Source organism: Schistocerca americana, chromosome 11, assembly GCF_021461395.2.
Source record: "Schistocerca americana isolate TAMUIC-IGC-003095 chromosome 11, iqSchAmer2.1, whole genome shotgun sequence".
NCBI classification, from domain to species: Eukaryota; Metazoa; Arthropoda; class Insecta; order Orthoptera; family Acrididae; genus Schistocerca; species Schistocerca americana.
In genome coordinates, this window is record NC_060129.1 from 36,499,049 (window position 1) to 36,787,406 (window position 288,358).

General features: G+C 41.7%; 1 protein-coding gene and 1 pseudogene across 5 annotated transcripts; both read right to left on the minus strand.

The window, feature by feature from the left end:
* Nucleotides 1-61,647: 61,647 nt before the first annotated feature.
* Nucleotides 61,648-61,765, minus strand: LOC124554297 (annotated as a pseudogene).
* Nucleotides 61,766-101,607: 39,842 nt separating this feature from the next.
* Nucleotides 101,608-221,476, minus strand: LOC124554090 (zinc finger protein 708-like). 5 transcript variants are annotated; one of them, XM_047128139.1, is made up of 6 exons: nt 221,384-221,476; nt 218,379-218,460; nt 176,648-176,740; nt 175,513-175,605; nt 137,508-137,545; nt 101,608-103,727 (listed from the first exon to the last, which is right to left on the minus strand). In XM_047128139.1, the coding sequence occupies exons 1-6, from the start codon at nt 221,437-221,439 to the stop codon at nt 102,209-102,211; spliced, it is 1,881 nt and encodes a 626-aa protein (XP_046984095.1). In that variant the 5' UTR covers nt 221,440-221,476; the 3' UTR covers nt 101,608-102,208. The 5 variants fall into 5 exon arrangements, with proteins under 5 accessions (XP_046984095.1, XP_046984096.1, XP_046984097.1 ...); XM_047128143.1 differs by lacking the exon at nt 101,608-103,727 and adding an exon at nt 125,349-125,548; XM_047128140.1 differs by lacking the exon at nt 176,648-176,740.
* Between the last annotated feature and the right edge of the window lie 66,882 nt (nt 221,477-288,358).

Genomic DNA, 288,358 nt, shown 5'->3' on the forward strand with positions numbered 1-288,358 from the left:
AGGCTATTTACAATTTGTACAGAAACCAGATGGCGGTTATAGGAGTCGAGGGACATGAAAGGGAAGCAGTGGTTGGGAAGGGAGTGAGACAGGGTTGTAGCTTCTCCCCAATGTTATTCATTCTGTATATTGAGCAAGCAGTAAAGGAAAAAAAAGAAAAATTTGGAGTAGGTATTAAAATCCATGGAGAAGAAATAAAAACTTTGAGGTTCGCCGATGACATTGTAACTCTGTCAGAGACAGCAAAGGACTTGGAAGAGCAGTTGAACGGAATGGACAGTGTCTTGAAAGGAGGATATAAGATGAACATCAACAGAAGCAAAACGAGGATAGTGAAATGTAGTCAAATTAAGTCTGGTGATGCTGAGGGAATTACATTAAGAAATGAGACACTTAAAGTAGTAAAGGGGTTTTGCTATTTGGGGAGCAAAATAACTGATGATGGTCAAAGTAGAGAGGATATGAAATGTAGACTGGAAATGGCAAGGAAAACGTTTCTGAAGAAGAGAAATTTGTTAACATCGAGTATAGATTTAAGTCTCAGGAAGTCGTTTCTCAAAGTATTTGTATGGAGTGTAGCCTTGTATGGAAGTTAAACATGGACGATAAATAGTTTGGACAAGAAGAGAATAGAAGCTTTCGAAATGTCGTGCTACAGAAGAATGCTGAAGATTAGATGGGTAGATCACATAACTAATGAGGAGGTATTGAATAGGATTGGGGAGAAGAGAAGTTTGTGGCACAACTTGACTAGAAGAAGGGACCCGTTGGTAGGACATGTTCTGAGGCATCAAGGGATCACCAATTTAGTATTGGAGGGCAGTGCGGAGAGTAAAAATCGTAGAGGAAGACCAAGAGATGAATACACCAAGCAGATTCAGAAGGATGTGGGTTGCAGTAAGTACTGGGAGATGAAGAAGCTTGCACAGGATAGAGTAACATGGAGAGCTGCATCAAACCAATCTCAGGACTGAAGACCATAACAACAATTTCCAACAATTTTTTAATTGTTATTATTATTTTTATTATTAAAATTCCAAATATCTGTAGCTTACTATCTGGTGAGGAGCATGTTTGTCGGCCACAGAGGGGAGCTGGTACCAAACTGTGATCTCCCCTCATACCCCTAGAGAACTGGACCCTGGGTCCACACATAGACAGCTACACACAGTTTAATACAATGAGGTGACGAAAGTTATGAGGTGCATCCTGACGTCGTGTCAGACCTCACTTTGCCCTGCGTATTGCAGCAATTCGACGTGACATGGTCTCAACGAGTCTTAGGAAATCCCCTGCAGAAAAATTGACCTATGCTGCCTCTATAAGTGTCCATTAATACGAAGGTGTTGTGGGTGGATTATGTTGTGCACGAACTGACCACCTCATTGTACCCCATACATGTTCCATGGGACTCGTGTCGGGCGGTTTGGGAGGCCAAATAATTCGCTCGAATTGTCCGGAATGTTCATGAAACCAATCCTGATCAATTGTGGACCAGGAACATTGCATCTTTATCTCAGAACATGAAGTCCGTCAATGGCTGTAAGTGTCTCCACATATCTGAAAGCAATGATTTGGAGTCAACGATCGTTTCAGTTGGATCAGAGAACTCAGTCCCTCCCATGTAAACACAGCCCACACCATTATGTAGCCACCACCAGCTTGTACAGAGCCTCACTGCAACTTGGTACATGCTTCGCGGGGTCTGCGCCACACTCGAACCTTACCATCAACTCTTACCATCTGAAATCGGGCATAATTTGACCAGGTCACGGTTTTTCAGATGTCTAGGGTCCAACTGATGTCACGAGGCCAGGAGAGGCGCTGCAGGCAACGTCGTGCTGTTTTTAAGGGCAGCCGCATCGCTCGCCTGCTGCCGTAGCCCATTAACGCCAAATTTCGCCGCATTGTCCTAACATAGACGATCGTCGTACGTCCCAAATTGATTTTTGCTGTTATTTCACGCAGTGTTGCTTGTCTGTTTTCATTTAAAAAAATACGCAAACGCTGCTGCTCGTCGTCGCTAAGTGAAGGTCGTTGGCCACCGCTTTGCCTGTAGTGAGAGGTAATGCCAGAAATTTGGTAATGTCATCACGCTCTTAACACCATGGATCTCAAAATATTGAATTCCCTGACGATACCCGAAATGGAATACGCCGCGCGTCTAGCTCCAGCTACCGTTCGCCTTCAGATACTGTTAAATCCCGTCGTGGGGCCATAATCACGTCTGGAACATTTTGCACGATCCACCTGAGTACAAACAACAGCTTCACCAGTGCACGGCTCTTTCATGCGAGTGGCTGTCGAATAGTTGCTGGCCCAAGATAGTTACCGTAACGTCTCGCACAAACAACAACACCTACTTTTATGGTGACGCTTTGTGGATATGAAAGTCAAATTTCGCAGCTCCAGCTTCGTTAGTTTTGCCGCTAGGATGCCCTTGTATGCCTTAGTGTAGGCAAAATGGCGAATATCGAGAGACTCAAGAACCGTACTGTCATTGAATATCTTCATTTGAAAGGAATGACGCTCTATAAAATTGCGGTGAACATGCGGAATACACTTAAGGACAGTGCTCCGCCTTATGCGACAGTGAAAAACTGTGTGTTCGATTTCAAAAGTGGATGAACGAGTGTGGTTCAAAAAATGGTTCAAATGGCTCTGAGCACTATGGGACTCAACTGCTGAGGTCATTAGTCCCCTAGAACTTAGAACTAGTTAAACCTAACTAACCTAAGGACATCACACACATCCATGCCCGAGGCAGGATTCGAACCTGCGACCGTAGCGGTCCCGCGGTTCCAGACTGCAGCGCCAGAACCGCGCGGCCACTTCGGCCGGCCGAACGAGTGTGGAAGACGCGCCAAGGGGCGGAAGGCGTGTCAGCGTTGCCACTGATGAAACAGTGACTGCAGTTCACGATGCGATGTTGCAGGATCGTCGAACAACGTTGCAGCACACTAAAACCTCATTTGGAATCTCCCACGGGCGTGCGCTTGACATTGTGCATATTTTGGGAATGCGGGAGGGAGCTTTCATCTCAGTGGGTCCCGAAAGACTTGAAAGCAGGTCGGAGACTGGAGCGTGTGCAGTGTTGTGAAGAAATCGTCCGGCAGTTTTAAGCGGATGGAGATGGCTTTCGTGCAAGGTGTGTGATAATGGACGAAACGTGGACTCACCAATTTGATCACAAAACAACAGTCAATATCAATGAAAACCTCGTTCTTCCCTTACCCCAAAAAAATTCTGGGTGCAAAAATCAGCCGGTAAAGTGATGGCATCGCTGTTCGGGAATTATGGTGGATTACTTGCAAAAGGGCATAACTATCAATGCATACTACTGCTGCACTCTCCTGCGCCATTTGACAGAAGAGAGAAAGAAAAAAAAAGGTGCGAAGAATTGGCTCGCGGATTTCTTTTGCACCAGAACAGCGCACAGGCGCACAAAGCCCTCCCAACACTGGAAACTCTGCGTGACTGCCGGTTCGAATTGTTACCTCATCCGCCATATTCTCCAGATTTGGCTCCATCAGACGGTTTCCTTTCCCCATACCTGAAAAAGGACCTCCAAGGACGGCGATTTGACAATGATGATGCAGTGACTGATGCCGTGAACGTTTGGTGGGACTCGAAATCAAAGACCTCTTATTTCAATGGTTCGCAGAAATTATCTGAGCGGGCCCCCAATTGCATTAGTGTACACAGGTATTATGTATAAAAATAAATTGGTATTATGAAATTCCTGTCATTCTTTATTTGTTGGGCTAGAGACTTTTGACCCCCACTCCTACCTTATGTACGCGATATTACAGCCGTCTGTATAGGCACGTATCGCTGTACCATCACTTTTGAGACTTCAGTGTGTGTCATATTGGTCAAGATACACCTAAACGGATATACGATCCGATCTTTGGAAGCTGAGGGCTACAGCCAAATCTGTAATAGCCTACGATTAGTTATATTTACAAACCACTAACTTATTCAGATGTTTCGGAAATGAACTCGTTCGTTTATAAACTGACGCAAAAGTATTTTTTTTAATCAGAAAAAAATTTCAAGCGAGATCCTTAGAATCCTAATGATGGAGATCAAGTTGCTGCTCTGTGTATCCTGTTTTCTAGCCTCATTAAAAAAAAGCTCAACTCAGAGCTGTTTCATTGCTTTCTACATTGCTATCTTCTCTAAACAGAACAACATTGAAAGATCTGCCAGTTTAGCCTGTGAAAAAATTTGGACAGGCGCCACATTTTGTCTCACACACATACACAAACCTGACGTATTTATTATGAACTACTCTTCGCTTAAACGATATTTTATGTCTTAGTTGATGATCAGTGCTGAAGACTATTCGCGTTTTAATCTCAGCCCAAATACGAACATCCTGTTCAGAGGGTATTTCTGTGCAAGCCAGTACAACGAGGGCACGTCTCGCAATAAATACTTTAACCTCATATTTCTGACTCAAATTTCACAACTTCACACTGTCATGTAGTCAACTGTTGCCTTCAGTTCCAAGAAACAGAGCGCAGATATGATTACAGCGAAATCGCCTCTCCTGGCCTGTCGAGCTGTACTTTGTCGAGCTAATACGTAATGTGCTTACTAGTCAAGAACGTGTAGTAGTGTAGGCTGATTTTGCAGTTTAACTTCGTGATAGTTAATCTCCTCTGTTCCTTCCCTCTGCCACTGCAAACTTGTTTTCTAATTCACGCTTAAGCAAGAGACGAAGAAACCAAATTCAACAATGAAAAACACCTCCTAACCCTGCGAGAAAATCACCACATACAGAACACCAAACCAGAAAAGAAAACCCTGTTGAATTATCCAGTACACATATCAAACAACTCGCTGTTTACACTACTCGATACAATAATATAGTAACACTGTAGCGGACGATTATTTTCGTAATAATAATAATACCATCCAACACCCCAATCCTTTTCAATCACTTGTCCATGAACCCTTCCATGAAATATTTAAACCAAAACTGAAATCAGCTGAATACCGAAACTTTCAGTCACTCTCGGACGGTTACTACAATCATACTCAACATTCTATAACTCTCACTGAATAACCACCAAAGATCCCTTCTCCCTCCCCCTTCCACACACACACAAAAATAATAATAATAGCAACAATAATCCATACATGTACACACTCATTATCTCTCATACACACACACACACACACACACACACACACACACACACACACATACAGATACAAACACAAAAGGAATGACTAGATGTTAGTATTCAGTATATACTTCATTAGGTTGACGACATGTACATAAAAAGACGAAACAGGATGAGACATGTAGTGAAATCACAGTAATTACATCTTTAAATCACAGGTTTCGATCAAATATCCACAGCTAGTGACAGAAGACTAATAGTGTGCCACAGCAATAAGGGCAAACAATACGAAAACTGTGAAGAAAAAAGTTCTGTGAGACTACCTCACGGTTACTGTTGAGTGTAGTTGCTCTCCCAAACAGCATTTCCATACAAGCAAACCAGTTGCGTCTTTACCTGCGGTTACTAATACTTTGGGTACTTGGGCTGTGCTCTGGTCTATTTAGAAATCATAGCTCTACGTAGTCATAGGGCCGAGCCGCACAAGCCTGCGACTAGTAACTCGCTGCAAATTATAATCTGTAGCTGTGATCGTGCGGTCAAATGGTCTATGCACTGGCTAGAAGGGCGACTTAATAAAATACACAGAAATAAAAAAAAAAAAACGTTGCTCTTCTAACGTCTTTAATTGAAGTGGACGACAGAGAATGATGTTGAATAATGTTTATTCAAGAAAGGGCATGTCAAATAAATGGGAAGTGTCTTAGGATATTCATTTAAAATGCAGACAGAAAATACACAAGAATGAGATTTTCACTCTGCAGCGGAGTGTGCGCTGATATGAAACTTCCTGACAGATTAAAACTGTGTGCCCGACCGAGACTCGAACTCGGGACCTTTGCCTTTCGCGTGCAAGTGCTCTACCATCTGATCTACTGAAGCACGACTCACGCGCGGTGCTCACAGCTTTACTTCTGCCAGTATCTCGTTTCCTACCTTCCAAACTTTACAGAAGCTGTCCTGCGAACCTTGCAGCACTTGCCCACGAAAGGTAAAGGTCCCGAGATCGAGTCTGGGTCGGGCACACAGTTTTAATCTGCCAGGAAGTTTCATATCAGCGCACACTCCACTGCAGAGTGACAATCTCATTCTGGAAACATCCCCCAGGCTGTGGCTAAGCCATGTCTCCGCTATATCCTTTCTTTCAGGAGTGCTAGTTCTGCAAGGTTTGCAGGACAGCTTCTGTAAAGTTTGGAAGGTAGGAGACGAGATACTGGTAGAAGTAAAGCTGTGAGTACCGGGCGTGCGTCGTGCTTTGGTAGCTCAGATGGTAGAGCACTTGCCCGCGAAAGGCAAAGGTCCCAAGTTCGAGTCTCAGTCGCGCACACAGTTTTAATCTGCCAGGAAGTTTCAGGAAATACACAAGTTTGTGACTAAGGCTAAAATACCATTTTCAGTATCGAGTGTGCGCGCATTCTTCTTCATCAGTATTTTTAATTTCACTTACAGAATGCACTTCCTTAATTTCATCGCTCTGCAAACATTGGAGCCTCAAATGATGAGCTCCAATGTCTCTTCCTTTTTACTCCATATTTATAGTGCAAATTACCACATCAGATCAACATTCAATCTCATTATCACCATCAAACAACTCTTTAAACACTTACTTCGCCCCGAATTCGTCTTTCCTCCCTTCAAGACCTCTTCCTACTTTAAATTTCTTCTGTGCCCATCAGTGAGGCAGTAATGATTTCATTGTTTTCCATACCATTACCAGTCATCTATCGAGTAGTCACTTTCTTCCTTGGCGTGTCATTCAATACTAATATTATATCTTAAACAAATACTTTCCCTATTATCCACTTTAATATTCTTCCGATTTATCTCTAAATCATCTGTAGACTTTAAATCGCCCTCAGAATCCTTAGTTTCACCATCCTCGTAAGCATCAAATATACTTTCCCTGAAATGTTTCCACAATTAACCACCCAACTTAAAACTTCGTCTCCCTTGGACAAAAGTCATTTTTTTCCCTCCAATCACTACCAACATTATCACATTAACATCCGAAGATTACTCATAAGATTCTTCACTCAAAACATCAGTTACATTGTTCGATACATTATGGAAACCACTACCTACAATTTCGTCTATCTCCACCAATACACCACTCTAATTGCCGTTACCGCATCATAATACATTGGAATTCACAGTACACTCGAATTATGCCAAATTCGGAATTGTCTCTGCCTCCATAAAATTATCTTTCGTCTGAGATCTCTATCCAACACTTTGAATTCTGATCCACTACCTAACACATAATGTTCACAATCATTCTTCCACATCTTCTCACAATTCACGTCTTTCCTCGACAAAAGACGCACAAATTCCTTCCTTCGATGCATCTAGGTCAGTAGCTTCAACCTTTGTAACCGTTTGTATGAATTTCTGACTGCGCAATTTGTTTCCCCCACCATCTCTGAATTTTGGGTCTGTTCATTGAAACTACGAAATTCCTGGGGCTCAAGCTCGATAGGAGACACCCTTGGTCCTCCCACGCGTCTTACTTGGCAGCCTGCTGTCAAGTGTCCCTTTATGTCCTATGTGTCCTCAGTGGTACTTCCCGTGGTGCAGATCGAACCACCGTCCTCCGTTTATACCGGTCCCCTGTCCATTCGAAACTAGACTATGGGTGCTTTGTTTATGCATCTGCACATCCGTTCCTCTTACACCGTCTCAATACTGTCCACTATGATGGCATCCGTTTGGCCACTGGCCCCTTATACACTAGTCCGGTTGAGAGTCTGTATGCAGCTGCTGCTGAACTACCGCTGTCCTACCGCTGCAACTTTCTCCTCAGCAAGTATGCATACCGTTTGTCTGCCATGCGTGGCCATTCGTCCCATGCCTCCTTCTTCGATGACACCTTTGATCGCCATTATTGGGCGCATCCCTCTTCTCTGTTGCCTCCTGGAGTTTGCTTTCGACTCTGGCTCTGGCAGCTTAGCTTCTCGCTCCCTGCAACTTTCCTGGTGGGTGTGCACCCTTCACTACCTTGGCTTCGTGTGGCTGCCCTTGTTTACCTTGGCCTTATTCGCTTCCTAAGGACACTACTCCTGCCTTGCTCTATCGCCTTAAGTCTCACGACCTTCTCATGGAACTTCGCGACAGTACATTTGTATACACTGATGCCTCTCGGACTGGCTGTGAGGTTGGGAGTGCCTTCGTTATTGGCTCCTGTGTCTTTCGATATAGGTTTCTGGCACACTGCTCAGAATTTACAGCCAAGCTCTTCGCCCTGTTTCAGGTCACGGAGTACATCCGGAGACACTGCCTTTTCAATTGTGTCCTGTGCTCAGACTCACTCAGCGCCCTTCAAAGGCTATGTGAGCTGTACACCTCCCATCCCTTAGTGAAACGGCTCCTGGAAAACTGTCACTTGCTCACTCTTGGTGGAGCCACTGTGATGTTTGTGTGAGTTCCTGGTCACGTCGGTCTGACGGGAAATGAGGCCACTGACACTGCTGCCAAGGCTGCAGTCCTCGTACCTCAGCCTGCGAGTTCCTATTCTCCCTCGGGTGATCTCTGTGTTGCCGTCTGTCAGGAGGTGGTGTCCCTTTGTCATCAGCAATTGTCCTCCCTTCACAGAAATATACCCTGGCTTATTAAGCCTCTCCCAGCGGGTTGGACGACCTAATCCTGGCCCTCCCGCCGTCAGGAGGTCATTTTAACTATGCCACGTATTGGGCACTGCCTTTTTAGCCATCGGCATTTCGAGCATGTCCTCTGTTCCTTTGTGTTCTCCACTCTAATGCTTTTAGGCTGGATGTTTTTAATGTGTGGCAGAGTGGCTGGCTTTTCCTTTTTATTATCGTGGTCGGCCAGCACCGGTCATTTGCTCTCTTGTTTTTATCCCTTCTACCTGTTTCTTGCTTCTCGCTGTGGTTTTCTTTTCCCGTTTTGCTCATAGTAGTGTTGTTTGTCCTTCTGTCATTCTTCTGGTTCTTCCATTGCCCTGTTATTGTGCTGTACATCTCCTTTCTTTCCTTCTTTCCCCTGTGTATTTATTTTACCGGGAACAGGGGACAGATGACCTTGCAGTTTCGTCCCTTGCCCCCCCCCCCCCCTCCTTTAACCCAACCAACCAACCATTGTCATTTGTTAAGTGACGCTCTCCCATCACTTTGTAAACATTGCGCCAAAGTTTTATCCATCTTCCACTTCCTGACAGAATGTCCATTTCTTAACCCTTTACATTCCCGCTTGCGTTTGCCTTCTGAGTTATCAGCCATTTTAGCAAACGACGCGCTGTCTGTCAACCGCGTTTTACTTTTTATCCATCGTAGCAACATGGCGAAGGCCATTTAAATTTTAGTTCTGGGCCTCCGATTCTTTATGGTGTATTTTATAGACCTTTCTCCACGTCCCTGCTTTTAGCTGTCTTCTCTTGTGTCGATTGGAATTGACGTGTACTCGTTTTTAACTCCTCTGTGTCTATGTTTTCTGTAGTTTTGACATGGACGCATATGACCCTAGTTTGTTTTGCGCCCTAAACTAAAACAAACAAATGATCGTCGTAATTTCAACAGGTATAACATCACCTTTACCTCCCTTTAACAACAAGTTAAACGCTTCCGCCGATACATAATAAAATTGTCAGCAGCTGAGGAGACAACATCTACATTACTTTCATTTACATTACAATAATTGCTGCTATGCCTCTTTAGAATCCGTCGTTCATCCCACTTCCACAAATTTCAGGTCCATCTCTGCCTCTATTTTGATTGCAGAATATTTCAACAAACTTACTTCATTCCGTTGTTCACTGCTCTTGCACAAAATAAATCCTCCAGCCATGTATCATCATTATTGAATTTTTCAACACATTTTGCAATATTTCTTGGGCCCTCTTCATGATTGCACTGCTTAAAATTATTTACCATTTTATTTTCATTTCTCATTACCCCAGTCTCCATCATTTATGGCTTATTTCCCAGTTTTCGACATCCAGAGAATTTTTAAAATTATGTGTCGGCGCCGATTTATTTCTCCACCTTCGGACTTGAGACACAGCGATGTCTGGTTTCTCGACCTCGTCCGCTCCCTTTGCATTTCGTGAGGCTCCTGCCCCTCAAATTTTCATTCCCAGTTTTTATTTCCATTATGAAATTTTCCGTTTCTATTTCCTCTTAGAAAATTATTACTATGGTGATGATTATTTCTGTTATGATTATTATTGTTATTGTGGATATTACTGTCGTTCCTTTCTGGTTCCCATTTCACTGTCTACTCATCCCACTTGAATTTCAACGCCTGTTCAAGCTTCTCAATACAATCTAAAAACTCATCAGTGGAATTTGTTGGGCTGCGGCCAAGATACCATTGTAAATAGTCCAGTAAGCTTTACTTGAGCATCGTGCTTTCAGACAGCACTCCTGGCAGACGACCTACATTTGTCAAGTTAGCGAGCTCACGCACGCAAAAGACCAGCATCGACCCACTTCCATGTTTGAAACTTGGCCCGTTCAGAAACTCATTCTGAAATCGCTTTTGTTTCGCTTCACTGCAGAATTTGTTCCGGAAACACTTCACAGAGGTCGCAAATGAAGCACTCATTACAGTTGCCCGTGATTGTGCATTTCCGTCAAGATTTCTCCCAACATTCCTCTCACAAAGCCATCTTGACAAGCAGCAAGTGAATCAACTGGGTGGTATTCCCTATCATCTCCAAAGCATTTTGTCATTGGCGAATTATCCCATGGAACATCCACCACTGTAGTAACCTGATTAGCTGCCCACCTCTTTTTCACACCACACCACTCTTCCAGACAAATTGTTAATACACTTAGTGGTTGAAACGCCCTCTAAACCCCAGGGCAGAACAGGTGATTAGGATTGTGGAAAGGGCCAAATAAGGTGGCGGTCAATTTCACTTCTAAATTGTAATTTACAATAATTTAATAACACATTTAAACCAAAACTGCACATAGCCGACCCTTTACAACTATGAGTTTCAAAATCCAATTCTTTCACTGCTGAAGGCCTCCAAACAAGAAATCTTAAAAATCAACATGATAAATTTCAAGTGAGTGAAGACACTCAGTTAAAACTGCAAATAACATAATTATATATATATATATATATATATATATATATATATATATATATATATATAAAGCCGCAAGGCAAAAGTGGATAGAACAAACATAAACAAGGTGCAATACAAATGGCTAAAGGCCACAATTAAATTTCAAAATTTTAAAATATATTACCATAATTTACCATAATTTTTTAAGGCAGAAGGCCGCAATGTTTTCGCTTAAGGGGAAATTTTAAGAATAAGGCTTAAAGCGGTGGAAGGCCCACAGTTGATTCTCCAAAAATTCAAAAAATACCTTAAACCTTTAAGTTTTAAGTGGCTGAAAGCACACTAAATGAAAAGTAACGCAACAACAATAACTAGATTTAAGAATAAGGTATTAAGTGGCTGAAGGCCCACAATTGATTTTAAAACATTCCAAATACCTTAAAGCTTTAAGTTTTAAGTGGCTGACAGCACTCTAAATTAAAAGATAGCACAACAACAGTAACATTCAGCAAAATATCCACTTGCCAGAATTCAAACTTACTTATGCGGGCTGGAGGCCCTTGATTTACATAAAACACAATACAATTTTTTTTTCTTTTAGGCCAATAGATTACCAACAGACCATTAAACCCCAATGAAAAGGATAGTATAGACGTCACTCAGACAGCTCCAGGGGGGGGGGGGGGATGGGGGTGGGCCTGCCCTCGAAACATTAATGTTCACTTATGTGAGACAGGTGGTGGGCCCAACTACACTTGATCCGTCGGTAATCCAAACAAGAGACAGTCACGGACCGACCGACCAAACGACTTGCTAGCCTCCAATTGGTACATGAAAACTAAAAGTCCAAACTGTTATGGACGTGATTATCCACACTGAAATATGTATGAATCTGTCAAAACTACACACTGTGTTGGACACCGACAACAGGTGAGGAAAGGACACTGCCTGAAATTACGTTATTGGCCAGGGCAGATAACCGAAACACTAACGGTCACAAGGCAGAAAACTCCGCTGTTACACTTTAATTTGAAATAAGGCAATATAGTTAACACCACCCAAAAAAAGAACATTGCCTGTATTTACGTCAGTGGCCGTGGCAGGTAACGAGAACACTAACGCCCACAAGGCAGAAAATTCCACTGGTGCACTTGAAGTGAACCAGTATAGTTAATTCCACCACACGATCCCACGTCCGGCCATCCTGATTTAGGTTTCCCATGATTTCCCTAAATCACTCCAGGCAAATGCCGGGATGGTTCCTTTGAAAGGGCAAGGCCGACTTCCTTCTCCGTCCTTTCCTAATCCGATGAGACCGATGACCTTGCTGTTTGGTCTCTTCTGTCCAAACAACCCAACCCATCACACTGCCGCTCGATTTCACCACTACAACCACTCGGTGTTGCTCACAGGAAAAGCTCCCCAACAGCGAACCACCGAAACGAATGACACCACTCAACCTTGACGTCCCGGGTTGGTGGGACATGAACCTCGTAGCGATTGGACAGCTCCACACACGCTCCGACATTTCCCAGGGACCTCCAGCTGACCCAGACGACTGCGCTGCATGGAGATATCCTCCCTGGTCCGCACCAACTGACTGGCTCCCGCACACACCCTATCTGGAAACTGTACGCACAAGACCAAAGATGGTACACGGTGCAAATATCTACACAAATCGCTGCTGGTACACGTAGAAGGAGGATGAACCACGGCACAACCGCAACATCGGCGGGAAACTAAACGCAAATAGACAGCCAAGTTCAAGTAAACGCATAGGTCGGATGAAGCACAACTCAGTGGTCACTTCATGCAGTGCATTTTGTCTCAACAACAATTCATAGCATAGCAACCCAGGTGGTAATATATCTTCTCCAACTTCTCCCCGTAATCTGTTTCGACTGTGTCGTCTCTGGTGTTAATCAGGCCAACCTCTTCAGTAATTTTGCCCACATCTGCTCTTATAGCTCTTGTAGGGATCTCTCATCCTTTCTATATTGGGTTTGATTTTCTTCATCTCAACTTTTACACCTTCTGCTACAGTTGTCTCTACTGAACGTGTCTCTGTTTTTATTGAACTTATCTGTGAGCCCAATACCCCTATTTTAGAGTTATAATTTATCAGAATTTCCTTTAACCACGCCATTTAATCACTCGAAATTACATATCGCTTCTCTGATTTCGGACTAATATGGTCTGTACCAACACTGCCACGTTCAGGTTTAGGACTAATTGTCCCTCCCACTCACTTGATCTGAACTGCATGAGCTGGGTGATGACTTAACCACTGGAAGCTCCATCACTGCTGGCTGTTCCTGCTCTACTGCTGCTGGCCGAAGTGTCAATGCTGACCAACGCGCTGTCGCTGCCACTGCTGCTCTGCCGCCGCCGAGGTCTCCACTGCTGCTGGCCGCTGCAGACTCCAAGTCAGGACGCCTCCTTCTTCTTCCTTCAAGTTCCGTGGCGAACTTCCCCACACCTAGCTTTTGCTACCAGTTTCCACGCACACAAATCTTATGCTCATAGCCCTCACGCAAACTGCCAATCACGCAATAGATTTGGGACCTGGATCGCAGACTACTGTACTGTCTTAGAATTACAGCAGCAGTTCTAACGGGATTTGGCCTATATCCCGGACGAGAAAACCGCAATTGCGACGGTACTTAGTGGTTGCCACTGTGAGTAGTTGCTCCTCCAAACAGCACTTCAATACGTGCAAACCCGTGGCGTAATTACCTGCTGTTACTTGCACTAAGCACGTCTCTGTTTACAAATAATAGCTCGATGTAGTCATATAGTCGAGCCGGTCACGCCTGCAGCTAACTCTCTGCGAATAATAATCTGTAGCTATCATCCTGCAGTCAAATAGTCTATGCATTGGCTAGAATTGCGAGTTAATAAAATAGACAGAAATACAAAGAAAAACTTACATGAATTAATTAATAAAAAGGGTTGCATTCTGAGGTCTGTAACTGATGTGAACAACAGAGAAATATGTTAAATACTGTTTAGTCAATAAAGGAAACCTTAAATAAACGGGAAGTGGTCCTAGGATATTCATTTGAAATGAAGATACAAACTACCGTTATCAAATGCAGTAAAGTCACGTTGAGGGTAGCAATATTCCCAAACTAAATAGCAATCTAAGTCCATTTCATAACTACATTACATGTAAGATTCATCAGCTCAAAACAGTTCAGAGTTCAACATGATGATTTACAAACTAACAGATGCGATGCAAAGTAACTCATACTCTGTGGCTAAAGGTAAGAGCCCTACAACGTAGGACATGCAGATCTCTTGATATACACTGAAGTGCCGAAGAAACTGGTACAGGCATGCGTATTCAAACACAGAGATATGTAAATAGTAAATACGGAGCAGTGGTCGGCAACGCCTAGATAAGACAACAAGTGTCCGGTGTAGTTGTTAGATCGTTTACTGCTGGTACAATGGAAGATTATCAAGGTTTCAGTAAGTCTGAACGTGGTGTTATAGTCGCCGCACGAGTGATGGGACACAGCATTTCCGAGGTAGCGATGAAATGGGGATTTTCCTGGACAATCATTTCACGAGTGTACCGTGAATATCAGGAAAACGGGAAACCATCAAATGTCCGACATCGCTGGGGCCGGAAAAAGGTCCTGCAAGAACGGGACCAACGACGACTGAAGAGAATCGTTCAACGTGACACAAGTGCAACCCTTCCGCAAACTGCTGCGCATTTCAGTGCTGAGCAATCAACAAGTGTCAGCGTGCGAACCATTCAACGAAACATCATCGAAGTGGGCTTTCACAGCCAAAGGCACACTCTTGTATTACCGATTTATGGAGAGCCCTGCAGGACTCACGGTGTCAGTTCCCTACGGCACTACTTCAAATTTTAGTTGAGTCCACGCCACGCCGTGTTGCGGCACTTCTGCGTGGTCGCGGGCCCCGACACGATATTAGGCAGGTGCACCTGTTTCTTTGGCTCTTCAGTTTAGATCTCACTGAAGATGCTTTAAAGTAACAGAAAAAAAGGTGAAACCCGTGTGGGAGAAATAAAATAAAGTGCAACAAGAAAAGGCGGTTTTTATATACAAAACAAATATTTTTGTGCTTGCTGAAGGGGATGGTCGTGCAAAAGATGTTGTTTTTCTACTATTCAGCTCTCGAATGCAATGTGGAAGAACGACCATATACAGGGTGTTACAAATAGGTACGGCCAAACTTTAAGGATACATCCCTCACACACAAAGAAAGAAAATATGTTATGTGGACATGTCCGGAAACGCTTACTTTCCATGTTAGAGCTCATTTTATTACTTCCCTTCAAATCACATTAATCATGGAATGCAAACACACAGCAACAGAACGTACCAGCGTGACTTCAAACACTTTGTTACAGGAAATGTTCAAAATGTCCTCCGCTAGCGAGGATACATGCATCCACCCTCCGTCGCATGGAATCCCTGATGCGCTGATGCAGCCCTGGACAATGGCGTATTGTATCACAGCCGTCCACAATACGACCACGAAGACTCTCTACATTTGGTACCGGGGTTCCGGAGACAAGAACTTTCAAATGCCACCATAAATGAAAGTCAAGAGGGTTGAGGTCAGGAGAGCGTGGAGGCCATGGAATTGGTCCGCCTCTACCAATCCATCGGTCGCCGAATCTGTTGTTGAGAAGCGTACGAACACTTCGACGGAAATGGGCAGGAGCTCCATCGTGCATGAACCACATGTTGTGTCGCACTTGTAAAGGCACATGTTCCAGCAGCACAGGTAGAGTATCCCGTATGAAATCTTGATAACGTGCTCTATTGAGCGTAGGTGGAAGAACATGGGGCCCAATCAAGACATCACCAACAATGCCTGCCCAAACGTTCACAGAAAATCTGTGTTGATGACGTGATTGCACAACTGCGTGCGGATTCTCGTCAGCCCGCACATGTTGACTGTGAAAATTTACAATTTGATCACGTTGGAATGAAGCCTCATCCGTAAAGAGAACATTTGCACTGAAATGAGGATTGACACATTGTTGGATGAACCATTCGCAGAAGTGTATCCGTGGAGGCCAATCAGCTGCTGATAGTGCCTGCACACGCTCTACATGGTACGGAAACAACTGGTTCTCCCGTAGCATTCTCCATACAGTGACGTGGTCAACGTTACCTTGTACAGCAGCAACTTCTCTGACGCTGACATTAGGATTATCGTCAACTGCACGAAGAATTGCCTCGTCCATTGCAGGTGTCCTCGTCGTTCTAGGTCTTCCCCAGTTGCGAGTCATAGGCTCGAATGTTCCGTGCTCCCTAAGACGCCGATCAACTGCTTCGTACGTCTTCCTGTCGTGACACCTTCGTTCTGGAAATCTGTGTCGATACTAACGTACCGCGCCACGGCTATTGCCCCGTGCTAATCCATACATCAAATGGGCATCTGCCAACTCCGCATTTCTAAACATTGCACTGACTGCAAAACCACGTTCGTGATTAACACTAACCTGTTGATGCTACGTACTCATGTGCTTGATGCTAGTACTGTAGAGCAATGAGTCGCATGTCAACACAAGCACCGAAGTCAACATTACCTTCCTTCAATTGGGCCAGCTGGCGGTGAATCGAGGAAGTACAGTACATACTGACGAAACTAAAATGAGCTCTAACACGGAAATTAAGCGTTTCCGGACACATGTCCACATAACATCTTTTCTTTATGTGTTTGTGAGAAATGTTTCCTGAAATTTGGCCGTAACTTTTTGTAACACCCTGTATATTGTGATTCTCCCTTATGCATCGCATCAAAAAGGAATCCAATACATTTTCCAAATTATGTTTCCAGAAAAGTGTAATTTCTCAGAGGAGGTAGAAGTGTGTTCTTGGGACTGTAAATATTTTGTGGTCAGTGAAATACTGTATACAACAACTTACTTCACTAAGTAGAGTAACAGCTCATTTGTCTCCTTCAGTAGTAATCGTCGGTAAAGCAGATGCCAGACTGAGATTCATTGGAAGAATCCTAAGGAAATGCAATCCGAAAACAAAGGAAGTAGGTTACAGTACGCTTGTTCGCCCACTACTTGAATACTGCTCAGTAGTGTGGGATCCGTACCAGACAGGGTTGATAGAAGAGATAGAGAAGATCCAACGGAGAGCAGCGCGCTTCGTTACAGGATCATTTAGTAATCGCGAAAGCGTTACGTAGATGATAGATAAACTCCAGTGGAAGACTCTGCAGGAGAGACGCTCAGGAGCTCGGTATGGGCTTTTGTTAAAGTTTCAAGAACATACCTTCACCGAAGAGTCAAGCAGTATATTGCTCCCTCCTATGTATATCTCGCGAAGAGACCATGAGGATAAAATCATAGAGATTAGAGACCACACAGAAGCATACCGACAATCCTTCTTTCCACGAACAATACGAGTCTGGAATAGTAGGGAGAACCGATAGAGGTACTCAGGGTACCCTCCGCCACACACCGTCAGGTGGCTTGTGGAGTATGGATGTAGATGTAGATGTGGTAACATTATGATTACAAAGTTGAAGAAATTGCTAATTTTGCTTAACATTTAAATAAGTTTATATGCATGGTTGTGTAGTTGCTAGTGTAGTGTAACATGAGTTACTCGTGAGAACGACCCATGTTTCACTGAAGACGCTCATGCTGGCAACAGACGTCAGAGTCTTTTATAAACATTTTGCGTATTGGAAAAAATCCACTGTAATCAGAAGTCTGTGCAGATGGTGCGTCTGCAGTGAAATAACACAGGAGGGGAAAGGTGCGGTGTAGTGAACATGGTAACACTTGCTGGTCGTGGGCATCTATTCCTTGCAATGCACCGTGAAAGTGTCAAGAGCACCTCAGAGGAAACAGACGTAATACAATTTAACGCTCACGACAGATGAAGAGTGTAAATCTGAAATCTTAAGCTGAGTTCAGTGTCGTCAGACGTATTGAATGACGATTCGAAGTTATCAGTCATTCATAATTGCATCTGTTTTCACAATGAATGTACAGTCTTAGACATAAAAACTGACCGCAGGCTGGCCGCCACAGACTGAGTCGTTCATTTAAGGTGGCCAATAAAACCGACCGCCCCTCACAACGCTGAGTCCGGCCGTCTGCACGATCTGGCAACACTGTAATACACTAAAGTGTCAGGAGAAAGTGTTGTCTACTTTCTAGATGTTGCCGTGCCGTGTGAGCCCGTGGTCTAGTGGTAATCATTGTGCACTCTAATCTTTAGTTGCGTGGTCGCGTCCGTCCGTATCTCTCTTTTTTAATGTATTTCAGCCCTCGTCTGAAGTTGTGACTCTGATTAAACATCTACATCTACATCTACATCCATACTCCACAAGCCACCTGACGGTGTGTGGCGGAGGGTACCCTGAGTACCTCTATCGGTTCTCCCTACTATTCCAGACTTGTATTGTTCGTGGAAAGAAGGATTGTCGGTATGCTTCTGTGTGGTCTCTAATCTCTATGATTTTATCCTCATGGTCTCTTCGCGAGATATACATAGGAGGGAGCAATATACTGCTTGACTCTTCGGTGAAGGTATGTTCTTGAAACTTTAACAAAAGCCCATACCGAGCTCCTGAGCGTCTCTCCTGCAGAGTCTTCCACTGGAGTTTATCTATCATCTACGTAACGCTTTCGCGATTACTAAATGATCCTGTAACGAAGCGCGCTGCTCTCTGTTGGATCTTCTCTATCTCTTCTATCAACCCTGTCTGGTACGGATCCCACACTACTGAGCAGTATTCAAGTAGTCGGCGAACAAGCGTACTGTAACCTACTTCCTTTGTTTTCGGATTGCCTTTTTTCTTAGGATTCTTCCAATGAATCTCAGTCTGGCATCTGCTTTACCGACGATCAACTTTATATGATCATTCCATTTTAAATCACTCCTAATGCGTACTCCCATATAATTTATGGAATTAACTGCTTCCAGTTGCTGACCTGCTATTTTGTAGCTAAATGATAAGGGATCTATCTTTCTATGTATTCGCAGCACATTACACTTGTCTACATTGAGATTCAATTGCCATTCCCTGCACCATGCGTCAATTCGCTGCAGATCCTCCTGCATTTCAGTACAAATTTCCATTGTTACAACCGCTCGATACACCACAGCATCATCTGCAAAAAGCCTCAGTGAACTTCCGATGTCATCCGCCAGGTCATTAATGTATATTGTGAATAGCAACGGTCCTACGACACTCCCCTGCGGCACACCTGAAATCACCCTTACTTCGGAAGACGTCTCTCCATTGAGAATGACATGCTGCGTTCTGTTATCTAGGAACTCCTCAATCCAATCACACAATTGGTGTGATAGTCCATATGCTCTTACTTTTTTCATTAAACGACTGTGGGGAACCGTATCGAACGCCTTGCGGAAGTCAAGAAACACGGCATCTATCTGGGAACCCGTGTCTATGGCCCTCTGAGTCTCGTGGACGAATAGCGCGAGCTGGGGGATCGAGGCCACCAATGTGAACGCGGCGCCACGCTGTCAGTGTATGTATCAACTGTCAATTTCGTATTTGAAGTTCTTGTTATCAACTTGCAGTTACGCATTGGGCTTTGCATACTTGAATATCATGAACTACAATTAAGCGTTGCAAAGTTGGGTCGCAAGTGGAAAAAGGTGTAACATCTACAACACAATATATGCTTTTGGTATAATAGAGGGTGAATGCAGAGGAGGCAGCTCGAAACATTTAAACTGCGTGTAGAGCGAGTGCTTTTGGGAAAAATACGACAGATAAAGATATTCTTGTTTCTACAAAGATCGGTCTGGCAGGAACCATTTTCCACATTAAGGAGGTCTCGACTACCGATATAAGTAATGGATTACCATGTAACTATCATGCGACATTTACATTCAACAGGGAAGGCTCAGAACCCTGGTGTAGGAGTACAGTATGCTCTAATTCGAAACAACAAAAATCAATGGAGTGACTGTTTTTGCAGTTTTGCTAGAACATAATCAGGTCGGTCATTCAGCATTCCTATGCAATACTGTTACTGGTGACGAGATATGATGCCTTTATCGTTAACTTCCTAAGAAGAAATGAAAGGCTGAGCCCTACCAAAAGACGTAAACTTGAGCAAAGGGTAGATTGAAATAATATTTTCCATCTGATAGCTCCAAAATTGTCTTTTACCCTACGAACTCTTCCCAAAGGGTGTGTCCACCACGGCTGGAATTTTTTCCCAACAACTGAGACACCTTTCGGTTGTAGTGTAAAAGAACCGACCGACAAAACAACATTTCATGTGCTAGTGCATGATAACGACCCTGTTGATTTGAGAAGCAAAATTACGAAGGAGATTGACAGGGAAGTCATCTCTCATGCACTTGTATTGATAGGGAAGTCATCTCTCAGGCACTTGTCACTCTGATCGTATGCTAGTGAACTTCCCGCTCTTGATCGATTAACTGTAAAGGCAATTTTCATCACCTCGTCTGGAGACAAAGTTGAGGAGAATAAGTTCACACACCGCCATTGTACGCAGAAGCCAGACCACGAGAACGACACAAAAAGGCGATGGTACTTGAAAAAGAAGAGTAAAAGCCTACAGCAAACAGACAGATACCCCACGTATTGTGTTCTACTCATGGTGTGACAATCAAGTTGCCATACACACACACACACACACACACACACACAAGGGAAACACCACTCGGGGTGTTGATAAGTCTCTAAAATTCAATTTTTCTAAAGAAATGAGTTGGTCAGTTTCGAGATCTGTCAGGCCACAAGAACTAAATTTTAAATATGCCACAAAAACTTGTTGGATCCCTGACAATTTATGGTTACCTTTTTATAGGTACATTTGATGATAATAACCTGTTAGACAAGGGTTGTAGTTTTCTGTCAGTAGTTTTATACATGTAATAATGGACAAAAAACTGCAGTGAAAGACATTTTCACTTTTCATTTCGACTTTTTATTTGGACAAATACCTTACATATAAATTCATTACATAAAATTACTTTCTTGTGCACTACATTTGATGTCTGGATGTGTGTCAGAGACACACATATACTTTCTGCTTCTTCGGCATGTGGAAAAATAATGCAGAGTTTACCATGTGAGAAACAGGGTTCCTTCAAATCAACTATGCATTAGTGAAATGTTTGGCCCTGAGGCTTATTGATTGTCACACTATAAAGTAATTTCACAAGAAAATGTTATCTTTTAAAAGAAAATGGCGTATGAGTTGACATTGTAAGGATTCTTGGTAGGAACACTGAATTTCCTTTTTGTTTACCAGTTAATGTTAGTGCTTCAATAATATTCTGAAGTTGTTGTTTGACACACAATCTTGTGCCATTACATAATCTGCGTGAGTTAATGTTTCAGTTTCAGTGTATGCAAAGGCATTTAATAAGTTTAAGAATTCGGTTTTGAAGTTGACAGTTTCTTCTTGATCCATTATTGTAACTACTGATTTATAGACTGTTTCTGCTACTGGAATAAACTTCTGCATTTGTTGCACTACGTCGTTCTTGGTGTTACAATTGTTCACTCACACAGCCAATCTTTATTTAGCTAGTTCATTTCTATAGATGGATACACTTTATCAATAATTGCCCCTACGCTTCTGACATACCGCATAATTCTAGTGTTAAAATCAGCTTTCCAGGGTAAAGGTCAAGAGGGTAAGGACCATATGCAATTTTCAATCAATTTTGGGCAAATATGTTAGCTCTAAGATCTCCTGTCATTATTGCATGTGTATTTTCTTTCAAATATAACTTTCCAAACTTATTCCAAAATATCAATCTCTCCAAACTTGCATTTATTTCGTCTGCTGGTTTTGATTTTGGAATTATTGGTAATGTTTGCCGAAAGTCTCCTGATAGTAGCAATAAAACTCCTATCATTAATATTTTGTTTTTCCGAAGATCTGTTGTGTTGAGTGCATCAAGACTTTTTTATGGGCAACTGTACATTCATCCCATATAATCATTTTGCATTCCATTCAAAGTTTGCCATACACTGAAGATCTCATTACATCACTGACGGGAAACTCTAGGCAGAGATTACATCACGAAATTTGTGTTGGCACCACATAGTCATAATTACATTAGCATTAAAATTTTTGCCATCCACAACCACCCACATCCATCCACTGTAACCAAAACAGCATAGTGCATAATGCGAGACGTAAGGCTACTCCGATGGATAAAAGAAATTCGGCTGTTGTGAATAGTTATGGCAACAAAGTGAAACATACCAACACATATTCAATTTATATATATATAGCCACATAGAAGAAAGTTTATTCAGCACTTGCACACACAAAAGCGCGGAGCGGACTGCCTCTGGCCAGAACACATATAGTATATACACAGCTACAGACCATTCCAGTACAATGAATCTTGACATTTGTGGATAGTTCTGCAATGTACTCGAACCGAATGAGGAAGTTAAAATTGTACAGTCCAGGTGCCCTCCATGCAACAGTTTAGTAACATAGCATCTACACCACGGTGCCACTCAGCTTCTTCTGTGACATTGCTCCCCGTTTAAGTGAACAGCGTTTCGGTGTTACAGCGTCTTAGTCGGGGAACGAGTCATCGGTGCTGCATACTCGACTCCCGATGACTGATTCTCTCTCTGGCGGTGATCTTCTTAGAAGTTCTTTTGCCGCTACGCTTTTCGTCACCTTTCCGCTTGTTGCCTGTTGCTGCAGCTTCGAATATACCCTGAGTGGCAGAATCCTTGTAGGGCTTCGTTTGAAGGATGTAGACTGTACCTCTGATCATTCGTCGTCTCACGTCGGGGTCAAAATCTTCAACTTCATAAGTATCATCAGACAACTGTCTTACAACTGTATAAGGTCCAAAGTAGCGCCTAAGGAGTTTCTCAGAGAGATCAACCTTCCGTACAGGAGTGAAGATCCAGACGAGGTCACCAGGCTGGTAGACAACAGGGCTGTGGCTAGCGTCATACCTTCGGCGATCGTTTTATGGAGCCTGCAACGTGCAGAGTCGAGCTACACTACTGGCCATTAAAATTGCTACACCAACAAGAAATACAGATGGTAAACGGCTATTCATTCATTAACTATATTATACTAGAACTGACATGTGATTACATTTTCACGCAATTTGGGTGCATAGATCCTGAGAAATTAGTACCCAGAACAACCACCTCTGGCCGTAATAACGGCCTTGATACGCTTGGGCATTGAGTCGAACAGAGCTTGGATGGCGTGTACAGGTACAGCTGCCCATGCAGCTTCAACACAATACCACAGTTTATCAAGAGTAGTGACTGGCGTATTGTGACAAGCCAGTTGCTCGGCTACCATTGTCCAGACGTTTTCAATTGGTGAGAGATCTGGAGAATGTGCTGGCAAGGGCACCAGTCGAACATTTTCTGTATTCAGAAAGGCCCGTACAGGACCTGCAACATGCGGTCGTGCATTATCCTGCTGAAATGTAGGGTTTCACAGGGATCGAATGAAAGGTAGAGGCACGGTCGTAACACATCTGAAATGTAACGTCCACTGTTCAAAGTGTCGTGAATGTGAACAAGAGGTGACCGAGACGTGTAACCAGTGGCACCCATACCATCACGCCAGTTGATACGCCAGGATGGCGATGACGAATACACACTTCCAATGTGCGTTCACCGCGATGTCGCCAAACACGGATGCGACCATCATGATGCTGTAAACAGAACCTGGATTCATCCGAAAAAATGACGTTTTGCCATTCGTGCACCCAGGTTCGTCGTTGAGTACACCATCACAGGTGCTCCTGTCTGTGATGCAGTGTCAAGGGTAACCGCAGGCATGGTCTCCGAGATGATAGTCCATGCTGCTGCAAACGTCGCCGAACTGTTCGTGCAGACGGCTGTTGTCCTGCAAACGTCACCATCTGTTGACTCAGGGATCGAGACGTGGCTGCACGATCCGTTACAGACGTGTGGATAAGATGCCTGTCATCTCGACTGCTGGTGATACGAGGCCGTTGGGATCCAGCACGGCGTTCCGTATTACCCTCCTGAACCCACCGATTCCATATTCTGCTAACAGTCATTGGATCTCGACCAACGCGAGCAGCAATGTCGCGATACGATAAACCGCTATCGCGATAGGCTACAACCCGACCTTTATCAAAGTCGGAAACGTGATGGTACACATTTCTCCTCCTCACACGAGGCATCACAACAACGTTTCACCAGGCAACGCCGGTCAACTGCTGTTTGTGTATGAGAAATCGGTTGGAAACTTTCCTCATGTCAGGACGTTGTAGGTATCGCCACCGGCGTCAACCTTGTGTGAATGCTCTGAAAAGCTAATCATTTGCATGTCACAGCATCTTCTTCCTATCGGTTAAATTTCGCGTCTGTAGTACGTCATCTTCGTGGTGTAGCAATTTTAATGGCCAGTATTGTAACTGCTGAGCTTCCTCAGCTCTGGTTAACGCCTGGCGGATGTAGTCGTCGTCCACGTCCATTGTCGTAGTCGCCTCACGCCCATGCACCAGAAAACTATGCTGTAAATCCTGTGGTGTCTTGTTTGGTGGTCTTGTAGCCAAACGTCATGAAAGGTATCACCTCACCCCAGTTGCTATGCTCAACATTGACGGACATTGATAGTATGTCGGGCAAGGTCTTATTAAGGCGTTCAATAAGCCCGTCATCACATGACGACTGCCTACCATTCTTAAACTAACGGGCTTGCTGAAAGCCTTAATGTTATGTGATGAGTAATGTTGCACCGACGGTTTATTTCTGTCACAAGATTCGATTAAAAAACTTTCCCTCGATCCCTAATTAACGACCTTGGGGCACCATGTTTTAATACAATGTCATCCACGGTGAATTTGGCTGCCTCGGATGCTTTGGCTGTTTTCACGGTTTTTGTAATAGCGTAGCGTGTCATATAATCTGTGCACGCAAAAAATCCATCTATTGCCACTGACAGACGTTGGAAATCGTCAATCCTTACACGCTGGAAAGGCGTCACGGCTGGTGGTTCCAATGGTTCAAAGGGCTCTGAGCACTATGGGACTTAACTTCTGAGGTCATCAGTCCCCTATAACTTAGAACTACTTAAACTTAACCAACCTAAGGACTTCACACACATCAATGCCCAGGGCAGGATTCGAACCTGCGACCGTAGCATCACCTGGTGGAATTGGTATGAGTCAGCCAGGTGGTTTCTGAGGAACTGCCTCTCTCCTCTGGCACTCTCTACAGTGCGACACATAGTGACGGAAACTCCTAAATAAACCTGGCCAGAAAAATCTCTTGCGACTTCTATCGTAGGTCTTAATAAATTCTAAATGTGCGGTCTCAGGTGTGTCATGTGTTGTAACTGCGACCGGGATGGTCGTGGGGTTGCAATGACGGAAAGCGCGGCGGGACCAGCAGAGAGGCCCGCGAACAGCAACACAACGGGAGAGGACGGACATAGCCAATGAAGGACAGAACGAATAAAACAAGATCGAACAACCGAGCCACAAGGAAACAAACACGTCCACTCGTACACAGAACAAGGAAGTAAACTGTCTAACGTGAGGCGAGGTGTCAACGGACGTAAGCGTGATTAGACTGGCTGGCTGAGCGAGAGGCAGGCGCTTAAGTACTCTATCGAGGACGCCACTATTGGCCGGTGCAACCACGTGTTCCACTGTGGCGCCCTCACACTAAAAGCGGGCCAGGAGGCGCGCGCCGCCACAGCTCACGGCGCGATGGTGCAGAGACCTCTATGGGTCTTCGACGTCCATGACGTCTGGCGCGAATTCAAATTACGCGGCATGTGGTACCAGATACTTCCCCACTGAAACGTGCACGTAGGGGCGGAAACCCCCCGGACGGTGCCGAGGTGGGCAGCAGTGAAAAGAGGAACTGGGTGTATCAACCGCAATTGGCGGGGAGGAAGGGACGCCCGAGATATTCATGACAGCTGATCCAGAGTCCATGGTGGGGGAGTGAGCCCCCGATCCCCACAGAGGCGGAGAGGGCTGGCGGCAGGCCCGTGGGGAGATGGCAACTGGGGGCTGGGACAGTGACTCAAGGACTACGTCTGTACCCGAAGGAGTTAGGGACACAGGTGGCGGCACGAGTCCCATGGCAGCACGAGGGTGGAGCTGATTATGATGACGGTGCTTCAACCTTTTCGACGTCTGCACCGACGTCACACGCCGCCAATGGGCCGCGATGACTGTGGCAGGTGTCGAACCGGCCTTGCACTCGTACTCGCGGGCCCACACAGCTGTGCCAGGGGCGTACCGCTGTGAGGCCGGGAGTGGGGGTGGGAGGAGGATGGCATCAGCAAATGGAGCAGGGTCCGTGGCTGTTGCCCATGAAGGTGCTCCGCTGGACTGCGTCCGTCAATTGGAGTAGTGCAATAGGTGCTCAAAAACAGGGTGAGGGCCGACGTGGTTGGAGATGTGTCAATCGCCTTAGTCAACTGGTGTTTAAAAGTGCGGACATGCCTCTCCGCCAGTGGAAAGGGGGGCTACAGATGTGCGGTCTCAGGTGGCCTGATAGAAGTTGTGGAAGGAGGACACTGTGGATTGGGGACCATTATCGGAGACCAATGAGTGGGGCAGGCCCTGATGGTGAGAACCTGGGCCAGGGCCATGAGTGTAACCTCCATGGTGGTGCATGCCATGTGGAAAACATATGAGTACTTGGAGTAGGCATCAATGATGAGTAACCACATGGACCCCAAAAATAGGACCGCAAAATCGATATAGATGCGATCCCAGGGCCAGCGAGGCACAGGCCAGGGTGCAAATGACTGAGGGGGACTCGCCTGGTGATGCTCACAGACAGTGCACCTACAGAACAGGCGCTCAATGTCGTCATCGATGCCGGGCCAATACACATGCCGGTGAGGCAAAACTTTCATACAGGACATACCCCAGTGCCTGCAGTGTAACAAACTGAGCTCCTGAAGCCGCAATTCCGGAGGGATGACCACCCGGTGTGCATCTGACTCCGTGGCCAACAGAAGGACATCATCGACCACGGAGAACCTGTGGGACAGGTGGCGCCAGGGGCTGAAATCGGACTGCATGTGACGAGTAACATAAGACGGCTACCCGTGGACCATGTAGTTGAGAACCTGCTGCAAGACAGGCTCGTGGCGGTTAGCCACAGCAACGTGAGTAGCCATAAGAGGCAGACTGTCCAGTGCATCCTGGTGGGCGGAATCGATGTGAAAGCAGAGGACCTCCTGTTGGTCAGAGGCAGGATCGGGGCTGGCTGGGAGACATGACAAAGCGTCCACATTAGCATGGTGGGCGGTGGTCTTATACCGGATGGTGTAAGCGTAATTACGTAAATACAATGCCCAGTGCTGGAGACATTGAACCGTCCGCTCGGGAAGGTGAGAGTGGGGTCTGAAAAGTGTAACCAGGGTTTTATGGTCCGTCAGGAGGGTGAACTTTGCTCCAAAGAGATAGGTGTGAAATTTTTGGACGGTGAACACGATCGCCAGGGCCTCCTTTTCAATCTGGGAGTAGTTCCGTTGTGCTGGGGTCAACGTCTTAGAGGCATAAGCGATGGGCTGTTTGGAGCCATCGAATTGGTGGGCGAGGACGGCCCAAATGCCGTATGCCGATGCATCAGCTGCCACAACGAAGGGACGGTCCAGAGAGAATGGAGTAAGGCAAGGGGCAGACTTCAGAATCGCCTTTAAACAGAGAAAAGCCTGGTCAAAGGTAGGAGTCGAAACAAAAGGTCCCCCTTGCGACACAAGTGATTGAGGGGTTGAGGAACAGAGGCAGCCTGGGGAAACAACTTTAATTAGTAAGTATCCTTGCCCAAAAACACCTGCAGTTCAGATAAGTCCTTGGGACGAGGAAGGCCTCAATAGCCGCGACATTACGACCCGAAGGGCGAATGTCATCTTTGCTAAGCCAGTGGCCTAATTATTCCACTTCTGGTTGAAAAAAACAACACTTGTCCAGCCGACAGCGGAGACCAGCAGACTGCAGAGCGTGAAATAAGGCGCTGAGGTTTTGCAAATGTTCCTGGCGGGAACGCCCGGTGACGAAGATGTCATCCAGATAATTCATACACGCAGGCATAGGCTGTGTGTAAGCTGCTCCAGGAATCGCTGGAAAATGGCTGTCGCCGAAGTGACACCAAGGGTAAGGTGCTTGTACTTATACAATCTGAAAGGCGTGTTGATAACCACGATGTTCTGAGATTCGGCATCCAAGGGCAACTGGTAGTATGCCTCAGCCAGGTGGAGCTTCGAAAAATACTCTCCCCCGGCAAGCTTGAAAGGTCTTCTTGTCAGGGAATGGGGTAAGTGTCATTGAGGGACTGAGCACTGACTGTAGGGCCAAAGGGACCCATTGGGTTTCCGTATGACCACCAGTGGTGTCGCCCATGCACTGTAAGTTACAGGTTCCAGCACGCCAGCGGCCTGGAGCCGATCAAGTTCCTGCTTGACCGCCGGCCATAAGGCCACTGGAAGGAGCTGGGCCTGGAAAAAGCGAGGCTGTGCATCAAGCCTTAGGGTGATGTGCGCCTGAAAGCTGGAAGCACATCCCAGATCCAATGCAAAAGTGGAGCACAGATCGTCCAAGTCCTGAAAGGAAACAGCCATGGAAATGACCTTAACTTCATCGGAAACTGAAAAGCCAAACAGTTGAAACGCATCCAGGCCAAAAATATTCGAAGCCGAGGGATGGTCGACGACAAAGAGGGTAAGGAGCTGGGGAACATGCTTGTACGTCGCCTGGACGACGAACTGCCCACGAATGGGAATGGAACCGTCTCTGTAGACGACCAAACGGCGAGAGGGAGGCGACAACGCAGAAGAGCCCAGCCGAGTATATGTCGCCATATTAATCAGGGAGACGGTGGCCCCAGTGTCGACCTGAAAACTGACACCCTCTGTGAAAATGCGGAGCGTGAGGAAAAGCTTCCTCGCTGACGGGTCATCCTGTGGAACGACCGATTGCAGAGCACGCACGGTATCTTGAGGCCCAGAAGGCCAGGACTGGATCGAGTCGAGCGACTACGACAAACCAATCGGATGTGGCCCTCCTTATTCAACAGCGTGCACGTTTTCCAGTGGTGGGGACAATCAGCTCCCGAATGTGCAGTAGAGCACTGTGGGCAAGATGAAAGTGGGCCGCGCGACTGGCGACGAGGGGCGACCGAAGGCGCCGACCCCATAGATGCGTCGGAACACGAGGAGTCCCGACGGCGCTGCCCCCTGTCGGCCCGGCCACGTCGACGTCGCGAGGGCGGAACCCGCCGTGACGCGTGATCGCTGCCACCTGCGGTCGCGCTATAAGACGCTTGTTAGCCGCTTGAGCAATTTTAAAGGAGTGGTTGTCCAGTTTCAACGCAACAGTTCGGACCTCAGGGTGAGGAGCCAGCTCAACCACCACATCCCGGATCAGGGAGTCTGCATACGAAGCCTTACACTGCTGACTGGTGCACGTAAAATCACATCGACGGCTGAGACCCTGCAGCTCCGTTACCCAGGAACGATACGATTGACCAGGCTGTTTATGGTACTGGTGGAACTCCAGCCGAGAGGCGACTACATGGTAGCGTTGAGAATAATAGTTTGTCAGCAAAAGGTGTAGAGCCACAGGATCGGACAACGGTGCCGACTTGCGCAGAAGAAAGATCGTGTCAGGGCCAAGACAAAAACAACGACCACTGCAAGGAGTTGCCCGTGACTTGAAAAGCCGTGAAATGTTGTTTCAGCCGATTTAAGTAGGGTTCCCACTTCTCTTTAGCGTCATTAATGGGTGGAAACGACGGCGGACGTGGGAAAGCATCAGACACCCGAGGACTCTGAAGCTGTTGCGGTAATGGGTCCTGGGCATCGACTTTGTCCGTTAGCAACTGCAGCGAGTTTTGTAAGATGTCTAACTGGATCTGCTGCTGCTGTTGCTCCAGCAGACAGAACAACTTCGCCTCCATACCAACAACGACCGCCGTTTACCTCGCCGCCAAAATGTTGTAACAGCGACCGGGACGGTCGCGGGGTAGCAATGACGGAAAGCGCGGCGGGACCAGCGGAGAGGCCCGCGAACAACACTGCGAGAGAGGACGGACACAACCAACGAAGGACAGAACGAATACAACAAGATCGGACAACGGAGTCGCAAGGAAACAAACACGTCCACTTGTACTCAGAGCAAGGAAGTAAACTGTCTAACGTGAGGCGCGGTGTCAACCGACGTACGCGTGATTAGACTGGCTGGCTGAGCGAGAGGCAGGCGCTTAAGTACGCTATGGGGGGCGCCGCTGTTGGTCGCTGGAACCAAATTACTGTGGCGCCCTCACACTAAAAGTGGGCCAGGAGGCGCGCGCCGCCACAGCTTACGGTGCGATGGTGCAGAGACCTCTATGGGTCTTCGACGTCCATGACGTTTGGCATGGATTCAAATTCCGCAGCGCACGATACCAGATCATGGAACTGCTGTAGAACAACTAAGCGCATGTGTTTAGGAATCACTGGAAGCCACCTCTTTCCAAACGCATGAAAGTTTTTCTTGCAAAGCCGGCCGGAGTGGCCGTGCGGTTCTATGCGCTACAGTCTGGAGCCGAGCGACCGCTAAGGTCGCAGGTTCAAATCCTGCCTCGGGCATGGATGTCTGTGATGTCCTTAGGTTAGTTAGGTTTAATTAGTTCTAAGTTCTAGGCGACTGATGACCTCAGAAGTTAAGTCGCATAGTGCTCAGAGCCATTTGAACCATTTTCTTGCAAAGTTATCCATAAAGTACCTGAAATTGTCCGTTCACGTTCTCTGGCCGATGTAAGGCAAGCATATTTTGAGATACCTTGGCGTTCTTCTTCTGCTCAGCAGAGAGATCCTGGAGTGGATCTACATCTACATCTACATGGTTACCCTGCAATTCACACTTAAGTGCCTGGCAGAGAGTCCATCGAACCATTTTCATACTAGTTCTCTACCATTCCATTCTCGAATGGCGCACGGGAAAAAGGAACACCTAAATCTTTCCATTCGAGATTTCTCTTATTTTATTATGATTGCCTTACGTAGGTGGGTGCCAACGAAATATTTTCACATTCAAAAGAGGAAGTTGGCGATTGAAATTTCGTAAATAGATCTCGCCGCAAAGAAAACCGCCTTTGTTTCAGTGCCTGCCACGCCAGTTCGAGTATCACATCAGTGACACTCTCACACCTATTGCATGATAACACGAAACGAGCTGCCCTTCTTTGCAATTCTTCGATGTCCTCCGTCAATCCTACCTGGTAAGGATACCATACCGTGCAGCAATATTCCAGCAGAGGACGGACTAGTGTAATGTAGGCTGTCTCTTTGGTGGGCTTGTCGCATCTTCTTAGTGTTCTGCCAACAAAGAACAGTCTTTGTTTAGCCTTCCCCACAATATTACCTATGTGGTCTGTCCAATATAAGTTGCTCGTAACTGTAATTCTTAGGTATTCAGTCGAACTGACAGCCCTTAGATTTGCGCGATTTATCGTATACCCAAAATTTATCGAATTTCTTTTGTACCAATGTGTATGACCTCGCACTTTTCATTGTTTAATGCCAGTTGCCACTTTTCGCACCATATGGAAATTCTCTCTAGATCATTTTGTAATTGTAGTTGATCGTCTGATGACTTTACTAGACAGTAAATTACAGCGTCATCTGCGAACAGTCTACGGGGGCTGCCCAGATTATCACCTAGATCATTTATGTAAATCAGGAACAGCAGAGGGCCTGTGACACTACCTTGCGGAATGCCAGATATCGCTTCTATTTTACTCGATGATTTACCGCCTGTCGCTACGAACCGTGACCTCTCTGAGAGGAAATCACGAATCCAGTCACCAACTGAGACGATACTCCATATGCATTCAATTTGATTAATAGTCGCTTGTGAGGAACGGTATTAAAAGCCTTCTGGAAACTTAATAATATGGAATAGATCTGGGATCCCTTGTCGACATTACTCATTACTTCATTAGAATAAAGAGCTAGCTGTGTTGCACAAGAGCGATATTTTCTGAATCCGTGTTGGTTATGTATCAATAAGTCATTTTCTTCAAGGTAATTCATAATGTTCGAGTACAGTATATGCTCCAAAATCCTACTGCAAATTGAGGTCAGTGATATGGGTCTGTAATTCAGTGGGTTACTCCTATTTTCTTTCTTGAATATTAATGAGACCTGTGCTATTTTCCAGTCTGTAGGAACAGACATTTCGTCAAGTGAGCGGTTGTATATGACTGCTAAGAAAGGCGCTATTGTGTCTGAATGCTCTGAAAGGAACCTGATTGGTATACCATATGGACCAGAAGACTTGCCTTTCTTAAGTGATTTGATTTGTTTCGCAACACTAAGATATCTACTTTTATGTCAGTCATGCAAACAGCTGTTCTGGTTTCGAATTCTGGAATATTTACTTCGTCTTCTTTCGTGAAGGAATTACGGAAAGCTATATACAGTAACTCCGCTTTAGTAGCACCATCATCGGTAATATTTCCATCGCTATCGCTCAGTGACGGTATTGACAGTTTTTTTTCCACTGGTGTACTTCACAAACGACCAGAATCTCTTTGGGTCGTTGTTGTTGTTGTGGTCTTCAGTACTGAGACTGGTTTGATGCAGCTCTCCATGCTACTCTATCCTGCGTAAGCTTCTTCATCTCCCAGTACCTACTGCAGCCTACATCCTTCTGAATCTTCTCAGTGTATTCATCTCTTGGTCTCCCTCTATGATTTTTACGCTCCACGCTGCACTCCAATACTAAATTGGTGATCCCTTGATGCCTCAGAATATGCCCTACCAACCGATCCCTTCTTCTAGTCAAGTTGTGCCACAAACTCCTCCCCAATTCTATTCGACACCTCCTCATTAGTTATGTCATCTAGCCGTCTAATGCTCAGCATTCTTGTCTTTGGGTTATATACCACATTTTGAGACAATGTTTCATTGTGGAAACTATTAAAGGCATCTCGTGTTGACGTCCGCACTAAATTCCTAGCTTCTGTGAATCTTAGCCAGTTTTGGGGATTTTGCGTTCTTCTGAATTTGGCATGCTTTCTTCGTTGCTTCTGCAACAGTGTTTTGACGTGTTTTGTGTGCCATGGTGGATCAGTCCCGTCTCTTATTAAATCATGTGGTATGAATCTATCTATTACTGTCGATACTGTATTTTTTTAAATTGAGCCATATCTGGTCTATACTTTAATAATTAGCTTGGAAGGAATAAAGACTCTCTCTTAGGAAGGCATCAAGCGAATTTCTATCTGCTGTTTTAAATAGATATATTTAGAGTTTATTTAGAGTAGTTTTGGTTGATATGGTTTTGAACCTCGCTACAGTGACCTAGTGTTTAATAATCCCTGTATCTGCTATAACGCTCTGTATTAGATCAGGATTATTTGTGGCTAAGAGGTCAAGTGTGTTTTCGCAACCATTTACAATCACGTGTGGGCCCAGGAACTAATTATTCAAATTAATTTGCAGAGAAAGCATTTAGTACAATTTCGGAAGATGTTTTTTGTCACTGGCTTTGAACATGTATTTTCGCCACCAAATCGAGGGTAGATTAAAGTCTCCACCAATTATGAGTGGGGTACTTATTTGTAATGACATTCAAGTTTTCTTTGAACCGTTCAGATATTACATCATCTGAGTTGGGGGGCCGGTAGAAGGTGCCAATTATTATTTGGTATGGCTCTTGAGTATAACTTCTAGCCATAGTAATTCGCAGGAACTATATTTTTCAACTTCACTACAAGATAAATTACCACCACCTAATCTATTTAATCTATACTTTCTGAACACGGTTTGCGCCTCTGTAAAAATTTCGGCACAATTTATCTCCGGCTTTAGTCAGCTTTCTCTTCCTATAACGATTTCAGCTTCAGTGCTTTCTATCAGTGCTTGAAGCTCTGGTACTTTTCCAACACAGCTACGACAATTTACGACTGCAATACCGACTGTTGCTTGGTCCATTCTCGTCGTTTCTTTGCCCTGTCCCCTTTGAGACTGGAGCCCTTTTTGATCTTTCCCGAGACTGTATAACCTAAAAAACCGACCAGTCCACAAACCCCTGCTACCCGTGTAACCACCTCCTGTGTGTAGTGGACACCTGACCTATTTAGCGGAACCTGAGACCCCACCATCCTACAGCGCAAGTCGAGGAATTTGCAGCCTATATGCTCGCGGAACCCCCTGAGCCTCTGATTCAGACCCTCCACTCGGCTCTGTACTGAAGGTCCCGAATTGGTCCTCTTGACGATGCTGAAGATGGTGAGCTCTGCCTTCATCTCGTTAGCAAGACTGGCAGTCCTCACCAACTCAGATAGCCGCCAGAAACCAGAGAGAATCTCTTCTGATCCATAGCGACACACGTCTTTAGTGCTGACATGAGAGACCATCTGCAGTTGGCTGCACCCTGAACCCTTCATGGCATCTGGAAGGACCCTTTCCACATCTTGGATGACTCCCCCCCGTTATGCACGCCCACATTGGCTTTCTTCGAGTCCTTAGCTGCCATATCTCTAATGGGCTCCATTACCCGCCTGAAGGGCTCCAGTCAAAGGGTACAGGGCAAAGAAACGACGAGAATCGACCAAACCACAGTCGGTATTATAGTCGCAAATTGTAGTAGCTGTGTTGGAAAAGTACCAGAGCTTCAAGCGCTGATAGAAAGCACTGAAGCTGAAATCGTTATAGTAACAGAAAGTTCGCTAAAGCCAGAGATAAATTCTGCCACTCCCAATGACAAGCAATCCCACCCTCTGCACTTGTCCAGACCAGCCACTGCCACACCAGGCGAGGCCGCCCTTGCTGGCTCAGAAGTACTTTTCAGCAGTGGGCAGCACCTCAAACCTGTTACAGAGACGTAAGGGTACAGTCTTGAGGTCAGCACCAATTTTCGCCTTCCGCCCAGGGATTTGCTACCCGCCATGGTTAGCAAATCACAGTCAGGCAAGTGTCGACCGGCAGGGACGTCCGAATCAGAGGTCGCAGTGGCATCAGAGATCTCAGGCGATGCTACAGGTTCCACATACGCTAAAGCACTCGCCTTGGGTGTCCCAATATCACCGAGGCCCGGAACAACAGCCTGGAGCCTGTCGACCACGGCCAACACAGTTTCCAGCTGTTTATGGACGGTGGTCAACTCCTCCTGAGTCCGTACACAATATGCGCAGTCCCTATCCATCCCGTTCAAACAAACAGGTGACTGACGGCTACTCGAATTTACACTATACGGGTACTAAAATGCGATGCTACAACTCTAAAATATTATAATACGCCCGTAATTTGTGAATTAAACTGTGCAAGTACCCAAAAACACGTAAAGAAATTAAGAATTAAACGATAAATCAAATAAGAGTGCGACTTCTGGCTGCTGCTTATCCAACAGTGGCAGTGAGCTCACTGGCTTCATCAAAGTCTTGATGGTCTTGCACAGGTTTTCTAGAGAGATGGTCTGTATCTTGGTGTTTTCTTCCACTTTTGTACATATGGTAATGTCATACTCTTGAAGACATACTGCCCACCTGGCGAGTCGTCCTGTTGGATCCTTAAGACACGTCAGCCAACAAAGCGAGTGATGGTTTGTAACAACTGTGAATGGCCTTTCATAGAGATACTGTCGAAATTTCCACATGGCCCAGATCACAGCAAGACATTCTCTTCCTGTAGTTGAATAGTTTCTCTCGGCTTTTGTAAGTGTCCTAGAAGCATAGGCTATAACCTACTCTTTTCCAATGCGATATTTGCACCAGAATAGCACCAATCCCATACCCACTGGCATCTGTGTGTAGTTGTGTAGGTCCTCTCTCATCATATAGATAAAGTACATGGTCAGTCGTCAGAGACTTTCGCAGCACATCGAAAGAATCTTGTTGATCACTACCCCAGATAAATTTGGCATCAGCTTTTAGCAACTCTTGGAGTGGGCAGACTTTGACACAAAAATCTTTGATAAAACGATGGTAATAACAGTATAATCCGAGGAACGTTTTCACATCTCTAATACCTTTAGGAATAGGAAATTCCTCTATAGATCTCACCTTTTCTGGGTCTGGCTGCACACCTTCGTTTGACACAAGGAGTACAAGTACTTTGATTTCTTTTGCTCCAAAGAGACACATTCTTGGATTCAGTTTCAGTCCGCCTTATTGGAGACACTTAAGAATGGCCATCAGTCTTTTCATATGTTCATCAAATGTCTCTGAGAACACTATAAAGTCATCAAAATAACAAATACACATCGTCCACTTCAGGTGCCTTAGAAGATTATCCATCATCTGTTCAAAAGTTGCTGGTGCATTACACAAACGAAACGGCAAACTCAAATAGGCCCTCACGGGTGTTGAATGCAGTTTTCTCACGATCAGCCTCATCTACTTCGATTTGCCAGTATCCCGAGTGCATGTCCATGGTCGAAAAGAACTGAGCCCCCTTCAGACAATCTAGTGCATCGTCAATTCGTGGAGGGTAAACGTCCCTTTTAGTTATCTTATTAAGTTTCCTGTAGTCTACACAAAAGCACCAGCTTACTTCCCTGTTCCTGATGAGGACCACTGGTGACGTCCATGGGCTCTGCGAAGGCAGAATGATGTTATTCTTCATCATTTTCTCTACATCGTCGCGAATTATTCGACGTTCCATTGCTAACACATGGTATGCTCTCTGGCTTGTCGGTTGATGGTTCTTCACAATCGATTTGTCTAATTTACTCTTCACCCATAGATTGAAGCATTCAAAGAACTCTTGAAGAATGTTGTTTCTTAGTGAGATGTGGTGATAGCCGAGCTAGAAGATCTTGTAGTGGTACGTTAATTTCGCCCACAGACTTGGCAAGGGAAGTGTCTATGACGCTCAGCTGTTTTTCAATTACCGGCTCAGCGTTTGCTACGCACATGCATCTTGGAAGGATCTGCGGTTCTCGACGACAGTTAACTACCACAATTCACCGAATCCGCTCTTAAACGAGACGATAGAGGCTGGGATGACCAAGTTACTCTTCAGTGGTATGGTTCTCTTACATTCCACTACAAGTTTCATGGGTTGATGCATGGCATGACACGAGACAGATCCAGCGCTGACTGCAGGAATGATCACTTCATCCAGCACACATAATCTCCACACATACGAATGTGCATCTTCCTGTCGACATTATCTCATCTCGTCTAGCATAATCTTCGAGAGACCACAATCTATAATTGCCTAAGAATCTTTCAAAAAGTCCCATCCGAGAGTGACATAATGACTGCACTCTTGTAAGACGATGAATTCGAAGGGTTGTGTATAGCCAGTTATATCCACATGAACAGTACATCCTCCTGTAGGTTTTACATGTTTCCGATTAGTCACCTTCAGCAGAGATGTTTTGATGTCGACAAATACGGATTTCGGCAACTGGCGACGGTACTTCTCCGAAATGACTGACTATGATGCTCCAGAGTCCACAAGAGCTTGGGCTGGTCAGCCATCCATGAGGATATAGATGTAGTTTCTTGTCATTTTTGTAGTGATCGAAGGCGGAGGATTTTTCTCTTTGGCGGCCTCAGCTCCAAGGAAGGTCGCACCCTTTAGTTTTCCAGGTTGCAGCGGCTAGCTAATCAGCTTGAGCATCTAAACGGCGAATGAGACCTTGATCAGCGTGTTGAGGAACGCCCTCTCCAGCGGCTAGGTTGCGGCGATAGTGATCTACGTTGTCCTGCACTCACATCTTCTTGTTTATCTTCGTCGTCCGGAGTTTGTGTCGGCTGAGGTCGGTCTGCTGTCTTCTGGTGCGGGCGTCATCAAATATCCGCCACCTTTCTCGACTATAGCGCACCACATGTCCAGGTCGTCCACAGTGGAAAAATACTGGTTGGTTACACTGGGTCCTCCAGACGTCAGTCTTCCTTGGTGCCCAAACAGGTTCCTTATGCGGCATTGCAAGAACGTAACTTCGCCTGGGTCTCGATGTTTTCACCGTTTTAAAGTGAAATGAAGGACAAGAGACTGGGTTCAATATCTGTTCCACTTCCATCGTTATGACCTCTTGAAGCGTCTCGGATTTTTGCTCGCTGTGTAATCCAAGTGCCTTCTGAACTTATTACTATCTCACTATCTAACGTAGAGCACTTGTGAAATCAGTTGCTTCTTCCATCACAGACATCGATACGATGTTTGGAAGCCGTTCATACCTCTTTCATGTAATTCTTTTTTGATGCCTTGTCTCGATATACTGACACCATTTTATAAAGACGTCTGCTGTCGAAACCAACTTCAGGAGTAGGCCTTGATACATGTCCTCAGTAACACCCTTCATGAGATGTGCAACCTTATCTTACTACTTCATTCTACGATCCTCTATTTTACACAGCTCCAAGTCGTTTTGAATGTAGGATGCTGCAGTTTCTCTAGGACGCTGTGCCCTGCACTTTAACTTATCTTGAGTCTTGCACTTCTGTCGTCGTGAGTCGCTGAAACACTTGCGCAGTTCAGCCTGGAATACCTCCCAGCTTGTGAACTTTTCCTCGTTGTTCTCATACTACTGCTTGGCAGTGCCCTGCAAGTAGAAAAATACGTTGGCCAAACACACGGTGTCATCCCATTTATTAAATTTGCCTATAAGCTCATATACGTTCAGCAACTTGTTTGGATCTTGGCCATCATCGCCAGAGAACCCGGAAGGATGTCTCATGTGGTGGCAAACAGTTTATGTCATTGTAACATCCTATTCTTCTTCTGTCTGTGGTTGATTGCAGTCTGTTGTATATTACTCGAACTCGGGTATCTCGCCACGTAAACGGCGGCTCTGTCGTGGCTGATGGGAGCCACTGTGTCGTCGATAATGTGTGCCATCACAAGTTTCAATGCCCAGGGCCTCCAGCAGAACAATGTCATGTAGAAGAAGTTTTATTCAGCACCTGCACACACAAGAGTGTGGGGTGAACAGCCTCCAGCCAGAACATATACTGTATATATACAGCTACAGAACATACCAGTACAATTAATCTTGATATTTGTGAATAGTTCTAGTATGTACTCGAACCGAATATAGAGTTTAAAGTTGTACAGTCTAGGTGAGTCTTGAACTCATGAGCCCTCCATGCAACAGTTTAGTATCATAACCTCCACACCACAGTGCTACTCAGCTTCTTCTGTGAATATATATATATATATATATATATAATGCACACACACACATATTTATATATGGTTGTTTCTGTGTGTGTGTGTGATTAGATTACTTTGCTATTTAAAAGGTAAATATGATGGCGTGATTATTTTCAAGGTACAGCTTTTTTGTGTATAAAAATTATTATGTATGTGGCACATTTTTTGACTGGAACTGATACTACCTCCTTATGTGATTAAATGGAACATGTTTCCAGCAAAATGATCAATAATTTAGGAATTGAAGCAGTATGCATTCCACTCAAATTCCAGATTGTGGAGGGGGGAGGGAGTTTCCGAGTTTCCTTCTCAACAACTTCTTCAATGAAACAGTAAACATAATAATTGTTAATTTCAATACCAAACATGTTTCAATTTTCAATAACTAACTCCATTTATGTTTAAAATTTTTATTAACATTTTAAAGAATTACAGTACTTTTACTTACCAAACTAGTGGGTGAATTCTCAAAATATAACAATTTAACATATACTTCATCTCCTTTCTTTCTCAAAACTATTTCAAGAAGAGTCGATTTCAACAGATCTTGTTCAAAATGATTTCTTTTGAATTCTTCACCATTCAAATCTTACAATCTTACAATTATGTTTGGATCAAATGAGTAACATCTTCAGTTTCAAAAATTAGTGTTGATCAACTTGCTATATATCCTTTTTAGAAAAGTCCATTCAGTTTACTTATTCTTATATAATACCAAATTTCATATTTAGCATTACTGTCTAACATATTTGTTACATAAACTGTTTTCTATAATTTTTTTGTTTTCTTTGTTTATGTCTCTTGGTTTGATTTCTATTGTTGAATGATTTGTGTTATTATATTCATCAACAAATTTCGAAACTAGTTCAACCCATTTATAATTTCTTTGTAAGTCAAATTTAGTCCATATTTTTTAATTTAAGATCATTCAACAACACATGCTTTTAATTCACAAAAAGTTGAATAATGAATAATATTAAATTTTTTCATTAATGCTTTAAATTATTAGTTATAAAATACATTACCATTATCTGTTTGTAATTTTTTGATTTTTTGAATAGAATAATTTCTTAAAGAATAACTATTTTTTACCTGTTTTATCTGCAATGGTCCAGGCGAATTTTGAAATAACATTTGTAACAGTTAATAAATATTTACAACCTTATTTATTTTTGAAATTTGTTTCAATTTACCAGAAGCCATTTAACTAAATCAGTTTGCCATACTTCATCTATTTCAAAAGAAATTACATTATTCCTTTTAAAATTTTACTCATTTGTTTATGTAATTCATTAATAATTTGTTCACAAATACTCAATCCATTGTCTGTAATTTTTTTAACAAATTTGCCTTTTTTTACTGTTGCAAATTTTACAGAACATTCGATTCTTTGTTTTCCATTTTTGGTTGTTATTCTATGAGGATTGTGTGATTCAGTACACTTTTTATACATCAGACACTAGATACATTACGATCCTCAATTTATATAGGTTGAAAAATAAGTAAATCAACTCACCAAATATAATTAACTATATATCAAGTAAAATAGATTTTACAGAATCTTATAGTCTTATAGTCAGAAAATTTGTGTTGAACACTATTTTTATTGATTGGATGTTTATAGTTTTTTTTGTAAAGTTTCTCAATAACACCATCACAACATCAAAGTCGTTACTTTGTAAATTCCTCTTTATGTTTTTACCATAATTATACGACAGAAATGGATTTTAATTGGCTTAATAAAAATGATATAACCAGTTACTTTACAACATATATATATATATATATATATGTTTACAACATATATATATATATGTTGTAAAGTACTTGGTTATATCATTTTTATTAAGCCAATTAAAATCCATTTCTGTCGTATAATTATTCAGCCTGTTAAAATACTTATTTATTCAGCATTAGTAAAAGGAATATTTAATTCATTACATATTGACTGTTCACTACATCTTTAACATTATATAGATCATTTATATTCAAAGTTCTTCTATCTTTAAGACTAATATAACCTCTAGTTGCTTTAAAAAGTAAGCAATTTTTGGTTCTAATAATTGAAAATATTATGTTTTTTTTCTAAATCTTTATTGAGTTCAGCATATAACTTAGTTCCAAAAATTCCCATTTATTAAATTTAAAATATCATTAAAGTTATAATTCGGAAATAATAGTTTTAAAGCAAACAAACAAATGACTACAAATAAATTCGTTTAAATTTTGTGTGCTTTTGATGTTATAATGTAATTCATTTTTCCTAAATAATTTACTAGCAGTTGTAGATTATTGCACCATACAAACGTTTTTATTCTTATAATAACAAATCCAGTGAGTAGCAACATGATCAGCTGCATCTTCATTTACTATTCCAAATTCTAATTCTTTCGGTTTTTCAGTAATTCACCAGTCATATAAACGGCACAAAAATATTTGATTTTTCATTGTTTAACTAATTCTTCAATGTCAAAAGAAGATAAAGGTTTATTAAATTTTTAAATATATCTCAGATTTTTTACTTTTTTCAAACCACATAGTTTAGTTTCTGTTGCAGAATTATGTCTTTTTTGGTCTTCTAATTCTTTATCATATTTTTTCTTGTTTATAACCACATTTCTGATTGCTGCAAATGCTGAAGTAGCATCAAATAAAAGTGGTAGAAATACACCTTTGTGATTTGTGTCTGTTTGTTCATTAAATAATCAATAATTATTTTCACAACATGAGTACTAAATGTAATAAACAAATTTCTCCCTTTTTTATCATTTCTCTTTTTTATGCATTAGTAAAAATGGTTTTGTACTATTTAATTGTCCATTAGTTAATTTAAATTTAATTGATTTAGGGTTTATTTCACCATTTAGAACTATACTATAATCAATTTCTTTCTGAAAAACTAGGAGAATAATAATACAACAATTGTTATTATCAAATAATTATTTCCTTTACTTGATTTAATTTTGTGGATTGTTGTCAGAATACACAGCATTTCAGTGAAATAAAATTCTAACGTAATTTTGTACATCAAGAGAATCAAATTCTTTACCTGAATCACCTATAGTAATTTGTTTTTTAATTAAAGTATTCATTAATGCATCAATACCTTCATATTCTTTTTCAGCAGTTTTTAATTTAGTTTTAAGCTTTATGTGAAAGATTTTTGTTTATTGTTTATTGTTTATAGTACTCTCGAGTACTTAACATTCGAGGTCTCCATAGTTAAAATACCACTTTCCAAACGCAGTACAAAGAAAAACCACTGCTCAGGATGATGTCAAATTTGAGCAGCACATTATTGACATACCCAAAAACGTCATGTAAACAAATAAATTACGAGAATTTTCCGAAAAAACTGGGCTGAGAGCCTTTAATGTAAATGGGGTCAGCTACAAATGACAAATGAATAGCAGTACAAAGACTGAGGTTTCAGATGCACATCACACCATCCACACAGATCCATGTCTGTAATGGCAAAAGCTCAGCAGTCAACAGTTGTGGCACTGTTAGTTAGGTGAGCCCATTGACCATGGCATGTTCATGCTACATCAGATGTGAATATTCGGTTTCTAACGGTCATAAGGCCAAAAGACCAAACATAAATCAAAATGACATCGGTTTCTAATCGTCTTGAGACTGATGCAAGGCATGTTCAATACACTGTCCATCATTCTCTGACACAAGTTGAAATCTAGAAGTGGCATGTTTCATGTCAGATCACAACATCTTGTGGGTCCTGTTGAGAAAGCTTTGTGCAATGTGTGCCTTCAGTTCAGCTACGTTTGTATCTGAAGCACTCAACACGCCTTTCGAATAATTCCACAACCAGAAGTCACATGGATCAAGACCAGGTGATCTAGACTGCCAGACTGTAGGGAAATGACGGCTGATAATTCTAGCATTTCCGAAATGCTTCTCCAGCAGCCGCTCCACTTGCTGTGCAATGTACAGAGGAGCGCCATCTTGCATTAAAATGATCCTATCCACAGATCCACACTGTTGGTGGTTAGGAATGACGTTGGTGCACAAATTACCAGTGACAGTACAAGGACCCACATGACCCATCTCTTCAAAACAAAACAAAAAACAAAAAAATGTCGTCAACGCGGGCCACGTTTGCGGAATGAAGTGGTACAAGTTCGTGGGTATTTTCCATTGCCCATATTCTGTAATTCTGCGCATTGACATGTAGTTGGAGACGGAAATGGACTTTGTATGCCACAGAACGTTCAAAGGCCATTCATTGTCCACTTCCAAGTGAGTAAGAAATCCCAGACGGAACGTTTGTCTTGCTGCCAGGTCAGCAGGAAGCATTTCCTGAACATGGTTGATTTTGTGTGGATAGAAATGCAGGAGATTTTGCAGGATTTTGAGCACTGTGCTTGCAGGCATGTCCAACGTTCGGACAATTACCTGTGCACTGCATGTTTGCACACCACAACTCGACCCCTCCTGTAATGCTGTGGCCACATCTTCAACAGAGAACGGATTAAGTGCTTTCCTCCCTCTGTAAACCTCACTGTAGTTCAAAAGGACCTGTCGTTCCGAATGTGGTAATTATTTTCTCGAGACCAGTAACAGACATCGAGCCAACGCCTCCTTTCGCACCCCTGAGTGTCCTGAACTACTGCGGGTCTACTGGTGCGTAGTCGCCATTCTTGTAGAAGAACTTTACCAACAGCGCACTATTCTTGGGATGGCGATAGTTATGTTGGGCGCCTCGGAAGCGAATTGAGGTATAGCTGTGTGCCGCGTGTCTGTTGGTGTTCATATTCTGAGACTTACAGCGACATCTGACGGTCAGCTTTTTTTTTTTTTCTTTTTTTTTTTTGGCCGTGGCGTTTGCCCCGGGGTCAGTAATATGCTGTTCAAATCTGATGCCATTTTGAGCAGTCCTTCTCTTACTCCAGCGTTTTCAAAGACGAACTTTAACTTTGGACACCCTTTACATATTGTTGTCTAGTGACATAACATATACTACAAATTAAAAATCTGTGTTCACAATCGGACTTACATTTAGGAATCACTACTGTGCCTCAACCTCCCTAACGTTGGTGATTCTTAAATAAGGAACATAACCAGCTGTATTTTTAGAAAATTTGCTTCATTGTGACGATTCCTGTTGTGTGCAGTGTCCAAACGCTATCTCTAAAGATATGCAAACATGTTACTGGATCACAAATGCTCACAGGTTTCTTGTATCAGGAATCGCTGATGCAGAACCTTTGCAAAAATAGACATAATGTCTGATGGGATACCGCAATCACTCACAAAATGTTACTTATAATCTGTCTTGATTGCAAAAATATTTATTCACATGACCGGTTCCATTTCCTCTAGAACCATGTTCAGATCTGCAATTTCGGTTACAGGAGTAACCCGTCCACTCACAGCAACCTTCACATGCTGCATCACATTCAGCATGTGAAGGTCGCTGTGAGTGGACGGGTTACTCCTGTAACCGAAATTGCAGATCTGAACATGGCTCTAGAGGAACCGAAATCGGTCATGGGAATAAACATTTTGCAATCGAGACGTATTATAAGTAACATTGATGCAGAACCTACTGAGTCTTATTGCGACCTCTCAAAGATGCGTTAATTGTGTCACTACTCATGTCTATTGCGTTTTGCTTCCTGTGTAGTAACATTCTGCGAAATTTGCATTTAATTTATGCAGGCATTGAATCAGCTAATTACACTTCCTTTATATAACATTACAACATGGTACTCGATTTTTAGTCTGTTACAAATTCACATTGCTTTCTGTGTGACACCTCGTGGCAATGATGGCAACTATGAGACGGTCAGCTACAGAGGAGGCGGTATCTATCGGCAAAAGCGATAAACTAAACAGCCGCCGCAACTCCAGACAACGACGAAGCTTGACCAGAATCTACCCATAACTGAGTATTGCAAATTAAAGTCCCTACCGTAGTCTTTCCGTGTGTATGACAAGGCTGATCTCAGGAACAGCTGCAGGGATTCTGATGCAGTTTTCACTAACCGAAAATTGGTATACATGCTAATACTTTAATGTGGAACCGGTTTACAATGGAAAAATGTAGTTCCACTTTTAGAAACAAAATGTCATTCTTGAGCTGTTCACCGTTTTTACAACAGTATGAGACTGTAATTTGACGAGTCGTAACGTGACTCGTGTGGCTATCGACAAGAGAGACTGTGCGCTGTTGGTGAAACTGTTTTATGCGGACGCCAGCAACTACAGTACCATATTGAGAGAGTATCGCTGACGGACAGTTCTGAGGACCGATGTCGTAAAACGATTTAAACTGTGCGTGTAATCTGGGCACTCTACATACCTGATAACAACACAGCTCATTCTGTTGGTAAATGCATCAGTTACTGGTACTAGCTCGCAATTTCACCTGTAGGACACCCTGATGCAACAGTTTTGCTGACAAACACTTTGTGAGGTGGGCATTTGTAACAAAAGTGCTATAGTTATGAAAGGTCTAATTACGATAGTCTCCTGGTATTGCACTTGTATCAAACTTTATGTTCCAATTTTAGTACTGGAATTTATAATTAAGTTTAGACGATGATAAGTTTTCATACACAAAAATGTGGGTGCTGCTATTATGAGCCCCTCTTGTCCTGGCAGTACGAACCCCAAAACAAAAACTACCCAAATTATAATCACTACAGAGCTTTTGTTCAATTTTGTGTAGCAGATGCCGTCTAAAGAGTTAAAGCGCAGGTGAAAACAAAAAAGAAGGAGTTGGAATAAACAGAAAATGATAAGAGTTTTAGAGGCACTACCAGAGAAAAGAACGGGTCTAAGAAAGGCAGCAAAATCGTTTCTTGTGCCAAGAGCGACACTACAAAGATTTTTTCGTCTTGACTTGCCTTTTGAAGAAGTAGTTAGTCGAAAAATCAGAAGGAAGCTAATGTTGCCTGCTGATACGGAAGACGTTAAATTTTTAATTATAACGGAATGTAAATTCTATGACCTTACTAGAGGTGATGTGTGGCGTTTAGTTTACCGGACATGCAAGAAAAATGGAATCTTTCATCCATTCAGTAGTTAAGTTGCAGGACAGAAATGAAAGGCCACTAACGTGTTCTCTCTATCTTAAAACCTTCAGCAGCTTCACTTGCTTGTGCTAATGATTTCACCAAGGAAGCTTCCTTGGTTAACACTCTGGAGGCCGAGCTTGATTAATATAAGTATCCAGCTGGTCCTACATTCAGTGTGGATGAAACAGGCATATCCACCAAGCAAACCAAGGTTCTTCGAGTGAGTGATCTTATAGGCAAGTGGCAAACGGCAGGATGAAGCTTTAACTGCTGCTGAGAGAGACCGTGTGTGAGTAACGACTGTTGTGTGTTGTATGGGAACCGAAGGAACATTTATCCCACCAGTGATGGTTTTCCCGAGGGGAAAGATAGTCCCATTGGGAGAGACCATCCGTGTTCATGAATTTGAGGAAACCTATTTACAGACTGATCCAAATACTTTATTGAGAAGAGTAAGCCCACAGCAGAAGACCCTATCCTCCTAATTCTTGAAGGGCATAAAACGCAAAATATAATGACGTTATTGATGTGCCTGGAATAATTACAACCCCTAACATGCAGCCCTTGGACAAGAAATTTGTAGTCCCATTGAAATGCTGCTACAGTGAAAATATTCTACGATAGACGAGCCATAATGAAAGACCAATTGGGCCATATGACATTTCAGAACTATTTGGCAAGTTTAACCTAATGTGTAAAACTGGATTAACTGCCATCAATTGTTTCAGAGTGACAGGAATTTACGCCAGCAACCGACTGGTTTGGTGAAGCCGATTACGCTTCCTCTGGCCGCGGTTAGAGCAAAAAAGTCTCCAGCACAATGGCGGAACGCTTTCTCCAAATGATACAGTTGCCGTTGTTTCTCCTGAAGTTGTGAAATCCACGAATTCTGCTGAGGGCACCTGAAATAATTCCAACCAGAATACTTTGCTGTGTGCTAAGGATATAAAAGAAGCTGGTCCCTCCGGACTTTCTGCATCAATGAAACCTAAAGTAACTGCTTCAACAGGCGACATGGCCAACTCCGAAGCCTAAGCAAAAAATGACAAGAGCAAGAAATAAAAAGTAAGAAAAAAACATTCCCAGTAATTCCTGCGAGAGAAAATTCTTCTGTCCCCCAAAGTTCCTGATTATCATGAGTCAAGTCATTCAGACACAGGATCGGGTTGAGTCTGGTCCCGAAGCTGCATTTGGTGTCAGCAGGCGTCTCAGTGAAGTCACTGCTTCCCTGTCTCGTGGTGCGATGTGAACAGGAGACTGTAGTGGCCAACTATGTGTGCAGTGTATGCTCTGTGAAATTTTGGCCCACAAGGAAGGAGCTGACTGTGGCACTGACGTGTATGTATGTGATTTTTTTAAACAGTGATGCGTTTCCCAAAATTTGGAAGCTACATGAAACTTTATTTCTTTAAATAACTCTAAGTATGGGGACGATCTCCAAGCAGAGATCCATACCGGACACTCCTAAAACTATATTTGATTTAATAAAACTGTCTTTCTTGCAACTTCTGGTTTAATATTTTGAATTTATCCCATGGGCCGCGAAGTAACAGTGCAACTTTTTGCGACAGTTGTGCAACGTTCCAAGAAACAAATTACGGTTTTCCCCCTTGCAACGTTCCTGAAAAATTCTCTGATAAATTAGTCCGACATGTCATAGCATGCGGACACTATATCCTATGTAGACAATAAACAAAATGGGACAGCAGGAATGAAATATCAAAGTAGAGTTCCATTACACCGTTTGTTCTAGTATAAGTAACCCCTCTCTCTCTCTCTCTCTCTCTCTCTCACACACACACACACACACACACACACACACACACACACACATTTATCCACGTACAAGGGTAACAGACTTCATATACCACATTGTTCTCACCTTACGAACAGTTATGAAAGACAATATATGCCATTTGCAATAAGAAACATGAAACAAGTGTCAAACACTCTCGTCATAAGCAGTTCAAACTTATGTTCGATTATGACACTCTAGTAACCATCTAGATATGTGCAATTCTGGAGATGCGTCTTATACCACTCAGAGCTCTACAAAGCTTCGAACCGTGAAGTAGAACCAGCGGCCGCCGTCTGAGGCTACTGACCGGACAGCCACGCAGCTGTTGCTGGGAGCCGCCAACAGATGGCGGCGCAGCAGTCAGTCCTCTGCTCGCTGCAGCATGGGTTCGTTCTGAACTTTGCTTTTCACGCGGTTTTCATCGAAAGGCGAGTCGCTTCTTTTCACTGTGCGACTACAGCGTGTTCGCCACAATTCGGAGACAGACAGAGATGAGGCTGCGTCCACAGTGGCGTCCACAGCGCCGTCAGACGCACGATGGCATCGGCAGACAGTGCGGTCAAAGCGCGTCCGACCTCCGTCAGTTGCTGGGGAAGGGGTGGATCCCACAACGCCTCTGTGTCCAGAGGCTAGGATTGCGTTGCAGCTTTTGCTGTTGTAACGAGGTCGAATGCGTGTTTATCTGTCTCAGGATAAGCGTGACAAATAGCATATGCTATTTCCTCAGTCGCTACATAAATTTCACGAGTATATAATGAAGAGAGAAACGTTCTTTTACGGACTAGAGGTGATTGGTGGGGACACTGAGAAGTAGTTCAACTTCACAAAATGCATTTCAGCTCCTCACCTGGACCCCTCATCTCCACTCTATCCAATCCAAAGCTCACAACCACCTCAAACTCCTCTCTGGCCGGACATGGGGTTTGAACCCCTCTACCACCCTCCACACCTATAAATCCTTAATCCATCCCATCCTCTGTTATGCCAGTCCCACATGGATATCCGCCCTGCCCAAATTCTACAAGTCCCTCCAGATCCTTGAGCACCACGTACTCCGCCTCGCCTTCTGTATCCGCCTCCCATCCCCCACGCGGATCCTCTACGACCTGATTCCATCTGCTTCTATTCCTTGAACATATCCGCATACGCTACACCTCCCGCCTCCTTGATCCCCTTCATCCCATGATTGCTCCTCTCCTCTCGAATCCCTGCCCTGTGCAACGTCTTCACTGTTGTGTTCCCCCGTCCTCCGTCTCTACGCCATCTCATTTCCCAAGGTGGCTTCCATCAACTCCCCCTCCTGGATGATGCCCTCTCTCCCTCCATTTATCCCTCCTATCAACTCTGATCCTCACCCCCCTCCTTTCCTTTGTCCTTTTCCCAGGCTCCCCCTTCCCCTCCCCCTTCCCCTCCCCCTTCCATCCTGTTTTTTTCCTTGTCTACTCTCTCTCTCTGCCTCCCTTCTCTCCCCTGAGTCCTTCTGTGTTTCCTTCCTCTGCCCTTCCCCATTCCCTGTCACGTATACCCTGCTCTCCCCTTCTGAGTCCTCTCCATCAGTTCCACCCCCCCCTCGCCTCTCCTTTTTCCTCTCCTCCCCTCTTTTTCCTTTTTTTCCCCCTCACCTGTCCAGGTCGCCCCCACCTCCAGCCCATGAGCTCCTGCCTGTGGTGTGTCATCTTCGTGCTGACCTTTTAGTGCAGTGTTTCCGGTGATTGTTAAGTGCTGTGCGCCTTTTCCGAAGTGTTGCGAACTGACATCATAGTGTCACAGGGTTTGATTTTTATATCTCTTGTGAATAGAATCCAGACTGTCACCGTGTTTTTTAATTATCTACTATTTTCCATGTTTGTTTCCTGTGTGTTTTATTATCATCGCTCACCATTTGTTTTTATGTTTAAACTTTCCACAATTTTCCGCTGTTTCACATTTTACATCACCATTTCATCGTTTGCTTTTATTGTTTCCTGTCTTCTTATGTTTTAAAAATTCTGTAGGCTGAAGAGCGGCGTGCTAAGCTGATGCCAGCCTGCCCCCTTCAGGGGGAATCGAAATTCAATAAAGGAAAAAATAAATGCATTTCAGCGGAAGTGAGGCTAGTCGTAACCACACAGTAACTTTACTTTCTTTTACTCATACTATTTAATACCAAGTTCACAGAATTCAGGTTGCTCATGTCTATTGCTATATATAGCTTCTGTGATACTACTGGGTAGGACACTAAGCCTGGTAAAGCCCGCCCAGTCAACCGTGCGGTCTAACGCACAGCTTTCTGGATTGGGAAGGAGCGCCTGGTCCTCGGCACGAATCCGCCCAGCAGACTCTTGTCGAGGTCTGGTGAGCTGGCCAGTCTGTACATGGTGTTTAGGCGGTTTTCGATCTGCCTCGGCGAACTTGGGCTGGTTGCCCTTTTTCCACCTCAGCTACACTATGTCGGCGACTGCTGCACAAACAAGTTCTCCACACATGGGTACACCACCATTACTCTACCACTCAAACATAGGGGTTACACTCGTCTGGTGTGAGACATGCCCTGGGGGTGGGGCGTCCATCGGGGGTTGAATCGCACAATAACCCTGAAAGAGTGGTTCGGTGTGTGGCGGCGGAGGGGTGAAGTGAACTGCAGTAGTCGTCGTGGGATTGTGGACCACTGCAGCTGCGGCGGGGACAGAGCCTCTCCGATGTTTCTAGGCCCCCAGGTAACATAAAATACAATTCATACAAGCCTGGTAAAATACTATTATGAGCAGGACACAACTGTTCCACTGAATATGCTCGCATTTCATCTACGTCGTTTTAATTGTAAGCAAATAATTTTAATTCATCTGTGGTTAACATATAATTCAGAGTTACCACAGAAACAACGATGCAGCTTTGAAAGTTATAAAGAAGGAAAATCATTTTTATTAAAAATATCTAATTGTAGTTACAGTTTACAGTCGATTTCTCACTGTAAAATTTAGATGTTCCTCATTGGGCCACGTCCAAGAAATGCCTGACGTCATGTGAGTCAGAATTTTCTGCTTGTTTTAATGCAACCACCATTCCTGTGTTTCGGCTGTCCTCAGCGTGATAAATATGGATGTGGCTCAAGTTTTGACGGGCTTTTTGAGGCGGTGGTAGGGTGTGGTGAACGATGAAATGTCAGATTTTCACTAAGACCTCAGGTAATTTAAGTTCAGGTGCTGTGGTGTGACACATAAATGTGGAAATAACCTCATAAGAAAGAAATTGTCTTCGTCACACTCTCCGGACTTTTGATTCTTGGAATTCATATCATCTGTGTGTTCTTCCTTGGTTTCCTCCAGTTCTGCTGGATCGTAAATTGGACCCTTTTTGACACCTTTTCTTTCCCGGTTTTGGCAGTTTTTTCGGTAGTAATACTTTCATCTTAGAGTAGGTGCCCTCGTCGTCACGTTGGTCTCAAAATAAATCCTGAAGTTGTGTCTATCATCGTATGATACAACTTGTACATCTCTACTGCCGACCATTATATGTGATGCATCGGATTTTGAAAGTTTCCAGCGAGACGCCTTGAAGTATAACGTGTTGTAAAAAGCGCATTTGGTGAATGTACTTCGGTTTAGAATCAAAGCACAATGATGTCTAACCTGTTGGGCCGATTATCCTTCGGAAGTTTCCGTTGATATGAAAGTCTTAAATTCTGGAAGTTTCTGTCGTTACGAAAGTCTTCAATTCTGCCACTTTCGTTTCAATGTGGAAGCTAAAAATGCACACACGATAAGTCAACTTCTATCGAAACGTTCGCAGGGATATTCGTACAATGATAACAGAAGATAAAAGAGACAGCTGACGTGCAGATGGGCTACGAACGCATAGCGGTCTTACAGAGTTTGTGAGTAGATGTTGGCAAAGCGTCAGTCAAGTCGTAGATAGCCAACGGGAGCATTGTAGAACAGCTTGCGGCACACGTTGCCGTCATAACATTCACGGTAAGCGCACCTCTGAACCCATCTGCACTTTCACCAAGTGACACCCAGTGACATAAATAACATATTGCTTCAGGTTTATTTCTACAAAGACGGCCGTCAGATTATTGGCATCCTCACTCAATGGCACGAAACACCATCGCAAGCGTTATCTATGAAACGTGTGAAGCTATCTGAGTGGAGATGCTAACGAAACATATGCCTGTTCCGAACACGGAAGATTTTCGCAAAATTGCGACTGATTATGAGCGTCTGTGGAAGTGTCCCAACCGTATAATCAGCAATGACGGCAAACACATTCGCATAAGAAGTCCTCCAAATCGGCATCTACGTATTTCCATTACAAAAAGTACTTCTCTACCCACCTTCAAAGTACTGCAGACGCCAGTCAAGATTTGTTACCGTGTTCGTAGGAGCACGCGGCAGACAGAATGGCTGTTCCGTCCCTTTAGATATTGCCGCCTGTCATCGCTTGGAAAGCAATTCATTGAGTGTACCAACCAGCAGTACACCTCGTGCACTGCTGGGTGATCAGGGATACCCTCTGGAGGAATAACTGATGAGACTGCACCCCACTGGACACAGTATGGATCACCGAAAGGAGATCTTCAACTATGACCTATCTAGAGGCAGACGTGCAATTGAATGTCCCTCCTGGTATCCTTGTAAGCAAATGGAGATGTCCGAAGCTCCAACTATATCCTGAACATGCCGATACTGCCGTAAAATGTGTTTGCCTACTGCACTGTCCTGTCACTGATGTGGAAGTTGTGGGTGAGAGCCAGTCTCTGTCACGTCAGTGGCAAAGGGGCGAGGCGTTGTGATCGGTCTTCAAGGGGAGCGTATGGAATACATGGAGCATTTAGGCAATATTTCATCAGCACAGCTGTACATCTACATAATAACTCAGTTTAAAGGGCTGTGACACATTTTTGAATTCCACTGTGTATGTAAAATATATGTATATCTGTGTATGTAACAAATTTTTAATTCTTATCATAGTGAATTGTTTCTGTGATTTCATAAAATAACAAAGATTAACAGAGTCTGTCTCCTAGCAAGCACACAATTTACTTTGTGTACAGGTGCTGACAGATTGAGTACGGGAGTCCTTTATTTTCATTAAAAGAAAAGGGAATTTTTTTTTTAATGCATAAGCTATGGATGGAAATGGATGTTCACAAAGCCGTGCACAAGCCCTGGGTTGGCAACAAATCAGATTTTTCCAGTATGTGCCGCTATCCCACGGCTTGTTCACGTGCTCGACGAACAAACAACCTTTCTGCTGACGGGGTGACGCTCAGGGAAGCGTCGCTTGCCTAGGCAGAGCTCCTACAGCAGCCAATCAGAAAGGTCCATGAGATCACGTGCAGCGCGAACGAGGCATGTGGATCGCCCTCTTTTGCTGACAGTCCCCCGACGAGGTCAGACGCATTGGCCGGTTGCCTCCGTGCACTTTTCGAGCTCCGGCTCAATCTGTTTGCGCCTTAGGGCCGCTAAACTCACATAATGTACCGCGGCTAGGTCATCAGTAAATGTTTTCTCAATAAATGGGAGGCAGTTTGCCGACCGGAGTTGAAACATTAACACTTGCTCTTTTTTAGACCCCACTTCCACCTCAGCCACATCCTGACATGCACAACTGGTGTCAGAGAAGTGGGATCTGACCCACCATGCGGTCTAACAAGTATTGAAATTACGGCTGGATGCCGGGACATTTTCTTTGACCTGGGGGCCATGCAGTAAATTATCTTCTTGTAGTGCTGGATGCACCGATACGACACTACATTATTACATGCAGCTGTCCTTGTTGCCGTCGCGTCGGCCCTGGTGGCCCATTTTATTTCAGCCTTAACGCACGCGATACAGCGACATCGCCGCGCGTTGACCATCACGCCGCCAGGTGAGCCGCAGTCAGCTGGATGCCACTGTACCAGATGCTGCCGGGGCAGCACTTCCCACCGCCGCTGTAGCGTCGCTGCGCAGCCGGCAGTCAACGCCCGGCTGCCGCTTCGTCTAGCCTACGCCGCCTTCGCCGCCGCCGCGAACGTCGCCGCCTCCAGCATAATGAAGTAGTGTAAGTCGTGAGGAATTGCAGTAGCCTGGCCTCGCTATCTTTGTAGCAATTCCTTGAGTTGATTGTGAAGTCATTTTGTAAACATGCCTGACACCCGTTCAAATGAGCAAGCAGGAGCTGCTGCCGAAATTCCTGGCGCAGACCCTGTCACTATGTTAGAAAAACAGATAAGACAGTTAACTGTGCAAAAGATGTAACTGCATGAGCAGTGCAATGCGCTTGCTGTGGAAAGCAACAAAAAAGTTACAATTGAACAAGCAGCTGCAAGCGCTAGTCGCCCCTCTGCAGTTAGCACAGTTCCGCCTATGTCTACTCTTGTTGGCAGTTTCCCTGCCGTAAATTTCATCCCGACTTTCGCGGGTAAAACGACAGTTTTGCAGTGTGTCAAAGATGTAGGTAGGACTTGCGGCTGGCCTGATAGCTTCCTTTTGAGTGTGCTGAAACTGAAACTAGCAGGAGACGCTCGAACATATGTTGAGTCAGTCGACGCTCTGCGAGATGCTATCACTTTTGAAGCCTTGGATAAAGGGTTAGCAGAGCACTATTCCGATAAGAGAGGTGTCAGTTATTATCGAGATTTGCTGTCTACCTTACGACAGAAAACCAATGAAGATTTAGAAGTATTTGCTGATCGAATCCGCACGGTATCGTGTCACACTTATGTGCTTAGCAACTGCCAGGCCCGTAATGAAGTTTTAAGAGAGGAAGCAGAAGCAAGGACTATAGATGTGTTCATTCGAGGGATTAACCCGCAAACCGGGATGGAAGTGAAAATGGCTTCCGCTACTACATTGCACGAAGCTGTGCGAATTGCGCTGCTACGTGAGGAAGCAGGGAGACTTGTTACTAACCCATCGCGAAGTAACGAGTCACGGCGCGTGTTTCTTAATGATGGAAAATGTCAGTGCTGCGGGAAGTTTAATCGTACTGCCGCATGCTGACGTGCATCGTGTTGTGGCAGATGCCACAAGATCTGGCATACTAATGCCACATGCCCCCACAACAATGTAACCAGACAAAGGCAGCAAATTGTTCCACAGACAAACAGGCACCGGGGTAATTACCAACAGGGAAATGGTCGGGGGGCAGGCTCAGCCACTGACCCTCGCCCCTGATAAAAGTAATGAAACAGGTGTGTAAAAAACAGCAGAAAGATGAGGTGGCAAATGTTTTGCTAGAGGGTAAACTCAGGGGTAGAACAATTAGAGTGTTAGTAGATACGGGAGCACAAATTAGCGTGCTGTCTGTCCCCTATCACCATAAGCGGAGGTTGAAACCGCCCCGCTATCACATTGCTGGATTGGGTGAGGGACTGATCATTCCTGCCGGATCATCTTTCGTTAGTTTTCAGTTAAGTAAAAAAACACATGGTTTTAATATGGAGGTTGTACGGAAACGTAGGAGGGACTTCGATATCATTCTAGCCAATGATTTCCTCAATGAGTACGAAGGGGTAATCGATTATAGGACGCACACCGTCCGATTTGGTGAGGAAACTCACTTTTTCGGCGGCGTTCGGACCGAAAGCGCGCAAGGAAATTATGAGGGACAGCCGCTCTCACAGGATCCAACAGAACCGCGTACATGGCCCATTAAATCGTTATGCCCAGTTACCATTGAGAGTGGGACAGCCAAGGTTCTATGGATTGATATCCCAGCTCCATTACCTACTAGTTCAATCGTTTTTGTGGATCCGCTCTGTCAAAACGATGTGTTGGACAGGTTATAAGTTCATGTGAAGACAGGTTTATGTGCTGTAGAGAGAAAAGGGAAGAAGTTTTGTGTACCTGTATGTGTCGATAATTTTGGTTTGAGAAAGATAGAGATTCCGTGTGGAACAGTTTTAGCAAGTGGTCAGGAAATAGGAGATGATGATTTTTCAGTGATAAATGAAGGTAAGAGTCAAAATAGGAAGCAGTTCCCTTTTAGAAGTGTGTGTACCCTGATACCCTCTTTGCAAAAGCAATGTAATGAAAAGTTAGAGCATTTGAGTAGAGCAGAACAGAGGCTACTATGGCCCGTATTGGAAGAATTTGCGTGGTTGTTTGAGGAAAGGCAATATTTGCCTGCTACTGACCTCATACAGCACGATATTCCCACCGGTGATGCTAGACCTATATCTGAAAAGGCTTATACGATCCCTTATCATTTACAACCAATAGTGGAAGACACAGTTCAACAGCAGCTAGCAGCAGGGATTATTCAACCTTCTGCCAGCCCCTGGTCGTCCCCAATCGTTCTGGTTTGTAAGAAATTAATCAATGGCGAGAAGATTTACAGGCTCTGTGTTGATATGAGAGCGGTGAATAAAGTTACAACACCTGATACTCGTATTGACGAAACCCTAGATCAATTAGGAAACTGCATGTATTTCACCACTTTAGATATGCGATCAGAGTATCATCAGATTCCTATAGTTCCCAAGGACAGACCTAAAACCGCCTTTATTGTGCCTTCGGGTTTGTATGAGTTTTTACGCAAGCCATTTGGTCTCAGGAATGCTCCTGCAACCTTTCAAAGATTTGCTGATTTATTGTTACGTGGTTTAAAGCCCAACACATGTTTAGTTTATTTAGACGATATTATTGTATTTTCTAGAACTATTGAAGAACATGCAGAAAGGTTGAGGTGTGTTTTGTCACGTTTGCAGAGTGCCCATTTAAGTCTGATGATAGAAAAATGTTCATTTGCACAGTCACAAGTCCAGTACTTGGGACATGTCATTAGTGCTGAAGGTGTCAACCAGATCCTCGGTTGACTGAGGCTGTGAGAGATTTTCCCACCCCAACCAATGTAAAGGAGTTACAGTTACTGCTTGGCCTATATAATTACTATCGCCGGTTTGTGAAAGATTATGCCACCATAGCTAAGCCATTAACCAAGTTGTTGAAAAAAGGTGCAGTTTCCGAGTGGTCAGAAAAATGTGACGTAGCTGTAAAGAAGATTAAAGAAGTACTAACAAGCTCACCTCTGTTAGTCTATCCAGATTTTGAAAAACCTTTTATTCTTGCAACAGAAGCCTCAGATTTTGCTCTGGGTGCAGTCCTTAGCCAAGAATACGACGGAGAGGAAAGACCTGTTGGGTATGCCTCCCGCCAGATGAATCAGGCTGAAATAAATTATAGTACTACTGAAAAGGAATTGCTTGCACTTATGTTCGGGGTAAACTATTTTAAATGTTATTTGTATGGTAGAAAGTTCACCGTAATAACAGATCACGCGGCATTAACTTGGATGTTCAATCTGAAAGATCCTAGCAGTCGTTTAACTAGACGGGCTTTAAAACTTGCCGAATATGACTACGAGGTTAAGCATAAACGTGGTAGACTGCATTCTAATGCTGAATCTCTGAGTGGTAAAGTAAGGGTAGTTGAAACAATTGATGTTTTGATTGAGGAACTGAAAGAGGTGCAAAGCCGAGATGTTGAATGTCATAGGTATGTTACCAGTGTAGATTTCATTACTGAAGATGGTATTTTATACCGAAAGACTCCGGGTGGTAATAGAGTTGCAATTCCTAAGGAATTGCAGTCCAGAATAATAGCTCAATGCCATGATAGTTTTCAAGCATGCCATAATGGGCGAAGAGCATCAAATGCAAGGATAGCTGCACGGTATCGGTGGAAAAACAGAAAGAAAGGTGTTAAAAAGTATATTCAAAATTGTTTACCTTGCGCTCAAAGAGCACCCCCTCCTAGGACCAAAATACCTTTAAAAAGCCTTTCAGAGGCGACGAGAACATTTCAGAATATTGCTTTTGATATCGTCGGTCCTTTGCCACAAAGCAATCAAAACAATAAATATATCCTGTTCATTATGGACCACTTTTCTCGATACCTTGTTTTGGTACCTCCCGCTGATATGACAGCAGAGACAGTTGCTAGAGAATTTGTCAATCACTTAGTTTTGCCTTTCGGCAGCCCTGACGCTGTTCTAACAGACCAAGGGACGAACTTTATGTCGGCTTTATTCGTTCAAGTGTGCAAGCTTCTAGGAATCAAAAAGTGGAGAAACACCCCCTTTCATCCAAAGGCAAATGGCCGCCAGGAACGTGTCCAAAGGACAATTAAGAAAATGTTAAGTTACTATGTAAGCAGAACGCATTCAGATTGGGACCGTTATATCAATATAATCACTTCAGCCTATAATAGCCGTGTCCATGAGTCAACAGGCTATAGTCCTTATGAGATGGTTTTTGGCAAACGTATGAACTCACCTTTTGAATTGGATACATTGCCCCCAGGTGTGGACATAACTGAAGTCAAGAGGTTAGCTCACCGTTTCAAGTCAATTTGGAAACAAGTTCAAACCAATAATTCCAAAGCCACCAAAAAACAATTACAGCGGAGCAATAAGAATGCAGTAATGCCCCTTTACAAGCCTGGAGATTTAATCTTGTTGCGTAACCCAATAGTAAGACGAGTTAGAACAAAGAAGTTTGCACCTCAATGTGAGGGACCACACCCTATCATTCGGTTAACCTCTCCAGTAAATGCTGAAATCAAGTTGCCAGATCGGTTAGTGATAGTACATTTTGATCGTCTGAAATCCTGTTATGGAAAAGCTCCTTCCATTCCGACAGTTTTGCCTGATCCATCGCCTAGTAGTGTATCAACTATGCCAGGACCTACAGTGACTAAAGTAAAGAAAAGGAAGGTAAAACCTTCACCTGCCAGACCTAGATATTCCTTAAGAAATAAGCATCCTTATGCATTGAGGTCAAGAGACTAAGTTTGTATCTTGCTTTGTAGTGAATCAAGCGTAGCTGTTAACTCATATTCATTTGAAGCTTCATGTAATGCTTGTTCAGTTGCATGCGCTGCTGCAGCCTTAAGTGTAGCTTACTGATATGTAACTGCAAAGTGTAGAGTAAGTAGCGAGCAAGCAAGGTGCTGGAAATATGGGTTGGAACGGCGGTATAATTATATTCGATGAGGAGATATCTGCTCAAATAGTACGATAAGTTGTCGCAGGGACTCCTAACCACTTCCTGAATGGAAAAAGTAATTGACAAATAATGTGAGACTATCATGATCCTACACTAACACGAGTTTAAAACTCAAACCTGGGATATTAGATCAGTTATAGCCACTGTTTGTATCTTCCATGTAATTAAATTGTCCAGAGCTTAAGATAACGGAACGATTACAACTGTCCACATTTTCTGCAGTTCCTGTATATCACACTAGAAGACATCAGACCCAATGCTTGTAATCGCTGGGTCACTCTCATACTAGCTTCATCTGCCTCGTCGTAAATATCACACCACATCTCTCTCTCTGTTTCCCACCCAGAGAGTACATATCCATGCCGGAACTATGGAGATTACCCCAGAGTTTAATCTGTGTATCAATAAGGTAACAGGACGAGAACAGTGAGGTTTTGGAATCATTTATTATCGAAAGAAATAATTACACAGTACATACAAACCTAACATTTAGCCTGGAAGGACACAGAAATTCTAATGATATTTCTTTTCACACGTTACACTGTCCATCTACACCTATGCAAAGTACGTATGACTATGAGTAACAAAATACACCTACTAGTGCCACTGTAATGAAAGGGAGCTGGTAGCTGCACCGAAGTTTTAGCGCGTCATGTGCCTACACTGAAATGCTAGAGAGTATGACAAAGAACGTTGAAAGGTTAAGTGTTCTGTGAAGAGGAGTGATCTGTGTTATGGTACCTGGTTATGGGAACTTCACTTGTAGTATTTATGCCATTCATCCTCCATACGACAGTACTGGTAAGTTCCCTTTTGAATATCACTGCAATAGCTATTAACCACAAATCATTTTGCCTAATGCTCAAATAAAGTACACCTTTTCATAACGTCTGCCGACGTACACAACACAAATTGCTATCTTTTAAGAGGAACTTCTATTGATTGCCTAGAAGACGCTAGTGAAAACTTTTCCCAGGTTACAAACCAAGTGAATATTCAATGTAAATTCTTCAGCACTATGCGATGAAAAAGTAACTTATTTAGTCGAAGTTCACATAGAAAGATACTGGCACTACTACGTAATTGGTAGAGGACACAATCATTTCTAATGTAATGCAGCTGAGTTCGTATAGCGCCCAGTAATATTTTTCCGCTATCTTGGAAAACAGGGATTAAAAGTTTTTGTGTTCCACCGTTAAAGAGACTATTGGTATTCGCGGTTGCAAGTTAAAGGAAGTAGTGCCGCTCTTGGGCGTCTTCGGGCGTGTACTCCTTCGCCATACACATCCAGGAATTGGCGGATATACATAACTTAGTGTAGCCGGCCACTACGATGTGCATTTCTGTATCCCACCTGGCTGTGTACGGAAGGGAGCTGGGCTCGGAACCGTCCGATAGAGAGCACTACTTTAAGAAGAATGGAATCAGAATTGTAGTTAAAGTATTGAGTATCGCAACTTCAATAGTTCGGCATAGTCAAACACTAGTGTAGTAAAGTCATTCACCCACATAGTGACAAATAACAGGCCACGCCATCGCAGACAAAAACAAAACATAACTAAGCGTGCGAAGGCGCGCACAGCCGCCTGATGGGGCGTCCTTGCTGGAGGCGCCAGAGCACCGCATTCCGTTAGATACGCAGCCGCACGCGCACCCACACACTAGTACACACTACGTCGAATGAATCACTGCGCCACATTTTGTCGTTTGTTACGTCATCTAATGAACCGCACACGTCCTAGTTGATGAATTACACTACTACACGAAGTACCTTATACCTAAGCAAATGCAAATTACACAAAAAAAACACTAGTAAACAAAATTATTCCTACCTTATCTACAGCCTTGCAACTAATTCACACTCTTATGCTGCCTGAAATGCAACCTATGGCGTTCAACAAGCACGTATGAGAATTACAGGATACACAACTGCCGTGATACGCCATGAAACGGATTCTGCACTACTAGTGTAAATACGTCTCACATTTACACATTTGCTGTCTTCTACAATGCAAATAATCATTTTCCTTAGCTAATGAAGAACAGAACACTATCAGCTATCATACAAGTGATCATTATAGAAGGCTAACTCAGAGAATTATTCACTGTTTACATACTACACACCTATAAAATTATGTCTTACTGATCGCAACAGCGGCTCACCGAGCAGACGCCACAGGTAAGCCATGGATCGTCGAGATGTCGCCGTGGTGCTACAGTACGTGCTCAGGTAAGTCTCCAGAATTAGCGAGATACATGATAGAAAACGGATAGGGCATGACACACACCTACTGACAAAATAGAGTTAATGACAGCTGGTCTGCATAATTACTCATGAAAGTGTATACTTCACTCCCTCTTCAGGCCACAAGTGGCCCATCGGGACCATCCGACCGCCGTGTCATCATCAGGTGAGGATGCGGATAGGAGGGGCGTGTGGTCAGCACACCGCTCTCCCGGTCGTTAAGATGGTTTTCTTTGACTGGAGCCGCTACTATTCGGTCGAGTAGCTCCTCAATTGGCATCACAAGGCTGAGTGTACCCCGAAAAATGGCAACAGCGCATGGCGGCCTTGATGGTCACCCATCCAAGTGCCGGCCACGCCCGACAGCGCTTAACTTCGGTGATCTCACGGGAACCGGTGTATCCACTGCGGCAAGGCCGTTGCCAAGTGTATACTTCGAGTCAAGCTCAATAGGGTATTCTTTCTTCACTAACGTTTTCCAGTCTGTTCCTTTGGCAGTGGTCCCGCTAGATAGTGGATAGCAAGCGAGGATCTCGTCAATCCATTCATGCACGTCACTAATTAAATGACGAGACTCTCACATATCCTCACAGCCGTCGTTATTCAGCATGGAATAGCATAACTATGGATAAAATATGCATACAGAATGAGATTTTCACTCTGCAGCGGAGTGTGCGCTGATATGAAACTTCCTGGCAGATTAAAACTGTGTGCCCGACCGAGACTCGAACTCGGGACCTTTGCCTTTCGCGGGCAAGAGCACTTGCCCGCGAAAGGCAAAGGTCCCGATTTCGAGTCTCGGTCGGGCACACAGTTTTAATCTGCCAGGAAGTTTCAAAATTTGAATACTTTATCGCAACAGAGTAAGTGGATATAAAGAAAGAACCATTTATTAGACAGTGTGGCAGGGGTTATAGGTGGTACAAAACTAGTGAGAGAATCTCATCATTTTACTGCCATGATTTTATTACAATTTAACACCTCAATAAATTACATTTGACTGACATCACCGCAGTCCCACTCGCTCCTACTTGCTATTACCGTCATTTACGCACTTTGTACCGATCACACCACCTTGCATTACAAGTAATGTTTTCACACACCCAGTGATGGATGTCCTTAGCATTCATAGCCATGGATCATGAGAGTCTCCTTTCAAGTGACGTAATTCGTCCGGAATTAAATGTCTTAATGCCAACTCGTAGCAGATTGCACATCTATTAGTCCTGAGACGACTATACTGTCTTCCAGTCGCTTTGCAATGCTTGCTCACTGATCTAAGTCATAAGCTAATTTACGCCGTGTGTTCCATTTTATTGTTTTGTATTATTTTATTGTGCTGTTAATTGCATTATGCCTCATGTCAGTTTATTATGTTGTATGTGTGCATTTTTTTGTCATTTTATGTTGTATACCTTCAGTTTGTAAACGCAGGGAACACGGGGATATGTCTCAACCCTCCCCCTCCCCTCACTGTATTAAGTGATAGTTACTTACTATTATCTTTCCTTTATGAATCAAATAGCACCTAAGCCATGCCGGTCATTCTGCTACCCTGCATAACAATGAGCGGCTCCGCGATAAAAACTAATACACCTGTTTGTCTGTGGGAATGTTTCGCAGCCACCGCAGCGGTGGAAGACTATCTGACACAGTCACTGACGTGTCAGATTGATAGGTTGGACAACGAGTAACATGGACAACTATTTCGTTGGCTCGGTCTTTTCACGCTACTGAAAGCACACGACATGCTGGTATCTGTGCTGCCGAATCGGTGGTCACCTGCAGTCGCCTGTGATTGCAGTTAATTTTTGAAGACCTCCCCTTTTATTGCTTACTCTACTGCCAAGCCCTCGGATCTATCCTGTCTTTCTTCTTTTGTTGTTGAGTATGCAGTGGTACCGTAAATTAATCCAACAGTACCGCTCCTATCCGTCTTTCCAGCCATTTTTCTCATCCCTTGTTGCAGTGTCCATGTTTAAGCTATTCTCCGACGATCTATTGTGAAGTGAGAATCGTGTCTCTGCTATCTAGCTAAGCGAAGAATCAGTGTCCTTCAACAGTAGGCCAAAAACTTGCGTTGGAAATTTTTAAAGACGTAACCATGGGCATTACTTGGTTGTTCCTAAGGAGAGCTTTGTCCCTCCCTTGAAGTACATAAATACAATCACCGTGTTCGCATTTTCACTTTTCCTTGCTGCTCGTGACTCATCGTGACACTAACCACAAGTGCGACGCGTCATTTGCGTCGTAGCAACGATACGATACGTACTTGGAAGAGCCACCACACAGTTCTTAGTGCCAACATAAATTATCTCTCAGCGTAACTCTCTAAACTAAGTACGCCAATACTCGGTCGTGTAAGAGGGAAATTTTATTCCCCGCGCGTACTACTGTGAAGCAGTGCAGCGCGCAACACACGTGTGCGTGCGGGCACGAGCTGCCTGATCAGCAGACACGCGTATCACATAACGTCGTAGTAACGACGGGCGGTGAGTGCAAAGGGCAGGGACGTAATCAACGCGAGCTTATGACTCGCGATTACTGGGAATTCCCCGTTCATGGGGAACAATTGCAAGCCGCAAACTCTAGCACGAAGGAGGTTCAGCGGGTTACCCCGACCTTTCGGCCTAGGAAGACACGCTGATTCCTTCAGTATAGCGCGCGTGCGGCCCAGAACATCTAAGGGCATGACAGACCTGTTATTGCTCAATCTCGTGCGGCTAGAAGCCGCGTGTCCCTCTAGGAAGAAAAGTACAGCACGAAGGATGTAACGCGACTAGTTACCAGGCTAAGAACGGCCATGCACCACCACCCACCGAATCAAGAAAGAGCTATCAATCTGTCAATCCTTCCGGTGTCCGGGCCTGGTGAGGTTTCCCGTAGCCACGCGCGTATGTACTGTAACCGGTAAACTTGACTGTTCAGCTACGCTTCACCGCTCAGAATCTTTATCCACATAGTGGGCAGTAAGTCACTCTGAGCTTTAAAATGCTATACATTATTACAATATTGATCCGCCTTTTCTTGTATTACAGTCATTACATACTGCATTATTTCGCTTCCTTCTTAGAACCCGAGTATTATGCCAGGTGTTGGCACATTTCTTCTCCAACAGTCACGTCAGCGAATCTCGTGCTTTCATAGGGTAAAGAGCCGAAGTATCTGTCTTGTTAAGTTGCTGTTCCCAATTTGCCTGAAGCAATCGGGGTGTAGTAACCACTTCAGTCATGCTCTTGATTGCTTAATGCCTTGATATCATAACGAGTGTGGTCCTTGGTTGTTGACAATGCTTTGCACGTAACCATCTCTCTGCAAATGTTTGCTATTTCATCCTTTTCTGCCATGCTCTGCCTTACTTTTACCTGATGCCGGGAAACATTTTGTTATCCTCGTAAATATGAGCTGGTTTGCTTAATCCACGAATCTCGACCACTCAATAACAGCAGTAGCAAGTCCTTCTTCAAGTTAGTTACTATTCAGCCCATCTGGCAATCGCAACCTTGCACACCAGAATCTCTTTCACGGCCGCTATCATCGGTTTTTCCTCTCATTACCTCTGGTGCTTCTATGATGAAGTCCCATCTCGCTCTGGCAACTCATAGCGAAGAATAGCCACATATTGTCAGACATACCTGTAGTGTATGAACTGCATGTTATCGCTTCATGAACACCCACACAACGTTCCTTACACATTCACAGACACCTCATCCACATGATACGTATACACAGTCATATTCACCCCACCCTGAAAGGGAGGGTTTAAACTCTACTACAGGAGATGTATTAAAAGGGTTCAGCTGCACTTGTTTTGTTTGCATTTCTGGCGGTTAAACCCTCTATCTGGTTATCGCTTTTGCATCTACTCACTTTATTTGGAGAGAATTATTCGTTAAGTACTTCCCACCGGGAAAACCTGTTACAGTTCGCGCAGAAAACGCTTTTCAACATAGTGCGCAATGTGTTGTCTAGGGTAGCTGCAGCGATCTGAACCGTCACCCCCGAAATAAAAACTCCGTAGATAAAGGGCCTACGGAATTTTCTGAAAATTGTTATCACTTACAAAATGTAATTACCGCCATTCTCTGTCTGTGTGTAATCTTCTCTGTAAAGGAAACGAGCAGTCATGTACTTTATCGCATGGTTTAGGGCCTCCAGCAACAAGCTTAACCGTTTATCTGCATCTAGCGGCTAAAAAACCTTCCACCTCAACAGATTGACTCTCACTGATATCGCACCAATATTCTGGGCGAAGACCCATAAATATCTATTAAAACAAAAACACACACAAATAACACATAGGCGCTGCTGATCCCTTTTCAGTCACACTTCTTACATAGCCGCGGTCTTATTCCGCTGACTAATTCACTCAGTCAGATTGTGAAATTGTCGTGTCAGTCTTCTATACGTGATCGCTGACTATAGGTACTTGTCAGCAATGCTGACAACCCTCTTTTGGCTACTTGCTATTGTATAAAGACCTGTAACCGCTCACTTACTGGCCAGTTCAGTATTAACAGTGAAGTTGCATTTGCCTCATCAGAACATACTGCTCTCCGACTCTGTTGCACAGTAAATATTAACCAAACACTATTACGCACTGCTCTGTTATGTTTTGTCGTCATTACTACATACAGACGCATACGAGGAGATATTCTCACGCCTTCTCTCTCTTCTGAATGCAGGACACTACTACACTCTGTCCTTTCATCGGCCACTTTGGCGGTGTCACTCATAATCTATTGGAGTTGTTGAATAACTACCAGGAGAATATCGACCAGACATTACACCATGAGATGCTGTGCTTTGTTGATTCTTTTTACTGGAGCTGTCTCCCACCCTTTAGTAATCATCCGTCATCGTCAGGCATCATGTTTGAACAACTTGCTATATAACCCCCCATCAAGCGGTAATAAGTGCCGATATACGACTAACCTCCATTAAGGAAGAAGAGCTAGCTTTACAACAACTTATCAATCGCCTATTGGCCTGTGAACCTCTACTTGAACAATCAGGGCAGACTTCCACCTTACGCACTCTGTGGGATTTAAAACAAGCACTGCTAAACACTCAAGAACAACTACGAAGCATCTTAGACACTGTGCCCCTAACTCGGGTTAAGAGAGCCTGGTTCAATGCCAGAGGTGCGATGCTCAGAACTATCTTTGGTACCCCCGACCATGCTGACGCTAAGCGCTGGGACCAAACCCTTCGCCAAGTAACTTTTACTACTAACCAAAATCGGGACGTACTGGTCCACCAGCAATTATGCCTCACCCATATTGAAGACAGTTTATTAGCTGCTACTAGGCAAATTCGTGTCGTGGCAACTGACCTTGTACACCGGTACGAAACATTCAGGAATGTTATCCAACGGGACCTTGAGTTTTTACATCATACCATAACTAATGTGACCTACACTTTGGAGATAACGAGGGCGCTACATATCTTACTATACAACACCCATGCCATTCAGTTACATATTAACACCTTCCATACTATTACTCTGCTAGGACTACAGCATAAGCTTAGCCCTACGTTAATACCTGCAGAAATGTTCTTGCAAACTCTGGCTAATTTTTCGTTTCATCTTGCATCACCAATGCAAATGCTTTACCCTGTATGGGAATATTCACTACCCCATTACTATGTGGCAGCTACAGTACATCTTGTGCGAACTTCTCAAGGACTGTGCGCACAGATTTCTCTACCCATCACATGCGCCAGCTGCGAGTTTGAATGTTACCGATTACACACCTTTCCGGTTACTTGGGTTGCCCTACGAAAGCAAGTGACTTGGCAAACTAATGATATCTTAGCTATTAGCAAAGATCGCCAAAGACATTCTGTCATGCAGCTGACTGACCTCCATCAGTGCCTTCACACTAATTACTATATGTGTTCAAACTTATACATTCATACTGGAACTAAGGACTGTGAGGCGGCCCTGTTTTTAGAGGAAACAAACCCCCCCCCCCCCCTGTCCTCGTATGTTATCGACCTTGCGTGAGCCTTGGTTTCAACCAGTAGGGGATAGTTTATTATATTTTGTACCTCAAACATCTACAATTGCTTTAATATGCTATGACCATGTTTTCGTGTCTCGGACATATCGTTTCGCACTAGAAAACAGTGGATTACTGTCTACATGTCCGCCTGTGATTTAATAACACAGCACACCTAACACAAGTGAAAAATTTGAGCCTCGGACCCCTTTTACTTTATTTACCTGAGGTACCCGTGGTACTACCATCACCCGATAGTGTACCCAGGCTACCCAACGAGTCTGATGCTCGATTACTTCAGTCAACTGACGAATTACTAGCTCACGAAAGGACCAAATCGCCCTGGATCGAGCTGTTGCTCACATAGCAACCTGACGGACACAGAAACAATTGTATACGGTTACTCTGCCTAGTGCCCTAACTGTTCCAACCCTGATTGTCGCAGGAGCCGTTCTCTGGTGCCTGTATAAGAAAGGATACTACAAACACATTAAGTCAAAACAAGCAACTGTCCCCGAGGCACAGCCCAAGGGTGAATTTCGACAAGAGCAATGTCAGGCATGGTCTGCCATAGTGAAATACACTCTTTAACTGAAATAAAGTATGTATTGTCTAATGTTCATTTACTATTATTGTTATCATGTATCAATGTATCAATTTATCTAATCATGTAAACTATTGGGAAAGATAAATACTGTTTTAGCATTGTTATCAGGGAGTAGTGTAATTATCTTTTGGGGTCTAATATTTTGGGTAAAGATACTAGAGATGACCACTGAATGTAGGAAACCTTAGTTTAATTGCTACTGAAGCCCACCCCTGCAAACTTTGCTGATACAATCCCTGGGGGAGTGTTTCAGTACCTGCCTACACAATAAGCAGCTGCCACCATGTCCCTCCTTCCTGCCGTCCCCACCTGAGGGAACGACAGTGTATCCAACGCTGCGCGGCGCCCTGTGCTGCCTCACTCTCCGTCAGTGGCACATGGGCCACCCCATCACAGCGCCGCATCTGACCCAAAGATTCTCACTCTGTTTATTTTTCAGTGATTGTCTATATTATGTGTGGAAGATATACCATCAACAGTTAGAACTTTATTGTGTTTAACAAATTTCAATCAGTGTCCCTATACAGAAGCAAATGCCTTTTATGTTACATTATGAACATGTTTTAACTTTATATTATCTGTATATGAAGCAATTTTTTAGGTTGTTACTGTTTCATAAGTCTTTAATTATTATTTTGAAGCTATTGACCATAGAAACTACCTTTCAGTTTGAGAATTTCTATGTTTTATCTACTTGTTTACTGTCTTCATATTCTGTTTATGTTAACTATGTTTGTCAATTGAAAACTTTCATTTTGTGGAATTAACTAATTTGCTACAATTACTGCCTTCATATTTTAGTTTATATTCTGAAACTGGTTCCACTATGTAGCAACGAGTTTAATGTTTGCCAAACAACACAAACAATTACGCATTTCTAGAGGCGCCTGTAATCTTCAAAAGATCAGTGCTGATTCATTTCGGCCAGCATCTACACTTCTGCTACACCGAGTTTAGCATTGCAAGTATATATGATTAACACGATCTGTAATACTTCATTCCAATGTTATGAAACTTTTGACATACTTTTAACTTTTTGTGCTAAGATTTGCATTCTGATATAGTAATGATGATGGGAAATTATGGTATTGAATTACGTGTGATAAGTTCAATGTCTCTAAATGTTTTATGATTTTGATCACCAAACTCACAACAATCTCCCTGTATAATATCGTTTTTTAATAAAAAAGGGACTTTCTTTTTATGTTGTTGTAAAAACACTCCAGTATACATAGATGTTTTTGCAAAACTTAGATTTTTGCGAATATTAGCACACCCTACCTAGGGAGCAAATTGTTTTCTTTTGTCAACGAGAACAACTAATTTTCGCTATAAAACCTCGCTCCCGCAGAAGGGGAAGGAGATGTACAGGTGCTGACAGATTGAGTACGGGAATCCTTTATTTTCAATAAAAGAAAAGGGATTTTTTTTTTAAATGGGTGAGCTATGGATGGCAATGGATCTTCACAAAGCCGTGCATGGGCCTTGGGTTGGCGATACATCAGATTTTTCCATTATGTGCCTGTATCCCACGGCTTGTTCACATGCTCGACGAACAAACAATCTTTCTGCTGATGGGGTGACGCTTAGGGAAGCGTCGCTTGCCTAGGCAGAGCTCCTACAGCAGCCAATCAGAAAGGTCAAGAAGATCACGTGTGAGCCCCCACCGCGCCGAGCTGCGCGGACGAGGCGTGTGGATCGCCCTCTTTTACTGACAGGCGCCCGACGAGTTCAGACACTTTGGGCGGTTGCCTCCGTGCACTTTTCGAGCCCCAGCTAAATCTGTTTGCGCCTTAGGGCCACTAAACTCACGTAATGTACCCGGGCTAGGTCAATCAGTAAATGTTTTCTCAATAAACGGAAGGCAGTTTGCCACAATGTTTTTGATATAGGATAGTAAAAGAAATTTCTAGAGAAGGTTGACAGCTATCCATTTTAATAATAAACTTCCGAAATCTACATAAACAACAAAAGGAACATTTTGGGTAAATTCATAATTTTTAAGGTCTATGTACTAACCTTTTCCTGGGTGCTCTGCTTTTACTGGTTTCATAATAGAACAATTTTATGTGTGATCATCTATTTTTCCCTTATCATTAAAATGTAATAAACTAAAATCATAAATAAATTTTTTATACTCTTTTTCTATTAACTTGGCTAGAATGAAGTCGAGGTAAATCTCTTATCCGGCAGCTTTGTGAATTATTTTCTTTTTAATATGATAAAATAATAACTTTTCCTTTTCCTAGGTTTTGTTATTTTTAATGAATATACATAATAATACATTACAATGGATGATTTTTCCTTCAAAGGAACAAACATTAACAGAAACATCAGTTTCAGCCTTAGTTTTTGGGACATAATTAATTTCACCAGGGAAAGAAATATCTGGTACTTTTTCTTCAAGGTCTTTAGCAAAATTGTTATAATTACTTGTTGTGTTTGAATTTTTTCATTTCTGTCTATCTCCTGGTTTTAATGCAGAAGCTACTGCTTGTAGGAAGCTCTTTTGACCGTTATTTTTTACTTTAACACAAGCTTTTTTTCTTGATTTGTTCTGATGATCTGATGTAACACAAACCCCTTAGCCTAACATCTCTATTAATAGCTAGATGTAATCAAGTAATTCTGTTTGATATCCACAGCGATCATTATATATAAAAATAGGAATTTTTTGTCAAAGTATTTTTTGTAGCTTAATTTATTAATTATATCGTTTTCTGCAAGAATCCCATAATTTTGAGTTTGTTGTATAAATTCTGTACCAGCAAAATCAATTAAAATTTATTTTCAAGCTATTAAACAATTTACGATTTCATTTAAAGATTTTCGTAATTTTTGTGTTTCATTGCTGTTTAGAAAATGTTAGGACTGAGTTACCCTATATTATTTTCGAAATTTATAGCCTGTAATCTATTTTCAAATGCTGTATCAACTAAATATTGTTTAATTTTTCTTTTTTTCGCAACCAAACTTACTAGAATATGGAAATATTTCTTCTAATGATTTATTATGTAGTTTCCAAAACAAATTGGTAGAGATAGAAAATAATTCTTTTAATGGTTTATCCTCATTATTTTTAAAAACATCATCACTATTCATATTGTATAATAATTGTTGTAGTCTTCAGTCCTGACTGGTTTGATGCAGCTTTCCATGCAATCCTATCCTGTGCAAGTTTCTTCATCTCCCAGTACTTACTGCAACCTACATCCTTCTGAATCTGCTTAGTGTATTCATCTCTTGGTCTCCCTCTACGATTTTTACCCTCCAAACTGCCCTCCAATGTTAAATTAGTAATACCTTGATGCCTCAGAAAATGTCCTATCAACCGGTGCCTTCTTCTTGTCAAGTTGTGCCACAAACTCCTCTTCTCCCCAATTCTATACAATACCTCCCCATTAATTATGTGATCTACCCATCTAATCTTCAGCATTCTCCTGTAGCACCACATTTCGAAAGCTTCTATTCTCTTCTCATCCAAACTATTTATCGTCCATGTTTCACTTCCATACATGGCTACACCCCATACAAATACTTTCAGAAACGACTTCAAGATGCTTAAATCTAAACTCGATGTTAACAAATTTCTCTTCTTCAGAAACGATTCTTGCCATTGCCAGTCTACGTTTTTATCTTCTCTACTTCGACCATTATCAGTTATTTTGCTCCCCAAATAGCAAAACTCCTTTACTACTTTAAGTTTCTCATTTCCTAATCTAATTCCCTCAGCGTCTCCCGACTTAATTCGACTACATTCCATTATCCTCGTTTTGCTTTTGTTGATGTTCATTTTATATCCTCCTTTCAAGACACTGTCCATTCCGTTCAACCGCTTTCCAAGTCCTTTGCTGTCTCTGATAGAATTTCAATGTCATTGGCGAACCTAAATTTTTTATTTCGTCTCCATGGATCTTAATACCTACTCCGAATTTTTCTTTTTTTTTTCTTTTGCTGCTTGCTCAATATACATATTGAATAACATCGGGGATGGGCTACAACCCTGTCTCACTCCCTTCCCAACCACTGCTTCCCTTTCATGTCCCTCGACTTTTGTAACTGCCATCTGGTTTCCGTACAAGATGTAAAGAGCCTTTCGCTCCCTGTATTTTACCCCTGCCACCTTCAGAATTTGAAAGAGAGTATTCTAGTCAACATTGTCAAAAGGTTTCTCTTAGTCTACAAATGCTACAAATGTAGGTTTACCTTTCCTTAATCTTTCTCCTAAGGTAAGTTGTAAGGTCAGTATTGCCTGATGTGTTCCAATATTACTACGGAGTCCAAAGTGATCATCCCGAGGTCGGCTTCTACCAGTTTTTCCATTTGTCTGTAAAGAATTCGCGTTAGTATTTTGCAGCCATGACTTATTAAACTGATAGTTCGGTAATTTTCACATTTGTCAGCATCTGCTTTCTTTGGGATTGGATCTGTTATATTCTTCATGAAGTCTGAGGGTATTTCGCCTGTCTCATACATCTTGCTCACCAGATGGTAGAGTTTTGCCAAAACTGGCTCTTCCAAGGCTGTCAGTAGCTCCAATGGAATGTTGTCTACTCCCAGGGCCTTGCTTCGACTCAGGTCTTTCAGAGCTCTGTCAAACTCTTCACGCATTATCGTATCTCCCATTTCATCTACATCCCCTTCCATTTCCATTATATTGTCCTCAAGTACACCGCCCTTGTATAGACCCTCTATATACTCATTCCACCTTTCTGCTTTCCCTTATTTGCTTAGAACTGGATTTCCACCTGAGCTCTTGATATTCATACAAGTGGTTCTCTTTTCTCCAATGGTCTCTTTAATTTTCCTGTAGGCAGTATCTGTCTTACCCATAGTGAGATAAGCCTCTACATCCTTACATTTGTCCTCTAGCCATCCCTGCTTAGCCATTTTGCTCTTCCTGTCGATCTTATTTTTGAGACGTTTGTATTCCTTTTTTGCCTGCTTCATTTACTGCATTTTTATATTTTCTCCTTTCATCAACTAAATTCAATATTTCTTGTGTTACCTGAGGATTTCTACTAGCCCTTGTATTTTTACCTACTTGATCCCTCTGAGCTACCCATTCTTCTTCTACTGCATTTCTTTCCCCCATTCCTCTCAATTGTTCACTTATGCTCTCCCTGAAACTCTGTACAGCCTTTGGTTCTTTCAGTTTAGCCAGGTCCCATCTCCTTAAATCCCCATCTTTTTGCAGTTTCTTCAGTTTTAATCTACATTTCATAACCAATAGATTGCGAGCAGAGTCCACATCTGCCCCTGGAAATGTCTTACAACTTAAAACCTGGTTCATACATCTCTGTCTTACCATTTATAATCTATCTGATACCTTCTGGTATCTCCAGGATATTTCCATGTGTACTACCTTCTCTTATGATTCTTGAACCAAGTGTTAGCTATGATTAAGTTATGCTTGGTGCAAATCTCTACCAGGCAGCTTCCTCTTTCATTTCTTCCCCCGAATCCATATTCACCTACTATGTTTCCTTCTCTCCCTTTTCCGACTATCAAATTCCAGTCACCCATGAATATTAAACTTTCGTCTCCCTTCACTACTTGAATAATATCTTTTATCTCATCATACATTTCATCAGTTTTTTCATAATATGGTGAGCTAGTTGCCATATGAACTTGTACCACTGTAGTAGGTGTGGGCTTCGTGTCTATCTTGGCCACAATAATGCTTTCACTATGCTGTTTTTAGTAGTTTACCCTCACTCATATTTTTTTATTCATTATTAAACCTACTACTGCATTACCCCTATTTGATTTTGTATTTATAACCCTGTATTCACCTGACCAAAAGTCTTGTTCCTCTTGCCACCGAACGTCACTAATTCCCACTATATCTAACTTTAACCTATCCATCTCCTTTTTAACATTTTCTAACCTACCTGCCCAATTAATGGATCTGACATTCCACGCTCCGATCCGTAGAATGCCAGTTTTCATTCTCCTGATAACGACGTGCTCTTGAGTAGTCCCCACCTGGAGATCCGAATGGGGGACTATTTTACCTCCTGAATATTTTACCCAAGAGGATGTCATAATCATTTAACCATACAGTAAAGCTGCATGCCCTTGGGAAAAATTACGGCTGTAGTTTCCCCTTGCTTTCAGCCGTTTGCAACACCAGCACAGCAAGACCGTTTTCGTTAGTGTTACAAGGCCAGATCAGTCAATCATCGAGGCTGTTGCCCCTGCAACTACTGAAAAGGCTGCTGCCCCTCTTCAGGAATCACGCATTTGTCTGGCCTCTCAACAGATACCCCTCCATTGTGGTTGCACCTACGGTACGGTCATCCGTATCGCTGAGGCATGCAAGCCTCCCTACCAATGGCAAGGTCCATGGTTCATTGGGGGGGGGGGGAGGAGGGGGGTAATAAGGTAAACATTTCCGATTCTTCCTCGCCATTACTTCCTTTCTTATTAAACATTTAATTACTAATTTAATCTCCTTTATTTAATGTGTAACACCCTTTCAAACAATTTGTTCTACAATTTTCTCGAAGGTCAAGGTGAAATTAGTTTTAAGATATTCTCAAATTGAATCCAAGCTTTTAAATTTTATATTTATAAGTGAAAATATTAAATTTTTATTTTTAAAATGTACAGTGCCTTATGTATATCAAAACCGATATAATAAATTAAAATTAAAATAAGTGTTTTACCTCATCTCACCTAGAAATAAAATTACATCAATTTTCATCAAATTTATATCATATTCATTGCAACAGTGAAATAATGTCTTAGACGCTTTTTATTGTATTCTCTGCTTTCTAAGCCTCTAGATCCAGATTTTTTTAATTATTGAGAAATTTTAAAAATAATCTATAATCATGACTATAATTTTTAACATGTTTGCTAAATTTTTTATTCCTAAATCATAGTCATAAAGTTGGTAATTCTCTAATTTCCAAAAAGATAGATTGTATGTTTTCTATTTCTTCCCATGTTTCTATATCCATTACCTCATTGCTAAGTATCAAATCCCCTTTTCTATTCTTCTTCTGCATAAATTACTTTTAATACATCAATATCAAGAATATGTTTGATTGTTCTCAAATTTTCTATAATGAAATATAGTTTAAATAACATTTAGAAATACCTCTTTGAATTTTCGTTTGTTATTTCGGTCAACAGAAATGTGACATTTTAATTCATTCCACAAATAAGTTATGTTTTTTGGTTTAACTTATATGGAAACATTTATTAGATTTTAAGAAAAGCAAATTCTTCTTAGAATTTTTTTAAAAAATTTTCTGCTTTATGTCAAATCTAATTTGTTTCTTGCATAAGACACTTTTATTTTTATAATCAGTTAAAATATATAACTATCCTGATTTTCTTTTCAGTTGATAGATGTTGGCAAAATCTACTAAATAAATTGAAGATGAGAAGGGTGGGAGGGTGTGTGGAATCTGTATTAATAGACAGAAATGGCCTGTAGAGCCTGGCTTGCACCTTGTAGATTCCACACATTCATGGAATCTTCTCCTTCCCTTAGAAGTAGAGTGTGGTTTCCATGTAGTCAAATAATCGATGCGATGGCATCATATCTTTATGGTCCCAGTGAATTCCATGAAGCAAACGTGTTTAACATATTCCACTCTGTATTTTAGTAGACTTCACATCTTGAAAATCTTTGCAATACAATGCTTGCTGAGAATGTATCTATTACACCGGCATCTTCTGTGAATGTAATGGATGCAATATCTTTAAATATGAACCATCTGCATTCATAATCACAGAAACTTAGAACGTCTGCAATTATGTCCACACATTGAGATGCCATTGTGAAATGCACATGGTTGACACAACAGACATTCATTCATACAGCTCGCTGCGCAACACTAATGAGAGTGCAGTAGTTAAAGACATGGTCGTGTATAGCTAGAGCATATGCTGCAGTACGTTCTGATTCACCTTGAGTTCATACTTATATTGGTCCCGGTTTAAGTACGTCATTTTGTTTTGAGCAGTCTATTGTGATGGTTGGTGCTAGCTCCTTGAATTTCGGAACCTCCCCATCGCACCCCCTTCAAATTTAGTTATAAGTTGGCACAGTGAATAGGCCTTGAAAAACTGAACACAGATCAATCGAGAAAACAGGAAGAAGTTGTGTGGAACTATGAAAAAATTAGTAAAATATACAAACTGAGTAGTCCATGCGAAGATAGGCAACATCAAGGACACTGGGATTCTAGGAGCGACGTGGTCCCGTGGTTAGCGAGAGCAGCTACGGAACGAGAGATCCTAGGTTCAAGTCTTCCCTCGCGTGAAAAGTTTAATTTTTTATTTTTAGTTTATGTGATAAACTCTTATGTTTTCATCACTTTTTTGGGAGTGATTATCACATCCACAAGAAAACCTAAATCGGGCAAGGTAGAAGAATCTTTTTACCCTTTCGCTAAGTGTACAAGTTAGGTGGGTCGACAACGTATTGCTGTCATGTGACACACATGCCGTCACCAGTGTCGTATAGAATATATCAGACATGTTTTCCCGTGGAGGAATCAGTTGACCTATGACTTTGCGATCAAATATTTTCAGTTCCATTGGAGAGGCACGTCCTTTCGTCTACTAATCGCACGGTTTTGCGGTGCGGTCGCAAAACACAGACACTAAACTTATTGCAAGTAGCAGAGACGTCAATGAATGAACGGAGAGATCACAACTTTGCGAAAATAAAGAAAGTAAAATTTTCAGTCGAGGGAAGACTTGAACCAAGGACCTGTCGTTCCGTAGCTACTCACAATAACCACGGGACCACAGCACTCCTGAATTTACACTAGCCTTGATGTTGTCGATCTTGCGCTTGGACTACTCAGTTTGTATATTATACTAATTTTTTACGGTTCCACACAACTTCTTCCTGTTTTCTCGATTGATCTGTGTTCAGTTTTTCAAGGCCAATCCACTGTGCCAACTTAGAACTAAATCTGAGGGGGGTGCGATGGGGAGGTTCCCTTGTGAGTAGACGTCCTCCACCTTCAGCACCATCATAGTAAGGAGTGTAGAATATCCCATACATGTCAAATGCTATACAACGTACATTTTCTTCTCATTGTAGCAGTAAATTGCCATAAGGATGTAACTATGTATTCACGGGGAATTTGGAATTAGTTAACTCGCGGTTGTCAAATACATTGGAATCATTTGCTGTATTGGCCCTTCAGACGACCTGAAATGCAACTATAATGAATCGAGGTATCCCCAATCGAACAGAGCTTTTAATAGCCCACGCTTGTCTGGTCACTGTCGGTAGCAATTGGTAATCAAGACGCTCCCATGAATGGAAAGTTAATGGTACATATATACCAACATTCAGAACATTTAAAAGTTTCAAATGCTCTTCATCTGGTATAGTGATGTTCGGAATTTTTCACATTTTTTTATTGTCTCAAATGGCTCTGAGCACTATGTGACTTAACTTCTGAGATCATCAGTCCATTAGAATTCTGAACTACTTAAACCTAACTAATCTAAGGACATCACACACATCCATGCCGGAGGCAGGGTTCGAACCTGCGACCGTAGCGGTCGTGCAGCTCCAGACTGTAGCGCCTAGAACCGCTTGGCCTCTCCAGCCGACATATTATTTTATTGATAATGATCTCGTTCTCCTCTTGGGTTTGTTGAGTGTATGAGTTGTTATCCATCACAAGAATGAGTTCCTGTTTAGCCTAAATAATAATTTATCATATGTCCTCAAAGTACCCCATAACCATTTTTAAAGACATGTGTGCAGTAAATCACTTCTACTCACCCACTGTTCTACCCACTGGCTCGTCTATGAACCATCCTGCATTTTCTAAGATCGATGCAGAGACATACGTTTTAATGGTTGATAATATGCCTATATTACATGTACGGTCAATCTCAACACTATTAATTTTATATGATATCTCCTGAAACGGGAATGCTAAAGTATTACATGTAAGTTTGGATGCCACTTTACCAAAATGATCCTTTTTCCCTATACCCTCCACTCAGACATTTAAAGCTCTTTCGTGGAAAGGTTACAGCACCTTGGTGCTGGATAACAATCCTAATTTCATCATTCTTGTTAAATGTGCCTGAAGCATAAAGTTTGTATGAGAAGTATTCCTGGTGTATAATTCACTCATTATATTCTACAGGAAGCGTAATATTGAACAACGTCATTGCAGAGTTTCAAGCTTACTGATACAAGAAACTTGCAGTGTGCACACGTTATCAACTTGCGGTTGTGCTGGGAAATGTCAAGTTGTGGGTTGTGTGGGCTGTTTTTATACGTTACATCCATTCTAACTTACATGTAGTAATACTTTGATTTCCTCACCACAAAAGTCAAAAAGTTGACTATTCTGCTCCACAATTCTCAGCTCCAAATAGTACAGTGTCTCAAATATCACATTGTGGGGGGTCTTAACAATCTCATAACACGATCCAGCTGTGGGGAAGAATCTGTAAATTGTATGAACCAGTCCATCGTTGAGATAGGAGTTCTTTGTTATGTTACACTCTACACAGTTTGTAATGAAAGGGAGTATATCCAGTCTGATCATACCTGTAAAATTTACTGGGATCCTTCTTCAAAGTTATCCCTTTATGAAACCCAATACTCATCCTATTGAAGATTTCTGATTAAAGTCAATTGTTGCTTTCACCGTTATTATTTCTCATTTAAGTTAACTGATGTTTGCATGTGGCTCAATCCCTTTTCCAGGTCGTTTAAAAAAATCATCAATATCATATCCACTTGATTCTATTTCCACAATTTCATTTCACCATTAATTTCCAGATGCTGTTTATTGTTAGTCTCTGTGATATTTGGGATGCTGTTGTATGTATCCAGCCCAATCAGCGCAATAATCAGATCTCCAATTCTTAAATCAACTCGTGGGAAGTAAGTGACATGTAATACTAATGATGTTTCTTTTAAAGTGATAACACAGGTACGCATTGTAGTGTTCATATCGTTGAAAATTGTAGAACATGTGTCTTCTGTTGTTGAAGTATCACTGAATTCTTCCAGACGTTGCAGGTCACCAAATGAGTCAAAATAGTACACGTTGTTTGTATTCTGAATATACGCCACCTAATGGTTTCCAGCTCCTCCGATAACACCTAAATTCACAATTACATTTCCTTAGAATTTCCACATAGTCTTAGCTAATGTATCCTACATAAATACAATGTGGAATCTGCGAATGTTGAATTTATTTCTAACAGACTCAAGCAGATCTTTATTGATGAGCGCTCTATGTGGTAGGATGGTTAAGGGGCTTTTTTATTTATGAAGAGACCTAGTCCTTTCTTGTATAGTTTCAAGTATACACCTTTCTGAGGGCTATTGATCCCATCATGTGGTCATGTCTGCTTGTTTCCTGTTGTTGCTTCTGAGAGTTCTGTGCTTTCTTGACTGTCCTTTGAGTAGCCACAGCACCACCAATCAATGATCCCACTGCTGAGATACCCACGAGGGCTAGGATGAGAAAGGGAGTAATTCCGTCTATTGGGCATTGGCAGAATCCTGGGTGCTTTAATCAGCCTTTTCTCTCCTTTCTGATTCAGAGCGCTTTCAGCAGCATATATAGCTGCCAGGATATAACTTTTTAAACACCCTTGCTCCAGCTTGTTCTTTTTCTTTTTCTTCTTCTTCTTCATCGCTATTGTCTTCTTCTTTTTATTCTTCTTCTTCACACACGATGTGCGGCGTTGATAACTTGGTTAAAATTCTCACTCAGACTCAACGTAATTTTACCAAGCGTAGTTTTATCGACCGCAAATGCTACAATACCATATCCTATGCCAATATCCCTTCTCTCACGTATTGACTTAGTGTTGTCAATTAAACTGTGACTGTAAAGTGATGTCATGGGAGATCTTTATTTGCTGTGTATAGAGCATCATGTTCCATACATCCCTTATCAAGCACACTGATCACCTTATCACCATGGGCTAACTGTTTTTGTAGTTTTGTTCTGGGACCACAGTTGGTATATCTGAAGTTTATCTAGAAGACCACCACTTTCTCTAATGCGTCTCCTATCATGCATTTTATGCTGTTGCCGTGGTTGTGGTCTGCAACAACAATAGCAAATCGTTGGCGTCCATCCAGCTGTTTTGTGTTGCGAGAAAATTAAACGTTTAAGTAACACTCCATTCCCTCGACGTCTTATGACCCTATCTATGAAAAACACGTACAGTTCCGACCTGTTCTGTATTTACTATCTGTAAAAGCATCCAGCAATTTCAGTACCACTACTATCCTTTGAGATGTAGGTTCTGAGATTTGTTCTCTGTCCTTTGGAAACTGTAAATACCTTACTCGACCTGTTTGGTAGGTATAATTTCTCAAATACTGTCTTGTGTTTTGAAATCAGTACTAAATCGCCTACATCAGATTTATGTTTGCGTGGATCCACCATTTTGATAAGATTGTGTACCATATCTAGGACTCTACTAGCAAAACATCGATTGCTATCATTTTCATTGTGTGATGTTTTTATCCATTACACTGTGCAATTATTTGTAAGAGCATATCTACTCATCTGTAAGAGCTGTGTAGATTTAAGTCCACCAACATTTGAGCTTTCACTGTTATGTTCAGGCGTTCCTTTAGTCTCCACTATAATCTTGAAATATCTATTGTAAATCTCTCCACTGTGATCTGTTTAAAGGATGTCTGGACTTCGATTCACCCCTATCTGCAGCAATCACTCATAGACTAGTGGAGCATCCCTCGCCATTTTTCTTTTCACCACTAATGCCCAGGCGAATTTATTATATTATCAATGACTATTAACATATATTTGCAACGATTATTCTCACGTTAATGTTCCCTCGTAACTACAAGATCAGCCTCCCATAAGTCATCCAAACCTCGAATTACAGTTTGTCTCTGAGGGTATATTTTGTGAGCCGGTTTGCATTGTTCTCGAGCTACTGTTTCCATACTTATTCTATGGTGCATCTCTCCCTCTAAGCACTGAAATTATTCAAACAACCTCATTTTAATGAGGTACATTACCAGCAGCAGGTGGTGCCATGAGAAATCATAGCTGATCCATTATCTTCTTGGGATTTTCAATATATAAAAGGAGAACATTAATAAAACCAACAAACTACAAGGATGTAATTCCTTACTGGAAATGGAAGAAAACAGGTCCTATGTTGCTGTCTGTAGGGGTTTAGCTGTGCTGTCTCTCAACTGATTCCATGTGCTTGGCCGTACACAGATAACATCTGGATTGTTCCTGACATGAGTACAGGACCATTCTGCTTCTTACAGTATGCTACCTCAATTACACAGCCTACAACACATAAGGAACACAGGCTCGTGATCAGAGGAACTGTCATTCGTCAGTGCCATCTACGATGGCAACAATGCATTTCTGGACACATGTTCATACGACCTTTTTTCTGTTACAGGAATAGTGTGAAGAATTGGCGCAAAGGGATGAAACTGAGCACAAAACCTGTCGGACAGCTGCAAGCTTTTCAGGAACCCCTGCAGCTAGTTCTGCAGCAACCACTGCAAGCAGCTTCCATGCAGTCTCTTCTATACCTACATTTTCGGGAAAGCAGAATGGAAGTGTTACTGCATTCTTACAGAATGTTAGCGATCTGGGGCATCTTTGGACTTGACTGAATGGGATTTTGCTAAACATATTGAGGCTAAAATTGTGAGATGACAGACGTCAGTACGTTGAATAAGTTGATGAGTTAAAAGATGCAATAAAATTTGAAGCAATTCAGTTCAATTCAGTTTAGTACTACGAATTTTAGACCTGTTTTCTGGAAACCCTAAACAGGTCATACATATTCGTTAATAATGGTAACATACAATGTTTCATATTGTATATGTAGTAGTAAATCATATTAACAGCAACTGGTGGTAATATTAACGTAGAAGTGAAGCAGGACATTTCAAAAATAGGAATTAATTAAAAAAAAAACAGAAAATAAGGGGAATTAACTCAAGATGCAAGTGAATGACTTATGTCTTAAGAACATCATGTTTTCCAGCTAACTACAGCTACACCTACTTCTGAACCTATTGTTGCTACACTATTATACATCACCCACATTGGTATGTGTGTGCCTCGACAATCCTCAAGTTAATGCATATCCTTGTTGGTGGTCTCTTAGTTACATGTATATGTGCCTATTATTATCTATAACTGAGGAAATGCTTTTTGTGAGCTGCTGACATTATTTTAATACTCAGAGCGTCCACTTGATCTTGTAGACTGAAAGTTAAGAGGTTGCCTTTTGGATATCTCATGTGCTACCATATTGAATTTAGTCTAAAAATCTTGGTCACTTGCAATTGTTTGCAGATTGCAGTCTAATTGTGCGCAATGTCTCTCCACCTGAAAAGGGGGCCATCTGAGAACGACATGATCATCACACCCTTCCTATCCACATTCACAGATTCATGTGTTACAACATCCCACATGGTGTAGATGTTTGGGATATGGACCACGCCATCGATCTTGACCTCGTTTACCATACCTCATGTAGGGGAAATGTCACGCAATTTAAACCTGTTCCTGATGCTTGACTATATACGTTAAACACTCCTTGTAGCGCTCCTAGGGTTCCTATCTGACTGATATTCATCTAACTTCCATGCTCATAAATGTCATTTACCAGTAATATGCATTCCTGTGGTATCATACACATTATCATATTGCTCACACCCTAACCGAAACAGCACTGCCTTGTAACATATCACGAAATCCATTAGACATATCCCCATTATCACCATTAAACCCCCTACAGGTGTAGAGCGAAAGGCACAGTGATGCACAGAAGTAGGCTCCACTGAATTTGTCGCAGTATTGTTTTCTTGCTCCTTAGTCTAAGATGATGTGCCAAGACGCTGGCAGTGAAGCCCACAATAGAGTCGAAATGAGATACGTGGTATGACCACACCACATTTAATGGTAATTTATAGTCAGCAGTACCAGCGCAGGCAATATTATGCATAAATTTGGCCACTTTCTGAGTAGCAGATTTTTAGTGTTCTAGACAGTTTCTTTTCTCGTCTAGAAGAAAGCCTAAATATCTACAAACAGTGCTGAATTTTAAAGGTATTCCGTCAAGCCTCAGGGAACGATTCCTACTAAGAGGAAGTCTTCCCTCCAAAAGTATGTATGTGGTTTTACGAACAGCTATAGCCAGTTTGTTGCTCTTGCACCAATTCTGCATCTGAGCGAGTACATCACTCGCCTTTCCCTTAAGCCTCGCCCTGGTGTCTGCAGACACACCTACTAGGATGTCACCTGTGTATGCGACAACACCTTCAATACCATCTGCCCCAGAAGTAATAGGGCTCAACACTAAGATCTCAAAAGAGTGGACCACTTATGGAACCTTGATGACAGCCCTTGGAAATTTTTTTAATTGCCAGTCTCTGAAGCTCTGGCATACGATTTAGCAGAGCACTCTTCCGACAAATGAGAAGTCAGCAACTGCAGTGACCATGCATCCACTTTAAGGCAAAAGCCAAATAAAGATTTTGAAGTTTTAGCTGATCGAATAAGAGCTGTGTCATGTGGCATATATATTTTAGGATGAGATGCCTCATGTAATGACGTCTTAATTGAGGTAGCTGGAGCCAGAGCAATTGACATCTTCATGCGTGGAATAAATCTGCAGATATGTATAGAAGGTGGCCTCACCTACTTCACTACATGAGGCAGTAAGACTAACACCTACTTGCAAGGAGGCTGACAGATTCGTTTCTGCTCTGTCGCAAAATAATAAGATGCGCCATGTCTTTGTAAGTGACACGAATCCCAAACGCTGTGGAGGGCCAAATCACACTGCTGAACGATGTTGTGCACTGTGTTGTACCATACACCATGTCGTAGGGCATGCAAGTAATGCCTACCCAGAAGATCCGAGACAAAATCAATAGCGGAATTTACCACGTGATAATAGACTAAATGTGAGTACAGAGTGGGGAAATTGTCAGGGATCAGACCCCACCACCTATCCTCCACTTAACATGAGTAATGTGTCCAGCCCAGACAGAAGTGTAAATGAGGTGGCTAATATAATTTTAGAAGCCAGTATCAGAGGAAGGGCTGCCAATAACTACATTATTTGTTTCTCTTAATGATAAAAGTGCACTGAAATCGTTCGCTGTAACATTAGTGGATTAAGAGAAGAAGTAATACTGCCCACAGAAATATGTTTTGTAAACCTGTAGATGGAGTACCATTCTAGAGAACGATTCCTATACCAGTACTTGGTGGTGGTAGATTACGGGATGCATATTGTTCGATTCAGTGAGGCAACTAATTATTTCGGTGGAACTCGCGACCCTCAATCGCTAGGAATTTGTGGAATGAGGCCTCTTCCACAACCTCCAACAGAACCACATACATGGGCATTTGAAACTTACGCAACTGGTAACAATCAGCGGTGGCACAGGAAGAGTTCTTTGGATACACTTTACAACCCAAATGTTACCTTGGTTGGACTTTCTGGTTGATCCACTCGGTCTGAACCACGTTCTCGACAGGTCATAGATTCATGTGAGAAGAAAAATAAATAAAATAGAGACAGTAGTAAAAAAGTTTTGTGATTCAGTATTTATTTATAATTTTCGGTAAGGAGATATACAGATTACACAAGGAACAATACTTGTTAGTGGTCAGGAAGTTGTGAGGAAAAATTTCACTGTGAAAGTAAGTTAAAGTGATTGAGCAACAAGGAGCTGACAGAAGGAGAATCCGGTCTATGTTAGCGCATTTGCCACTGTTAGTGAAATCTTTTGTGCCTGGTATTAAAGGAATAAGCTTGGTTGTTCGAGGAACAGCACTGTATGTCAGTCACTGACGTTGTACTACACGAAATTCCAACTTGAGACATTAGGCCAATTGCTTAGAAACTGGACAGTCTCGGAAATGGACAGGTTCCTACTTTACCTACAATACATTGTTCAGGATGTTACACAACAACAGCTGGCTGCAGGGATAGATCAATCCTCCGCCAACCACTGCTTGGTCCCTATCGTTGTGGCACCCAAAAGGACAGATTGGGGATCTGTAGGTATTTTACTACCTTTCATATGTATTCTAATTACCACCAAATTCCGATTGCACGAGAATACCTAAAAACCGCATTTGTGGTTCCATGTGGGTTGTATGAGTTTTTACACATTCCTTTCAGCCTTAGAAATGCGCCTGTCACTTTCCAAAGATTCGCTGGCTTGTTACTAAGATGATTGAAGCCTACAATGCCTTTAGTGTATTTGCATGATATCATATTTTGAAGGATTACTGAGGAACATTTGGTGAGACAGACGTACGTTTTATCAAGGTTACATCATACATATTTATATTTAAAGTTTTTTTTGTTTTGTTTTTTGTACAGTCACAGGTTAAGTACCTGGGACATATTATCAGTTCAGATGTTGTTAAGCTACATCCACTGTTAACCAAAGCAGTTAAGACTTTTCAAGCGCTCACTAACATTAAGGAGATGCAACTTCTCTTGGCCTCACTAATTATTAACGTCTTTTGTAAAGGATTATGCTATGACAGCCAAACGATTAACTAAGTTGTTAAAGAAAGATGCAGTGTCTGAGCGGACAAAAGGATTTGAATTGGCTATAATGAAACTTAAATATGTATTGGCAGGTTCACATTTATTAAAATATATATAGACTGTGAAAAGCCTTTTATCCTTTGGACACCTCAAATATGCTATCAGTGCTGTTCTTTGTCAGGAATATAATTGTGAGCGAAGGCTCACAGGCTACGCTTCTAGATAGCTAAACCAAGCAGGGCTAGTTACAGTACCAGTGAGAAAGAATTGCTAGCACTTATATTCTGAGTCAACTATTTGAGAAGTTATTTGAACAGAAGAAAATTCACTGTGCTCCCTGATTATACTGCTCGTTTGTAGCGGTGCAGTTTAAAGCAGACCAGTAGTCATTTAACTCGTTGGGCATTAAAACAATCAAAACACGGTCATGATGTATGCCACAAACCAGGCCGTTCACACCTGAAATCTGATGCACTGAGCCATAAGGTCAAAATGATTCAGACTGACAATGTTTTAATAGAAGAACTGACAGACATACAATGTCACTGGTACAATTCTCTTCCACATTTTGTCCAGTTGATTGTATACTATGCCACATAACTGCCACTGAGCAACTGAGTCGAAATTGCAAAAGAGTTGCAAGCATGTATAATAGCTCAGTATCATGACAGTTTGCAGGCATGTCATAATGGGCAAAAAGCTATAATGCCAGAATAGACACATGGTATTGATGGGAAGATAGACAGACTGATGTTCAGAAGCACATACACAACTACTTGCCTTCTGGTCAGACGTTAGTCCCACCATGAACGTAAATTGCCTTGCAAACACTTTCAGACGCTAAAAACCTGTTTCAGAATGTTGCCTTAGATATTGTCAGACCGTTCCCACAGAGCACACAAAACAATAAGTATACCCTATCTATCACTGATCTTTTTCTATACATCTAATTCTACTACAAGTTGCAGATATGACTGTAGGAGCAGTAACAAGAGCCTTTGTCAATAGTTAAGTTTCATCACTCGAAAGTCCTGGTGATATTTCGACTGATCAGAGGACTAATTTCATGTACACCTTGTTCTTACAAGTTTTCAAATTACTACAAACCCAAAAATAGAGAAACACTCCTTTTCACCCTAAAGCTAAGGCCATTTCCAACGTTTATATCAAACAACTGTTCAGATGTCGTATTACTACATAAATCACTCAGTGACTGGGACACATAGGTCGCCTATGTAACTTCTGTGCAAAATATTCTCATATGTGAATCAACTACAATACATCCTACAAGGAAGTATAAGGGCAGACTATGAGCTCCCCATTTGAACATTGTGAACTCCCATCTGGCGTGGATCTGGACGAAGTTGTCACCTGAAGGCTATCTGGAAGCGGGCAAAGCAAAATAAATATAAAGCTATCCAGAAACAAGATGAACGAAGTAACAAAGGAGCTGTACTTTCTCAGTAGGAACCTGAGGACCTAGTTTTGATTTGTAGCTAACTTCTGAACATGGCATAAGAAGAACCTTGCAAAGGAACTTCGTAACATAACATAGGAAGCACCCACCCTCCCAGATGTCGACACACTGGTGGTACAGGAATTTCATGCAGACAGGAAGGGTTGATGCGAAGCATCGTACTGGATGACCTGGAACAAGTGAAGCTGATACAGAACAGAATTGGATAGCTTTTCAACGTTCACTGTAGAAGTTCATTTGTGGGGGGGGGGGGGGGGGTATCACAGGACCACCCAATCTCTAGGGAAGACTAAGAAATTCCTGCCTCAATATCAAAGCCATGATTCCATCATATGAGTGACTTCTCCTGTTAATACAGATATTTATTGTCTGATCACACAGTGGTATTACATTATGACTGGCTACAGTTGTACCATGGTCACACTCTGCCACCCTCTGCAGTGTCTCTTAGTCCTGCTCAAAATAATTTATGATAAAGTACATATACTATCATGCAGAAATGCAGGAAAAATAACACAACTTGCTGTCAGCATATTCTCAGTATGCCTTGAGAAATAAGCACCCTTATGCCTTGAGATCGTGGGATTGAGGTACTGTTCATTTGAACGAATTTCATGAAGTATTTTATTCTGTGTAGGAGTGATTTCACTATGGGAAGAAATGTATTTTATTGATACTGTTGTGAATGATAATTCTGTCATTCAGTCAGTCATTTTGACTGACTAGTGCAAACGAATTATGCTAGACTGTAGAACCAGTCTCCAGCTGAGGCTAGTTTCCCGTTTTCATTCTGCAGTATTGTCATGTAGGAAGCTGCAAGAACTGCTTTTAAGTTTGCCTTGCTGTATTATAAGTTACTGTATATTAACAGCAAAGTAACGAGTCCAGTGATAAAGTGATGATGTAAATGTATAAGTGTGACCACAAATAATTGCTTATACAGTGGACAAGAGTTTAGAGAGACCAGTTGTTTTATAATAATAATGTAGCAGTAAAAGAGAATGTGAGAGGCTACTATTCAACATCATCAGGAGATTACTACGTTACACAGTAAAGCCTTAGACCTTCGTTTAAGTGAGAAACGCATTGTGGTGATACCTACATGAAGTAACTGGAGGTCATTGGTCCCTAGACTCACAAACCACTTTAACTATCTTAAACTAACTTACGCTAAGAACAACACACACCCAACCCAAGGGAGGACTTCAACCTCTGATGGGAGGGGCCGCGAAATCCGTGACATTGTGCCTCAAATCGTGCGGCCACGTCGCCCAGCGAATAAGAATTACTTACAGTTCTGCAAAGAAGGGTAAATGAATTGTTTGTTGAAATTACAGTGATGGGCTAATTGCTCGTCACTGTGACAGTTACTCTGAAAGCATGCCATTCATAAATGTTCATTTGCGTTTCACTTTAAACATTTTTATGAGTACCTGTTCTTATGTCTTGTGTTTTTTTTCTGTATTTTGTTTACTGTATTTCATGTGTGATAGAAATGAGGACATGACATTCACTCTCCCCTGAAATTAGCCAAAACCAGTATGCTACTTCGTTGTAATGGTATGTGGTACATTACATTCCTTTAAGCTTCAACACAGTATTTCATCTTAAATACTCTGATCAGTCAATGTTCATAATTCTTATACAATATTGATTTTATTTCTTTCCTTCATAGGTAATCCAGTGATTGAGATTTTATATCCTCCTGGGAAAACCTATTTATTATACGCACTACAGTGACGCATGTTATCTCTCCATCCACTTATGGTATCATGGACTAGACTGTGCGTACTCTGGCCAAGTAATATAGTACCATTTCTTACTTGAAGTTGCGCTTCTACTGCATCTGCCACTATTCAAATGTGTAGGCATAATTAAAACGAGTTGTTCTCACAAGATCAGCTGTATTACAACTGGTTAATTTCCAAGTGGATATAATTTTGATCTTCTCAATGATGTGCTTTCTTATGCTACTGCTAAGGCAAGATGAACAGTCATCCTGTACTGCCGGAGAAATTCCGTAGTCACATATCATTGCAGTTAGTTTCTTAATCCGTCCCAGTTATTCCTGTCCCTACCACTGAGTCCGTGAATCTGTTCTGTTCTTCTCCTTCTTCCGTTAAGAAGATATTAGTCTGAGCTCATCTGGGCCATGTCACTCTCATAGTACCAGTTCTATCTCACTATCGCAGCCTATACTACAGCAGCATCGCTCCTGCTTTGTTGCAGTGTCTGCTTTAGCTATTCTCCAAAGACTCACTGCGTGGTATGAGCTGTCTCTCAATTGGTTAGTTAAGCAAGGAACCAATGTTATTTTCTAACGGAATGATTCAGCACATCAATTGTCAAACAGTAAGTGTTTGAGCAATGACAGGAATATCGCTAAGTAATTCCTCTTGGCCTCCACTAAGCCTACCTATGATTTATTCACTTCATCTTGGCTCATATATCATGGCAATGGGAATATCATCCCTCCATTCATGTGTTTCACTAATTAGATGTATGCCCTACTAATTATGAAATCACCACTCCATAAGCGAACTATCTGAAGCCTTGATCATTCTTTTAAGATATTCATATGGTATGTTTCAACTGGACAAAGGTGATCCAGCAAAGTTAGAACTGCTTCCAATGTGCATCCTAATATCAAAAATAATAATACTGCTATCTTTTACACTGTCTTTCTTTACAACCACTTACATTTAACATTAAGATGTAAGATCATTAAACAACGATACAGTGTGAGAAATGTGATATGCCTTGAACGATGTACAGACCTCCTGTTTATTCCATATCATTAACCACTCAACAATTTGTGGTTGAAAGGGGTTCGCTAGATAGGAAGTTAGTGTCTTTCAACATCGATCCCATACAAATGAGACAGGAGGATGTTGTTTGGCGTTCTGGTTCCTCCAGGGGCGTCCTCCTAGCACAGTGCAATTAGCCATCACAGAGACCCTGGTCTAGTCATAGCACTTATTTCTGATTCATCTTTGTACTATGGTCCGATCTACCATCTTTCATCTTGCTGTCACACAAAAATATATGTGCCTCATTTGCACATTGAGACCTACAGGACCTCAACTAGGGTTGTATACACAACACAAACACCTATGAAACACAATGTTCGCTCTTAGACACTTACAGAGTGTTCCCTTAGCGGGTAACTATCTCTAATTCCTACACCACCGTATTATTTTGATACATTATGTTTCATCTACCAATGACACTGCTTTAATACTATGTGCATACAGGCAATAATATTCCACATTGTTTCCACTTTGAACGCTGGTCTACCCTTGCGTATCTATCTGTTTAGTACATCTTTATAATAATACTGGAGCCTCATTTGATGCTTATGAACACTTGTGCTACATTACTCGTCGCCTGTCATTTGTTGTGTAAAAGGTGACCTCAGACATTATCTACATCCTCCATTGATTAAAACGTGGCATTTAGCAGCACAGAATCACATTTATCAAGCAGTTCACACCAATTTTAGCCTTGCTCACTCCAAGAAAAATATGAATAATGAAGTATTTTCCCAATGTTGTGGCCACCAAAGATTTTAATTATGCTCATACTCTAATTAATCACTCACTATCCCACAATTATGTGCACTTGTCCCTCCAGTGATATGTTTTACCTACCAGTTAGGCTCTGCTATTTGGATGATGTGAATGCAAACTCATCTGATGATGACCATTCTGTTTATGGAAAGAATTAGAATGCTTCATGCAATCTGTTCAACTGCTCTGTGCTTCCCCATCTGCTACTAACCAAAAGAGCGGTGTATCTGGATATGCATGCCTTACTGATACAGGTTACTTTTGTGACCCTTTCATTTCCACTGAGACATACCACATTATGCATTCACAAGTACTACACTATAAATAGTTTACAGTTGGACACACCGCAGTGCCTTACACACCTACAAAGTTAATGTAGTACTTGCGTGAACTGCATCACTGAGGAAAAACTTTAAATGTTTCGCTACTTACCTCATGTATCTACAGGCGTTTCTGCTCATCTCACATTCCTTTACTACCTTTAGTTTTGACGAACTTTTATAGCAGTAGAATAAAATCCGAGGGCTTAACGACACAAACCATGTATGGCGGCAGCACACTCATTTTGACTCCTACCACTCGTTAAGTTCATTCCACCTTGATATGCTGATGAGATGACGAAAAACGTCTGATTCATCTAGTAACAAGCTTCTGCCCTTCCTTTTGCTTCCCTTTATGATTAAAGGTAAATTGCAGTAATTGAAGTGCATGATGTCACCTCTTTTTCTGTTTCTGTATATCTGTCTTTCATTTGCTATTTTCATGTTCTGATATTTGTTTTTATCACCCAATTTAATTAGTACTGGCATGAACCAGTTATGTTCATCAACAGTCACAAGACTACAGTCCTTTTCAACAACTGACTACTGTGAACACCTGTTTTCAGTTCATTACATTGGCTACCCTGTGTGGTGCACATGTCAGTTTGCTTGAGACATCATGAGTTCAGACAGTTGATCATGATTCCCTCCCTAGTTCACATCCTATGCTTATTGCAACGTCCGTTGTGTATTAATACATTATATAATCTTCACTTTAATTTTGTTACAGACAATCAAAGCTGGTTTGACCATTTTCGTAATAGCTAAGCCCTGTATTCTTTCCCATAGTTCACGAAGAAGGTTAGCACTACTGGGTGGGCCTACTGGCTCCCATCTTGACACCCTTGTCCTAAAGCTAAGATCTCCATATTCATGCCAGTTTAATAATGGACACTTCCAAAATGTGGTTTCATTTGCATTAGATTTTCAGGAAAGTGCAGGTAGAAAATCACATTTCGTTTCCCAACAAAATATAGAATTAGCACAATTACACTAAATCATACACATTAGCTAAATGTTGACCTAATTCTGCAATATGTCAGGCCATAGCGTCTTCTATTCTTTCCCAAGGCGTGCCAAACACAACTGGCTGTGAATTGAGTCCTCTCAACATTCATCCCTACTCAGCATAAATCATCACTATTTTTTCGAAAGAATAATAAACTTTTAAACTTGTGCGAAGTTTCAAGACAACTACCATCTGTCAACACACTATAAATACTGCTGATCAATCATCTTGTTTGCGAAGCCATCGAACCCTGGTAACCTGTTGCAAATGCCTCCCTATGAGTGCTAACTCTTGCAACTTGCAAGCAGAAACGATAAGACAGTGTTTACTATCATCTCTGTCTTTTCACACTGATTTGATTCTCCTTCACTGCATTATATTCACTGTTCATCCTGTTAATATCTGGTCACAGAACCACTTCGCCATGCTATGCGAGTTTGGTTTAATGGAAATGCAGCTATGCTGAAAACAAATTTGGTACCCCTGAACAGACTGATGCTGATCGCTGTGATAAAGCCACCCAGTGGACATCATTCTTTGTTACTCAGTATCATGAAATTCCAGTATGCTGGCATGTGTGGTTCACTCAAATCGAAGACAACATTTTGGCTACCAATTGACAAACCCATAGTATAGCCACTGTGCTACTACTGCAATATTAGGAACTCAAAATCTTGATCCAGTGCGACTTAGTAACTATAAACAGGGAACTGTGAAAACTGACTACTTTGGAAGTAACCAAAGCCTTACAGGTCTTGTTGTATAGCTCCCACACAACACTGCTGCCTGCTAACATCTTGCACATTCAACAGAGGATCAGCCCTAACTTACTGCCAGCTGAAACTTACCTGCAAACCATAACTAATAATTCATTTCATGCATCAGTGCACATGCCAATGATCTACTCCTTGTAGGAATCAACCTTGCTTTATTATCACACTGCTTCTAAGATAAACTGTCATCATCTATAAATGTGTTAAATGTGCAGATATCCCTGCCCATAGCTTGCACCAGTTGCAAAGCTGAGTGATATCGCCTTCTCTTTCCCTGTCGCCTGTGTAGCTGCTTATGAATGCAATGTTTGGCAAACGAAGGACATCCTGGTTGTTAGCAAGGATTGTCCATCAGACTGTCATGTAATTAGTTCAAGTTTCAACTGTGCATTCACACAAATTATTACAAGTGTACTACCTTATTACTGTGCATTAGTGTCGTGAATTGTGAAATTGCATTCATTTTCGAGGAAACTAAAGAATTCCCTTGCTCTCGCACTGTTGTTGCAATGCGCAAACCTTTATTTATGCCCACTGGGAACAAATTACCGTAGTTGGTACGACAGTCAATTATAGCAGTTCTCTGTTATCATCATGTATTTATTCTTCAGACTTATCGAGTTTCTCTAATGGTAGACTTTTATTCAACGCTCATATTATGATGTATCACACCCACTATTAGGTTATCTGCTCATTTAACTTATACACACAATAGCTTTTAACTTTTACTGCAAATTTGCATGAAACACCTTTTGTACCGCCACCAAACCGACAGCCTCCCTACACTAGCAAAAAAAATCAGACTCGCCTCCTGCAAACTTTTCCAAAGTTGTTTCACAGAGGAAGATTGCACTGTAGTTCCTTCTCTAGATTGTCGCACAGATGACAAAATGGTAGATATCGAAATAGACGACAGAGGGATAGAGAAACAATTAAAATCGCTCAAAAGAGGAAAGGCCTCTGGACCTGATGGGATACCAGTTCAGTTTTACACAGAGTACGCGAAGGAACTTGCCCCCCTTCTTGCAGCGGTGTACCGTAGGTCTCTAGAAGAGCATAGCGTTCCAAAGGATTGGAAAAGGGCACAGGTCATCCCCGTTTTCAAGAAGGGACGTCGAACAGATGTGCAGAACTATAGACCTATATCTCTAACGTCGATCAGTTGCAGAATTTTGGAACACGTATTGTGTTCGAGTATAATGACTTTTCTGGAGACTAGAAATCTACTCTGTAGGAATCAGCATGGGTTTCGAAAAAGACGGTCATGTGAAACCCAGCTCGCGCTATTCGTCCACGAGACTCAGAGGGCCATAGACACGGGTTCACAGGTAGATGCCGTGTTTCTTGACTTCCGCAAGGCGTTCGATACAGTTCCCCACAGTCGTTTAATGAACAAAGTAAGAGCATATGGACTATCAGACCAATTGTGTGATTGGATTGAGGAGTTCCTAGATAACAGGACGCAGCATGTTATTCTCAATGGAGAGAAGTCTTCCGAAGTAAGAGTGATTTCAGGTGTGCCGCAGGGGAGTGTCATAGGACCGTTGCTATTCACAATATACATAAATGACCTGGTGGATGACATCGGAAGTTCACTGAGGCTTTTTGCAGATGATGCTGTGGTGTACCGAGAGGTTGTAACAGTGGAAAATTGTATTGAAATGCAGGAGGATCTGCAGCGAATTGACGCATGGTGCAGGGAATGGCAATTGAATCTCAATGTAGACAAGTGTAATGTGCTGCGAATATACAGAAAGATAGATCCTTTATCATTTAGCTACAAAATAGCAGGTCAGCAACTGGAAGCAGTTAATACCATAAATTATCTGGGAGTACGCATTAGGAGTGATTTAAAATGGAATGATCATATAATGTTGATCGTCGGTAAAGCAGATGCCAGACTGACATTCATTGGAAGAATCCTAAGGAAATGCAATCCGAAAACAAAGGAAGTAGGTTACAGTACGCTTGTTCGCCCACTGCTTGAATACTGCTCAGCAGTGTGGGATCCGTACCAGATAGGGTTGATAGAAGAGATAGAGAAGATCCAACGGAGAGCAGCGCGCTGCGTTACAGGATCATTTAGTAATCGCGAAAGCGTTACGGAGATGATAGATAAACTCCAGTGGAAGACTCTGCAGGAGAGACGCTCAGTAGCTCGGTACGGGCTTTTATTGAAGTTTCGAGAACATACCTTCACCGAAGAGTCAAGCAGTATATTGCTCCCTCCTACGTATATCTCGCGAAGAGACCATGAGGATAAAACCAGAGAGATTAGAGCCCACACAGAGGCATACCGACAGTCCTTCTTTCCACGAACAATACGAGACTGGAATAGAAGGGAGAACCGATAGAGGTACTGAAGGTACCCTCTGCCACACACCGTCAGGTGGCTTGCGGAGTATGGACGTAGACGTAGATGAATAGTAGCTAGGGAAAATTACAAGTTACCATTTACGACAGCACTGTACACATTACTGAATGGTGTAAGATAGAATACCTACATAGAGTGGTTGCCCCAGTGTCATTTCTCTTACAGTCACTGTAATCGTCCTCAGAATGGTTGTATGGATCATATGTAATCAAGAATATTGAGAACTATTCAGTTCATCAAAACCACTGATGCACGAGCAGCAACTGTTGGGTGATTATTACACTTAAGTGGATTTTGGAACCTGGCACAATTAAATCACGGCTTTCGTTTATGACTAAGCATTAGGAGATGGGATGTTAATATGTATTAGTTTGTTTCCATTCTATAGTTTTGTCATTTTGCGTATTTTGTAACATGGGAGAGCATTACATGCCACTTAGTTAAGGACCATACCAATGACAGGATTTAACAGTCAGTATCAATTAAGTACATGAATTAAGATTTAATAAAACAATGATAGCGTTACTATTGTCTTAATGAGATTAGTTTATAATGGATATGTAACCAGTTTGTAATGTATCCTTCAATAACTTTGCAATTTTAATTTTTATACTACAAACTGCAGAGATGATAGGAAAAGTAATGAGTGTTATCAATATTATTGAGCTAAACCTCCTTTTGTATTAAAATACCTCACCCCTTCACTGATGCAGCCTTTGATGGAGTGTTACAGTCTTCCATTATCTGCGAGTTTAGACCATCACAAATGGTAACAACATTTGGTGGCCCCAATGTTGTCATTCCTGAACACAGTATTCCATCACTGCCCACAGGCATCACCATTACACCAGCCTAGGCACTGCCTGGCTGATGCATATTGGCAGCCCTCATGCTGTCCCTGCTGGCTCAGTACATGGTTTTGCACACCTGTTGCTTCTGTACTACCACACCACTGTATCAGTGCATCATTTCAGTTGGCTGCATATATTTCTACAATAACCAAAAATCAGCCAATTCGAACTCGTAACTTATTGTACTATTATTTGTAACTTCTTAAATACTTTTGAGTTTTGTATTCTTGTCCACATTTTTTACTACATTTTGGAATTTCTCTTTTTCCCCTATTAGAACACTGGAGAGTGAAGTGTGCATGGTGGACTGAGTGGAAAAAGCTTTATGAAACATGTTTCACTGCAGAGCTGTGGCTAGGCAGGGGCTGGTTCTGTATCAGCTACCACTGTGTATTGTCAGCAGCCCATGCTCCGTTCACTTGCATACCATTCTGACAGTGAGGATGCTGATGGGGTGACACTTCCGACAAGTCACTAACGAGGAGAAACTTGTAGGAAACCATCCAGCAACCAATCAGACAGCTGTTAATGGTCACATGTGGCTATAGAGCATAGCCGGGATCAATCTAACTCGCTCTTGGGAACCAGCTTTCAGTCTAATCAGATGTGCCCTTCCATCCATTTCTCTGGCACTATGCCCCTCAGTCTGTTAGTGGCCGTAGAGTTATAGTTCTGATAGAAACACCAGTCACTTGTTTTAAAGCACACTCCATCGTTTTTTTTTTTTTAACAATGTGCTCGATTTCAGTGTACTCCTTGATACAAATTATACAATTGACTTGTCCTTGGCAATTCTTGTTCAATAGTTTATTTTGTCATGATTAGCTTAGGTTGTGATTTTATTAGGTGCAATTACAATCTTTTATTCATGGGTATCTACTGTGTTTATATAGACCCTGTTCTTTGAGTGGTTTTCCACACAAGTACTGATTATTACGTTCATTTTCTGCTTACATCTCATGTACCAGAGAAAAACTATATGATCCATCTTTAGCTGATACATATAGATACTCAGTACATATTGTGTACCCTTTTTAACATGTTACTGCAAATTTTAGTGTTTTTCTTAGAGATTCATAATATGTATAGTCGCCACACTTAGCAGTATATTTTCAGATTCATCTGAATATAATGTTGTTGTCCAGAAACCTGTTTTTTCTTTCATTTTATTGGAAAAAACCTAATACAAATATATGTGGATGTTGTCAATTATGAATAAACGATACAGAAGTTGTGGATGTCCTATCATGAAAAAGATGGAACGAAATGTAATCACATCACTACAAAGTGTCATAGATAAAGTGTAGCAAAATTGAACAGTGCCAATCAATTATAACTATCTCCAGTTGTTACCTGTATGATGGGACACACTAAACTACATTCACCAATAATGAATAGGTAGGAGATCAAAAATAACCATTCTGAAATTAAAAGTGAATCATGAGTACACATTTCCAAAACGTTACGTTTAATTACACAAATTAACAAAATATCCACAATGGAAACATCTTTGAAATACGGGGGTCACTCCAAAAGAAATGCACACTACTTTTGTAAAAATACAGTTTTCATTCTGCATGTGTGAAAGTTTTACAGTGTGTAGATACATTCTACCTGCTTGTTTTCAAACTTATTTCAACCTGTTCCCGTGAATGGCGCCATCACAGAATGTCTTCAAGATGGCTGCTACACTTGACATTCGTCAGAAGCAAAGTGCTGTCATAGAACTCCTGTGCTGTGAAAACGAGACAGTGGGAAACATCCACAAGAGGTTGTCGATTGCAGTACAGTTAGTCGGTGGGCAAGCAGGTTATGTGATGAAAGCGGGCACAGCAATACAGAGGATTGTCCTCGCAGCAGCACACGTCGTACTGCACACACTCCAGACAATGTGCAGAGAGTTAACAAACTGATGACTGCTGACAGACGCATCACAGTGAACACATTGTCACGCTATGTTGGGATAGGGGAAGGAAGTGTTTGCAGAATACTGAAAGTGTTGGCGTTAAAAAAGGTGTGTGCCTGGTGGGTTCCCAGGATGTTGACAGAGGCTCACAAAGAAATGAGAAAAACGGTATGCAGCGAACTTTTGGAACAGTACAAGAATGGTGGAGATGAATTTCTTGGAAGAATTGTGAGAGATGATGAAACATGGCTCCATCATTTTTCACCAGAGACGAAAAGACAATTAATGGAGTGGCATCACGTAAATTCACCCAAAAAATTCAAAACCACACCGTCTGCTGAAAAAGTTATGACTACGATGTTTCTTATTACCAAAGGGCTCTTGCTTGTGGACATCATGCCAAGTGGAACCACCATAAGTTCTGATGCATATCTGATGACACTGAAGAAACTTCAAGCTTGACTGAGTCATGTTCGACCACATCAGCAAAAGCAGGATGTTTTGCTGTTGCATGACAATGCATGGCCATATATCAGTCAAAAAACCAAGGAAGCGATCACAAAACTCAGATGGACAACACTGAAACACCCGCCTTACAGTCCTGACCTGGCTCCATGTGACTATCATCTCTTTGGGAAACTGAAAGACTCTCTTTGTGGAACAAGGTTTGACGATGATGACTCCCTTGTGCATGCTGCCAAACCATGGCTCCAACAGGTTGGTCCAGAATTTTACCAAGCGGGTATACAGGCGCTGGTTCCAAGATGGCGTAAGGCAGTTAAGAGGGATGGAAATTATGTGGAGAAATGAAAATATTATTCCTAAAGGATGTATCTACACACTGTAAAACTTTCAAACATGTAGAATAAAAGATGGATTTAAAAAAAATAGTGTGCATTTCTTTTGTAGTGACCCTTGCATAACACAACTAATATTTAGTACTCATGTTCTGAGCTTGTTGTCCTTGTGTATACAAATAACTGGAATCGAACTTTAACACATAATGTTTGTTTACCTATTTCATTTTGCATAGAACTTATGCAGTATTAAATGCTGAACAGATAATTAAGAGTCATGCACACAGCTTTGTGAAACACCAAAATGTTTCCAAAAAAAATAGCTTCTGTGCACTGGTGTAAACGGCAACCAAGCAAGTTGGATATGTTAGATTACACATTTTCGCATCTGACCCACTTACATGAAGATGCACTGATGAGCAAAAATGTCATGAACACTGCCCATCAGGACACTGAATGCCACATGTTCTAAGCACATGATGCAGTAAGCAGGATACAAGTATATAAGCAGAACCGAGATTAACAAGGAATTATTCTACCAATGAGATGTGTTGCGAATGTGTAAATCCAATGACATAAGTTACTTTAGCAAAGGGCATGTTGTTGTGGCACTGCAGTTGGGAACTTGTGCCTCAAATGTGGTGAAGCTAGTTGGCTGTTTCTGTGGTACTGTTGTAGACATCTGTGGAAAGTAGCTGAAAGATGATAAACCCATAACCTTAAGAAAATATTTAGTACATCTATACATCACAAATCATGGATGTCAGAGCCTTGCCTGCTCTGTAAAGTTGGGCACGTGGCAATATGTGGAATATCTGATGACAGAAAACAATGCTGGAGTAGCCATACACGTTTTGGAACACACAATTCACTACAAATTGTTGAATGTGGTGTTCCATGTCACTGTATGTTCCCATACTGATCCACCAAAATTTTCAATTCCAACTGCAGTGGGCAAGGGAGGCATTTTTCAGAAGGATAACTGTCCACGTGATATATCCAGAATCACTCCACAGTGGTCTGAATAGCATGGTAGTTGACACTGATGTCACGGCCGCACCACTTACCTGATGGGAACCTGTGAAATGCAACTGTATAGCCATTTGGTGCAACATACTTTCAAAAATGTGTAAACGGCTTGTCAAGTCTATATCATGTTGAATTGTTATTGCATTGTTTTCCAAAGGGGGACAAACATGCTATTAAGCAGGTTGATGTATTTGTTACGTTTACTGGTGCAGGATTAATACTAACAGAAAATGAATGTACACACTATTAATGACACACACAGCAAATCTCCTGAAAAACATTCCAGAGTAAAATAATTGCCATAATCAAGTTCCTCCAGTGTTGCATTTACAAGCCTGAGTGAAGTGACATGAATATATTCTTTCTGTCACTTCCTAAAATGCAAAGTTACAAGAACCACATGATGACTATGTTTGGAATAATAAGCTGAACTCATCACATTTCCCTGGCCTTATACTGAAAATTGCATGGTACACAGGATTACTGACAGAGGTGAAGAATACACTCCTGGAAATGGAAAAAAGAACACATTGACACCGGTGTGTCAGACCCACCATACTTGCTCCGGACACTGCGAGAGGGCTGTACAAGCAATGATCACACGCACGGCACAGCAGACACACCAGAAACCGCGGTATTGGCCGTCGAATGGCGCTAGCTGCGCAGCATTTGTGCACCGCCGCCGTCAGTGTCAGCCAGTTTGCCGTGGCATACGGAGCTCCATCGCAGTCTTTAACACTGGTAGCATGCCGCAACAGCATGGACGTGAACCGTATGTGCAGTTGTCGGACTTTCAGCGAGGGCATATAGTGGGCATGCAGGAGGCCGGGTGGACGTACCGCCGAATTGCTCAACACGTGGGGCGTGAGGTCTCCACAGTACATCGATGTTGTCGCCAGTGGTCGGCGGAAGGTGCACGTGCCCGTCGACCTGGGACTGGACCGCAGCGACGCACGGATGCATGCCAAGACCGTAAGATCCTACGCAGTGCCGTAGGGGACCGCACCGCCACGTCCCAGAAAATTAGGGACACTGTTGCTCCAGGGGCAACCGTCTCCATGAAGCTGGGCTACGGTCCCGCACACCGTTAGGCCGTCTTCCGCTCACGCCCCAACATCGTGCAGCCCGCCTCCAGTGGTGTCGCGACAGGCGTGAATGGAGGGACGAATGGAGACGTGTCGTCTTCAGCGATGAGAGTCGCTTCTGCCTTGGTGCCAATGATGGTCGTATGCATGTTTGGCGCCGTGCAGGTGAGCGCCACAATCAGGACTGCATATGACCGAGGCACACAGGGCCAACACCCGGCATCATGGTGTGGGGAGCGATCTCCTACACTGGCCGTACACCACTGGTGACCGTCGAGGGGACACTGAATAGTGCACGGTACATCCAAACCGTCATCGAACCCATCGTTCTACCATTCCTAGACCGGCAAGGGAACTTGCTGTTCCAACAGGACAATGCACGTCCGCATGTATCCCGTGCCACCCATCGTGCTCTAGAAGGTGTAAGTCAACTACCCTGGCCAGCAAGATCTCCGGATCTGTCCCCCATTGAGCATGTTTGGGACTGGATGAAGCGTCGTCTCACGCGGTCTGCACGTCCAGCACGAACGCTGGTCCAACTGAGGCGCCAGGTGGAAATGGCATGGCAAGCCGTTCCACAGGACTACATCCAGCATCTCTACGATCGTCTCCATGGGAGAATAGCAGCCTGCATTGCTGCGAAAGGTGGATATACACTGTACTAGTGCCGACATTGTGCATGCTCTGTTGCCTGTGTCTATGTGCCTGTGGTTCTGTCAATGTGATCATGTGATGTATCTGACCCCAGGAATGTGTCAATAAAGTTTCCCCTTCCTGGGACAATGAATTCACGGTGTTCTTATTTCAATTTCCAGGAGTGTATATCACAATTCACAATCTTCTTGTCTCAAAATCGATAGGAAAAAAAGCACTGTTAATGACAAAAACACATTTGATTCATATTTCTGGAGTATACAGTAATACAATTTCTTGACATCTTAAGCTACAGATATGGATTTTCATATTGTAACATTATCTGCTACCACACTGTAGTTCACATTGTTGCACAGTTTTTCAGAATTCTACCACATTTTAATGTTATTTCACAGTCATTACAATTTATTGTCTCCCTGCTACATCCATTATTTTATAGGCCTTGAGAGCAGCAACCAGAGAAATCCGTTTGTTTAAACTAACACTAACCTGCACTTGCTTTCTGATGTGAAGTAATGCACGAGTCTTGAGAGTACCCAATTGACTGAAACTTCTGCCACAGATATAACATTTGTGAGGTTTCATTCTAGTGTGAATTAATGTATCTGCCTTGAGATAGGCTGACTAGGCAAACGATAGAGCACAAATATCACATCTCTGACGTTTCATTCCTGTGTGAATCAATGTGTCTCTTGAGATTACCTAACAGAGCAATGGCTTTGCCACAAATATCGCATTTGTTCGGTTTCTTTCCAGTGTGAATTAATTCATGTGTCTTCAGACTACCTGACAGGGCAAACGATTTGTCACAAATATCACATTTGCCAGTGTGGATTAATTTGTGTCTCTTGAGACCATCTAAACAGCAAAAGATTTGCCACAAATATCAAATTTGTGCGGTTTCATTCTAGTGTGGATTAATTGATGTGTCTTGAGACTACTTGGCACAGTACAAGATTTGCCACAAATATCACATTTGTGCAGTTTCCTTCCAGTGTGAATTAATTCATGTCTCTTGAGATTGTCTGACATAGTAAAAGATTTCCCACAAATCTCACATTTGTGAGGTTTCTCTCCAGTGTGGATTAAACTGTGTTTCTTGAGACGACGTGAGACGGCAAACGATTTGTCACAAATCTCACATTTGTGAGGTTTCTTTCCAGTGTGGATTAATTTGTGTGTCTTCAGACTAAATGACAGGGCAAACGATTTGCCACAAATATCACATTTGTGCATTTTCTTTCCAGTGTGAATTAATTCATGTCTCTTGAAATTGTCTGACATAGCAAAAGATTTCCCACAAATCTCACATTTGTGACGTTTCTTTCCAGTGTGGATTAATTCGTGTCTCTTGAGACTACCTGACACAGCAAAAGATTTGCCACAAATCTCACATTTGTGAGGTTTCTTTCCAGTGTGGATTAATTTGTGTGTCTTCAGAGTAAGTGACAGGACAAACGATTTGTCACAAATATCGCATTTGTGAGGTTTCTTTCCAGTGTGGATTAATTTGTGTCTCTTGAGACTAGATGACAGGACAAAAGATTTGTCACAAATATCGCATTTGTGAGGTTTCTTTCCATTGTGGATAAATTTGTGTGTCTTGAGACTAGATGACCGGGCAAACGATTTGTCACAAATATCGCATTTGTGAGGTTTCTTTCCAGTGTGAATTAATTCATGTCTCTTGAGCCTACCTGACACAGGAAAAGACTTACCACAAATACCGCATTTGTGGGGTCTGCTCGCAGTAAGCAGAACAGCCTGGGCACCGACATTAACAGCTGTAGATAAATTTCCATAATGATTTGTTGTCTCCATATCATGTGTCATATGTGTGTTACATATGTCATTAGAGGACCTGTTTGAAGCTTTCCAAGTTTCCTTATATGAAGATAGCTCATTGTGTTCTGTGACAGGAACTTCTGACACTCTATCTGAGAAGATACCGCTTTGATGCTTATCACTAAAGCCATATTTTTCATGATTGGCAGCAGTTAAGTCTTTATAATTCTCACTCATTCTCAAATGTTTTTTCAAGCTTACATTACTGTGAAATACCTCACCACACCACTTACAAACATACAAAGGCGGCTGCATGCCATCAATGTGCATAAACACATGCATTATGAGTCTGTATTTTGAAGGAAAGCTCTGTAGACAGAAGTTACAGCTATATACATGAAATTCCTTTTCCCTCATACTGCAGTCATATATGGTGGCAACTGAGCATTCCTTATCCATAATCCCTTCTTTATGTCTACCAAACTCGCGTGGTGACTTCTCTCTGTCTATCTCCCAGTCATCCAGGACCCGTCCATGGTGACAAGTTTCTTCACATGATGTGCCACAGCTCCCACCAGTACTATGAATCAACCTGAAGAGTGAGGAGTAGAGTGATAAATATACAAAATGGGAACAATATTTAAGTGTCCATAAATTCAGGACTATAGGCCACATGTCACAATAATGCATAAGAAATTACATTTTCAATAACAGTTACTAATTTAAAATTAAAATATTCTACCAGAAGGAAAGAACTGATGAAGTAAAATTGGTTTAAAAAGAAAATAACCATAGGAAATTCAATAACGATTAATCTGAGTCACTGATTTGAATTGGGAGTTTTTAGATGAGAATTAAAATAATTCACTTTGGAGTATTACAATATTTTTAAAATATGGCGAAAGAAGTTAATAGTCTACACCAGTTTATTAAATGTATCAAAAAATGTTTGTTAGATGTTTAATTCAGAATTCTTATGTTCAAGGTATTTCAGATTTAATTAAAAGTAATAATGAGAAATAATTTTTAATGCCCTCTTCCATCATAACAGCTCCGGAAGTGCCTTATCTTTGTTTTGGAAACACTTCCACTTTTGGAAATGAGAAATCTCTTTCACCTAGTAAAACAGAATTTTTTTTTGTTTGATTCCCATTGAGTCAAGAACTAGTGAAAGGTCCAATATTTTTATTGGGTATCTACTATGGTTGTCTATCATCTAGATAAAAACTGTTCATGAACAAGTATCAATATCACATCATTTAAGGTAAAAAAATTTGCATACTGATGAATGAATTTGAATGTTACACTTACAGATGGTTTCAATCAAAGACTGTGTTTTTGGTACTGCAACTTATATGGAGCCTTAAGCAAATGGAAATATTGCCTGGAAAGTTGGAAGTGAGTGTAATTTTTCCAGTACATTTGCAGCGATCTTTTTTTTTAAAAAAACTTTTACCTCTTTCCAGCATGTGGTCACCTCGCATTGCAGAACACCATTGACAGAAAGACACTGGTATAAATGGCCACATAACCCATTAGCCACAGTGCAGGAGACATCATACTGAGTGCCAGTGATAACAGCTGATGCATGAGCAACCCCCGTAGTATCTGGGTCCCATGATTACATCTGCAATTAAACCCTTTCTCACAGAACAGAAATGTGTGATGCCTTTCAGGTCCCCAGTATGTGCAGCATGTTGCATATGAAAGATTACAAAATACTGTGGGCAAGCATGCTCCAGTAATTTCCTTCTGTTCTGATTGTAACTCTTGACTTTTTTTGTGTTAGATGTATAGTTTTGTTTAGTATGGTAACTGGCAAATTTCGAGTGTTTTTAAGCTGTAACTGGCATCATACGATTTTTTTACATAACTGGTATCATGCTGTATGTCAGATTCCAGAATTTAACAAGTTTTTTTAACTGAACTAGTTACAGCATGTGTTTTCACACACATTGAAGTGAAGTAACTGAATATTGATAATGAAGAAAATCGAAGAATTATCCAAGTCACGTTTCAAATAAATACTTTTCTATGATTCTCAAAGCACTGGAAATAAAAGTTACAATTAAAATTTGTATGGTATGCCAGACTTTGATTAACAATCAAGGACGAGGAACAGAATTTCTGGAAAACTTCAATGAGAAATCAATTTTGATGTTAATTACTTATAAAGTATTTTAGACATCTCCATGTAAGCATTGTATAGATACTGGGTACTAGTGTGTGTCATATCCTTATCGTTACCCCACAACAATTTTCGTGACAGGTGCATCTGTAAGCTATTCATGCTGTGATGGTGAAAGTGAACAAGTATATTATCAACAAAAATATTACAGCCTGGACAGTAACACTGCTGATGGTTTACACTACATTTGTTAAAAGTTTTGACACTGTATCTGTTACCTCTACTGTATACCTTCCTTTGTTATCTCGAGTCTGTCATTATGAAGAAAACCAGTTTCTTACAGTACCATGAAAAGTATTACATCTGGTTCCCCTAGTAAGGAAATTTTATCAATGTAAGCTTTTATCTCAGAGACATCAACAACAAGCACAAAAGTTATGTTCTTCTGAATATTTTCATAGTGTCAAAATTTTGTTTCATCACTGTTGAATCTCATCTAAAATACCTTGAGGGAAATGTACACCTGATTCCTTGTTCAATGTCTCAATTCCTACCCAGCACATTACCCCTAAGTCACAGGCCAGGAACCTGCAAAGCAATATTGTATTGCCTTGTGCACACATTGCTTGGGTTGTGCATTTCTCCATTTGGAAGAGTTTCCCCTACCATAAAATCAGGAATCATGGTGATAAGACTATGTCCCCTGCTATCATCATAATCATCATCAGCAGCATCATCCAGTCCGTCATGAAGTTGTATCACCAATTTCTATCATGTTATGTTAACACGTTCGCTGCGGCTGACGCTTATAAGCGTTTCCGCGATCAACACGCCAGAGCGGCTGACGCTCATAAGCGTTTCCGCGATCAACACGCCAGAGCGGCTGACGCTCATAAGCGTTGCCGCCATCAGCAAGCCAGTGCGGGTAACACTTATAAGCGGTGCGCTCGCTAGCTGAGTTCTCACTAGGGGAGGTCGCCAACTGGGACACGCCGATTTCGTCCGAATTGTTTCTAGAAAGAGGTGGGACTCCACATAACGTGCCCGAAATATTTCGCCTGAGTTGGCTATAGGAAAGGATAACATGCTCTCGAAAGTTGTTCCGATAGCACTATAGGAGGCTATACCCTATTTAGCGCTCTGTTCGTCGTTATTGGCGTAGAGTAATAGTCAAGCGCATTGCTCACGAAACAGGCGACTTGGGATCAATCCCAGGTCCGTCCTGATTTTTTTTTCTCATTTTTATTTTACTTCGTATCTTCAGAGTGTTCGGTTATTTACGGTAGATGTATATTTCTATCGTCAAGTCAAAAATCTAATTAAAAGATTACAAAGTGCCCCTGAATAACTCCAACAACAGCGAGAGGTATCATCAAGAGAAGATGCAATTAAAATACATTCGACCGTGCTGCATCAATTCAGTGCTCTTGTGGACACCCCTATGATCTAGTACGCTTGGTTTGCATCCAAACTATTAGAGGAAACACCTTAGTTTTAAAACTTGAATTAAGTGTGCTTTCCAATGAAGCATGTTGCAGAGAAATGTAACTGCTCAAACAATGCCTTCATAAAATGTGCCTAGAGTGAAACATATATGTTTCACATGTTTCTATGATATGTCACCATAAAAATGGCAAAACTTCTACTGTCGTAATGAATAAAAAGTAGCGCACGTAATCACAAGAATCTTTAAAATCTTTATTTTCATTAAAACTTTCGCCTAGTTATATAAATATACTACTTGAATGTATTTAAATTCTACGGTAAATAGTTGAAAAATCTGACGAAACCAAGGAAAATAAGAATGAAAACAATTGAAAAAAATTAGGAAGCACCTGGGATTGATTCCAGGTCGACTGTTTCGTGAGCAATGCGCTTGACCATTACGCTACGCCGTCAACATGTTCGCTGCGGCTGACGCATATAAGCGGCGCGTTCACTAGCAGAGTTCTCAGTTTAGTTTGTTCGGCTGTGCACTCGTGTTAGTTCAAGTAACCAACGACATATCACGTAACGTGTTCCTGTCTGCAGTTGTGTGTTTTCGTTTTTTGTCGTCTGTGTTGTGCATTGTTTGCAATGGCGGCGAATGAACCGACACCAGGGCCTTCGAACGCGAAAAAGTGTAGGAAGAGTGACCAATATACTGACCATGAGTTACTACGTGTGTTAGAAGATAGTGATGTAGAGTTCAGAGAGGACGAACCAGATGAGGGTGACTGGCATTTGGAGACTGCAGAAACAGACCACAGTGATGACAGTGTGGAAGCAGAACTGTCCAGTATGTTTCGTGACAGTTCGGAATCGGACGATACGGGCGACGATGATGAGGAAATCGCCGACGATAAAGAACCAGCGCTCGCAGAGGTAAGCAAACCAGGTGTTACGTGGCATGAAGAACCACATGGGATGCAGTATCACCCGTTTACGAAAGCAGAATGTTTGCTGATGAAGCCTGCTGGCAATACGCCAATGGATTTCTTTAGGCTACTGGTTACAGATGACATACTGCAGCTCATAGTTGACGAAACAAATGATAACGCACGGAATATATTTGCGAGCGCAAATACACAAGAGGGCTCTAGAATTAGTAATTGGAAACCCGTAAGTATAGAAGAAATACTTGTCTTCCTGGGGATTTCATTACATATGGGTAATGTCAAATGTGCCCGACTACAAGACTACTGGAAGAGGGATCCGCTGTTCGAAAATAAAGGAATAACGATGAGTATGAGCAGAGACAGATATTTGCTTATCTTACGCGCATTGCATTTTGCAAAAAATCCAGAGTCAGGCGAACCGAAACCAAATGATCGACTGTATAAGATACGCCCTATATTGAATTATTTCAACAACAAAATGTGTAATGTGTATTATCCAGGTAGGGATCTCTCTTTAGATGAATCAATGATTCTTTGGAGGGGACGATTGTCATTTAGACAATACATAAAAAACAAAAGAAATAAGTATGGCATCAAATTGTACATGCTAAATAACCCAGACGGCTTCATCAATAAATGCGCTGTGTACACGGGGATGCGTGGTGATATGGGGGGAAAAGGGCATGCTGAAAAGATAGTATTGCATTTGTTAGAAGAGAAGGTGAATGTTGGCCATCACATTTACATGGACAATTTTTACAACAGCTTTGCCTTAGCTAAAACCCTGTTGATTGCAAAAACACATTGCACCGGGACACTAAGGGTAATTAGGAAAAATACCCCTAAAGACGTGGTATGCGCCAAGCTGGGGAAAGGGGACACCATAGCACGATATTCGGACGGGGTAATGATCGGCAAATGGAAGGATAGACGAGAGGTCTCCTATATTTCCACAGAATACCCCAATACAATGGAACGTGTGCAGAATGCACGCCAGCAAATAGTCGCGAAACCACTGCCAATTATCAGATATAATAGTTGTATGTCTGGGACCGATAGGCAGGACCAGATGTTGTCTTATTATTTATGTGAACGAAAGACAATCCGCTGGCCAAAGAAACTATTCTTCCATGTAGTTGACATGCTAATGTTCAATGCACATTACCTATATAATAAATACTCAGGGCATAATATGACTTTGTATGATTATAGAATACAAATAATAAAGGGACTACTTCCACCAATGGACGTTACAAAAGGTGTGTGTAACAAATGTAAAGACACACATGTTGTGCAAAAGCGGGACGCAACGGAAGGGACGAAGCAAGTTATGCGGAAGCGATGTAAAACGTGCGCGGCACGGGGCAAGCGTTCGGATACACCATACGTGTGTATAACGTGTCCAAACCAACCTGGATTCTGTTTGAACTGCTGCACAATTACACATCCATAATGTAATGGGACGTCGTATCTACAGAGGAAGATCTGTTTGTGTTTGATTTGTAAAGTGTTTGTTTTATTTGATAGCCATGTAAATATAGTTACATTGGTTGCTCAGAATATGATGTTTCTGTACAGTACCGTATGTGGACTTATTTGTGGTTTGCTATAAAAACATCACCTCTACACCTTGAAAACTTATTTGTTACTAGCTGCAGTGCCCGGCGTTGCCCGGGTGTGTATTCATTCCTGTCTTATTTTAGTCCATCTGCTTCTTCTCTCTCTGTCCATCGCCTCCTGTTCTATCGCTATCTATTTTCCATTCATCTCAGTTCCGTTTTCACACAGGTCAATCTTCATGACATAATATTTCCTGTACTATGTGTCCCACAAGAATATAATTTTCCATGTTCCCCGGGAAGAATATTAGGAAACTGCAAAATGAGGTGCGAATGAAGTTGGTATTACAGACGTAATACATTACAACCACATGCATAGTGGGACGGATTTTCGTGAGTTTCATAGTTTTGACGTCATATCTCCTGTACTACGTGTCATACTACGATATAATTTCAAAGCTACATTTAGTGGTATATATGCATATCCTCTGCAAAATTCTTCGCGAACAGCTTTAGTAGTAATGACATAATAAATAGAAATCACAAACCTGATGTTGCGGTTATTCAAGAACAGAATTGTTTATGACGTCATATCTCCTGAACTATATATCGTAAGTAGTTTTTGCTACCATAGCAAATGATTCATTACCTTAGAGAAGATTTGTACCAAATTTGATTGAAATCGGTGTACTAGTTTAGGAGCAGATGTGGAATATCGTCACATGATGCGGCCGTTTTTGACGAACTACATTGTTCATGACGTCATATCTCCTGACGTATGTGGTTCTTACCCCTACAGTGATAGTTTTCCGATAATAGGAATATGTGTACCACGTTTCGTTGAAATCGGTCCAGTAGGAGGAGATGTGGAACATACATACATACACATACAGTCATTTTTATAATATGTATATATTTGTGATTGGGTTTCCATAGCACCACATTGCAGACGAGTCCTGTTTCTTTTTCTTCGTTTTATAAATCTTTTGGTGTTTTCCGACTAATTCTTTTTCAATGGAGTGGATTTGTCACTTGTGTGAATTGCATTTTCTGTCCAGTTAGCAATACAATAAATAAATAAGGGGCTTTGTTAGAATTGTTTGCAATAAATGCATGTAACGCTTATAAGCGACAGACAGCAGGCAGCATTTATCACATGATCGGCATGCAGCTAAAGTGTACTTGTATTTCTATATCTAGCACCTCTTCCGCAGACGTTATATTCGTTGCCAATATTACGTTCGTGCACAACATGAATTTGTCGCAAAACTAGACATTAGTCTTGCGATCAAAATTTAGGCGTGTTCATAATTTGTATTCAGCCAGGTATGGATTACGAAATATAAATTCCAGCAGTATCTTATTATAACTTGAAACTGCTGACTTCCCTTGCAGAACAAAGTTTTATTCATCCATAAGAATTATGAAAAGATACAGTGGCGAGCTAAGTCGGTAACTATGTAAAGTTATTTCCTCGAAATAAAAATCATAGAAGGCCGTGCGGCTGCAAAGAGAAGTGATTGCAGCGCTCCTGGCAGCTAGCCCCGAACTGTTTTGACTGAGTGGAACGCTGCGCCTCTGGTAGCCAGCGTACGAACTCCAAACGAATCAGCTGGCGGCATCTAGTTTATTCGCCACAAACTTACAGGTTTCGCAGGGCTATGATTTCAGCTCTCAGCGCACGTGCGCTTACAAGCGTCCGCCTCGCGCGTTAGCGGCTCGCACTGGCGACCGCAGCGAACGTGTTAATGAATACCACTGCCATCCAAAACTTCATAAATCATTTATCCAAAATATACATTGAAATATGGTTCACTTACTGTCAAAACTTGGGTAGAATAATAGGTCTGTTCACGCTGGTTTCAATGGTCAGAAGGACATGGCATACACTGCATCTTGTACAAGATACTGACAGAAGTCACCGAAAGTATTATGCTGCAATAAATACAAACTGTTGATAGAAACCCCTGCTAAGTAGCCAAAATAGAACGAGCATGGTATCTCTTCAAGAATTTACTGAGGGTCAAATTGTCTGAGTAGCACCCTGCTTTCATAACAAGATGTTGATCCTAGACCTTCCAAGTGCTTATAATAAAACTGACTGTGTTCCAGGTGCTGCAGTGGGGGCGCTCTATTTTGCAGAATGCTGTAACATTGTTGGATGTTCCAGAATGAGATTTTCACTCTGCAGCAGAGTGTGCACTAGTCCAGAGTTCGAGTCTCGGTCGGGCACACAGTTTTAATCTGCCAGGAAGTTTCACTGTAGGATGTTCATTAACTGGTGTCCTCACTGAGTACCCTGAAAAATAATTTCTCACTTTCTGCCACCAGGTGAAAATATGGCGCTACAAGCTGTCAGAATGAGGTGACAGGTCAAGAAAAAGGGAAGAAACGATGAGTAAAATGATAACAATGGTTCTGTTACATTTATTAGGATATGGTAAGAAGTTGCATGTTCAAAATGGTCTACTGACCCAGCAACATGCTGTATCTGTAACATGACATGGTTACAGTTGCTTACAGCATATCCAGTGTAATCAGATTGATTGTCGTCATACGATATCCTTCTGATCAGGATTAGTCTGGATATATCCCTGATAAATCCTTCAAATATCTCAATACCCACTTGTCACATTAATTTAGGTAGAGGGCTCTCGAAGACCACACATTTTGAAATTGCCTAGATATAATGCAATTGATACCAAAGGCTTTGCAATACCTATCTTTCACATGACAAGTGAATTATCATGTAACACCATCTCACATCAAAATAATGGTGCAGAGACTAGCGTGTTCTTGAAATGTTGAATCACGAGTTGCATAACAAATTTCTTCTGAAGTTCACACGTCAATGTACACCTAACAGGCCCACGAGATGTCATCTCGAAGGAACACTGACTGAGAATGAAGGCACTTGTGAAACTACACCACACTGTCACATAAGCTGAGTGCAGTGGATGCTCCTGCACGTTTGGGAGGACAGCTCCATATGCGGCAGTTGTGTGCATTCACAGCCCCATGCACAGTAAAATATGCCTTGTCCACCCAAAGAATATTCCCCAGCCAAAAGTCACTTACTTCCATGCATGCCAAAAATGAAGGCAAAATGAAAGTGTTGTAGCCTATCCTGGGGCTTCTTTAGCAGCTCATAGAGATACTAGTGTAAAATGTGCCACAAAATCTGTTGAACTTTTGATTTGGGGGACACACAGTCAGAGACACACTGTGTGAGTGAGAGAGAGAGAGAGAGAGAGAGAGAGAGAGAGAGAGAGAGAGAGAGAGATATCCTGTTACAACTCTAGCACTTACTGCAGAAGTTGAGGCATCTGCTGCATGGTCAGCTGCAGCTAAAAGCTACTTCAACAGCTGCTGTTGGAATCTGCTGCACCACTCAATTCACCTCTTCCTTCAATTTTCTTGATCGTATTCTTTATTACATTTATTGACATGGGGTCGTTTCTCAGGCATTTATTTCAATTATATTCCTGCAATGCAGTGCTGTTCTGATAAAACAACTGTACCACCACTGCATGGCGTTTTTTCTCAATAGCCACATCATTTCATTTCATATGGAAGGCAAAAACATTAACTGGGTGTATACCCGGACAAGAAAAAAAATTCCCATATTTCCCAGTTAATAACACTTTCTAGGGTGAAAATGAACTATTTACCAGGTGGAAGTACATTTTTCAATGTTAAAAAATGATACTGTTTCCCTACAATCCTTTGAATGGTGATGAATTTGTGAACAGATATAGAACTTTCTGGCACTTTAGGAATCTCAACCTAGCAAAGAACGAAACATTTCCTCGATGCGTAGAAACATATAAACAACTTATTTTCGTATCATGAAAGTATTAACACAAATTTCACCAATTACACCACAGTACTTCCAAATCGCTAAAATCAACATTGTGTTGTGGTTTTGTTGGCCAAGTATTGCTCATGTCACATGATATTGCCAGCCAGTGACAGCAGACATTAAGATCATACGAAACATGATGATGTCAGCTAATAACAACATGAATTTTAGGCCGTGCAAACACACAAACAGAAAAATTTAATGGTTTAAATTAATACACATCAGTACAACCAAAAGAAAAGCTAAGTTTTCATACATAATACTGACATTCGGAAAGTTGGTGCTGTTTTCTCCGAGAGTGTTGTTAGGCGGGACTAAGAGCACCAGCTTTAATTGCAGCAGCTGAGTATTTCTGACTGACGTGCCCTGGACACTTTTTGGGTTACCTAGCAGAATAATATTCTGTAGACAACTTTTGACTTTTTTCATAGTAAAGCCAGTTACATGTGAAATCGCTCAAGAACTTACTTCACAATTTTTTTTTTAAAGACAACTACACTTTTTGCCAGCATTATAGCATAAACTGTAATCAATGAAAGAACAAAAATAAATATGAGAGACTAACCTCGAAACCAGGTCATTTTTGTGCGTATTACCTTCTCAACATATATGAAAAGCAAGTGTGCCACCAAAATATAAAATTAGGGCATAAATGGCTGGTCTTCTACGCCTAAAATAATGCGCATACCTGGTCCTCAGCATTAAGTTTTGAATGAGAATCTAATGTTCCATGGTTTAAGAAATTCATCAAAAATTCTGACACGTATCATCATCATGCATAAAAGGAAACTTACTTTCAAAGTAATGCTTCTGAATCCAGCATTCGCAATATTTCCCTGCGTCCATTAGAAAAGTAACCAGTTGTGACGTCACTCATCAAAATGGCCCAGTAATAAGACATACTGAAAGCATTTTCTTTCCACGAAGTATTGCAGAATCTTTAACATTACTGTCGGAAGATGTTTGTGTGTACACTGGTTTTGTTGTGGTGAACGCCCATTTTCTTTGCAACTATAGATTTTGGCAACATTCCCTCGTTTATGTTTTATTGCTGCACTATTATTCTGCAGTGGAGGGCTAAAGTAATTTTTTATTAGCGTATCCATACGTAGCAATCAAAATTACAAAAAATTTAATGGAAAAATAAAATAAACATTCCTGGAATTCTCAAATATCCCTGGTCCTAATCTGAACAGATCTGAGTCGCTTTTGTGTGGCCATATTAAAGAAAAGATGTACAGCAGCAATCCCAAAACCATTGCAGGCTGAAAATAGCCACTTGGGGAGTCACTGACAGCATCGAAGCTCCGACACTTTAGTGGGTCATGCAGAATTTTGCTGTCTGTTTGTGCCACATCATTGCCAATGACAGATGCGTATTAAAGATATCATAACCTAAGTCTGAATACCTGCAGTGTGTTTACATATTGAATAGAGTGTGTGAATGCCATGGTTTGCAACTAATTTACGATTTTTTTTCATGTAGTTCAATAATTGTCACCCTGTATGTTTCCTATGTGAGAGACTGGGCACTGGGCTGCACATCCTGCACTGCCATCTATATTTGAATGATTAATTTTATTACAAATGTTGGTGTGGCTTTCTGCCCAAGTTGAAAGTGAAGTTATTATTTCTTGTATCATAATGCACAAGAAGTTGAAATCACTGAATGTTCATCATTCTTCCCCCACAGAATCACTCCCTCCTTACCCCTCTCATTCTTTCATACAAACAATTTGTAGTAAAGAGAAAATTTAAGCGACTACTGATTGAAACTTTCTCCTTTTGGTGAGGTTGGTTTACTGGGCAATGCACATCATCGAAGTACATGTACATAAATATCACTTTAGAACCATTTAGTCTGTATGTCTAATCAAATATATTTCTTTGTCATTGGTCAAAATGTTTGCAGTCACTTTATTGCTTAATAGTATTCACTACTTAGGATGTTACACATTGTGTCAATGATGAATTAAAGATTTTAATTTAAGAAGAAAACAATTACATGGCCTTACATACAAATTTCCAAGTCAATGCGTTAACATTATATTCCACTTGTTTCTGTATTCTGTGTTTAAAAAATATTTGCCTGTCTGGTACTCATGTAGCTACATTTCTTATGCACCTGCTTCCAGATAGGACAAGTAACACATCATAGAGGTCTAGTGAATCCAGTTCAGATACTACTCAGAAGATTGAAGCTTTCAATATCTACAGATGGCAAGTGCTTAATTTCTCACACCCTGCTCGAATGAAACATTGGCATACAGATGGTCAGTGCATTCCAGCTACCAATAGTCTTCAAGGTGGAGTGATACCATCTGAACCCAGGCAGGCAGGGTTTTCTTGGATTCTATGGCCCAGGTGGAACATATGCTGACCAAACTTTTCAAATTACTTTTCTTACAGCACGTAAAAAAATGGTTCAAATGGCTCTGAGCACTATGGGACTTAACTGCTGAGGTTATCAGTCCCCTAGAACTTAGAACTACTTAAACCTAACTAACCTAAGGACATCACACACATCCATGCCCGAGGGAGGATTCGAACCTGCGACAATAGTGGTTGCACAGTTCCAGACTGTAGCGCATAGAACTGCTCAACCAGGTAAGATACAAATTATAGTAACTATAGACAGATGTGCGGTCCTTGCCTGGTTTCATGATATTACACTACATTCCATCACATCGATACTTGTTCCACATATCATGAATACGACATTTTGTAATGATGTGCCACTTGTCAGTTTACCATTAGGTTTCATTACACAATGTAATTTATTTTTTCACCACTACAATTTCATATCTAGAAGTTCATCTACTGAGTAAATGATGTCATTCATAAGTGATTTTAATTTTTTTAGATGCTGATTGGCTGTCTGTCAGATTGTTAATGCTATTTGGTAAATGACCAAAGACTTCCGTGGGACCACAATTCATCGCTTTCTGTGCCAAAGTCAGATTTAGCCCATTGTACTTTGCTATTATTTTTGTATGGGGATTCGCTATTAATGACAAATTTCGTAAGTGAAGGTACTGTGAATGTCCCTAGTTCCTTAAACGAGTGTCTACAATGTGATCTTGAGTGCTCTCCAACTATTATTCTGATTACAACTCTACAGAACAGTATATACTATGTCTTCTAAAAATTTACTGTGAGACCATCTGCAGAGAGCCATCTAATTTCCTGAAAGACATAATGACATAATTTATAATTTCCTCACTTAATTCTTGTTTCTTGGGTGTGATTACTATATCATCAGAAAAAAGAATAGCTTTGGATCTTCAGGGTTAATGTAGAATGCCAAGTCTCACACACACACACACACACACACACACACACACACACACACACACACACACACACACAATATATGGCACCATTCTTGATATCTCCCCAGTTAGAAGACTGCTGACTTTTGCACACTATCTCTATTGTTAATTTCAGCCTTCTGCATTCTTCCAGTTAAATATGAATTAAACCATTTGTGCATGTCATACTCATACCACAATACTTAAGCTGATATATAAGATTTTCATGATTCACACAGTCAAAAGCTTTTGAGAGATTACAAAAATCCTAATGAGTGATGTAAAGTTACCCAGACCATTTAATATTTCAGCTGTGAAAGCATGTATAGTATTTTATGTCGCAAAGCCTTTCTGAAAATCAAACTGACTTTTCTTAGTACTGCATTTTTTATGAATAGGTAAAGGCAGTCTTGAATAAGTTACTTTTCAAGAACTTTTGATGGAGCTGTCAGAAGTCAGATTGAGTGGTAGTTATTAGCATCAGACTGATCTGCCTTTTTACGCAATGGTTTAAAAATAGCAAATTTCAGTCTATCTGGAAAAGTGCCCTGTTTCAGTGAGCTACTTCATATGTGGCTGAGAAATGTACTTATCTGTTGACAACACGCTTTTAGTATTGTGTTGGAAGTGCCATCAATTCCAAGGGTGAATTTATTATTTTCCTAATTTCAGTTTTATCAAATTGCATAGCTATTGCTTCTTTCATATACAGCCTTGTATTTTCTAATGAACAGCTGGATCCTATTTTCTCTACAATATGTAAAAAATGTTTATTAAAAATACTTTGTACTTCAGGTTTTGGTTAACAAACCTTTCATTGAGTCTGATAGAAATACAACCCTCCTGTGATTTTGACTGTCCTGTTTCCTTTCTAACAATATCCCAAATTGTTTTAATTTCATCAGAGCTGCTACTCCAAGACCTAATGCACACACTAATGGACTTTTTAATAACTTTTCGTAATACAGTGAAATAATTTTTGAAATGTTCGGCTCTTTCTGCATATTTACTCTTTCTGGATGTAAGATACATTTCCCATTTCTGTTTACAACATATTTTTATCTCTTTAGTTAGCAACAGCTTTTTAGATGGTTTCTTACAATTACGTTATGTTGTTTGCTTAGGGAAACTATTTTCACATTAAATTTTAAATTAGCATCAGGTTCCCTGTACATCTCATCCCACTCTATTGCTAGATTTGCAATTGTTAAATTGAATGCACTAATTTGGAGAAGTGTTTTGCATTACTTATATGGCACTATGTCATATAGTATAAATAGCTGTGCATCATGATCATAAGGACCAATGTTAAAAGGAAAAGTTTTTGATTAAATTTATCTTCAGTCTGTGTGCTGCTTTCCTGTACAACCTGTGCAGGAAAACCAATAACTAATGTCACATTGAAAGAACCAAGTAATACTTCAAGGTCGTCCTGTCTATCAGATTCTTTCAGAAAATCTACACTGAAATCTCCACAAACAATTTGCTTATCTCTGACTGCCAGACAACATAATAAGGAATCCAAGTTTTTCAGAAATCACTTGAAATTTCCCAATGGGGACCTGTACACAGCTACAATTATGAAAGTCCCATTTAGCTTCAGCTCGCAGCTACATGCTTCTGAATTTGATCTACACAATTTTTCTTTCAGTTTCTGAATTTTTCATATTGTCTTTAACTTCAACATATGGAGTGTGTTCAAAAAATTCCTGAACTTTGTCCGCAAAATTTTTCTGTGCTTACATTTCACTTATGTTGCATGATCTCCTTCGACATACTCTCTTCCATTATAGATACATCACTCCCAACACCATTTCTACAGGGTGCTTCAAAAATGACCGGTATATTTGAAACGGCAATAAAAACTAAACGAGCAGCGATAGAAATACACCGTTTGTTGCAATATGCTTGGGACAATAGTACATTTGCAGGCGGACAAACTTTCGAAATTACAGTAGTTACAATTTTCAATAACAGATGGCGCTGCGTTCTGGGAAACTCTATAGTACAATATTTTCCACATATCCACCATGCGTAGCAATAATATGGCGTAGTCTCTGAATGAAATTACCCGAAACCTTTGACAACGTGTCTGGCGGAATGGCTTCACATGCAGATGAGATGTACTGCTTCAGCTGTTCAATTGTTTCTGGATTCTGGCGGTACACCTTGTCTTTCAAGTGTCCCCACAGAAAGAAATCACAGGGGTTCATGTCTGGCGAATAGGGAGGCCAATCCACGCCGCCTCCTGTATGTTTCGGATAGCCCAAAGCAATCACACGATCATCGAAATATTCATTCAGGAAATTAAAGACGTCGACTGTGCGATGTGGCCGGGCACCATCTTGCATAAACCACGAGATGTTCGCAGTGTCGTCTAAGGCAGTTTGTACCACCACAAATTCACGAAGAATGTCCAGATAGAGTGATGCAATAATCATTTTGGATCTGAAAAATGGGCCAATGATTCCTTTGGAAGAAATGGCGGCCCAGACCAGTACTTTTTGAGGATGCAGGGACAATGGGACTGCAACATGGGGCTTTTTGGTTCCCCATATGCGCCAGTTCTGTTTATTGACGAAGCCGTCCAGGTAAAAATAAGCTTCGTCAGTAAACCAAATGCTGCCCACATGCATATCGCCGTCATCAATCCTGTGCACTACATCGTTAGCGAATGTCTCTCATGCAGCAATGGTAGCGGCGCTGAGGGGTTGCCGCGTTTGAATTTTGTATGGATAGAGGTGTAAACTCTGGCGCATGAGACGATATGTGGACGTTGGCGTCATTTGGACCGCAACTGCAACACGGCGAACGGAAACCCGAGGCCGCTGTTGGATCACCTGCTGCACTAGCTGCGCGTTGCCCTCTGTGGTTGCCATACGTGGTCGCCCTACTTTTCCAGCACGTTCATCCGTCACGTTCCCAGTCCGTTGAAATTTTTCAAACAGATCCTTTATTGTATCGCTTTTCGGTCCTTTGGTTACATTAAACCTCCGTTGAAAACTTCGTCTTGTTGCAACAACACTGTGTTCTAGGCGGTGGAATTCCAACACCAGAAAAATCCTCTGTTCTAAGGAATAAACCATGTTGTCTACAGCACACTTGCACGTTGTGAACAGCACACGCTTACAGCAGAAAGACGACGTACAGAATGGCGCACCCACAGACTGCGTTGTCTTCTATATCTTTCACATCACTTGCAGCGCCATCTGTTGTTGAAAATTGTAACTACTGTAATTTCGAAAGTTTGTCCGCCTGAAAATGTACTGTTGTCCCAAGCATATTGCAACAAACGGTGTATTTCTATCGCTGCTCGTTTAGTTTTTATTGCCGTTTCAAATATATCGGTCATTTTTGAAACGCCCTGTACTTCTTGAAGCAGTCTTTGTATGCCTCTTGTTGGGTCGGTGAAGTGCCGTCTGTGAATATTCTTTTATGTCGTCTATCATTGAAAATCTTCCTCCTTTCAATGGTGTTTTCAACTTTAGAAATGAAAAAAAGCTCCAGGTGTAAGGTCTGGAGAGTACAGAAGATGAAGCAGCACAGTGATTTGTTTTTTTGCACATTAGTCATGCACCAGCAGGGATGAACGCGCGGCTGCGCGATTGTGATGCAAGAGCCATGAATTTTTTCGCCACATTTCAGGCCATTTCCCTCTCTGATTTTCTTCCAAGTGTCGTGACATGTCGATACCACTGTCAATTAACAGTTTGTCCCTGTGATACAGATTCATGATGAACTAATCCTTTGAGACTTCAAGAATCGTTCCCCACCGATTGTAAATATTTGTCTCAGTATCATAACCAGTAATGATTCTCTTAAGCAACATCTCGTTCTCGTTTGCGCGATCCAAAAGCTCTTAACAGACTATGAGATGAACGTCTTTCTGGTCTTGACTTGAACCATGGGATGAACTTGGCGGCAACATGATGCGTTCCAGGATGCTGTCAGGATTTAATGAAATCATCCTACAGAAATGTTACATTCTTCTGCCATCTCTCCAGCAGTCCATCTTCGATTGGCATGCACAATTTAGTTGATGTTCCTGACATGTTGAAGGGCATCCTGAATGAGAGTCATCTGTAACATCCGTCCACCCACATTTAGACTATGTGAACTATTCGTAACATCGAGTATGACGTAAGCACTTACCGCAATAGTGTTCGTGCATCATTTAATGTGCCTCTGTAAAGGTTTTCTTGAGTTTCATACAAAATTTAATGCAGGTTCATGGATTCTCTAACTCTGCTATGTCGAAATTCGCTAACTGTGTGACACATTCTACTTAATACAGCACTGAACAGTAACTGACATACAACAAGGAAACTTCCGGCAAACCCACATTAAACACAAGCATGTGCAGGGATACCAACTGCATTTTTCACAAAGTTGCTATTGGCGAGAAACTTTTTTGAACACTCTTGTATGGCAACTCCTGCTCTTTCCATAATGTGCCTACTTGCATATGCGGAAACCTTATAGCCACCTACATTAACCCTCTCCATATCTTTGATAACATGATGTTCGCACAGGTTTGGTACATCTATTCCACTCTCAGTTTCTACATCTTTTAAATGAACAAGAAGCTACTCTAATTTTTTAATCCAGACATTCTGATGCATTTGACTAACATTATCTTTCACTGTTCTTTTCTGAAAATATCTCTAGTACCCACTTGTCTGAGATTCTCATTCAACGTTGAATAGTTGGATACTGATCTTAGCCTAAAAAAAGCGGTTCTCTCCTGAGTTTCTAGAACCTTTTATCATCACGACCAATTAACCCTTCTTTTCCTATTGAAATGCAGAAGTGAAGTCCCTCCTACCAATAGCATCAACAGGAACAAACCCCATGCCAGAAAAAATAGCTGCCCAAAACAGCTGATCTGACTCCATATTGATCTTCCTGACAAAGCTGTTCAATTGGGGCAAATCTAACCCCATGAAATCAGGAACTAAGCCCACATTTGTAAGGCTCATGGCAGATGAGACTTTTAGCAGGTCATATGCAATATTGTAGACCTGATCCATATAAATACTGTTTCCTGTTCTTACCTTGAAGACATGATTTACCTACAAATAGCCGACACATACTCAGAAAACATAATTCTTGTGAAGCACAAGAAGCTATTTATTCTCATGAAGTAATGAATGATATGGACAGATGATCCCATATTTTTAGGTTTTCATAAGTCTTTTGACTCCATTCCTCACAAGTGACTTCTGATTACATTGTGTGCCCATGGAGTATCATCCCAGTTGTGTGAATTGATCCGTGATTCTGTACCAGAAAGGTCACCGTTAGTAACAGCCGACAGAAAGTCATCGAGCGAAACAGAAGTAATATCAGACGTTTCCTAAAGAAGTGTTACGCGTCCTTTGTTGTTTCTGATCTATAAACATGATTCAGGAGAATCTGAGCAGCTCCCTTAGATTGTTTGCAGATTATGCTGTCATTTACCTTACTGTGAAGTCATCAGGTGATAAAAACTAATTGTGAAGTGATAGACAAGATATCCGTATTGTGTGAGAACTGGCAGTTGGCTGTAAACAAGCAAAAGTGTGAAGTCATCGACATGAGTACTAAAATGAATGCACTAAATCTCGTTCACACGATAAATCATAAAAAGCTAAAAGCTATAGACTCAACTACATTGATAGGGATTACACTTACATATGAATTAAATCCTAACGTTCACATGGAGCATGCTCTGGAGAAAGTAAACCAAAAAATGATTTATTGGCACAACACTTTGAAACCATAACAGGTCTACTAAAGAGGCTGCTTAGACTATGCTTGTGTGCCCTCTTGTGGAGTATTGCAGTGTGATGTGGGCCATCAAAAAAGTTCAATGAAAGACAGCTCATTTTGTGTTGTCGCCAAATATGGGGGAGAGTGCTATGGATACAGTACCTGAATTGGGGTGGTGGTAATTAAGGCGTATTTTGCTAGGCCAGAATTTCTCATGAAATTTCAATCACGAATTTTGTCATCAGAGTGTGAGGGAGAAATTATCATCATAATAAAATACGAGAAATCAGACGTCCCATTGAAAGATGTTAAGTGTTAAGTTTTCCTTGCACACACAATGGAATAGTAGAGAAGTAGCTTAAAAATTATCTTTCAATGACCCTATGAGAGGCCCTTAACTGTGAATTGCAGAGTATTCATGTAGATATAGATCATCATCATCATCATCATCCCCATCATCATCATCGGTATGTCTTTGTTCGTTAGCTAAGGACGTTTAGGTGGTGTGGCTGATAATTGTCTCAGAGCGAGAGGTGACATGCCAGTTGCTGTTCACACAATTGCCAACAGTATTCTCATTACATTTTCTGGAATACAACAGCAACAACAGAAAGTTGCTCCAATATCTTAATCAGCACTGCCATTACATCATGCTGTGGACAAAAAGTAAATTAACTGAGTATAGAAAATTGGATGCTTAGCAGTGAGATTTCTTTCTTGTTTCTAATACTTGCAGTGGAAGTCTTCATCAGTAATGGTCAAGATGCAAATGCTGTAAGAGTGCCGTGCATAGATATTAAAACAAAACCTACGACCTGCCACTGATATAAAAGTAACAAAACATAATGAGAGTTATAGGTTTAGACGTTCACTTCATAGACAGGCATATTTAACAATTTTAACATAGGCAACACTTCATACATACTAGTTGCAGTAATGCGATATGACATCACAGATGTAGATACACGAGTTGAATGTGGCAGTGTGTGCTACATGAAAGTTGCTGGAGCACTGGCTGTGGGAGTGGGGGTTCTCATGGTTGGATGCTGGTGCTCATATCAGTGAAACGTGACATGCATCTGAACTGTAGTGGAATCTTGGTCCTGTGAATGCAGAGCAGAGGGGCACTCATAATGGGAGATGGCACAAGTAAAATTAGCAGAAGCACAAGGAGGAGGCAGGAGGGTCCTCTCTTCCTTTCCCATATCCCCTTCCCGTCTTCCCCCACAGTCTCCCGTCTTCCCCGACCCTCTCCCGTCTTCCCCGACCCTCTCCCGTCTTGCCCGACCCTCTCCCGTCTTGCCCGACCCTCTCCCGTCTTGCCCGACCCTCTCCCGTCTTGCCCGACCCTCTCCCGTCTTGCCCGACCCTCTCCCGTCTTGCCCGACCCTCTCCCGTCTTGCCCGACCCTCTCCCGTCTTGCCCGACCCTCTCCCGTCTTGCCCGACCCTCTCCCGTCTTGCCCGACCCTCTCCCGTCTTCCCCGACCCTCTCCCGTCTTCCCCGACCCTCTCCCGTCTTCCCCGACCCTCTCCCGTCTTCCCCGACCCTCTCCCGTCTTCCCCGACCCTCTCCCGTCTCCCCCGACCCTCTCCCATCTCCCCCGACCCTCACCCCTCTCCCCCAACTCTCTCACCCCTCTCTCCCAACTCTCTCACCCCTCTCCCCAAACTCTCTCACCCCTCTCCCCTTTCCTACTCTTCTCTCCACCTTGCCCTCCTCCTGTCTCCCCTCAATCTCCCCCTCTTCTCTCTCTTCCCCTTCTCTCTCCCCTTCTCTGTCCCTCATCCTCCTCTCTCTCGCCTCTCAAACCTCTCCCCCTTCTCATTCTCCTCCCTCGTTCCCCCTTTTCTCCCGTCTTGTCTCTCTGCCTCCAACCCCCTTCCTGCCTCTCTGCCTCCACCCCCCTTCTCGTATATCTGCCACCAACCCCCTTCCCATCTCCCTGCCTCCACCCCCCCCTTCCCACATCCCTGCCTCCACCCCCCTCCCCATCTCCTTGTGTCCAACCCCCTTCCTGCTTCCCCTCCTCTCTTATCATTCCATCTCCCCAATGCATTTGCCTCTCCCATCCTTTCTCTCTGTGCCTCGTCCCCCCTCCCTCTAGCCCCTCCTCATCACTAGCAGCATTAAATGGAGTTACTTTTCTCTTCCACGTAATGTGGAATTTTCTCCTTCCTTGTTCTTGAACTAGGAAATTTCTCCTTTATCCTTGAATTGTAACTAGCATTGCTGATGACAGACACCCTCTTTGAATACACACAATAAAAGTAAAAACAAGCATTCAGATACATAACTGTTGGGTACTTCATAATAATCATTGGATATGCAGGATGTAAATTCTAGCTTTTTGTATTATTAGTCCATGATAGACAGTATGTGTGTTTCCTTTGCCAAAGAGTGCTTTCAACCCTTCATTGCTCTTTGAACCCTGTCACATGTTGTTTATTGCACGATTTTGATTGAGTCACATATCATCAAAATAAGAAATAGGGGAATGATTATTTCCTTTCCTGATAGTCTGAGTTTGTCTCAAAGAAGTAGTTAAAGTTACTACAGTATTGGATCCTCCATCAGAGTGAATCTTTCATCATTGCATTTGCTGTGTGTGTATCCCAAAGGTTTCAGAATTCTTCCTCTCCAGTGATGGCCCCCTGTGAAAGCTATGTTTTATATTATAACATCTACATTTTGCGTTGTAGGATACTCGCCATGGTAATAAAATTCCAATATAGTACACTGAGGAACATCTCTCTGTAGATCTTCCAAATCAGTGTTGTTCTACTAATGTCTTTCCTTGGGGACAAACTCAGTTTCTTGAACACAGGTTTCCATCGACTACACTTCTGCAAATATTCTCAATACAGTTCATGGTCAAACACCATATGCCTATGTTGTTGAAGTCTGCAGTCCTGATAAGCTTTCGTCTGGTTTGGCATTGTCTTTAAGGTTATGAATAAATAACTTTACCTTGTATATAACACTATTTGCGGCTCTGTGTGTTTCAGAACTGAGTCATCCTAACTCGGAAATAAAAATTGCTATACTAACCTATGAAAATCACTGCTCTCTTTGCAGACACATTCTTCTGTCCAGTATGCGCAAGCACATGTTGGATAGTGAGTATCAAAAAATCTACAAAACCATGTCAACAGCAGCATGAATTAAGCACAACTTCACCACATGACCTTATCTGTCTGGTAGCCATTGCTTATTATGTTACTTTGAAGGCTCCTGTGGTGGAAACGACACCGTAGCAAAAGTATTAGCTAGCAGCCATGGACCAAGCCAAAATAGGCCAATGGCTCCTAGTTGTCATTCAAGTAATGGAGGTTGTGAAAACTGACATAATCCCCTCAAGCACCTCTTCTTGTTCCCTGATGTAAAGAAGCACCAACTTTATGCAAAGAAGCAATCTCGTTTCCTGTAACAAGTTTTTGCAAGCTCAGTGCTAGTTTTAGATATGTGGTAGAGGATGTAGGATCATTGTGCAAGGGTTTAACAAAGCAGGATCATGTTGTGATATTGGATGGAACAGGAAACAGGTAAAATAATGTTCAAACAGATTATACTTTCCAAAATCCTACTGCAAAGTGACGTTAGTGGCATGGGTCTGTATTTCATCGAATTACTCCAATTTCCTTTGTTGGGTTCTGGTGCGATTCGTGCAACTTTCCATTCTTTGGGTACCAATCTTTCTGCAGTTGAAGAGTTGTATATGTCTGCTAAGTAAGTGATGGAGTTCCTCTTCAAGACTGACGATGACTGTCACATCGATTCACAGAAAGTTGCTCCCTGTTTATGGGGAGGGCACACTGGATCGCAGCAGTATACAGCGGTGGCTGCAGAGGCTTAAGGAAGGTGATTTCTGTCACTGGAAATCCACGATGCAGTAGATCATAGACTGCAGTGAGTGATGTGAATAAGGCGACAATTGATAAAATCATCCCAAATGACAGATGTGTGATGACTTGACAGCTTGCTGAAACCACTCATTTCTCTTTGTTTAGAGTGGTATCGCTGGTACAGTCACTAGGATACACAAAAATCTGTGCACATTGGGCACCTAGGTTATTGACAAGAGAAACGAAAACGATGAGGAAGAATGTGTGCAAGGGTCTCATTAAGACCATTATTGAAGAGTAGAGACAGTGTTTTGACAGTCATTACCAAGGATGAAACATGGTTGTTTTTCTCCAAACCTGAGAACAATACCCAATCCATGGAGTGGCGTCATCTGGGTTCCCCTTGGATGAAGAAACCAAGACTTTTGCAAACAGCAGATCGAAAGGTGATGGCTTCCTTCTTCTGGGAAGAGTGTGTTGTCATTTTCATAGACTTTTTGGAACTTGGCTCCACAATTAACCGCGACCGTTAATGTTCGTCATTGGACAAGCTACGATGTGCCATCAACACCCACAGACCACAGCTTCAAGATCAGCTCATCAGACTATATCATGATAATGCCAAACCCCAGACAGCCCTTATGACTAAGGAGAAAATCAGGAAAATTGGTTGTAAAATTATTCCTTATCCTCCCTACAGTCTGTTTGGCTCGGTCTGATTTTTAGCGCTATGGACATCTGAAGGCCCACCTGCCCAGTAAAACATTTGATACTCAGAAAGACCTCGTTTCCTATGTCAACCGATAGAGTAAAAGTCAATCCCCAGAATTTCACCAAAGTGCATTTACATCATGAAAATGAACGTTGGGCCAGATGCGTCACAGCTGATGGAGGCTACATTGAGTAGGCTCAATGTATAGCTAAATGTTCCAAGTATGTTCACAAAAAATTTCTGGACTGGAGGCACTGCCTTCCTTAAGTGTTTTAAGCTGCTTCGCTACATTCAGGATATCCACTTCTAAGTTACTCATGTAGGCAGTTATTCTTGATTACAATTTTGGAATACTTACTTTGCTTTTTTGTGAAGGATTTAGGAAAACCGTCTTCAGTAACTATGCTTTAGTAGTTTGCAGTAAATTTCGAGCTTCTGTGAAACTTTGCCAGTCTTGTGAATTTTGTGGTCTTTTCAATTGGCATGCGTTTTTTATTGCTTCTACAACAGTGTTCTGACCTGTTTTGTGTAGCATGGAGGATCAGTACCACTTCTTATTCATTTATTTGACATGTATCTCTCAGTTACCATTGATATTATTTCTTTGATGTCAAACCACATCTGGTCTATGTTTAGAAAGATGTATCTGAAGGACTGGAGACAGTCTCTTTGGAATGAGTCAAGTGAATTCTTATCTGCTTTTTTAAGTGAAAGTATTTTGCGTTTATTTTGGTGAGTTTGGATGTTACAGCATTCACTCTTGCGAACTCTTCATGGCTCAACAACCTTTTGGTCACTAATGTCTGCATCTGCTGTTATGTTCTCTGTCTGGTCAAGGTCAACAAGACGTCAAATATGTTTGCACAACCATTTCCACTTTTAGTGGGCTCCTGAACTCCTGGTTCAAAACAATTTTCAGGGCGCCATTCAGTAGGGTTTTGGATGACGGTTTATGCCTACCACTGACATTAAACATGTATTTTCACCAATATATCGAGGGTAGACTGAAGTATCCACCAACTATAATTGTACAAGTGGCATACCTATTTGAAATTACACTCAAGTTTTCTTTGAACTGTTCAGCAACCGTATCATCCAGGTCAGAACATCAGTAAAAGGAATTGATTATTAAATTATCTCAGTTGTCAGGTATAGCCTCTACCCATACTACCTCGCAGGTACTATCTACTTAAATTTCACTACAATGTAAACTACTACTAACAGCAATGGACACTGCACCATCAACCGTATTTCATCTATCCTTTGTGAGCATGGTTATGCCTCTTGAAAAAATTTCAGCTGAACTTATTTCCATACCAATAATGATTTGAGATTCAGTGCTTCCTGTTAGCGCTTTGAGCCCTGACTTTTTTCTAATACAGCTACTACAATTTATAACTAAAATAGTTATTGTGGTTTTATCTACCATCTTTTGGTGTTCTACTTTTAGGCTTTGAAACTAAAGCCCTTTCTGCACTTTCCTGAGACCCTCTAACCTAAAAAGAGTCCCATCTACTCTTCACATCTGCCATACTCGTGTAAATGATTCCTTTGTGTAGTGGACTTCTGACCTATTTAGCAAAACCCGTAAATCCACCATCTTTTGGCACTAGTCGAGGCATCTGCAGCCTACATAGCTGCAAAACTGTCTGTCACTCTGCTTCAGACCTTCAGTCTACTCTGTACCAAAGGACCACTGTCAGTTCTGCCCATGATGCTATACATGGTGAGCTCCACCTTTATCTCGCAAGACTGGCTCTGCCACACTCTTCACGGCATTTGGAAGCACCCACTCCTCATCTGGAAAGTCTTCCCAGTATGCACAAAGAATGCACATTGGATTCCTTCCCCTCCTATGCAGCTTTATCTCGAAGGGGTTCCATTGCACACCTAACATTGGAGCTCCCAATTACCAGTAATACTACCATCTGCAAATGCCCAGTCTTGCATGCTGAGAGGCTTCCTCTGGAACATGGGAACGATTTCATCTGGCTCATGGACTTCGTCAGCCTCAGACAGCACCCAAACCTGTTCATCAGACAGACTGATCTGGCACTTAGATTGTGTTCCATGATGGTGGATTGTGTTAAAACAGCATATGATGGGCAGAGGTGCAGAGGACTAAACGAAACACCAACTGTCTAGTTTTTAATGGACAAGGGATCGGAAAAAAATGGAGGAGGGTGGTCTGATCCACTCCCCAGAAAGTACCACTTAGGAGATGTAGGACACTGAGGAACTGGGTACAATGTACAGCCAGGTAAGAAACATGGGAGGACCAAGGAAGGTTCCTATCCAGCATGAGCCCCATGAATTTCTTAGTTTCAGTGGTTGGAAGAGCAACAGGCCCAAGATGTAAAGATATTGTAACAAATTCATACCATCACCAAATATTAATACAAAAGGTTTTGGCCATGGAAAAGTGAAAGCAACTCCCTACACTTCATGAGTAAATACAATAGGAACGGCACTGCAGACGCCGCTCATTGACACAAGTTTATGGAGAACTGCAACAGATTGGAAAATCATTGACAAAAAGGGAGCCACAGATGACTGATGGGAGGCAGTTCATAATATGGTTATTGGGGATAGCAAAGACAATGATACTCAGGACGAGGATTCAGGAACCCCATTTTCCTGGATATATGTGTCTGACAAGGCCAAAGCATATAAAGCTTGGGAAAACATCTTTCAAAACTTCCTCTAGTAAATGAGCAGATGGCCCCTGAAGCCCCACATGTATGGACTACAGAGGATACCAACCCTCCAGCAGATTTATCAGGATGATGGTTCAAAATGTGAACAGCAAATCTCCACAAGTTAATCACATCACTGCCTGCTTCAGTCCACCAGGGAACAGGACATGCTACATTTAACTTGAAGTGCATGATATCAAACATTCTGCAGCAGTAAAGATAACGTTTGGAAGACACTTTACCTAGTCATCGCAGCTTCGTAAAGGTCGTGAGGAAGGGGTAAAGCCTCCAGTCGGCCTTAGAAAGCTGCCAATTGGATTTGCATTTAGGTGGGGTAGGAATCGGTAAATGGATAGCACACAGAAAGTGATCACTTGAGTATGTGTCAGAGGGATCGGGTACTGAAGATGACAGGCGAGCTGGACAGCGCAGAATGAGAAAATCGTAATAAATGTGCATAGAATCTGAAAGGAATGTGGGTGCTCCAGTGGTAAGAGAGATGATTCAGAAGGTCAGCTAAGAGGGAACCTCTTGGACAGGTTCTCTAAGAGCCCCAAAGCAGATGGTGAGCATTAAAGCTGCCAAGCAGCAAAAAGGAGTGAGGGAGCTGACCAATGAGCTGGAGTAAGTCCGACTTGGTAACAGCAAATGACGGAGGGGTGTAGATGTTACAAAGAGAAAAGGTGAAATGAGGGAGGGAGGAAGATGCAGACTGCAACAGCTAGCAGTCGAGTGTTAAATGACATGGATAACCAGCATGGCTCCCAGATGAGGTGGAATGCTGCCCTTGGGGGTAAGGTGACAGAGGACCAGAAGGAAACATGAGAGGTCAAAGGGGTTGTGAGGACAAAACAGGTGGACACTGCAATTCCAAGAGCAGCTGTAATTCCTCATTGTTGGATCTAATGCCACGAATGTTCCACTGGAGAAAAGTAATTATGGGGAGTGGGGACGAGGGAGCAAATGAAGGTTAGTCACCTTCGTGGCTGCTGAGTGCCAGCCTTCAAAAACCCAATGCTACAGGCAGTGGAGGCTGGAGAATCCTGTTCCATGCTATCTACAAAGGCATTGGCATTCTCCCTAGTTCAGCCTGTGTATTCTGTGCCAGAAAATCGAAGCAGTGGGCACCAGGAAAATAGAGGTCAGCCAGGTGGGGGTATTATGTGGCAACACCACTGAAGAGGTTCTTCCAGTTGGGGAAGGAGAAGATCATTTGTTTTTGTTTGATTTCTTAGAACTTTACAGTTGGCAGATGTGGACTGTTTTTTTAACTGTAGAAAGTCTTTGCAGGAGTGTTGCTTTTGTCTTTTCAGCCCGATAGCTGTGTAGCAGGTGGTTTCGCCACCAGGGGCAAAGATGTGATGGCTTGTTGAGCAGCTGTGGGAGGAAATGGGGATGCTACTGTGATTTGCGTGATTTCACGACTGCAATCCTTAATTGGACGTTGCAAGTCTGGGTGGGCATATCCTATGTTAAGCATTGCATAGCAAGAACAGTACTGTAAATGCCATATAGTACAATGCACGGCTTTTGACTAGCTAACAAATGCAAGTGGCAGGTTGGGGTTCGATTTCCTTCATTCAGATCTCCTGGAAGGCTTGCTCATTAAGACACACAGGATATTCATATGATTAATCGATATAGTGGGGAGGAGGTGGACAATTGCCGTTGTGAGCATCTCTGCCATGAGTAACACATTTGGCAATGACATCTTGGGTTGTTGGGTGTTCTGCCGGATATCAGTGTCGTACTTGCACGATATTTCGGTCACGTAGCTCGAAACCTTCATCAGGTGCAACCTGAGACTGCTCCTAGAGTGGACCTGGTCCAGTATTTATGCCTATGGCCTTCCCCCTCCACCAACGGCTGCAGGCGCTTCCTCTGTGGTCCGCGCCCATTCCCTGTGACCTGCAGGAGCGTTGCTGCTCCGTTTTCCGTCCGCTGCGGTTCTAGGTGTTCCCTCTGCGGTCCGCGCCCACCAAACCCGCTCCTGGGGGTTTCATCTACGGTCTGGGGTACCAGGCGTTCCCCCTGCGGTCTGCGCCCGCTCACCAGGACCTGTTGGAGCGTTGCTGCTCCGTTTTTCGTCTGCTGCAGCTCTGGATGTTCCCTCTGCGGTCCGCGCCCACCAGTCCTACTTCTGGGTGTTCCATCTTCGGTCTGGTGCTCCTGGCCGTCCGTCAGGGGCTCGTTTACCATCTCCATGTCTCTGGTTCTTCTGTTTGTGTAGTGTTGCAGCTGGCCCCGTTGCTCCTTTAACAATTCCAGAGCCGGATCCCAGGCTCTGCTTAGCTGGTACCCTGTGTCACGATTCATAAGATCGTCAGCCATTTTAATCTCAATCGATTCTCTTATAACACTGTCCCAAAATCTGGGTGTTTGTGCTAGAATCTTGGTATCCTCATACTTCATGGCATGATCTAGTTCTAGACAGTGTTCAGCAATGGCTAACTTAGTCACTTGTCTTAATCTAGTGTGCCTCTGATGTTCTTTGCACCTGATCTCCACAGTTCTTGTCGTCTGGCCAATATAGGACATGCGACATTGACACGGTATATTGTAAATCCCTGGTTTTCGTAACCCCAAGTCGTCTTTGACACTCCCCAGCAGTTCCCCGATCTTGTTGGATGGACAGAAAACACACTTGATATTGTGTTTACGCAGGATCCTACTGATTCTGGCAGAAATAGAGCCAGCATAGAACAGCCTTGCTTCATCTTGGTCCTCTTCAGGAACCTGTGGTATAGTGGCTGGTCGGAGTGCCCTCTCAATTTGTCTGTCCATGTATCCATTCTTGGAGAAAACTGTTTTGAGACGTTCTATCTCTATGGGTAGATTCTCTAAGTCTGATAGGGCACGTGCTCTATGGACCAAAGTCTTCAGAACCCCATTCTTCTGTGCAGGGTGGTGACAACTGCTGGCCTGCAGATATAAATCAGTGTGTGTAGGTTTTCGGTACACACTGTGGCCAATTGATCCATCTGCTTTCCTCTGGACTAGTACATCCACGAGGAGCAGTCTCAGGTCGCACCTGATGAAGGTCTCGAGCTACGTGACCGAAATATCGTGCAAGTACGACGCTGATATCCGGCAGAACACCCGACAACCCAAGATGTCATTAGATTGCCGGGAAAGCCTGAAGAGTTACATCAAAAGTCTCTATGGGGAGGAGATGTATCAGAATATCAAGAAGCTGGACAAGCTACGGCAGAAGAAAGGGAAGATGCTGAGTTCTCTCAGTTTTTTGCTGAGGTGTCGAGATGGAGAAGTGGTACCAGTATTTGCCCAATTAAACATCACATCAACTCCAGAGCGGCCTTAGGCACTGGTGAGAGAGAGGATTCGAGATATGCGCCACAGGTTAGATGTTGTGGCCAGGGAGCTGTTACACATTCATCTGTACATGGCAGCCTCCTTAACAAGAGAAGATTGGGATTGGGTAGACCGTGCCTCCTGGTCTTTAGCTGAGTGTGCTAGAAGGAATGCCTCATCTTGCCAATCTGCAAAGTTTGACCGCATGAGCAATAAAGCACAGCAGATGGAAGAGACACGCACGGTGACGAATCTGAGTGGCATACAGTTTGATGATACAACCTTAAAGGTACTCAGCAGGGGTCTCAACTTTGCTACGACCCCTAGAAACGTACCCATTTCAGGTTTCGTCAGTGCAGTAGAGCAAGTTGCAGCCACACTTCCACCTAATGTGGCAGAGGAAGTCCGCCGAGAGACCTGCAGGGCTCTCACCAAGGCCAGGCCGCCGAAATCGAACATCACAACCGAGGAGAGGCTTGCACTCAAGAAACTACGGGAAGACAACAGCATTGTGGTACTGCCAGCAGACAAAGGGAACTCCACTGTCATCTTGCAGCGAGTGGATTATGATGAGAAAGTACGCCAACTTCTGGAGGATCCTGCATACAGAATTCTGGAGTGTGACCCCATGGACAAGGTGGCCAAGAAGACTAGTGCTCTCTTGAAGGAAACAGGGATGCCCGATAAGATCATCAGACAACTACGGGAAAAAGCGCCAGTGCCACCTAGACTGTATGTCTGCCTAAAATACACAAGGAGGGTGTGCCCCTACGTCCTACTGTCAGTAATATTGGGGCACCTACGTACACAACAGCCAAGTACTTGAAAGGTCTCCTGGCTCCGTATGTGGGGAAATGTATTCACCACATCCGCAACTCAGAAGATTTCCTGCAACGCCTCAAGCAACTGCACATCACAGATTCGGACATCATGGTTAGTTTTGATGTGGTATCGCTGTTCACCAGGGTCCCACTGAAGGACTCACTAGAACTGATTGCAGAGAAATTTGATGGTGCTCTGTTGGACCTGTTCAGTCATACAATGACATCCACGTATTTCCTGTACAGAAACGAATATTACGAGCAAACTGAAGGTGTAGCTATGGGCAGCCCACTGTCCCCTGTGGTTGCCAACATGTTTATGGAGAGTTTTGAGGAGAGGGCATTGGGGACAGCCACATTTAAACCCACATGCTTCTTTAGGTATGTGGATGACACCTTCGTGATCTGGCCACATGGGATGGACAGGCTCAATGAGTTTCTTGAACATCTTGACTCATGCCACCCTAATATCAAGTTCACCACGGAACTGGAGAAGAATGGCCAGCTGTCATTTCTGGATGTACTAATCCAGAGGAAAGCAGATGATTCAATTGGCCACAGTGTGTACCGAAAACCTACACACACTGATTTATATCTGCAGGCCAGCAGTTGTCACCACCCTGCACAGAAGAATGGGGTTCTGAAGACTTTGGTCCACAGAGCACGTGCCCTATCAGACCAAGAGAATCTACCCATAGAGATAGAACGTCTCAAAACAGTTTTCTCCAAGAATGGATACATGGACAGACAAATTGAGAGGGCACTCCGACCAGCCACTATACCACAGGTCCCTGAAGAAGACCAAGATGAAGCAAGGAAGGTGGCATATCTGCCCTATGCTGGCTCTATTTCTGCCAGAATCAGTAGGATCCTGCGTAAACACAATATCAAGTGTGTTTTCTGTCCATCCAACAAGATCGGGGGACTGCTGGGGAGTGTCAAAGACTACCTGGGGTTACGAAAACCAGGGATTTACAATATACCTTGTCAATGTGGCATGTCCTATATTGGCCAGACGACAAGAACTGTGGAGATCAGGTGCAAAGAACATCAGAGGCACATTAGATTAAGACAGATGACTAAGTCAGCCATTGCTGAACACTGTCTAGAACTAGATCATGTCATGAAGTATGAGGATACCAAGATTCTAGCACAAACACCCAGATTTTGGGACAGTGTTATAAGAGAATCGATTGAGATTAAAATGGCTGACGATCTTATGAATCGTGACACAGGGTACCAGCTAAGCAGAGCCTGGGATCCGGCTCTGGAATTGTTAAAGGAGCAATGGGGCAAGCTGCAACACTACACAAACAGAAGAACCAGAGACATGGAGATGGTAAACGAGCCCCTGCCAGGAGCACCAGACCGAAGATGGAACACCCAGAAGTGGGACTGGTGGGCGCGGACCGCAGAGGGAACATCCAGAGCCGCAGCAGACGAAAAACGGAGCGGCAACGCTCCAACAGGTCGTGGTGAGCGGGCGCGGACCGCAGGGGGAACGCCTGGTACCCCAGACCGTAGATGAAACCCCCAGGAGCGGGTTTGGTGGGCGCGGACCGCAGAGGGAACACCTAGAACCGCAGCGGACGGAAAACGGAGCAGCAACGCTCCTGCAGGTCACAGGGAATGGGCGCAAACCACAGAGGAAGCGCCTGCAGCCGTTGGTGGAGGGGGAAGGCCATAGGCATAAATACTGGGCCAGGTCCACTCGAGGAGCAGTCTCAGGTAGCACCTGATGAAGGTCTCGAGCTACGTGACCGAAATATCGTGCAAGTACGACGCTGATATCCTGCAGAACACCCGACAACCCAAGATGTCATTAGATCACCGGGAAAGCCTGAAGAGTTACACATTTGTCAATGTTTTGACAGGACACGTGTGGTGTTATAATGTTGACACTGGTAGTAATTCATCTGGTTTGGAATGTACGGTTAGACCACGATTACTACCTTAATCTTTGAGGCAAACACTAATCGAGCAATTGGTAGAAAAGAAGAGCATGTGGGCACTCAGTTTGCATTCATCTTTTTCATTACCCAATGGGCCACAGTGATGCCCTGATCAGAGAGATAAGTGTTGATTTCTTCCTCGGTGAGGCCATCAAGCATCTGAATGTAAAGAACACCATGTTAAGAATTCAGAGTATAATGGTCCTCGACACGAGTATGATAGCTATGGAGGAGTGATGCCGTCAGCAGTTGTTGGGCTTGAAAATCACAAGTGGTCTTCATAAGCAAAGTTCCTTTACATAAATGTGAACAGAGTTTCACAGGGCCTGCAAATGCAACAACTTTTTGAATAATGCAAGCATTAACCATACCAAAGGACTGACCACCTGCGGTACATGATACTATGAGGAACCGATGTGCAGCTGGGAGTGTTTTCGACTCTCGAATCTCATTCTGTTTACGTTTAGTAGACACAGACTAAGATGGTGATTGAGTCGAGGCAAAAAAATCCCCCATGATCACCAAAATATCTAATGGCATGCTCCTTCCACCTGGTATAAATGACTGTTCCCACCTCAGGTCACACCTCCCAAACTCTAGACAGAGGGACCAATTGCCATTTGGGAAGGTAACAGCTCAGGCAGTCACCCCTCTCTGGGCCTGGCCTGTATCAGGAGGTATGTGCAAATCTTAGCCATTGCCCTGGGACTGGTAATTGTATTACCCAGTCACCTGTTATGTGTGTAATGCATGGGCCAACCTTCAGGAACACACAGGAAGGAGAAACAAAGAAACCTCAAATGCCAGTAAGGTGAGGAGATGGAGAACAAAGAAAGAAAGAAAGAAAGAAAGAAAGAAAGGAAAACATATCATGGACTGTTCCCAAGCTAGGCCATTGAAATATCAGAACACATTCCTGAAACTATGCAAAATGTGTTCCTCAAGCAAGGGGAGAAAGAACAGCAGGAGCATAGACATGGGCACTGAAAGGAACAAGGTGCCGCAAAGGCTGGGGTCCCATGGCAGTGAAGCTTGAACTTGCCAAAGGGTGGTGAGTCCCATTGGGCGGATTTTTTTTTTATTCTGAGAAAACATACTTTCCTCCTGTGATCTGCACTTGATAATTAGTGTTGTAACTGCGACCAGGACAGTTGCAGGGTTGAAATGACAGAAAACGCGGCAGGAGGCGCACGCCACCACAGATTATGGCGCGATGGTGCAGACACCTCTAGGGGTCTTCGATGTCTATGACATCTGGTGTGGATTCAAATTCCACAGTGCGTGGTACCAGAATTAGTATAAATTTGATTAGCATGACCAATTGAAACAGTGGCCTTCGGTTTTGCTGCAACAACACTAGTCACCGTATAGACAATTTTCCTGTGGCAGATTTTCAATAGTGGACTTCATGGTTTCCACGTGTCCTCAGTTAGTTCTATGTGACATAGAAACATAATACTATCTCTGCAATCAATGAGGATTCACCATTTAAGTCTTCACAACCTTACTGAAACTGGCACCAGCTACTTAAGATTCTTCTTGATGGTGGGTCATACACTGTCACTACGACAAGTTTGTACATTTACTGAGCACCACTTTCACACAAAACTGAAAGAGCAGTTCAACACTATATTTGTTAATCTGAATGGCTGGGAATCAGCTCCAAGTTTTGGATATGCAGCCACTCACCCTTTCTTCTTCCTTGTTCTACTGCAATATGACATTAGCTTGTGTCCATCAAGATGAAGCTATTCTATTTCAGTGCCTTTCAAGTGATGTTCTGCGTTAAGCACAATACAGCTGCTACATTCACTTGAACTTTTTTTTTCCTTGTATGGATATTAAAAGTTCGCTCTGTTTATTTAGGAACAGTCACATAATGGTTGTTGCAGAGGATAGTTTACTGACCATACTGCATTGTAATGTTGTTGCTTAATAATACTGAATAATTACAGAAGTGCATTTTATAACTGAAGTACCTCCACAACTAATAAATAAAAATTTATATTTCTCAAGAAGTTCTGCAGTGAATTACGAAAACTTACCGCGCACTATCGGATGCATATCTTTCTGAGGCTGCCACCTGCAACATTTCAAGAAATTGCCAGTGATTTACAACTGGTGAGAGAGTAAATAAATACAATTCTATTAACACCCACCAACATGTGTTTGGTCCATAAAATGCTGTATTTGAAGCTTGAAAACATCATTACAGAAGACATGATAAACTGTTGCAGTTACTGAAACAGAATGTTAGTAAGAATTCACTCTTTATTTCCTCACTTTCTCTTCAGTACTGTAAATAACTATGCAAGCCAGTTATTCAGTTGTAATCATATTTCCTACTAGATACTTCAGAAAAAAAAGTGACCTTAGGAAAACTGCCATTCGCTGAGAGATAAATCCACTACCATAAGTGACACGTTTAGGTCTTTGTGCTATGGGCAGCCCAGACCAACTTGCAGAGGTGAGGAGTGACTTCTAAACCCAACCATAAGTTCACATCCAGAACTGCATACAGGCATGGACCATTAAATATACAAACATTAATAAATATTGGAAAACTCAAAATAATTTCAGACATTGTAAATGAACAAGTTAAAATTGCCATTACAAAATAGCACATTCACAGATGAAGAAATACCACATTCAGAGCACTGTAGATTTTTCACAGAGAACATAGGGAAGAAATTCGGAAAATACTCCAGAGCTAGGCTCTGCTTTCATCAATGGCAAATCAATGTTGCAATTGGTACCAAATTTTTCATCACCTCCAGGAAGACTCTCCCTGCAATAATTCAGTATTTAGATGAGAGGTACACAATAATTAATGCACATGCACCAATATATCAGGATAACAAGAACAATGCAGAAAGTATAACAGTCCTAAGAACAATGATGAGAAGCATCTAATGAAGTGCCATAGGAAAACATAAAAATTTTATTAAGTTTTAATCCTCAAACTTGTACAGAATGCAGGTGAAAACATTTTCTGCCTAAACTGCTATTAAATGTATTTATTCACAACTGGAATTTTGACTGTTACACCATTCTCTGGCGAGAGATTACTATGAACTAAGTCAAGTTATTAAATGTCACCCCTCGTGCATAGGGAGTGGAAATTAAGATGTGCAGTGTGACATGACTTCGATGGAAATTATTACATGAAGTACTATCATTGTGTAGGGATACAGATGACAATGACTCCTGTCATTCCTAAACATAGTTAATGCAAGGAAAGTGTTGTCACAAAAGAAAGTATAAAGCATTCAGGCATCAAACTGAGCTATCTTTGAACTGTCAAATTAACAATTTTGAATAATACATTCACTAACAGTCTGTGACAAAGCAAGCTGGGATATTTTTACATCCCCTATTGTTTTGCAGTCTGCCTCCTTAAAATTCATATTTTCCTGTCTAATTATCATTAACATAAAGAGAAAGAATATGTAATAGATTTTCTAATTTATTTTGGCTATTCATAGTTAGTGTCTTTTATTGTAGGGTGAAATCAGTAATTATTTCGTAACTTAAATTCTGTTGTTGACGTATAAGCAAATATACATTCTGTACTAATTATAAACATTTGGAAGACAAAATACTCGAAATCTTAAGATATCTATTTGGCTCTATTTGAAAACATGTTAGCAAAGCCAGCCCTTAATGCCAAAATAATTAACAGTTTTGTCAAAAGTTCTGTTTACTTTACTATGTATGTTAATTTCATAATTTAAACAAATAATTTGGCTTAACCCTTGCAGTGTGAGAAACAGTTAAAAAGAAGCAAGTTTTCGATGTATTTAGTTAATTTAATGAGTTAAGTTTTAATTGTAGTTTCTGTACATTTAACTTTGAACAATTTGTAGTTTCAGACCTATTATTGTGAGGATATATAAGGAACTGGTTTTTGATCATGAGACAGTCAGTCCACGGCCAAGTTTCAGATGAGGAACCTGTACTGGTTAGATAAACAACAATGCATTTGTGAAGTAAGTTTAGACACTTAGGCCGTGTGTAAAAACAATGACACTGTCTGCTCCATATGTACCTTTCTATTCTTCAAGAACTTTGAACTTTATGGTTAGGTTTTTACTGCTCATAGATATGCAACAGTAAACTACTGTAGCAATATGTGGATGTTTGCCTGCAACCTATGAGAATTATCGAAAGCTAAACAACAGTACACTGGCCATATTAAATGTATATATGCGGGGTTGTGAAAAAGTGATAGTAAATAATTGTGAAACACAACTGTGTATCTGTTGACTACATCACTTACAGTACACAGTAGTTGCACTTCCACCCCATAATTTTTCAGCCAGTACGTCAACACTGAGAACAACAAAGAAACAAAGCATGTGAGCACCATCACAAGTCCAGGGCGAAACTGTTTTTTCCATTTATAAATTTCTGCCCATCTGTGGATGTAAGAAAAAAGGAAAAATGGTAAGAAAAAACATTTAACAAAATTACTGGCAGCAGAACCACCCCTCTCCCACCCCTGTGACACACACACACACACACACACACACACACACACACACACACACACACACACACACACACACACACACACACACACACACACCTCTAAAGGGAGATGAAGTCAACAATAATATGATTTGAGAATATCAGATAGCTTATGTGCCAATAACAAAGCACAATTCCAAAAAGATAATGCTTTTCAGAGTCATACATGGATATCATACATAGATACATGTTGAAATTGACCATTACCACCGAATAATAAAAGTAAAATTTCTGGTCTAGAATAACTAATAACCATATTCCCAGAAGATTCAAAGAAATTCCATGAGAAGTCCAAGGAAAAACAGCAGAAATTCAAAACTACTACATGTATCAGCAATGGCTTAGGACATGGAGGCACTGTGAAGGAAAAAATTGATCAAGGACTAACGGAGCAAAATAATACTGGAATACATTTGTAATATTTTATAAGGCTTATGACTATAAACCAAGACTGCATTTACTGAAAATTCTTCAAGAATCTGAAAGAATCTGAAACACAGAAGAGAACACGGGTCCTCTTAAAAGAACTACAGCCTTATTTGAGATAAGAACAGACTTTAGCCCAGGAAATGGATTAACTCCATTCTTCTTTTGGACCATACTTGAAAAAGTGAACATTGAACAGATGGAGCAGTTGTCAGAATCTAATGCCAGAAGTTGAATACAACTTCGTTAGAAAATAGACAATGTTAAAATTGTCTGTTCAACTTTTATAGACAATTTAGCAATATTGACAGTGTAGAGAAAGCACATCGACACATCTCCTCAGATAAAAAGAGGTACTGGCTATAACAAGACTGCAACATCCAAATCAAATACGAAGTATGGGAGTATCAGGGGATGACAAATTTGAGGACCCATGAGAAGTCATATAACCAAATGGTTGGAAAAATGGAGCCACAAAAATTCATTCTCCACAATTGCAGAACCTTTGACTAGCAAGGCAGTCATTTGGCCAGAATACACATCTGCACCACAAACACTAATTTTAGAATCAACAAAAGATAGTGTAAATTGTGAAAAAAAAGGAAAGGTATTAGGAAACAGAACACCAGTACAAATATTTAAATTAAGAAACTATACACAAATATAGATAGATACATAGCAAAACACTGCAGACAAAATTTGGAAAAGAAGGCTAAATATAGATACATAGGAAAACACTGAAGACAAAATTTGGAAAAGAAGGCTAATGAGTATAAATATGCAAGAAATTCAAAATCAAACTGAATACAGAAACATAACTGAGTTGGTAAATTCTCCACAGCAAAATAGTTCCAAAAAGACAAGACAGAAACTGGACATCAAGTGAGTGGAAAGAAAAAAGTGGACAGATGAAGCAGTAGCATAAGGAAACATGAAACCTTAGCTGGCCTGTAATGGAGGAGCATGAACAAAAATTTTGTTCCAAATTTGTAATACCTTCTCAGGAAAGCATACTGCTGGTATATGCACTGAAAACAAATTACATTAACGAGGTCAGATAACAGTATTTCGAGTGTTCTGTTAGGTTACAGCAGTGATCAGAAGTATTTTGCAGTTGCGTCATTATGCTGTCAGTACTGCCTTCATGCAGTCACAAACGAGCAATATATGGAAGTGTCGCTCCATCAACAGCTTTCTGCTGCTGTGGTTACATATCTAGTTAACGATCAATATCATACTACAGCAATGTAAATATATATTCCTTTGCCTTGATGATATGGTATTTACTTGTAGAGAACTAGAAGTATACCAAAACAGAACATTTGCTTGATGTGAGACAAGTTGTTTTGCACATCTTCAAGATCGGGATTTTGCAGCCTAGCACTTATACAGACTATGGCATATCACAACTACTAACATGAGTGCACAGTCAATGGCAAGAACACCGAATTTGGAATGCCACAGATGGGTCTAAGGTTTTACAGAGTGACAAAAATAAATGTAATGTATTTTTTCTGATGGTGTGAAGTATATACAGAACTAAAAAGCTTAAGGGCCACAACAGTATCACATACAGATCATTAATCATGGTGTGGGAAATGTTATGGTGTAGGGATGTTTGCTGTACAGTCACATTTTAGAAAAGGATATGATTCTGTGTAGGAGAAAGAGTATGTGTCATAATTGGATATTTCAGCAGGTCAACGATTGAGAACACATCTCTATCTTCAAAAAAATTCTTTTCAGTCTAAAAAATGAAACTTCTGGAGTGCCTAAACCAGAGCCTGGATCTAAATCCAACTGAATGCCTCTGATATGCACTGAATTCATGTGTTCATGGTAGAAGCTACCCAAACACAGATCAGTTTGCTGGTATCTTATTGGACCCATAGTCAGAACTCCCAATTGGCCTATTACAAAAGCTTGTGGATTCCATGCCAAATTAATGATCAAAGATCATTGGTATGCAACAAATACTGATTTGTTCTTCATATTCCAAAATAGTTTTATTCTTATACAGGGTGTTACAGAAAGGTACGGCCAAACTTTCAGGAAACATTCTTCACACACAAATAAAGAAAGAATGTTATGTGGACATGTGTCCGGAAATTTCCATGTTAGAGCTCATTTTAGTTTCTTCAGTATGTACTGTACTTCCTCAATTCACCGCCAGTTGGCCCAATCGAAGGAAGGTAATGTTGACTTTGGTGCTTGTGTTGACATGTGACTCATTGCTCTACAGTACTAGCAACAAGCACATCAGTACATAGCATCAACAGGTTAGTGTTCATCACGAACGTGGTTTTGCAGTCAATGCAATGTTCACAAATGTGGAGTTGGCAGATGCCCATTTGATGTATGGATTAGCATGGGCAATAGCCGTGGCGCGGTACGTTTGTATTGAGACAGATTGCCAGAACGAAGGTGTCCCAACAGGAAGACGTTCGAAGCAATTGATCAGCGTCTTAGGGAGCACGGAACGTTCCAGCCTATGGCTCGCGACTGGGGAAGACCTAGAACGACGAGGACACCTGCAATGGACGAGACAATTCTTTGTGCAGTTGATGATAACTCTAATGTCAGCGTCAGAGAAGTTGCTGCTATACAAGGTAATGTTGACCATGTCACTGTATGGAGAGTGCTATGGGAGAACCAGTTGTTTCCGTACCGTGTACAGCGTGTGCAGGCACTATCAGCAGCTGATTGGCCTCCATGGGTAAACTTCTGCGAATGGTTCATCCAACAATGTGTCAATCCTCATTTAAGTGCAAATGTTCTCTTTACGGCTGAGGCTTCATTCCAATGTGATCAAATTGTAAATTTTCACAATCAACATGTGTGGGCTGACAAGAATCCACACGCAATTGTGCAATCATGTCATCAACACAGATTTTTTGTGAACGTTTGGGCAGGCATTGTTGGTGATATCTTGATTGGGCCCCATGTTCTTCCACCTACACTCAATGGAGCACGTTATCATGATTTCATACAGGATACCCTACCTATGCTGCTAGAACATGTGCCTTTACAAGCATGACAACATGTGGTTTATGCACGTTGGAGCTCCTGCACATTTCATTTCAGTCAAAGTGTTCGTACACTTCTCGACAACAGATTAGGTGACCGACGGATTGGTACAGGTGGACCAATTCTATGGCCTCCATGCTCTCCTGACCTCAACCCTCTTGACTTATTTCTGGGAGCATTTGAAAGCTCTTTCTACTCAACCCCAGTACCAAATGTAGACACACTGTGCTTGTTTTGTGGGCGGCTGTGATACAATACGCCATTCTCCAGGGCTGCATCAGCGCATCAGGGATTCCATGCGACGGAGGGTGGATGCATGTATCCTTGCTAACGGAGGATATTTTGAACATTTACTGTAACAAAGTGTTTGAAGTCATGCTGGTACGTTCTGTTGCTGTGTTTCCACTCCATGATTAATGTGATTTGAAGAGAAGTAATAAAATGAGCTCTAACATGGAAAGTAAGCGTTTCCGGACAAGTCCACATAACATAGTTTCTTTCTTTGTGTGAGGAATGTTTCCTGAAAGTTTGGCCGTACCTTTTTGTAACACCCTGTATACCTAGACCTACTAATTACATTTGACTCAAAAGAATTACTTCTCTCTTGATGTAGCATAACCTTGTTTAAACTACACGCAGGCTTTTACTAAATAGATTACAATTTCATCTTCTCCAATTATCCGATGGCAGTTTTTTTCTATTACACACTTATGTTTATGTAATTGTAACTAACGCTTTTGATAGAATATTTTTGAGTGCTACTGTTTTAAGACTGTATTTAGACCCAGGGTGAGATGAAAGCAGCAGATAGTAAACAACAGTGGCTGAGTACAACTACTGTTTTGTTCTGCAGATCACTATAAGCAATCTGCTGCCCCTCTGGACAACAGCAACAATCCTTAAGTATATTGTTTGATGTGAGCTCATCAGATTGAATCTAAACTCATTCAAAGAAAACAACTACCATATTTAATGGACTGTAAGGTGCACCTTAATTTTCAAGCAATTTCTTAAGAAATTACATTTTTACCATTTTTATTATTAGATTGCAAAGTCAAACTACAAAATATCTTAGTTCATAAAACCAAAATGACTTTCAAAATCACTGAAATTCATTATCTGAACGTTCCTCTTTCCTCAGAATCATTGTCCTCTTCATATATATAAGATGATCTTCACCACCACTGAGAGGAATACTTAAGCCACCCTTCCTGAAAGATTTAACAATGATATTATGTCTCACTCTAGACCACAACTGCTTTATTGACTGACAATTTTGTTTGTAGATTGTTTTATAACTCCCTTTGACATGAATTCATGTTGGACTTAATCCATCATCCACTTGTTCCATTCCTCTCCCATATACACTTCAAATCCACTGAGGTGCTACAGAAACTGGTATAAGCATGCGTATTCAAAGACAGAGATATGTAAACAAGCAGAACATGACACTGCAGTCGGAAATGCCTACATAAGGCAACAAGTGTCTGGCGCAACTGTTATATCAGTTACTGCTGTGACAATGGCAGGTAATTAAGATTTAATTGAGCACACAGCATTTCTGAGGTAGCAATGAAGTGGGGATTTTCCCATATGACCATTTTACAAGTACACAGTATCAGGAATCTGGTAAAACACAACATCTCCAAAACTGCAGCAGCTGGAAAAAGATACTGCAAGAAAGGGACCAACGACTGAAGAGAATCATTCAATGTGATTGAAGTGCAATCCTTCGGCAAATTGCTGCAGGTTTCAATGCCAGGCCATCAAGAAGTACCAGTGTGCAAACCATTCAAGAGAACATCACTGATATGGGCTTTTGGAGCCAACGGCCCACTTGTGTACCCTTGATGACTGGACGACAAAGCATTACGCTTGACCTGGGCCCGTCAACACCAACTCTGGACTGTTGAAGCCTAGAAATATGTTGCCTGGTCAGATGAGTCATTTCAAATTGTATTGAGTGGATGGATGTGTACGGGAATCGAGACAGCCTCCTGAATCCATGGAACCTACTTGTCAGCAGGGGACTGTTAAAGCAGGTGTAGGCTCTGTAATCGTGTGGGGCATGTGCTAGAGTTATATGGAATCCCTGATACATCTAGTTACGACTCTGGCAAGTGACACTTACATAAGCATCCTGTCTGATCACCTGCATCCATCCATGTCCAGTGTACATTCTGACAGACTTGCACAATTCCAGCAGGGCAATGTGACAACCCACACATTCAGAATTGCTACAGAGTGGTTCCATGAGCAGTCTTCTGAGAAAAACTTCTGCTGGCTTCCAAACTCCCCAGACATTAACATTATTGAGCATACCTGGGATGCCTAGCAACATGCTGTTCAGAAAACATCTCCACTCCCTCATACCCTTTCGGACCTATGGACAGCCCTGCAGGAATCATGATGTCAATTTCCCCACCCCCCCCCTCCCCTTCCTGCACTACTTCAGATTTTAGTTGGGTCCATGCCATGTCGTGTTGCGGCACTTTTGCATGCTCACTGGGGCCATACAGGATATTAGTCTTTCTTTGGGTTTCAGTGTAGTTTATTTGTCAAGTCATCAAGCAGCTGCAGTTCGTGAAATAATACAAAGCTCTGTATTTAACTGTCTCCATTTCTCTTGCACAGAATTTTACAAATGACTACTAAAGTGATCTAGCACAAGAAGAGAACTCTTTTTCAACGAAGTGCCTTTCCCTTGCTTCAACACTCTTGATCCATAATTTCATATCAGCCTTGTCCATCCAGCCCTTGTCATACACGTGAACAACACCTAGCGGGAGTATTTCAGTAGGTTTTGACGTTATTTAGCACTTGGAAATAATCGTCAGATTAAGTTTAGTATCGTCAGCACAACATCAAAGGGCAACATGTAGTGCATTTTTTCATGTTCACTTGTTTTTAGAGTTACCTTTTTAGCTCCTTTCATGGCACCACAATTTTGTTACTTGCTATATCAAGTCCATATTCACTATTTGGCTTAGTTCCACATTGGTTTTCTTTCTATGTTGTATAGTAATGTGATGGAAGGATACTACTTTCTCTTCATACTCTTGTGGCATTTTATGAGATTTTTGGCCTTGGTTCACATGCTAAGTCCATGACACTTCATAAACGTGTAGCACCATCCAACTCCACCATTTATAACTTACTTTACACTAGAGCACTAGCTTCCAAGCATATATTTGAGTCATTTTTGTAGTAACTCCAATACCATTTATATCAGTTGTCATCAAACTGTGGCCCATGGGCCGCATGTGGCCCAGATCATGCTTTGGTACAGCCCGCGACCCTCCTCGGCTACGCACAGGTAGCATTGGTTATCTACTTGTCTGGTGTAGTGGTGTTTTGTTCACAGAATTGTGATTAAAGTCTGAGAAGTAATTAGGTAACTGAAAACCATCCATCACTTTCATTTAAAGCGCCACTTGCTGGAGTTCCGCAGCACTAAAACCAACAATGTGAGCCATGCATCAAATGCGCCATGTGCCCACGGCCGCTCGTTTGTTGGTGGTGGGGTTGTCCCACAGCCACCTCATTGTTAGCTTTTTCGTGATGGTGTCAGTCAGGAACTAAGTTTCGCTGCCCCTGAGCGTTCGTCGCATATTGAGTGAATTTGTGCTCATGTTTGGTGCTATAATTATTAGTGGAACTAATAATGTCTGATGTACCCTAAAGAACAGTGAGTAAGAGGAAAATATGTGAAGAGAAGTTTCAAATAAATATGGGAAGAAGAGATTTGCTTTATAAGTCGACACGAAGAAAGGACTGCTAATTGCTTAATATGCCGGGATACGATTGTTGGTCTGAAGAGATACAATTTATTTCGCTACTACGCAAATAAGAAAAATTCATTTACAGTAGCTTTTTCTTTGAATTCAAATGAAAGGAAGGAAAAAATTGCTGATCTAAAATCTACCATTCGTCGTCAACAAAACGTTATGTTAACAGCAGTTGGGCAAAGTGAGGCTGTCACAAGAGCATCATACCAAGTATGTAATATTCCGCCACGAAATATGGAAAGCTTTCACTGATGCTGAATTAGTGAAGCGATGTATGATGACTGTTTCTGAAACTTTGTTTCTGAAACTTTGTTTCAAAATTTCACCAACAGTAAACTAATATCAGCTGAAATAAATAAGCTCACACTTTCAGAATCTACCTGTCGACATCATATAGACGATATTTCAAAATATATGTTTGAGGCAGTAATTAATAAAGTCACACTATACAAATATTCAGTCTTGCATGTGATTCCACTACAGATTTAGCTTCGATGGCTCAGTTTTCATTATTTGTGCGTTACTGCACAAATGATGGGGTAATAGAGATTTTTTAGCAGTTATAACCATGAAAGGTCACACAAAAGGATGTGATTTTGTGGATGCAATTAAAGACTATGTAAAAAAAAAAAAAAAAGACTTATCTGTGACCAAATTAATATCAGTATGTACAGGTGGTTGTCCGTCAGTGATGAGTGTCAACAATGGTTTGATAGCACTGATTAAGAAGGAATGGAATTTGCCAAATTTACTCTCAATTCACTGCTTACTGTATCAAGAAAGTTTGGCATGTCAAATTTTAAATACCATGTAGTATGAAATAAAATTAAGGCTGTTGTAGTTCAGTAATGTGACTTTAAGAAAAATGACTTTCAAAACATGTAGAAAACAGCTGTGATCATGTATCATGTTACATAATACATTTACATGTTAAGTCCATTTGCTGTTATTAACCATCTGTTCACAAATACAACACAGCAACATTTCATCGGGCAATTATACTGTTACAATTTACAGGTCATCGAGGGTGGCAACAATCTGAAATAGAGAACATTCTACACGTAGTGTTCCAAATGGTATCGACTTTAGCGACAAGTGCTGGAAAGTCAGTGGTAAGCCTCTCGCTTCTTTACTATAGCTAGTCTACTGGAGGTTCATAACACACCATTTACATGGTTTGCCAGTTAATAAAAAGACCTGGAAATCTGTGGCCTGATGTGCCACCTTCTGCTTATGCTATTACTTTCAATTTATAGCCTGCATCATATGAATACTGAAGAAAATATTCCTCTGTTACCAATAACACAAATAAAAAAAAATTGTGCAAATGGCTCTGAGCACTATGGGACTTAACATCTGAGGTCATCAGTCCCCTAGAACTTAGAACTACATAAACCTAACTAACCTAAGCACATCACACACATCCATGCCCAAGGCAGGATTCGAACCTGTGACCGTAGCGGGCGTGCAGTCACAGGCTGAAGTGCCTAGAACCGCTTGGCCACATGAACACAAATCACTTTCAGTTCAAGTTTGCTGGTGCTGTACACTGCAATGACACATCACAAGCTAGACAGCGTTCAGGTTTGTGATTGTGGGGCAGGAGGGAGACAATGTTAGCAAGCTTGTGAGTACCCACATCTCATGTTCTTTGCACTGGTGCACCGCTGCTACCAATTTAATCCAATCTTGAGAGATAGAAACATATTTCCTGCACCACTGAATATATGTCCATTTTTAAGGCAACCAGGAATCTTGACTCAAACACTGGACTTGTTATATTAAATTCGAGTAGAGGACACACCTCAGTTTTAGAGGCAATGTTTTGAAGAAGCAAGTGCATTTTATAATCCTTAATATAAGGTATCAAGTCTTTGTAACCAGGCCTGGAAATTAGTTTGAACAAATAATTAAGGTAACTGAAAATTCGTCGTGCATTCAAACTTTCGAATATTACAATTAAGATAGTCATGTGAATCTAACATCAAATACAAAGGATTGTTTGACACTAAACATTTCCCACTTAACACTGAAACACAGACAGATATACATTTAATATTCTGCTCTGGTGAACTATGTTGTTCTTAACCCGAGAGAGGTGCCCAGAACCTGCCAGCCATTGGGAATACTTTCATGTGAGAAAAGGCCAACAACTGTGAGGCAGAATTTAAATTCACATTCATAAAACTTTTGCACTAGTATCTTTGAGGAATTTTAGGACTTTTCCAACGTCAATGCTATGATAGCAAGCAGAATATTTGTCACACATTTAACTCACTGGCAAATAAAAGATGAATGCAACCAAATTAAGTGAGGAACAGCAATAAAAGAAGGATTCAATGGATGAAGTATTCGCAACTCTGCTGACTGATCTCTTAAAAAAATCAGATGTATAGCCAATTGCTAATTTGTCACTTTCCAACTATAAAATATTGCTCACTAATGTTACATAGAAAAACACTAAAATTGAATTCAACAGTACTCTATCAAACTGTGCATCTCAACGTCTGTAATTAAATATAGCACTGTACAGATTTTCATTAAATAATTTTCGTAAACACTGATTACAATAATGCTAAATTGTACTACTGATAAGCCAGAACTACCACAAGCATAAACAATACATCAAACCAATTTGACTAAAAACTACTCAATTTGACCACAGCTAAATATACTCATCAATCCCATATACCAAAAAGACAGCATATTTTACACTACACCCTTACCTTCATCCTTAGTGAATGTGTGTTTAAGTCTTTTTTTGAGAAATTAACTCTTATGCAGTGTGATCAAGATGTGTCCAGTTCAGTTGGTTGTAATTCAAACTTGGTATGTGCTAGATAGTAACCTAAAGCACCATGCAAATGAGCAGGACATTATAATCCCATTTGATATGACACACTTGTTTGTATAGAAATATTTCTGTGTATTTGTTTATTTTAACAGTTGTATATGATGTCAGTTTAAGTACTTCCACAGATATTTAATGTGATATTTGTCTTAGAATGTTTCATAAGGTTTTAAAGTGACCAGCATGGGGCTGTGCTTATTTCAAGTTATTTAGTTTCAATAAAATCAGTGTACTTTTAATCATTGTTCTTTTAATGTACATTTGTAAGACTTTTTAAAATGATTAGCACTGTATGGTTTTCTGAGGTTTTAAATAAGCAGTGCTGCTGTGCCTCACAGCCTTTGGTAATATATTTGTGTTTCTCACATGGTCTAGGCCAGTGAACAGTTACTGTTAAGTTTGGGTAGGTTTTGACAGCCATTGTACAGAAGTCTCTTTGCACCCAACCATTTCAACTCTCTGAAATTGCATGGACAATAGGATTTTGAGCAATATTTGAGGATTTTCGCATCTTCTCACTACTTTCAATTGTTGTGTGTTTTTTGATTGACGAACTTTCACTTTACGCAACTGATAGTTCTGTTTTATGATCAACTTTGACAGACAAATGACACAGCATCACTGATGACCATAATATTAACACATAGTTGGAACTTAGATTTTAGTTCTGATTTCACAGTAGCTTATGTAACTGGGAAATCTGCCAAATACTTTTAGTCACACAATTTAACTGTATTTAGTATTTAAGCTTCCTATGTAAACCTATATAATTCAATTTATTGATTACAAGTATGGCCATTTATATTTTAGTGTCTTACATTGACAGCATACAGCATTCAGTTTAACTTTGGCACTCTGTTTACATTTCCTTATTTATTTCCTTTCCACTGCATTTAAAATCTGTTTAAATGACTTGTTTAATTGTGCATTAACTATTGCAATATATGCCTAACTTCATAATTTTAGATGTTGCTTGACTAACAAAATCTAGTGTAGACCGCTGGTGCTTTTATCAGGCTACATGCTCATTGATGGAAGGCCCTGACCCACGCATGGGACTGTAGAGGTACATTCCGACATCAGCTTTCTTCACTGCCCTGAAACTCAATACTTCATAGGACCAATTTCAGAACATTAACATTATACATGTTGAGTGAATTTTCTCAGTAAGGGGTCAGCTCACAGTGTCAGTAGCTGCACTGAAATCACTATTGATGCCCCTACTGGCACACAAACTGAAGATAACTGACACGAGGCCAAAATATTCAATTTGCTCTTCTAAATCTATTTCATCATGGATCATCATAATGCAGTTTCTCCTTTCAGTACAGGCCTCAACATCAAAAGGACAGATTTTGACATGATCAATTTCCGTTTATTTTCTTCTGCATGACCACTTAATAGAAAAAAAGGGCACCTGGACCAGTTGAGATACCTGTACAATACTGCTCATATTACACTGAACTTGTTCCTTCTCCCACAGCAGCTTATCAAACATCTCTGATGTCATGAAAGTTTCCGACTGATTGGAAGAAGCCACCAATCAATCATACTCTCAATTAGTATCACCTCACAGATGCACGTAATCACAGCAAAATGAAGTGTGTGCACGAATAATGCTATATGGCATATTTTGCCATTTTCAGGAAATCGATAAAAACCCTTAACAATAATTAATAGCAGATATGTATTGTTTGTGCATGTGGACTGTTGAAAATAGTGTTTTTTAAAATTGTGCTAAAGTTCAAATGGCTCTAAGCACCATGAGACTTAACATCTGAGGTCATCAGTCCCCTAGACTTAGAACTACTTAAACCTAAGGACATCACACACATCCATGCCTGAGGCAGAATCCGAACCTGCAACCGTAGCAGCCATATGGTTCCAGACAGAAGCACCTAGAACCACTCTGCCACCACGGCTGACTTGTGCTAAGGATAGGTTTTGGAAAATAACTACTAAAATAGAAAAAAACACTGTATAGCAACTGATATACAGCATTACTGCAGGTCATTCTTACTCTACTATAATGATAAGGTTGCCTAGAATCTGAAAGTTTTAAGTGAGAAACTTATATCAAGATACAAACTAATATTTATTGTAAACTGATTACTTTGGTCTTAAAAAATATAACATGAGTTTATCATCAAGTTGAGACACAAAGCTGGTACATTACACTCAGCTGGCACACTGCATGTTTTCATGAAATGCCTGTATTTTGATTCCATGTATTTCGTCACATCCAATAGATCGCTTTTCTTCTCCTTACAAGTTTCAGTACCCCATTGCAGAGCAACCAAAACCGAGAAGGCAACAATTTCTTTTGCTTCATGTTCACAACCATGTTTCAAAATAAATTGTCTTTCATGTGGATGAAGCAAGCATATTGCCTCAAGGATTTTCACTGCATAACTTCAACCAGAGCACACCAGTTATTTTCAAAGCAGGTGGCGTTTTGAGAACCAGCTCAATGGATCTATGCTCTTTAAGTCCTCCATCATCTCCTGAATGGACAGTTTTGAAGGCTCTACAGAGGCCTAAGCTATGGCATGCTTCTATTCTAAAGGAGCCATAACTTTTGACACTGTCTTTTCTCAATCATTGTGAAGTTCCTGTCACAAGGTAGGAAACTATGAATGGAACATAAAAACTTTTTATGTATTTCTCCACAGTACTTGCAGTTGACAAGATAGAAATAAAGTGCTAAAATTCTCCAGTTATTGTTCTGCCCAACATAGTGATCAGACCATATAGTTAGTCTGTGTTCCATACCTTCTTCAAGCATCACAAATTTATCAGGCAGGAAACTATTATGACTAAACCACACCTTGCACCAGATCCATCCCACAAGTTTACAGTGTTGGTTAAGTACCAAAGTAATGAACCATGAAATTATAGGACGGCAGCTGTCTCCAGCAGAATGCCATGAAATGTGTCAATGTATGACATAGTAAAACCTGTTGTACATCAAAGATGTAACATTTATATTGTTGTTCGTTTATAGCCATTTTTGTAAATTTTTCTGTCACTCTGTATGCTTGGCCTTCTTTTGCATGACGTAACTGACGTAAGTTCTATGAGGTGATATTAAAAATTTTTGGGACTGGTGTTGCCATCTGTTGAAAACCTTACCTTTGGACTAATGGTCGCCATCACCCTTGAAGAAGTTCACATCTGCACATACACACCGGTCCCAGCACTTCTGCCACTGGTCAAACGTTTTCTCGAAGTCCTGTCTGTTGAGAGTGTTTATCACTGCCAGCGATGCTTCTTGAATCCTCTCTAGAGTGTCAAACAAATGGTCTTTCATCTTGAGTTTCAGTTTTGGGAAGGTGCCAAATCTGGCGAGTAGAGTGCATGGGTGTACAACTGCCATGTTGTTTTTTGCCAAAAAGGTCCTGGTGAGTAAGGATGTGTGACAGGGCACATTATTGTGATGCAGCAGCCAGTTCCCTTGACGCCAAATTTCGGGCCATTGTCACCGCATGTTTTCACAGAGCTGTCACAAAACGTCACGGAAGTATGCAGAATTCACTGTTTGATCGGGTGGGATGAGTTCTTTGTGCACAATTCCCTTGGTATCAGAGAAAATGATGATCGTGCTCTTCACCTGTCTCGCTTTTTTGGGTCATGGAGAGCCCAGGCTCTTCCACTGGGATGATTGTTGCTTTGTCTCTGGGTCATAACCGTAAATCCAGCTCTTGTCGCTGGTGATAACCCATGACAAGAAGGTTGTGTTATCAGCTGCGGTCTGACAAAGGTCCGTGCACACTTCAACACACTGTGCCTTCTGATCGGCACTCAAGATCCTTGGCACAAATTCTGTGGCGAAACTATGCATGCCCAATTCATTACTCAACAGTCGTTGACATTTGCCATAACCAATACCCATTTCATCTGCAAGGTCTTGAATGGTTCGACATCGATCTGCAAGGACCAATTGTTGAAATTTAGCAATGATGTCTGGCAATGTGTGGCTAACGGGCCTTCCAGTGTGAGCATCATCTTTGACGTCTGTACGGCCAGCCCTGAACCAAGCATGTCACTGAAACACACATGTACGGCTCATGCTCTGTCCCCCCCAACACTTTTTGAATTATTGAAAGGGTCTCCGTAGCACTTTTCCCGAGATTCGCACAGAATTTGATACACACGCACTGTTCTGTTCGCTGATCCATTGTAAAATTGCCACAAACCAAACACATAGTATTACGGAAATCACTATAGACACAGAACACGTCCTTGCACCTGAATGCGACTCTGCACACCGACTCATCAGATATGCAGTTCTCACCACCTAGCGGTGCAAAGATCTACTATTCCTCCTTTCCGGATGGCAGCACCAGTCCCGAAAATTTTGGATTCCATCTCATATGTCGTGCATTTCTATTTCATCTGAAGCTGTGATCATAAACAATCTATACATTCTGCAGAGGTTGAGGTTGGAGCACAGACATTCTTTAGAGATTTATTCCTGCTTTGAGAAACTCTAAATGTCTCTTAATCAGAGCACTAACGTCATTTTAGATGGCTTGTTGCATGCTGAAATGTTTTCCTCAACCATCTTCAGGAGTGGTAACTCCACTTTTCAGTTTATGTTGAAGAGAATGTATTCATTGTTGGATGATGCAGAATATGTCAAGCAATGTTTTTAGACAGTTCTTTTGACTAGGCTTCATATCTGAAAGCACTTTGTTTCTACGTATTGTCTGTCTTACCTTCCTTTCATCTGGCTGGCATGCCTATTTACATGGAGTTTATCATGTAAATTGACTGTTGATTGTGCATCCAGGCACGATATTCTTCGTACAGCTGTAAGTTAATTTCCAGGCTTGTGTCCTTGCATCCTGCTTTTGAACATACTTCTGCATTGCATACGTGATCCTGAATCATGCTGGCAATATTACTACCTAATATTCAACTGAGTTATCATATTCCACACTCTCTTGATAACGTAACTGTGTATTTTACTTTTTCATCAACGACAAAGACAGAAACTGAAAAGTGGAGTTACCACTCCTGAAGATAGTTGAGGAAAACATTTCAGCATGCAACAAGCCATATAAAATGACGTTAGGGCTCTGATTAAGAGACATTTAGAGTTTACTTATGTCAGAAGATACACATAATGTATATTGTTAGAGCCATGTACTCTATAGGACACATATGCTGCCATTCAGGACACATGTTATTCAACAGACACATGTCCTTTTACAAAACCAATCCAGCATTATTCCACTCATCTGCGTTGGTGGCTGTTTTGAAGAATTACCTTTCCTTTCACGATTTATGTTCCAATCCAGTGTCATGAAATCTTTTTCTCTATATATTCTGCCAATCACCCAAGTTAATTTTCCTTTTCTGTGCATTATTTGCACATTTCAAACCACTTGCAGTAAGCATCACCTTGCTACACTCTGCCATTCTTGTAACACCTTGAAAGCAGACAAGATTGTGGTCATCTCACATTGTCGTCACAATGTGTTCTCCAGTAACCGTCTCCACTGGTTCCACATCTGCCTTATTGTTGATGCTGCAGGCTTTGTATGAGCCACATCACAGAATGACAAAGCTGCCTTCTGGCAACCATTAATTCTGCCCCATTTGACCATGGCAAGGAATAGTTTCACATGATTATGCATTTCTATTTCGTATGACATCTCTGCAACAACTGAGTGCTGTGTAACAGTGATCTGTTTGACCATACAAAGGAGGGCAATACAGGACCTATGTGCACACCACCTCTCTGTTATTTAAATCATGTAATATTTCTCTACTGTTCTACAATCCTCTTACCATGGCATGCTGCAGACCATGGCTTCTGAATGTTTTACTCTGTAGAAACAGTAGTGTATTATTTTAACAATATTACTGTATCCATATTCTGGAGCAGCTATAAACGCACTTGAAGATCAAAATGAATAACCCAGTCAACTTCAGAATTATTATGAATTGACGTTATCTATTTTTGGTCTACATTTTGATCATGCCAATTACATTAAGAACAGTGCATGTCCTGCAAAATGTCCTTCAATATAACAATGCCAGTGGTATATTCTAAAGAAACAAAGAGAGCTATACTACTACTGCAACAAGACATTCATTCATTTACACTGCACTTGTGAATTGCAACATAATAATATTTGAAGTAAAGAGACCTCTACCACCAGTTACAGGTCAGAAACCACACACTCAAAATGAATAAAACATAAGAGCACAACCAAAACATTATTTCACAACCCTTTACCCACCCGACAGTGTAGTATTTGTTGCTCAGGCATTACATGGCTCCATTGGGGTGGCGTAACAGACAACTGGTGCATGTACATCTTTAAAAGCTGTCTTTCAGTTGGTTGCAACTGCAAAATATTAGAATTATAGCCCAACACACACACACACACACACACACACACACACACACACACACACACACACACACACACACACAGAGTCTCAAGCAACTGTAGCCACACCGAGCAGCAGCACCAATGCACGATGGGAGTGGTGACTGGGTGTGGGTAAGGAGGAAGCTGGGGTAGTAGGGGGTGGGAGAAATAATATGGAAGGAGTGGCACACAGTGGAGTGCGGCTGGGGAGTGTGCAGGGATGAGGTGGAAAGATGGTAGGGCAGATATGTGCTGTCAGGAGGTAAGACGGTGGGCAGGGGAGAGTTGGCGATGGGGGTACTGGAAAAGATGAGAAGTAAAAAGACTGGGTACAATGGTGGAATGAGGTCTGTGCAGTGCTGGAATGGGAACAGGAAGGCTGGATGGGTGACGACAGTGACTAACAAAGATTGAGGCCAGGAGGGTTACAGGAACGTAGGCAAAGTTCCCACCTGTGCATTTCAGAAAATTCTGGTGTTATTGGGAAGGATCCACATGGCACAGGCTGTGAAGCAGTCATTGAAAGGAAGGATGTCATGTTTGGCTGCATGCTCAGCAACTCGGTGGTCCACTTTCTTCTGTGGCCATTCATATGGACAAATGGCTTGTTGGTTGTCATGCCTACATAGAATGCAGCACAGTGGTTGCGGCTTAGCTTGTACATCACAAGACTGGTTTGTCAGGTAGCCCTGCCTTTGATGGGATAGGTGATGTTTGTGATGGTGGTGGGAGGATGTATGGGACAGGTCTTGCATATAGGTCTATAACAGGGATATGAGACACGAGGTAAGGGGTTGGGAGCAGGAGTCATGTAAGGAAGAATGAGTATATTGTGTAGGCTTGGTGGTTGGTGGAATATCACTGTGGGAGGGATGGGAAGGATAGTGAGCAGAACATTTCTCATTTCTGGGCATGGTGGGAGGTAGACAAAACCCTGGTGGAGGATGTAATTCAGTTGCTCCAGTCCTGGGTGCTAATGAATTCCAGGGGGAATGCTGTTCTGTGACCAGACTGTGGGAGACTGGAAAGATAAGACATGAGAGATTTGTTTTTGTGCAAGGTTGGGGGGATAATTGTGGTCTGTGAAGACTTCAGTAGGACCCTCAGTATATTTTATAGACTGTAAGATGCTATGGGCTATAAGGCTAACTTTCATTTTGGAGCACTTCTTAAAAAGTACAATTTTTACAATTTTTAATATTAGATTGCAAAGTCAGGGTAAAAATATTATTAGTCTATTAAACCAATCTGACCTTAAGGTCCCCGAAAATCAAAATTGAACCACTTCTCCTTCACGACCATTGTCCTCTTCATAAATGACGGTCTTCACTGCCAGCCAGAACGTTACTTATGCTGCACTTTTTGAAAGATTTGACAATGTCTTCTCTTACTCTAGACCATGACTGTCTTTTCCACTGACACACTTGTTTGATTGTAGGTCATTTCAGTGCTCTCTCTTGTGTGAGTCTTTGTTGGGTTTAATCTGTATCATGTCAACCGCATTTGGTAAAAAAAAAACGCCACAGTAGAAGTGAGCTGCAACAACTAGCGGTAATAACTAAGAAAAATACAAAAACTGTGGAACAATTTGCAGATAGGATAATGAAAATTAATGGATGCACCTATGCATTAGGGCAGGATGCTGAAGTCAATGACATTATTTCACAAGAAGCAGAGCAGAGGGTGTTCGATGCTTTTTTAAGAGGGCTGCATGCAGAAATGTCAAAATGTGTGCAGACAGGGTTTCCTATAGATGTGAGAAGACCAATTTGTCGACTGGAATGCAGGGCAAATGGACAGTGTTTTACAGCTAATATAAAACATATCAAGTTTGGAAAAACTGGCCATGTAAGAATGAAGTGTCGCCAGCCTCAGGGTGATGTGAATAAAGTAAGAAGAAGTAATGTTTTAAAAGTAGAGGACCAGGGAGGAACCTATGGTGGTTCCCAGTATGATCAGATGTTGCAAAACTGTATCCAGAAGTTGATGTGATACGAACTGTATGCGATAAGAATAATAGTAGAAAAAATTGGACACAGGGGAGCATGTTCCAGTCTCCAGTAGTGATCTGGTGAAATGTAAGCAATGGGACCCACCACAGCACAGGCTGCACAGAATCGGAATAAAGACGTCACACCATTAGGACAATGAACAGACATCCACCTGGATACAGCTTAATTTAAACAATATTTAGAGATTGTGTCACATGCAATTGACGGCTACAACATGAGTCTGGGATTAGATTTCTTATATCAGTGTTGTGCCATAATCAACTTCTACCTTGATAGGGTGGAACTTGATCGAAAAATGTTTCAGATAGGTTAAGTCATGGTAGAGAGGTGGCAAGGAACGTCTGTTGCAAAAGATGAACCAACTAAACTATGAACAACCATACTAAGACTTGATTCACATAATTACATACCTAAGGGTACTGGGAATTGACTTTAGGTCAGTGCTGAGTCTAGCTTGCTGGTAAGAACTTTGTGTGTGGTGGAACCATTAGAAGAGTATGAAGTATTAGATCAGGTGGGTTGTTTGTTTAACAGGGATACCATACAATACCTGTTTATATATATATATCATTTTAGCATACAGGGCACAGGATTAACAAAGCAGTTGTTAATTGTTCCACCATCACAGCTTATGCCACAAGCCTGTGACACCCAGAACGACATTGTGGAATGTAGCATGGCGTCACCATTCAAATACAAGACACTGCAGCCTGCCCTGAGTCACAAGCAAGCCACCTGCCCACTCTAGATGTTCCCTTCTGTGAAGATGTGTCGGAGGTAGACATATAGCAGGTCTCCGACAATAAAGGACACACTGCCAAAGCCATCTGCACACAGCTTACCTTCGTATTACATGTCCAGTGGATGCTGCAAACTCACATGCCAGTTGCCATGCACTGTTGTGACCTTACAACCAAATAATGGTAATCTCTTTTGAAGTTACATGCAATCCTGCCCTGGACTTTGGGATACAGTTTCAGTCTCTATAAAGTGTTGCCACATCTGAAAAACAGAACGATTCACACTAAGCCATCAGGCCACATCAATTTGCGACTGTTCTGCTTCCTTTCTATGGCACTCCACCGTCTTGTCTGGTAGGCATTTTCTCTCTGTCTTAGTGGACTGTATGTGGCTGTGTACATGGCGGTTGTGGATATGGGGCTACCCAGCAAACACTAATCGTCTCATAGGTGCCCTGAAATCATTGGAATAGTTGCCAGTTGACCAGAACGCCATTTTCCATGCAGAACACGATTGTACGGACATCTGGTTGACAGTTTGTAGGATTGTATTGTGAATTAAACACAGAACAGAAAAGTAGTTGTTTGTTGCTTTAATTTTGGATACAAGTGTAGTTTTGGCATTTTTGCATCCAATCATCAATTTGCACATGTAGTCTTCTACATTTTTGCAGTTCTTTCGTACTAACAAGCCAATAACTAATGGGTCTTTCTGTTGGAGGAGGACCAAAATGCCACTCAGCTGCTATGCTTCCATATTGTTCTCCATATGATGTTACTTTCAATTTACAGCCTGCATTTCCATTAGGAAATTACTAAAGAAAATACTCTTCTGTTACCAATAACACAAATCACTTTCAGTTCAGGTTCACTGGCACTGTAGACTGCACTGACACATCAAAGGCTAGACAGGGTTCTGGTTTTGTGATGGCAGGGCGTGAGGGGGACAGTGTTAGCAAGCTTGTGAAGCCCCAAAACTCATGTTCATTGTATCAGTGCACTACTGCTGCCAGTTGAATACAGTGTTGCCAGATAGAGAGACGTTTTCCACAGCAATATGACCTTTTTTAAGCCTGACAGCAATTTCAAATCAAACACTGGACTTTTATAGTAGTTTTGAGTATAAGATGCACCTGGAATTTGTAGGCAATTTTTCGAAGAAAAAGTGTCATACTCCATAAAATATGATATACTTTTGTTGTCTCAAAAATATAAGGTCAAATGGATGATGTTTCCTTGTGACTGACACTCTTTGGGTCTCAGTGACCTGTCCTTTTTCCTAACCTTCATGTATCTATTCCTAACTGTTTCCAGATGACAAAACTTATAGTTCCAAAAGGTAGGGAAGTTCTTGTACATTTGTGAGCATGTGTTGTCAGTACTTGTAGTTTCCCCTCCTGCAGTGAAGTGAAGGACAGCCATTTTGTGTGACAATTTTGAAGTTTCCAGAATGTAAGCACAAGAGCAAAATATATTTTTCTGAACCTTATCTTTGTTTTTTCATCAGAGTTTATGTGTAGTATCTATTTTCCTGTCTGAGGAGGAACAGTGGAAATAATTTCCCGTGTCTAATTTTTGAAAGCTACAAGTAGAGGTTACAATAATATGAAGACTCTTTGTCTTCACATTACATACCTAACTTACTGATGAGTATGACACTTCCTGTGTGCTGATTTGAACTGCGTAAACCATGTTACAAAATACATTTTGTTTGGCTACAGTGTTAGAGGCATTTTAAGTTTAAATTCATCATGTTTGATGTCAGATATGAAACTAAAAATACTGATTAAGTTCTGACATCCGAAGAAGAATTTAACAGCAAGGATTCTTACTACACAGAAGTTAGATCAGGAAGAAAGTTTACATTTTTTGTTAGTTAACTTTAACCTAAAATTTTTTTTAAAAAAAAACAGTTTAACTTTTTTTAGAACAGATGACAATCTATCAAGCACCTGACAGATGGGATACCAAATTATTTAAAGATCGCAAGACTAAGATGCAAAGAGTTTTGCAAAAACACTACATAGTACTTTCACCTCATGGAGCTTATAAGCAGTTTTAGCAGACACGGAAATGGGGAAAATAAAAAACACTTTCATTCATTACACATTTTGTTGGTTTTGAACACACCTTAACGTATGTGTGAAGGTATCATGCCAACTCTGATTATCTGGTGAATGTACTGAAAAATGACACTGAAAAGAGCATTTTTTCCATGAGATGAGGAGTTCCTGGAACATTTAGTCTACTGTCAAATTCATGTATACTATGAACTCATGCATAAAGCATAGAAACCGTAACTCCACAATAAATGTGGAAGTTGATTGACAAAGAAATAAAATGGAAAAAACTGGATTGATGTTGACAGGCTACAAAAATATGCAGAAGTTAATGGTACCATCGCTGATGTAGTCTCAGAAATTGATAGGCAAATTTTATATTTAATATTTCACTGCTTCATTAAACCTCACAATCTGCTGAATTTGGGATATATGCAAAATGGATCTCCCAAATCTGATGATCTATCGACAGACTTTGTAGATAATGTTTCTCTGATTAATGAAGACAAAAGTCAAAGTGCTCATTCATCACATGAACAAGTACACGCTTCACAGGTTGTGCCTGGATGCCGCAGAAAAATTTTATCCTGCCATCATCATAATGAGATCAACACATGAAACCATTTCTGTTGCTGTGTTCTCATATAAATTATAGCTGATGTAAAGAAGAAAATCTCGTGTGTCAAAAAAATGACGATTAGTTGAGATGGCTGTGCTTCCCTATTTGAAAACAAGTACACACTATCCAGTTTGTGTTCGAAAATATTTGAAGTGGAAATGGACTGTGTTATTCTGTGCTGCATGCATAGTAAAGTTGTGATGGATGCTATTGGTGGTACAATGAGAGGAGTGTGGAACCAGATGAAATACAGAAAACTGTATGCTGGCTGAGCTACAGACTTTTATGAATATGCACAAACTCAGATTCGAGCAGAAAGCATATTTTATGGAACGAGAGAATGGTTTCTGGGCAACTGAGTGATCATAACTTCCATTCAGGTCAAACTTTTTGCTCATATTCAAAATGATCATTATTTACTGCCTTAAGCTATCATAATATTCTTGTCACAACAACCCTGAAGTTTGAAAAAAAAAAAAAAAAGAAACATCTTCTCATAACTGAGGATGCAACCCATCAAAGATGTGCTGGGTATTCAGAAGTGTAACATGATTCTTGCTGCACATGTAAAGACAATTGGAACAGAGGCTGGCAAGGATATGCATGTTGATCTGATATACCCTGGATTGTTTGTCAATGTACATATTTCAAATGAGGAAGATATAAAACAATTTCCATGGAATCTCTGGAAATGGAAAAGCTATGGTAATGTTTTTGAATCCCATTCCCAAGGCTACAATTTATTCACACAACACAAAAGTGGCAGCTCTTTTTGTAAGAATAGAACAAATTTGAACATTAATAAATGACCAATGATTATTCAAAAAAGCAATTTATATTACTTATGTCTTTAGAATTGGGACCTATGACTGCTGCAAGATAAATAAACTATTTTAAATAAGGAAATGAAATATAATGAAAAATTGAGAGAGATGTATGATTTATATATAGTTTTAGTTTTTTAGAGTATCAAGAACTGCGCTACGAATGACGCTATTTGTGCGAGCTGTGTGTACAATCTATGGTGTCCCAAATGCAATTAGTTTTTTACTTTTATCTCCAAGATTTCAGGTTTTAGATACAATTACTGCATGCCTAATGTAACATTCCTTATGTACTTGTATTTAAAGGAAGGGAACAATTCAAATAATTTCCGATTTAAACATGATTTTAAAAAATTCTTTCAGGAGCTATCTTTAATTCCACACAGCCTACAGTGTCAATGCATTATCAATCATTTAGAAAAGGATATGTTACTGTAACAATTAATAAAACTCAACCTTTCATACGTGTGATTGCCCAAGAGGAAACTAGGAATCACTCCTTCCTCTGCTGAATTTTACTTTTGATTCAACTGACCTTTAATGAGTAAGTATACTGTTGAATACCATTAAGATACAATTGTATCTCTATCCACTGCAACTACCATGCCTACTGATCATGAAACAAATTCAAATTATTTCCAACATCAATTGGTGGACTACTGAGTGCCTCAGTCCTTTCTACAATGAACTAAAGAAATTTATTAACTAATTTACAGGTTCTGTCATTTCTTCACTGCATTTGCTTCATACAAAATTACTTTTAAAAGCTATGCTCATTTGTTGATAACCTACAAAATATTTCAATGCATCCTTGGAGTTGTTCATCAAAATTACCTAAACTGATACCTCAGAACAAGAGTAATCAACTTTTATGTTGGATAACTGTCATAACACAACTGACCCACACACTACTACTCAAATATTATGAGAATCAATGGTGCACGAATTATATTAAACTCTCAACAGAGCCACATCCTTTTATGACACAAAATTAAGACTCTTCTGACATTTACTCACATATACCCTCACTTGGGGATCAGAATTGTTTCGAAAGAATGTGAAATTCTTTATAAACTTGACAACCAACAACAATATGATTCATCCTCGAACACTTAGGACACATGCACTGAGTTAATTGTATTGCAAAAGATATGTACAATACCTATCCATGTTTGCAATATCTGTACCCAGACACTGGGCTTAACAGACCAAGTGTAATTTTGAATATTATACATACTGGTTAGACAGAGACGAAAGGAAACTAAGTTTAGCAGCACAATGAAAGGAAGTTATGCATATGTATCTATTTGCAGTAAGTATCAGTTGGTATTTTTCCAGAAGTTTAATACGCACAACAGAAACAAATAAGAGAGACTTTAATAACCAGTGAAATGTTCTCCTTCACTATTTACAGCAGTCTCCCAATGCTGGGGCGACTTTTTCATTCTGTAATTGTAGAAATCATGCTGTTTTAAGGCATAGTACTCGTTGACCAAGGTTCAGAGTGCGTTTTGATCTGGAAATAAAGTTCTTTCAACGTTGCTCAATAAAGAGCAGAAAAGGGGAAAATCTGAGGGTGCAAGTTCAAGTGAAGAGGGGGGGTGTGCAATAGTTCAAACCCCCAACTCCTGTATACTGTTTTTTGTAAGTCTAGCAAATTGTTGGCAGGTGTTATCATGGAGTAGCGACTTCTTGGTCATTGTTCTTGTACTGCATCTGCAAAACATGTTGAGTTATTGACAATAAATGTCAACAGTAATCAGTGGTTACATGTTGAGGAAGCAATTCATAGTAAACCACTTTGTCCCTGTCCCACCAGATGTACAACAATGTTTCTGGCTGCCTCCACTAGTTACCCTCTATTGATCCCTTAGAGATGAACATGTCCACAGTGCCTCAATTCCTCTACTTGGCACTCCACTTTCTAGTGACCACCATCCCACTCAGTATCTCCAGATGACAAAATGACAATGTGTAAACTCAAATACATGTAAACTCAAATAGCAACAATGAACTACAAATAAAAAATAGCTATTGGTAAAAAAACCTCAGCAACTGGAATATCAACATGCAAAACGGAAGTGCTATCAACTTACGCACCAGCCTAATATTTAGAAAAACTGAAAAAATATCAGGCCATGAAAACAATTTCTTAACAGTTGCTGAAAACATTTGAGGAGAAAAAATGACTATTGAAATTAGATCCATCAGACAGTCAGGAAGTGTATACTCAACCAGACATCAGTTTCATCAGGTGAATGGTCAAATCAATCACAAGAATCGTCTGGTGACAGAAGCAGAAATTCTTCTTGTTACGATCGTAACAATCTAATTACTAAAATATTGTGCTGACTTTATAGAATGAGAAATATGCAGTACAAGTGGAGAAAACTTATTGGCATCAAATTAAACTCGTGATATCCCTTTACTTGAGAAACTACATTGTTATGGTGTTAAAAGAATTATACTTACAAGAACTGAATCTTAGCTTAGCAACAAAAAACTGGGTCTTAGTAACAAACGATACCCTGGGAGGAAAACTGAATATAGAATGGGGAAAAATTACATATGATGTCCCACTGGGCTCAGCATTTGACTTATCCTGACCCACATTAATGTAGTGCTAACCCCAATGGAGGAGCCTTCAAAATCTGCTATGTTTGTTGATGACACAAGTACACTAAAAACTGACAAACTCATTCAAACTAGAAACAGCCAGGTGAATAATGAAACATACCTGAAACTGGTTTACAGGAAACAGAACAAAAATTCAACCTTTATACTTACAAAACCACACATCGTGCAATTCCATACAAATCCGAAAGACTCATAGATACAAGGAGATATCAATAACAGACACTGAATGAGGATACATGAGTGAAGTTCTTGGACATTCAGATTGATAATACACTGCTGGCCATTAAAATTCCAACACCAAGAAGAAATGCAGATGATACACAGGTATTCTTTGGACAAACATATTATACTACAACTGACATGTGATTACATTTTCACGCAATTTGGGTGCATAGATCCTGAGAAATCAGTACCCAGAACAACCACCTCTGGCCATAATAACAGCCTTGATACATCTGGGCATTGAGTCAAACAGAGCTTGGATGGCATGTACAGGTACAGCTGCCCATGCAGCTTCAACACAATACCACAATTCATCAAGAGTTGTGACTGGCGTATTGTGACGAGCCAGTTGCTCGGCCACCATGGACCAGACGTTTTCAATTGGTGGGAGATCTGGAGAATGTGCTGCCCAAGGCAGCAGTCGAACATTTTCTGTATCCAGAAAGGCCCCTACAGGACCTGCAACATGCAGTCGTCCATTATCCCGCTGAAATGTAGGGTTTCACAGGGACCCACGGGTCGTAACACATCTGAAATGTAACGTCCACTGTTGAAAGTGCCGTCAATGCGAACAAGAGGTGACCGAGACGTGTAACTAGTGGCACCCCATACCATCACGCTGGGTGATACGACAGTATGGCGATGACGAATACACGCTTCCAATGTGCGTTCACCGCGATGTTGCCAAACACAGATGTGACCATCATGATGCTGTAAACAGAACCTGGATTCATCCGAAAAAATGACGTTTTGTCATTTGTAAACCCAGGTTCGTCATTGAGTACACCATCGCAGGCGCTCCTGTCTGTGATGCAGCATCAAGGGTAACCGCAGCCATGGTCTCTGAGATGACAGTCCATGCTGCTTCAAATGTCATCTAACTGTTTGTCCAAATGGTGGTTGTCTTGCAAACGTTCCCATCTGTTGACTCAGGGATCGAGACGTGGCTGTATGATCCGTTACAGCCATGCAGATAAGATGCCTGTCATCTCGACTGCTAGTGATATGAGGACATTGGGATCCTCCTGAACCCACTGATCCCATATTCTGCTAACAGTCATTGTATCTCGACCAATGCGAGCAGCAATGTCGTGATATGATAAACCGCAATTGCAATAGGCTACAATCCGTTCTTTATCAAAGTTGGAAACGTAATAGTACGCATTTTTCCTCCTTACATGAGGCATCACAACAATGTTTCATCAGGCAACACTCGTCAACTGCTGTTTGTGTATGAGAAATCGGTTGGAAACTTTCCTCATGTCAGCACATTGTAGGTGTCGCCACTGGTGCCAACGTTGTGTTAATGCTCTGAAAAGCTAATAATTTCCATTTCACATCATCTTCTTCCTGTCGGTTAAATTTCACGTCTGTAGCACGTCATCTTTGTGGTGCAGCAATTTTAATGGCCAGTAGCATAAATTAAGCAGACACCAGCATGAGAATAATTTAACCAAAAAGCTAGTATCTCTCTGCCTTGCAATTATAAATGTTCCTCCAGAGTGTCACCTTGCAGGAATGCTTCCTAGCATGCTTCCAATCAGTACTATCCTATACGATAATCTTATAGGGCATAGCAACTATGAACAAATAAGTATGTATCCTATACACACTTCTAGTAGGATTGTGATGTGATGTTAAACAACTGAACACCTTGCATAAACCTCTTCATTGATCTAGGGCATCTTGAACCTGTGTGTCACTAGGGCACACTCTATTGGTTTCTACATTAAATAACATATAAATATTTTATTTATTTCTAGTTGGCTGCCCCAAAAGATAATTCCAAAAACAAGTGAAAATCCAAAAGAAGTCGTCATAATTGCCTTTAGGTGAGTTATGCTGAGTGGATTAGCTGGACAAGTTTACCAATTTCTTGACCCCACTTCAATTTGAAATCCAAGCAGACACCAAGGAATTGTATGCAGTATGTTTCATTTAGTGTATGACCAAATGTGTACTACTTCCAGCAGGTCATTTCTCATTGCTTTAAAACGTATAAAATGAGTCATTGAGGGATAAGAGTTGAACAGATTGCTGCAAAATTAATAAGGGTAATGTGCTGTGCAATACAGGACAGGAAGCTTGTTGGTAGTGATCATTACTTATTATCCAACTCATGTAATGTGATGAACAGGTTAGTGAGATTAACACTGAACTTAATCTGAAGAATAGGGAATTCTTTAACAAACTGAAGAAAGTAGACGATATTAGAAAACACATAAATGGACCAAAAACAGCAGAGACGGAAAATTACTGAAATATAATTTTTCTTCTGGATGGTGTACCACTGCATTGGAACCTTCACAAAAGAGCACTTCTGAACATTAAGCTGCCTGAGGAATTTATCAGCTATGAGGGGCTGCAGGTCTCACAACCTGGTATCTTTTTTAGTTGTGGGAGATTGTAAAAGGCTCCACCTAGTTGTCTCCTCTTCCAACTAGTTTGGATGAACTATGATGCTACATGGGAACAGCAGTGAGTTTCCTAAACTGACATGCTTGCAACTGCTTGGATCAAGTCTATTGCCTGGATGCTTAAAGGCATTGAAAAGAAATTTGATATTTGTGATCAGTAAATGATGAATCTGATCCTAGGCACAGCTGTGAAAGGCACCTGAATGTTGTATGTGCACCCATATAAATCATACACAACGGGAAAATCATACAGTTCCTTTGTAAATAAAGGCTTTGCAGGTATGTAATGAGGCACAAATTTTACTCCAATTCTGTATCTTTATTTATGGCAAAGTTATAGCCTTGTCAAATCTGATGATTTTAAACACCCTGAGGAACTGCTTATGTAGGCATAATTTGTTTTCAGTACAATATAACCTTAATTTGTCTTGATGGGTTGCATTTATTATTGAACGTTTCAGTATTTTTTTCATAAAATTAAGTTTTCTTTCATCACTGTAACCTCTGCTCTGGCTAGAGATGGGGTATGAAGGTTATTAGTTTGTTCATTCTTTGTTTTACACATTGCATTCCATAAATGAAGAAGTGGATGGAAGTGGGGTGAGCCAGGCTGCAAATCTTAAGGCAGAAGCTCCCACAGGAATTTACCTCTGAAGTATACTGACAACCAGCTGTTTGTGACTAGTGCTAATCTACTCACACTATTACTTAATGGAACTGCTAACAGATTATTTTCTATGTATGTATATGTACACTTACTACCATGAAAAATATTACTGTTTCCCCTACTACATTAGTCAGCTACTTATTTTACTTAATATCTCCACATACATAAATACTCCACTATTCACCTAATGCTGCATGGCAAAGGGTCCCCCATAACCCTGTGGGTCATTTCCTTTCCCACTCACCTCACAAACCTTTGTGCTTCCATATCAGTCCTGATTTCTCATACTTTATTTTCATAGTCCGTATGTGCAAAGCATGTTGGAAACAACAGAATCATTTGGCAGTCAGCTTCAAATGGCTGTTCTCTAAATTTTCTCAATAGTGTTACTTGAAAGATTATCACCTGCCCATCAGGGATTCCCATTTGAGTTCCTGAAGCATCTCCACAACACTTGTGGGTTATTTGAACCTACCAGTAACAAATCTAGCAGCCTGTCTCTGGATTGCTTCTCGAATAAACAATTAATACACCTTTACACAGAAATTATATCAGCTGTCTACTTACTGTCGAAGTCAAAACCCATTCAACACAAAAACTAAAGTGAAACTTGCATCCTTGATTCAAAATATTCTATTGAGCACAAGAGTGACTAATAAGTTAGTACTGAACTCTGTTTTAGATACATGATATCTGCTGGAAACTAAATATTCTTGTTCATCCACTCTACAACCAATCAAAACAGCTAAATTATGCCCTAATACTCTACACACACAATACAAAGGAACCCAGCTCACTGAATGAAAAATATACCCATGCTTAATTACGTATTCATTCCATATGCATTCATTCAAATGACTCTGCACGACACTGCACGCTCTCATCTCACCCCATAGCTCACTACTTCTTTGCAATGTCACTGCACTGTATAACACCTTATTCTGAAATTAGCTGTATTCTAATGGAACTGGCTGAAGGTTTTAACACTCCCAGTTATCTGAACATACAACAGTCTGACACTCAACGTGTTCTCTAATTAGACACTGCATAGTCCTTCAGGGTTCCTTCCCAGGACACCTGATCCCAACGCACATTTTTGCCATCCACTTTCCCTTATGATACTTGATGGTTCAAAAAGATGATTCTCCCATCTCAATAATCACATCCCCGAATCTCAATTTTCCGTAACTTCATTAAAGCTGACTAAATTTCACTACATGAGAAAAATCAGCCATCAGCACTCTATTTCCTTAACTGTACCATGCAACGAGTGGATGAAACATACGTAACCAGGATTTCCAATAAAAATTTCTGAGACTACATCTTACATTTCTAAAATCATGTGCCATTACAAACCAACCTTCCCTTTCAGTTTTTCAAGCACTACCACATCAGCCCATCATGACATTTAGCTGATGGAACCTTAATGTAGGACATGGGCTTTCAACTATTAGCACATACATATTGGTCTGCAAGATCACCAAACCTTCACAGAAATTCAAACAACCGATAATTAATGTTTAACAGCATGCAAGTGATAAAAAGCACTGCAATGTCTTGATTCCTACATCTAATCTCATGACTTAATTCACTAGGTAATAGGTCTCTTACTATTATCTTTCTAATACTATCTTCACATATGACAGCAATTACAATCACAAAAATCTTTAAACACAGGCAAATAATAATATTCAATGAATGCATATCAAAATTAAGCCTGACAAACAAATTTCTGATGTAGGAAGCAGTTGGGACAGGTTTTCAGGAAAGATCGACAGTGGGCACTGTAAATGAGATACCTAGGAGTACAGTAACCAAGACTTGCTCAAGATTCTCACGCAATTACCAACTATAATTTCGAGTTACACAATTAATAAACAATCTTGTTGGCCATGTGCCAGTATCAAAATAATCAGCCCTATTTTTCTGCATTATTATTAAGCATTTTATGCTCACGAGACCACAAAAATTTCATGTCACTCCAGCTGACAGCTAAGGTGTTCACTGCACAGCTGTATGTGCTACTCAGGATCACTTATGGTCACACATCCTATTCATAGATTTGCTCAGGTGTCTAGCACTATTTAATCTAAGTTATGCATTTTCAAAGTAACAAGTGCGGTACACATCAGTGATTTCAGTGCCAACAATATGACATGGTTTTCTAGGCCACACAACTAGCCACACACTGTTCTACACACTTGCACCGGGAGCAACACTCCATGAAGGAGACACTATCTCTGCACCTCTGGCCCTGATGCCATGGAGGCATCTTGTACTACATGATCTCTTGCGCTGCATATGAAGGCCAGTATTGCTGTTTATATTTACATGGTAAGTGGTCACCAAATACAATCAAGCTGTTTTGACAACTACAGCTATGCTCTTCAACACCCTACAGTTCATTGTTTTGGCCAAGCTCCTCATTTTCACAAGTGTGGTGTTCTCATTTCTTTAAAACCCTTCTTGTGGAACAACACTACTATTATTTCACTTACCATCCTTACCCCCCCATGAACCATGGACCTTGCCGTTGGTGGGGAGGCTTGCGTGCCTCAGCGATACAGATGGCCGTACCGTAGGTGCAACCACAACGGAGGGTTATCTGTTGAGAGGCCAGACAAACATGTGGTTTCTGAAGAGGGGCTGTGCCCCTGCAACAGCCTTTTCAGTAGTTGCAGGGGCAACAGTCTGGATGATTGACTGATCTGGCCTTGTAACATTAACCAAAACGGCCTTGCTGTGCTGGTACTGTGAACGGCTGAAAGCAAGGTGAAACTACAGCTGTAATTTTTCCCGAGGGCATGCAGCTTTACTGTATGGTTAAATGATGATGGCGTCCTCTTGGGTAAAATATTCCGGAGGTAAAATAGTCCCCCATTTGGATCTCTGGGCGGGGACTACTCAAGAGGACGTCGTTATCAGGAGAAAGAAAACTGGCACTCTACGGATCGGAGCGTGGAATGTCAGAACCCTTAACCGGGCAGTTAGGTTAGAAAATGTAAAAAAGGGAAATGGATAGGTTAAAGTTGGATATAGTGGGAATTAGTGAAGTGCGGTGGCAGGAGGAACAAGACTTTTGGTCAGGTGATTACAGGGTTATAAATACAAAATCAAATAGGGGTAATGCAGGAGTAGGTTTAATAATGAATAAAAAAATAGGAGTGCGGGTTAGCTACTACAAACAGCATAGTGAACGCATTATTGTGGCCAAGATACACACAAAGCCCATGCCTACTGCAGTAGTACAAGTTTATATGCCAACTAGCTCTGCGGATGAAGAAGAAATTGATGAAATGTATGACGAGATAAAAGAAATTATTCAGGTAGTGAAGGGAGACGAAAATTTAATAGTCATGGGTGACTGGAATTCGTCAGTAGGAAAAGGGAGAGAAGGAAACATAGTAGGTGAATATGGATTCGGGGGAAGAAATGAAAGAGGAAGCAGCCTTGTAGAATTCTGCACAGAGCATAACTTAATCATAGCTAACACTTGGTTCAAGAATCATAAAAGAAGGTTGTATACCTAGAAGAATCCTGGAGATACTAAAAGGTATCAGATAGATTATATAATGGTAAGACAGAGATTTAGGAACCAGCTTTTAAATTGTAAGACATTTCCAGGGGCAGATGTGGATTCTGACCACAATCTATTGGTTATGAACTGCAGATTGAAACTGAAGAAACTGCAAAAAGGTGGGAATTTAAGGAGATGGGACCTGGATAAACTGAAAGAACCAGAGGTTGTAGAGAGTCTCAGGGAGAGCATAAGGGAACAATTGACAGGAATGGGGGAAAGAAATACAGTAGAAGAAGAATGGGTAGCTCAGAGGGATCAAGTAGGTAAAAATACAAGGGCATGTAGAAATCCTCAGGTAACACAAGAAATATTAAATTTAATTGATGAAAGGAGAAAATATAAAATTGCAGTGAATGAAGCAGGCAAAAAGGAATACAAACGTCTCAAAAATGAGATTGACAGAAAGTGCAAAATGGCTAAGCAGGACAAATGTAAGGATGTAGAGGCTTGTCTCACTAGGGGTAAGACAGATACTGCCTACAGGAAAATTAAGGAGACCTTTGGAGAGAAGAGATCCACTTCTATGAATATCAAGAGCTCAGATGGCAACCCAGTTCTAGGCAAAGAAGGGAAGGCAGAAAGGTGGAAGGAGTATATAGAGGGTTTATATACAAGGGCGATGTACTTGAGGACAATATTATTGAAATGGAAGAGGATGTAGATAAAGACGAAATGGGAGATAAGATACTGTGTGAAGAGTTTGACAGAGCACTGAAAGACCTGAGTCGAAACAAGGCCCCGGGAGTAGACAACATTCCATTAGAACTACTGATGGCCTTGGGATAGCCAGTCATGACAAACCTCTACCATCTGGTGAGCAAGATGTATGAGACACGCGAAATACCCACAGACTTCAAGAAGAATATAATAATTCCAATCCCAAAGAAAGCAGGTGTTGATAGATGTAAAAATTACCGAACTATCAGTTTAATAAGTCACAGCTGCAACATAGTAACGCGAATTCTTTGTAGACGAATGGAAAAACTGGTAGAAGCGGACCTCGGGGAAGATCAGTTTGGATTCCGTAAAAATGTTGGAACACGTGAGGCAATACTAACCTTACGACTTATCTTAGAAGAAAGATTAAGAAAAGGCAAACCTACGTTTCTAGCACTTCTAGACTTAGAGAAAGCTTTTGACAATGTTAACTGGAATACTCTGTTTCAAATTCTGAAGGTGGCAGGGGTAAAATACAGGGAGCGAAAGGCTATTTACAATTTGTACAGAAACCAGATGGCAGTTATAAGAGTCGAGGGGTATGAAAGGGAAGCAGTGGTTGGGAAGGGAGTGAGACAGGGTTGTAGCCTATCCCCGATGTTATTCCATCTGTATATTGAGCAAGCAGTAAAGGAAACAAAAGAAAAATTTGGAGTAGGTATTAAAATTCATGGAGAAGAAGTAAAAACTTTGAGGTTTGCCGATGACATTGTAATTCTGTCAGAGACAGCAAAGGACTTGGAAGAGCAGGTGACCGGAATGGACAGTGTCTTGAAAGGAGAATATAAGATGAACATCAACAAAAGCAAAACGAGGATAATGGAATGTAGTCAAATTAAATCGGCTGATGCTCAGGGAATTAGATTAGGAAATGAGACACTTAAAGTAGTAAAGGAGTTTTGCTATTTAGGGAGTAAAATAACTGATGATGGTCGAAGTAGAGAGGATATAAAATGTAGACTGGCAATGGCAAGGAAAGCGTTTCTGAAGAAGAGAAATTTGTTAACATCGAGTATAGATTTAAGTGTCAGGAAGCCGTTTCTGAAAGTATTTGTATGGAGTGTAGCCATGTATGGAAGTGAAACATGGACGATAACTAGTTTGGACAAGAAGAGAATTGAAGCTTTCGAAATGTGGTGCTACAGAAGAATGCTAAAGATAAGGTGGGTAGATCATGTAACTAATGAGAAGGTATTGAATAGGATTGGAAAGAAGAGAAGTTTGTGGCACAACTTGACTAGAAGAAGGGATCAGTTGGTAGGACATGTTCTGAGGCATCAAGGGATCACAAATTTAGCACTGGAGGGCAGCGTGGACGGTAAAAATCGTAGAGGGAGACCAAGAGATGAATACACTAAGCAGATTCAGAAGGATGTAGGTTGCAGTAGGTACTGGGAGATGAAGAAGCTAGCGCAGGATAGAGTGGTATGGAGAGCTGCATCAAACCAGTCTCAGGATTGAAGACCACAACAACAACCATCCTGTCTACTTGTAATGCCAATGCATCCCTTTAATTTGTTTAAAATGGCATAATGTGAGTCTGTGTGACATTAAGTCTTTGCCTGTTAGCTGTGAATCAGCTATACTCCTTTACATTCTGCCAGAACTGCCCCCAGTATGATAGTTTGGTTCCTTGATCTGTGTGCTTGTATTATCACCAAACATTTCAGTGCCTGAAGAATCCTTTATAACTACAGCAAGTTTGTTTATGAACAATGAGATCGAAAGAGCCAGTAACTAACCTTCTGCAACTGTGCGTTGAATGTTCCCCCCCCCCCCCCTTTCTCTAATTTTAAACCCTGTGACATTTTTATCAATGTTAACATCGCTTTCCCTTAGCAGCGTCATAAAGTGTATTCAAAAAATTAATCTTTCTTTTTTAGATCATCCAGGACTCAAATGTTGAGGTCATACATGGCTTCATCTGTGAACAATCATTCACCAAAAGCCATACAGAGTTTTTCTATAGTTGAAAAATATATAGCTAATACAACAGGTACCACACAAGCTGCCACAATATGTACAGGTTGTGGAAAAAGTATCAGGGCTGATTTACAACACACAAATTTTATCTCTTTTTTTCCAAAACCCAAAAAATTTTTATGACAAACTGAAGAATAACTATGATTCACAAAAAAGGTAAGACCAGCCACTGTTCTTTTGAATTGTATTGATCAGGATTTATTGAAAGGAGGAATGTTTCTCAAGTGACCTATGCTATTAGAACTTCCACTTCATCTAAATGTGAATTTTGTGTCCATCACACACAGCCATTATAAAATATAGTTGACATCAACAAGGGCTACAGAAAACAGGATTATACCAACCACCAGTCCCCATCCACTTCTATTTACAACAGTCAGCATGTAAAAGGATGTGGAAGTTAAGTGGACGAGAACAAAAATACTCTAGAAATGTGAACAGCAACAAGTTCCAGGAAACTGACACACTGTGCCAATTCCACTGCAATGAATCCTTTATTCTACACTATTAACAGACGACTTTTTACTTGACTACATGCAATACATCAGAGATGTGAATACTTACAATATTCTCAGTTACATTCATTTCCAAATTTAGTTCAGGATCCTCCTTGATAAAATCAGTGGGCCATGATATTCCCAATGGATCTTTAACAGACTGAAAGAAGAAAACAATCTGTGAATTATAGCTGCTTATTAACTTCTGTATGTATGACACAGGTCTCAATATTCCTTTCTTATGAATATCATCCAACTTTGCACAGATTCCTATCACTTGGGACGAGAGTCAGAATGCATCCAAATCAGTTCTAACATCTCTGATTATGCTAACAGCCATTGAGTAATATTTATATTGATATGCTTTCACTTCCTATTCCTGTCACATAATCCACTCTGATTTCAGAGGCACCATGGCCTGCTCTATCGGGTCGTCGTACTCCCATATACAAACTGGATACACGTGTGTGGCAACATTTCAAAATTACACTCAGATAATATAGAGATGCAAATAATCTTCCAGCAGTAAACCCATAAACAAGAGGACATTTTGGCCATTAATCAAATGAATATGGCATTCCACACATTATCGTCAAAATTGACCAAAGTTAATGCTATTTACACAGTTTCTTGCTCTGTCAACATGTATTTTCAGTGCCTGCTCTTTAGGAAACAATGCAAACTTAGGTCATGTGTACGGGAGGAAAATCATAAGGAATTACATACAGCCAATGCAGGATTTCAGTAATGATGTAAATATTACAGTGAACAGTAACTGGCAACTCTAAAATATACACTCACAACATATCATAAGTGCCAAATCCTCTGTTGCGACACTGTGACACAAAGGCACATAACAAGATTAACAATTACTTCCAAGAGGAAGCCTTCATTGCTCCGTTAATACCAAATATGTACTTAAGGCATTCATTAAATAGAACCATAATAAAAAATTAATAAAACGGTAATGGTTCATAATGATATGCTTGTTACAAGTTCTGTTAAAATACTATTGGTAATAGCCAACAAATAACATATCTAACTAGAGTCAACTGACAGTCCACAAAAGTTCTTGAAAACAGCTGGTATCATAGGTTACAAATGTTGAACATCCATGGTAATTTAGCTTGAATGCCCCATAATTGTGTCATGACAGTCTTACTACACTTCCTCCACAATACAGTGCTTGTGTGAAAACTTACATTATGCTCAGATCCATCAGCATGTTGTTTCAGTTCTGGATCTTGCTTTACTGAAACACTAGTGCCTTCAGTCTTTAATTGGTCTTCAAGAAACTGGAAAAAGCAAAATAAAAAAAGTTACACACACACACACACACACACACACACACACACACACACACACACACACACGAGAGAGAGAGAGAGAGAGAGAGAGAGAGAGAGAGAGAGAGAGAGAGAGAGATCGATCTTGCGTAAAAGCAATTACTCACACATATTCATCAATTGGAACCAGGCAGCGAGAAAATGTGGTGCTACAATTCAGATATTTGAAACCAAAGCATTGGTTATTCTTGAAGGCAGGTACAACAGTAAGCTTTTTTTTTTTTTGGTGGGGTTTAAGGGCGCTCAACTACTGAGGTCACAGTTGTTAGAGCACATGGAATCTAGTAAAACTCAAGGGGAGGGGGGACACCTGAAAGTCCTGACAAACATGCAGATAAAATGCATAAAAAAGTTAGATGTCTTTGGACAAGCCAGACAAAGTTATAAAACGCAGAACACGAGCAGCTGCTCGAGCGTCATCAGCTAAAATATCCGGTAAAGTAGATGGCAGGGACAAGACAACACGAGATTGACTAAAGCGGGGACACGACAATAAAACATGGCGCACTGTTAATGCTTGACCACAAGGGCACTGCGGGGCCGGGTCACCGGAGAGCAGGTAGCGGTGGCTAAACCGGCAATGCCCAATCCGCAACCTGGTCAGAAGGACCTCTTCTTGCCGAGATGGTCGGGAGGAGGATGTCCAAGCAGTTGGGAGCGGCTTTACTGCCCGGAGCTTGTTTCCTTGGAGGGATGACCAAGCATCCCACCACAACGACACAAGCCTCTTACAAACAACCCCACGAACGTCAGATGACGGGACACAATGGGAGGCTGGCCGAGGCAGGACGACTGCAGCCTTGGCTGCAGCATCTGCAGCCTCATTCCCAGCCACTCCTACATGTCCGGGAACCCACAGAAAGCTGACAGGAGAACCATTATCAGCGAAAGAATGGAGGGACTGCTGGATCTGTTGCACCAAGGGATGGACCAGATAGGGAGCTCGAAGGCTCCGAAAAGCACTGAGGGAATCAGAGCAGAGTACATTCGATGAATGGCGGTGGCGGCGGGCATACTGAACGGCCTGATGGAGAGCAAAAAGCTCGGCCGTAAAGCTGGAACATTGGTCGAGGATCCGGTATTTAAAGGTGACGGCCCCGACGACAAAGGCACAGCCGACACCATCGTCAGTTTTGGAGGCATCGATGTATATAAAGGTGTGACCGGCAAGTCGAGCACGAAGTTCGACAAACCGTGAACAATACACTACAGCCGGAGTACCCTCCTTCGGGAGTGAGCTGAGGTCGAGATAAATATGAACCGGAGCCTGGAGCCAAGGTGGTGTCGGTCTCTCATCCTCTCTGAAGGAGGTAGGGAGGGCAAAATCCAATTGTCGAAGCAGGCGACAGAAGCGGACTCCAGGGGGCAGCAGGGCAGAAACATACAACCCGTACTGACGGTCGAGAGAATCGGCGAAGAAGGACTGATAAGAGGGGTGGTCGGGCATTGACAACAGCCGGCAGGCATACCGACACAGCAGTACGTCACGCCGGTAGGTCAATAGTAATTCGGCAACTTCAGCATAAAGACTCTCGACGGGACTAGTGTAGAAGGCTCCGGTCGCAAGACGTAACCCCCGATGGTGGATGGAGTTGAGACGGCGTAAGAGGGATGGCCGAGCAGACGAGTAGACGAAGCTTCCATAATCCAGCTTCGATCGGACTATGGACCGATACAAGCGAAGCAGGACAGTGCGATCTGCTCCCAAGATGAACCACTAAGAACTCTGAGGACATTAAGAGAACGTGTACAACGGGCCGCCAAATAAGAGACATGCGGAGACCAACAAAGTTTCCTGTCCAATGTGAGCCCTAGAAGCTTAGTTGTTTCCATGAATGGGAGAACAATGGGGCCGAGATGTAAGGATGGCAGAAGGAACGCTTTATATCGCCAAAAGTTGATACAAACCGTCTTCTCTTCAGACAACCGGAAGCCATTTGCCACGCTCCACGAGTATAGGCTGTCTAGACAACGCTGAAGGCAGCGCTCCAGGAGGCATGTTCTCTGGGCACTGCAGTAGATCGCAAAGTCATCAACAAAGAGAGAGCCTGAGACATTGGGTGGAATGCAATCCATAATTGGATTGATCGCGATGACAAAAAGGGCTACGCTCAAGACGGAGCCCTGAGGCACTCCGTTCTCCTGGAGGAAGACGTCGGACAATACGGAACCCACATGTACCCTAAACTTTCGATCCGTTAAAAAGGAATCAATAAAAAGGGGCAGGCGACCGCGTAGGCCCCACCTGTGCATAGTGCGGAGTATACCTCCTCTCCAACAGGTATCATAAGCCTTCTCCAAATCGAAGAACACGGCTACCGTTTGGCGCCTTCACAAAAAATTGTTCATGATGAATGTCGACAAGGTCACAAGCTGGGCAACAGTGGAGCGGCGGCGATGAAAGCAGCATTGGACATTGGTAATTAGCTGTCGAGATTCATGAATCCAGACTAACTGAGCATTAACCATGCGCTCCAACACCTTACAGACACAGCTTGTAAGAGAAATGGGGCGGTAACTAGAGGGAAGGTGTCTATCCTTCCCGGGTTTGGGTATAGGAACAACGACGGCGTCACGCCAATGCATGGGGACCTGACCTTCGGTCCAGATGCGATTGTAGGTATGAAGAAGGAAGCTTTTGCCCGCCGGAGAAAGGTGTGCCAGCATCTGAACGTGAATGGCATCTGGCTCCGGAGCAGTGGACCGGGACAGTGTAAGCGCACGTTCGAGTTCCCGCATAGTGAAGGGGGCATTATAAGTTTCCAGACTCAGCGAGCGGAAGGAAGGTCGCCGAGCCTCTTCTGCCTCTTTCCTGGGAAGGAAGGCAGGGTGGTAATGGGCGGAGCTCGAAACCTCCGCGAAAAAGCGGCCAAAGGCGTTGGAGACAGCCACAGGATCAACAAGGACCTCATTACCTGAGGTCAGGCCAGGTACCGAGGAGTGGGCCTTAATGCCTGACAGCCGGCGCAGGCCACCCCAAACGACAGAAGAGGGAGTAAAACTGTTAAAGGAGCTGGTGAAAGAGGCTCAACAAGCTTTTTTGCTGTCTTTGATGACTCTACGGCATTGCGCTTGGAGTCGTTTGTATCCAATACAATTCGCCAACGTAGGATGGCGGCGAAAGGCGCGTAAAGCACGTCGTCGAGCACGGATAGCGTCCCTACAAGCCTCATTTCACCAGGGGACGGAAACGCGACGTGAAGAGGTAGTATGAGGAATGGAACATACGGCAGCATTGACGATAACAGCCGTGAGGTATTCGACCTGACTGTCACAACTGAGAAAATCGTGGTCCGGAAAGGTCGCCAGGGAGGAGTAAAGTCCCCAGTCAGCTTTCGGTATGTTTCAGCTCGAAGGACGTGGGGATGGGGTGTGGTGCAGGAGATGAACGACACAGGGGAAGGGGTCGCTCGAATAGGTGTCAGAAAGGACATACCACTCGAACCGACGGGCAAGAATGGTACAACAGATCGAAAGGTCCAAGTGGGAGTAGGTATGAGTAGAAACCGAGAGGAAAGTCGGGGCGCCAGTATTGAGGCAGACAAGATTGAGATGGTTGAAGACATCCGCCAAGAGTGAGCCTCTTTGACAGGATGCAGGAGAGCCCCAAAGGGGATGATGGGCATTGAAGTCGCCAAACAATAAAAACGGCGGAGGAAGCTGAACAATCAGGTGCATCATATCAGCCCGACTAACTGCTGATGACGATGGAGTGTAGATGGTACAAACTGAAAAAGTAAAAGCAGAAAGAGTAATACGGACAGCTATTGCTTGGAGTGGGGCGGTCAATTGGATGAGATGGTAATAGACATCGTCCCGAATGAGCAACACGTCCCCACCATGAGATGGGATACCGTCCACAGGGGTGAGGTCATACCGCTCCGAGGTATAGTGGGTAAAGGCAATACGGTCAGTTGGGCGCAACTTGGTTTCCTGGAGACCAAGGACGAGCGGACAGTGCAGGCGGAGGAGCAGTTGTAATTCCTCCCGATTAGATCGAATAACTCTTATGTTCCAATGTAACAAGGCCATCGCTAGTCAAAAAAGAGGGGGAACGGGACGGGGGGAGAGCTGGTCACCTCGACGGCCGCGGAGTGCCAGGTTTCAAGGGAACAACGCTACAACCGGCAGGAGGTGGATCCTGCTCCATCGAGTCGTCGCCAGCTGCGGCCGCTGTCCCGGGTTGTGTAGGAGGGGCAGCATCATTTGCCGACGAGAGGCCAGCTGAGCGCCTGGCAGCAGAGCGTCCCGGCGAAACTGAGGACGGCTGGGAGCAGCGACTCACGGATGGAGCGTCAGACAAAAAGCGCCGGGGTGGAAAGGGGGATAGAGACTACTTCTTGGAGGCCTTCTTGGAAGTCCGAGGAGGCACAGGGATGGTGGGCTGGACCCGAAGGTCTCCACGCGCGGGGTCCGTTTTGGAACGCCGGACCTCAGAAGCTGGGGTCCGGAACGTTTCCTCAATGGACGCCTGAGAAGAGGATCGCTTCTCAGGCGGTGGGGGGGGGGGGGGGAGGAGGAGGAGGAGGAAGGGTGGCCCCTGGGGCAGAGGGGGCGGGGGCCACGGGGGAGGAGGATTTGGAAGGGAGGGATTTGGGAGGTGGAGGCATAGACCCCGGCTGGGGGGAGGAGGTGGAGGGGGGACAGGATAGGGGTGAGGATACTGTGGAAGGAGTGGACACGACTGAGGCAAACGAAGTGGTCAACGTCATGGGATGGAGGCGGTCATACTTCTTCCTGGCCTCAGAATAAGAGAGACTATCCAAAGTTTTGAGTTCTTGAATCTTCTTCTCCTTCTGATAAGCGGGGCAGTCTAAGGATCTAGGCGAGTGGATGCCAGGACAATTAACGCACTGAGGTGGTGGGGTGCATGTATGTTCCTCACGAAGAGGACATCCACAATCGCCACAAAGGGGCTCAGCCTCACACCGTGACAACATGTGCCCAAAGCGCAAACACCGAAAACAGCGCATAGGAGGTGGGACGTAAAGTCGCACGTCGCACCGGTAGCACATCACCTTTACCTTCTCCGGGAGAACATCCCCCTCGAAGGTAAGGATAAAGGCCCCGGTGTTGATGCGACGGTCTTTGGGGCCGCGCTGGACTCGCCGGACGAAATGCACGCCTCGGCGCTCCAGGTTGGCCCTGAGCTCCTGATCAGATTGCAGCAGGAGGTCCCGATGAAAAATAACCCCCTGCATCCTATTCAGTGCCAGATGCGGGACAATGGACACTGGGATGTCCCCTAGTCGGTCGCACGCCTGGAGCGCCGCCGACTGTGTGGCGGAGGTGGTCTTTATAAGAACGGACCCCGAACGCATTTTACTAAGAGCCTCGATTTCCCCAAAGATGTCCTCGATGCGCTGAACAAAGAACATGGGCTTGGAGGTGGCGAACGTCCCCCCATCGGTTCGAGAACAGACCAAATAGCGGGGGAAGTACTTCGCCCCAAGCCGGCGGGCCTGTCCCTCCTCCCATGGAGTGGCCAAGGGGGAAAGGGCAGGAGAACCAGAACGAGAAATGGTACCTTTTCTTTTGAAAGATTCGGCCGCAGAGCGACCTGATACATGTTGATGTTTCATCTGCGAAACGTCCGCCCCGATACCACCCACTCCGACCAGGGGCTCTCCCCACGGGCACCACCCAGCCTCAGCGAGGGCCACCTGGCAGGATGACCGTTGCCGGGAGTCCTGATGCCCCAAGGAGACGAGCATCTACTCCTTGGCCGACGTGGGGAAGGTGCAGCTCAGGTATCGGCAGTAAAATCCCTGTGTTGTCAGGGGGCTACAACCTAGAGGGTACATGACGACCCCACCACAACGGGCTGGCTACCGTGCCGGATTTCGGGTGCCATGGAAAGTCCATCATGATCGTAGGTGCAGATGGGGACGCACTATGGGCGTAACTTGTACAACCCATCAGGCATTTAGGCCCAATTTGAAGAATAGTGGGTATGGTTACAACGCCGTTACAATGCTGAGTGCCAAGGTCTTAGTGCACTGAGGACCAGTGGTACACCACGTAAGGCATCCTTCCCCAAAAGGCTCATACTTCTGTAGAATTTTGAAAAATGGAGGGCAAACCCCAAGGGGGACCATCACATGGAAGGCCGAAACGGTTGAAACTCCTTTTAGTCACCTCTTACGACAGGCAGGTATACCTCGGGCCTATTCTTACCCCGGACCCGCAGGGGGTGCAACAGTAAGCAACTGACCCCGAAATATCAAAATTATTTCTTACGTGCCAAGCAGCAATCAGCATACACAGTAACCATATGTACATATCATGAAAGTGGATGTGTTTTACATCACCTCCTAAACCACTTTTTCGAATTCAACCAAGCCAGGTACACATATTGCGTACCATCTACACTAAAATGGAGGTGGGCAGCATGACGTGGAGAGAGGAGGGGAAGGAACAGATAGAGAGGTGTCAGGAACAGATGGACAGGGAGAGGGCAGCAGATGAACAGAGATGGTTGGCTGATTGAATGATTAAAGGGACAAAACTAATAGGTCATCCATCCCTTCTTCCTCAAACACGCAGGCAGGTCTACATGACTGTAGGTAATGCAGAGCCTACCACACACAATCCAGAGGAAGAAAACCCCAATGTATATGAAAGGTTAGTGAAACCAATATAAGAGACAGAGAAAAAAGGGAGGCAGAAAATAAAAGACAGGCTTGAAACCCCATTTAGGGAGCAGCCGGAAGCACCAGAGAGCAGACTGCAAAGAGGGGACACATCCAACAGTCCTCACCACTTACCAGAGGTACTCTACTCACAGTGCCTAGGAAAGACTAGCACCACAGACAGGACAAGATAAGTACAGAGAAAAAAGATTAATTCGTCTAACAAACCATGCAAGAGGGGGGAAAAGAGTAAATTAGCAGGTAGGGTGAAAATCGGGCTGAACCACCAAGCCCAGAAACTACAGACTGGTCTGGGCAGAGGAGGCAACAGAGTGTTCTGCCAACCCCTCAATGGGCTGATAAGCTTAAGTTGCCCTCCCTTAAAGAGAACAGTAAAAGCCCTCCTCATTAATAAAACATAAAAGTCAGCTACTGAGGCATCATCTCCTAACACCAGGGGTAGCATGTCAGCAAGATTCTGCCACAGGGTGCTAGGTTGGACAGTACAGCAAAATGTAGACCACTGTTGAATGGGAATGAAGTCAGCGGGGTGGCACTGGAGGAGATGACCGGGAGTCAGCCAGGTACGGCTGATGTGGACCTGGCAAAGGATGGTAGAATCCTTGTGAGAGGCCTGCATGGAGTACCTCCACAGATTTGTAGTCTCCTTTATCACTGGTAGTTTGAAGTCAGAGCCATCCATTCACAGGTTCCTAAAACTTGATGGTATATTACCAATCAGAGTTCTGTTTCCAGAATACTGATCACCAGAGCTGGTTTACTGGTAGCCAATTCGAACAAGCTATCACCAAGTTCATTCCCAGGGATCCCAACATGACCCAGAGTCCAAACAATGGTCACTGAGCATCCACATTGCTCAGGGGCATGCTTGGAATACTGGTTAGCAATGACCAAGGGATGCTGAAGGCAATACTGGCTGAGAGCTTTCAAACAGGTCAAGAGGTTGCTACAGATGAGGATGCACCCACCAGTGGAGGAAAGGACATTCTCAAGACAATCTGAGGTAGCTACCACCACTACAGCTTCTGGGAAGGAAGTCAGTTCAGTATACCTGTGACAGAGTAAGCAAAGTCCATGTGATCAACAACTATCAAGAAATCAATATAGACTACTGCTGAATTCCAGGATGTACAAAGGATGGAGAAAAATGGGTGGCAGAGGGCCTCAGGAGAGACCGTGTCTTTAAGACCTCATGATGGGTCAAGACAAAGCTGTGACCAAGGGTTGCCCACAGAGGTGTATGCGAGTGGGCCCAGAGGAGAGGTGCAGGAAGAAATAACTGGAGTCCAGAGGAGAGGGACAGGATGGGGATTGCGATCATAATCCCTGATCTGGGCCACCATTGTGGAAGATGATTTGCTGTGTTTGGCGTTAAAAACATAGGTAGTGTAACAGAGAAGCTGTTCTTGGCACCTGATACACAATGAATGGACCCCAGCCTCCATGAGTAATCCATCCACAGCACTAGTTTAAAAGGCTCCTGTTGTAAATCAAACCCCTCAGTGGTGTATCAGATCCACTATCCACAATGCTTAGGGTGATGCCGAAGCATATGCCAGACTTCCATAACCAAGACAGAGTTGTATCATAGCTTAGTAAAGCTGCAGAAGGGTAGTGCACTATGCACCCCCTGCTGGTGTTACTCAGGCATCAGTCTTCTGAGGTGCAGCAAGCACTTTCTCTTACACTAGCAAAGATTGTGAATTCATGTCTACTAAGAATCAAAGAGCAGTCCTAAAACGATGCAAGTTCCTGCCACATTGAGTAGTTCATCATCAAGATAAAGTTCTGATTGTGGATGAACCATATGACTGACGGAGAACAATGACATGAGTCTTGTCAACTGAAAACCAAAAGCCATAGGTGAGTGCCCATGACCATGTCTTTCATATGGTGCCTTGCAGTCTGCATTCAGTGACACCCACACTGTAAAAGAAATAGTAAGAGGCAGAAGTAGTCAACATACGAGGAGGGTGATCTGATGACCCCACAGTTGGAGGTGACTATTGATGGTTCGTAGAATGACAAGGACACTCAGTACAGAGCCCTGCAGAACTTCATTCTCTTGGATATGGGGAGTGTTGTGGGAAGCACCAACTTGAACCTGGAAGATACACTGTGACATGAAATTCTAGATAAAAATTGGGAGTGGATACCACAGACCACATTCATTTAAGGTAGCAAGGATATGATGTGACCTCCTGGTGTCTTACAGCTTTTGCATGTCTAAGAAGATGGCTATAATGCATTGACATTGGGCAAAAGCTGATTGGCTGGCAGACTGCAGGGAAACCAGATTATTGGTAGTGGAAGAGCCTTGGCAAAAACCACCCTGGGACAGGGACAGAATTCCCTGAGACTGAAGGAGCCACACAGCTGCCAGCTCATTGCACATTCAAGCAATTTACGGAGAACATTGGTGAAACTTACTGGGCGATAACTGACCATCTCTAAAGGATGCTTACCCAGTTTCAGCACTGTGGCAATGATGCTTCGTAATTGTTGCGATGGGAACTGACCCTAGCTCCAGAACCAGTTAAAGATGACAATAATATTATACTGACATTCCACTGATATTTATTGGTCCTGTGAATCAAACATTGTACAGGTAGGTTACGTATTTTGTTTGTGAGTGTGAGTGTGTGTGTTTCTCAATCAACATGCCAACACTTTCGTTTGGTAAGTTACATCATCTTTGTTTTTAGATAAACATTGTACAAACGTACATAATGATATAGGACACATCAAATGATTGCAATAAAGTTTAACAGAATACTGTTTTATGGTTTCCAGTACATAGCAATATGAGTCTAACATGTGGGAATAACATTTCACAAAGAAACAAAAAAATTTTACACATATGCATTTCTTACTTTCAGCCTTGATTATACGAACACACCCATATATGTTATAGACCACAGATAATACACAGATAAATCTACATGCACACTCTTATTATTTTGGCCATAATTGTAAAAACTATTTAAATTTTTCACATATTTACATTGTAGATAAATATTCATCAACACTATAGTAGTAATTCTGTTGCAAGTAGTCACTCACTGCAGTTTTGAATATATGCACGCCAGTTATTGCTTTAATTTTTTTAGGTAGTTTCTTATACAGCTTTTTCCTGCTTGCAAGGGTCCTTTTTGTTATAGTGTTGTATTTGAAAATTGCATATGTAAATCTTGATTATTCCTTGTGTTGTATCAATGGATACTTTGGTTTTTTGGTCAATCTTGCTATTTTCATCTACAATTTTCCTCATAAATATTATTGTTTCTAGGATAAATAGGAATGGTAATTGAAGAATATGAAGGTTTTTAAATAAGTGTTTGCATAAAGATCGAGGTGCTGTGCCTTCCATGGCTCTTATAATTTTTTTTTTTTTTTGTGCAATGAAACACCTTTTGCTGGGTGACGAATTTCGCCAGCAAATTAACCCATATCTTAGTAGTGATTCTGCTTGGGCATAGTGCACATTTTTTATGACTTGCATTGATGTGCATCCAGCAAGAATTTTTATGCTATAATAAATGGTATTTAATTTATTGCATAGGTGTTGTGTGTGTTTCTGCCATCTTATGTCATCCTCAAGCCAAATTACCAGAAATTTGGTACTATTTACAATATCAAGATTTTTGTGTAACAGTCTTTACGCACTCATAACCTGGGCCTCTGACGCCAACATTTTCTAGCTTTCTAAGCAACAGACCAACATTAATGGTGTCAAATGCTTTTGAAAGATCTAGGAATATTGCTGCTGTGTGTTCTTTTTCATCTGATGCATTTAAAGCTTCATTTAAAAAATCGATAATAGCTGTGTCAGTGGATTTACGTTTTCGGAAAGCATGCTGCGTAGCTGAGAAAAGTTTATTTTTTTCAATGAAATCTACGAGTTTTTTATAAAAGGTTTTTTCAATTATTTTAGAAAAAACAGATTGTAGGGAGACTGGCCTATAATTTGTTATACCTGTTTTTCACCCATGTTGTACAATGGCTCCCTTTCTGGGAGGATTCCCTTACAAAGTGAACTATTACATATGTTTACCATGGGTCTAACTACTAAGGGTGCACATGTTTTAATGATATGGTCTCGTATGTTGTCAGTACCAGAGGAAAATTTAGAGTTTAGCTCCCCTATTGTTTTTAGCATTTCCTGTTCATCTGTTGGGTGTAGGAAGAGAGACTTGGTACTAGGAATAGTTTTAATCTGATTTTCACTGGCAGCATGTTGAAAGGTTTGCTTCACCAGAATATCAGCTGTCTGAGAGAAATATTAGTTAAAATATTTTGCAATCTGCTAGGGATCAGATATAACAGAAGAGTTTTCTTTCAGTTTGATATTATGGTATTATCTCCATTTTACTACTGTTTCATGCCTTACAATGTCCCATGTGGCTTTTAATTTATTTGCCATTCTTTTTGTTTCATTTATGGCTGTAGTTAAAATCTTTTTGTAATTCTTAAAATAGGAATAAAATTCTGGGGATGTGATGTGCTATATAGATATTTCATAAAGTAATCTCTTTTTCTTCGCAGATGTTTGTATCCCTGTTGTGACCAATTTTATTTTCAGATCCTTTTTTTTGACTGTCTTTTTATGGAGCAGAAAAATTCAAAATGACAGCTAAAACTATTTAGGAGTTTGTTGAACTTATCATTTGTACTTTTACATTCATACATGTCTTCCCAAGTTTCTTTACTCAGATAGTTAAGGAAGTGTTGTATATTCTGGTCATTATACTTCCTAGATGTAGTTGTTAAGACATTCAGTTGAACCAAACTGTTTTCCTATTCTTATACTAATTTTTTGGGCTGTATGGTCCTCAAAGCCTGTATTGTGGGTTTGAGTTGAATATTTCAATGGCACATTTGTAAATATTTGATCAAGGATTGTGGCTGAGGCTTTTGTTATGTGTGTTGGTGTTTCTATAGTAGCCTTTAAATTGAAAATTGCTAAGAGTTTCATTAAAGCAGTTTTTTCTTTGGCCTCAGGTGCAAAGTCAGTGCTGAAATCCCCACTTATAATTAGTTTTCTATTTTTTTGTGTAGTCTTGTGTAAGATATTTTCAAGGTTCTTTAACACGATGTTAATATTGCTAGTTGACACCCTGTATAGACAAATTATGGCAATTTTTTTCATCCACGATTTCAATTCCATGTACTTCAATATCTTTCTCTATGAATTATTTTTCTACGAAAGACATACATTTAACATTTATGCTATTTTAACATAAATGTGACTACCACCATCTTTAACCAATTTCCAACAAAAATAACTACCCAATACAAAATTTGGAATGTATACCATATGAAGTTTCTCTTTGTCAAGCAAAATGTTCAGTAAAACATCATACAGAAGTCTTTTTAATGTCATTTTCTAACAAAATACAAAATTTGTTTCCTTTGTTGGACAGCAATTGTACATTTTGATGAAATACCGTCAAGTTTGGAGTTAAAAACGAGTTATGAAACTTACTGTCCTTGTACTTGTATTTATATTGGAATTTCTGCCTGGAAGATACTTTTTATTTTCAATTTTCACTTTTTAATTTTCACCCCCTTCATATGGTATCAGTTTCTTTTGTTCTTAATGATTTTACAGATGTCTGTAATCATTTTACTGAAATTCATTGAGCCTAGTCTGTTTAAATGCACACCATCCTTTCCCAAGCATTTGCCACTTAAAAATTTGTTGGGTTTAACAAATATCGTGCCGAGTTCGTCACACTGTTTCCTGATAGCACTGTTTATGTTGTTTATATAAGAACTGTTTACTGACCTTCTGTGCAGAATTCCACTTATAACCAGTCTTGAGTTTGTGTACAATGCTTTTGGCTGAACAAATGATGTTTCTTGTCTCACTTAGAATTTCTTCCTGAGTGCTGCTTTGTATTGAATTCATCACAGAGTGATTAAATACACCATTGTAATTGGTCATTGGATCCTTTCCATTTTTAGTGGTAGATTGTTTTGCACTTTAGAGATTTTTAAAATGTTTGTTCAGCTAATGAGGTCAGATACCACGGCGAACATCGATTTCACAGTTTGGTGAAATTACATTTTTTTGTATACAGTTGCCAATAACAAAGAATTCATTTCGTTAATCTGCTTTTGTGAAGAAATTTTACGTTTCACCCTTTAATTATATGTCACTGTTTATCAGTTGTATTTACTTACAGGTTTTCAACAGTTTTTTTAAACTCTGCATCTTTTTCAGTCGTATTTTTCCCATGAGAATTTTCAATGTTCCTTTTGCACACAAGATTGCACACAAGAATTTTCAAATTTTTTTTCTGTGTTTGGTACTGGATTTTCACAAACACAGGGTGCCAAACCACTTAGTAACTTCGCGTTTGCTTCCTTGAGACACACAATTCCACTCCTAAGCGATTCAATATCATTTTGCAGCAGTTTATTTCGTCCTTCAATTTGATCATACTTTCTAGGTTGATTATTTCACTTCGTAAACGTACTGGGCATGTCCACAGAGAATCGTCGTTTACGAGTTTTAGATTTAACTTTTGCGCACTTTTCATGCACCCAGAAATTGCACTTTACGCGTAACATACCTTTCATAACACACTTGTTGCACTATTCACACAATGAATTCATTGTTTTTTCCCTTTTTGTGATAGAGCGATGTGTCGTTCCACTGTATACTGAGCGTCATATTTATAGAATAGGTGCTTCATCACTTGGTTGCGGATGAAACCTGGACCTGGGGCTGTATCAGGGCAAAGGGCTAGGACACTGACGAATTCCACTATGTGAATGGAGCTTTATTCATCTCCAGGTGGCATGTAGGAAAAGATATTGCTTTTGCTCCACCCATTGCTTGAGAACATGAAAGACACAAAGATAATTCTCAGATGCTGTGACTCGAGCATATGCAGAGTAGAATGTTCAGGAATCGTATCTGGGTCAGTGGAGACAGTGCAATTTCAAGGTAATAGCAGATACACCTTCTAGCGTCTACTAGTATATGTAGGACATCTCATCTTAGGTCAAACCCATGAAAGAAAGGTGTGTGGTCCGATGGTTGAAACATGCAGCTCCCAGCATTCTTGTTTACATTGTTTTATCAGGTGGCAGTCCCGGGCACGAAGCCATTTAAAGTGGATGATATGCTCCATCGATTTGTGCCACTTACGGTGCTGGAGAGCTCAGCTGCTATTGCTAATGGCCTCTGTAGTTTCTGATTACTGCCGAGGTACTCTCATGTCAGGGCAGGCATGAGGAACAAGGGATTACTAAATCAGCTGCCAAATGAATGGCTGTAATTACATTCTAGACTGCCTTGTTGATGTCTCGAAGCCATGGGGAGTTAAGGCCGACAGCAAAGGCAAAAGCACTCCAGTCAGCAAAGTTGAGAGCCCCTCTGGGCACGCATCCAGGGTAGTGATGTGGAAGGAGGAACAGGAAGATATGAAACGGTCATTACCACACAGGTCATCAAGAACATCCCAGCGGATGGGAGAAGCCAAGGGCTGCAAGTGGAAAGGTTAATGGCTGAGAAAACTCTGTGTGCCATGCTGAAGTGTGTGGGGGCATCAGTATTTAAGAGTCAAAGTTCAAGTTGTGCCCGTAAGTGCCAGCTAGTGATCGTGGTTAAGACCCACAAAGGGTTATGGGTGCTGAAATTGCCCAAGATTAGCAAAGATGGGGGGAGATGAGACACCAATGCAAACAATATATCGTGAGATGCTTCATCAGGAGGGAGGTCAAGACTGCAGACAGTACTACCCTGAAATGCACTTACCCCAACTGCCCAAAGGTGTATCTACAGGCAAAAGTTTGCTATAGAGTGTATCCAGAACACATGTGCAAACTCTGTTCCGGGTTCCACTGAGTGATGCAAACTGGGGCCTGAGCGGTTGCTGGAATCTCTGCCTTGGCCACAGGAGTTGAACAGGTGGGATCTGCTGGAGTGGAGGTCCACTGGAAGGTCCTACTCGGTGAAGCACTTTTCTTGTATTTCCTCTTCTTAGAGGATTTGATGATGGCAAGAACTTCTCTGAATCAGTTTCAGGTAAAAATGATGATCCTGAAGCATGGCGACCAACAGCCTGTGGATCCTTCAGCCACTTGCTGTCCAGTTGTAGACCAATGTAACCCAAGAATGAACTGTCCCTGAGGACCCATTCCTGGCAAGGGAAGCCAGAAGCAGCTTATTCATCTGAGGCTGGGGGTGGGGACAAATGTCCCTGGTGGATGGGAAGCAATTGATCCCCAAACAATCAGGGGGGCAGGGATGGTTGAGTGGCCCTGAGGGACCACTACAGAAAGAGTAACATGCAGGAGTACCATCAGCAAAGTGGAAATATCTTTGTAGCTGTAGCATGTAACATTGTTGTAAATGCTGGGGAGGGATGGGGGGGGGGGGCAACTGCTTGCACTTCATTTTGGCCTCTTTGTCAGTAGGTTTGTCCTGAGTCTTGTATTCTTCTATCTTCTTCCCTCTCTAGAAAATAGCATAATCTGGTGAGCAGAGAGTGTAGTAGAATGAGATTTTCACTCTGCAGCAGAGTGCATGCTGATATGAAACTTTCTGGCAGATTAAAACTGTGTGCTGGACTGATACTCGAACTCAGGACCTTTGCCTTTTGCAGGCAGAAGCTCTACAACTGGGCTACCCAAGCACGACTTACGACCCATCCTCACAGCTTTAATTCAGCTAGTACCTCGTTTCCTACCTTCCAAACTTTACAGAAGCTCTCCTGCGAACCTTGCAGAACTAGCACTCCTGGAAGAAAGGATATTACAGACATTGCTTAGCCACAGCCTGGGGGGTGTTACCTGAGTGAGATTTTCACTCTGCAGCAGAGTGTGCACTGATATGTAACTTCCTGGCAGATTAAAACTGTGTGCCGGACCGAGACTCATACTCAGGACCTTTTGCCTTTCGCAGGAAGTTCTCTACCAACTGAGCCAAGAAGTTTCATATCAGCACACAATCCGCTGCAGAGTGAAAATCTCATTCTTGAAACCCCCCCCCCCCCCCCTCCCTGGCTGCGGCTAAGCAATGTCTCCGCAATATCCTTTCTTCCAAGAGTGCTAGTTCTGCAAGGTTCACAGAACAGCTTCTGTGAAATTTGAAAGGTAGGAAACGAAGTACTGGCAGAATTAAAGCTGTGAGGATGGGTCATGAGTCGTGCTTGGTAGAGCACTTGCCCACGAAAGGCAAAGGTCCCAAGTTCGAGTCTCGGTCCAGTAAACAGTTTTAATCTGCCAGGAAGTTTCAGGGAGTGTAGTGCTTTCCACCAGTGGACACAAATGGGGTGAGAGGCACATGGGTCATTTGCATGCAGTACTCATCCACAATCTCTACAGATGAGGCTCGTGTTGCAATGCGAAGACATGCCCAAATCCAGACACTTAACCGCCACAGATAATAGGGGTGGAGTAGGTTAGAAGTGGAGTAAATATATAGCCAGGTGAAGCCTAGTAGTCAACTAGTTTTCCTTAAATAAAAGTTCCTTCATTATGAAAAACAATGCCATATCTTTATTGTACAAAGTAAGAGATCATGACAACTTTGTTTCTCTCCAGTGTCACAGTCACAGTAGTGATGTGGTGAATTATGGAGGCTATATAAGTTACAAATTTATGTTATTTTACATTTCAATTAAATTGTGAATTTGTTCTAAATCTGTACAAATAAAAATAAATTTAATCGTTTTGCTTGCACCACTAGCAAGCCTTCAGAAGTCACAGAAAACAACTCACATATATGCCATCTGGACACATGGTTGTTGTACTAGTAATCCTAAATTAAAGAGAAATTTTCCATGATAATGAACAGGCACAAGGAATGATCTTTGACGTAAAACGCAGTGACCACTTGTTTTATGTGCAGTAGACTAAAAATTCGCAACTGGTTTACTCTCCACCACTTTTCCTAGTCAAATGATCCAATGACACAGCCACACCCTTGGTACAATTATATATGTCAGTGAATGTCTAGATATGCCCCCAAAGTTAAGTTTACAACAATTTCCCTCTTGTTACATCAGAATTTGTTCTTCCATGATTGAAATCTCCTACCTGATGTGTGAACTTTCTCTGCATCCACCATATCCAGTATCACAAATTTATACCTACACAAGCAGTGGCACAACAAATTAAGTTTTTGGGCCATGATTCTCTTAGCATTTGCTGCAAATAAAATTAAAATAAAAAAGCTAATTGAGCAGTACAATGTGTGCGACAAATACAGCTCTTCTGCAGTGGCAGTATTAGCAGGTGCACAAATATATTTGTGTTAATAATTTTCTTTTACTGCATTTTTCTGTATGGAAACCAATATTTTCCAGTGTAAATAAATTGTTTATTCAAGAATAATTGGCACCCAATTTACTTGCATCGTAACAACATAATAAAATAGATTGTCATGTAATACGAAAAAAAGTAGAAACCATTTGAAGATTCTGGTCACCATTGAGCCACAAAAACCACCACCAGACGTAATGGCAGAGCCCAGCATTTGTCGAAACTTCCACAACAAAGTTCATCAGCTGATTCCTTTAATCCCACAGATATGGGCAATTATTTGGATATATTAGCATCAGGAAATTTTAGTGATGACATAAAACACAAGCTTTTCACAGCTCCAAGGAAACCTGATAAATTTTTTATCTTTCCTACTTCCGGGCACAACAATAGAGGATGCGTTGAATGCAGACAAGTGTACCATAATCACTTTGAACAGTATGTAATCTCCCCACGGAAAATTACCCTCTACCACGCAATAATTAATAATGGTCAACCAAATCATCCACATGTATTTACGTTTGAAAAGTATCTGATCAGATTTTCTAGTAATATATGCGCCGACAGCTCGTCGACGCCAAGGTATTTTTCTAGTACGTTTATTCTTTGGAACAACAGAGGTACAGAGATGTATGCTCCATGGTTATTATGGAGAGAGACAGGAACAGCTTCGGAAGTATCGTTTGGAAGATTGTCGGATTGCTAAAGGAGATTTATTTACTCTTCTTCGCGCTAAAGCGAGTTAGGAAAGTTTGTGCCGCTAGCGTGATAAGTAAAGAAGAAAAAAAAAAACCTGTAAAAGAAAATTACATGAGACTTGAAACCAACAGAAAACGGAACATGTACGGAAATGGATTCAATATACAATTTTCTTCAGAAATAAGCTTTGTGACCATTTTATTCTAGAGTGAATGACGAATGAGTTCTCTGTTTGAAACATTGATGATTGTCTGGGCCCTGTAATTAATTGGGAAGTTTCAGCTGTGACGAAGAGAGCCTGCAATCTCTGAGTTTTTTATAAATCGTCCAAAAGGCTTCGCCCACATCTGAAATTTTAGATCTGTCGTAAACTGAACGAATTGTTCAAACGATCGATTTTCCCAACTGAATGCAGCGCTTAATAATAACAAATGTAAAGATCTTTTCCAGCAAGCCAGCCGCTGAACATTAAGACGAAGGGCTCCACCAGAGATTCTACTAGGCTGATTTCACGTAATTAATATTTTCAAACTGTACACAGATAAAGTACAGAGAGAGAGAGTGAATGGAATTCGAGAAATTACTCAGAATCCTCCATTAGCATAATTGTTTGTCTGTCTTTTCACGGATCAGCCTAATAAGAAAACACGAAGCCCTGACTTTATTGTACCGATTTATGTGTGAGGGTGAAAGAGTGATAAAGGCGACAGATACACTTCTGTACAGACAAAACATTACACCAAGTTAGCGGCAAGCTGCATTCATATAGACTTTCATCATTTACAGAGTAGAATTCATTATAAGTATCCATGGCTGATGTTCTCACAAGTTAAAATGGGCCTTCTTTGCATTAACTGTTCAACTTTTATGAATAATAAAATGGCTGGAGGAAAGAAAACCATTATCGTCAAGAAATTTGTGACTGAACCACTAACAAAGTTTGCCAAACTTACTTGTGAAGATGGTAACCTTGAGACTCACTCTCAGCTCATGTACCATGTTGAAGTGTCAACAGATGCAAAATTATTTTTGACAAGAAGAGGAATGCAAACTTTATGCGATAAATCAACTGTCGAGACAGAGAATGAAAAGTATTAGGGAAAACCTATAACATAAACAATCATATTTTATGTAAAGCAAAATATTCCCCTGCAGGGCATAGAATTGATGCGGGTCTATTATAAAAAGAAAATTATAGTGAAAGTATAGTACATAACAAGGGAAACTTTAGAACTCTTCTACGATCCAGATTTGACACTGGTGACTTGCAACTGAAACATCACCTTGAGACCACTAAAGCGAATGCCACTTACATACATAAAACAACATGTAACTAACTTATTTCATGCTGTGAAACAGAGATGTTATTGAGAATATTGGAGGAAATCAAAGATTCTCGTTATTACAGCATAATCTTTGATGAGACTGCAGGCATAGCACTCATCGCCCAGCTGAGTTTAGCTGCAATATATGTTGATCATGATGGGGAATTACACGAAGATTTTTACATATCATTGACATCAATAAAGACAACGATTGCAGTGGGAACATCGACAAACTTCACAAAATTCCAGATGAAGTACATAGCACTACTGGTGAAGTATCAGGTACTAAGGTTCTAAGGAAAATGGAAAGCCTTTCTCTGTCCCTGGAGAGCTGTGTGGGTATAGGCTGTACAGTTGCTCAGTTAATACGTCAGAATTGAGAGGAGCTGTGGCTAGAATAAAAAAGAAAGCTATCAATGTGCAAGTAGCACTGTATCGAAGTCATCAGCTCAACCTCACCGTCTCTCGCAGTTGAAAGTTGCAAGTGTGAGAAACTCACTTGGTACTATTGAAGAAGGAGTATCATTCTTTACAGCATCTAGCAAGCGGTTTGCAACCTTGAGGGCTACAACACTCACTGCAGTCACACTGTCAAATGAGATGGGTTGAGCAACATGATGCTGTTTTTCAATTCACAGTTGATCTCTGAACAGTTTGCAAAGTTCTTCAGGAAATACAGTGTTGGAGGGATAGAACAACGGCTGCAAAATACAATATTTTTCCTCAAGCTCTCTCTAATTGCAAGTTTCTTATCACAATCTTTACACTGAGTGATGTTATGTGTATAAAATATCCAGACAGCAAAATCTTACAAGGCCCCTATCTTGGACATCGCAATGGCAAAAGCAAAATTAGATTCAATGCTCAAGGTGTACATCTGCATGAGGGCTAATGCTGATAGCCACTTTGCTCATATTGTTGATGTGGCGAAGGCACTGGTGGAAGAGTTAGAAGTGGAGATGAGTGTTCCTTGTTTTCAGGCAGACAAAGAGACAGGGAAAACTGCGATCATAATGATGATGCTATGACATATTGGAAACGAACTGTTTTTTATTCTAACACTGGAGCATGTTACGACTGACATGAGAGAACATTTTGCTGAAGAAAACATTTATCATTTAAAATTCAACATACTTTTGCCCTCATAACTACTGAAACACGGTGGTAATAATCTGGCACATAAATTGAATCAGTGCTTAACTGAACCACCGTTCCCCGAAGAAGAATCACACTTTGTGATTAAAAAGAGAGTAATGGGAGAGATTCTTCAACACAAGTAAGGGAGAATAAATGTCGTTAATGATTGTGATTCTGTTACAGAAGTGATGTCTGTCTGTCCTAGATCTGACTATCCTGCTTTGCACACACTGTACAAAATATTTGCTTGTCTACCTGCATCTATTGCTACACTAGACAGAAGTTTCTCAACATTGCGGCATACAAAGACATGGCAGAGGTCAACAATGAAGGAGGATCGACTTCATGGCTTAGCTCTGTTGGACATTCACCCGAACATCGATTGTCCTATTGACGATGTAATTAACCAATTTTCCAGGAAGAACAGGTGCACATTAAGGAAGAGAACCACAATTGTAACTTTTTAATATCATAAGATGGCATTGTCTTGTATCTGTCTATAATCAGTTTAAATAAAACTTTCTCAAAATTTGCATGTGACTTGATAATTTTTTATTCCATAAAAGGAAAGGTAGTTCAAGATATCTTTAGCGCCCTGTCCTCGTGGTTTTTCTCTATCCGCCACTGTCTCATATGAGATCTGGTTTAAGTTCTTTTGGCCATCTCCAAACTGTGGCTCATGTGCAATGACAAAATTTGTTGGTTGGGCTCAGAGGACATCCCACACTCACTTTTTTGCTGTTGGCTGAAGAGGCAATGAACATTTGTTAGTGAGGCAAAAGAACATCTTTTAATTTGTAGAGTCAAGTTATGGATGAACTACTATCATCCAATTGGAGCAGAGCTTAAGACTCAGATCAGACCTTTTATTGGTTTTGTGATCTCCACTACATATTCTGTTAGTATGTTTACAAAACTGTAATTTGTAGATTCGTTCAGTCTGTTGCACAGTTATCTTTTGTTTTGAATGACCAGAAACTGGTTCTCTCAGTTTAGAAAGATTCAAACTGCTGTATGTGACACCAGCAGAGCACTGTAAGGAATGCACTATTGCCTACCGAAAGATAAGCATATTATACTCACACCAGTAGAAGATACCAGGTATTGGTAGTCAATCACTTAATGCTCCCAATATGCATTGTTGCTGCTTTCAGATGCAGTGATGCAGCTCCACAACAGAGTGTTGATTGTAATGGCACAGTGAGAGGAGTAATATATCACTGGCTGAATGTGTGTCCCCAATGTTGTGGGTTGACCCCAGCAACCCAAAGTTATATCATATTGTGAAAATTGCTTTCACCAAGAAATTATGTTAAATATGGGATGCCAGTATTACATGTTCATGTCCACAACACTGGCCAAATGATTGCAGTATGGAAAACATGTTCTGATTGTTGGAACAGGATGTGACAATACATTGACATGTCCAAAAGAACAGATACCACATACATAATTAAGGTGATGTCAGCCAATGATCCTTTCTGTATAGATTCACACCATGTTTGAACTCTTACAGGAACCATGTGTAATGAGGATCATGAGCATGAGCACTGCATTGGTAGCGGGTGATTAAGTTGAGAACTTGCGTCTGACAGGTAGAATGCTAGAACTGTCCATGCAGATGTGATGACCACAGTGTCCAGATGGCCTAGTTGTCAGTGCATTCGCCTAGTCAGCACGACTCAGGTTCCAATCCTGGTCCAGTACAAATTTTCAATCTTCTCCATTTATGTAAATTAATGCCCAGACAACTAATGTATCTATGTCCTTTTTGCTGAGTCATTGTGGCTGCAGGATCACAATGCTGTCTGTCCCCTTGAACATGTCTAAAAGAATAGACAACACACGCATATTTGATGTGTCAAGATTAGATATGAATAATAATTTATTTTTCAATGATAGTGACTCCTTCCATTTATGTTTAGCAAAAATATGTAACTTTACTTTGGGCTAACTTGTATGATCTTGTTTAATCAAAAATCTCTACACCCTGAATGTAGCCTTATTGAGCAGCCAATTTCTGACAAACATCCATAGCAGTCAAAACCAAGTAACATGTATGCATTAGGCTACAGTTATTTAAAACCAAGCTTAAGCTGGTACATGTTCAACAGCTAACAATACCATAACTTAATCAGGGATGTTTCAGAAACAAGTTACATATGTAACTCGCGCTCTCTCTCTCTCTCTCTCTCTCTCTCTCTCTCTCTCTCTCTCTCATTTTATGATTACATTCCTTCTATGTTTTTGTTGTCAGGAGGAGCATCCCATATTTTAGTAACTTTAAGGTGTATTCGCAGTCTGTTTCAAAGCTGTCAATTCTTTTGAACTAACAGCTACAGAGCGCAGTAATTCATTAGCCGCCACTGGTGAAACATCAGAACAGTAACAAGTTAGATGGTTTGCCTTCTCTGTGTGTTTTTATAGTTAATTTTCGAATAGTAGTAGCACATAGGATATAATGTGTGCATGCTGTGTGCAGATGGAGGAGCTGCCCTCAGTTTGCAAACAGCTGAAGATACTTCTTCCCAGGTTCAGCAGCGTTCAGGCTTTCCAAACTTAAAAAGGATGAAAACTATTTCCACATGGACTCTGCAATTTGATTAGCCTCTTTCTGGTTGCTGTGTATATACATCTACATAAAAACTCTGCAAGCCACCAAATGGTGCATGATGGATGGTACCTTCTACTACTACTACTACTACTACTACTACTACTAGGCGTTTGTATGGTGTTCTATATGTGGTGTTCTTCACAGATGAACAACAGTTTTCTCAGTAAACATAAGTTGATCATTCCCCATCGTACTACTATCCTTATGTGCTTGTTCCATTTTATATCACTTTGCAATATAATGCCTTGACTTTTTATTCACCAGACTGTTAATCTGTACAGTACCAGTGTTGTATTCTAACATTATGGGATTCTTTTTCCTACTCATCTACATCCACTTGAAGATTTCTACACCAGCCATTCATCACAGCAAATAAAAATCTGTCCAAGTCACCTTGTATCCTCGTCGTCACTCAGTGATGACCCTTCCCCCACACACAATGCCATCAGCAAACCGACACAAAATGCTGCTCATCAGATCATTTCATATATAGATATGGCACTATTCTCTGTGGCACTACTGATGATACTCTTGTCTCTAAGGAACAGTCTCTGTGGAGGTCAAAATACTGGCCTCTGTAACTTGAGAGGTCTTTGTGCAGTTCATATATCAGGGAACCTATTCCATATGCTCACACCCCCATTAACAGCATGCAATGGGGCACTGTGTCAAATGCTTTCTGGAAATGTAGGAATGTGGAATCCAGCCTGTTGCCCGCCATCCATGGTTCACAGTATATAATTTGAAAGAAGAACAAGATGAGTATTCCACAAAATCCATGCTGATTTGTGAACAGAAACTTTTCTGTCTCAAGAAAAATAATTTTATTCAGGAACTCTGGAGCAAATAAGTGTTGCGGATATTGGTCTGTAATTTTGCAGGTATGTTCTTTTACCATTCTTATATACAGAAGCCACCTGAACTACTTCCCAGCTGCCTGGTCCTTTGCACTAAGTGAGAGATTTGCAATAAATGCAAGCTAAGTAAGAGGCCAATGCTGTAGATTACTCTCTGGAGAAATGATTTGTGATTCTGTTTGGACATGGCAACTATTTTGTTTTCAACTCTTCCAGCTGTTTCTCTACTCCAGGGAGCCTATTACTATGTCCCCAATACATGAGTCTGTGCGACATTGTTATTTCAATGTTTGTATTATCCTCCTGCACAAACTTTAAAACTCCAGCTTTCCTTGAAAGCCACACCACACTGGTCATTGACTGCATGAATAGAAATCTTTCACTCAGTGATTTTATGAAGAACCAGAAATGTCTCATGTCCTCAGTAAAATCTCTTGCTCATGTATGACGATGGTAGTTGTATGCTTCATGCAGTGATAGTTTTACAAAAAGCACAAATTTCCAGTAACTCTCACCTGTCACCATTCTGCATTCTTTTCTGTACTTAGTGTAGAACAGTCTGCTTCCTCAGCATTTTCAAATTTTGGCATTACACCACAGAGGGTCTTTTCTGTCTCTAATCCAGTTACTCACCACATACTTATTCAGTGTGTGATTTACAGTCCATTTAACGTTTGCCCATATTCCTCTACATACATCACACTCAAAGTAAATGACATTCACTCATTGTTTAAATGGGATGCTAAGATCTACTTACCTGCTCTTTCTAGAAAATCTTTTCTCCTAGCCTTCTTGAAGAATTCATTAACTTCATTTACCACTGTTGCTGTGCTGGCATCATGATCACGAAGCCCTCTTTCAATTCTGTGTGGGTTGTTAAACTAGCAGTTTACAACAGCTTTAAGAAAACTGTTCAAAAGTACTTTAAAAGACTGCCTGTCCATACCACCTGCAATGTATGCACAGACGTCTTAGCCCCTTTCAGTAGGTTAGGATCACCTGCTTCTTTTGCACTACTTTGTTTAGGTTCCCCTTGAATGATTCTGTAATTGCCACAGCAGTATCACGCAACAAATAAAAACATCCAGTGCTGGAGTTCACATACATGATACCATTAAGTTAACTGCCCATTAAAACAGGATCATGGCTTGAGTCTTGGTACCAATTTTCATATAACTTCATCAACGCAATTCTAGTTTGTGCTTATAACGTACAGAAGCAATTCTACAAACTTACAAGCTAAACTATTTCACCTGCTCAAAGATAGTGTTTAAATCCACATGGGGTTAAGTGTAACAAAATATTCTATTTTACCTGTTTCCTTGTTTCCAGCCTGGGACACACAAAAATTCTGTAAGTGTTGTCATCTTTACCCTAAGAGTAAAAACAAGACTGCTAAAGTGAATAGACACACAATTGCCAACCATCTCATTATTTTCACCCCAACTCAGCAATGATTAATTCCATGCAGTCATAAATTCTAAAATTACCTCTTTATTCTCACCCTCCTCCTACTCTTCTTTTACATTCATGCTGAATGGGTAAACCTGAGCCTGTGGTAAAAATAAACTGTAATAAGTGCATTTAAGCAGTCACAGTCCTCTCGTATAATATAAGTGTGTCATATGTACAAAGCCCAACTGTCAGACTTCGTAAGAATTAAATAGTAGTTCTGGATAAACGTTCTTAGTTTGACATTCTGGTGACACGTTCACTATGGTCTATTTCAATGGGAGGTAATAAAAAATTGTAAGACTGATTACAGACACCTTTGAAAATTGATTATGATCTCGCACTTCAGCGTTCTCCCTATGCTATTATTTTCAATCATATTTTCTAGTTTCATTATCTGCATATACAAACAAATGAAATAACACAGCCACTACCTGAAACACTGACATCAATGTCGTTCATATCAAACGACACAATACAGCGCACACGAACTGTGTGAGGGAGCAGGAACTGGACTGTCAAGTGCCATGTCACTCATACTACTTTTACAATCAGAAACATAAAATGTCTAGAACAGTTACAAAGAAAGCTTTTGTTTCACTGAACACTTATTTACAATAATATTATTAAAAAACACACACCCCCTACCTTGGCACACTATTTACTAGTGTTCTAACTTCATGAAATCCTTTTGGTGGAACAACCACATTTCTAGCTGTGAGATAAGAGTGTAGGCTACATGTTAAACCAGTCCTATTCTATGGATCAGGATGATGGGTTTTACATGCTAATCTCAAAAGAAGGCAGAGTTCTGGAAACATTATGAAGGAGCATCAACATATCAAGACTGAAAGAACCTGTAAAGTTGATCTACATTCTGGAATGAAGACAACTGAATCAGTGATAACACAAAAAGGAGATCATTAAACAGGTATAGACATTTGTTGAAAACATTAGCTAATTAGCAGCCATAGAATATTTTCTGATTGTAAATCACCTTACTGACAGAAACACAGTTGTTGTTGTTGTTGTTGTTGTTGTTGTTGTCTTCAGTCCTGAGACTGGTTTGATGCAGCTCCCCATGCTACTCTATCCTGTGCAAGCATCTTCATCTCCCAGTACCTACTGCAACCTACATCCTTCTGAATCTGCTTAGTGTATTCATCTCTTGGTCTCCCTCTACGATTTTTACCCTCCACACTGCCCTCCAATGCTAAATTTGTGATCCCTTGATGCCTCAAAACATGTCCTACCAACCAATCCCTTCATCTAGCCAAGATGTGCCACAAACTTCTCTTCTCCCCAATCCTATTCAGTACCTCATTAGTTACGTGATCTACCCACCTTATCTTCAGCATTCTTCTGTAGCACCACATTTCGAAAGCTTCTATTCTCTTCTTGTCCAAACTAGTTATCGTCCATGTTTCACTTCCATACATGGCTACACTCCATACAAATACTTTCAGAAACGACTTCCGGACACTTAAATCTATACTCGATGTTAACAAATTTCTCCTCTTCAGAAACGCTTTCCTTGCCATTGCCAGTCTACATTTTATATCCTCTCTACTTCGACCATCATCAGTTATTTTACTCCCTAAATAGCAAAACTCCTTTACTACTTCAAGTGTCTCATTTCCTAATCTAATTCCCTCAGCATCACCCGATTTAATTTGACTACATTCCATTATCCTCGTTTTGCTTTTGTTGATGTTCATCTTATATCCTCCTTTCAAGACACTGTCCATTCCGTTCACCTGCTCTTCCAAGTCCTTTGCTGTCTCTGACAGAATTACAATGTCATTGGCGAGCCTCAAAGTTTTTACTTCTTCTCCATGAATTTTAATACCTACTCCAAATTTTTCTTTTGTTTCCTTTACTTCTTGCTCAATATACAGATTGAATAACATCGGGGAGAGGCTACAACCCTGTCTCACTCCTTTCCCAAGCACTGCTTCCCTTTCATGCTCCTCGACTCTTATAACTGCCATCTGGTTTCTGTACAAATTGTAAATAGCCTTTCGCTCCCTGTATTTTACCCCTGCCACCTTCAGAATTTGAAACAGAGTATTCCAGTTAACATTGTCAAAAGCTTTCTCTAAGTCTAGAAGTGCTAGAAACGTAGGTTTGCCGTTTCTTAATCTTTCTTCTAAGATAAGTCGTAAGGTTAGTATTGCCACATGTGTTCCAACATTTCTACGGAATCCAAACTGATCTTCCCCGAGGTCCACTTCTACCAATTTTTCCATTCGTCTACAAAGAATTCGTGTTATTATTTTACAGCTGTGACTTATTAAACTGATAGTTCGGTAATTTTTACATCTATCAACACCTGCTTTCTTTGGGATTGGAATTATTATATTCTTCTTGAAGTCTGTGGGTATTTCGCCTGTCTCATACATCTTGCTCACCAGATGGTAGAGTTTTGTCATGACTGGCTCTCCCAAGGCCATCAGTAGTTCTAATGGAATGTTGTCTACTCCCGGGGCCTTGTTTTGACTCAGGTCTTTCATTGCTCTGTCAAACTCTTCACGCAGTATCTTATCTCCCATTTCGTCTTCATCTACATCCTCTTCCATTTCCATAATATTGTCCTCAAGTACATCACCCTTGTATAAACCCTCTATATACTCCTTCCACCTTTCTGCCTTCCCTTCTTTGCTTAGAACTGTGTTTCCATCGGAGCTCTTGATATTCATAGAAGTGGATCTCATCTCCAAAGGTCTCTTTAATTTTTCTGTAGACTGTATCTATCTTACCCCTAGTGAGATAAGCCTCCACATCCTTACATTTGTCCTCTAGCCATGCCTGCTTAGCCATTTTGCACTTTCTGTCGATCTCATTTTTGAGACGTTTGTATTCCTTTTTGCCTGCTTCATTTATTGCATTTTTATATTTTCTCCTTTCATCAATTAAATTCAATATTTCTTTTGTTACCCAAGGGTTTCTACTAGCCCTCGTCTTTTTACCTATTTGATCCTCTGCTGCCTTCACTACTTCATCCCTCAGAGCTACCCCTTCTTCTTCTACTGTATTCCTTTCCCCCATTCCTGTCAATTGTTCCCTTATGCTCTCCCTGAAACACTCTACAACCTCTGGTTGTTTCAGTTTATCCAGGTCCCATCTCCTTAAATTCCCACCTTTTTGCAGTTTCTTCAGTTTCAATCTGCAGTTCATAACCAATAGATTGTGGTCAGAATCCACATCTGCCCCTGGAAATGTCTTACAATTTAAAACCTGGTTCCTAAATCTCTGTCTTACCATTATATAATCTATCTGATACCTTTTAGTATCTCCAGGATTCTTCCAGGTATACAACCTTCTTTTATGATTCTTGAACCAAGTGTTAGCTATGATTAAGTTATGCTCTGTACAAAATTCTACAAGGCGGCTTCCTCTTTCATTTCTTCCCCCCCAATCCATATTCACCTACTATGTTTCCTTCTCTCCCTTTTCCTACTGACGAATTCCAGTCACCCAGGACTATTAAATTTTCGTCTCCCTTCACTACCTGAATAATTTCTTTTATCTCGTCATACATTTCATCAATTTCTTCATCATCTGCAGAGCTAGTTGGCTTGGCTAGAAACACAGTAGACCACTTAAATTTTGGAAAGAGTGTACCAACGAAATAATGAAGCAAGATGATGTATGCAAAGAGGATGCTTTGAAGAGATATTTTGGGCAGAAGATAGAAAGAACACAGCAACATGTTATTAATTGATCTTTGTATTAATTAACTGCCTACAATAATACTAATATAATAGTGCAAATAATGATAACGATTTCATTATTATTACTGCCTGAGGCCAGGCCGGCTCCCTCTTTGACTTCCCACCCCAAACTAGTGTATGTCACTTCTTTTGCTCGGAGCTTCTGATGCCATGTGGCATTGTAGAGCCACGCAGGGTACAGAGACAGTATTTGCCTTTCAGCCAAACTTGAAACAATGGAGCGACTTGTAGCTCTTTAAACATTTTGTCGAGTTAATAGTTGTAGGCACAGGTGTTAAAAAAGACAGAACATTTGTGTGGTCTCGGCTATCTGTATTTGCTGTTGATTCTTCTCACTGAAAGTCACATTATGCAAGGAGCTTTCTTAACTGAAAAAACTGTCTGGTTTGGGTTGTATTGCACGACACAATAGTTTGTGGTGTTGCCCTGGAAGGGGTTATGGTAATGTCTAGCAACCAGATAAGCTTGTTATTCCTATTCAATTCCCCATGTTGAGCAGTGGATTCAATGATTTGGTAATCCTGAACACTGTTTTAAGTGTGACCATGTTTAGCTTTAGACCGAGTTTTTGATGAAAATCATCTGACAAGTCCATTGATCTGCAGAACTACTTTGGTCATGTGGTTGTATTAAGTGAGAATGACAGTGCAATTTAGATGTTCCCTTAGTCTGTTTTAATTTTCTACTGTTGTGGTACACTGATTGTCTTGGACCTTGACTCACTGTGTGCTCATCATCATAGTGTGGGTGATAACATTGCCTCTGTACATCAGCGTCATGGACTGCCACTGCAAGCTACCCTTGGGCTGCCTTCACCCAAGTAATGTAACTTACTGTTTGAAATTTGTACTAAAATGTTGTACATTTTGAAGTTTGGAGGTTTGTTGAGTCAAGTGCTCTTCTTGTTCATAGTGTTGATCCCTGTTAGCATGGCCACATGCTTATCGGTTCTATGTAAATCACACGTGTCATATTCAGATGTCATCTAGATTTGCGAAAGTATAGCCTGTTGGTAACTGGCACATTTGAGGTTCACAGGCTGGAAAAAGCAAAAGTGTGTAAAACAGTCAAGTGTTACTGAGTTCTGAAGGTTTTTTGTATGTTCGTTCACTGAGCACTTGTGAGCTGGAGAGTAAAAGAAATTTATTCTATGTCAAGGCTAGTTACTGCTTACTAAATTCAATTGTTCGACTTATTTTAAAGTTGTCATGGAGTGACCTTTTCTCACCTTTTATTTATTTATTGCTACAAGGTGGTTCAGACTACTAATTACTGGTTCTCCTTTTTAAATTGCGTTCTTGAACTGTTACGCATGTACATTCACTTATTGAATAACTCACGCATTTTCTATGGTATACCTTAATAGTATTTTCACTGTGTCTGAAGCCAGCTATATCAATCTTGCACACTCATTCACTTATTAATTACTTAACTGCTCACTGGGGGCAAGATTTAAAGAGACTCTCTCTGCCTGCCTGAAGGCAGCTCTAGAAATCAGTGCACCTGTTTACTTTATTAAATTATCTAGATGACCTTGGACGTGTATTTTAAGAATTTCCTCGTTCTAGTAGTCCCAAGGCAGCTGTAAATTACTCTTTCTTCCAGTATAGCTATTCAGTTTTAACATTTGAGATGAGTTATCCTTCTGTGTTGTCTTAAAGAGCCATCTGTCTCCAAATATTTATTTGTTCATTTGTTGAAGCATTTGCCTAGTTGCAGTTTGTGAAGTTGGAAATTTTGAATCTAAAATCTACAAACTGGTGTCAAAAACAGCTTTTGTCTAACTATTGCCTCATTTAAATTGGTAGTAAACTAAGATGTGTAATGTCTTAAATTTGGAAAGTTCAGAGTGCTGTTTGTAATTGTGCTAATGTATCTGATTTTAGTTATTTTTCTTAAATAAATACATTTTAATAAACAATAGTGAATTATGTGAATACCTATCTGTCCAGTCCTTCCACTTAATTTCCACTTTTCCTGCTGGATGTTTGTTTGGTTGCTAACAGAGGACAGTTATTTTCCTGAAACTAAAGGGTGGCGGTATCCTAGTACTGTCATTCATCATGAGATGCTGCTGAACATTGGGTCCTGTGACTGTCCCGGATTGCCCTTATTGAAGAAGCAACAGTTTACAAATTAAAAGTGTCAGCTTCCACTTAAGGACAGTTTTACCAAACTTATAGCTCGTCTGCATGGCAGTGTGGAAACCCCTTGGTGATTAGTACCAACTGCATCAGGGGGAGAGGTGTTGCAGAAGCTGCTGGAGCTCCATCCATGACAACCTTATGGCAGAATGTACAGTGTTTAGAAAGAAGTCAGCCCCACCATAAGCAAATACATAGAATTCAGGCAACTTTATCCACTGGGATAATTGCTTGTGGGATATTCTACAATGTAATCTCTATTCTGAGCAGGTTAGATTAGCTCTGCAGTTACATGGGCAGGTGCATGACTTGCAAAGTTGAGTCAGCAAATTATGAGCAATAGGTGATGAACAAGAATCTACCACGAACAAATAACTGTTGGAAGTAGTACCAATGCTACATACAACTTTAAAGGACCAGAGGGGAATTCATTCAGAAATTACCTTACCAAATAATGTTACTGCTTCAAGCTGTAACGGAATTTTCAGTATAGAATGTAAGCCAGATGAAATCCATCCTGTGGATCACGGTCAAATTTATGTTTCATGCCGACGCTTTGGCCATCTCCAATAATGTTGTTGCCCCATGTTAAGCTGTGTTTTCAGTTGAATTTTACAGGAAAGTGCAACACCGAGGATGTTGTGTAAATAAATTATTGGGCTGAAATTCTCACCTCATTAAGAGTGCACTCAAGCAAAAACACTTGTGGCTAGTTCTGTTTCCTCGTGAACCTTTTCCTAGGTACATAGATGAATGTGTATGGCCATTCCAGCTTTGGAATTGCAAATCACAGAGATACAAATACTCAATAATATATTAGAGAAAACGCAGCCACAGGACCCTTCATGGATTACCTTTGCTAATAAATACAAACCTTTGGCGAATTAGAGGCTTTGGTGTCCACTACTGAAGCCTGAGTTTCACAGACAAGTGATGGGGATTTAAGTGTCATTATCTGGATGGGGATCGAGATTACAGGCAGTTTAGAAGGGGATCACCAATAAGGAACAAGTGTAGGATGTGTTTCTGGTGTTGAGCTCTCACTGGGAAAATTTTGCCTCTGGTTGGCAAAACTGAGTATTGGAAAATTTTCTTGGCCTGTGAAGTGGATAGTAATTAAAAATCTTAATTTTGGGGTGTGAATTTCTAAGTGGTAGTTAGATTGTCAAGGCAGGGTTGTTTATTTTAAAATTAACACAGCTGAAAAATTCAAGACGCTTGCTCCATCAAAGATGAAATGTATATGTGCTTTGACTAACAATTTGTTGTTCGATGGGATCATCAGGTCCTCAACCTCAGCCTATGTTTCTCCCATATTCTCAGTATCTATGGGCTACAGTGGCGTGTTTCATCCAGTTGTGAGTTATCATGCGGTTAATGAGAACATTGTGATTCTTCAGTTTCTCCCGGCGTATTTGTTGCTTGAACAGTCCACGGGTATACTGCCGGTTCATAGTGCCCAATGGGCACAATATTTCGGCGATCAGACATGTCAACATCGTCAGGTGCGCTGATGAACTGAGCTCCTGAGGGCGGGCAGCAGATTTAAATCCCCTCCCCCCACAGGCCACCCGCCCTCAGGAGCTCCTTTCGTCAGTGCACCTGACGATGGCGACATGTCTGATCGCCAAAATATTAAGCCTGTTGGACACTATGAACCGGCAGTATACCCATGGACTGTTCGAGCAATGAGAAGGTAGATTTGGAATCTGTGCCACATCCCAATCTGCGTAATTCTTTCACTTGGTTCAGTGGGGGGCAGTATTTTACTGTCCAGGATCTCAATCAGGCATATAATCAGATCATGTTAACAGAGGATTCCAAGCATATTACTGACTTCTGTACAAACTGGAACCTCTACGATTTTAACAGGGTGCTCTTTGATTGTCAATGAGAGTTGCTGTTCTGTCTTGCCTTCAAGATTGTGTTTTGGGTGATTTCAAGTTGAAGTGTGTGTATAATTACCTATATGGCATGGTTATTTTTAGTGCTAGTCTGTCTGAACACCTGCAACATCTTGAGGCAGTCTTGGTTTACCAGAGGGCGGCAGGACTTACTGTCAAACCATCTAAAATCACACTGGCACATAGGTTTCATTCTTGGGACATCTTAGTTCCACTGATTGCATTAGAATTCACCAGGAGCATACTAGCAATTTGCAAAAATTCCCAGCTCCTAGAAATAAGAAAAATGTGGCACGGTTCATATGCTTGGATTTTTTTTTTTTTTTTTTTTTTTTTTTTGCAAGTTTGTGCCCAATTTTACTAAATTAGAGGGATGCCTTAATAATTTAAGAAATTTCAAATGGGATGAAAGTCATCAGGAACCTTTTGAAGCCATTAAGGTGGCACTTGGTAAGCCACCAGCATTAGCCATACCCAATTTTGACCTCCCGTTCTAGTGGACGGACACCTGTTATTCTTCTTGAGTAGAAAGTAGCAGCTGTCATCCTGCAGGAACAGAGCGGGAGGGTAGGTGTGGTGGTTTGATGCCCTACAGCCTAAGCACCTTGGAAACTTTCACTTGCAGAAACGAAATATGAATGTGAAACCTTGGTGGTTCTGTTTGTCCTTGAAAAATTCAGATTTTATTTTGAACACCAGGAATATTGTTTAGAGACTGACAATCAAGCTCTTGGTTAGGCAAAATTGGGCCCACTGCTCATTCGTATTTCTGCTTTTTGGTTTAAGGTGCAACGTATTACAGGACTGCATGTCCAAAAGAAGAATTGCAAGGTGATCATGTCCTGGTGAGAATTGCCACGGCTGGTTAACAGGGGTCTTAACAGAGGTCCCAGAGTTATTCATCAGTCTGAAGACCAACCAAGAGGGGAACCCCAGAATGGCTGGTATTAGGTGGAAGTTCTTGCAAGCCCAACAAGTGCAGGTGTACAGTCTGCATAAAGGGCTGCTTTTTCGTGAAGGATGTACCCAACAAACCCCACAATATGTTTACCCAACAAGCTGATAGTACCACTATTCCATCCCACCTGGGCAGTCATTTAGACATTTATAGAACTGTTGTCAAGATAAGACAACACATCAGACAGTCCTACCTGTGTAAGGATGTCCAGCGGTTAGTGGGTGAGTGAGACAGCAATAAGGGAGCTGAGTTGAACCCGAACTCCCTCAAGGGGCTTTTGGAGTCTACCCATGAGGAATGCCTGATGTATAAATTTTTTACTGATTATATAGGTCCACTTCCTCATATGTGTGTGGGTGTTAGTCACCTATTAGTTATCATGAATGACTTTTCCCTTTTTTTTACTCATTCCGAACAGAGGAGTGACCATCCTGGAAACTATTCAGCATTTGTTATGAATTTCTTCTCTTTACCGGCCACCCAGGATGTTTGTTAGTAATAATGCTATTGATTTTGTTACCCAGCTATTCACAAGGTTCTGCATTGACAATGGAATTAAGGATGTGGCCACCAATTCTTATTATCAGCATATTTTGCTGACCAGATGAACTGCAAGTTGAAGGCTGTGCTTATTTTCCACAACAAGGCTTAGACAAAGTGGGACATGTCAGTACCATGGCTCAATTTTGTCTTGAACACTGCACAACCCAAGTCTCTGAAGGCTGCTCCAGTATCCCTTATGCTAGCACATCCAGTCAATTCTCCTCTTGTCAACCTGTGTCAATCAATGATTTCCTTGCAGAACAAGTCACCCTAGCAGTAATACAGCAGAATTGGATCCAGGCTAGGCATATTACCAAAATTGCCCATGAGGGGCTAGCCATCAGCTACAATCAGGGGCTAGATGGTTCAGTGGTGAGGTTTGGGACAGATTGTTGCTCCAAAAGCCTAATATTGCTCAAAAAGGGCAGTTAGGTTTCGCTAGCAAGCTGACTCCTCGGTTCTTGATAGCCTGTGAGAATGTCAGGGTCGTGAGCCCATCGAACATCCTGGTTCTGAATTTACGCACGCGTAAAGCCTCACACATGAATCACCCAAGTCAGGGAGAGTCAGATGTAAGGGACTCCTTAATGGCAGGGAAGGGGGATTTTCATTTGGTGGGGGAAGCTGAGCCATGGCGGGCTCCCTCTTTGAATTCCAGTCCCATGTGCCTGGCATACATCAATTCTCACAGCTCTGAGCTCGTGAGCATTGTGGAGTCACACTGGGTCATGAGGAATGGCCGTGGATCTCACAGGCAGTCAGTGTCTTGAAGCCGGACTGGAGGGTGAGCCATACAGGGCTCGTGGGCGGCATGTGCTACTTGGCCGAACCTGATGTGCCATGATCATCACCACAACTTCCAATAATGGTAACTGCCATAGTCTGACCAGCCCCAACATTATCACCCATCTAAAAGCTGATGTGTCCACCTCTAGCACAGATAACAGCAGGGAGGGGAAATACTGTTGCATGGAAGCAATGAAGCCTTGGTAGATCACTGGAGAACGTTGGCACCTATCTGTACACTCAGGTCACCTCATTCCCATGAATTCTGGAAGGAGGACGATCTCTGGCATTATGCTAAATCACATCCCAGATGTGTTTGACCAGGTTCAGAGCTGGTGAGTTGGCCACCACATCAATTGGAACTCACCACTGTGTTCCTCAAACCATTCGATCACACTCCTGGCCTTGTGAAATGGCACATTATTTTGATGAAAAATGCCACTATCAGTGGGAAATATGATTGTCATGAAGCGGTGGACCTAACATTAATCATGGGCCTTGCCATTTGTGGGAGGCTTGCATGCCTCTGCGATACAGATAGCCCTACCGTAGTTGCAGCCGCAATGGAGGGGTGTCTTGAGAGGCCAGACAAATGTGTGGCTCCTAAAGAGGGGCAGCAACCTTTTCAGTAGTTGCAGGGGCAACAGTCGGGATGAAGGACTGCCTTGTAACATTAACCAAAACAGCCTTGCTGTGCTGGTACTGCGAACGGATGAGAGCAAGGGGAAACTACAGCCGTAATTTTTCCCGAGGGCATGCAGCTTCACTGTGTGGTTAAATGATGATGGCGTCCTCTTGGGTAAAATATACCGGATGTATAGTCCCCCATTCAGATCTCTGGGTAGGGATTACTCAGGACTTTGTTATCAGGAGGAGGAGTAGGAGATTTGTGTTTATCGTCCCGCCGACGAGGCCATTAGAGACGGAGCACAAGCTCGGATTGGGATAGAATGGGAAAGGAAATCGGCCGTGCCCTTTCAAAGGAACCAGCCCGGTATTTGCCTGAAACGATTTAGGGCAATCAAATAAAACCTAAATCAGGATGGCCGGAGACGGGTTTGAACTGTCGTCCTCCTGAATGCGAGTCCGGTGAGCTAACCACTGCACCACCTCGCTTGGTTTCATTACCAGGAGAAAGAAAACTGGCATTCTATGGATTAGAGAGTGGAATGTCAAATCCCTTAATTGGGCAGTTCAGTTAGAAAATTTAAAAAGGGAACTGGATGGGTTAAAGTGGGAATTAGTGAAGTTCAATGGCAGGAGGAACAAGACTTCTGGTCAGGAGAATACAGGGTTATAAATACAAAATCAAATAGGGGTAACAGAGGAGTAGGTTTAATAATGAAAACAATATGATTGCAGAGTTCGAATACACCATGGTCACAGTTCCTACAACACTACACTATCACAGACGTCTGGTAACACCGTGTACTACAGTTGGTCTGTGTGCGGAGATGAATGCAGAATAACAATAGCAGCAATACATGCGGACACTGCGACAGCTAGACCAAACCACAACAGTGCACTACAGCCACAATCGTAAACACGAGTCGTCATCGTAAACATGTCCCTGCAGATGCTGCTCGCCGACCGTGGCCCGTGTTTGTTACAACACGCAACTGAACGTCGGAGGTTTCAAGCGTCAACTTTAGGTTACAATATCTCCGGAGGTAATTAACATTTTACAATGCAACAAACAGCACTGATTACATATTTGTTTATATGTTCAGATGTGCTAACAAAACTAATGGGGTTCCATTTAAAAAAACATAGGTTTGTGTTAAAAACATACCTCCGTGCATTTTTTTTATGGTTTGTATTAACCAATTACACTAGCCCCTCTCCTCACATTCGGTCTGCGGAATCGATTCGTCAGTATTTGATGTGGTTTACGAAATATATCCAGCGGTAATGTTAGGTGACTCTTCCTGTATAGAGGGGTTAGAGGGGTCTATATAAGGGCAATGTACTTGCAGGCAATGTTATTGAAATGGAAGAGGACGTAGATGAAACTGGAGATATGATACTGCATGAAGAATTTGAGAAATCACTGAAAGACCTATGTCGAACCAAGGCCCTGGGAGTAGACAACACCCATTAGGGCTACTGATAGCCTTGGGAGAGCCAGCCTTGACAAAACTCTACCATCTGGTGAGCAAGAGGTATGAGAAAGGCAAAATACCCTCAGACTTCAAGAAGAATATAATAATTGCAATCCCAAAGAAAGCAAGTCCTGACAGGTGCGAAAATTACCTAACTATCAGTTTAATAAGTCATGGCTGCAAAATACTAACATGAACTCTTTAGAGACGAATTGAAAAACTGGTAGAAGCTGAACTCGGGGAAGATTGTTTGAATTCTGTAGAAATGGAACATGCGAGGCAATACAGACCCTATGACTTATCTTAGAAGATGGATTAAGGAAAGACAAAGCTACATTGCTAGTATTTGTACACTTAGAGAAAGCTTTTAACAATCTTGACTGGAACACTCTTTCAAATTCTGAAGGTGGCGGTTGTCAAATACGGGGAGCGAAAAACTATTTACAATTTCTGCAGAAACCAGATGGCATTAATAAGAGTTGAGGGGCATGAAAGGGAAGCAGTGGTTGGGAAGGGAGTGAGACAGGGTTGTAGCCTATCCTCGTTGTTCAATCTGTATATTAAACAAGCAGTAAAGGAAACAAAAGAAAAATATGGAGTAGGAATTAAAATCCAGGGAGAAGAAATAAAAATGTTGAGGTTTGCTGATGAAATTGTAATTCTGTCGGAGACAGCAAAGGACCTGGAAGAGCAGTTGAACGGAATGTTCAGTGAATTCAGAGGAGGATGCAAGATGAACATAAACAAAAGCAAAGTGAGTATAACAAAATGTAGATGAATTAAATCATGTGCTGCTTATGCAATTAGATTAGGAAATGATACAATTGAAGTAGATGAGTTTTGCTATTTGTGGAGCAAAATAACGCATGATGGTCAAAATAGAGAGGATATAAAGTGTAGACTGGCAATGGCAAGGGAAGTGTTTCTGAAGAAGGAAAATTTGTTAACATCAAGCACTGATTTAAGTGTCGTTTGGGGAGACCAAGGCATGAATGCACTAAACAGAGTCAGGAGGAAGTAGGTTGCAGTAGTTACTTGGAGATGAAGAAGCTTGCACAGGATAGAGTAGCATGGAGAGCTGCATCAAACCAGCCTCAGGACTAAAGATCACAACAGAAGGGGTGGGTGTGGTTTGCAACCAGTTTACAATACTCCTTTTCTGACAGTGTCTCACAGAAGCTCCACTGGACCAATGGATGCCCACATGGACGTTTCCCAGAGTATAATGCAGGCCCTGCCAGTACACGAGTCAAGGAGCTGGTCCTGTTGTGGGTGACAGAAATGCACCCTCCCAAAGGCATGATGAAGGTATCAGGATTCATCACATCAGGCAATGCTCTGCCATTGTGCCAACATCCAGCATCAATAGTTACATGCCTATTTCAGTTGTAATTGTCGATGTTGTGGCGTTAACACTGGCACACTGATGGGTCATCAGCTGCACAGACTCATCATTAGGAGTGTTTGGAGCATTGTGCATGCAGACACTTTTACTCTGCCCAGCATTAATGTCTGATGTTAGTTATGCCACAGTTTGCTGCCTGTCTTGTTTTACCAGTCTGCCTAGCCTATGATATGTACCACCTGTCATGAGGGGTGCTTGTCCCATCCCACAATGTCTGGACATGGTTTCACTTTTGTTTCACCATGTGTTGAAGACAACCACCACAGCACTCATCAAACACCCAACAAGTTGTGCACTTTCCAAAATACTCATGCCAAGCCTTCCGGCCAGCAAAATCTGCTCTCAGTCAAACTCTGATCATGTGCATTCCCCATTCTATCAGTGATTATAATGTTTTGACTGATGTGAATATGGATACAATATTATCACTTCCAAATGAATGCTGGGCAATGCCAAGGGAACTATTCTGCAACATTCGAGGCAATTGTCAAATGCATTGATTTATTACAATTGTGTACTGGAAAACAATGAGTCCAAATTTTTATTCTGTTCTTAATATCAGTGAAGTATGACTTGTCATGTGTACTGCTCTGTCGATGTTTCCACTCTCCTGACACAATATGCACCACCCTCCTGCTGGAGAGTTCTGAACTGCAGATTGTAACATAGGTGTGTGTTATTTAACTGTGTTGGCACATGAGAAAACCCTCAGAAAACAGAGCACAAAATCAAATAGTTCATCCACACATGGAGCACCCTCTCCTTCAGCATAACAATGCCAGACCATACAGAAGTGTTTCTGCACTTGCAACCTTTGATTCATTATTATCGATCATCCTCCATAATGTCCCAGCTTGACCCAATGAATTTTCAACTGTTTCCAAAACTTTAAGAACACCTTCAAGGATAATAGTGATGAATTGGTGTGGGCAGAGGTGAGGCTGGGGTTCTGCCAACAAAGTCAAAGATTCTACAGTGATGACACCAACAACTAGGATGTCTCATTGGGAGGAAAGTGTTCACTGCCAGGGTGACTATGTTTGAAATAAATATATAAACATGAAGAATAAAAATGTAAAATGTTTATAAAGTCTGTTTTTATTAAAATGCTTCAATAATTTTCAAATAAAAATTTTGAGCCATTACTTTACAGCAAGTCTCACGGCCAAAATATACACCAATAAAATTTAAGTTTTAATTAATTAGACAAAGACCACGGCTTTCAATTTATATAATGTCAACGTGCATCTCTTGAAGTCATAGGGAAGTTCAGTCCATTAACTAACACAGGACACAATGTAGAAGAAGACTTCTTGTGGGTATAAGTTACATTCTGGGCACCATCTGGATTTTTCGGTAAACATTAGGCTGTGCTACTGGTCAATTTGTTACCACATCCTTTATTTGGCTTTCATATTTCTTGGGTTTCTCAGCTCACAGCTACACTGCCACCTTTCAACCTAGGCTAGGCCTTCAGCTACACTATGGATCAGTCTCTCACCACAACATATGTTTCAAGGGGGGATGGGATCCTAAACCCCATTTTAAACTTTTAGCTTTTGAATAGTCCTCACATTCAGGTGCAAGATCAATGACTGTTCAAACTGCTTTTCATTCACACAATATGTGTTGTGCATACATATTCCATATGCCAAACCATCATTACATCAGGGGTCAAAGCCACAGCCTGAACTTTATTGGATCCAACCACTCTTTTACTGTGTTTCATAAAATTTAGTATATTTACTTTCTATCATTCTCATAGTGATGGTTTAGGATTACTGTTGTGATACTGCTAGTCAAATTAATTGCAAGCTGTTCACGAAGTTTGAATGAAATATAATGAATCACTCACATATATTCAAACGCAAATGTGGCATTAATGCTATCACAGTACTTCTGCAGTTGCACCCAAGATTTATATCGAAACAAATAAATATGTTCAGCACAGATAGTTCACAAGTAGTTTGCATGATTGTGTCAGGACCCTCAATTCTGTTTTACAGAATAAATATACTAGTGGCGCGAAGTGAATTTGTATGATTGCTGACAGCTGAATACCCCACAAATGGTTGCACTGCATCAGATTTTAAGTGACAAATATATGTCAGATTATTTCCATCAGTAACTGGAGTATCCTGTGTAACAATGTGCAGCAAATGCAGAAAGTGGTTATGAACAAACCTGTCAATATTTAATGTATAACTCAATAGCTTCACCAAACCTTTGCTGCCGAAATGACATGGATATCGAAACAAATAAATGTTCAGCACAGATAGTTCACAAGTAGTTTGTGTGATTGTGTCAGGACCCTCAATTCTGATTGTCAGAATAAAAATACTAGCGGCATCTGCATTCTGCACCTACAGGCTGTGTAACAATTTATGCTTCCATGTATTCTTTGCCTGAAATTTATATTTACTGCTGAGAGTTCTACTTACACTTTATTCACATATTCAAAGTCAACACCTAATGTTAATAGTACTACAAAATGTACTCCTCAGATTATTGACCATGTGAATGTCACTTCAAAATTATTCGCAAATAATTTGTTTTACATCATCAATAAATAAATTACAATTCCATTGCACGATACACTGTAATAATGCATTAACTGCACCCATACCATTTATAAATTTAATGGCACTGCTCACATTCACAATAGTCATAGTTATTCGTAAGTTGCACATTAAGGTTCTTACTTAAAAGAAGTGTATACAGAGCAGAATATACCCACTTTATCAGTATAATTGGGTTGTGCATTAAAATCTTCCATGTTTACTGAACATCAAATTGAAACTCTTGCTCAATTCTATGCGAGGTTTAGTACAACACTAATTTCAATGCACTGTGCAAAATTTTACATATAAGACAGTTTATCAGTTTTTTAGTAAACAGAATTACTCATGTTTCCAGCAGTATGACATGAATTGTATGTATTCACTTATGATACTACACACAGAAAAACACTGAAGAAATACAAGTAAGCCACTTACCATGGAGTGTAACTCAGTTTGTACTTCATCTGTTTCCTCTTTTTTAATCCACATTGTTGGCACCTGGTACATAGCTTCAGTTCTACAGTGTGGGGAAAGAAAAGCAATCAAATAAGATCAGCTGTACACAGTTTCCATTGTTACCATGAGGTATAGCTCAAAGACAGTATTATCACTCATCTACTGGGTGCATAAATGGGTGATTACACAGAAAACTGATTCTAAGTGGTTGAGGAAAAGTGTGTTCAGTGACAAATTGATTTACATTTCTCAGGTTATGAAGGGTGGGTACAATCATAAAATACTATGCACTGGAAACGGAGAAGTTACAGTTGCAACTGCTCCTTTGTAACACTGGCTTATGGATACTGTCTTATTGTGACAATTATGGAAGATATGTATTTTTTTTGGTGCATTCACTAACTTTGGCATTACGAACAAAGCAGTCAATAGATTGCAGCGAAATTATTGAATATCACCAAATATTTAATTCTATACTTTATTCGTTGTGTTATTTTCAGTCTCATAGGGACATGATGAAAATCCAGACGTATGGATTGTTTGCTTATCAGCGAATGTGCGTTTTCAACATAGGTATTACTGAAACTTTCTTCATCTGTATTCATTCACAATTGTATACTCAATTTACAGTAAACAATTTGGAATCTTTACCTGCTATTAAAGATAAACATATACCTGTGCTGTAGATTGCACACTGCAATGTGGAAGTTCTCATTCTTGATTACCATCAAGATTAAACATTGTTGAGTTTTTTCTTACAACACTGATTCCCAGAAACGACTTCCTACTAACTGTAACTATGATGAAGATCTATTGAGTTCTGATGAATGCTTTTTGTTAGAGAAACTACAGTTAATTTGAACCTCGTATTTCGACAGTTACTGAATAATGTTAGAGTATTCTTATACAGAACTCCATTAAAACTAACACTACAGCAAACTGGTATTTACACATGATTAGACGAATACTAACGACACGAATAACCAAAGCACAGTGAAAATTAACAAAATGCAACAGACTTAATAACTTCTACAGCATTTCCTGTCATACGAACATGCTCAAACCGTGAAATGGTGTAGTAGCTGTGGGCACTTGAAATGCGATGACGTTAGCCGAAAATACAGAAGCTTCCGATCACGCCCGTCTGCTTCGACGCATGTCACAAATATGGCGGAAACGACCATAAACCACGATTCCAATATGGCGCATATAAAGTCGTTACGTACACATTATGAGGACGAAAATACATCGGAAAACAGAGACACGTTCCACAAAAAGCCTAATGACTAACGGGACAAGCGCGGGATATTGGGGTTTTTGGGTGGGGACAAAATATAAACAAATTTAGACACCCACCCCCATACAAAACAAAACGACGAAAAAAACCGACATCACAAAACTCCACAAATACCACTAAACAATATCATCTGGAATCGGACACTTCCCTTGACCTATATAGCTCAACAGTAGCTAGCGATCCCATAAATTAGGATCAAACACTTCCCTTGACCTATATAGCACAAAAACATCTCCCGATACCTGCGCACTGTCAATTTTATCCATCATATTCATTCCTGAACGAAAACAACAACCGATCAATTTTACTAAAATTACCACAAGATGTACAGCGAACAACACTAAATTAATCTTCACACAAAATCGTTAACTCACTGAAACGAATTCGACTACAAACAGCCGACACTCGAACAGTTATGGATAATGAGCAAGAGCAAACTGAGCCCATTACATCACACAAACGAGAACTCTGAATATACCACCAAAGAGGACCACAAACCACAACACGACGACATCTACAAACATGCCACACACTCAAACCAAACTCCGCGCCGTCATGACGTCACACACAACACCCTTACGTCACGGGTCAAAGCCGACGCGTGGGATCGGACGCTTCTGTCGACCCCTTTCTTCCTCTGTTCATTCACGGATGTATACCCAATTTACAGTAGGCACCATTATTTTGGAATCTTTACATGCTATTAAAGAAAACCACATACCTGCAATGCGGAATTTCTCATTTTTTATTACTATCAAGATTAAAGATTGGTTAGTTTTTTCTTACAAAACTGATGTACTGAAACGACTTCCCACTATCTGTATATATTATGTATGACCTAAGTTCTGATGACATGTAATGCTTTATTAGACAAATTACAGTTAAGTTCATCTGTACCTCGTATTTCGCCAGTTCCTAAATATTGTTAAAGAATTCTTACACAGAACTCCAGTAAAACACACACACTACAACACACTAGTATTTACACATGATTAGACGAATATTACCGACACGAATAATCAAAGCACAGTGTAAACTAACAAAATGCAACACAATTACAGCATTTCCTTTCATGCAAACATACTCAAACCATGAAATGAGGAAGTAACTGTTGGCATCTGAAAAAAATGCTTACGTTAGCCCTAAAATCTGGAGCCGCTGTATGACTACATCAGATCACAGCAAATTATCATCACAAACGTTATTACACCTAAGTCAACATAACCGTACTAACATAGTGATTGTTCGAACTTCACTGTCCACCTTTCCTCGTATGTCACGCATGGCAATCATTGCATAGACAAACTGCTCCTGACAACACGTCACAATCTTAGCCGATACTTTTTTGAAGATACACGTAATGATTTTACCGGGCAGACCAAAACAGCAAGCACTAGTGAATCAGGTATTTGATTGTTATGAACATAACCTGAAAAAATTACAATATTCACACACCATCACCAAGCATACTATAGGTGATGTGATCACAATTAAATAAAGAATAAAACAAAAGAAGACAGCAGCATCAAATATAGCTACCACAGTGTCTGCAACAGATATCATCGAACTATTACACTCATCATACTCAACTGCTATGGTAATAGAAATGAAGTACCATGTGAATTTACTTCGGAAACAATTTTTTTCACTAATTTTTGTTTGCAGTTTATAAACGCTTATAGATTACCTGGAGTATGTCACACACAAATTTCCGCAAAACCAAGAGATTGCAGCTGATTGCATACACGAACGAGCAAAACCAATGAGCTTGCAGCAAGACAAAGCACTATGCTGTGGGCTGTGACAGAAGCAGTATCAAAGAACTAAAAAGATAAAGTGCGAAAATTAAATTCCATAGGATGTTCAATCTCTTTGGTAAATACGTATCGTTATTTTAGTACAACAACTAGATAACATAAAATAGCTGTTATTGAAGGAATCCGTTTGAAAATTTCTTGGACTTTTAAATCTTCACTGTACTGTGTGGGAACACTGATCTGAACAGGGATATCACATGATTGTAATTTTCCTTTGTTACAGGGAGCACGCGCATCTACAGGGTGGTTGACAGAGAGTCTTGTTGATTTTCCGTGTTGTTTTCTCGTTAGAGTTATGAGCTCTAAACACTTCGTCAAAGTTTTCATTAAATCACATAACAAATGGACGCTGTTTTATGACATTCCCATCCGAAGAAGGAAGGAAGATCGTATTTAACGCCACATGGACATCAAGGTAATTAGAGACAGTGCACAAGCTCGGATTGTGTTAAGGATGGGGAAGGAAATCGGCTGTGCCGTTTCAAATAAAACATCCTGGCTTTTGCTTCGAGCCATTTAGGGAAGTCACGCAACACCTAAATCTCTATGGTCAGATACTGGTTTGAACAATCGTTCTTCCAATTGCGAGTCCAGTAATCGGTCTTAGTAATCTGACTGGTTTCCTTTTCAAATCTTCTTTTGTAACAGCAATGTAATGAATCGGATGATACAGCCAGTTGATAATCTTCTCACGGGTTGTTTGATGAACAATATAAGGTTAGTCACTCCCTTCTTGTCGCATATTCACCAACAATATTCCAGTCAGCAGGCCAGTTCACTTTAACCAACTTTTTTAAAATTCTGTAGTTATTGCCAAAGGCAATGAGATACATTCCATTTCACTGTGAGAATAAGCATAAATTTTAACTCAATGAATTCTAGGTTAGCTTTTCCAGTGTTTGATTAATTCTAGGTTAGATATTTCCTGAATAGCGGACGAGCATGTCGCAGGAACAAATTTGTTTGGATTCTGCCCTGCGCAACAATCGCTAAAATGAGCTTTACCATTGTTGGTAGAGACTTCAGCATCCATACAAACAGCTTTCTATCTCGCATCTTACTCGTTTTCCCTATATTTCCGAGCACATGAAACAGTCTTCTTATTTTGACTTTATGGCACTGTCTGAAAAATTTAAAAAAATCAGTCGCTGCTTGTAAAACAAAGTATTGTTCATGAGATCAGTTATTGTCAACAAAACTTGCTGGAAACAGCAATTGCAGCTTACAATTCTTTTATATAAGTTTTGGGCCCACTCCATCTCTTGTACCTTCTCCTCTTGAGCCCTGTCTTCTTCTAAAAGGTGAGCATTATAATTAGGTGTAAATGCATCTTTATTGACTCCAGGCCATGTACAAACATCACTGATCTTTATGACTACAAAGTCTTTCGTGACGGAGTCCTTGCACCAGAAGTTCTCGGTTTACTTGCCGCATCAGATTTGGATAACATCCAAAGCTTTCGATGACTACCTCCATCATCTTCGTCAGGGGTGAAACTGATTGTTGTGGACCATTTTTTTTTTTTTTTTCTTTATTGTATTTCAATTCCCCATCGGGGCGGGCTGGCAGCAGCATATGCGCTGCTCTTCAGCCGAAAGACATAGAACAAAACAAGAGAAGACATTTAAAAACAGCAAAGGAGAGAAGAAGGCGAACATAGATATAAAAAGGGAGAACATCATGGAAGGCAATATACAAAAAACGGGGTGACTGTAAAATGGAGATAAAAAACTGTTTAAAAGTAGCACACACAAAAAGCCACACACTGCGACGATTAAAAGAACACAAGGCACAGTATGACTGGAGCATAAAGGTGTTGACGGATGGCATAGCACACGTCGTGGACCAGTGAGGCTTCCGCTTTTATAAGCAGTGGATGGCATCTCATTGGCTGGATTACGTCACGGTGAAAACGGCGCGTACCGAGGTGGCGGCCTCTGTATCTATAGATTTTCTTTGCGCGCTTTATCCAGCGTTGCTTGCAGCGCCATCCATCGCACAAGGTGGAGAACTGCGAGGAATGTCAGAAGTCTCCCTCTGCGCTTTTTTCTTTATCAATTGCGCGCTTCCATGCATTCCTGAGTGCATAACCAGAGCCTCTGTAGAAGTTATTTTCACAGAGTCTAATTTCAACTGCTTCCCTGATGACAGAGTCCCAATAGTTTGAAGCGTGAGCAAGTACTCTTGTTTCATCGAATGAAATCTTATGTTTATTTAGCAAACTGTTCTCAGCCACCGTCGATGTTTCTAGATACCTGTTTTGCAGGTGACGCTGATGTTCCACACAGCGATCGGCAACAGTTCTTATAGATTGGCCCACATAATTTTTGCCACACTCGCAAGGAATGCTGTATATTCCCGGTACTCTCAGGCCGAGATTATCTTTCACGGGTCACAACATTTCCTTAATCTTCCTGGGTGTCCGGAAGACTGGTCTGATTCCCTGCCGACTCTGGACTCTGCCGATCTTGCTGGTCGTTGCACCGCAGAATGGTAGCCGCGCGATGTGTTGGTCCTCTTCATCTGCTCGAACAGCGCCATTCCTAGGTTTCTTCGCCAGAGTAGATACGATATCACGATCGGGATATCCATTTTTTCTGAATACCGTCGTCAGATGGTTAATCTCGGAGCCGAGGTGATCCTTGTCCGAAATAGTCCTTGCTCTGTGTACCAAGGTATTCAGCATAGCTCTCTTCTGAGCTGGGCGGTGAAAACTATGCGCGTTTAGATATAAATCTGTATGTGTCGGTTTTCTGTACACAGAATGTCCGAGACGTCCATCTGATTTGCGTTCCACCAGCACATCTAAGAAGGGTAACTTCCCATCTTTCTCCACCTCCACTGTAAATCGTATGTTCTGATGTATACCATTCAAATGATCAACAAACTGCTGCAGTGCCTCATTGCCACGTGTCCAGATTAAAAATGTATTGTCAGCGTACCTGAAAAAGCAGGATGGACGTAAGGGAGCATTGTTCAACGCTCGTTCTTCGAAATCCTCCATGAAGAAGTTAGCTATGGCTGGTGACAGTGGCGAACCCATGGCTGTTCCGTCAGTCATTTCATAATATTTTCCACCATACAAAAAGTAGGTGGTCGTCAAAGTGTGTCGAAATAACTTCAGTATTTCAGGAGAGAAATGAGCAGCCAACGTTTTAACGTATCTTCCACCGGTACCTTTGTAAACAAAGAGACCACATCTAGGCTGATCATGATGTCATTCGGACCTATCCTCATCTGCTTTATGATGTCGACAAACATTTTTGAGTTATTAATATGATGGCTACAGTGGCCGACTATCGGTGCTAACAATTTGGTTAAGTATTTTGCCAACCGATATGTAGGAGACCCAATAGCACTAACAATAGGTCTCAACGGGACCCCATCCTTATGGACTTTGGGTACACCATGTAACCTGGGTTTCCTTGATGCTCTTGGTCGTAGATTCTTGACTAGTTCTTCTGGGAGGCCAGAGTTCTTCAGTAGCTCCCCTGTCTTCCTGCTAAGTGCTGCTGTAGGATCCCGTTTAAGAATTCGGTACGTGGCATCTTCCAATAATACGGCAACTTTCTTATGATAATCGGTAGCATTGAGGATAACTGTGGCATTCCCTTTGTCGGCTGGTAGTACAACTAACTCTTCATCCTTCCGCAACGATTTCAATGCCAGTTTCTCCACTCTGCTTACATTGGACTTAGGAGGCTTGGCTATTGCTAAAATCCGACTAGTTGCAACCTTTACCTCATCTGCTGCCTCTTCAGGAAGGTGCAGAACCGCTTGTTCTACTCCATTGATAAGCTCGCCACTGGTAGCTTTTGTGGAGCTGGAGAAAAGTTCAGTCCCTTACTGAGAACTGAGATGGTGGCATCATCAATTTCCTTGTCGGAGAAGTTGATAACTGTGCGATGTGCGTCGCTGGACCATGAAATTCCTTTTCCCCAGTTTAGGTGCACAAACTTATCAGCCTGTTTTACTGTAGTCTCGCTTAAATTAGCACGCTGATGTGCAGCCAAGGTCGTGTCTACCCATTCCCAGTCCCATAGTGACAAAACTGCAGACAAAAACAGATGGCAACTATATAAAGAGTTAGCGTTGGCATCCAGTTCATACCTTGTATGGTGTATCCTCTCCCTGACGATCGCAAGACTTGTCTTCCGCAAAATTCTATCCACTGTAGCAGTTCGGATGTGATGTTGGACAACTGCGAAATTTGGTACAACCTCCTGTCATGTCAACGTTGTAGAAAAGCCACATTACTCAGCAGCTTTGACTGTTTCAAGCGCATCTTCTCCAGCTGACGAACGCTGCGCGCTACATCCTCCCCGTAGAGGAAACTAATATGACTACGAAGTCTTTCGCGACGGAGTCCTTGCATAAAAAGTTCTCATTTTACTTGCCGCGTCATATTTGGATAACATACCAAGCTTTTGATGACTACCTCCGTCATCTTCGTCAGGGGTAAAACTGACTGTTGTGGACCAGTGAGGCTTCCGCTTTTATAAGCAAGTAAACGGAGAACTTTTTATTCAAGGACTCCGTCCTGAAAGACTTCGTAGTCATATTAGTTTCCTCTACGGGGAGGATGTAGTGCGCAGCGTTCGTCGGCTGGAGAAGCTGCGCTTAAAACAGTCACAGCTGCTGAGTAATCTGGCTTTTCTACAACGATGTCGTGACAAAGATATTGTACCAAATTTCGCAGTTGTCAAACATCACATCCGAACTGCTACAGTGGATAGAATTTTGCGGAAGACAAGTTTTGCGATCGTCAGGGAGAGGATACACCATACGAGGTATGAACTGGATGCCAACGCTAACTCCTTATATAGTTGCCATCTGTTTATGTTTGCAGTTTTGTCTCTATGGGACTGGGAATGGGTAGACACGACCTTGGCTGCACATCAGCGTGCTAATTTAAGCAAGACTACAGTAAAACAGGCTGATAAATTTGTGTGCCTAAACCGTGGAAAAGGAATTTCTGGGCCCAGCGACGCACATCACACAGTTATCAACTTCTCCGACAAGGAAATTGATGACGCCACCATCTCAGTTCTCAGTAAGGGACTGAACTTTTCTCCAGCTCCACAAAAGCTACCAGTGGCCGAGATTATCAGTGGAGTAGAACAAGCGGTTCGGCACCTTCCTGAAGAGGCAGCAGATGAGGTAAGGCTTGCAACTAGTCGGATATTAGTAACAGCCAAGCCTCCTATGTCCAATGTAAGCAGAGTGGAGAAACTGGCATTGAAATCGTTGCGGAAGGATGAAGAGTTAGTTGTACTACCAGCCGACAAAGGGAATGCCACAGTTATCCTCAATGCTACCGATTATCATAAGAAAGTGGCCGTATTATTGGAAGATGCCACGTACCGAATTCTTAAACGGGATCCTACAGCAGCACTTAGCAGGAAGACAGGGGAGCTACTGAAGAACTCTGGCCTCCCAGAAGAACTAGTCAAGAATCTATGACCAAGAGCACCAAGGAAACCCAGGTTACATGGTGTACCCAAAGTCCATAAGAATGGGGTCCCGTTGAGACCCATTGTTAGTGCTATTGGGTCTCCTACATATCGGTTGGCAAAATACTTAACCATATTATTAGCACCGATAGTCGGCCTCTGTAGCCATCATATTAATAACTCAAAAATGTTTGTCGACATCATAAAGCAGATGAGGATAGGTCCGAGTGACATCATGATCAGCCTAGATGTGGTCTCTTTGTTTACAAAGGTACCGGTGAGAGATACGTTAAAACTGTTGGCTGGTCATTTCTCTCCTGAAATACTGAAGTTATTTCGACACACTTTGACGACCACCTACTTTTTATATGGTGGAAAATATTATGAAATGACTGACGGAACAGCCATGGGTTCGCCACTGTCACCAGCCATAGCTAACTTCTTCATGGAGGATTTCGAAGAACGAGCGTTGAACAATGCTCCCTTACGTCCATCCTGCTTTTTCAGGTACGTTGACAATACATTTTTAATCTGGCCACATGGCAATGAGGCACTGCAGCAGTTTGTTGATCATTTGAATGGTATACATCAGAACATACGATTTACAATGGAGGTGGAGAAAGATGGGAAGTTACCCTTCTTAGATGTGCTGGTGGAACGCAAATCAGATGGACGTCTCGGACATTCTGTGTACAGAAAACCGACACATACAGATTTATATCTAAACGCACATGGTTTTGACCACCCAGCTCAGAAGAGAGCTATGCTGAATACCTTGGTACACAGAGCAAGGACTATTTCGGACAAGGATCACCTCGGCTCCGAGATTAACCATCTGACGACGGTATTCAGAAAAAATGGATATCCCGATCGTGATATCGTATCTACTCTGGCGAAGAAACCTAGGAATGGCGCTGTTCGAGCAGATGAAGAGGACCAACACATGGCGCGGCTACCATTCTGCGGTGCAACGACCAACAAGATCCGCAGGGTCCTGAGCCGGCAGGGAATCAGACCAGTCTTCCGGTCACCCAGGAAGATTAAGGAAATGTTGCGACCCGTGAAAGATAATCTCGGCCTGAGAGTACCGGGAATATACAGCATTCCTTGCGAGTGTGGCAAAAATTATGTGGGCCTGTCTATAAGAACTGTTGCCGATCGCTGTGTGGAACATCAGCGTCACCTGCAAAACAGGTATCTAGAAAAATCGGCGATGGCTGAGAACAGTTTGTTAAATAAACATAAGATTTTATTCGATGAAACAAGAGTACTTGCTCACCCTTCAAACTATTGTGACTCTGTCATCAGGGAAGCAGTTGAAATTAGACTCTGTGAAAATAACTTCTACAGAGACTCTGGTTATGCACTCAGCAATGCATGGAAGCGCGCAATTGATAAAGAAAGAGCGCAGAGGGAGACTTCTGACATTCCTCGCAGTTCTCCACCTGTTGCGATGGATGGCGTTTGCAAGCAACGCTGGATAAAGCGCGCAAAGAAAATCTATAGATACAGAGGCCGCCACCTCGGTACGCGCCGTTTTCACCGTGACGTAATCCAGCCAATTTGAAGGAGGTAGTCATCGAAAGCTTGGAATGTTATCCAAATTTGACGTGGCAAGTAAACTGAGAACTTTTTATGTCACTGATCTTTTTTGGGTTGATGGAGACTATAATCCTATGAAACTTTCTTCCTGTAAATATGGTCTGTATGATCAGACTTGTACAGGGATTACATGAGTGTGATGTTAAGTGACAATCCTAGGAATTTAATTTTTTTTCCACAGTGAATGTAGTAAGACTGAGCCATTGAAAAACTTTCAGCTTGATTTCTCGCACCATCCCAAAGTTCTGGTGAACTAAATTTTCTTACATGATGGTCCTTCTGCCTTCTTCACTTGTGTTTTTGAATGCTCTTTTCTTCATCGCTATAACCACAACACCTTAACGTAGTCCAAGTTTAATCAGAAACATGGTCTTACAGAAGTTGATATACTCTGTTCTTCGTAGCAAGTAGAACATAACAGTGAAGTTCCTTTTTGAGTTCACTCATATGCTAGCGTTTTTTTAACGATCTTGCCTGAGTTACAGCAAATAAGGCCCCTTTTTCTCTCACACATCTCTAATTTGTAATATCTTTAAAAAATGTTCAGCATTTTCTGCATGAATAAACTTCTTATGACATTTACTTCTGCAGTTTTCTCAATGTGAATCTTTCATGTAAGCTCCTGGAACATGGAGTTCACTGAGTGAAGTGTAGGATTCTTTGCAGTGGTATCTGATTTTGAAAACATTTATATCCCTGTGTTCTCAATATTTATATATGTTTTATGGCGTTGCTTGTCCTTGAAAGTGTTTCTCCTATGTCTCTAAATTCTGTTCTTTACTGGGGTGCCCATCAGTAATGTCACATTCATTTGCTGTCTACAATAGCTTTGAACTTTGTTACCATCACTCGACTTTAATGGCCTCAAATTAAGATTTCATTATTTTTGTTGCTCTTCATCTGATTCATTACCAGATGTTGGTTGGTATTCAAAAATAAGACGAGAGATATCCGATGTCGAATGTGAATCACGATTGTTGTAACCAGCGAGGAAAGTATAGGGAAAGTGTCTGATTTGAGTGGTATCTCATTCAGGAAATATGAAGAATCAAGGCAACGTACAGAAGAACAGAGACAAAGTCTTGTATCTTGTGTATCCTGTATTTCATACTTCCCTTACCCTCCAGCTTTGCAAAAATTAAAAAAAAAAAAGGTTTCCATTCTGCATCCATAGAAAATTAAGGGAACAGAAAAAAGAAATAAAGCGTTGAAATCTGATGTCAAAGCAACGGTATTTCTGAGGACTATTGTTATACATACATGCAAGAGACTGCAAATTCTATAGAACAAATTCCATCATATTTTCCTCTGGAACTCATAACTAACAAATTGACAATACATGAGAGCTCTGAAATCAAACAAACGTCCCTGATTTTTTAACTCTTTATGGCATAAATAGGAAAAACCAGAAAGAATGGGGGAAAATGCTCACCAAACGTTGTTGCCAATATAAATATCTGCCTCAGGTATTACAGTTATGGTGCCATTAGTAGTTCGTATTAAGAAACACCTGGGCAATTCAAGATAGCTATTTGTAACAGAGAAATGTTCACTGACATAGTGTTTACATATTTGTTGAAGTGAGTATTGCGATCCAACAGTAAATCCTGAGAGATACCTAGCTGTAGCAGAGGGATGAATAATAGTGACGACTCAAAGGTGCAAAAGATCGACTTATTGTATTAATGTGACGATATTTTTTAGCAGTTGTAAAGATTGGTTGAAATACTATGAATATCTGTACAGCAGCTAAAGACACAATGACCACACTAGCAAAAACAGCCTTATTCAAAGCAGCCAGCAATATCTGAAAATGTCAATTGAAAAAATATCACAAAAAAATAATGCTAAGTTAAAAAATATATTACCGACAAAATAGAGGATATAACCTACACATAGTTTAATGTGGATTAAGGTCTGATAACTGAGCTTAACATTTTATATGGAAGCATCTATTAGATTTTAAAGAATTTCAAGTAAAACAAACTTGATACCATTTTAACAATGGTATCGTCATTCAAAGAATCTTTCACCTAGGTTTTAAATTTATATCAGCTCGAAACAAAATGCCCTTTTGAGAATTTTTGGAAGTTGCAAGTGCTATGCGTAGGACATTTTGCAGTAAATTGGCGTTTGTGTTTATAAGAACAGTTTTTTCGTTCTGATGCGATTTGATGTCACTTCAGATTAACTTCAAATATGTGAAAGCACTTATAAATTTTGTGTTGATATTTCATTATAACATTTGTGACCAAACACGAAAATGAATTTACTATACTGGAATTATGATATCTTAAAATACTGATAGTTGTGCAGTAATGTAAATATCTACTTGCCTGTACTGAATGTTCTCTAAAATTATTGTCACTCTTCGGTGAGCAAAATGGAACTGTGTTACCTAACTAGCAAGCATCAATTGAAAGTAATTGCTGAAATATAGAATCAGATTCCTTTCACAAAATTTAAGTTTATTTTGCCACTTAACAAAAATTTTGTTTACATTTCATACTTGAAAAATGATAGCTCAGAGAAGATGTTAAAACAGTGTCTATTCATTAGTTAATTAGAATCAAAATCCAATAATAGAAAGTTGCAACATCAGCTACATCTATACTACTTTACTTAGTTCCTGTCGTTCCCTCTGGAACATAGGGCTGTGACGAAATTCCTCTACCTGGTACGATTTCTAGCAAGTCTCTTCACTTCACTCCAGGTTTTCCCATCCTCTGGAACTTCTCTCTCGATCCTCCTTTTCCATGTCTGTTTGGGACGACCACGTTTTCTAACTCCTTGAGGGTTCGAGTATAATGCCATCCTTTCAACAGCTCTATCTGGTTTCCTCCATGTATGCCCAATCCTGTTCCGGTTTCTTTCTTTGATTTGTATATTGATTGGTTGCTGATTTGTCTCCGTCTAAAGATCTTCTTTTGTAATTTTATCTGGCCATCTCACATTTAAAATACGCCAATCAAAAACCTGTCTCCTATCCTCTTCCCATCCCTAGCCCATACTTTTTCTTTTCCTTCTCATTTCCCTCACATAACAGATTCTGGTGGTCAACCCACGAATAGGGGTGCGGAGGAAATGCCAAGCAAATATGCCGTACATCTGGCAAATCGTCAGTGCCTGGGCGATAAGGCGGCAGCCCCACCAAGGCAATTGGAAGCAGTGGACTAATCACCTGCTCTCCTTAAATAACCTGATTACTGAAACCGAAATGAGAATATAAAACTGGATGGATAAACTGATAATACATCTATACTGAATTACCTAATTTCTTTTTCTGGGACAGGCTATAGGGTTTCCTCCTTCTGTAGTGTTTAAAAAAGTACTCACGCTCAAGCTCAGTGCAAAATACATATCACAAAGCTACTCATACTAGGCTCGATATAATTTACAAATAAAATGAAGTTTCTTTTCTTAAGAGATATATGTGCCAATTAAGCACCAAATAAAAGTTGGTTGTAGTGTCTACTACTATAGTGACAAAACTGACCTGCTGATACAAGACACAGTGAAATAAAAATCACTGTTTGGATGCCATATGTCTTCTTTGTTGCATGACAGCAGGCAGGCAAATACATATTAATTAAAACACTAGATAAAAGTGCACTTTCAAAGCCAGCTGTCAACTGCAAATCTGGAAGCTCATTCGGAATATTCTATGGCATTAAATAAAGTTAGATGGTATTTTATTCTCTTAGGTTACAATTTAATCACTTAGGCACAGTTTTTGGCAAAATCGGAAATAAGATACACAAGTAGATTACTGCAATGACGAACATATGTCTCAGGCTACAATACACATCAATTTTTTATTTCAGTAGTACTTTCGTCTTTATTGATTTTGTAACTCAAAACTGAACTGTCACATTCCAACGTTTCAAGGTCTTGCGCTACTAGTACTCTGCAGATCAGAATGTCAACACACCTATGTTTCCTTCGATTTACATTTGTTGGCTTCGCAAACTCACAGTCAAAGTCTCAAACTCCAGCCTAACCTAGGCTTCAGGCTTCACTAAAGGTAATTGTGTCACTAATCTAGTTTTTCCATTCATCAAACAACAATGAAAATCAGTAACAAACCCTAAAATGCATAATAACCAGACACATAAAAGTTATTTTGGCGCTCTGCATATTAAAACTAATGTAATTAATTCATTCCACCTACTGAAAGTAATAATTATGTTAAGTGATTCTTATTGGTTTCCATATACTGCCATCCAATTGCCTATGGCCAGCATCAATAAATTTCCATCAGCACACAATGCAAGAGCCACCAACCCTGTATGGGTACTCTAGTCACATTCTGTAATGAAATATTAATCTTAATCACGTGTTACATATCAAGTGCATGTTAGGTAATGGTAACATATTATTAAACACCCCAGATTCTCATTAGATGTAATTTACTTAATGTTACCACATGTCACTGGCCATAACTGTAGGTATTTTAACCATAAGAATGCTTAGCAAAAACGAAAATTTATTCACAACCTGCAAATATGCAGCCAGCATTAACTTGTACCAAATGAGAGAGACAGTTTGTGTATGTGTACCAATGAGAGCTGATAGTTTGATTTAAGCACCACAGAGATGCAATGTGCCTGACAAATGCTGTATGTCAATCTCTCGTCGCATCTACTCCCACAAGTTCCCCCCACCCCCTTACTGTCGTAGAGCAGAATTTCAAATGTGTGGAACTTTGTGGCAAACTTGATGAACGACGCTTATATAAACAGGTGTCAGGGGCTGTGTAGCACGAAGGGTGTCCTCAGTAGTGGATGGTGGCGAGGGTGTTGCTGTCATCTGTGGTTCAATGAAATTGCTCATTGCTTTTTGTGTGCCAGGGTGCAAGCTGGTCACCAGGTAACAGGTAAGCTGGCTTTACCTTCTGAGTGACACTGTTTTTGGGTTATCATTGTACACTGTTTCCAGTTTATACAGACAACCAGCCCATTACTTTCGCTTTACGAGGCCTAAGGAAACCTTTCCCTGACGTAGTTTTGTGATTTTGGCCGTTAGAGTTATTATTAGTCAATTTGCCATGGATGTGAGACACCTTACCATGCCTGCTGCTGTTTTTCGCAAGCAAGTGTTCATCAAAGCGTACAAAAGCACTCAATCTGTAGCTAATACCACAATTAAACTTGCCAAGGACAGATACACTTGTCCGATTGCTAGGAAAGGCTGTTGATCATGCACTAGAGCATGTGTTACACTTCATTCAGCGAAAGCAACCACTATGTACATTGGCCAATAGGTCATTTTTCTGATTCCACGTAGCGTTTTTCCTATGTACACAATGACTCAATGTGCCCACTGCCTCAAGCAGAATTGTTCTGGTAAATCCTCAAGGCAACTGAGAGATACACCTGTTGGGCTGATATGACTCAAATTATGTACATTTCTGTGGAAAAGCCAGCCAGGACTTTTCTTGCTACATGACCCACTTGGTTTGACAGCCTGGTACACATCACAATGGACCACAGACCACAGTTAAAATCACTGTCATTCCTCAAACTGGATAAGTTGTGTTGTTGCCAACACCATCATTCCACTTGTTATGAAAATCTTGTACAGTACTGTGGCACGGACTATATTTCCCCAAGTATGCTCTCATGAGGTACAAAAAAATGTTAATATCAGTTTAATATCTGCCCCGTCCTGCTTCACAAGACTAGAATATTAAGCTCATTTTTGGTTCCTGATGGGGTGCTGAAAGCATTCTCTACCTCTGTCTCACGATGTCTCCTCTTATTCGAACTATCTTAAAGTAACCAAATGCCACGTCACCTACAAAGTCTTCCAATGTAGCAGCACAGAGGAGTTGTAAATATCAGGCTCATACTACATATCACTTTGTAAATTCGGTACTGTACCCAAATTTAATATAATCATCTGTCCCTGTGTAGTTGGGAGATTCAAATTCCGTTAAAAAATTTCACCACAAAGAAAAAACGTCTGATTACCAATTCAACTCTCGAATAATATCTGTGGTAATTTCTCCTTCGCTTCCACCCTCCTAGCAGCACGTCATTGATATGAAATTGATTGACGAATTAATTAAATTGATCATGAGAGTCGCTTTCCATGGTCAGTAATTTTTTTTCTCGCAGTCAGATTACACTCGTTAGGTAACTGTTGCAGACGCTCCTGTGGCGTCTCTGGAGGCTCCCCACAGGCTAGGTACTTACTTCCTCTGATACCAATATGGATGCTAGGCTGTCTTAAAATAATTGACGATATCCATCTCTAACTACGGTCTGTCTCTCGGTTGCCTTGTCATGCTGGTGGAAGTAAGTGACTTAGAATCCTGGTTTCCCACTCCCAAACCAGTCGTGCTGAGACCTGTCGGTGTATGGGCGCAGCAGGATGTTTCACTCCTCTCACCACTCCCGCATAGCCTTCACCCCCATCACCACCCTGCCACTGGGTTGCATGTGAACAGCTGTCACTCCCACCCCTCGTATCAGGGCTCTATTGCTCCTGTCCAACAACCCACTGCTCACTGTGTCAGGCAGCTGATTCCATGCGTGCTAAAGTTGTCCTGTCTTTCTCTGAAGGAGTGTGAGGTTAAATGTCACTGGGGTAAATACCAGGATGCTCAACAACATGCTCCTCCTCACCTCTTCTGCAAACCAAAACGTTCTGAGAAATGTTTCCGAAATGGGAATCCATAGAGGGAGTATGATGATCTTTTCAAGGAAATCTATTGAGAATCGTCATCTGAAGCTGACTGCAGAAGGATTATACTGCGGCCAACACACATTCTGCGTATAGATAAGATAAGAAAAATTAGCGCTTATACCGAGGTATGTAGACCATCTTTTTCTCCCTCACCCTGTGTGCAAGTGGAATAGGTAAAGAAATGAGCAGTAATGGTACAGGGGTATCCTTAGCCAATCACTGTACAATGGCTTGTGATGTATGAATATCGACGTAGATGTAAATTTAATATACATATTAAGATGTCAGTTCATCCATTTACAGGCACACTAAATAATTAAGGAAGAACGTCGCCTCTAATTTATCGAGAAAACAAAGACAGAACTTCTGCTGCTGACTGTCTCACTGTGGAAATGTTCGTATTAGCCCCTAATTTTCTAATTGCAGTCACTTCTCGAGATGTATGTGAGAGGTTGTAATGTGTTTCGTCAGATTATCGTTTATCTGTCTTATTCTCATGATTCCTCCAGTCTTCGATAATACAATTTGTATACACCTGATTTCGAGAGCAAGGAATGTCCTCTGCCAAGTTACAGACGCCCGCTGTTTGTCTGGTAATCACATTCCAAGAGCTCTATTCCATTAGTCAGAAGGCTGTCTACACCTGCACCCGTCAATGACTAGGCAGAGAGCTATCACAACGAGAAAAGTTGCACACTAATGTACAGGAGGAAATTCACAACCAAGCAGAGTGTGCATGGACTGCACAAAGAAATTCAGCTATCTACACATATCCCCGATACATGTCCTAATTCCTTTATCGTATTCTGATGATTACCACATCAGAAATACGACAGTGCAATGATCTCTAAATCTTTTTTGATAGCACATCGTATCTCTCTCTCTCTCTCTCTCTCTCTCTCTCTCTCTCTCTCTCTCTCTCTCTCTCCCTTCTCTGTCCTCGTTATTTTTGTAAGATCCATGGAGTAAACCTATAAACTATAAAAATTTCGGTAGAGAACTCAACAAAATTTTACCGCCTCTCTCTCTCTCCTGTTATATCAAAAACAAATACCGTATGGCCGGCCGCGGTGGTCTCGCGGTTCTAGGCGCTCAGTCAGGAACCGCTAGACCGCTACGGCCGCAGGTTCGAATCCTGCCTCGGGCATGGATGTGTGTGATGTCCTTAGGTTAGTTAGGTTTAAGTAGTTCTAAGTTCTAGGGGACTTACGAACTCAGCAGTTAAGTCCCATAGTGCTCAGAGCCATTTTTGAACCAAATACTGTATGCTTGTTGACATCGCCCATATGAGGTGATCCCATTATATATACATGTTTTGGTCCACTGGACCAGGTGGCTAGCGATCGAAGACGTTTCTACGGATCTGAGTAAAGTTTCGCCGCGTGTACTGGACGAAGATCCTAGCCCACAGACTATCAATCGTAAGGAGAGGGTTGAAATGGTTCAAATGGCTCTGAGCACTATGGGACTTAACATCTGAGGTCATCAGTCCCCTAGACTTAGAACTACTTAAACCTAACTAACCTAAGGGCTTCACACACACCCATGCCCGAGCAGGATTCGGACCTGCGACCGTAGCGGTCGCGCGGTTCCGGACTAAAGCCACAATGGCTGGCTAAGGAGAGGGTTCTTGTGTTGTTGTTTCATAAGCAATTTGATACATTGTTTTTGCTGTAAGACACTGAAGCAGTGTATGACTACAGCAATGTACACAGACATGCACGATGTTTTTCTACCATAACTTCCAGGTCCATGTCAGGTTTGATCCAACACTAACACGTTTGATCCATTGGCTCTCACACAAAAAACTAGACATCAAATGCTGTAAATTATGCTCCTGCCACAATACATGGGGTGGTTGGAATAAGAGACAGAGTTGGTGTTTCTTACTGACAAAAATGTGGAAGGTACTACAACATATGGAAAATGGAAGAGTTTGTGGTGTTGTGCAATGTTTCCAAACAGCTGTCAAAATGTGACGACCTCTACATTTAATCTCATCTTCTACAGTGATTACGTATTCTCCATCAATTTCGCAACTGTACCACATTTACCCTAATTTTAACACATTTTATCCAATTACGCAAGGTCCAGGCCACCACCCTCAACGAGTTGTCAAGCCAACAAAATGTCTCGTCACGTCACTGCCGCTATGTTGCCAGCCGAAGACATTGCAGTATGGTTCTCAATTTATGTATCATTGCAAAACCATCCCCCCCCCCCATTACTTTGCGAGGGCTATATATGTATGGATATATCATGAAGCCTGTTACACTGCCAATATCACATGACACAATGCTGCTTCTTTGTGTAGGAAATAGCCACCTGCGGAGAGAGGGTGCGATAACTACGTTCCTTAGGCGAAACACTTCATACATTTGGTAAGATTTAATTACAGTTTGCCATCTTACTCTATGTGGACGGGAACCATGAAGTATTTTCTCATTTATAGAATAAAGTTGGAGACTGAAAGAGCTCCTTGCATTGTCTTTGACCAACCCTCTCTGCAACACAGTCGCCGAATTAATTTGCAACTGACCATAAGTAGGAGGATACGGTACCCACTACATTCCAATTCTCATGCAGGAACTGTGCGAGCTCGGGCTGAGTATGTAACTGCTGCACAAGAAAGAGTGTTCCATATCAACCTTACTCTCAGCATCCATGTAAGCCCACAAGATCTCTCCAAATGTGTGTATGTCGCGGAGGTGAGCACCCCTTATTGATGTATAGTATATATGAGAGTGCTGTGGTGATGTAACAGACAGTCAACAAGAAATGTGTGGTTTATGCATGATGGAGGTCCAGACGAATGGAATTTGAAACATTTTACGTAAATCAACTGTGATATCAATTCTGGAGTCAGTACCAAGAAGGTACTGGCAAGAGAAAAATGATTATAGAACATAAACACATACACTCCTAAGGCTATACAGTTCTGCACTTCCACACGTTATAATGTTAAAGCCATGTGGTTTCTGAAATATTAGTCGTGCAGTAAGCAATAGTCTCAGTGCTCTACTGCAGGCACATATGTCCAACATCAGACATACATCCACCCTGCAAGTTTTCTTTCCCACTTACTACGTTGACAGACTTTAAGATGATAAAACTACTTCCTTATATAACAACGAAAAACACAGATTTTTTTGTGATACATGCGCGATATAACTTTCCAGAGTGTCTAGCGCTCACCGTTCACAACCGATTACGGTTCAGTCCTATAAAATGATCGCCAGCAATGGAAAATGCGGCTTATGAGGAAATAGACAAATGCATAGCAATGGTATTTGACATGTGAAATAATGCACCAAGATGCACTAACTCTGTGAACAGGACAACTGTCATGCAAATGCACAGACAGGATTAGCAGTATCTCACAAAGCTATGTCAGTGCCTTATAATCAAAGTAGTTATGAAACTGATGACTCGATTCATGTCCAAAATGTGACTGGGAAATGGTGTACTTCGTATGCATCTGAAGGAGGGCTCCAAAATAGGTTTTCCATTGGTTTGGTGGATATGCTGCACTAATTCCATGTACAGAACACTCTCTCTTTTCCCGACAAAGATACACACACACACACACACACACACACACACACACACACACAAACACACAACTGTCAAGCAAATGTATACACGGGGCCTGCAGTACCTAAAAAACACCCTGTCAGTGACTTAGAAACAAAGTAACAATGAAACAGCGACTTGATTCATGTCCAAACTTTGACCAGGAAATGGCGAACTTCACGTGTATCTTCGTTCATCTAAAATAGGTTGCTGAAATAGGTTTTCCATCTGTTTGGTGGACATGATTCGTCACACATGCGTTGGAAGTTCTCTGTTGGCTGTGGTATGGAGAGGATTGGTAGGTAGCACTCTCACACCCTGAGCAACTGTCTACAAAATCATCCATTATGGCAGTCAATTTGTACATAGTCCTACCACTTCAGTAGACATATTGCATAATATTGTTAAATAAACCATGGAGCAACTCTTCTGTAAGGTAACTGAGCCATGGTAAAAATTGCTGTTTTGAAGAGCGCGCCGCAGTGCGTAGTGTGAAACAGCCCCCCTCCATTTCTGGCGACGGCGCCGCTGTGGCAGTCGCAGCTTTGGTGTCTCCCTCTGTTGGGAAAGAGGAAAAGTTGCCTGTTCACGTGCATTTAAGGGGCGCTATGAGCCCACCAGTGAGTCAGTGGGGGCCAGTCTCTCGTCCCCAGCTTCCTAGTCTGTCGCTCGTCCGCATTTCTTAGGCACTTAGTGTCGGTCTGTCGTTCAGAGTGCTAGTATGTCTGTCGTTCGGATCAACCTTTAAAGCCGTCAAAATGAGAGTCTTTCCACTCCGCCAGTAAGAGAACTCGACGAGTGGTCGCCTGGTCAGAGCTTAGTTCCTGCATGTGAGTCTGCACGTTAGGTCGCCAGTCTGCTCGAGTTTGCTCAGGCAATCGCATTGTAGGTTGGATCGATCGGTTGGTCGGTCGCGCACTTGAGACACAAGATGACTTGTCCGCCTTGAGCGTCGGCGCATGTGAGGTCGCCATGTGCGTCCAGTGGGCCGCGGCGTATAGCGACGGGTAGTGGCTTCGTGGTCTACAAGAGAGCAACAGGAGTCAACCCATGACATCAGTCTGGCCGGTGCGAGCTGCGACGATGTGAGATGGGAGATCGGCGCACCTTCCTGCTTCCGTTGAAGAAGCTGGCAGCGGACGGTTTGGGAGAGCGATTTGGGAGTGCTGCGCCAGGTCTTCTCGAGAAATCGCAGTTTATGAGAAGTTGAGTGATTGGTGATATGTTGTTTGATTTACTCTTGTTAGATTCTACTTGTTTTCTTGGTGAGGTCACCAGACGTTTTACTTTGGGATCGTCCCACAATTCTTCTCTGTTTGACCACCCGCAGGAAGGTGGTTGTTTATAAATTGGGTGGTCCGTTTTTCCCTTGTGGAGTAGGGGTGGGTTAGAGGAACCTGCAGTTCAGGTTGTTCGGTAATCTCACTATCAATTTACCGTACGTTAGTAGCTGCATCTGTCGTGTTTGTCGGATCTGGTGTGTTAAAGAATTTATCACTTGGAGTGTAATGACCTAATACCTGAAATATGTTTTGATCTTTGGAAACTAGGATATTATTGCCTATGATCTTGAGAGGCGGTATCTGTGTACTGTAGAGCATCTTAACTACTGTTTGGCCAAACTTGTAGAATTTTATATAAGATCGCATTTCATGGGCTTTTATTTAAATGATCATTTTAGTATATAAAGTTGCCACCCTTTCTTAGAAGTTAAAATCAAGTTACACCTACGGTGGCAAGGTTACTATTTTAATTTTTAGTGTTCTATACCTTTTCCATACCTCCTATGGGGGGGTGCATAGTTTGGGTGATGGTGTAAATTGTTAAAACTCTTAGTTTAAAGTTATCTGGTGTGTTGCGGATTTGCACCAGTGTACTCTTTCAGAGGCTGTTGTGAGCGGTCGTAATTACAGCCGTGTCAAAAGGGAGCAGTAAGATTCTCAGCTCGAAAGCTCATACAGTCAAAACTTGTTTCTTGCTGCCTCTGAATAAACTGTAAACTTGATATTTAGAGGGTGCTTTCTGATTATAATTTTAAATGTTTCTTTTCAAAAATGCTTTTAGGCACTATTAAAGTGAATAAAATTCCCATTTGTTAAAAGGAATTTGGTTATGATTTCATCAGTTACTCCCTGGCAACTACTTCCATGCTTGCATAGTGTGATTAAATGTGTTAATGTTCTTGATGAATCGCTAGTAAATAAAATAAATTCTTAAGAATATTCTTCGAAAATAAATCAATGTTCAGTAACGCTAAATCGTTACCGAGATCATATTGTTATGATTGCTAGAGAACACAGATAAGCACATTGTAAATACTGTTAGTTAGAGTCTGAAACGCTTAGGCAGTATTCCACAGGGTCAAACATACAATCCATTCAGTAGCTGCATATTGCAGCCCCAAACCTGGTAGTACAATACTCATTACGTAAGGAGGATGTAAAAGATTTTGGTAGTCACATGTCCAGACATTTTATATAAATCTGTAAGATTGGTGGTTACAGATAACTTCATGGTCAAACCAGGGCTTGTGATCTGACAAATATAAAGTTGTTACTCTACATTTCTATGTCATCCATGTTAAACAGTGTATTCGAGCTGTCTTACTGTAGTCAATGATCACTGTTTCTCTGGGTCCCAGAGCTTCCATTTCGTTCTTTTTTCTCATATCTCTTTTGCTGTCACACACTCGTTCCCCTGTACTAGAATTTGCCAGCAGCAAACAGACACGTAAATTCTCCCTTTGTCCCCCCACTTTCCCCGCATTTGGTCGTATCGCCGCTGGGTTTATACGTACTTTCCCTCAATTTTCGTACTTTTTACCGTTTTCAGGTCTTTTTCTCCACATTTCTTCTATTTGCATATGCTCATATTGGTAACCACGTGTGGTTTTATTTTATACATACAATGTACATCAACCTACTAAAAAAATTCATACGATTTTCCCTCTTTCTGATTATCTACATGCATCCATTTCCTACGGGATGAGAATGAAAGTAATTGAACTACGTAGATGAAAGTATAGTAATTGTGGTTTTGTAGCTATGTGAGACTCTACAAGTGTAGCATATAAAGGATATAGTGAAAACCTGAACGTTGGAAACATTTCAATGTCTGACACCGATACATCATATAATGTCTCATCAGACTCGTGCTATGCAGCAGTTGACAGGAACTCAAGTCTGGGAACATTTATGCATGCTGACTTGATTTCCACTGCTACTTGCAGGGAGCTACAGCAAGGAGATAAGTTGTGTACGCAGGTCCATGGGAGCGACTTCGGTCACTGGTCCCCGGTCCAGTGGACCAATACATACATATTTAATGAGATCACCACATATAGTCGATTTAATAAGCAGAAGCTATTTGTTTCCGATATATCGGGAGGCAGAGATGCGGTAAAATGTTGAGTTCTTACCAGGCTACATTCGTGTAGTTTTTATAGTTCTTATTCTTACTCTGCTGGATATTGCAAAAATAAGGAGGAATGCGGGAGGTGGGAGAGAGAGAGAGAGAGAGAGAGAGAGAGAGAGAGAGGCGGTGGGAGACGGGAGACACTGTGCTCTCAACATTAGACTGTCGTATTTCTAGCGTGATAATCACTGTTTTTCCATACCTTACAGTTATGACTTATTATCGTGTTATTGCTTTCATCATTCCATTTATTGGTTCACTCTCCTGATGCTTCTCAATTGCAGACATTACTTATGTGTTTCATACATGGAACAGAAAATACATTTAATTACAAACAAGAAATTGTTACAATTATGTATACAATATGGAAGACAATTTCAGGTTGTGAACTATTTTTATATTAAAATTAAAAGCAATGGCGACAGTGTTAAAAGAAATGGGGGCCTCTTTCATTAAATGACTAACTTAATTATTAACTTTTAGAAAAGTTAATGCAATGCAATGCACAATAGGGGTAATGCAGGAGTAGGCTTAATAATGAATAGGAAAATAGGAACGTGGGTAAGCTACTTCAAACACCATAGTGAACGCATTATTGTGGCCAAGATAGATACGAAACCCACACCTACTACAGTAGTAAAAGTCTATATGCCAACTAGCTCTGCAGATGATGTAGAAATTGATGAGATGTATGTTGAGATAAAAGAAATTATTCTGGTAGTGAAGGGAGACGAAAATTTAAGTCATGGGTGACTGGAATTCGAGTGTAGGAAAAGGGAGAGAAGGAAACGTAGTAGGTGAATATGGATTGGGGCTAAGAAATGAAAGAGGAAGCCGCCTGGTAGAATTTTGCACAGAACACAACTTAATCATAGCTAACACTTGGTTTAAGAATCATGATAGAAGGTTGTATACATGGAAGAACCCTGGAGATACTAAAAGGTATCAGATAGATTATATAATGGTAAGACAGAGATTTAGGAACCAGGTTTTAAATTGTAAGACATTTCCAGGGGCAGATGTGGACTCTGACCACAATCTATTGGTTATGACCTGTAGATTAAAACTGAAGAAACTGCAAAAAGGTGGGAATTTAAGGAGATGGGACCTCAATAAACTGACTAAACCAAAGGTTGTACAGAGTTTCAGGAAGAGCATAAGGGAACAATTGACAGGAATGGGGGAAAGAAATACAGTAGACGAAGAATGGGTAGCTTTGAGGGATAAAGTAGTGAAGGCAGCAGAGGATCAAGTAGGTAAGAAGACGAGGGCTAGTAGAAATCCTTGGGTAACAGAAGAAATATTGAATTAAATTGATGAAGGAGAAAATATAAGAATGCAGTAAATGAAGCAGGCAAAAAAGAATACAAACGTCTCAAAAACGAGATCGACAGGAAGTGCAAAATGGCTAAGCAGGGATGGCTAGAGGACAAATGTAAGGATGTAGAGGCTTATCTCACTAGGGGTAAGACAGATACTGCCTACAGGAAAATTAAAGAGACCTTTGGAGAGAAGAGAACCACTTGTATGAACATCAAGACCTCATATGGAAACCCAGTTCTAAGCAAAGAAGGAAAAGCAGAAAGGTGGAAGGAGTATATAGAGGGTCTATACAAGGGCGATGTACTTGAGGACAATATTATGGAAATGGAAGAGGATGTAGATGAAAATGAAATGGGAGATACGATACTTCGTGAAGAGATTGATAGAGCACTGAAAGACCTGAGTCGAAACAAGGCCCCTGGAGTAGACAACATTCCATTGGAACTACTGACGGCCTCGGGAGAGCCAGTCATGACAAAACTCTACCATCTGGTGAGCAAGATGTATGAAACAGGCGAAGTACCCTCAGACTTCAAGAAGAATATAATAATTCCAATCCCAAAGAAAGCAGGTGTTGACAGATGTGAGAATTACCGAACAATCAGTTTAATAAGCCACAGCTGCAAAATACTAACACTAATTCTTTACAGACGAATGGAAAAACTAGTACAAGCCGACCTCGGGGAAGATCAGTTTGGATTCCGTAGAAATACTGGAACACGTGAGGCAATACTGACCTTACGACTTATCTTAGAAGAAAGATTAAGGAAAGGCAAACCTACGTTTGTAGCATTTGTAGACTTAGAGAAAGCTTTTGACAATGTTGACTGGAATACTCTCTTTCAAATTCTAAAGGTGGTAGGGGTAAAATACAGGGAGCGAAAGGCTATTTACAATTTGTACAGAAACCAGATGGCAGTTATAAGAGTCGAGGGACATGAAAGGGAAGCAGTGGTTGGGAAGGGAGTAAGACAGGGTTGTAGCCTCTCCCCGATGTTATTCAATCTGTATATTGAGCAAGCAGTAAAGGAAACAAAAGAAAAATTCGGAGTAGGTATTAAAATCCATGGAGAAGAAATAAAAACTTTGAGGTTCGACGATGACATTGTAATTCTGTCAGAGACAGCAAAGGACTTGGAAAAGTAGTTGAACGGAATGGATGGTGACTTGAAGGGAGGATATAAGATGAACATCAACAAAAGCCAAACGAAGATAATGGAATGTAGTCGAATTAAGTCGGGTGATGTTGAGTGTATTAGATTAGGAAATGAGACACTTAAAGTAGTAAAGGAGTTTTGCTAATTGGGGAGTAAAATAACTGATGATGGTCGAAGTAGAGAGGATATAAAATGTAGACTGGCAATGGCAAGGAAAGCGTTTGTGAAGAAGAGAAATTTGTTAACATCGAGTATAGATTTAAATGTCAGTAAGTCATTTCTGAAAGTATTTGTATGGAGTGTAGCTATGTATGGAAGTGAAACATGGACGGTAAATAGTTTGGACAAGAACAGAATAGAAGCTTTCGAAATGTGGTGCTACAGAAGAATGCTGAAGATTAGATGGGTAGATCACATAACTAATGAGGAGGTACTGAATAGGATTGGGGAGAAGAGGAGTTTGTGGCACAGCTTGACCAGAAGAAGGGATCAGTTGGTAGGACATGTTCTGAGGCATCAAGAGATCACCAATTTAATATTGGAGGGCAGCGTGGAGGGTAAAAATCTTAGGGGGAGACCAAGAGATGAATACACTAAGCAGATTCAGAAGGATGTAGGTTGCAGTAGGTACTGGGAGATGAAGAAGCTTGCACAGGATAGAGTAGCATGGAGAGCTGCATCAAACCAGTCTCAGGACTGAAGACCACAACAACAACAACAATGCAAAGTCTTCTGAAAGTAGCAACGGCCCACAGCTTTGGCTTGGAGAGCAAATCTTTTGGTAAAATTTGTTACTGACTGTGAATTGAAATATGTGCCGTTGTGGAAATTAGTATTAAACTGATTATCGGACTTTGTAATATTTAAATTCTATCAGATTTCACAACCAAAAGACTATGGTGCACGAAATATAATAACAAAAAGGAAAGCTTCCATATTTAAGAAAACTCACATAATTGTGAATCTCTAAAGGGAGGACCGGTTCATAAATGAAATATGATTAAACTTTAACAGTATATTTTAAGGAAATAAAAGTCAACTTACACTATTTCGCACAGCATAATATTGAAAACAAAAGATCCTGTACAAGAAATGAGAGATATTCAAATGCACACACTTGGTATTCTGATTTATAATAACAGTTGCAAATAATTAAGTACCAATCTAAGAAAGACCTACAACCAATTTTTCGAATCCACAGAATTAAATGCGTAACGTGAATCAAGGTAACCAAGAGAGGCAAACACAATGGCAAAAAGAAAAGAGCAAAAGAGATAAGAGAATGACGCCCTTGTTTGAAAACTGTTTATACTACTTACACGTTATGATCTTTGCATGATTATCGATGTTTTATCTAGAGTTTTCGAGCATATTCACATTACTTTGGGTAAATTTCTTGTAAATGTTGTGGACATTATAATATGCCCCATAAATGTTGAGATGATACTGTTTTGACTATTGGAGATAAGCATTTAACTAAAGTCACTTAATTTGCTGTTTTCATAGTACAAAGGGGATAAGTTCACAGTTTTGACACGTTACATGGATACCACTTCTTTCATTTCAGAAAAAGTGCAATAATTTGAATACATTCACATTTACGCTTTATTTTTGCCATTGTTATTTGACTGAAGCCTGTATTCTAACTTGTACCCAACTGTAATTAATAGACCACCTATTCAGATGTGGTCCCAAGAAAACATGGGAAAAAATCAAAGGATGGAGTACAATCCTCAGTCTATTTTCTAATTGAAAATCACTTGAAATTTGAATAGCAAAGGATAATAATATTTAACAAGTTACAAATATTATAGAAATTCACAGGCATTTTGTCATGTCATTTGGAAAACACATTAGATTCTGATGTCCATAAAACGTCAACGATAACACATGTCAAGCAGGATTATTAAATAAAATGTTCAGTTTTTAAACAATTCTTTAGTGTAAGAGTCTGTTATCATACAGCTTTTTTATTTAAAGGTCACATTATGTGAGTTTGTCATAAATGTTCGTTTTCACTAATCAGAATCGTAAGTCTTTACAAAACTGTGAACGATTAAGAATTATCACATTTTTACAACGTCAAATAGAATGGTTTGTAGTTGCGATGATATATGTTCCAACTGATTACTGGAACGATCATTCTTGCCGGTAGACGGGAGTTGATGCCATGACTATCAGGTGCAGACAGGAACATTGGAACACATGTCAGGATTTGCAACTGGTTACTGGATACAGTTGACTAGGTGTTGTTCTTTCGCAGGACAACCATCTCAGCTATGGGGTACATGGAATACAATAGATCAACCATTAATATACAAGCATATAATTGTTCAGTTTGTCTGAAAGAGGATATATTAGTACATGTATTGTCCTATGGATGGACATAATGATTGTATATTCTCTTTGTGGTGATAGTTTACAGTTCGCTCTGTTCATTTATTTCTTTTGTTTACGTTTTGTTTGTTACAGTGGAGTTTCGATAGCTGTACTGTTGTCCACATTATCAATTCTTTTCGATTGCATCATGACTCTTGTTTGTTTGCAATGAGCATTGTAGTTTATTTATTGGCATATCACACTATCACCATATGCATTAAAAGAACTTTTATAGCTTAGCGGTGACAAGCCTCTATGTTTTGAATTGCTCTGAGTACTGAGCAATCACGTGGCTCGCATTCCACCTCAACAATCCAGAGCTTCATATGGGAGGTTGTTGAGGTGTGCACTCTGAGTACACTCAGTTTGTAGCAGTGCGAGTTCCCTAGAATGGCTACTTGTGCTTTACCTAAGAGATTTGTTTATTTTTATTTACTTTTACATCAAGTTCTGGAGGACCAAATTGAGGAGCAAATCTCCAAGGTCATGGAACGTGTAAGTACATGAAATTACAACATAAAAGTAATAAAAGATAAAAATAAAACGTTTATGAACCTGAAAAAAGTCGTGCCATGAGTTTCAGTAAACGCAATCAACAATACCACAAGAATCAGGTTAATTTTTCAAGGAACTCCTCGGCAGAATAGAAAGAGTGACCCATGAGGAAACTCTTCAGTTTCGATTTGAAAGCATGTGGATTAGTGCTAAGATTTTTGAATTCTTGTGCTAGTTTATTGAAAATGGATGCAGAGGTATAAAGGATGCTGCACCTGCACGCATGACTGAACACTTCACTGAAGTTAAACATCAACATTATTGCATAATTTGAAACACTAATATTTTCACTTTTCTCATAGACAAATTCTGTTGCACATTTTTGTTTATTTGTACACAAATTCCACCTACAGTGGTGTTCTCTGAAAGTCTTTAATAGCACTGACTTTGGCTTTCATTTTGTTACTCATTTGCAGTTACTTAGTGTTTTGAGTCAATTACGCTGATACTGAAACTATCCATTTCATATAACATCCAAATTATCTTGCTTGTTTGCTGTTTGGATAATCATTGGAAATGATATCACTTTACACTACTTGTTTACCATTTACATTGGAATCATGGCTGCACATGAATGTTAATTACGTCAGTTTCTGCAATATCTTTGAAAATTTGCGATGCAAGCTGTTCGTCCATTATTTTATGTGTTGAGCGCCCATGCTTCACAGGTATTTGTTTCTTTCGCATTTGGCAAATACTTTATTTCTTTATTCCAAAGAAAACCCAGTTCAATGGCCATTTCCAGTCTTGTACCGTATTGATAAGGAAGCATGCATAAAAACAACACTAAAATGGAAAATTAATCCCCAAGGACATCAGTAAGTGCCGAAATAAGCATGCAGTTTAATTGCAAGATAGATGACCTGAGCCCCCCCTTGCATGCTGGCTAAACACTGACATAGGACATCATCCTACAGAAAATATGTCCTTCGGTATTTATATGCTTGAGTACATATACTATTACACCGAACTTTTATCTTTAGCTTGTTGGACATGTACTTCTGATATGAATAGTGCACAGTTATTTACAACTAATCACATATTTTCGACACAAAGTATAAATTAATAATCTTAAAACTGACATGCTATCTACAAATTCTGTTTGGTAAACAATACTACAATTTACAACTTATTATGTGAGGTATCTTTATAACACAGGTTTTGACTTTACAAGTAAAACTGAGTGTTGACAATCACATTTTAGTGGTCTTTATATGCATTTCACCTCCTCTTTACAATATCCATATATCTGCTTTGAGACATCTGTTCTCACAACTAACTCTACTATGTGCATAAGATAGAAATGAAATATTTACACAGATATATACAATACAAATGTTACATTTATGAAATAAATTTCTTGAGTTTAAACAACTCAAGAAATTTGTATTTTTATGTGGTAGGAAGTTTGCTGGTAAATAGCTTCCTTTATGAGGAATGTCCTCAATTAAGCGTGTACCATTTTACTTCAGCTGAAACTTCTTATTCTTCTTTTTCAATAAGAATGATTTTAAAATTGCTTTTAGTAACATTCTGTCCCCAATGCGCTACCTCTGTACCTTACCCAAGGCTTTATCATATTTGTGTTTTCTAACCTGTGCTTAGTGAACTAACGAAGCTTCAGCACATTTTAATTTTTCCTCCTACGCAATTTCTGTTCTAGGCATTTGTGGAAGGGATTCAATCCATTCATTATTTTCATATGTCTTTAGCGTAAGTTCTGCAGGCGTAAAAGTGGTGAATTAGTGTGGCAAATTCTCAGTAATTTCATTGAAGGGTCTGTCTGTGAGGTCTATAAGATCTGATAATCTACTGAATTCCCTGAATACTCTTTTAGTGGGATTCCCTTCCAGGTGGTAGCGTGATACTAGAATTTGCTTAATGTTTTATTCTTTCAAAAAGGATTTCTTCTTACGGCTGGTGAAATTACTGGAATTGTCAGGAAGTACTGCTATAGGAGCAGAAGTAGTGGTTTCTGTAGCATACAATTTCATATGTTTTGTGACCACGCCTATAAAAGCTACTACATACTTCACACTCCCACGTGACCTTGGCAGGGGTTCTGGGACGACAATCGCCATGATCTCGAGTGGTTTAGTTGGTAATATTGCACATAATTGTATCCAAGAACATACATTCATGGGTTCAGCTTTCTGGCATGTTAAACACTTTCTCAGTATTTGGAGAATATACCATTCTAAATTGGGAAAATAACAATAAAGTTTCAGTTTCTGATTAAAATTGTTTATGCCATAGTGGCTGCTGGTATAGTGTGTACACCTTACCAAAGACTCTTCGTATTCCAATGGAATACACACGCATCATTCATCTTTTCCTGTATCGCGACGTTGGAACAGAATGCCATTGTGTGAAGTAAAATGTGGATTTACTGTCCCTGAGCTATTGCTTCAATAATTGCGTTGCACCCTGTGTCATCCCTCTGTAAGGCCTGCACATTACAACACATGTTCACTTATGACCTCTAGTGTGTATGTTCTTTGAGCAACAGTACTTTAAACTCAGTAATCTGTTCAACAAGTTCTGAATACTCATGCAATCCTTGCAGTTGGCAACATAGCACGTCCACTACCAAGTTTTCGTTTCTAATAATGTGAACAAACTCTAGGTCATATTCTTGAAGCACACAATGACCAGCCCGCCAAACGCTGTGCAGCAACTTACATCTCACGAATAAACTCAAGGCTTGGCGATCACAAAACACCTTGTCGTGTTTACCATTTAAATCGTAATTAATTTTCTTTCATGACCATATTATGGCCAATGCCTCGAATTCGGTGGCAGAGTAAGATCTTTCACACTGCGATAGAGTCCTACTCGCAAAACCTATGACTCTAATGTCAACATTGTTGCCATTAGGATCCATCTGGAATAGGCAAGCACCTAGTCTGGGGAATGATGCATCTGTCGCCAGACAGAAGTCTCTGCTCATATCCAGGTGATGCAGAATTTGTGCTTATACTAGAGCATATTTGATTTTATCCAATGCAATCTGGCACCTGCTTTTCCAACACCGAGGTGTGTTTTTTCGAAGTAAGCTTAATAGTGCTTCACTTTAAGCAACTGACTCAGGACTAAGCGACAAAAGAAACAAGCTAATCCTAAGTATGCTTTTAGCTGTTTTTTAGTACAAGAAGGTGCCATGTTCTTCAATACCTCAATCTTGCTTGGTTCTGGTTTTATACCTTTATGACCTAAGAATTTTGTTTTGTACATTACAAACTTGGATTTATGCAAATCTGCAGTGATATCCGCATTCTGGAACTTGTGAAGCATCTCTCAAGTAACTCAATATGCTCGTTCCACGTTGCAGTGGCTATCAGCAGATCGTCTACGTATGCTGTTACTTAACCCATTTACTTTGGACCTAATACCGTATCTAGAGCGGTGATAAACACACCAGCAGTCACATTTAACCGTAAAGGTAGTACACGAAACTCATAAAAATTCTGCCACTGAAAATGAATGCTTTATATTTTCTTGATTACTCGGACAGCAAGATCTGCCAGCAGGAATTTCGTAAATCTGTCGAAGATAGATATTGCACACCATAAAATTTCTGTATTTGTTGTTCTAGGTTTTCTGGCCTTGTTTTTAAAGGTGTTGTAATCTTCCTGATCACTCGTGCATTCAGCACTAATGGTAAACTACCTTCTGGCTTGAGTACAGGTAGTAGAGACTTAACTTGCATGTGATATACGTTTCTTTTATTGTAGCTGGTTTTTCTGCATAGACCTATAGATATCTATACAAGACATTGCATAGCTCGTTTCTCTGCTGCTCACTTAAGTAATCTGATTGTCTCGAGATCTTTCTAGTTGTCGTCAACATTAGCACACTTGGCTACATAAGCTAGAGCAGTTGAACTACCACCTGTCAGTGGGGGTCCAATACCTACAAAGTTGATTTCATTCGCTGGCAGAATTTGCCATGGCGACCTTTTGTTTGAGGAAACCCAGAATTGTATTTTTTCAACAACTGTAATGCAGCATTGCCTGCTAAGAAGTCGATTTTTTCGTCCTCTTGAAGGAATCCTAGAACAGTATTACAGTTGGCTGAGAAATCCTCAACCACTAGGAACGTGCAGTAAGAGATCCATTTCCTGTCAATATTTCCAACTGAGTGTGCCAGCTAATGTTCTTCACAATGGTGCATATTGCACCAATAATTCTACAATTCTGGACTGGTAACGTGGGAGGTGTACTCTTCTCACATGATTGTTTAAATATATTATTAGAAATAGCACTCGCCAATGCAGCGGTGTCAATTATTACTACTACTGGTACTTTACCTACTTCATCTTCAAATGCAGACTGTACCACTGTATTATGTTGCTCTCTGCAGGAAGTTTCCTCAGAAAACAAGTCATCACGTATATCAACTGCGTTACTATAACGGATCAGGCTGATCTGTTTTTGCGAATTACCCCTACACTATTCTCGACCGCTATCTAAGGGCTCGATGACACCGAAATTAGTTTATTGGCAGACTGTTTGAAGGATGATTACTTTTGGTCACTTCAGTTAGCCTCACAGGTTGGTTTTGTACCCGCCAGTTCACTATATTATTATTGTTATTCTGATTACTTTGGTTTGTATAGTTATTCTGTATCGGATGCTGCTGCCCACTGTTTCATTGCGCAGTATTCGATTGCCAATTCGTTTGTTTGTTGTTTGCCAATGTTGGTGGCGTTATTTTGTAACACTGATTATTCCTGTGATTACTATTCCGATAACCAGGATTACACCGATTATCATTCCTTCCTATCTTTCCATAGAGCTGTTGGTTGTTACCATACTGTGCATGGTCACTTTTATAACCTTTCTGGGGTGTATTTCAGTTTTTTCCATGCCCATTACCGACACCGTTACTGTTTTGGTTTGGTTTCTGGTTCCCATTAGCACTATTATTGTGGTCAATCAATCAAAATGACAGTCACAATCGCGTTATTTATTTTGTCGCCAACCGGTTTTAACCCGCGATGGGATCATCTTCAGGGCAATTTACACCATATAGTTACCAACCGTGCACAGGCACGGTGACAACTCCAGCGAGCGACCAAATGGTGTAAATTACCCTGAAGATGACCCCATCGCGGGCTGAAACCTGTTGGCGACACAATAAATAACGCAATTGTGACTGTCATTTTGACTGATTGATTATACGTAAACCAATCGCTGCTATCTCCACGCAACTATGTTGTCTAAAAATTTATTATTGTGGTGCCTGCCCATTGTCTGCTTTGAGTCCTCATGTAACAAGTCTATTGAGACAACAACAGACATAAACTGCTCAGTGTCATTTCCAGGGGCATGCAATAGCTTTTCTCTTAAATTTAAAGGGAATTTTGCATTTAAAATTCGAATAAAATCTTTTACTGATCTGGGATCATCTCAGTATCTTGTCTCTCTGATATGCTTCTCAAAGTACTTTCAAAGAGTATCCTACTTACTGTTGTAAGCCTCAGGTGAGTACAATTCTTTTCTTGATCTCACTTAGTAGTCTGGAGGCTAGTACTTTGATAGAAACGCTCTCTCGAATTCCTCATATGTTTAACATATCTGCATAATTTCTGATGCCCACAGCGCACCTTTACATTGTACATGTTAGGCAAAGAACTGTATTCTTTGGGTGTCTGTCCAGGATCTGGGGAGTATTCCTCTGAAACTCTTTATGAAAACAACAGGGTGTTGACCCCTTTCTAGTCTCGGATGTACATCTGAAATTGAAGATGCTTGAGCAAACTCTCTGGCAACAAGATGTTAGTCAAAGCATTTGCCGCCCCCGTATTACACGGTAGTTATCCTACATTCGTGTAAGTATTGTACGGTGTTTCTCTGTACAACTACACGACTGTGGAGACGGTAAATACATATGTGGATTGTTTGTTGCCGCAGCTGCTGGGTTTCTGCTTGCATTTCTGGGCGTGGCTGACAACTCACAGTGCTGTTTGCCTACTTGTTTTTCCACGTCACGCTTCCACTTAGGAAGATCACGTTTTAGCATAGCTTCAGTTTGTTCTAATTCTGTTTTTACACAAATATTCCTCTTGTTGTGCTGAGATAACACTTCAGCACTAGAATTTTGAGTTATGGTGTGTAATTTGGTCCTAAGTGCTTTGCTAACATGTTAATCCTTTTGATGCAACCAGTTCACAAAGTCGCTATTATTTGAAAATTGTTAAGGCTTTCGTGGTCACTTGTTGGACAAACTGCCTATTGGCTTCTGTCTCGTGTTCTTCGGCCGACGTTCATCTAATGATTTTACTGACGTTTCGGCACCACGAGTGGATGGCATTATCAAAGATTCACCTTCCATTGCCTGTGGTGAACTGGAGGCGAGCTCGCGGCCGCAGACTATATGTACCTGGCGCGCCAACGTCCGAGGGCTTCTCCGCGGTCATTTCTGGTGTGGTTCTCTTGCTACCTGCGACGTTCGTTGGCTGCAGTACGGTAAACCAGGATCAGTTCCCCTTAAGGCTTTCCTCTTTCTTGTTGAAGTTTCGCGTGGTTTTGTATTTCTACAGCTTCTCTGAACAAGCGCGTGTGATAGTGCTTTTCTACAGCCAGAACTTCGGTGTCGGCGAATTTTTTACGTGGTCGGTCTCACTCACTGCGTACTGCCACGGCCGATTTCTCCACCTGCCCCAACCTGCAATGTCGCTTATGTTCTTTGATTCTGGTGTTAATTGATCGTCCAGTCATTCCGACATAAACTTTTCTGCATGTGCATGGTATACGGTATATTCCCGACATTGCAAGTGGGTCCCTTTTTTCCTTTGCCGATCTTCCTTGTCGGTTTGAAAATCGTCTTTACGCCATGTTTGCGCAATATACGGCCGATTCTGTCCGTCACTTTGCAAGGTATGGCAGAAAGGCCGTACCCGACATTTCTTTTTCTGATTCCTTACTCTGCCGAGTGTTTGGCTCTGTTACACTTCTAATATAATTTGTGGTGTACCCATTGCTCCTCAGAACACTTTCCAGGTGTTGCGTTTCGCGTCTGAGGTGCTGCGGCTCACATATTCGTCCTGCTCGTGTTACGAGCGTACTAATCATGCCTTTTTTCTGGCTCGGGTGGTGGTTTGATAGTTTGTGCAGGTATCGGTCCATGTGTGTCGGTTTTCGGTACACGTTGTGTCCCAGGTTTTCGCCATCCCTTGTGACCAGTACATCTAGAAATGGCTGTTTTTTATCCTTTTCTACTTCCATGGTAAATTCTACGTTGGCATGGAGGCTGTTCAAGTGTCTTAGGAAGTCACCGAGCTGTCCTTCACCATGGCTCCATACGAGTTTTGAAACAAAAGTTCGAAAATATTCACAAAAACAATTTATTCGTGCTACTACAACGTGAGACTCAAACTAAAAATAGGAAATCAGAAATAGAAAAAGAAATCAGAATGACTGAGGAAATCCTGCTGCACATCAATATAACTGCCGCATTAATAAACTTCAAAGTGGATAAACGAGGCAATAAACTATAAGAAAATCTTGTTTAACAGTGATGCCATCTGTAACACTTTGTTTGCTTAAACAACTTCACAGCTGTACGCGACAATGCATTGCTTTCACGATTTCTGAATTTTAGTGTCGAATGCCATAACACGAGTTGAGCAAAGTGTTCGGAGGGCGACAATTTGTTGGGTTTGTTAGGTGAAGGGTAGCTGCGTCGTACCCACAGACCCTGGGGAGGTCCCAGTAATAGAGGGCGCAATTTTTAACCTCGACATCTCACACACTCTTCTTTGCTCTTCTGACGCAGGAAATAGTTTTTTCGAGAGATGTGACTGAAGGCTGAATGAGAGAGTGACAGAAAAAAATTGAAATAGATATGGTTGTGTGTGACGGCTGACTGCAGACCCACTCCTAAACTGCAGTGCAGCAAAGCAGTCGGTATAATTTTCCACGTATCGAACGACAACTAACAAAACCCAAGCTACGTAGGGACCAATGAGGTTGCAGTATTTCTTGTCGTCACCGGCGGTATTGAGTCTGCAGTTTACCGGTGGCTCAGACAGTGAGTGGTAGAAATCCGAGAGAACTGTGCAATGAATAAAAGTCTGTATCCAGATTCCAGGAACGGGCAAGTGTCCCCTCTTGCCTCCCCCGACTGTGTCTTTGAGAACCGACTACCTCATCTAAGTGCTATGAGGCAGAGAAAGGCACACGCATTTTGAAATATGGCACAAAATTAAGAAAAGTAGTTTTACATTACATTCAAAGAGCTTTCAAGAGTGATTAGGCAAATGTTCAGTTCAGAAAATTGCATAAGTGATCAACAAGTTGACGAGCAGGAGGAAAATAGTGCTGGTGTGAGGCGAGCACCTGTGCTCAAAGCAACACTGACAATGCAGAATGTCCCATAGTGGTCCCACACACAAAACTGCTTATACAAACATGACTTTCAAGTAATCAAAAACTTGCTTGTTGAAACAAAATTAGAATTACGAAAGGTATATAAAACATCAGTATTTTTGTTAACAGACAACGAGGAAGAGGATACACTGAAGAAACATCATCAAAGCATCCAGTTCGAACATCCTTCAAATCGACAGTGGCGTCATGCGACCGAATATCCCAGACTGCAGCACTGGAGTGCATCAAGCTGATGGCCAGCAACCAGCTTTGCTCCAGCCAGTCTTCACTGTGGTGCTGGCAACATGTGCACCACAGGTAAACTGCTACCCTCACCTTGTGGGTAGTCCATTTATTGCCATCCCGCCAACATCTGTTGCACCACCACATCTCTACGATTTACAACCTGTCGGCCCACCTCCCATTATGTGGTGCTCGCCACCACCCATCAGTCCAGTTCCGCCGACGACCGTCGTGTGCACTCAGCCACCTGCGACTACTTGGATTGTTTGGAAGGAGAGACAGCATTGGTCGTATCACATGTGATCGCTGTAAGCTTGTTGACACCAGTGCTTACCAATTTAAATTATATATTACAGCACTGAAGATGGTCACTAAGTTACCGAAAATCGATTTTGCGGTAATAAAACAAAAATATACGACCAATGCTGTCTCTCCTTCCAAGTATACCCATTATCTTGTCGTGGTGCACAGGACACTCCATGGAGTCGCTAATCAATACTTGGGTTGTACCGCAGCACTATTTATCTGGCCCACTGTCAGTCTTGGTGTGTGGCCCACTGCTGCCAAGCTTGGGCTACCTACTTCTGCCTGATGGGTGGGGACCCACGCCTATGCTCTAGTTGGATTCTAGTGTTTCCCTATGTTTAGGGGCCTTCCTAACTCCTTTATTCCACCTCCATCAAACGTCTGTGGCTCACCCAGCCCACCTCCTTTGGTCCAGCACCAGCACCCACCTAATTTGTTCTGCCACCACCACCCATCTCATTTGGTCAGCCACCACCGCCAGCCTCATTTGTGCAACCTCCGCCCACCTCATCTGCACCACCACTGTTGCCCCACTCATTTGGGCCACCACTACTGCCCACTGCGTGTGTGCTATAGCTACCACCTTATTCGTTTGGAACAATGGGAATGACTGCCTCTTTTGGTCCACTTCCAGTGTCCACATAATTTAGGGCAGTGCCACCACCAAACTCATTTGGGCAACTCACACCACCTACCACATTTGTGCCACTGCAACCACTTGTCTCATTTGGGTCACCACCATCACCTGCCTCGTGCCAGAAAGTGCTACAGTCCACTTCTCACAGGACACTGGCACTGCCTGCCTCTTGTGGGACAGCGTCATTGCCCACCTCACTCGGGACTTCACCCCTGATTGCCTCACATGAGACACCAGGACTGCATGCCTCGTGTGGTAAAACGCTATGACCTGCTTCGCTCTTGACATTGCAACTGAACCCCTCACTCGAGACAGAGCCACTGCCCACGTGACACAGTATGCTGGCAGTACCTGACTCGTATGACACACTGAAACCACCTGCCTCGTGTGGGCTGAAGCTTCTTACCTCGTGCTCACTGATGAACCACAATCTGGCGACATCCCATTGTGCGCAGCAGGTGGTCTCTTCGCCTGTACTGAAGAAAATCACAGTAGCTGAATGGCTAATTGAATCGCTTGAGCATGCAAGAGCTGCCCCACTTAGCCCACCACTGCTTGCCTCATACTTAGTAATGAACCACAGTCTTGCGACACCTCAATATACACAGCATGTAGTTACTTTGCCTACAGCGAAGAAGGACCCAGTAGCTGAATGGCTAATTGAATCGGTTGAGAGAGCAAGAGCTCAGAAGACGATAACTGAGCGGATCTTCAAAATGGTCAAAGCATCAAAACTGTACAATATATTACAATAGCCCAGAAGCTTTTAATGGCTCAGGCAGTACTGAAGAACTCCTGGTGTCTCATGTGAGGCAATCAGGGGTGAAGTCCCGAGTGAGGTGGGCAATGATGCTGTCCCACAAGAGGCAGGCAGTGGCAGCATCCTGTGAGAAGTGGACTGTAGCACTCTTTAATTAATGACCAAATTTCTCGCTCGTCAAGCACGTGTTCTCCCAGGCGATACAGTTCACCCTGCAGTTCCACATATGAAACCACTTACCCTGCAGAGAGCACAAGAGCAGGTGAACGTTCATCGGCATTGCCTAGTACATTGACTGACTTCCTTAAGTCCTTGGGAAGAAATCAGTGTATCAGTGGACATGAACGTTTATGAACAAAGTGCCTCGCCTACTGCATCAACTGAGCAGCATATATTTCTGAACTCGAGTTTGTCTTCTTTTCAAAGTGTTGATCTGGCCGAGAACCGTATAACTTCTCTTCCATCATCGCGTGTACTGAACTGTTTTAGTGAATAAATTTTTATTCTTCAATGTTCCACATTTGATGTTCGTTTTTGGTAAGGTTTCACATTGTATTTGCGATTAATAAATTTGATTTTTTACATTATGAAAATGTATTTACTGGAACTAGCAAAATACGTAAGATGCGATCTGTAGTTTCAGTGACGAATGGCATACATTTGTGAGAATCTCAGTCATGTTCGCCATAATATTAAACTCCATTCTCAAGGCTATAAGATGTGGGGTGAGCCTAAAAGCTTTGAGTAAACACAGTTCACACGTTACTTAAGTTACTTCTAACAATATCTCTTGTTTCCTGGGAGATCTGCTGTCACATATCAAGTAAGCGAAATAAAAATACCTCTCTCGTCGCTGGCATATGAGCGGATGGGAGTGCTTGACATAGCCCTCCACTGGGCGCCCACAATTTTACATTCGTTACTGATTCAAGCGAATTGTAAGTAGGCTGTTTAGGTTTTTTTATTGGTAACGCCACCTCTGTATGAAAATCACTGGCTGTGCTGTGTGCAGTCTGTGGCTGCTCTGCATTGTTGTAATACTCGCCATTGTAGTGTTGGGCAGCGGCAGCTGGATGTGAACAGCGGATAGCGTTGCGCAGTTGGAGATGAGCCGCCAGCAGTGGTGGATGTGGGGAGAGAGATGGCGGAGTTTTGAAATTTGTCATGAACTGCTATATTTATATATGATGATATCAAGGTAAATACATTGTTTGTTCTCTATTAATATTTTCATTTGCTAACTATCCCTATCAGTAGTTAGCGCCTTCAGTAGTTTGAATCTTTTATTTAGCTGGCAGTAGTGGCGCTCGCTGTATTGCAGTAGCTTGAGCAGCGAAGATTTTTGTGAGGTAAGTGATTTGTGAAAGGTATAGTTTAATGTTAGTCAGGGCCATTCTTTTGCAGGGAATTTTGAAAGTCAGATTGCGTTGCGCAAACAAAATATTGTGTGTCAGTTTAAGCACAGTCTTGTATAATTGTTCAAAGGGGACGTTTCAGAATCAATGAGTGTTCTGTTTGCCTGCTTATGCAAAATACCTTACCGTTATTGACCTTCCTCTTTGGTGGGTAGGTATGTGCTTACTCGAGATGAAATTCTGCACCTGAACACCTGTACTGTGCACAACCGTTTTTCAGTTACTCTAGTGTAAAATTTATACACGACGGAAATGAAACGCAAATGAGAAGATATTTGGCACTGCGTAGTGGAACGGAAGATGGCATAACGTATTTTATTCCAAAACTGCAACTATCGTCTTAAAGGTAGGTAGAAAAAATTAATAAATTTGGTAAAGGAATCTTGTCTCCCTGCATAACGAACAGCTCTGAATATCGCGACAGATTTATTTCCGCCGCGCGGGATTAGCCGAGCGGTCTCAGGCGCTGCAGTCATGGACTGTGCGGCTGGTTCGGGCAGAGGTTCGAGTCCTCCCTTGGGTATGGGCGTGTGTGTTTGTTCTCAGGATAATTTAGGTTCAGTAGTGTATAAGCTTAGAGACTGATGACCTTAGCAGTTAAGTCCCATAAGATTTCAAACACACACAGATTTATTTCCACACGACGAGAATGAGACGGAACATAACACACCAGTTATATTTATGTGTATATTGATAAAATAACGTGTGTTGGTGTGTTGCCAACGTTGAACGGCAGATGGCAAGTTCACTCTGACATTGACTTCAGAAAATGGGTATTTTGCTAACAGAGGTAATGGAGGGGGGAAGGGGGGTTACGACGGGGGACAGGGAGGACGACAGAACGGCGAAGTCGCGTGTTTGGGTCTGTGCTCCACAGCAGCCGAGAACACACAGCCTCGCAGCCGTCCAGTGGCTGGCATGGAAAGAGTTATAAACAATAAAGACCGGCCTCTGGACAGACTCGTGGCACTATGGATAGGGAAGCTCTTCGTGTTCGATGTATGGCTCTGGCGCGTCGTACTGCATCTGCAGCAGTTGGCACCGCAGTGACACAACGAACTGTTACAAAGCGCCAGCTTCAAGGGCCGTTGCGAGCCAGACGCCCTTTACCGTGCAGTCCACTGACCCGAAGCCACCGCCATTTGCGACTTCTGATGTGTCAAGAAGAAGCTCGTCCGAGGGCAGGCTGGAGGTCTGTTGGGTTTTCTGATGAAAGCTGGTCCTGCGTCGCTGCCAGTAATGGCCGTGCGCTCATTAGAAGGCAGCCAGTTGATTGCCTGCGTGCCACACAGACGGAGGACCGACGCGTGGAGTTACGGTCTTGGGAGCGACTTCGTATGACAGCAGGAGCGCTCTCGTGGTTATCCCACGCGCCACGATTAGGAATTTGCACGTCATTCTGGTGATCCGACCTGTTGTGGTGCCGTTCGTGAACACCTTTCTGGTGGGTGCTTTCCAACAGGATGACGTTCGCCCACATATCGCTGTTGTAACCGAACGTGCTCTGTAGAGAGTCATAGTGCATCGGCCTGGTCGATCACCAGATCTGTCTCCAATGGAGCACATACTGGTCGTCGTCGGACGACGAGTCCAGAGTCATCCACAAACAGCGTCAACTGTCGCTGTGTTAACCGACCAAGTGTAAACTGCCAGCGAACTCCGTCCCACAAACTGACATCCGGCACCTGTACAACACACTGCGTTCACGTCTGCGTGTCTCCCTTCAACATTCTGATGGTTATACCGGTTACTAATGAAGCAGAATTTCATTTTTGCAATGGGTTATGTCACGATTACATTAAACTATGACCTTGCAATTTTAATCACTTAAATAAGTTATGTTAGATAAATGTATTCCTGAAATTTCATTACTCCACATTACATAACTTTTGATGTTGCGATTTTTTTTCCGGTAGTGTATTTGAAGGTCAGGGGACAGATAGGAAGTTTTCATTCATCGCTGCTGGGAAATACGTCCCTAGTCTGTGTGTTTTCTTTTCTTTTAAATAAATGCGACGTTCAGCTTGCTCTGTCTTCTTCTTCTTTTTGTCCACTTTTTCTGGTAGAGGCCACATGGCACATCGCACGAGATATGCCATTATGCAGTACGAGTCACTTTCGTACTTTAGGAGCAAACACACCAATGTAGTTAATATGTATTGCATTGAGCACCATACGAGAAGATACTAAAGCGAGGCTAAAATCATTATTTGTGTAATTCATTTTGTAGATAATTTTTGAGTAAATGCGGTCACTGTTTATGGAAGTTATCTATGTTTGAGAAAGTCATCTTTTGCGAGAATATTTGTGTTGGCACTCATGTATTACTACTGTGAGTGAGACAGACTCCTGAAAAGGGAACATTGTGACATATTTGTCGCCATGCTGTCACATGTATGAAAAGAGAGAGAGAGAGTGGTGAGTCTTTAGTGAAAGTAGCGATATATCTATTTCAGTGTGTGTAGAACGTCATTGACGTAGAACCAAATAACAGAGCTTATTTAACATTTTTATCAACATTTTGAAGCCAAAATGTATGACTTTAAACGAACTAATAATATCTGTTTCTCCAATTTTCGACACGGCTGTGGTACAGTGATGACATGGGCAGCCGGGACGTGGTACTCCACGGGCTCCACGGCTGCTCTGCGAGGTCGCGCTACTGTGAAGGTCTGTGCGACTCTTCTGGCCGACCACACCAATCCCGTGGCACAGTGTTCGCTCCCTCCCCAGGGTTGGAGCTGTGTTCCCAGATGGCTCGGCTCACATCGTCCGCGACTGGTTTTGTGATCCGTCACGTCGCCTCTGGCCACCGTAGTGACCAAATCTCAGTACTGCTCAGCTTTCTGTGTCCGACCTTTGGAGAGAGAGGTCGGTTATCGCTATCGACCTCCGTCACCTGGACTTGCCACTATTTTGTAGGACGAACCGTGTAGCACTCTCTCGAAAAGCACACAGGACCTGTATTTCCAGTCTGAGATGACTAAAAGCTGTTTTGAATGCCAACTGGTATCCTGCATCATTTTACGCACGGTAATGTGTCCTGTGTTTAGTTTTGGAGATTTTTAATCCACTCCCTATATACCGTACTTTTTAATTTAGACGATTTGTATTGTTGTGTAAGCGGGACTGTGAAAACAGCCTCGAAATCTGTGGAAGAAGTGTTCATTTTAGAATATTTGGAAGTACGTAGTGTACTGTTCTTTGAGCCTTCACAGATAAGCGCACGACGCGGCTCACATCCGGAAGACCCGGCTTCGATTCCCGGTACTTCCTGTGGGCTTTCAAAAAATAACTACGCACACCCCGACTCAGAGTTGCAATATTAAAAGTTTTGGCTGGTTTCGTTGTCTAGAGGCTGGGATACGTAGTTCCCACATTACAAGCCAAAAGCTGCTGAGTCTACAGTATACAATATGAATACACACATGAATCGAATGGACGAAGGTTCTTATCACTCGGCAATTGCGAATTAATATAGAAATTTATAAATGAAAGGTTGCAATTGAATAAAATCTGCAGGTGCTATTTTAACTACTTTAAATGATGAATACGATAGTAGAAGTACTTTTGAAAATGCCGTATATTTCTGCAAACACTTATTGGTGTCAATGGCCCAGAAATTAAATAAAAGATAAGTTGAATAACAGGGAAACAATAGATTCATTCTGCACGTAATTAGTTAGGAACGACAAGAGATATTCACTTCCAAACGCACACTACGTCTTCACAGTGGAAGCCACGGAATTCTCGTGAGTACACAAGTCGGCACTCCGAAGTATTTCTATCTCTCGCGACCACGCGGAAACCGCTCCACGCTGTCCGAGTCCTTCGGCGACTCTTCGCCCGTGCCCTGTGCCGCCCTCTCCGGAAACGATGCTCCTCCCCACTTGCAAACAGCCTCTCCGTTCTCTGGGTCTGTGATTCGCTAGAGCGATCGCGCCATCTCTTCAATCCAACATACTCTCAAAAACATGATGAAGCATATTCGAAATACTGGACTTACATTTAAATACTTGAAAGTAAATAAATATTCCTACGGCTGAACCATAAACACGCTACAACACACATAATTAAATACGTAAGCAATTAAATAATCATAAATGAAAAGAAAAGAAGCGAAAGGTAGGCCAGGAGCCTAATGTCCCTGTGCTTTCTAAAACATAGTAAATTATTGACCAGTTTCTTCATGAATAGCATATATCCAATATTAACAAAGACATGGATGAATCAATATATTTATAAGCAAGCTGCTACCGTTTTTTCGTGTAACTCTGAAGTACTTATGGCCTGACGCGATCGATAGTAATCGGCCACTTTGACCTGCAATAACTCATGTACTATTCAACTTACATGCCTGTAATTTATACCAATTTAGGTTTACTCCAACAGCTTTCTAAAGACATGACGATCGACAAAATCGGATGAAGCGTTTATATTTCGGAAATTCGTTGCTGGGTATTACTTGTATAATTTACCGTCACATACTAAACTTTAAAATAATAAAAATATTGAAAATGTGATAACACCATCAGAATCGTCATGCAAGTAATAGTAATGTCCATGTTTCTTTTTGAGAGATCATGTTCATCTGGCTACTATTAATTTCTATGTGAAATGTCTGCCATTAAGGTTTCACAAAGTCCACCATCTTTGGAACGTCCGGCACAGACATCTCCTTCACCGACACAAAGCACCGTCCTCGTCACAGTGTCCACATGGAATTCCCAGCCACGCGGCTGGACCGGCCGTTGTGCGGCATCCTGCGGTTGCTCAGCTGACGCCCGGGACCACGTGGTCGCTGCCGGGCCGCGGCTTTGGCCAGCGTCCTGTGCGGCCGCGCCAACTTGGAATATCTTCAGGGCGCCACAATTCGCCCGTTACCTCACACACTCCCACTTATTAACATTCTGGCTTGCCAAAGTGTTCAGAAGTGGCACCCTTCAGTTCATACAAGTACATATAAAACAAACTTCAAAGAACAGAATTAACTGATTAAAATGCCAGGCCAATAGTCCAGTAGTGTTTACAAGATTTTTGTAGTGGTATGGGAGCAGCTTGAATTTCGAAATAAACTTAAACTAACACAAATTTTGTACGAAACGACATATTAAAAAAATGCCTGTATTTCAGTAATGCATACACAGTTTTTTGGACAAGAAATAAAGTTTCATGCACATTCACTTAGGTGTCATTTTGTAAGCACTTCTTCTCCCACTTTACTCAGTACTTAAGATGCCTTCTTGCACTAATTTTTCCGTCGCACTACACACGCTCACACGGATTTTACCACGAAGTATTGATCAACTCACATCAGTCTTTTGATCAAGTGCCTCGCATAAATCGTGTCTGCCTCTGAATTCCGAGCTCCACCGTTTATCGTGACAAATCTGTCTACAACGAAAACCAAAAGTAGAAACCCGTCAACAACCCATTTTCCAAAATCAACCAGGATCCTCGCTAAAGATTCCCTTCAGCGGAGAAGGACACTATAGGAACAAAGTCACAAGGCAAACGACTGAATTACAGTAAGCTCAACTTCCCACGAGTTGTATTTAATTGACTTTAATCAATCCTTCCTACCTCCACACGCCAAAAATTGGATGCACATACAATCACAATTTTAATACCCTTCAAATTGACCACTATATTCTTTGACACACTCTTATACAAAGCATAAATCAATACATATTTTACTGAAACCTACGAGGTCACTGACCTGCACTCCCCTTTTTGCACACGTACAGTGCCACAATAAACCAACAAATTACTAAGGAATCCCCTAATAAACATATAAATTATCCCTCCAAAATTACTACCACTAATTACACATTAGAAGAGTTTTTCACTTCTGCCCTTTCTCTATATACCCTTAGCAATCTTAAAACTCTCTCGTTTCCACATATGTGGCAGCAACGACTGCAGCGTTCTACCGTACCAACGCCAATCACTCTCACTAGAATCACACCCCTCCTTCGTATACCAATTCGTACCAACATCATTACACAAACTATCCCCATCCACGCTATTTACTTCAGCGCTCTCTAAATTTTCCGTTAGTTCTTCCACACATTTTGGCGATTCAATACCCATAGCATGCACAACTTTACTGTTTTTCCCCTCCAAAATATCGACACTTGCAGCTTCAACAAACTCACACATCGATTCACTGTTAAACACTGTATCTTCCTGAAATAATACATCGATGCCTAAGCCATAGATACCCATCTCTGCAACGTTACCTGCTGATACACCATTAAAATCACTACAAAAATTCACGTCAGAATACTTTCCTCCGTCGACAAATTAACTTTACGTGAATCGTACACAACTTTATCCTCCGCCGCTACATTACACAAATTGCTGCTACCTTGTCGTACAATTTTGGGACTTCCAGACTTGCTATATTCCGCTGTGATCGGACAAAATTCAGCACACACTGCCATTTCTACACACCTTTCATACAGATTAACCCCCGATCCTATTTTACATACATTCTCACTTTCACACTCTGACAAACATTTTAGATTCACACATTCATCAAAAAGTTTCGTTTCGACTTCATTCGTGACTAGAAACGCGTAAATTCCTTCCTCCAAAGTATCAATACCAGTAACTTTTACATCATTACGTAAATTACTATTACTCTGTTCCTTTAAACAGAAATGATCTACCTCCGCACATACATTTTTAACTTCAACTGCTGGCGAGACCAGTGCTAAGTCTCCCGTAGTAACATCGACGCTTTCATTCGACAATCACCCTCACTTGTAACTGGCGAGACTGAAGCTACGCCGCCTTCACTAACATCGACACTTTTTGCCGACTCACAAATACTTGCTGCTACAACACCTTCCTTACTGCAATTGCTACTATTTGCTAATACCTCTTCAGAACTCTCCACACAATTTGCTTTCACAAAATTCATCTCCTCTTTGACTTCCTTTTGAATCGCTATATCTTTCGATTATCACCATTCGCACACTCAAGTGGTTCAAATGGTTCTGAGCACTGTGGGACTTAACTTCTCAGGTCATCAGTCCCCTGGAACTTAGAACTACTTAAACCTAACTAACCTAAGGACATCACACACATCCATGCCCAAGGCGGGATTCGAACCTGCGATCGTAGCGGTCGAGTGGTTCCAGACTGAAGCGCCTAGAACCGCTCGGCCACCGCGGTCGGCTCGCACACTCATTCATTATACATTCATAACTTACATCATTCCCCGAAAATTTATTCCCATTACTTGAATCTCCCACAAATCTATGCTTCCGCCGTAGCCTTTAACATACTCCATATTACATATTTGTTGCCCTTCTCCAAACCTATCAACATTTCTACCATTACCATTATCTCCAGTCCTTTTCATCGCCTGTTCTGATCGCCATCTTCGGACCTGAGATGTGTCGAACATCATTTTTGCGACCAGTTGTTGCGCGATTGCACTTCGCGCAAATTTCCGCACTCAAATCTGCGTTCTTTACTTGGCTCCCGTTCACAGAAGTTATCACCCCAATTCGTTCTCTGACCATTCTGCTCATTCCACCTACTATCCTCTATCTCCCTGAGAATTCCTTTGATTTCTCTCACTATTATTGTTTTGGTGATGGTTATTTGGATGGTTATTTGGGTTCCCATTTTGATAACTACCACCCGGTTTGCTCTGTTTGAACTTCAAAGCCCTCTCCAATTTTTCTACGACTTATAAAAATTCGTCCACGGAATCACATGGACTATGGACAAGATCCCACTGCAAATCTTTGGGTAATCGCCTTTTTAACGTGGTGATTTCCGTTAAAACCCCCAACGGATTTTTCACATGCATAAGTTTGCCAATTTCGCGCTTGCAAAAATCTCTCATCGTCCCATTACCGTAATCGGCCCGTTTAAAAATGCATTTTGGATCCGCGTCTGTTTTGCCTCGCTCCTTAATTTATTCAAAAAATTCTTTTCGAACTCGTCGTACGATTCGCACGAACTACATCTAACATTTGCCCAAGACTGTGGGTCTCCCTCCAAATGCCGTTTAACGTATTTTATTTTCGCTCCGTCCGACATGCTGTGAACAAAATCGTCCCTACACGCAGCCAATCTTCCGTCATCTGTGTAACATTTCACAAATCCGGTATTAGCCCGAGGGATATTTATAACCGCCGTGGCCTGTTAGGAGGTTAACGAATTTAAATCACTCTTCGTATGTTGCATTTGTTTTTTTTAATTGATTTTCACTAATGATACAGGACTTTATTTTATCTTTAATTTTTCTTCCTTTCTTTCTCCCCCTCATCTACACGATTGGCAATGTCACTAATTGCTAAATTTATATCGCTTTTATGAGCATCTTGCGCATTTATACAGTCGCTTATCCTGTCCCAAGTTCCGTCTGTATCTTATCCATTTTTACCCCAAGATCTATTTCCACTGATTCGATTTTAGATTTTACTATTACAACTTCGTCTGTAATTTTCCCCATATCCACTCGAACACATTTTAATTTATCATCAATTGCTTTTCAAGATTACTCGTAATTTTTTCCACTATTTTAGTTCGCATTGTACCCATATCAGTGAGAATTGTATCCACAAACTGTTTGAATTATTTGCCATTCCCTGGATCATTTGCATTAGCTGTGACACCATGTTTCTCCCACATTCATTCCTCTTGCCTGAATTCCTACTAGTTACGCTTTCGCGCTCTGATTTAGGACTAATCGGCTCACTTCCGTTTTCAGAATTATGCTAGGTGACTGTTTTATATCCGCGAGATCTATTAGTGGACCTTGAAATTCAGAAACAGACACTATCTCTCTATTTGCGCAGGCACTTACCTGATGTGGGATGGTTCCCTCTGCCATGGTGAAGCGGTCGGTTGTAGTGGAAGTCGAGACTGAAGACTGCCCTTGAGTACTCCAAGACGCTGCCGTCGTACTGCTGTTTAACTGCGTCCGCCACCAGAGAAAACCGCCTGATGTAACTGTAGCTGCTGGCGATGACCGCGTGTTCCAACCATCTCCGATACCGCTGTCCGTTAAACGCGCTAACCACTACTGTTCTCTGCACTCAACTTATTTAGACTCTGAGCCCCCACGCAAATAGCCTTTAACGTGATAGATTAGGACCTCTATCGATAGCATGTGTTAATTGTGAAAATTACTGTGTAATTTCACTATTTTCAGAAACCTACTTGCGAAAAAAACCGATCTCACACTGTGTTTTGCGAGACGTTCACTCTACAGAAATCTCTACTGGTTTTGCAAAGGTTTCTACACTTCGTATAGTATGCTCAATAACAGAGAGCAAGGGAATTACCACTTTGCAGGACACAAATCCAGGACGAGAAACCCCCAATTGTGGGCTTTCCAAAATAATAACTACACAACCTCCGACTCAGAGTTGGAATATTAAAAGTTTTGGCTGGTTTCGTTGTTTAGGGGCTGGTATACGTAGCTGCCGCATTACAAACCAAATACTGCTGAGTCTACAGTATACGATAAGAATACACACATGAATCGAATGGTCAGATCAGATTACATTAGATTAGTACTTGTTCCATGGATCATGAATACGACACTACGTAATGATGTGGAACGTGTGAAGTTAATAAAAGGTGTCTATACAAGATATTACATTACACAAAATATTACATGACACTTAATATTTTTAATTTTTTTTGTGGTGTTTGGGGAAATTACCCACTTACTCTGTCCAAAAATTCAGCTAATGAGTAGAAGGAGTTGCCATTAAGAAATTCTTTTAATTTCCTTTTGAATGCTATATGGCTCTCTGTCAGCCTTTTGATGCTATTAGGTAAGTGACCAAAGACTTTTGTGGCAGCATAATTTAACCCCTTCTGAACCAAAGTTAGATTTAACCTTGAGTAGTGAAGATCATCCTTTCTCCTAGTGTCGTAGCCATGGACACTGCTATTACTTTTGTATTCGTTCGGATTGTTAATACCAAATTTCATAAGTGAATATATATATATATATTTATTTATTTATTGTGAGGCTACAGTGAAGATCTCTACCTCTTTAAATAAGTGTCTGCAGGATGATCTTAGAAGAGCTCCTGCAATTATTCTGATTACACGCTTTTGTGCAATGAACACTGTTTTACTCAATTATGAGTTACCCCAGAATATGATGCCACACGACAGCAGAGAATGAAAATAGGTGTGGTAAGCTAATTTACTGAGATGTATATCGCCAAAATTTGCAGCGACCCTAATAGCATAAGTAGCTGAACTCAAACGTTTCAGCAGATCCTCAGTGTGTTTTTTCCAGTTCAATCCCCCATCAATGTATACACCTAGAAATTTTGAATATTCTACGTTAGGTACCGATTTCTGATCGAAGTCTATATTCATTAATGGTGTCATTCCACTTACTATGTGGAACTGTATGTACTGTGTTTTGTCAAAGTTAAATGAGAGCCCATTTGCAGAGAACCACTTAATGATTTTCTGAAAAACATCGTTTACAATTTCACCAGTTAATTCTTGTCTGTTAGGTGTGTGTGATAGCTATACTTGTATCATCGGCAAAAAGAACCAGCGTTGCATCTTCGTGAATATAGAATGGCAAGTCATTAATATATATTAAGAACAGGAGCGAAGCCAAGACCAAACCTTGCGGCACCCCATTCTTGATTGTTCCCCAGTTCGAGAAATCACCAGTTTTTTGCATATTATGTGAACTGCTTATTTCAACTTTCTTCACTCTTCCAGTTAGGTATGATTTAAACCATTTGAGCGCTGTGTCATTCATACCACAGTACTTCAGTTTATCTAGAAGTATTCCATGATTTACACAATCAAAAGCCTTTGAGAGATCACAAAAAATCCCAACGGGTGATTTCCGGTTACTCAGAGCATTTAATATTTCATTAGTGAAAGTATATATAGCATTTTCCGTTGAAAAACCTCTCTGGAAACCAAACTGACATTTTGTTTAAACCTTATTTTCACAAATGTGTGAATCTACTCTACAATACATTACTTTTCCAAGAATTTTGGATAAGGCAGTCAGAAGAGAGATTGGGTGGTAGTTGTTGACATCAGACGTATCCCCTTTTTTATGCAGTGGTTTAACAGTGGCATACTTCAGTCTATCTCAGAAAATACCCTGCTTCAGAGAGCTATTACATATGTGGCTAAGAATCCTACTTATTTCTTGGGAACAAGCTGTTATTATGCTGGTGGAAATGCCATCAATTCCATGTGAGCTTTTATTCTAGAGAGAGTTTATTATGTTCCTAATTTAAGAAGGAGAGGTGGGTGGAATTGCAATTGTATGAAATGGTGTGGGTAAGGCCTCTTCCATTAACAGCCTTGAGTTTTCTAATGAACGTTTAGATCGTATTTTCTCTACATCATTTAAAAAATGATTATTCAAAATGTTTTCGACTTCCGGCTTGTTGTTTGTCAAGTTTCCATTCACTCTGATGGTAATACCATCAACCTGTACTCTTGGTTGCCCTGTCTCCCTTGTAATAATATCCTAATTGTTTTGATTTTGTTGGCAGAGGTATTAATCTCAGACATGATGCACATGCCTCTGGACTTTTTAATAACCTTTCTTAATGTAGCACAGTAGTTTTTATAATATTTGGCTGTTTCTGGGTCATTACTCTTTATTGTTGTTAGATACAGTTCCCTTTGTGGTTACAAGATATTTTCATTGCTTTATTAAGCCAAGGTTTTTTGCATCGTTTCTTGGGGAAACAGTATTCAGATTCTCTTACAAGTCTATCATGAAATAAGTTATATTTTAAATTAGCATCGGGTTCCTTGTACACCACATCCCAGACTAACTGCTGAAGGTTTTCTCTGAAATTTCTCAATTGTTGAGTGATTAACTTTAACTTTGGAGGGTAGTTTTGAATTACTGAATGGAGCTATGTCATATACTGTAACTAGCTGAGCATCATGATCAGAAAGGATCTCGCGAACTAATGTAGAAATTTATAAGTGAAAGGTTGCAATTAAATAAAATGTGCAGGTGGTATTTTAACGACTTTAAATGATAAGTACGATAGCAGAAGTACTTTTTAAAATGCCGTACATTTCTGCAAACACTTATTGGTGTCGATGGTCCAGCAATTAAATGAAAGATAAGTTGAATAACAGGGAAACAATAGATTCCTTCTGCACGTAATTAGTTAGGAGCGATAAGAGATATTCACTTCCAAACGCGCACTACGTCTTCACAGTGGAAGCCACGGAATTGTCGTAAGTACACAAGTCGGCACTCCGAAGTATTTCTATCTCTCGCGACCACGCGGTAACCGCTCCACGCTGTCCAAGTCTTCCCGCGTCTCTTGGTCCGTCGCGCCGTCGCCTCCAGCACTCACCCCCGTGTCCAGTCGTACCGCCCGTGCCCTGTGCCGCCCTCTCCGGAAACGATGCTCCTCCCCACTTCCATACTGCGAAATGTCTGTCATTAAGGTTCCACAAAAGAAATTATTGCGTTGTTTGGAAATATGAAGTCCGTGAATGACTACAAATGGTCTACAAATAGCTGAATATTACCGAGGATCCAGTCCATTCCATGCGACCACAGCCCACACCATTATGGCGCCGCCGCCAGCTTGCACAGAGCCTCGTTCACAGCTTGTGTTCACAGCTTCGTGGGGTCTTCGCCGCACTCAAACCTCACCAGCAGCTCTTAAGCCCGTCTCACACGGAGCAAGGTTCGCCGCAAGTTTGCGAGATGGCTTGCAGGGAAAGGAGCCGGCCATCTTCCGTGGCGAAGCTCCCCCACGGTGCAAGATCGGCACCTAGTTGTGTTGCGATCGGCTGCATGTTGTATCGAACGAAGATGGCTGCTTCTGGTACAGATATTCAGAGCAAACTGGCGTTATTAGCTGTTTTGATACTAAACGATGCAGAAATGCATGCTAATGAGAGAAGAAGAAAGAAAGAATGGACGGAAAACTGGTTTAAGAGGAGAAACGGTGGAAAAGGTGTGCTCTCCATGCTTCATAAAGAGTTGAGGTTAGTTCGCATAACACCTACTTTTGTTTGAAAAGTATCACCATTTCATTACTGTTTGACTTTATTTTATAGGATAGAAGATCGTACATCCTTTCAAATTTTATGTGAATGGATGTATATGGTCGAACAAGACGCACGGCACTTGCAACTGTTTCGAGTGCTTTTGCACGCAAGTGTTTATTATAATTGTTTGCACTTTTCACGACGTACAGAGACTGTACGCTTCCTTGGACCACTGCGGTGCCATTATTTAATAATTATAAGAACTTCCTACCGCACCTCACAACAGCAGAAAAGCGACTATCAACAAAGGCTTCCCACCCAAGCTTTCCGCGTCTGACGTCACAAACGAAACGTCTTATGATTGGCCAACGCAGGTAGCACGCAGGGAACCTTACAAGAGAAATAGCACCGGACCTATCCTGGAAATCTTACAAGATTCCCAGCAAGGTAGCCCGCTAGCAGACGTCGGAGCCTGCAAGGTAGGCGTCGCGAGAGCCAGCAGGGAAACGTACAGCGAATCTTGCTCCGTGTGAGACGGGCTTTAGCAACGTAAATCGGGACTCTTGTGAGCAGGCCACGGTTTTCCGGTCGTCTAGCGTCCAGCCGATGTAGCCGCGAGCCCAGCAGAGGCGCTGCAGGCGACGGCGTGCTGGTGGCAGGGGCAGCCACGCCGGCCGTCCGCTGCCGCAGCCCACTGACGCCAAATTTCCCCTCACTGAACTAACGGATACGTCTGTCGTACGTCCCACACTGACTTGTGCGGCTGTTATACGCAGTGTTGCTTGTCGCTCATCACTGGCAACTTGAAATGTTTCTTTTTATGTGTAAATAAATTTAAGCCCTGAAACCTAAGCAAGAAACGCTGTATTTTTGGATTAATCCAGTGTATTCTCTTTAGATTGCATTATAATGTAAAACTGGGATCAATATTATTGAGCATATCTGGGATGCCTTGCAATGTGCTGTTTAGGAGAGACCTCCACCCCCTCGTACTCTTGAAGCCCTCCGCACACGCAGCGACCCAAAAGCAACCCGTTGCCGATGCCAGCTGGCAGCCGAACCATTTCCTGCGCTGTTAATTGGGGCTCCTCAGACGGCGCGACTCACCGGCACGTCTCTCGGAACGCGTTGTCAACCAGTTGGATGCAACTCGCCGCCCGCGTTGCAAACGATCCGAGTTGCGTCGTATCCGCGATATCAGCTTTGTTTTACGTGATTTTGGAGATCAGCGAGGAAGTTTTAAACATTATCATTTTGAAAGAAGAAGAAACAGATTCCATTTAATGTAATTACATGCTTACAGGCTACCGCAGGAGAAATTCGACAGACTAGGCGTCAAGTGAATTCGGAAAAGAAGTTCATATGACAAGTATGTAATGTACTGTATATCTATTGTTTAAAATAAAATTGCCAGTAAACCAGTGGGAACAGATGTACAAAAAATATATATAAATCATACCTGGAGTACTTTTAGTATGACAATGCCATTCTGCAAAATTAAATTGTTGTGAAACCATCATCACCACGTTTCCGTGCGCATAAATGTAATCACGTCCAGGTTTGCAAAATAAAAGTAATCGACAATAGGTTAAGTGAAGAATATAGACTTTATTCATTCAAAGAATTTAACTGTAGTCAATATGAAATGAAGATTCAAGTACAGTGGTTCCATTGCCAAGGAAGATAGGCGCGTGGGTTTAAAAAGTAATTAGCTAAATAATTTCTTAATGCAGTTGCTGATGAATTGTCACATGTTGAAACGTTATCATTTGCTTGAAATATTGCAGCATCATCAGCGGGCTGATGATTTTCTTGCAAGTGTGTTGATGCATATTCTACACCTTCCTTCACGTTTCCTTACATAATTGTGGAGAACACAAACGGCTTTGATAACTTCATTCGCTCTGTCAGGATTCTTGCAATGTATTGGTTAAAAAATTGTTCAAATAGCTCTGAGCACTATGGGACTTCACATCTGAGGTCATCAGTCCCCTAGAACTTAGAACTACTTAAACCTAACTAACCTAAGGACATCACATACATCCATGCCCGAGGCAGGATTCGAACATGCGACCGTAGCAGCAGCGCGGTTCCAGACTGTAGCACCTAGAACCGCTCGGCCACTCCGGCCGGCTTATGGAGACACTTTTCAGAGAATCACTATAAAAAGTAATGAATTTGGAACCTATTTGTCGCAGCTCCTTCGCTGTTACAAACAGCCTGCAGTTTATGATTCTGTGAGTGTATGAATGAAGGCAGAATTTCGTTCTTTTTTCCCTTCGTAAGAAATAATAATAGAGGTCCACATCTTTTTCTGTGCTCGAATCTGTACTCGACACGTCCTGCGTAATCAAAAGATGCTCAGGTCCAATAAACAGTACTCCTTGTCCCCCACGCTCGCAAACGGCAACTGCAGTTTCTCACTGCAGAGTTGCGCCGTGTGCGGAGCTGCGTTGCGAGCCAGTCTGCACCCAGATATCGCCGACCCGTTGCGTTGCTTTTCAGCCACTGCGTGTGCGGACGGCCTTACGGATTTGTGGACAGCCTGCAGGATTCGTGGTGTCAGTTCCTTCCAGAACTACCTCAGACAATGGTCGAGTCCATGCCACGTCGTACTGCGCCGCTTCTGCGGGTGCACGGGGGCCTACACGATTTTAGGCAGATGTGCCAGTTTCTTTCGCTCTTCAATGTATACAGTGTGGTTCATTGATAGTGACCGGGTCAAATATCTCACGAAATAAGCGTCAAACGGAAAAACTACAAAGAACGAATCTTGTCTAGCTTGAAGGGGGAAACCAGATGGCGCTATGGTTGGGCCGCTAGATTGCGTGTTTTTTTAAATAGAAATTCCCATTTTTTATTACATAATCGTGTACTACGTAAAGAAATATGAATGTTTTAGTTGGACCACTTTTTACTCTTTGTGATAGATGCCACTGTAAAAGTCACAAACACATGGCTCACAATTTTAGACGAACAGTTTGTAACAGTACGTTTTTTAAATTAAATTCAGAACGTAGGTACATTTGAACATTTTCTTTCGGTTGTTCCAATGTGATACATGTACCTCTTTGAAATTATCATTTCTGAGAACGTATGCTGTTACATCGTGATTACCTATAAATACCACGTCAATGCAATAAATGCTCAAAATGGTGTCCGTCAACCTCAATGCATTTGGCAATAAATGTAACGACATTCCTCTCAACAGCGAGTAGTTCGCGTTCCGTAATGTTCGCACATGCATTGACAATCCGTTGAAGCGTGTTGTCAGGCGTTGTCTGTGGATCACGATAGCAAATATCCTTCAACTTTCCCCACAGACAGAAATCCGGGGACATCAGATCCGGCGAACGTGCGGGCCACGGTATGGTGCTTCGACGACCAATCCACCTGTCATGAAATATGCTATTCAATACGCTTCAACCACATGAGAGCTATGTGCTGGACATCCGCCATGTTAGAAATACATCGCCATTCCGTCATGCAGTGAAACATCTTGTAGTAACATCGATAGAACATTACGTAGGAAATCAGCATACATTGCTCCATTTAGATTGCCATCGATAAAATGGGGGCCAATTATCCTTCCTCCCATAATGCCACACCATACATTAACCCGCCAAAGTCGCTGATGTTCCACTTGTCGCAGCCATCGTGGATTTTCCGTTGCCCAATAGTGCATATTATGCCGGTTTACGTTACTTCTGTTGGTGAATCACACTTCGTCGCTAAATAGAACGCGTGCAAAAAATCTGTCGTCGTCGCGTAATTTCTCTTGTGCCCAATGGCAGAACAGTACACGACGTTCAAAGTCGTCGCCATGCAATTCCTGGTGCATAGAAATATGGTACCGGTGCAATCGATGTTCATGTAGCATTCGCAACACCGACGTAACTGCCGTCTGCTTCACGTCTGCTGTGCTGCGAGCTACCTTAATTTAAGTATTAACTGTATTTTTCTTACTTGTCACTTCTTCTTCCGTGTGTATTTGCTTTTAGGAAGCTTTAATTGTCGGGTGCTATTAATAGTGTTCCATAGATTTCGTGTTTGTTTTGAATACAGTCAGAGAGAGTCCCTTTAGTCAGCCATAGTGCCAGTAGTGTCAGTGTCGTCCTAACCGCCGTCTGCTTCACGTCTGCTGTGCTGCGAGCTACCTTAATTTAAGTATTAACTGTATTTTTCTTACTTGTCACTTCTTCTTCCGTGTGTTTTTGCTTTTAGGAAGCTGTAATTGTCGAGTGCTATTAATAGTTCCATAGATTTCGTGTTTGTTTTGAATACAGTCAGACAGAGTCCCTTTAGTCAACCATAGTGCCAGTGGTGCTAGTGTTTGTTTTGAATACAGTCCAGAGACAGGTAGTGCTATTTTCATTGTTTTCTACAAGAAGTGGCTAGCAACCACAGTTTAGTCAATAAACAGCCGCCTTTAGTGAATTAGCAGTCTAGTTAAAGGTTGATTAACTCTCTTCAGTAAACTGATTCCTTAGGATGGATAGGATGTGTGACTGCTGTGTACGGACGCAGGAGGAGCTGGCCACTGTTCGCGAACAGCTGAGCGTGTTGATGGCCGCGGTCAGCTGTCTTCAGGCTGCTGCCTCGGAGTGTAGCGGCAGTCGGGAGTCTGGTGTGTCGCAAGGTACACCCCAGGTGTTACATGCTTCACCCACTGTGCCTGCTGTCGGGACATCTTCGCGGGTACCGGGCGCGGTTGGGCCACCCTCTCCCCAAGGGGAGTGGCGGGTTCAGCGGCGTTCGCGGCGCACGAGGTGGAGGGTCAATGTGGAGGCTGGACGTGTGGCATCGCCCGCTTTGCCTGTGAGTGGACATGTGGCTGCTCCTTCAGCAAGGTCCGAGCAGGCACACGGGGGGAGGGGTTTATTAGTTATTGGGCGCTCCAACGTTAGGCGGGTGATGGAGCCCCTTAGGGAAATAGTGGGAAGATCGGGGAAGAAGGCCAGTGTTCACTCTGTCTGCTTGCCGGGGGGTCTCATCCGAGATGTGGAGGAGGCCCTACCGGCGGCGATGGAGAGCACTGGGTGCACCCGACTGCAAATTGTTGCTCATGTCGGCACCAATGACTCCTGCCGTCTGGGTTCAAAGGTCATCCTCAGTTCGTACAGGCGGTTGGCAGAATTGGTGAAGGCGGAAAGCCTCGCTCGTGGGGTGGAATCAGAGCTAACTATTTGTAGTATCGTTCCCAGAACCGATCGCGGTCCTCTGGTTTGGAGCCGAGTAGAAGGCTTAAACCAGAGGCTCAGACGATTCTGCGGAGATCTGGGGTGCAAATTTCTCGACTTCCGCTATCGGGTGGAGAAATGTAAGGTCCCCCTGAATAGGTCAGGCGTGCACTACACGCCGGAAGCGGCTACAAGGGTAGCGGAGTACGTGTGGAGTGCACATGGGGGTTTTTTAGGTTAGAGAATCCCCTCCCTAGGCTCGACAAGACGAATCCTGAGACGCGGCAAGGTAGGAGTAGGCAAAATGCAACAGGGAATAACAATATTAATGTGCTAATAGTAAACTGCAGGAGCGTCTATAGAAAGGTCCCAGAACTGCTCTCATTAATAAACGGTCACAATGCCCATATAGTACTAGGGACAGAAAGTTGGCTGAAACCAGACGTAAACAGTAATGAAATCCCAAACTCAGATTGGAATGTATACCGCAGAGACAGGCTGGACAGTGAAGGGGGAGGCGTGTTTATAGCGATAAGAAGTGCAATAGTATCGAAGGAAATTGACGGAGATCCGAAATGTGAAATAATTTGGGTGAAGGTCACGGATAAAGCAGGCTCCGACATGGTAATTGGATGTCTCTATAGGCCCCCTGGTTCAGCAGCTGTTGTGGCTGACCACCTGAAGGATAATTTGGAAAATATTTCGAGTAGATTTCCCCACCATGTTATAGTTCTGGGTGGAGATTTTAATTTGCCGGATGTAGACTGGGAGACTCAAACGTTCATAACTGGTGGCAGAGACAAAGAATCCAGTGAAATTTTTTTAAGTGCTTTATCTGAATACTACCTTGAGCAGTTAAACAGAGAATCGACTCGTGGCGATAACATATTAGACCTTCTGGTGACAAACAGACCCGAACTATTTGAAACAGTTAACGCAGAACAGGGAATCAGCGATCATAAAGCGGTTACTGCATCGATGATTTCAGCCGTAAATAAAAAAATTTAAAAAAGGTAGAAAGATTTTTCTGTTTAGCTAAAGTGACAAAAAGCAGATTTCAGAGTACCTGTTGGCTCAACACAAAAGTTTTGTCTCAAGTACAGATAGTGTTGAGGATCAGTGGACAAAGTTCAATACCATCGCACATTATGCGTTAGATGAGTATGTGCCAAGCAAGATCGTAAGAGATGGAAAAGAGCCACCGTGGTACAACAACCGAGTTAGAAAACTGCTGCGGAAGCAAAGGGAATTTCACAGCAAACATAAACATAGCCAAAGCCTTGCAGACAAACAAAAATTACGCGAAGCGAAATGTAGTGTGAGGAGGGCTACGCGAAAGGCGTTCAATGAATTCGAAAGTAAAGTTCTATGTACTGACTTGGCAGAAAATCCTAAGAAATTTTGGTCTTATGTCAAAGCGGTAGGGGGATCAAAACAAAATGTCCAGACACTCTGTGACCGAAATGGTACTGAAACAGAGGGTGACACACTAAAGGCCGAAATACTAAATGTCTTTTTCCAAAGTTGTTTCACAGTGGAAGACTGCACTGTAGTTCCTTCTCTAGAATGTCGCACAGATGACAAAATGATAGATATCGAAATAGACGACAGAGGGATAGAGAAACAATTAAAATCGCTCAAAAGAGGAAAGGACTCTGGACCTGATGGGATACCAGTTGGATTTTACACAGAGTACGCGAAGGAACTTGCCCCCCTTCTTGCAGCGGTGTACCGTAGGTCTATAGAAGAGTGTAGCGTTCCAAAGGATTGGAAAAGGGCACAGGTCATCCCCGTTTTCAAGAAGGGACGTCGAACAGATGTGCAGAACTATAGACCTATATCTCTAACGTCGATCAGTTGTAGAATTTTGGAACACGTATTGTGTTAGAGTATAATGACTTTTCTGGAGACTAGAAATCTACTCTGTAGGAATCAGCATGGGTTTCGAAAAAGACGGTCATGTGAAACCCAGCTCGCGCTATTCGTCCACGAGACTCAGAGGGCCATAGACACGGGTTCACAGGTAGATGCCGTGTTTCTTGACTTCCGCAAGGCGTTCGATACAGTTCCCCACAGTCGTTTAATGAACAAAGTAAGAGCATATGGACTATCAGACCAATTGTGTGATTGGATTGAGGAGTTCCTAGATAACAGGACGCAGCATGTCATTCTCAATGGAGAGAAGTCTTTCGATGTAAGAGTGATTTCAGGTGTGCCGCAGGGGAGTGTCATAGGACCGTTGCTATTCACAATATACATAAATGACCTGGTGGATGACATCGGAAGTTCACTGAGGCTTTTTGCAGATGATGCTGTGGTGTATCGAGAGGTTGTAACAATGGAAAATTGTACTGAAATGCAGGAGGATCTGCAGCGAATTGACGCATGGTGAAGGGAATGGCAATTGAATCTCAATGTAGACAAGTGTAATGTGCTGCGAATACACAGAAAGATAGATCCTTTATCATTTAGCTACAAAATAGCAGGTCAGCAACTGGAAGCAGTTAATACCATAAATTATCTGGGAGTACGCATTATGAGTGATTTAAAATGGAATGATCATATAAAGTTGATCGTCGGTAAAGCAGATGCCAGACTGAGATCCATTGGAAGAATCCTAAGGAAATGCAATCCGAAAACAAAGGAAGTAGGTTACAGTACGGTTGCTTGCCCACTGCTTGAATACTGCTCACCGGTGTGGGATCCGTACCAGATAGGGTTGATAGAAGAGATAGAGAAGATCCAACGGAGAGCAGCGCGCTTCGTTACAGGATCATTTAGTAACCGCGAAAGCGTTACGGAGATGATAGATAAACTCCAGTGGAAGACTCTGCAGGAGAGACGCTCAGTAGCTCGGTACGGGCTTTTGTCAAAGTTTCGAGAACATACTTTCACCGAAGAGTCAAGCAGTATGTTACTCCCTCCTACGTATATCTCGCGAAGAGACCATGAGGATAAAATCAGAGAGATTAGAGCCCACACAGAGGCGTACCGACAATCTTTTTTTCCACGAACAATACGAGACAGGAACAGAAGGGAGAACCGATAGAGGTACTCAAGATACCCTCCGCCACATACCGTCAGGTGGCTTGCGGAGTATGGATGTAGATGTAGATGTAGATTTGAGATACCCGATTATTGCGCAATTTGTCTGCTACTGATGTGCGGTTTACCTGCGACAGCTGCTAATTCACCTGCTTGGCCATCATCACTTGTTGCGGGTCGTGGTTGACGTTTCACATGTGGCTGAACACTTCCTGTTCCCTTAAATAACGCAACTACCCGGCGAACGGTCCGGACACTTGGATGATGTCGTCCAGGATACCGAGCAGCATACATAGCACACGCCCATTGGGCATTTTGATCAGAATAGCCATCCATCAACACGATATTGACCTCTTCCGCAATTGATAATCGGTCCATTTTAACACGGGTAATGTATCACGAAGCAAATACCGTCCGCGCCGGAGGAATGTTACGTGATACCACGTATTTATACATTTTTGACTATTACAGCGCTATTTATCACAATGCGAAAAAAGTGGTCCAACTAAAACATTCATATTTGTTTACGTACTACACGAATATGTAGTAAAAAAATGGGCGTTCCTATTTTAAAAAACGCAGTTGATATCCGTTTGATCTATGGCAGGGCCATCTAGTGGGTCAACCATAGCACCATCTGGTTTCCCCCTTCAAGTTGGACAAGTTTCGTTCTTTGTAGTTTTTTCGTTTGATGCTTATTTCGTGAGATATTTGGCCCGGTCACTATCAATGGACCACCCTCTATATTGCCAAAAGAAACGCTCCTACAACCCTCTGCTGGGCCACACCCGTAGTTACTTGTACGTGTGAACACTTGTCCCCGTTCAGAGACATATGTTGTGTTCTGTTTGCTAGCCAGTTGAGTCACACAGCTGGTTTGATATTCCGTACCGTCGTTTTTTGTTGATTAGGCACCCGTGCGAAACTGTATCGAATGCACTTCGTAAGGAAAGGAAAATTTTTCGTTGAAAAGTAAATGCTTTTGTCCCGTACTGGGAAATTACTTTGACACAAGAGGTATACATACGAATCGCGTGATTTGTGGAACAACTTCGTGATTTACACTATTTAAACACGGCGGATGGCACAGTTTACGAGAGGAGATAAAACTGACAACTTTTCATTCGTTTGAGATAGTCATCGAGAAAAGTACGTGATTGTGTTAATATACGACGTGAATATGGAGCAGATTAGAGCAGAATTTAGAGACGGAAGATGCTACAGCAATCGAGACCGCACAGGTCACGTGGCTCGCTTCTTGTCGAAGGAAGGATAAAGCAGTAAGAAAGTATATGTTTGGCGCTTTTGACCCGGAGCATAAGAAGCGGTCTCACAGATGTCCATCATTTATGCGTTTTCAAGTTGTATCAGAACTACATTATAACACAAGAAAATCGAAGGAAACTTGCTGTGAGTTTCTCGCAGTACTAAATCTATTACCTTGGTGAGAAAAAGCGAAGGGCGAGCTCACTAGAGTATCGTCACGCTGCAGTATCGCTCGTGATAATTGCTTCGCGGTCCTCGTTGTTGTGGCGTCACCAAAGTCGGGTGACGATCTCTGAGACACTATTCGGCCACTACGCGCCGCTGCCGTAAGGGCCGCCGGTTCAGAACCAGGCTGAGTACAGCACTGCAGCACGGGGGCGTCTGTCTAAGCAAAAACTCTGCCCGCAGAGAGAAAATTTCTGACAGGTGTTACCGTGAAAGTAACCTCTGCCATGCACTTCGCAGTGCTTTGCAGGGTTTGTACGTTGACACAGACGTAATTGATATGACGGAGAATACTCTGTGTTAATCGATATGTGTCCATGTTGTAACGTCACAATTGTCTGTAATGGCGTGAGGCATTCAGCGATCGGCAGAATACATGTAACGCAGCTGAAGCGTACGGAACAGTTACTTCTCGGAAGCGCGACATCATTCTAACGTTTTGCGTCATTTACTGCCTGCTTATGTAATTACAATTCGTACTAGTGTTTCAGATAAAACCATATACAGTGCTGTTATCAACGGAGAACCGAGGCATAAGTAATAAAAGCCTTTACATTTTCTGTCATCCGACACGCAGCACATAACAGATTTCGCAACAACAGTTTCAGCCTGTGCAGCGGCTATTGTCTTATCGTCGAGAGAGTACAGAGAAATTCGCCGAATTTGTGACGTCTCCATGTGTGGAAAGAGGGTCGCAGACATCGACACCTGCTCTGGCAGCACGACGTCAGTAATAAGGTCCCGAAAAAAAGGCGGTGGATTTTTTCGCCGTAATCTAGATCTGTTACTCAAGTTTAACTCGGCGGCAACACGGACAGTGTCTGACGCAAGAATACCGTCGCGAGCAACGGCGTTCCCAGTTATAACGGAATTCTCGGCGCACATCTTCTTTGTCGGTGATTTATAAACAACGCGTCATTTTAATTTTTCGTTTATCTGATACTGACGAATTACACATCAGTGAACTGGAAAGAAATGTAGTTTCGATGATCATTTAGTGAAAGCTTTTTCTTTTCTATTGTCAGATCGGAAGACTTTTCTGTGGATGAACGGAGGAAAAGCAATGCGCTTTACGTCTATTCCCAAAGCATTGAAACTTAAAAACAGAACATTTAAACGCGATGGTCAAATCGCTTCATCGTCTCGTTAGCAAGGGCGAGCTGATTTGGTAGCGTCACTCGTTTTGAAAGGGCGATTCAGCCGTTGGCAAAAGTTTGCTGGCTTTACTAACCACAGATGCGTCCATAGTTCCCAAATAAAGCAGAGCACACACATACAGTGAACAGCATACGCAGAAATCAACTATGTCGCTCGATATACTGATAAAAGCGTTTTTTTCTTTCTAGTCTCAATTTCAGTATAGACCTACGGCAAAAAGAATAACATAATCTGTGTGGCGTACCGTACATGAAGGAACTGTTAAACATAATCTGTCGGAATAAATAGATGCTACCAGTTTCTTATGGCCAGAAGACAACGTTGCTTCATAGATAACCAATCTTAACTAAACTGAAACCTGCTAAGTATTGCCTCCAGAACCATATGTGGATAAGCTCCAGAACTTTAATAGTAGCTGTGCAGTTTCTATGTTTACATCGAAGCGCCGGTCCGAACTCAATGAGACTGCCGTAGTAGTATGCGCCATTCGCAGAACTGTTCTCACTACGACAGAACAACATCAAGTCAGGGAATTAAACAGAAATTAAAGATTTTAATAGCACATGATATTTCTAACATAGAAATTACGTTTGCCCAATTCGGCCATGATTTTCAAAGATGGTACATAGACGATCGCGCCAGTTCTTAGTAGTGGGCTATTTAAACACGGAATGCGGACACCATATTTCGTATGAGCAGCTACTAATGACTTCTCCTCTGAGTCATCAATGCTGCTACGGTCCTGTTTAAATACGTGGCCGGAAAGTGCAGGATACTGCAGGACTACTTCGCGGAGGAAGAAGTAACTACAACGAAAACACTTTTGTGACAGAGGTTGCGCGATTCGATTGTCGGGGCTTAAAATAAGCGATGGAAATTTCTACGTTTGACGGTTGTCACCCGTTGTGTTACAAACGCTGAAATAGAAGCACGCCATTTACACATTTCAAAAGTGTATAAAAGCAGTATCAGAACAAAAAGTACGCCCTTTAAATGCTTAAACTTGAAAACAGGACGAACCTTTTGAAAGACTGAACGTATCATTTTAGTGAGAAGAGTCTAAGGACAAGCTCTGTCGAATGTAGGAGCTGCATATGTGGCGTTGCAGAGTCGGCCGTAATGAACGCGACGGGAGTGTCCATGTTATGACGTCACGGTCGTGCGTCACGGAACGAGACCGGCCGCGATGTGTATCGAATATACGCCGGAACGGCTTGGCGGCGGTGAGTCGTCGGCACTGCTTAAGATGCGAGTGCTTGCCGATCATCACAAGCACGCGTGAAAGAAAAGTCTTTACAGTTTACGCAGTAACGAAACACTCAAATATGCTTGGACACTCTCTTTCACAAGGGAGAATTTTAAGCCGAATGACTGCACAAGCTACGCAGCAATCCTGTTTCAAAAGCGTTGCATGGTTGGGAAGTAGGGACGTATATCAGCCCGCCCAGGTTGGCCGTGCGGTCTAACGCACGGCTTTGTGGGCGGGAAGGAGCGCCTGGGCCCCGGCACGAATGCGCCTGGCGGACTTGTGTCGAGGTCCGGTGAGCCGGCCAGCCTGTCGATGGTTTTTAGGCGGTTTTCCATCTGCCTCGGTGAATGCCGGCTGGTTCCCCTTGTTCCGCCTCAGCTACACTATGTCGGCGATTGCTGCACAACCACTTTCTCCACATACGAGTACACCACCATTACTCTACCACGCAAACATATGGCTTACACTCGTCTGGTGTGAGACGTTCCCTGGGGGGTCCATCGGGGGCCGAATGGTTCGGTGGGGGTGGGGGGGGGCGGGGAGGGGGCGGAGGGGTGAAGTGGACTGCGGTAGTCGTCGTGGGGTTGTGGACCACTGCGACTGCGGCAGGGACGGAGCCTCTCCGTCGTTTCTAGGGCCCCAGTTAACATACAATATATACAAAATAGAATACAATAGAGATGTATGTCGGTCGTCAGATCTAAAACCCTACGAATAGCGAAGATTTTGAGACGCCCGAAGTTAATCTCTAACTCACTATACGAGTTTCCTCTACAAATAAGGTCTTCTGATATATCACGCTTCATTCCTTGATATTGTGTCGGTATCTGTACTGGATTAAGCAGAATTCGCGTCCTCTTATTCTGTCTATAAATCGTAAATTACGGATGTTATTTGTTAAAGCGTAATAAAACATATCGTACGTATTGCTGAGGAAAGCGCCAGAACACTATATGCTTCCTGCCAAACCGATATTTGGCATTCTCTTCCTGTGGAAACGTTCAACTAAATGAGTCATAGTCCACCATGAACAAGAGTTCATCGAATGACTGAAATTCGGGTGTTTGTGAAAATAAAGATCAGTGAGTACAGTGTCTGAAATGGTTGCTGTCGTTCCACATGTCCGAACGTAAGGGGGTTAACCACCCATTACCCTTTCGACTTCTGGAGAAATTAAGTCAACAGAATTGCTACATGTCCAACATTAATTCAGCAAGGAGCCGTGGCAGATCCAGGGAAACCTCAAGGAGGGAGCGCTATAGATATTTTGAGCTTGCTTTACTTTTAGCGAAATAACAAATAATCTAGTCACGTGCAAAGTTTAAGAAAGTTTTATTTAAACTGATTATACGCATATACAAGACAATGACATCTTATGATATAAGAAAGTGACAATTGTGGCTCTCTTCCTTAAATTATGAATTCTATGCGCCTATTCTTCCTGGCAAATTGGTTGATTACATCGTCAATAGGACAATCAATGTCAGGGTGAGTGTTCAACAGAGCTACGCCATTAAGTCGATCCCTATGTGCCAGACAGAATCGTGTAAAATACGATGAGGCGGACGCGCGTGATATATAGGAAAGTACAACTACTACGTAACTCGATTCAGCCAGTCGACAGACGAAAGAAACGAAGGAATAGCGCGTAGGCTGACTGGCGGGGGCGGCGCGGGTGTAAATGCGGGCGTTCCCGTAACGGTGGGGGGGGGGGGGGGGATGCGCCAAGCATATGTATCCACCACTGGCCAGGAGATCAGTCGCTGAAATCAGTGCCCGATTCCTGCTATAGATGAGATATAGGCGAGCGCCGCCTACATGTGTATCTCTATAGTTGAAGCTATGGAGGGTGGTATGCCTCCAGTTTCACACACGACAACGAGCAGCATATGACACAGACACCGGAAACTAAAGCTCTGATAACCTTCGTTCTCTCGATTGCTGCTGCCCAGCTGCAGGACAGAATAATATCGCTGACACAAGTTTTTTTTCGTTTTATTGCCTTTTCAGTTAATTAATTGTTAAATTCAATGCGGTCCTCGTCCTGTAATGTGCAATGTGTAAAAGCCCTCGATAGATCTTCACTTTTTGTCTGTCCGCAGCTCGTGGTCGTGCGGTAGCGTTCTCGCTTCCCACGCCCGGGTTCCTGGGTTCGATTCTCGGCTGGGTCAGGGATTTTCTCTGCCTCGTGATGACTGGGTGTTGTGTGGTGTCCTTAGGTTATTTAGGTTTAGGTAGTTCTAAGTTCTAGGGGACTGATGACCATAGATGTTAAGTCCCATAGTGCTCAGAGCCGTTTACTTTTTGTCTGTTAGCAGGTACGAGTGCAATCTGTCTAAACAGGGCAACAGCTGGACACTTTGCCAGGAAATGAAACAGTTTCTCAAACAGCCTTTAAATTCCTCATCAATACGAAACAGACAGCGCTGTCAACATTTTTATTACATCTTCACAGTCAATGGCTGATGAGAACGTATCAGCTAATTCCTCGTATATGATTAAGACTTCGCTTTGCCTCGAGAGGGGCTTCGGACATTCTCCACAATGCGTGTGATCCAGGTTAGGATAAGAAAAATGTATAGAAGTGTTAACGGGCATGGATAAAAAAGTGTTTGTGGTATATTTTTTTCACATACTGAGAAGTAAGCTCTGGAAGCGCAGGTCGGTGTTGAAGTCCTGTGCGATCTCGCGCACTAGGCGCTGGAAGGTCTAACAAGCCTACCAAAACAAAGGTCAAAATTTAATAATGATTGTGGTGTTGCTCACGCTGCTAAATACTGCATTTTCGGGCAACAACAAAGTTATTACGTGGCAGGTGTCATTAGAGCACAGTTAATAGAGTCATTTCATGTAATAATAAATAAACTAGGCACTCATCTTTTCGTATTTCCCACGCTGGTCTCGCTGTAAAATCACGGCTCAATCGTCGAAAATGTAGGTGGTGATCATTCCGAGTTCGGATGCAAAGAGGCCTAGATTTTATTCTGCTATATTCAAAAGTTTTGTAGATGCGCTTCACAAACCATTCTTGAAGATTAAACCTTTCCAAGTTAGCACAATGGTGATGTAAAAAACTAATCAGCACTCCGAATTTAAGTTACACTTCTTTTTTATTACTTTTGCTCCAATATCACGTAACACATAATACATCACTTCACAATACAAAACATACTCAAACAACTTCGTCACTGTTAAAGTTCACATTTTATAAGCTGGCTATAATACGCGTCTTTCCAACATGACGTTCAAGACGTGACTTTCTCAAGGTGCGACTCTATAATAATAACCGCTTACGCGCCTAAAATCAAGAGTTACAAGTACGTCAAAGATCATAGTGACAAAAGAAAGAATATACATAAGAATAATATCGTTGCAATATAAACATATCGATGTATCAAAGTACCTCTACATTAATGAAATCAAATCTGAATGTTGTCTCAGAAATACGTCAGCTACTTTACAGAAACACTGTAGAATATGGCTGGTATCGAGAGGTTAAGTCGAGGTGCCGTAATGGTTACGTAATTCAAGTACCATTACAAAGGCCAGTTTGCGGATGAGCAGCTCCGTGCTCTTCCGGTAGCGCCTGATTTGTCGCAGGGCGACGGTGCCCGGCCTGTATAACGGTGGGTGGGGCTTCTTGACGCCTCGGTGGCGGGCTGTTTGCGCGGCGCCTTCCCGCCGGTGGACTGGCGGGCCGTTTGCTTTGTGCGGGCCATGGCGGTAGAGACGGAGCGGAGCGGCGCGCAGGTGCGTGCGCGTCGGCGCCTGGTGCATACTGAGGAGTCACTTTTTTTTTACTATTTCTGTGTACGTTTTCTGAAAGATTTTTCCCACAATCTCC

Bases quoted from the DNA above. Each gene is read 5' to 3' on its own strand.
- LOC124554090 (XM_047128139.1), bottom strand. From the start codon at position 221,439: ATGCAATCAGCTGCAATCTCTTGGTTTTGCGGAAATTTGTGTGTGACA. The intron at 176,741-218,378 runs GTAAGTGGCTTA...TGCTTTTTCCAG, and splicing joins AAACTGAGTTACACTCCATG to TTTCTTGAAGACCAATTAAA. The intron at 137,546-175,512 runs GTAAGTATTCAC...GAAATGTTGCAG, and splicing joins TGAATGTAACTGAGAATATT to GTGGCAGCCTCAGAAAGATA.